Source organism: Hemitrygon akajei, chromosome 11 (assembly GCF_048418815.1).
Source record: "Hemitrygon akajei chromosome 11, sHemAka1.3, whole genome shotgun sequence".
In the NCBI taxonomy this organism is placed as follows: domain Eukaryota; kingdom Metazoa; phylum Chordata; class Chondrichthyes; order Myliobatiformes; family Dasyatidae; genus Hemitrygon; species Hemitrygon akajei.
Genome location: NC_133134.1, coordinates 130,686,555 through 130,974,912, shown reverse-complemented (window position 1 = coordinate 130,974,912; position 288,358 = coordinate 130,686,555). Strand labels below are relative to the sequence as shown.

The 288,358-nt window shown below is 42.1% G+C and overlaps 2 protein-coding genes across 4 annotated transcripts; one reads left to right on the top strand and one right to left on the bottom strand.

Annotated features, from left to right (window-relative positions):
- Positions 1-89,771: 89,771 nt before the first annotated feature.
- Positions 89,772-180,571, bottom strand: LOC140736014 (beta-1,4-galactosyltransferase 5-like). Of its 2 annotated transcripts, none has more exons than XM_073061692.1 (9): positions 180,244-180,571; positions 133,779-133,913; positions 120,972-121,085; positions 116,093-116,217; positions 105,428-105,544; positions 103,459-103,646; positions 102,970-103,092; positions 100,235-100,336; positions 89,772-92,767 (listed from the first exon to the last, which is right to left on the bottom strand). In XM_073061692.1, the coding sequence occupies exons 1-9, from the start codon at positions 180,344-180,346 to the stop codon at positions 92,620-92,622; spliced, it is 1,155 nt and encodes a 384-aa protein (XP_072917793.1). In that variant the 5' UTR covers positions 180,347-180,571; the 3' UTR covers positions 89,772-92,619. The 2 variants fall into 2 exon arrangements, with proteins under 2 accessions (XP_072917793.1, XP_072917794.1); XM_073061693.1 differs by having other exon boundaries at positions 133,785-133,913; positions 180,244-180,570.
- A 6,858-nt stretch (positions 180,572-187,429) lies between these two features.
- On the top strand, positions 187,430-279,829 carry slc9a8 (solute carrier family 9 member 8). Of its 2 annotated transcripts, XM_073061690.1 has the most exons (16): positions 187,430-187,936; positions 220,654-220,844; positions 228,032-228,112; positions 229,893-229,951; positions 240,891-240,974; positions 247,796-247,897; positions 251,388-251,422; positions 254,315-254,458; positions 255,497-255,635; positions 259,907-260,012; positions 263,882-263,998; positions 266,526-266,608; positions 272,746-272,857; positions 274,509-274,729; positions 275,126-275,272; positions 279,329-279,829. In XM_073061690.1, the coding sequence occupies exons 1-16, from the start codon at positions 187,722-187,724 to the stop codon at positions 279,434-279,436; spliced, it is 1,944 nt and encodes a 647-aa protein (XP_072917791.1). In that variant the 5' UTR covers positions 187,430-187,721; the 3' UTR covers positions 279,437-279,829. The 2 variants fall into 2 exon arrangements, with proteins under 2 accessions (XP_072917791.1, XP_072917790.1); XM_073061689.1 differs by lacking the exon at positions 255,497-255,635 and having other exon boundaries at positions 187,431-187,936; positions 259,900-260,012.
- Positions 279,830-288,358: the final 8,529 nt, after the last annotated feature.

The window sequence follows — 288,358 nt, the reverse complement described above, 5'->3', positions numbered from 1 at the left end:
TGACGACGTATATTATCTGTATGTTTGCATTGATATTATTTTTGTGTATTTTTACTAATAAATACTGTAAAAAATAGTACCATCAGACTTCAATGGACCTCTCTATCTTTGCTGGTAAGTGACCCAGTTACGGGGTTCGTAACAGACCCCAAACCGTTGGCAATACTCCAGGTGCGGCCTGACTAATGTCATATAAAGGCTCAGTATTATCTCCTTGCTTCTATATTCCAACATTGGAAATAAGTGCCAACATTACATTCGCCTTCTTTACAAAAGACTCAACTGTAAATTAACCTTCTAGGAGTCTTGCACGAGGACTCCTATGTCCCGCTGCACTTCTGATGTTTGAATTTTCTCCCCATTTAGATGATAGTCCGCACTATTGTTCCTTTTACCAAAGTGCATTATCATACGTTTCCCAACGCTGTATTATCTGCCACTTTTTTGCCCATTCCTCCAATTTGTCTGTCCTTCTGCAATCATATTTCTTCCTCAGCACTACCTACCCCTCTACCTATTTTCATATCATCTGCAAATGTTTTCCACACAGCCATGAATTCCATTATCTAAATCACTGACAAACAGTGTGAAAAGTTGCAGTTCCTAACCCCTAAAGAACATCACTAGTCACTGGCAGTCAACCAGAAAAGGTCCCCTTTATTCCCACTTGCTGCCTCCTGCCTGTCAGCCATTCCTCAATCCATGCCAGTATCTTTCCTGTAATGCCATAGGATTTTATGTTATTAAGCAGCCTCATGTGTGGCACCTTATCAAATGCCTTCTGAAAACCCGAGTAAATGACATTTACTGCCTCTCCTTTGTGCACATGCTTGTTACTTCATCGAAGAACTTTAACAGATTTGTCAGGCAAGATCTCCCTTCACAGAATCCATACTGACTTTGACTTATTTTATTATTAGTTTCCAAGTACACCAAGGGCTCATCCTTCATAACAGACTCCAACACTTCCGCAGCCACTGAGATTAGGCAATCAGCTTCCTGTCTTTTGCATTCTTCCCTCCTTAAAGAGCTGAGTGATATTTGCAATAAGCCAGTCCTCCAGCGCCATATCAGAATCAAGTGATTCTCGAAAGATCATGACTAATGAATCAACTATTTCTTCAGTAACCTCTTTCATGACTCTGGGATGTAGTCCATCTGTGCCAGGTGATTTATCTACCTTAAGACCTTTCAGTTTGCCTAGCACATTTTTCTTTGTAATAGCAGTGGCACTCACTCCTGCTCCCCAACACTCACGGACGTCTGGCTCACTGTTAGTGTCTTCCACAGTGAAGACTGCTGCAAAGTACCTATTGTTCATCTGCCATTTCTTTGTCTCAGCATCATCTTCCAGTGGTCCAATATCAACTCTCACCTCCCTTTTACTCTTTATACAATGGAAAAAACTTATAGTATCCTGTTTTATACTATTAACAGCTAGTTTCCCTTCATATTTTATCTTCTCCCTTGTAGCTTTTTTAGATGCCTTTTGTTGGATTTTAAAAGCTTCCCAATCATCCAATTTCCCACTCAGTTTTGCTACCTGTATGCCCTTTCCTTGGCTTCTATGCAGTCGTTAACTTCCCTTGTCGGCCACAGTTGCCCACCCCTGCCATTTAAGAACTTCCTCTTCTGTGGGACCTATCTATCCTGCACCTTGTGAACTGTTCCCAAAAACTTCAGCCATCTCTGCTCTGCCGTCATCCCACCAGTGTCCTCCTCCAATCCTCCTGGGCAAGCTCCTCTCTCATGCTTCTGTAGTTCCCTTTATTCCAATGCAATACTGATACATGTGAATTATGCTTCTCCCTCTCAATTAACAGTATGAATTCAATTATATTATTGTAACCGGGTGACCATTGAATGCGATTCATTAACGTTAAAAAGTGTACTCAGGCATTCATCCAGGTAATGTGAGAATAGTTGTCTGCGCCTTTAAGTGGAGATGGTGACGTCATTACGCACGCATGGGCTAGTGGGGAGACCATTTTGCTTTCTGCTGCAGGAGTTGGTGGGGCTTTGGGATCACATTCCCCCAGAGGTGCTAGGCATGGTGAGGAAAGGTGAGCTGTAATTGACGATATCCATGTGAATTTGTTTATACTTGTTGGCGAATCTGGAATATCGGTAATTTGACATGTTTTACATGTGGGTGCTTTAGATTTTCACGAGTAAAGAACTCGATGCTAGATAGCGTGGCTTGCAAAGTTCCTCACCGGCCAAGTAGGTCAGTCTTCCTGTAATTTAACTACCAGGCAATATCTTGTAAAAGTTGTGCCAAAGTGTACCTTTTGTCTAACTTTATTGTATCATGACTGATTGTGCATGTAACCGCGTAACGTAAATGTTTAGTCTCCGTTCAGGGGTTCAGCACGTGTGTACTAAAAAGTAGTAGACGTCTTAGATGAGAAGTGTTCACTTACATTTTTTGCTGCTATATATAAGATACAGGGTTGGGGGGATTCTAATGTTGTTTGTATTGTGTTCCTTCAGAATTGCCACTACCGTATTAGTTTTGTGCGATTTTCTTTGTATTTTTATACGGCATACGCAATTGGTGGACACACCAGTGTGTGGATCAAACATTAACCGGAGACTGTAATGGCGGGATCTGATTGTAAAGTCGTTCATTTTGTTTTAGGACCCTCTTCTGGCACTTAAACATCTAAAACAGATAAAGGAATTAAAACCCGAAAAAATAGTTGTTGTCCTGAATGTGTACGTTTTCCTGGGCTACAACATTTGGTACCAGGAGTGGGGTTAATTCTAAGTCAGTTTAGAGGGTCTCTGATTGTTGTATGCAGTATAATCTGCAATACCTAATATGGTAGTGGTGAAGACAGGACCGTGTTCCCGTCGGGCGGAAGGAGAGAGCGCCTGTTGCCTCGTGGACAGTGTGGTGGAGCCTCGGAACTGGGTCGGGACGTCAGCGACTAATGTCAGGATGCAGAGCGGTGACACGGATCCGGGAAACGGCGGGCTGGGAAGCGACTGTGTTTGCAGCAAAAGGGATGGCAGCAACTCCGTTTGCAGGCTTGTGAAAACTTTAAAGACTTGAGCTTTTACTATGTCATGCTCAGAGGACAAACCACTTGAACTTGATTTGAATGAACAAATTTGGGAATTGCTTAGTAGGTATGATGAAGCCATGGCAACCATAGATAAACAAACGGTCCTATGTATATGTCCCAAGGGAATGGCACATTGTTCCATTTACAGGGGATGTTGAGAAAGATGGGAGGTCTGTTGATTACTTTATTGAAGAAGTACAACGTGCACTTCATAGTAGAAATCAGTCTGACAGGGATCAGTATGACTTTGTCATGTCCCTGCTCGGGGGTGCAGCCTTAGAGGGAGCACGTATGCGCAGTGATGCGAGGGAAGACCGGACTGATGACTTGTTCACCTATCTCAGGGAAGCGTTTAGAGACAAGTGTAGTGCACCCCAGCTGTGGCATAGCTCCTACAGTCGCAAACAGCGTGAGGGTGAAGATGTAAGAGAGTTTTCGCATGCCCTAGCCCAAGCTCTTAACTTGATACTGAAGCACTCCCCTGATGCCGTGACCAATAAGAGGATGGTACTAAGAGAATTTATAGAGGGGATCAGGGATCCTTCCCTCAGAAGGGAGCTCCACAGATTCATGCAGAAACACCCTGAGTCCTCAATGATAGAAGTGAGAGAGGAGACTCGTCTGTGGCTCGCAGAGGAGCCCCTGGGAAACACAAAGTCTGGAAAGTCAAAGTGTAGCAGTAGCCAGGCAGGATTGTTAAAGCTTGGGAATCTGAGTCTGTCACAGTAGTTGACGTCCTTAAAGTAGTCGCAGAGCAGGGCAAAGACCTTTGTGAATTGACTCAAGCAGTGAAAGATCTCACTGTACAGAGGGATTTTACACACGCTACTAGCAGCAGACGTAATTTACAGCCTAGGTTCACAGAAGATGGGCAACCAATATGTTTCAAGTGTCAGGTGGGAGGGCATTTAGCCAAGAATTGCCCACAGAAGCGGGTGCAAGGGAAGTGGAGTCTGCATCCTCCTGCTGAGGTTGGGACTCGGGCAATTCGGCGGAACCTCATAGGTACGGAGGATGTACCCCTGTCCCGTGACCAGTTGCTGCAACGCGCCATAGGAACATGTCCAGTTGTTGAGCTTGAAATATCAGGTGTCCCTGTCCGTTGTCTGTTGGACACAGGTAGTCAAGTAAGCACCCTGACCGAGCAGTACTTTTGCGAACACTTGAATGGAGAGGACGAGGATGTGTTGTCCACTGCTGGCTGGCTCAGGCTAACAGCTGCAAACAGTCTTGATATTCCTTACCTTGGGTATCCAGAGCTAGAGGTTCAAACAATGAGCATGAAGATACCAAATTATGGCTTTCTAGTAGTCAGGGATCCTGGTGGCACCGAACCACCCATCCTATGTATTGTAGGCATGAACATTATCAGCCAGGGTAGGTAACTTGTCTACGCAGGGTTTGACTTCGATGTCCAGTCTCGTCCGGGTTGGAGAAATACCGTGGCTGATGCACCTTCTAGGCAGCCATTGGCAGGGGAGGCTGAGCCTGTCTCAGAAGATGCGGAGTTTGCTGGATCTGTGGTGATCTGTAGTTTGATCAATCGCAGCACTGCTCTTGACCTGCCACTGGTTACCGCTGGTCTTCACAGCTGTAGGGTTAAGCAGACTCAAGCTTGGGAAGCTGGTACTAATGATGTAAGTGGTCCGATGTAAGGGAATACTCCAACGCTAGCTGTAGCCCAGGGCCGACTGAGGGATGCGCATGCCAGAGCAAAGGAGTACTCTGAACAGCAGGCAGCAGAACGCATTGCCGGGCAGGAGGACAAAGTTTACTGTCCCAAAGTTGATGTGAATGTGCTGGTTTACCTGAGGAACAGAGCATTAGGCCATAATAAGATCCAGGATGCTTGGAACCCAAGTGTCTACAGGGTGGTAGAGGTACTAGCCAACACATACACTGTGGAACCTTTGGAAGGTGGGCCTAGCAAGAGGCTGAACAGGGTAGACATCAGTCCCTGTGAGAACCATCCCCCTCCAGCTCACCAAAGGAGACTGCAAACTCCAGTAACTCAGGCCAGCTGACCCCTGGGGCAGGAATCAGATTCTGAGGATTCAGAAAATGGTGTGATAATGGTAGAAGATATGTCAGAACAGGGTGTACAGAGCCTTGACCTGAGCCTAGACCAGCATATCTTCTGAAACCGTGACACCTTCTGGGACGGAGACTGGGGAGCCGATAACTGCTAATGCAGGGGCGGAGATTGGGAGCACACCTGGGGCAGCACCCCACAGGAGTAAACGAGTAAATGCTGGATAGCACCCTAACCCACATCGCAAACCAAGGTCAGTCCTTGCTGAGGCCTTCGTCAGTCCGGCAGCAGTGTTGGAGATACTGGCTAGTCTCAGTTCAGTTCTCTTTAGAGAAGCAGTCAAGGAGTTTAAATGTACCCTTGTAGTGAGCGAGTAATTGAGGACGATTACTTGAATGCAGGGGAGAATGTAACAGGGTGACCATTGAATGTGATTCATTATCGTTAAAAAGTTTACTCAGGCATTCATCCGAGTAATGCGAGAATAGTTGTCTGCGCCTTTAAGTAGAGATGGTGACATCATTACGCATGCGCGGGCTAGCGGGGAGACCATTTTGCTTTCTGCTGCAGGAGTTGATGGGGCTTTGGGATCACATTCCCCCAGAGGTGCTAGGCATGGTGAGGAAAGGTGAGCTTTAATTGACGATATCCATGTGAATTTGTTTATGCTTGTTGGCGAATCAGGAATATCGGTAATTTGACATGTTTTACATGTGGACGTTTTAGATTTTGACGAGTGAAGATCTCGACACTGGATAGCGTGACTTGTGGAAAGTTCCTTACCAACCAAGCACATCAGTCTTCCTGTAATTTAACTACCAGGCAATATCTTGTAAAAGTTGTGCCAAAGTGCACCTTTTGTCTAACTTTATTGTATCATGACTGATCGTGCATGTAACCGCGTAACGTAAATGTTTAGTCTCCGTTCGGTGGTTCAGCACGTGGTACTAAAAAGTAGTAAACGTCTTAGATGAGAAGTGTTCACTTACATTTTTCGCTGCTATGTATAAGATACAGGGTTGGGGGGATTCTAATGTTGTTTGTATTGTGTTCCTTCAGAATTGCCACTACCGTATTAGTTTTGTGCGATTTTCTTTGTATTTTTATACGGCATACGCAATTGGTGGACACACTAGTGTGTGGATCAAACGTTAACCGGAGACTGTAATGGCGGGATCTGATTGTAAAGTCGTCCGTTTTGTTTTAAGACCCTCTTCTGGCACTTAAACGTCTAAAACAGATAAAGGAATTAAAACCCGAAAAAGTAGTTGTTGCCCTGAGTGTGTACTTTTTCCTTGGGCTACAACATTATGATCACTGGCTCCTAAGGGTTCCTTTACATTAAGCTCGCTAAAAAGATCTGGGTTATTACACAGCATCCCATCTAAGATAGTCTTTCCCAGAGTAGGCACAAGCTCAAGCTGCTCTGAAAAGCCACCTTGTAGGTATTCAACAAATTCCCTCTCTTGCAATCTGACACCAACCTAATTTTCCCAATTCTCTTGCATATTGAAGTACCCTATTACAATTGTGACATTAGCTTTATTACATGCCTTTTACAACTCCCTGTGCAATCTCAATCCCGCGTCTTGGCTACTATTTGGAGGCCTTTATATATGACTCCCATAATGCTTTTTTTTAACCCTTGTAGCTTCTTAACTCCACCTACAAAGATTCAACATTCTCTGACCCTCTGTCACCTCTTTGTAGATATGTAATTCCTTCTCTTACCAAGACAGCCACAACACTGCCTATGCCTTCCTGCCAGTCCTTTTGATACAAAGTATACCCTTTGATGTTAAGCTCCCACTTATGGCCTTCTTTCAGCCATGACTCAGTGCTGCCCCTAACATCATACGGACCAATCTCTAATTGTGCCATGAATTTGTCCACCTTATTCCGAATGCTATGTGCATTTAAATACAGCATCTTCAGTCCTGCATTCTTCACCCTTTTGAATTTTACCTCTGTGGTACAATTTAACTCTTTGCTCTGCATTTGTAACCATTCATTGGCTTCTCCTTCCTTATGTTCATGGAAATAAAACCTTAGATCATGTCTACACAAATGTGGCTGATGCTTACAAAGCCAATACCCTCCCCCACCTGGGACAGTCCCACCATCTTTCATTGTTTCTGCTTCCCAAGTTTAGCCCGGTCATTAAACGTGTGAAACCCACAATGAAGGCTATTAAGATCTGGCTGGAGGGTGCTGACTCTGTTCTTCAGCACCAATCCCAGCACACAGACTGGAGGGCGTTTGCTGCCCATGACACCACAGACTCTCAGATTAACATTGACTTATGTACCAACTCCGTCCTTGAGCACATCAACAAGTGTGTAGATAGAGTGACATCACAAAAACAAATAAAAGTTTTCTCCAATCAGAAACCATGGATGAACAGAGAGGTTTGCCTCCTGCTCAAAGCCAGAGATTCAGCCTTCAGGTCTGGAGACCGGGAGGCTTACAGCTCAGCCAGGGCCAAGCTGAGGAGGGGAATCTCTCAGGCTAAACACACATACATCAGAGAATCGAGAAGCATTTCAACTCCTCGGACCCCCGGTGCATGTGGCATGGCATACAGGTCATTACAGACTTCAAACCACCTAGTACTGTGCCCCCTTCCAGCTCTACTTCCCTCCCTGATGAACTCAATTACTTCTATGCTCGCTTTAACCGAGAGAACAAGGAGGTCACCCTCAAAGCGGATCTCCCACCTGGTGAACTGCCTCTCTCACTTTCCACCTCCGATGTTTGCGCCACCCTGAGCAGGGTGAATGTACGGAAGGCAGCTGGTCCGGATGGAATACCTGGCCGTGTGCTCAGAGTCTGTGCAGGGCAGTTGGCCGGGGTCTTCATGGACATTTTCAATCTGTCCCTGGCCCAGGCAGTTGTCCCCACAAGCTTCAAGATCACCACCATCGTGCCAGTGCCAAAACATTCCACTGCCACGGGCCTGAATGACTTCCGCCCAGTTGCACTCACCCCCATCATTGCAAAGTGCTTTGAGAGACCGGTTCTATCACATCTGAAATCCTGTCTGCCCACTACCCTGGACCCCCATCAATTTGCCTATCGCACCAACAGGTCAACAGAGGACACCATCTCCACAGCACTTCACTCTGCCCTGACCCACCTGGACAGCCCCAACTCTTACGTCAGAATGCTGTTCATTGAGTTTAGTTCGGCATTCAATACTGTGATCCCCTCCAAGCTGATCGCAAAACTTCACCAGCTTGGTATCAGCTCATCCCTCTGCAATCAGACCTTGGACTTTCTGACTAACAGACCCCAATCTGTTAAGTTTGACAACCTCTCCTCCTCCATTCTCACCCTGAACACCAGCATGCCTCAAGGCTGTGTGCCGAGCCCTCTTCTGTACTCCCTTTTCACATATTACTGTGTTCCTGCATTTCTGGTTAGACGTTAACTGCATTTCATTGGCTTTGTATCTGTACTTGGCACAATGACAATAAAGTTGAATCTAATCTAATCTAATCTAATTTTACATCATCGTCTACTTGTAAAACCTGCTGGCTCATGCTCAGCTCTACCATACTGACTCCCTTCCTCCTGCCATATTAGTTTAAACCACTCCCAACAGCTCTAGTAAATCTGCCCACAAGAATATTGGTCCCCCTCAGATTCAAGTGCAACCCACCCCTTTTGTACAGGTCACATCTGCCCCAGAAGACATCCCAATTATCCAGAAATCTGCCTCCCTGCCCCCAGCTGCAATTCTTCAGCCACATGTTTATCTGCCACCTCATTTTATTCCTGCCCTCACTGTTGCATGGCGTAGAGAGCAATCCCAAGATTACCATCATTGGGGTCCTGCATCTCAGCTTCCTTCCTAACTCCCTGTATTCTGTTTTCAGGACCACCTCCCTTTTTCTACCCATGTCGTTGGTATCAATATGTACCACGACTTTTGACTACTCACCCTCCCTTTTCAGGACATGTTCAGAAACATCATGGACCCTGGCACCTGAGGCTAACTACCAACCATGTTCCTTCTTCACCTCTACAGAATTGTCTGTCTCCTTGACTATAGAGTCCCTTATTACTGCTGCCATCCTCTTCTGTTTCTAGCCTTTCTGAGCCACAGGGCCAGACTCACGGCCGCTGGTCCTTCCCCTAGCTAGGTTGTCCACCCCCAACAGTACTCAAAATGGAGTACTTATTGTTGAGGGGGGTTGGCCACAGGGATGCTCTCCACTGTCTGATGTTCCCTTTTACCTCTCCTGACAGTCACCCATTTATCTGTCTCCTGTAGCCTTGGGGTGACTATCTCAAGATGTACAAACAAGCTGGATGAACTCAGCAGGTCAGGCAGCATCCGTTGAAATGAGCAGTCAATGTTTCGGGCCGAGACCTTTCGTCGGGATTGAAGAAGGAGGGGGCAGGGGCCCTATAAAGAAGGTGGGGGGGAGGGTGGATGGTGCCAGGTGAAAAAGCAATCAGAGGAAAGATCAAGGGGTGGGGGAGGGGAAGCAGGTGACTATCTGCCAGTAGCTCCTGACTATCACCAATTCACTTTCAATAACAAGCTGAAGGTCATCGAGCTGCAGCTCCATTTCCGTAACACAGTCTCTGAGGAGCTGCATCTCGGTGCACCTGGTACAGATGTGGCCATCGGGGAGGCTGGTAGTCTCCTGGAAATTCCACATCTGACATCCAGAACAGAACACTGGCCTTGCAGGCATGCCCCCTATTCTCTCAAGAGTTAAACAAGAAATAAGAAATAAGGAATGAACTTACCTTCTTTCCTTGCCTCTACCTATTCTAGCTGAATCCTGTTGAGCCACAGACTTACCACCCTGACTCAGACCAGCCCACCAACAATGACCACTCCGCTAGACCATACCCCTCTTTTATGGAGACTGGGTTTTTAAAGCTAAAGCATCTGCGCAGGAATGCTTCAACTGTGTTTGTGCAGCGCTCCAACCAACGACTCCCACTGTAAAAACCTCCTAATCTTTAAGGGTCTAAAAAGCTTTGGGAGGAAACTGGAGCACCTGGATGAAGCCCATGTGGTCACCAGGAGAATGAACAAACTTCTTACAGGCAGCAGTGGAATTGAACCCGGATCTTTGATGCAGTAATAGCAATTACACTGACTGCTAAGCAACCACGCTGCCCCAGGATGTGACTAAAACAAACAGTATTCTTCATGAGCTGAACTGAGAAAAGCTGGATGCTTTTCCTAGAAAAAAGATTAGGCTCAGAGAACAAGCCATTGATATGAGGAAGAATTTCTTCTCAAAGAGTCTTGAGAATTCCTTGCCCCAGGACACTGTGGGCATGATAGATTACCCAAGAAGAAAAAGAAAAAGTATGTAAAACTTTGGAAGTCCAGATCAAACAAAGCACAAGAGGAGCATAAAGGAGCCAAAAAAAGAAGGGAATTATGAAAGCTAGGAGGGACCATGAAAAAATCTTGGCAAATAAGATTAAGGTGAATCCCAAGGCTGTCATAAGGTGGGCATTGAGAATGGACCCAAATGCAAGACACAGACACTGAAGTACTAGGGAAAGGACTGGGAGTGTCAAGAAAGCAAGGGAAGTGGGGAAGAAATGATGTTGGACAAGACACAAGCCCTGGACGAGATAGGGATACAGGGCCTGGACTAGGACTAGACTAGGAAAGTGGGACATGGACGAGGAACTAGGAGCTTGGAACCTGGACAAGGACTCCGAGCCAGAGACTGGACAGGGACCCGGAACCTGTGTCTTGACTCGGGCTCAGACTCCGGATGCAGACGAGGACAAGATGTGGCAGGGCAAAGTGACTGGACATGAGGGCATGACACGGGACTTCTGGGCTGGACACGGGTTTCCTGGGCTGGATGAGGACATGAAGCTCAGACTTGGACTTGGGAGAATGGAACACAAAGCCTTGGCTTGGGAGACAGGTACGCAGAACACAGAGCCTTGGTCTTGGGAGACAGGTACGCGGAACACAGAGCCTTGGCTTGGGAGACAGGTACGCGGAACACAGAGCCTTGGCTTGGGAGACAGGTACGCGGAACACAGAGCCTTGGCTTGGGAGACAAGAACGCAGAACACAGAGCCTTGGCTTGGGAGACAGGTACACGGAACACAAAGCCTTGGCTTGGGAGACAGGAACGCGGAACACAGAGCCTTGGCTTGGGAGACAGGAACGCAGAACACAGAGCCTTGGTCTTGGGAGACAGGTACGCGGAACACAGAGCCTTGGCTTGGGAGACAGGTACGCGGAACACAGAGCCTTGGCTTGGGAGACAGGTACGCGGAACACAGAGCCTTGGCTTGGGAGACAAGAACGCAGAACATAGAGCCTTGGCTTGGGAGACAGGTACGCGGAACACAGAGCCTTGGCTTGGGAGACAGGTACGCGGAACACAGAGCCTTGGTCTTGGGAGACAGGTACGCGGAACACAGAGCCTTGGTCTTGGGAGACAGGAACACAGAACACAGAGCTTTGGCTTGGGAGACAGGTACGCGGAACACAAAGCCTTGGCTTGGGAGACAGGAACGCGGAACACAGAGCCTTGGTCTTGGGAGACAGGTACGCGGAACACAGAGCCTTGGTCTTGGGAGACAGGTACGCGGAACACAGAGCCTTGGTCTTGGGAGACAGGAACGCAGAACACAGAGCTTTGGCTTGGGAGACAGGTACGCGGAACACAAAGCCTTGGCTTGGGAGACAGGAACGCGGAACACAGAGCCTTGGTCTTGGGAGACAGGTACGCGGAACACAGAGCCTTGGTCTTGGGAGACAGGTACGCGGAACACAGAGCCTTGGTCTTGGGAGACAGGAATGCAGAACACAGAGCTTTGGCTTGGGAGACAGGTACACGGAACACAAAGCCTTGGCTTGGGAGACAGGAACGCGGAACACAGAGCCTTGGCTTGGGAGACAGGAACGCGGAACACAGAGCCTTGGTCTTGGGAGACAGGAACACGGAACACAAAGCCTTGGTCTTGGGAGACAGGAACGCAGAACACAGAGCTTTGACTTGGGAGACAGGTACACGAAACACAAAGCCTTGGCTTGGGAGACAGGAACGCAGAACACAGAGCTTTGGCTTGGGAGACAGGTACACGGAACACAAAGCCTTGGCTTGGGAGACAGGAACGCGGAACACAGAGCCTTGGCTTGGGAGACAGGAACGCGGAACACAGAGCCTTGGTCTTGGGAGACAGGTACACGGAACACAAAGCCTTGGCTTGGGAGACAGGTACGCGGAACACAGAGCCTTGGTCTTGGGAGACAGGTACACGGAACACAGAGCCTTGGCTTGGGAGACAGGTACGCGGAACACAGAGCCTTGGCTTGGGAGACAGGTACGCGGAACACAGAGCCTTGGCTTGGGAGACAGGAATGCAGAACACAGAGCTTTGGCTTGGGAGACAGGTACACGGAACACAAAGCCTTGGCTTGGGAGACAGGAACGCAGAACACAGAGCCTTGGTCTTGGGAGACAGGTACACGGAACACAGAGCCTTGGTCTTGGGAGGCAGGTACGCGGAACACAGAGCCTTGGTCTTGGGAGACAGGTACACGGAACACAGAGCCTTGGCTTGGGAGACAGGTACGCGGAACACAAAGCCTTGGCTTGGGAGACAGGAACGCAGAACACAGAGCCTTGGTCTTGGGAGACAGGAACGCAGAAAACAGAGCCTTGGCTTGGGAGACAGGTACACGGAACACAGAGCCTTGACTTGGGAGACAGGAATGCAGAACACAGAGCCTTGGTCTTGGGAGACAGGTACACGGAACATAGAGCCTTGGCTTGGGAGACAGGTACGCGGAACACAGAGCCTTGGCTTGGGAGACAGGTACGTGGAACACAAAGCCTTGGCTTGGGAGACAGGAACGCAGAACACAGAGCCTTGGTCTTGGGAGACAGGAACGCAGAACACAGAGCCTTGGCTTGGGAGACAGGTACACGGAACACAGAGCCTTGGCTTGGGAGACAGGAATGCAGAACACAGAGCCTTGGTCTTGGGAGACAGGTACACGGAACACAGAGCCTTGGCTTGGGAGACAGGTACACGGAACACAGAGCCTTGGTCTTGGGAGACAGGAACGCAGAACACAGAGCCTTGGTCTTGGGAGACAGGTACGCGGAACACAGAGCCTTGGCTTGGGAGACAGGAATGCAGAACACAGAGCTTTGGCTTGGGAGACAGGTACACGGAACACAAAGCCTTGGCTTGGGAGACAGGAACGCAGAACACAGAGCCTTGGTCTTGGGAGACAGGTACACGGAACACAGAGCCTTGGTCTTGGGAGGCAGGTACGCGGAACACAGAGCCTTGGTCTTGGGAGACAGGTACACGGAACACAGAGCCTTGGCTTGGGAGACAGGTACACGGAACACAGAGCCTTGGCTTGGGAGACAGGTACGCGGAACACAGAGCCTTGGTCTTGGGAGACAGGTACACGGAACACAGAGCCTTGGCTTGGGAGACAGGTACGCGGAACACAGAGCCTTGGTCTTGGGAGACAGGTACACGGAACACAGAGCCTTGGCTTGGGAGACAGGTACGCGGAACACAGAGCCTTGGCTTGGGAGACAGGTACGTGGAACACAAAGCCTTGGCTTGGGAGACAGGAACGCAGAACACAGAGCCTTGGTCTTGGGAGACAGGAACGCAGAAAACAGAGCCTTGGCTTGGGAGACAGGTACACGGAACACAGAGCCTTGACTTGGGAGACAGGAATGCAGAACACAGAGCCTTGGTCTTGGGAGACAGGTACACGGAACATAGAGCCTTGGCTTGGGAGACAGGTACGCGGAACACAGAGCCTTGGCTTGGGAGACAGGTACGTGGAACACAAAGCCTTGGCTTGGGAGACAGGAACGCAGAACACAGAGCCTTGGTCTTGGGAGACAGGAACGCAGAACACAGAGCCTTGGCTTGGGAGACAGGTACACGGAACACAGAGCCTTGGCTTGGGAGACAGGAATGCAGAACACAGAGCCTTGGTCTTGGGAGACAGGTACACGGAACACAGAGCCTTGGCTTGGGAGACAGGAATGCAGAACACAGAGCTTTGGCTTGGGAGACAGGTACACGGAACACAGAGCCTTGGCTTGGGAGACAGGAATGCAGAACACAGAGCTTTGGCTTGGGAGACAGGTACACGGAACACAAAGCCTTGGCTTGGGAGACAGGAATGCAGAACACAGAGCCTTGGCTTGGGAGACAGGAACGCGGAACACAGAGCCTTGGTCTTGGCAGACAGGTACGCGGAACACAGAGCCTTGGCTTGGGAGACAGGAATGCAGAACACAGAGCCTTGGTCTTGGGAGACAGGTACACGGAACACAAAGCCTTGGCTTGGGAGACAGGAACGCAGAACACAGAGCCTTGGTCTTGGGAGACAGGTTCACGGAACACAGAGCCTTGGTCTTGGGAGACAGGTTCACGGAACACAGAGCCTTGGTCTTGGGAGACAGGTACACGGAACACAGAGCCTTGGCTTGGGAGACAGGTACGCGGAACACAGAGCCTTGGCTTGGGAGACAGGTACGTGGAACACAAAGCCTTGGCTTGGGAGACAGGAACGCAGAACACAGAGCCTTGGTCTTGGGAGACAGGAACGCAGAAAACAGAGCCTTGGCTTGGGAGACAGGTACACGGAACACAGAGCCTTGACTTGGGAGACAGGAATGCAGAACACAGAGCCTTGGTCTTGGGAGACAGGTACACGGAACATAGAGCCTTGGCTTGGGAGACAGGTACGCGGAACACAGAGCCTTGGCTTGGGAGACAGGTACGTGGAACACAAAGCCTTGGCTTGGGAGACAGGAACGCAGAACACAGAGCCTTGGTCTTGGGAGACAGGAACGCAGAACACAGAGCCTTGGCTTGGGAGACAGGTACACGGAACACAGAGCCTTGGCTTGGGAGACAGGAATGCAGAACACAGAGCCTTGGTCTTGGGAGACAGGTACACGGAACACAGAGCCTTGGCTTGGGAGACAGGTACACGGAACACAGAGCCTTGGTCTTGGGAGACAGGAACGCAGAACACAGAGCCTTGGTCTTGGGAGACAGGTACGCGGAACACAGAGCCTTGGCTTGGGAGACAGGAATGCAGAACACAGAGCCTTGGTCTTGGGAGACAGGTACACGGAACATAGAGCCTTGGCTTGGGAGACAGGTACGCGGAACACAGAGCCTTGGCTTGGGAGACAGGTACGCGGAACACAGAGCCTTGGCTTGGGAGACAGGAATGCAGAACACAGAGCCTTGGTCTTGGGAGACAGGTACACGGAACATAGAGCCTTGGCTTGGGAGACAGGAACGCAGAACACAGAGCCTTGGTCTTGGGAGACAGGTACACGGAACACAGAGCCTTGGTCTTGGGAGGCAGGTACGCGGAACACAGAGCCTTGGTCTTGGGAGACAGGTACACGGAACACAGAGCCTTGGCTTGGGAGACAGGTACACGGAACACAGAGCCTTGGCTTGGGAGACAGGTACGCGGAACACAGAGCCTTGGTCTTGGGAGACAGGTACACGGAACACAGAGCCTTGGCTTGGGAGACAGGTACGCGGAACACAGAGCCTTGGTCTTGGGAGACAGGTACACGGAACACAGAGCCTTGGCTTGGGAGACAGGTACGCGGAACACAGAGCCTTGGCTTGGGAGACAGGTACGTGGAACACAAAGCCTTGGCTTGGGAGACAGGAACGCAGAACACAGAGCCTTGGTCTTGGGAGACAGGAACGCAGAAAACAGAGCCTTGGCTTGGGAGACAGGTACACGGAACACAGAGCCTTGACTTGGGAGACAGGAATGCAGAACACAGAGCCTTGGTCTTGGGAGACAGGTACACGGAACATAGAGCCTTGGCTTGGGAGACAGGTACGCGGAACACAGAGCCTTGGCTTGGGAGACAGGTACGTGGAACACAAAGCCTTGGCTTGGGAGACAGGAACGCAGAACACAGAGCCTTGGTCTTGGGAGACAGGAACGCAGAACACAGAGCCTTGGCTTGGGAGACAGGTATACGGAACACAGAGCCTTGGCTTGGGAGACAGGAATGCAGAACACAGAGCCTTGGTCTTGGGAGACAGGTATGCGGAACACAGAGCCTTGGCTTGGGAGACAGGTATGCGGAACACAGAGCCTTGGTCTTGGGAGACAGGTACACGGAACACAGAGCCTTGGCTTGGGAGACAGGAATGCAGAACACAGAGCCGGGACCCCTCTTTGGGAACAGGACGTAGGGCCGGGACTCATACACAGAAAGCTGAAAATGACGAGACAGTTCCCAACACTAGGTAGCGGCAAACTGCCGGACCTACCCAGCGAAAGCATGGACACAAAGAGACAGTTCCCAACACTAGGTAGCGGCAAACTGCCGGAACTACCCAGCGAAAGCATGGACACAAAGAGACAGTTCCAAACAACGAAAGACGGTTCCTATCTGGACACATCAAGGCTCTGGTCTTGCTCCGGCAGTAGAACTGGACGGCGAGAATAGGCGAAGACGCAGGCGAGGCTCCAGGCAAAGGGCTAAAGAAAGAAGGGGAAGGGAAGGGAACAGTCCAGCCTCAGAGTAATGGCAAAGATGGCCTGATTTACCCCACAGAGGACAGGATACTGTCAAGACGAACCAGCACCTACACTCGAACCCAGGGCCACATAGTCCCAGTCCCAAGACGAGCATCAGGTGCCTATGATTCAGCCCAACTGAAACAAGGGATAGCCGGAAGACCCGGAGTCCAGAGTACATGGACCGGACCATGAACCGGAACACAGACTTCACGGACCGGACCATGACAAAGGCATTTCATGCATACATCAAAAGCAAGACGATATTTCAGGAGACGGTGGGACCACTCAAGGATAAAGGGGGAAACATTTCCCTGGATGCAGAGAATGTGAGTGATGTACTTAATGGGTACCTTGCTTCAGTATTTACCAAGAAAGAGGATATGGAGGACCAGGAGATCAGTACTGAGTGTACTTTAAAGCATTCAGAGGTCAAGGAGAAGGACATGTTGAACTTCCCAATGAATATTAAAGTAAATAAGTCCCCAGGGCCTGATAGGATTCACTGCAGCTTATTGAAGGAGGCAAGAGACAAGATTTCTGGGCCCTTGACCAGTACTTTCATATCGTCTATAGCCACAGGTGTGGTCCCGGAGGATTAGTGAGTGACTAATATTGTACCTCTGTTTAGGAAGGGAACAAGGGAAAATCCTGGTAAGTATAGGCTGGTGAGTTTCATGTCAGTTGTAGGGAAATTACTGGAGAAAATTCTTAGCGATAGGATACATAAGCACTTGGAAACTCACGGCCTAATTAGGGAGTGCCAGCATGGCCTTGTGCGTGGCAGGTCATGCTGTAGGGTAATTGGTGGAGATATGCATAATTCACAACCACTGACATAGAGTTGGGGTTTCGCTGTAAGAGGCTCATCTAACGTGATGATGTAATCCATTTTATGTTCAGTTTTGAAGTTCAATGAAATGTGTTGTTTTTTCTTAAACTTAAAAAGCCTCACACAGTTTCATTTCTGAAAACCTGCATTGGTGACCCCAATACTCTAAGACAATTCTAGAGTTACTAAACATGTTGGCCAACATTGTTCCTTTGAAACTGCTGGAGTTTTGGGAGCAAACAGCCATTGTGTGGTTATACAAGCCGAGGCGCAATTCGCACTGCAAGAAATCACCACCAATAACAACAAGATTTTTTATGTGACAGTATCGATCAGTAATTCCATGGCTGCAAGACTGGTGAGTCTACTAGAATGCCCGCCTCAACACGATAAGTGTCGATTGCTGAAAACTCACTTTTCAAACTTCTGGACTATTGGAGCCTGAACACATCAAACAGTTGTTCTGCTTGCCTGGCCTCAGCAATGCCAAGCCTTCAGAGCTAATGGACCACATGCTGTCTCTCCTGGAAATCTCCATCCTTGTTTCAATTTTGAAGAACTTTTCATGCAGCAAATGGCTGATGAAGTTCGCATAGCCCTCACTAATGCATTTGTGAAAAACTATTGGGAGCTTGCTAAAATGACTGAGAGTCTACACTCAGCTAGGCAATAGCACATCCTCCTCCTCCTTTCTCTACATCAATGAGCCTGGTCAGCAAGGCCCCAACATATGGATCCCCATGGCTGCAATATAGACAGCTGAATCTGTGTTTCAGCCACTCTTGCTTTGGTATGAACAGCAGGAAATGCCAACCACCTTTCAATTATGACAGGGCCAGCATAGTGGGACATCAGAGGTCCGAGAACACTGTGGATTCCAGCTGCCAGGAACACCTACTGTTCATAATGGACACCATTTCAGGACAATGCCTCCTGTGTGACATGGGTGCACAAGTGAGCGTGCTGCCAGCATCGCCTATTGATGAGAAGGCAAAGAATGACAAAACCTCACTGCGGACAGCCAATGGCAGCAAGATACAGACTTTCAGGACACAAAGTGTGACACTCTGCCTCAGTGGGCAACGTTACATGTGGGACTTTGTCCTGCCCAAAGTGGCTAGGCCTCTGCTCAGTGCATATTTCCTGTGTGCCTGGATTTCCTCTGTTAGTTGATCTTAAGAACTGCTGGCTTGTGGACGTCAAGGACTTTGGTTCGTTACCCTGCTCCCCCAATGAGTTCCCCATAATGACTCCATCAAGCACCACCGCACGTGAGTTTACTGTACTGCTGGGCAAATTCCGAGACCTCACCAAGCCCACATTCTCCACTACAGTCACAAACCATGGGGTCAAGCAACACATTCCCACTACTGGCTTGTCAGTCCATGACCAAGTACGTAGACTAGACCCAGAAAAGCTGGTAACCGCCGAGGCTGAGCTTCCCAACATGGAAAGGTTTGGCATTGTACACCGGTCAAATAGCCCCTGGGCTTTGCCCCTCCATATGGTCCTTAAGGCCAGTGCTGGTTGCCACCCATGTGGTGATTACCGACACCTTAATGAAGTCACCAACTCCAATCCTTACCCGGTCCTGCTCATCCAAGACTTTTCAGCATGTTTAACTGGAAAGTAAATTTTTTCCAAAGTTAATTTAATTAAGGACTACCATCAAGTGCCTGTGTGCTCAAAGGACATTCCCAAAACAGCTGTGATAACCCCATTTGGACACATTGAGTTTCTGCATCAACTATTTAGGATGAAAAATGCAGCACAGACTTTCCAACAGCTGATGGAATCTATATTAAAAGACTTAGATTTTCTGTTTTTTTACCTGGATGCCAGTGCATCTAAATCTGAACTCCTATCCCATCTCCACACACTTTTCGAGTACTTAAGCCAACATGGGTTGATTATTGACCTTGCTAAATGTCAGTTTGGGTTGTCAATCATTGACTTTCTCAGCCATCACATCTCCACAGAAGGTGCAAAACCCCTCCCATCAAAAAGAGTTTTTAGGTATAGTTAATTTGTATCTCCGCTTCATTCCACGAGCTGCTGAACATGCTCCCACTGCATAGAGCGCATAAAGGTAATACCCCTCATCAAGTGCTTGACTGGTCAGCAGACATGACCTGGGCATTTGATGATACCTAACAAGCTCTTTCTCATGTAACCCTACTGGTGCAACCCCTCCCAATGCACCCATTGCCATTACTACTGATGCTTCAGACTGTGCTGTGGGTGCTGTACACAAACAGTTGGAGACATGTGGCAGTCGTTCGCCCTCTTCAGCTGCCAGCTCTGTACCCACAAAAGGAAGCACAGCACGCTTGACTGCGATCTTCTTGGCCTCTATCTGGCTGTCCGCCATTTTTGTTTTCTTCTAGGGTGTCACCATTTCACAGCATTTTTTGGCCACAAACCACCCCCCCCCCCCCCCCACTGCACATGATGGCCAAAATATCAGACCTTTGGTCTGCACAGCAGCAACACCAACTGCTGTACACATCCAAGTTCACAACTGATATACAACCTATCAAGGGGAAAAATAATGCCATGGCTGATTGCCTCTCACGGCCAGCCATTGAGGCCATACACATAGGTATTGACTATCCCGGCATGGCAGCTGACCAAGCTACTGACCCAGAGATCCAGGCTTACCAAACAGCAGTCACCAGCCTGTGGTTGGCTGACATTAAGTTCAGGGAAGCTGGGGTTTCTCTCCTGTGCAATGTCTCAACCCGTTGCCCTCACCCCATCAGAAAATGGAGATGGACTGTTTTGACTCTAAACATAGTCTTTCACATCCGGGCCAGAAGGCCTCACAGAAACTGGTTGCACTAAAGTGGCACAGCTTTCGAAAGGACGTGCGTGATTTGACTCCAGCCTTTGTGGAGTGCCAGTAGGCAAAAACTAACTGTCATGTTGAGGCACCATTAGCGTTTTTTGAGGTCCCTGAGTGATAGTTAGACCGTGTCAATGTGGATCTTGTTGGTTCTCTTCTGCCTTCCTGCGTTTTCACGCACCTCCTTACCATGGTGAACCATACCACCAGGTGGCCAGAGATCAACCCCCTAGCATCAATAATGGCTGCAGATGTGGCTCGAGTGTTCATCAGCACCTGGGTTGCTCAGTTTGGCATCCCATCTGATATTTAACTATGGTCCTCAATTCTATCAGACTTCTGGGCTGCAATGGCCCAAAACCCCAGGGTTAGGCTACATCACACCACGGTCTATCACCTACAGTCCAATGGCCTATGCAAGCGAATTTAATGCCCCGAAAGGCATCCCTTACAGATGAGTGTTGGCATCATCATCTCCCTTGGGTCCTGCCAGGACTCAAAAGAGCTCTAAAAGAAGACTGGCAGTTCTCTGTGGCTGAGCTGGTATACGGACAGCCGTTACACGTGCCTTGTGATTTTATTCCTGACACCACAACCGTCTGGTCTGCCTCTCAGCAGTGTTCCACCCTCAATTCAATTCCTTTTTACCTATTCCTACCATATTGCTGTACAGTACTCTTGTGTTCCTGTTGACCTACATTTTGCCTCATTGTTTTCGTCTGCCATAATGTACACCAACATCCCCTTAGTCCCCCGTACGGTGGCCCGTTCCACATTTTGGAACAGAGACTTTTGTAAACCTGAGTGTATTTCAGTAGATCGCCTTAAAATGGCCCAGCAAGATTTGAAGGATTCCACTACCATGCCCCTGCTGTCATGACATCATCATGAGTCAACACACCTCTGGCTGAGCCAGAGGCACCTGCAGTTCCTCCACCCATGCAACATAGGACACAAGCCAGTTGATTCGTCCAAGCTCCTGACAGCTCACAATGCTCTTATGGGGGTGTGTGGGTGTAAGGAGTGCCTGTGTAGTGTGTAAGGGTAACATAATTGGTAGAAATGTACAGTACATAGTTCACAACCACAAACATTGAGTTCGAGTTTCACTTTAAGAGGCTGGTCTGACATGATGGCGTAAATATGTAAAGAGTTTTTAGCACATTTTATGTTTAGGTTTTGAATTTACATTTTTTTTTCTTAAACATAAAATGACTCACATAGCTTTACTTGCAAAAACTTGACTGAGATTTTTGATAAGTTTGCCTGGAGAGACTGATGAGGTTTAGGGCAGTGATCTGGAATATCTGGATTTTAGTCAGGCATTTGACAAGGTCCCTCATGGGATGCTAATCTAGATTAAGTTTATGGTAACTTCTACTTTAAAAAAGGACCACTCAACAATTTCATGGCCAAAAGAACATCTTTATCAGGGACGGCAAATGACATTTACAATACAGAGGCTTTCAGGACACTCGTGCGGCATGGCGGGTGGAACTATATACAATGCATACTGGAAGTAAAAAGAGCAGAAATAAAACCCTACCAACCCCGGAACCCGCCTCTTGTTACAAACAGGTTCCTGATTAGTATTAACTTACTGTTAATAATACTCACATTACACACTTCTCCCCCTTTAAAATCCAACATTCCCCAAATATAGAAGAACTGGGAAATAAAAACAGTGGTATCATTAGCAACAGGTTACCAAAACAAAACACCTAAACAAACATAGCAAATTCAACATTCAATCTAACAAAAAAAACTATCCAATCAAAGATTCAGTCTGTCAGGTGGTTTGCGAGGGCACTGCGATCTACACACTACCCCTGGTGACCTAGCAGGCTCCGCTGGGAGGATATTTTAAGTGGGTCTAGTGTTGGGGACACGAGAGGGGTCGGTGTGTCCGTGTGAGAATGTCCATCTTCTTCAGGGGACTCTGCCCCTCTGCCCGTGTCTCCCCCTCTAGCAAAGTCACTGGTGGACATGCTTCCCCAGTAATCTGTCCCACCATTGGAAACTCCATGGAACTGTCTACCTCTGAGCCGGAATCATGACACAGGCGTACATGGTCCTGATGTCTGCGGAAAGCACGTCCATCAGTCAGCTTAACAACATGGGAGACTGGACCACTCTGTTTAAGAATAACTCCAGGTAGCCATTGCTGATTCTTGCTAAAGTTTCTCACATAGACATTGTCATCCGGTTCTAATTGTCTGTCTCGCGCATGTTGATCATGTCCCTCCTCCTGCTTTTCCTGCTTTCTCCCCACTTTTGCCTTCATGTCCGGGTGCAGCAGGTCCAATCTTGACTTAGGCCTACGCCCCATCAGCATCTCTGCTGGAGTGCGTGCAGTCGTAGTCTGTGGCGTGAGACATTATTAAACAGGAAACGTGAAAGCCGGGTACTAAGAGAGTCCCCTGTCATCCGCTTCAGGCCTTCCTTCACTGTCTGAACAGCCCGCTCAGCTAAACCATTTGAGGCTGGGTGGAAAGGGGCCGTCCGAATGTGACGAATGCCATTCTGCCGCATGAACTCACCGAACAGCTCACTGGTGAACGTCGGGTCATTATCAGTGACCAGAGTGTCAGGCAACCCGTGAACTGCAAACACTTGCCTGAGCTTGTCTATGGTTGAGGGGGCTGTGATGTTGCTCATGATGTGAGCTTCGATCCATTTGGAATGCGCATCTACTATTACAAGAAACATCTGCCCCGTAAAGGGGCCAGCAAAGTCCAAATGTAGCCTAGACCAGGGGTAGTCTGGCCACTCCCATGGGTACAAAGGAGCTGGTGGTGGCATGTTCTGATTGGTCTGATATTGCGTGCATGATTTTACCTTGTTCTCCAGATCCTGATCCATTCTTGGCCACCAGCCGTAGGATCTTGCAAGTTTTTTCATTCGAGACACCCCTGGACAAGTCTCATGAATTTCCTCCACAATCTGTGAACAGCCAGGGGGAGGCACGATGACCCTCGTCCCCCAGAAAATGCAGCCATCCTGCAGACACAGTTCTGTCTTGCGTTTGGCATAAGGCCTCAGTTCCTCTCCTTCCACAACTCTGGGCAAACCTTGTAAAAGGAAAGTCTTGACTTGAGACAGGACTGGGTCCCTCTCTGTCCATTGCTTGATCTGAGTCGCCTTTACAGATGTCTCTGACAGCCTCTCCAATGAAAACACTGTATCTGGAGGCACATATGTAGTAACAGGGGTCTCAGGTAAAGGGAGTCAAGTCAGCGCATCGACATTTGCATTGTCCCCACCCGCTCTGTACACAATAGTATACTGGTAGGCTGACAATGTGAGAGCCCAATGCTGTATCTTGGCTGAGGCTAGCGGTGGGATGCATCTGGTCTCCCTAAAAAGGCTCATCAGTGGTTTATGGTCCGTATAAATTGTGAATGCACGTCCATAGAGATACTGATGAAAACGTTTGACCGCAAAAACAATGGCCAGACCTTCTTTGTCTAGCTGTGAATATCCCTTCTCAGCAGCCATCAGGGTACGTGAAGCAAAACTAATAGGCTTCACTGAACGGTCCTCCATTACATGTGAGAGAACTGCCCCGACTCCATAGGGCAAAGTGTCGCATAAAAGGGTGATCTCCTTGTCTGGGTCGTAGTGAACAAACTGAGTGGAAAAGTTCTTTCACTTCCTTGAAAGCTTCCTCCTGCTCTTCACCCCACCGACACTTAGTGTCATTGTGAAGCAGCTTATACAGTGGGGCCAAAACCTTTAAGAGGTCAGGAAGAAACTTCCCATAATAATTCACCATGCCCAAAAATGATCTGAGTTCAGTGACACTCTTGGGGCTTGGGGCCTCCTTGATAGCTCTCACTTTGTCCTCCACTGGGCAAAGCCCCTCAGTTGTAATCTTGTGTCCCAGGTAGGTCACACTCGGAGCCAGGAACACACATTTTCCGCATTTCAACCGCAGCCCTGCATCTGAGAGTCTCTTCAGCACTTGTTCTAAGTTAGCCAGATGCTCCCCCTCCATGGCTCCCGTGATCAAAGTATCATCAAGATACACTGCTACATGCGGAATCCCCTGCAGCAAAGAGTCCATTGTCCTCTGGAAAATGGCGGGGCTAGACGCCACTCCAAACACCAGGTGATTGTATTTGAATAATCTCTTGTGCGTATTGATGGTGACGTACTCCTTTGAATCCGCGCCAAGCAGCAGCTGTTGGTAGGCGTGGCTCATGTCCAGCTTTGTGAACAGCTTACCCCCAGACAGGGTCACAAACAGGTCATCCACCCGTGGCAGTGGGTACTCCTCCAGCTCAGAGACCTGATTCACCATAAGCTTGTAGGCCCCACATATCCTCACCACTGTATCTGCCTTAAAAACTGGAACAATGGGAGCCACCCACCTTGAAAACTGGACGGGCTCAATGATGCCCAGCCCAGTTAAATGTTCCTGCTCCTCCTCGACTTTGACTTTCATGGCATAGGGCACACTGGGCCCACCGCCCTTAGCTATCACCAGCCTGGCTTCAGCCTTCTGACCCCTGGCTGAAATATCCACATGTAACACCCCTAAATGAGGTATAAGCTGCCCCGTATAGGTCCTGAGTTTGAGCTTAGAAGGTCTGATGGGAGGCAGGTTGGACCCCCATGTCCTCTTGTAGGTCTCCTCACTAATGACCGATGCAGTAGATAGATAGATAGATAGATAGATAGATACTTTATTCATCCCCATGGGGAAATTCAACTTTTTTCCAATGTCCCATACACTTGTTGTAGCAAAACTAATTACATACAATACTTAACTCAGTAAAAAATATGATATGCATCTAAATCACTATCTCAAAAAGCATTAATAATAGCTTTTAAAAAGTTCTTAAGTCCTGGCGGTTGAATTGTAAAGCCTAATGGCATTGGGGAGTATTGACCTCTTCATCCTGTCTGAGGAGCATTGCATCGACAGTAACCTGTCGCTGAAACTGCTTCTCTGTCTCTGGATGGTGCTATGTAGAGGATGTTCAGAGTTTTCCATAATTGACCGTAGCCTACTCAGCGCCCTTCGCTCAGCTACCGATGTTAAACTCTCCAGTACTTTGCCCACGACAGAGCCCGCCTTCCTTACCAGCTTATTAAGACGTGAGGTGTCCCTCTTCTTAATGCTTCCTCCCCAACACGCCACCACAAAGAAGAGGGCGCTCTCCACAACTGACCTATAGAACATCTTCAGCATCTCACTACAGACATTGAATGACGCCAACCTTCTAAGGAAGTACAGTCGACTCTGTGCCTTCCTGCACAAGGCATCTGTGTTGGCAGTCCAGTCTAGCTGTCAGTAGCCCCTGAATCAATCTCAAACTTAATGTCCTTTCCCGACAGTGACTGTGGCATAATGTGGTTCAGGTGGTCCCTCATCCGTTTCCACCCCAAACATGTTGTAGGCACACGCTGCCTCTCCGTCTGCTTCTCCCAGGTGATGTGTGGCTGCCTGAGTCTGTTGAGCTTTCCCCTGCCCAGGCTTAACCTTACCCTTTATGCTCCTGCACTTTTCAGCTAAATGTCCCCTTTTTTCTACAAGCATTCCAGACAGCATCTTTGAATTTGCAAACATTTGCATAGTGCGTCCCTCCACACCAAAAACATTCCACCCACTTTGCCTGTTAACCAGCTTCCCTCCTGACTTGGTGCACTGCCGCCGACTGTGACCCTCCATATCCTTTCTGTATATCCTTGGCATTATTAGCAGCCAACTCCATGCATTGAGCAATCTCTAGGGCTGTCTTGAAAGTCAATGGTGTGGTTTTCCCCAGCAAGCGGCATTGTGTGGTGTCATTATTAATGCCACATACTAATCTATCACTGAGCATGTTATCCAACACAGCTCCGAAATCGCAATGCTCCGACAGCTGCTGAAGCTCGGCCACAAAATCACCCACAGACTGACCTGGCTTCCTGAAATGGCTGTGAAACTTACACCGTTGGACTATCACAGAAGGTTTCGGATTGTGGTGGTTCCTCACGAGCTTGACCAGTTCGTCATATGGAATTTCTCCCGGTTTCCACTGTTACGAACCCCATAACTGGGTCACTTACCAGCAAAGATAGAGAGGTCCGCTGAAGTCTGATGGTACTATTTTTAAACGTTTTTATTTATAAAGGGGCACAAAAGTAAGGTTAATACAAACATTCGGATAATATACGTCATCAATACTCAATCTAAAGCACGGGTATAGTAATAATCAACAATAAGAAGTAGCTCTATCGTTTGTCTAGGGGTAAAAATACTGTCCGATGGAAATATCAAAGTCTCTCGAGTTCATGCAGACTTTTTGCCTTTTTGGGGACCGCTGGGTTTCACGTGTTGGAGAGAGAGAGAGATTTTTGGTGAGAAAATAAACTTGCCAGCCTTTTGGACTCAAATCGTTGAATCGGGAACGTGGGTTCCCCGTTGTCAGTTCGAAGTCCTTTTCGGTGTTATCAGCCACTCGCTCCCCAGGCTAGGGGAAATGAACCACACGTGGCTTCCGAATAGCTTCCCGTCCTCACGGGAGCGATGAGCGATGGTGTCTCCTTCTGGTGCGTCGCTAGGGTACTGCCTCCTGCAGTCCCCTTTTTATCTTGACTTGCAGAGCTGTAGATGTCAATCAAGGTGGAGTGATACAATCCCCACCCCACATTGCCCGAGGGTGTGCACGCATCCCTGATAGCTGGCACGTAGCATAGAGTCGCAACCCACAAAGGTGTCTCCAAGAAACAATGGTCAAAATCCGTTGTGTTGTCGTTCTGAGGATTCTCTCATTTCCTGGGTCCAAGATCTGAATTAATAGCGATCTTGCGATTCTCAGGAAGGAGGGGGCTGGGATCATAACACCTCCCCTCTTAAAAACATTTTTACCAGCGGTTAAAAACGGATTCGTACAGAGTCTTACAGGATTTTAGAATCTAACACAATACACAAGCTCTTCTTTTCACTACAGAGCTATACAGTTATACATTTAATTCAGCATCTAAACAGGTAACGATTACAGTGGCACTTCCTTTAATATTTTTCCCTCTTGTACCTGACTAAAGGCTGGTAGCATCAGATTTCAACTTAACAGGCAGGTTCCAAGGGGGCTGTCTTTGTTATTCACATGCTTTGTCAAAATCCCGTACAGCCGGTTTTTCTATTTAAAAATGGCGCCCCCCATTAACCGTCACCTTTTTTCCGGTGAGTTCCCACGGGAGGAACTCGAGTAGTTTGGTGAGGTAAACTCCCGCCCGCCTCGTTCCTAGGAGTTATTTTATCATCACCGTGTCCCAGATTTAGGTCATTTCCACCCAATTCTTTAGTTTTAAGCAAGTTGCTAGTTTTCTCTTCAGGAACCGTCATGCTATTAGTTTTCAATTTAAGATCTGCAAGCGATCCCTCTTTGTTCAAACAGCATTTCAAATTCTGCTGTTTCACACCATACCCTTGAATAACAATAGTGTGTGGGGCCCCGGCAGCTCCCGGCTTACTCTGTAAGTGATCTGCAGGGCTTAAAATTTCTTCATTGGATTTGGGAACTACAAACTTTCCGTTCCTTTCAATAATAATATTTATCTCCCCATGTTCGAGTTCCGCTTTAAGTTTCACCACCCCTTCGAGTACAAACACCTGGGAACCCTTACTTCCCACAATTACCAGGGTTAACCCTGTCTTCACTGAACCCAGTCTATCTGAACCAAAAGGACAGCCGTCTCGTTCAGCTGAATCAGATACCTCAGACCTTTTCTGAGCTCCGTGACTAGGTTCAGGACCACGTGCATCCCCGCCTTGGACACACTCAAATGGGACATTGACCTCTTCCAGGCTTTCAATACCCGTACCTTTTTCAAATTCCAAATTCCCTTGCTCCTCCCAGCTACTCTCTGGGCAACTCCCTTCCGGAGTAAACTCAACCCTGCAGGCTGAAACAACCTCATCTGCCAACCCAGCAGACCTCTCCAAGGTAATGGCATCCTTTCCCTCTAGGACTGCCCTCATCTCATTATCGGGAACACCTTTAGAACTCGCAACTTCTTCAAACAGTTCTGCCAACCCAGACAGATCATCCCTGTCCAACCCTGGACCTTTTAACAGCTTTATCTGTTTCTCCTCTTTATTTCCTACCTCTAGGACCTTCCTCTTCGCTAAGGGAAGGTCTATCTCCTCTCCCTTACCTCCTTTCACTTTACTACTCTTCGTTTTTCCACCCTCTAAACCCTCGGGGCACAGGGTCGATAAAGACATCTCGGCCAAATCAAAACTGGCCAATTTTAAACTGCTCCCGTTCTCAGCTGCCGATCTCGACAGGCTGCGAGTGACCGCGCATGCGGGATAGCTCGGGGATGCTAGGGGCGGGGCCTCAACACGCACCGGTCGGCGGGTCATAGTCATGGCTGACCAAACCTTACCCCCTGCTAAATCGTTCCCAAGAAGGACGTCCACGTCGGTTCTCGGGAATTCTGATGGCACCCCCATTTCAACTGATCCATACACCAGCTCACAATCCATAATGACCTTATGTAAGGACAACATTTCTATCCATTTTCCTATGCCTCTCAGGGCTACCTCTCCCGTCTGAGGTCCAAACTTTAACACTTTACTGCTAATCAGTGATAGCTCCGCCCCCGTGTCTCTCCAAATCCGTACGGGAATTGGTGGGTCCCCCTCCCTCAAAGACACGGTTCCGTGTGACAGATAAATCTCAGACCCCTCTCGCACTCTGCCTACCCGGGACCCTCTTGTCGATTTTCTGATTACCACTGCACACCCGATAGGGACCGCTGCTTTCCCCTTTTCTGGCTCCTTCCTCGGAGCAAAGCACTTAGATGCAATATGACCCACCTTTCCACAATTAAAACAGGTCAAGCCAGGACCTCTCCTGCCGTCTTGCCTCTCCTCCTCAATTTTACCACTAGCTCCCAGCGGGATCTCCGCCTCAGCCGGCGGGCTTTCTCTACCGTTCCCACGGTCTCTCGGGGTACTTTTATTCGAGGGAAACTTTGTCTTGTGGGTTAGGGCGTATTCATCTGCGAACCTAGCAAATTCTGAGAGGGACTTATTCGGCCTCTCAGTCAAATACATCCGGGTCTCTTCCGGAACACAACCTTTAAATTCCTCAATCAAAAATAACTCCCTGAGACGCCCATAATCCTCGTCCACCTGTTCCGCGGTGCACCAACGGTCCAAGAGCACACCCTTCTCATGGGCTAGCTCGGTATACGTTTGATTCCACCCTTTCCTTAAATTTCTGAACTTTTGTCTATACACCTCAGGTACCAATTAGTAAATCCGGAGAATGGCCGCCTTTACTTCGGCATAATTCTCCACCTCTTCCTCCTCCATGGACAACACCGCATATGCTCGTTGTGCCTTCCCTTTTAACACACTTTGTAACAACGCCACCCACTGCTCTTTGGGCCACTTCTGATTCACTGCCACCTTTTCAAAAAGCAAGAAATAACTATCAACATCCATCTCCTCGAACGGAGGTACTAACCTCAACTCCCGACTAACATTAAACCGCTCCTCTCGGTCTGACCCTTGATCTCTTCGCTCTTGCCTTAACTTCTCCATCTCCAAGTCATGTTTCCTCTGTTTCTCTGCCTCCTCATACTCTCTCTCCCTCTCTTTTTCAGCTGCCTCCAGCTGTTTTAACTGAATTTCATGCTCTCTTTGCCTCTCGGCTTGGTCCTGCTCTTTTTTTTACCTCTAACCCCTTTAGTTGGAGCTCATGCTCCCGTTTCACCTCTAATTCCTTTAGCTGGAACGCCTCAGCCCTTTCTTTCTCTCTCTCAGCCCTTTCTTTCTCTCTCTCTGCTGCTTCCAGCTGCTTTACTTTAATTTCATGTTCCAACCTTAATTTCTCCAACTCTAACTGATCCGTCCCACTCGCTAGTACCTTTTCAGGGATATTTTCCAAATCCTCAGTTGTAAACACCTTTTTCCCAATGTAATACTAGGTTATGACCCTTCGCACTTCCCGCTTTTTTATTGACGACCTCACCTCTGTGAGGCTTAACCCCTTCGCCAGATTTACCAAGTCTAATTTGGTAGCCGCCTCTAGCGCCCCCAGAGTCGGGTTTCTCATAAATTCCTCCACGTCCATCTTTGCTGGTTTCCCGTCTGGCTACCCGCGCAACCAGACCCACGTTTGGACTTAAGCCCGATTCACTGGCCCTCCAATTTGGTATCAAATCTTGAGACGAGGCCCCCACGTTGTTACGAACCCCGTAACTGGGTCACTTACCAGCAAAGATAGAGAGGTCCGCTGAAGTCTGATGGTACTATTTTTAAATGTTTTTATTTATAAAGGGGCACAAAAGTAAGGTTAATACAAACATTCAGATAATATACATCGTCAATACTCAATCTAAAGCGCGGGTATAGTAATAATCAACAATAAGTAACAATAAGTACAAGAAGTAGCTCTATCGTTTGTCTAGGGGTAAAAATATTGTCCGATGGAAATATCAAAGTCTCTCGAGTTCATGCAGGCTTTTTGCCTTTTGGGGACCGCTGGGTTTCATGTGTTGGAGAGAGAAAGATTTTTGATGAGAAAATAAACTTGCCAGCCTTTTGGACTCAAATCGTTGAATTGGGAACGTGGGTTCCCCGTTGTCAGTTCGAAGTCCTTTTCGGTGTTATCAGCCACTCGCTCCCCAGGCTAGGGGAAACGAACCACACGTGGCTTCCGAATAGCTTCCCGTTATCACGGGAGCGATGAGCGATGGTGTCTCCTTCTGGTGCGTCGCTAGGGTACTGCCTCCTGCAACCCCCTTTTTATCTTGACTTGCAGAGTTGTAGATGTCAATCAAGGTGGAGTGATACAATCCCCACCCCACATTGCCCGAGGGTGTGCACGTATCCCTGATAGCTGGCACATAGCATAGAGTCACAATCCACAAAGGTGTCTCCAAGAAACAATGGTCAATATCCGTTGTGTTGTCGTTCTGAGGATTCTCTCTCATTTCCTGGGTCCAAGACCCGAATTAATAGCGATCTTGCGATTCTCAGGAAAGAGGGGGCTGGGATCATAACACCACGGTGTAGTTAAGTTCCTTATCAACTTGTAAGTCTTTGCCCCACACACTCAGGAGAATAGAGCGCTTCTTAGCCTCCTCAGTAATTCCATTCGCACAGAAAAATGCCCCACCCTTTCCTCATTCTCCGGCCAGTACTCGTTTCCCTCACAAATTCATCGATAGACCTGAACATAGCCATCTGAACGCAAGGCTCCTCGTCCGCTCACAGCTCCTGTTCGAAACGTGCCAACACGTCCACAAAACCAGTTCACCTCGTCGCCAACAATATGTGGTAACTTCTACTTTTAAAAAGGACCACTTGAAAATTTCATGGCGAAAAGAACATCTTTATCTGGGACGGCAAATGACATTTACAATACAGAGGCTTTCAGGACACTCGTGCGGCATGGCGGGTGGAACTATATACAATGCATACTGGAAGTAAAATCCCGCCAACTCTGGAACTAGCCTCTTGTTACCAACAGCTTCCCGATTAGTGTTAACTTACTTTTAACAATACTCACATTACAACAAAGCTGAATGGGGTTTGCAGCAAATTGGCAGCTTGGTTCAGAACTGGCTTGCGCACAGAAGACAGGGGGTAGTGGTTGAAGGGACTTCTTCAAGCTGGAGGTCTGTTATTACTGGAGTTCCACAGGGATCTCTGCTGGGACCTCTGTTATTGTGATGTTTATAAATGACCTGGAGGAAAATGTAGACGGGTGGGTTAGTAAATGTGCTGATGACACCAAGATTGATGGAGTTGTGGATAGAGTAGTAGACTGGCAAAGTCTTCTACACTATACAGCAAAATACAGCATGATGTACAGTAGACTGGTTGCAGATATGGGCTGAGAAATGAGTTTAACCCAGATAAATGTGAGGCGTTGCATCTCGGTAGGGCAATGCAACTACTCTGTTAACGCAACATCCTTAACGGTGTTATTGAGCAGAGGGATCTTGGGATCTAAGTTCACAGCTCCTTGAAAGTGGCTACACAGGTCGATAAGGTGGTTAAGAAGGCTTACGGAATGCTTGTTTTTATCAGTTGAGACATTGAGCTCAAAAGTCAAGAGGTTATATTGCAACTTTATAAACTCTGGTTAGGTCACATCTGGAGTGTTATGTATAGTTCCGGTTGCCCCTCTATGGAAGGATGTTGAGGCTTTCAAGAGGGTGCAGAAGAGGTTTACCAGCACACTGCCTAGTTTAGAGGGCATATGCTATCAGGAGAGGCTAGATAAACTTGGGTTGTTTTCTCTAGCGTGTCAGAGGCAGAGGGAAGGTTTACAAGATTATGAGGGGCAGATTATGTGGACAGAGAATCTGTTTCCAGAGTTGAAATGTCTAATACCAGAGAGAGTACCATGAAGGAGAGAGGGGGTAGGTTCAAGGGGGATGTGAGGGGTAAGTTTTTACTCAGAGGGTCATAGATGCCTGGAATGCACTGCCCAATATGTGGTAGAGGCAAGTACATTAGAAGTGTTTAAGAGGTGAGTCCTGACGAAGGGTCTCGGCCCGAAACATTGATGGCTCTTTTCCCATGGATGCTGTCCAACCTGCTGAGTTCCTCCAGCGTGTTGTACATGTTAAGAGGTGTTTAAATAGGCACATGGATGTAAGGAAGATGAAGTGACGTGGACATGGCGTAAGTAGAAGGGTGTGGTGGTTCAGTCCGGTCCATGATCCGGTCCACGGACTCCGGACTCCAGGTTTTCCAGCAGTCCCCTGCTGCGGTTGGACTTAACTAGAAACACCTGAGGTTCATATTGGCACTGGGAATATAAGTGGCCCTGGTATTGAGTGTGGTGGTGGGGGTTGTCTTGTCAAGATACTCATAGCATAGATGGCTGGTGGAAGGCTAGAATGGACTCTTGCCATCCTTGGGGCTGTGTTGGAGGACCATGGCTTCTGGGAGCCTTGCTGGCAGTAGTTGGAGTGGTCATTGTGGTATGGATTTGGCTGTTTCCTGGGCCAGCTGGGTGGCTGACAGCCACTCTTAGGTAAGAATCTGGTTGCTTCTGTAGCCAGCCAAGGCTGCTGGCTGTAATGGCTACGGAGCTACCCTGATGAAGAGGTGGAACTGTCTGTTGTTCTTTGGTGTTTGTCACTTCCTGTCCTTGCCCCTGTGGGGTAAGTCAGTCTGTTCTGCTGTTGCCCTGCAGGGAGAATTTGTTTTGTCTTTGCCTCTGTTGGGTAGGTCATGCTGTTCTGTCATTACCTGATGGATGGTCCTGCCCCACCTTGATGTGGAGCTATAGATGAGTCCTGGCTTGTTGGAGGATAAGTCCTGGCTCCATGTTGATCTACACTTCCTAGTCTGCTCCTAGCTCTAGTCTCGGAGTTCTCCAAGCCTGCAGCCTTGACCCAAGCCTCAAGACCCCAAGTCCCTAGCCAAGCCTTTTCATGTCCTTGCCTGGGTTTGGGGGTCCAAGCCTGAGGCAAGACCTAGGTTCTGGGTCCTTGTCCAGTCTCAGGCTCAGAGTCCACCCCAGGCTCCTTGTTCCCAGTCCCTTGTCCTGGTCCTGCTTCCCCTGCCTAGACTGTGTCCTGTCCTTGGGTTCTGTCTCGTCCTGTTTCTGGGACTCCAGTGTCTGTGTCCTGCAATTGGGTCCTGATTCAACACCTGACTTAAGACAAGGATTGTTTGGGTGTTTTTGATTTGCTAGTTAGTTAGTTTGGCACAATGTTGTGGGCCAAATGGCCTCCCTATGCTGTACTGTTCTATAATCAAACTTGAGAACATTCAAAAATGAGTTAAATAACTAACATCGGTAGCTGAGCGAAGGGCGCTGAGTAGGCTACGGTCAATTATGGAAAACTCTGAACATCCTCTACATAGCACCATCCAGAGACAGAGAAGCAGTTTCAGCGACAGGTTACTATCGATGCAATGCTCATCAGACAGGATGAAGAGGTCAATACTCCCCAATGCCATTAGGCTTTACAATTCTACCGCCAGGACTTAAGAACTTTTTAAAAGCTATTATTAATGCTTTTTGAGATAGTGATTTAGATGCATATCATATTTTTTACTGAGTTAAGTATTGTATGTAATTAGTTTTGCTACAACAAGTGTATGGGACATTGGAAAAAAAGTTGAATTTCCCCATGGGGATGAATAAAGTATCTATCTAATTAGTGAATGAATCAAGAGTTATTGAAATTGAACAGGGAAGTAGATTTGAAGAAAGGTGGATCTGCCATGATGTTATTGAATCCAAGAGTAGGCTTGGCCTTAATAGTCAACCCTTCCCATCTCTTACACTGTACAGGAGACTGGCTATGAACTGACTCTTGAAACAACAGTATTTCTGAACTGGTTGGTTTACTAATGAATTGCAACTGATATTTTTCAAAGTAATGGTGATTGAAAACCCTGCTAATCAATTTTTGGGCATTTGAAACTATTTTTGTTACTTTGGAGTTTCATGCCAGAAAATAAAGTACCTAAAAATGAGGATTTCTGGCAAACATAAAAATACTCAGACCTGTGTAGAAAACTGTGTGCCACACTAGAAAGTTGGATATTAATACACACTTTGGGGTTATACAATATACTTCCAGATTAAATCCTCCCACTGCTAGACTTCTCAACTAGTGTAAACACTGGATTAACTCTTCCATGTCCCTTTTACCACTTCCCTCTCAAAATCCAGCTACAGATCCTGCATGATGGAGCATTTAGGTCAAGAGTCAACTATTATTCTGTTTAAGGTGGAATCCAAAGTTGGCAAGATCTTGTTCAAGGCATAGTTTGACATATGTAGTGTAAGGTGTGCCTTAAGGCAGTATTCCACTCCCACACATCGTCTTGAAAACCCTTTCAGTGCATTAACACAGTTGTTTCTGCTACTCATCAATGTGTCTTTACCAAATATGGTAATATGACATGGGTTAAGGCAAGCCAATAATAGAAGGGGTATCAGCTGTTTGAATAAGCACAATGATAGACTGTAAAATGTGTGGGAGTATGATGTATTCTGTTTGTTTTCAGTCTATGGGCTTTTTCAAATGCAATTTTGTGAATTTGAGCATTATACAAAGAGCATTTATTACCCAATCTTTCTTTCTCATGTTAATTTCACACTTTTCTTTCACATAAGGAAGTGGTCAAGGCAATAGCCAAATGGTCCCACAAGCCTACTCCACCATTCAATAAGGCCAAGATTGGATCATGATCTTAACACATTCTCTCACACTCCCAAACAGCTGAATCCCTTGTAATTAAAACTTTTTTCATTCTTATATATATATTTAAAGTCACAACCTCTGAAGCTCACAACTGGGAATCTCCTTTGAAGCAGTGCTAGATCTCTGAGCTCTACAATGCTTCAATAAGATCACCTCTCATTCCTCTAAACAGCAATGAGTACTGATTCAATCTGTTCAACCTCTCTTCATATCTCAATCATTACATCCCAGAAAACTTTTTCTGTGCTGTCCCTAAAAGCAAATACAAAATTCCTTAAATATGGTGATCAAAACTGGTCACAGGAGTACTTGTGTGGTCTCATGGGTGCACTGTGTAGTTGCATCAAAACTTCCCTACTTTTGTATTATACACACTTTCAAATGAAGGCCAAAATTCCATTAACCTTCCTAATTACATGTTCCCCCCACATGGCTTTGTGCTCCATGTGCTAGAGCTCACAAATATAAGCCAGTGCATAATGATGGAAAGGTATCTTTCTTTTTGACTGGATGTCAGTGGTGTTCCACAAGTAGCAGAGCTGGAACCTATAGCCCTAGAAGGCAAAAGGTGGAAGTAGATGGAGAGTATTCTGCCTGGAGGCTGGTGACCACTGGTGTTCCATTGGGATCTGCTCTAGACCCCTGCTATTTGTGATTTTTTTTTTTGATTTTTTTTTTGTGGATGAGGAAGTGGAAGGGTGGGTTAATAAATTTACAGATGATATCAAGGTTGGTGGAGTTGTTCATAGTGTGGAGGGTTGATGTAAGTTGCAACAGGGCATTGATAGAATGTGGAGCTGGGCTGAGAAGTAGCAGATAGCGTTCCCAAGATGATTAAGAAAAACATTTGCACCATTTGTAGGTCCTGGAGAGGCTGCAGTGACCAAATGCACCACTGTCTTACCAGAATTTCTTGGAGGTTAAGAAGATTGGAGGAAATTATACAGGGGATATCAGTGCTAAGTTCTTTACACAGAATGTGGTTGGGGCATGTGACGCCCTGCGAGGGGAGGTGGAAGAGGCAGATATATTAGGAGCATTTGAGAATCTCTAGGATAGGCACAAGAATGATTGAACAAATAGAGGGTGATGTAGGAGGGAAGGTTTAGATTGATCTTGGATTAGGTTAAAAGATCAGCACTACATCATGGATTGAAGGGCCTGCACAATGCTGTAATGTTCTATGTTAGAACTTGTATAAAATTGGATGAAAATTCAGGATGTAGATCAATTGTAAATGTTGGCAGAAAAATGGCAGATGGTGTTTAACCCAGGCAAGTGTAAAGAGATGCATTCTGAGAGGTCAAATGTAAGGGGAAAGTAAATGGCAGGACCCTTAGGAGTTCTGATGTGCAGAAGGATTTTAGGGTGCCAGTTCCTTGTTTCTTGAAAATGGCAACACAAGTAGATAGAGGTAAAAGCAACATACACCATGTTTACTTTCATTAGTCAGAGCATTGAGGATAAAATTGGCAAGTCATGTTGCTTGGGCCACATTTCGGTCTGTTCTCCACATTATAGGAAGTTTGGGGAAGGGTTAGATGGGTTCACCAGGATGTTGCCAGTATTGGTTTGTATTAACTATAAAGAAGTTTGATTAAATTTAGATTATTTCTTCTCATTTTCACACATGATGCCTAGCCCAATGTCTTTGATAAAATTTAAAAATCTAATTCAGCTTGTAGACAATAAAAATTTAGTAGGTAAACTCCATATAGCAAAAGGAAATGTACAAGTTCTTACTGAGTTTAACAGATGAATATAGAGATGATGTTTCACCAGCTAGGATATCCAGAATAAAGAATCAACATTTCAAATTATTCCTGGCCATTCACAGGAGAGGAGAAAGATTTTCACCCAGGTAATCATGAATCATCAGAATTTCCTTCCTAGGAGTGTTGTGGAAACTCGGTCATTATAGTTGAAATGCCCTGGTTCCTATATTTTTCTCTGTTATGCTGTTCTGTTCTGTGCAAGCTGTTTGTTTGGGTTACTGTTAAAGATAAGAATTAGGAGAATTGTATACTATCCAATTAGGATGGCCAGATTAAAGGGAGGTTTCTCTGGTGAGGACACTAAAGTTGGGCTTGGGGCTATTGTTGGGGGAGGAGAGAGAAGACACCGGAGAGAAGAGGTTGTAGGACTCGACCTGGAGTGGGGCTGTGATTTGACGAAGCCCGGGGGAATTCAATGGAGGATTAGCAAAGGGGAAACCGTGAGCTCCAATGTGCACATTAGACTGCTTCATTAAATGGGCCCTTTTCTTTTTTTGCTTTTTCTTTACTAACCCTTTAGTCAAATTAAGAATTATAAAGCTAAATCTTTTAATTGTATGCAGTGTACTGTCTGTTATTTCTGATACTTATTTGTAACATGGAAATGAATCACGCAGTATCCACACAAATAGGGGGTTTGGAGGCTTACACCTCAATCTCACACGTTTGGCGGGGCCGGAGATTGTCTTCCCTAGACTTACACAGCTGACGGAACCAGAGTGTTTCATAGTGAGGAGAGAGATCAATATCTTTAGATGATCTAAATTATACAGAGATGGAGCAGTAAAATGGTGCTGAGGTGAAAGATCAGCTTCAATTTTTGAGTGGTAAACCAGGCCAAGAGACTGTCCAATCTGCTCCCATGTAATGAGATCATCAAGTCATCTTAAAGAAATGCTGCTTCCCCCATGTCTACCTATACATAGAACATGCCAGCGACTGAACTTGCCACAACTTGTGCAAGAATCCAAGTCAGGGACTGAATTAATAACTAGAGACCAGAATCCTTTATTCTACAGTAAAGTACTTTTATTGTAATTGGAGAAATTGTGGAGCAATTATGCTGATTCTAACCTGACCACTGACACTACAATACCTTCTTAAACCCCTCCCTTAATTTCTATACCAAATGCTAAACCCTCAAGTCCTAGGAACCATTCACCAATGTTCCTGAAGAATGAATTCTGGTGATTTACAGGGTTACCCATCCCATCTAGCTTTTATTTCCACATGCTGCCATCTGCTGGAGACTAATGTCAGTGACACGTCCTGGACCCAGCACATAAGTGTACTTGTGAAGGACAACAGCACCGGATTTGCAGAGATTCAGCAGGGCATCTAAAACTTTGACAAACTTCTAAAGAAGTGTGGTGGCAAGTGAATTGATTGGCATCATAGCCTGGTATAGAAATACCAATGCCTTTGAACAGAAAATCCTACAAAAGGCAACTGACTTTTGTCATCAAAGTACAGACTTCTGGCTGCACAAAGTCAAACGCTGTTGGCTTATAAAAACTATGACCACAGCTTTCTCTTAGACCTTAATATTCCCTCAGCTCTCCAATTACATCCTGATCTTCCTTAGGGATTAAACATGCAGAAATTCAACTTTATGTAGTTCCACATTTACTTTATCCACATGTTATCTTTATCAGCCTTGCATTTTCAAATTCAACATGTTACACATGTCGTTTTGTTTCTACACACAGCTATCTCCATCATGATTTGATTATTGTAATCCTTAATGCTAAGCGAGTAAATAGACAAACTTATTTAGCTCAACAAACTTGTGCACATCACATATGGTGCTTGGATAGAAAGAGCTTTGGATTTGACTGTGAATTTCATCTCAACAATCGTCCAACTACTAACTTTTTATAAAGACTATGGATGAGTTCAGATCTAGAAACATAGAATCCCTACAGCACAATATAGGCCCTTCAGTCCACAAAGCTGTGTGAAACATATCCTTACCTTAGACATTACCTAGCGTTACCCACAGCCCTTTATTTTTTTAAGCTCCATGTACCTATCCAAGAGTCTCTTAAAAGACCCTATCGTTTCCGTTTCCGCCTCCACCACTGTCACCGGCAGCCCACTCCATGCACCCACCACTCTCTGCATTTTTTTTTTTTAAAACTTACCCCTGACATCTCCTCTGTACCTACTTCCGAGCACCTTAAAACTATGCCTCATGTTAGCCATTTCAGCCCTGGGGGAAAAAGCCTCTGAATATCCACACGATCAATGCCTCTCATCATTTTATATACCTCTATCAGGTCACCTCTCATCCTCTGTCGCTCTAAGGAGAAAAGGCCAAGTTCACACAACCTATTCTCATAAGGCACGCTCCCCAATCCAGGCAACATCCTTGTAAATCTCCTCTGCACCCTTTCTATGGTTTCCACATCCTTCCTGTAGTGAGGTGACCAGACCTGAGCACAGAACTCCAAGTGAGGTCTGACCAGGGTCCTATATAGCTGTAACATTACCTCTCGGCTCTTAAACTCAATCCCACGATTGATGAAGGCCAATACATCATATGCCTTCCTAAACACAGAGTCAACCTCCGCAGCAGCTTTGAGTGTCCTATGGATTTGGACCCCAAGATCCCTCTGATCCTCCACACTGCCAAGAGTCTTACCATTAATACTATATTATGCTATTATATTTGACCTACCAAAATGAACCACTTCACACTTATCTGGGTTGAACTCCATCTGCCACTTCTTAGCCTAGTTCTGCATCCTATCAATGTCCCGCTGTAACCTCTGACAGCCCTCCACACTATCCACAACACCCCCAACCTTTGTCATCAGCAAATTTACTAACCCATCCCTCCACTTCCTCATCCAGGTCATTTATAAAAATCATAAAGAATAGGTGTCCCAGAACAGATCCCAGAGGCACACCACTGGTTACCGAACTCCAGGCAGAATATGACCTGTCTACAACCACTCTTTACCTTCTGTGGGAAAGCCAGTTCTGGCTCCACAAAGCAATGCCTCCTTACTTTCTCAATAAGCCTTGCATGGGGTACCTTGTCACATGCCTTGCTGAAATCCATATACACTACATCTACTGCTCTACCTTCATCAATGTGTTTAGTCACATCCTCAAAAAATTCAATTAGGCTCGTAAGGCACGACCTGCCTTTGACAAAGCCATGCTGACTATTCCTAATCATATTATGCCTCTTCAAATGTTCATAAATCCTGCCTCTCAGTATCTTCTCCATCAAGTGAAGTAAGACTCACTGGTCTACAATTTACTGGGCTATCTCTATGCCCTTTCTTGAATAAGGGAATAACATCTGCAACCCTCCAATCCTCCGGAACCTCCTCCATCACCACTGATGATGCAAAGATCATTGCCAGAGGCTCAGCAATCTCCTCCCTCGCCTCCCACAGTAGCCTAGGGTACACCTTGTCCGTGTCCCTGTGACTTATCCAACTTGATGCTTTCCAAAAGCTCCAGCACATCCTCTTTCTTAATATCTACATGCTCAAGCATTTCTGTATGCTTTAAGTCATCCCTACAATCACCAAGATCCTTTTCCACAGTGAATACTGAAGCAAAGCACTCATTAAATACCTCTGCTATTTCCTCTGGTTCCATACACGCTTTTCCACTGACACACTTGTTTGGTCCTATTCTTTCACATCTTATCCTATTGCTCTTCACATACTTGTAGAGTGCCTTGGGGTTTTCCTTAATCCTGTCTGCCAATGCTTTCTCATGGCCCATTCTGGATCTCATAATTTCATCCTTAAGCTTCTTCCTGCTAGCCTTATAATTTTCTAGATGTCTATCATTACCTAGTTTTTTGAACCTTTGGTAAGTTTTACTTTTCTTCTCGACTAGATTTACAACAGCCTTTGTACGCCACGGTTCCTGTACTCTACCATCCTTTCCCTGTGTCATTGGAACATACCTATGCAGAACTCCAAACAAATATTCCCTGAACATTTGCCACATTTCTTCCATACATCTCCCTGACAACATCTGTTCCCAATTTATGCTTCCAAGTTCCTGCCTGATAGCTTCATATTTCCCCTTACTCCAATTAAACACATTCCTAACTTGTCTGTTCCTATCCCTCTTCAATGCTCTGGTAAAGGAGATGGAACTGATCATTATCTCCAAAATTCTCTCCCACTGAGAGATCTGACACCTGACCAGGTTCATTTCCCAATACCACATCAAGTACAGCCTCTCCTCTTGTAGGCTGATCTACATATTGTGTCAAGAAACCTTCCGGAACACACCTAACAAACTCCACCCCATTTAAACCCCTTGATCAAAGGAGATACCAATCGATATTTGGAAAATTAAAAAGTCCCACCACGACAACCCTGTTACTATTACACCTTTCCAGAATCTGTCTCCCTATCTGCTCCTCGATGTCCCAGTTACTGTTGGGTGGTCTATAAAAAACACCAAGCTTTCTCTATTTGTGAGCCAACCTCCCTTTCCTCCGTCACTTCAGTTCAGTTCCCTCCCCCCAGCAATTCTAGTTTAAACTCTCCCCAACAGCCTTAGCAAACCTTCCTGCCAGGATGTTGGTCCCCCTCGGATTCAACTGCAACCCGTCCTTTTTGTACAGGTCACATCTGCCCCAGAAGAGGTCCTAATGATCCAGAAATCAGAATCCCTGCCCCCTGCTCCAATCCCTCAGCCACGCATTTATCCTCCACCTCATCCTATTCCTATTCTCACTGTCGTGTTAATCCTGAGGTTACTACCTTTGCAGTCCTGCTTCTCAACTTCCTTCCTAACTCCCTATAATCTGTTTTCAGGACCCCTTCCCTTTTCCTACCTATGTCATTAGCACCAATATGTACCATGACCTCTGGCTGTTCTTCCAACTTCAGGATATCTTGGATGTGATCTGAAACATCCCAGACCATGGCACCTGGGAGGCAAACTACCATCTACTTTTCTTTCCTGCGTCCACAGAATCGCCTGTCTGACCCCCTAACTAGAGAGTCTCCTATCACTGCTGCCATCCTCTTCCTTTCCCTACCCTTCTGAGACACAGGGCCAGACACTGTTTCAGAGGCACAGCCACTGTTGCTTCCCCCAGAAAGGCTGTTTCCCCCCTCCAACAACAGTGCTCCTGTTTTAAACCTATTGTTAAGGGGGACAGCTACAGAGTCTCTAAGATCCGACTCTTGCCCTTCCCTCTCCTGATTGTTACCCACTCATCTGTCTCCTGAGGCCCTGGTGTGACTACCTGCCTATAGCTCCTCTCTATCATCTCCTCACTCTCCCTGACCAGATGAAGGTAATCGAGCCTCATCTCCAGTTCCCTACCGTGGTCCCTAAATAGCTGCAGCTCGACGCACCTGGTACAGATGTGGCTATCTGTCTTTTGCTACGGAATTTGTTACTATCTTGTAAATTTCAGAATTTTATTAATAATAAAAAACCTGAGCACGAGCCTCATGGTGAGGAACTGCATGGGGCATGAGCCAATGTTCGACTCCATTTTGTCAATTAAAACCTCCATTTTTCACTGATTAAAGTAACAAGGGAGATTGAAACACTGAGCGAATGCGGAAGGTGAGCACTGCCTTCTGATCACTGATCTGCTGCGAGAGGGGAGCCCGTATGGCCTGTCACTGTGCCCAAAGTTTGCTGTGTTTTGGATATGAGTATGGATATGGACTTAGACTGCGGTCAGTGGACATTTTTTCAGCCTTATAAGTTTTAATATTCTGTATTGTTTGCCTGATCTTTCTCTTTTTCTAACCAGGGGAGGTGGATTTGGAGGTCAATGTACCTGCTCTGTTTCTGTTCTCGCTTATGCGAGGGAGGGGGATTTTGGGGGATGATGATTGAGTACCTGTTTTTTTCTTTCTTGGCTTCTTGGCTATCTGAAAAAAAAATCAGAGTTGTACACTTTGATAATAAGTGAACCTTTGAACCCATAAGGGAGAAACAATAATATGGATATTAGCAAAAATTAAACTGCTGGAAGAACTCTGCTTCAGACATCTCTGGAGGGAAAGGACAGACAGATGGTTGTCAGAATGGGAAAGGGAAGGGATGTTGAAATGGCAATGCAACCAGAAGCTTAAGGTGTTCAATAATAGACATGGCTTGGGGTACCATGGGGAATACAATGACGCAAACAAGGAGCTTTTCATTTTCTGACAGCCCACACAACATTTATTCTTTTCTCACTCCCACCAGTGCAATAAGGGCCTTTGTCCCATTATTCACTTTTTCCACCCCCGCCCACCATCAGTGAATTTCTGCTCAATGCAAACAATATAAAATGTAAACATGAGACTATTCAACCATCTATTAAGATATTATTAATTATCCTAGTCAGTTTTGATAACAAGTCAGGTTTATTGACATTTAACAATATATGTGTATGCCGTCAAACGAGACGACGTTTCTCTGATCCAGGGTGTAAACACTGCAGTTTACATAACACACAAAACACATAATAACTTATAAAAGTAAGGATGAAATCCAAAGATGGATTACACATGAATAAACAAACTAAAGTGCATAAATTAAATATTAAGGTATAGAACTGATTAACCAGTGACATTTTGAATGCAGTGCGGCAGGGAGTTCAGAAGCCTAATGACCTGAGGGAAGAAACTGTTTCTCATCGTGACCATTCTTGCTTTTATGCATCGAAGACTTCTGACTGATGGTAGAAAGTCAAAGAGGATGCTGGATGGATGGGTGGGATCCTTGATAATACTAAGGGTCTGCGTACACAACACTCCTGATAAATGTCCCCGATGGATAGTAGTGAGACCCCCATGATCCTCTCAGTCATTCTCGCAGTCCTTTGTAGGGACTTCTAGTCTGATGCTGGGCTGCTCCCATGCAGTTTGTCAGCATGCTCTCAAGGTGCTCCTATAGAATGCAGTTAAGATGGGGGGTGGGGGGGGGCATCATTGCTTTCCTCAATCTCCTTAGGAAGTGTAGATGCTGCTCTGTGTCCTTGTTCAGGGAGATGATAATAAGGGACTAGTTGAAGTCCCTTGGTGCACTTAACTCTCTCTATGGAAGAGCCATGTATTTGCAGAGGGGTTTGGTTCACCTGCACCTTCCTTAAGTCCACAGCAATTTCCTTGGACTTCTCCAGGTTCAGACTTGGGTTGTTCTTCTCACCCCAATCCGCCAGCCGCTCCACCTCCTCTCTGCTCTCTGACTCATTGTTGTTGCTGATGAAGCCAACCAATATTGTGTCATCTGCAAGCTTGATGGCACGGTTGGAGCTGAATCCTGCGACGCAGTCATGCATCAGCAGTGTGAGCAGCAGTGGGCTGAGCGCACAGCCCTGGGAAGTGCCAGTGCTCAGCGTAATGGGACCAGAGACTGACCAGTTACAGAAGGAGGTGTTGAGGCCTAGCAAGGATAGCTTCCCCACCAGTTTCTCGGGTATTATGGTGCTAAACTCTGAACGGAAGTCTATAAACAGCAGCCTGGCATAAGATGCATCAGTTTCTAGGTGGAACAGGACAGAGTGGAGGACAGAGGCTATTGCATTATATCCTTATTATTACAATCTTTCAAAAAGTATCTTCAATCTTAAAAATGCAACAACAATCTAATGTACAAGAGATCCTCTGAAGTGTTTATTCTCTAACTAAATCTGCAGAATAATTTCCTTTCCCTTTCTTCAGATCAAATTTTTTGCTAATGTTTGTTAGTCTCCGGCAGCCAACCAGAAAAGGTCTCCTTTATTCTCGCTCTTTCCTTTCTGCCAGTCAGCCAATCTCTGTCAACAGTAGGATCGTGTTAGGCAGAATAATTTAAAAAAATTCCTGTGTTTTCTTTATCGCTTCTTGTATCAAGCATATCATTGATTGCCTATTGTAATAGAACATAATAGGTTTTGATCCACGATTGTTTCACACTGAATAATGCTAATTATCGACTCAGTACAAGGAGGTCATAATAGAGCACCTGATTTACCTTTTTTAAAAAATCGTCAGATGAAAAAGTGGAAGCTGAAAACAATTACTGGGAGAGCTCTGTGGGAGAGAAAAGAAATAGATATTCTCTCAATTTTGGTTCCCCTGCTGTGGCATCAGACCCATATATCCTTGGCCTAAATGGCAAAGGTGATGCACCATCAATAACTCACGCTGAGACTTAGGAAACGAGATATCGGCTTTTATTGACTGGAAGAATAAACAGCACTACATCCTGGGGAAAATGAGGGAGAGCAGCAGCCCACAGTCGCCTTTATACAGGGGTCTGTGGGAGGAGCCACAGGAGCAGTCAGCAGGGTCTGTGGGAGGAGCCACAGGAGCAGTCAGACAGGTATATCTAGTTCACCACATTCACCCCCCCTTTGTTTTAAAAAAGTCCCCAAGTATATTTACAGGTTAAGTCTATCAGGTGGTCGAATCGTTCGCTGCGATCTACGTAGCTCCGGCTGCAATTGCACAGGTGCCGGAGGTGGTGTTTGCACCGGAGGCGGAGAGTGGGTTGGTTCTGTCCCAACTGGAGGTGTCAGGGATCCCTCGCGTGTGTGCGAGGCCCCCGGAATAGACGCGTACGAGATGCCCGGTACATGAGCGCCGTGAGGAGTCTGGGTGTGGCACGGTGCGTGCGGTGTCACCTCGGGTACAGGGTGCATAGTTACCGTGGAATGTTCGGGGTAGTGGTCTGCTGCTCCAGCGGGCGCCAGGTCGCGGACAGAGACCGTGTCCTCCCGCCCATCAGGCAAGACCACGTAGGCATACTGGGGATTAGCATGCAGGAGGTGAACCCTCTCGACCAGCGGGGAGTACTTATTACTCCTCGCATGTTTACGTAGCAGCACTGGCCCCGGGGACGTCAGCCAAACTGGTAGGGTGGTCCCAGTGACAGACTTCCTGGGAAAAGAGAATAGACGCTCGTGAGGGGTGGCATTGGTGGACGTACATAACAGGGAGCGGATAGAGTGGAGTGCCTCAGGGAGGACCTCCTGCCATCGGGAGACCGGCAACCCTTTTGACTTAAGGGCTAAAAGTGTGGCCTTCCACACTGTGGCATTCTCCCTCTCCACCTGGCCATTCCCCCGGGGATTATAACTCGTGGTTCGACTAGTAGCAATGCCCCCAGCTAGCAGGAACCGGCGCAACTCGTCACTCATAAAGGAGGACCCTCTATCACTGTGGACATAGCAGGGATATCCGAACAGAGTGAAGAGCTGGCGCAGGGCTTTTATGATTGACGTGGTAGTAGTGTCGGGACAGGGAACGGCAAAGGGGAATCGCGAGTACTCGTCAATAATACTGAGAAAATAGATATTGCGGTCGGTGGAGGGAAGGGGGCCCTTAAAGTCAACACTCAGTCGCTCAAAAGGGAGGGTGGCCTTGACAAGCTGCGCAGTGTCAGGACGGTAGAAGTGCGGTTTGCACTCAGCGCAGATCTGGCAGTCCCTGGTCATCGTCCTGATGTCCTCCAGGGAGTACGGCAGGTTCCGGGCTTTAATGAAATGCTAAAATCGGGTGACCCCCGGATGGCAAAGATGTCCATGAAGGGCATACAGCTGGTCGAGCTGTGCACTAGCACACGTTCCCCGGGATAGGGCATCAGAGGGTTCATTGAGCCTGCCAGGCCGGTACAGGATATCATAATTGTAGGTGGAGAGTTCTATTCTCCATCGCAAAATTTTATCATTTTTGATTTTGCCCCACTGTTGGTTGCTGAACATGAACGCAACCGAGCGCTGGTCGGTCAGCAAGGTGAACCTTTTGCCGGCGAGATAGTGCCTCCAGTGCCTAATAGCTTCCACTATGGCCTGGGCTTCTTTCTCCACCACGGAGTGCCGAAGTTCAGAGCCTTGAAGGGTACGAGAAAAAAACGCCACGGGTCTGCCTTCCTGATTGAGGGTAGCAGCCAGCACGACGTCAGAGGCGTCACTCTCTACTTGGAAGGGAATGGTCTCGTCCACCGCATGCATCGTTGCTTTGGCAATGTCCCCTTTAATGCAGCTGAAGGCCGCGCGGGCCTCGGCAGAGACGGGAAAAGTGGTAGACCTGACCAGGGGGCGGGCCTTGTCTGCGTAATGGGGGACCCATTGGGCGTAATAGGAAAAAAAACCCAGGCACCGCCGGAGGGCCTTGAGAGTGGTGGGAAGAGGGAGTTCTAACAGGGGGCGCATACGGTCGGGGTCAGGGCCAATGACCCCGTTCTCCACGACATACCCAAGGATAGCGAGTCGTGTGGTTCTGAACACACACTTGTCCTTGTTATAAGTGAGGTTCAAAGCTTCGGCCACTTGGAAAAATCGTTGGAGGTTGGCGTCGTGATCCGACCAGTCGCGACCACAGATGGTGATGTTATCTAGATAGGGAAATGTGGCCTTCAGTTTGTACTGGTCCACCATCCGGTCCATCACCCTCTGGAAGACCGAGACCCCATTTGTGACACCAAATGGGACGCGCAGGAAGTGATAGAGCCTGCCACCCGCCTCGAAGGCGGTGTAGGTGCGGTCCTCTGGGCGGATGGGGAGCTGGTGATAAGCGAATTTCAGATCTATTGTCAAGTACACCTTGTACTGAGCTATCTGGTTGACCATATCCGCGATGCGGGGTAGGGGGTACACGTCAAGCTGCGTGAATCTATTGATGGTCTGGCTATAGTCCACAACCATCCTATTTTTCTGCCCAGTCCGAACAACGACCACCTGGGACCGCCATGGGCTTGTGCTCGGCTCAATGATCCCCTCCCCGAGCAGCCGCTGCACCTCTGAATGAATAAAGGCCCTGTCCCCTGCGCTGTACCTCCTGCTTTTAGTCGCCACCGGTTTACAGTCGGGGGTCAGGTTGGTGAACAGCGATGGGGGAGGGATCTTGAGGGTGGAGAGGCTGCAAGTAGTGTCAGTAGCACAGCTATCGGCATGGTGCTGGGCGGGATGAGTGGTTCGGTGTGTATGTGAGTGTGGTAACGGAGTATATGGCGAAGTCCCACCAAACTGAGGATTCCTGACAGTGAGTGGTGGGAGGGGCCCGTCATATGCCATAGTCACACTTTTGAGATGGCTCTGGAAGTCGAGCCCCAACAGCACAGGTGCGCACAGTCGAGGCATGACCAGGAACGCAAAGTTCCGATACTCTGTGCCCTGCACCACCAATGTCGCTACACAACCCACCCGGATGTCTGTGGAATGCGACCCAGAAGCCAAGGTGATCTTCTGACGTGCCGGCCGTGTCACGAGTCCACAGCGTTGCACTGTGGCCGGGTCAATAAAACTCTCAGTGCTGCCCGTGTCAAACAGGCAGCTAGTCCTGTGCCCCTCCACCAGGATGTCCATCATCGACCTTGCGAGCTGGTGCGGAGCACTTTGATCGAGGGTCACGGTAGCCAGCGTTGAACGGGGCGAGTCGGGGGCGGGGCCTGGTGACGCCGGCAAAGATGGCCGCTCACATCCGGGCATGCAAGATGGCGGCTCCCAGGTCGCACACGGGTAGGTAGGGGCGGGGCATGGTGACGCCGGCAAAGATGGTTGTCCACATCCGGGCATGCAAAATGGCGGCCCCCAGGTCCCAGACGCAGCGCTGCTCGACCCCGGGCGCGGTTTAGATTTACAGACCTTGGCGAAATGGCCCTTCTTCCTGCTGCTGGAACAAGTCGCTTCGTGAGCCGGGCAGCTGTTTCTGGAATGTTTCCGAAGCCCACAACAGTAACAGAGTTTTATGCCTGGCGAATTCGAGGAGTTTGTGATACCGCGACTGGCAGCGGCGTTGGCGAATTCGCTCGGAACCGGGGAATCACGCGGCTGGACCGCCTCGGCGTACAGCTGTGCAGCCTCCAACGTATCAGCCGTCTCTATCGCTGAGCGTAAGGTAAGATCAGCTTTTTCCAGCAGCCGCTGGCGCAAATACACTGACCTGACTCCAGTCACAAAAGCGTCTCGGACCAAGAGTTCCGCATGCTGTTCCGCTGTGAGCGTTTGGCAGTCACAAGTCCGCACGAGTGCCTGTAGAGCTCGGAGAAATTCAGCAGTCGACTCCTTAGGCCGCTGTTTTCGTGTTGCCAAGCGATGCCGGGCATAAACTGCATTCACCGGCCGCTGGTACTGTCTTTTGAGGGCGTGAAGCGCCCCCTCGTAGGTCGATAGGTCCCTGATGAATGAATAAACTTTTGGGGCGACCCTCGAGAGGAGAAGTCTGAGCCTAACAGCTGAGTCGGTGGCACGAACCTCCTCCAAGTATGATTGGAAGCATACAAGCCAGTGTTCAAAGGCAAGAGCTGCTTCAGGGTCTTGCGGGTCCAAATCTAAGCGTTCTGGGCGTAAAACGGTTTCCATGTTTTATTCTTCCAGTCAATAAAATTGATGCACCATCAATAACTCACGCTGAGACTTAGGAAACGAGATATCGGCTTTTATTGACTGGAAGAATAAACAACACTACATCCTGGGGAAAATGAGGGAGAGCAGCAGCCCACAGTCGCCTTTATACAGGGGTCTGTGGGAGGAGCCACAGGAGCAGTCAGACAGGTATATCTAGTTCACCACAAAAGGCCTGCAGTTCTTGTTGTCTGATTGCAGTGTTTATACTTGGGCACAAATTCTTCGGCCTCAGTATTTTTAGATTGAGTGATGTTTCATTGGTGCTACAAGGCGCTACTCTTCTGGTGGAAGTGAACAAACCCTCCTCTGCAATGCCAAATGTTTCACACTGATGTCTAGGAGAAGATCAAAGATTAGAAAGAATTATTTGTTCGTTTTTATTAAAATCAAACTTCCAGATGTCTCCACAGCAGTCACACCAATCCATTTTCCTGTTAATTTCCGATCATTAGTTGCCTTGTAACTATGGCTCAGTCCTCTCCTGCCTTCACCCGAGTTAGGTACACTTCAGAATACCTTCCATTTCACCACAATGAAGTGCGTTGAGATGTTGGTTACGGTGCAAAACAACTGCCTCAGAAATTACCTGGATCCCCCTCAATTTGCTTATCATCACTGCAGGTCAACAGCAAATGCCATTTCACTTGCTTTCCCCTCTGTTCTGGACTATCCGGACAACAGTTACACGTACACACACAATCATTCCTTCCAAGCTCCAACACCTGAGCCTCTCGCTCCCTTTGCATCTGGATCCTTAATCTCCTCATCGGCAGATTGAGGCAGAACTGGAGGCCTTTTCCAGGCAAATAACCTCTCCCTCAATGTCAACAAGACAAAGGAGATGGTTATTAACTTCAGGGAAACTTGCACCCCTCTTCACATCGGCAGCACTGCTGCGGAAACCGGAAACAGTTTCAAACACTTGGGAAAGTATAGCTCTCGCAAACTTTCATGATATGAAAACACATCCTCCACAGTCAAGAAAGCTCACCAATGCCTCTGCTTTCTGGGACACCGAGAAGAGGAAGTGGAGGAATGGGTTATTAAGTTTGCTGATGACACAAAAGTTGGAGGTGCTGTGGATAGTGTGGAGAGCTGTCAGAGGTTACAGCAGGACATTGATAGGATGCAAAACTGGGCTGAGAAGTGGCAGATGGAGTTCAACCCAGATAAGTGTGAAGTGGTTCATTTTGCTAGGTCAAGTACGATGGCAGAATATAGTATTAATGGTAAGACTCTTGGCAGTGAGGAGGATCAGAGGGATCTTGGGGTCCAAGTCCACAGGACGCTCGAAGCAGCTGCTCAGGTTGACTCTGTGATTAAGAAAGCATACGGTGTATTGACCTTCATTAATTGTGGAATTGAATTAGGAGCTGAGGGGTAATGTTGCAGCTATATAGGACCCTGGTCAGACCCCACTTGGAGTACTGTGCTCGGTTCTGGCCACCTCACTACAGGAAGGATGTGGAAGCCATAGAAAGGGTGCAGAGGAGATTTCCAAGAATGTTGCCTGGATTGGGGAGCATGCCTTATGAAATCAGGTTGAGTGAACTTGGCCTTTTCTCCTTGGAGCAACGGAGGATGAGAGGTGACCTGATAGAGGTGTATAAGATGATGAGAGGCATTGATCGTGTGGTTAGTCAGAGGCTTTTTCCCAGGGCTGAAATGGTTGCCACAAGGGGACACAGGTTTAAGGTGCTGTTGAGTAGGTACAGAGGAGATGTCAGGGGTAAGTTTTTTACGCAGAGAGTGGTGAGTGCATGGTATGGGCTGCTGGCAATGGCAGTGGAGGTGGATACAATAGGGTTTTTTAAGAGACTTTTAGATAGGTACATGGAGCTTAGAAAAATTGAGGGCTATGGGTTAAGCCTAGTAACTTCTAAGGTAGGGACATGTTCGGCACAACTTTGTGGGCCGAAGGGCCTGTATTGTGCTGTAGGTTTTCTACGTAAGAGCTCCTCTATGCACATCAATCCTCAGAACCTTCTGCAGATGCACAGATGAGAACAGCCTAACATGCTGGATCACTTGTGTGGAACGGCGACTGCACTGCAGCAGACGGGAGGTCTCTACAACAGGTAGTTAACACTTCCCAACGCATCTCCGACACCAGCCAACTCACCAATGACATGCTACATATACAGAAAGGTGGCAGGAAAGGGCCAACAATATCATGGAGGATCCCACCTACGGTGTTTATGGTCCATCAGGTAAGATGCTGCACAGCATCCAAGTCAGGACTACTAGACTCAAAAACAAGATGTCAGGCTGATCAGCACCTCCACCCATTAACCCATCGAACATCCCTCATCATCACTGCATACACATCACCTGCCATCAATTTATGTACATACAGTATAATCAGTCTATTAATCTTTTGTACTTTATATTTTTAGGAATGCTTTGATATTTATAGTGTTTTTATTTTGCTTTTTTACTGTGTCCTTTATGTTTATTGTGTTTTTATGCTATATCAGATCTGGAGTAACAATCATTTCATTCTCCTTTACACTCACATACTGAAGAGTGACAATAAACAATCTCGAGTCTTGATAATCAGTACATATTGGTGACACTGTCCTCACTATCAACACAGGTGTACTTCCAGTCTGCGTGCTTGGACCATGCTTTACTTACTTCACACCCGTGATTGCAAGACTTAGCACAGCTCCAATACTATCTAAAATGCAATCAATACCAACGATATCACTATTGCTGGCCAAATTACAGGCGGTCCGTGTACGGGAGTGAGATGGTGCCACGACAACAGCCTAATGTTCAATGTCAACAAAACTAAGGAGCTATTAGTTAACTACAGAAAAGGAAGTCAGGACACCATGTATCAGTTCTTATTGGTGGATCAAAAGTTGGAGAGAGTGGCAGCTTCCTGGATGTTGACATCTTAGACAACGGACTATGAAGTTACATGAATGACCTTCAGATCTCACGTTCAATGGTTAAATTCAGAGCATTGCAGTAAAGAAGCAGCATCCATCATCAAAGATCCTCACCACCCAGGCCATGCTCTTTTCCCGCTGCTGCCATCAGGTAGAAGATACAGGTGCCTCAGGGCTCACACCACCAGGTTCAAGAACAATTACTATCCCTCAACTATCAGAATCTTGAACAAAAGGGGCTAACCACACTCATTTAAGGACTCTATTACCTTGTTATTTTTGTGCTTGTGTCACGGTCCCGACCGTTAATTCCCATTTTCTCCTAAGGGCGCTGAGTAGGCTACGGTCAATTATGGAAAACCCTGAACATCCTCTACATAGCACCATTCAGAGACAGAGAAGCAGTTTCAGCGACAGGTTACTGTCGATGCAATGCTCCTCAGACAGGATGAAGAGGTCAATACTCCCCAATGCCATTAGGCTTTACAATTCAACTGCCAGGACTTAAGAACTTTTTTTTTTTTAAGCTATTATTAATGCTTTTTGAGTTAGTGATTTAGATGCATATCATATTATTACTGAGTTAAGTATTGTATGTAATGAGTTTTTGCTACAACAAGTGTATGGGACATTGGAAAAAATGTTGAATTTCCCCATGGGGATGAATAAAGTATCTATCTATCTATCTATCTATCTATCTATCTAATCCCCTTTGATGGTGGCACACCTGGTTCTCATCAAGACCTGCAGCATAAAAACCCCAGCTTTGCATCCACTCATCGCCAAATCGTTGTTTTAGCCAGTTTGGTAATTAATGTTCCCGGTGGCTAGGATTGTGTATTCTAAGTTCCACTTCAGCACCAAGGTTTACCTGGGAAAGTCTGTCTCTCCGTGTCAAGGTAAGTATTCTAAGTTTTACTTCAGTACCGAGGTCTACCTGTATAACTCCATCTCTCCATGTTAAGTATTGTTTGCCGTTCAGTGCCAGCAATGCCCTGTGTCAAGATAAGTTCTGCCTGCCTCCTGCTTTCCTGTTCACCCTCCTGTTTGCCGTTCAGCTCCAGCCACGCTCACGCCTGCGTCTGCATCCTAACCCAATCTCTGTGCCAGTGTCCTGCGTTTGGGTTCGCCCATTCTTTGCAACAGAACGATCTGGCCATCATGGATCCAGCGGACACAAACACCCTTCAAGAAGCCCTCGCTAGCCAGGGTACTCCACTGGGCCAGCACGACCAACTCCTCCGGGAGGTCCTGGAGAACCTCCGTTCCCTGTCTGCTCACGTCACACGGATCGGTAACCAGGTGAACTGTGTCTCCACTCCTATCACTCAACCCACTCCTGGAACCCTGCCTAGCCAGCCCAGCCTGTAGCAGCAACCCCCCACGTGTCACCAACACCCCCGCCCAGAGAGCCTCGTGTACCTGAACCAGTACATTACTCTGGAGATTTGGGGAAGTGCTGGGCCTTCCTCCTTCGGTGCTCTCTGGTGCTTGAACAGCAGTCGTCAACTTACTCCACAGATAAGTCAAAGATTGCTTATATCAAGGGGTTGTTGCAGGGACGTGCATTAGTCTGGGCCACAGCAGTTTGGGACAATCAACTGAATATCTGCTCTTCTTTCGCCATTTTTATCACAAAGATGAGAAAAGATCTTTGACCACCCCGTCCGTGGTAAAGACGCTACCAAGCATCTACTCATTCTCCACCAGGGCTCCCGCAGTGTTGCCGAATATTCCGTGGAGTTCCGGATGTTAGCAGCCGACTCGGGGTGGAATGATGAGTCACTCCAGGGGGGTTTTCTGGAATGGACTCAGCGACCTGGTGAAGGATGAGTTGGCGGCGAGAGACAACACCGACAGCCGGGACTCCCTGATCTCCCTGGCCACCAGGTTGGACGATCGCCTCCGAGGACACCATAGAGAAAGAGCTGGTTGTCCACCGTCTTTGGCCACTTCCCAGCACTCATTACTGCCTCCCGCCAGAACAAGCCTCTCTCCTCCTTCTGCACCCCGAGCAGCTTCCAGCCGCATCGTTTCCATTGCCCCGGAAGAGGAACCCATGCAGCTGGGACAGAACCGCCTATCTCCTGCTGAACCACTCCGGAGAATGAGAGTGTCTATATTGCAGCCAGTTTGGCCACTCCCTTGCCACCTGCCCCCTTCACCTAAAAAAAGGGGGGGGGTGCTCACCAGTGAGCTGGGACTCGGACACGGAGCCGGGGCTGCGACCCGGGGTCGGACACGGAGCCGGGGCTGCGACCCGGGGTCTGACACGGAGCCGGGGCTCCGACCCGGACTTGAAGTAACGGCAAACAACCTGCAATCCTCAGCTGGACACGAGATGACAAAACCCAACGACTACAGACAATTCGTATGTTGGCTCGGGGAAGCGGCAAATGGCCAGCAATTCCCAGCTGCCCATGAAAACGACAGAATTCGTATCTTGACTCGGGGTAGCAGCAAATGGCTGGCTAAACTCAGCTGGAGACAAAAACAACAGAATTCTCTCAACAAAGTAACCCCAGGCACCGAGTCCACTATCCTCAGTGGCCTGGAACAGGCATTGCCACACTAACTCGGGTGACGGTCCAGCCCAGGGTAGACTCCCATCCTGGTCCACCCTGATCTCTCTTGCCAGTTCATTATGGAAGTAGATGCCTCCGACTCTGGGGTGGGAGCGGTCCTCTCTCAACGCTCCGTCCCAGACCAAAAGCTCCATCCCTGTGCTTGTTCTTGTCACGGTCTAGGTTTTTATGCTGCTGGTTCAGATGAGAATCAGGTGCCCTAATCATGGAGCCCGGTAGAACAGGGAGAAAAGGGAATTAACAGCAATGAGGAGTCAACAGACCGGACCGTGACAAGAACAAGCTATTTGTTAAGGCAGAGAAGTGCGAGTTCCATGCCTGTTCTGTCAGTTTCCTGGGGTACATCACTGAGACTGGGCAGGTGAGGGCAGATCCTAGAAAGATCCGCGCAGTGGCGGAGTGGCCAAAACCCACAACACTCAAACAGCTCCAGCGATTTCTGGGGTTTGTAAACTTCTACCGTCGCTTCATCAGGGTCTACAACCCGGTGGCAGTGCCACTTACTCAGCTCACCTCTCCCACAACCCCCTTCCACTGGACCCCGGAAGCAGACTCAGCCTTCTTGGAGCCTAAGAGGCATTTCACCTCCACTCCCATCCTGGTCCACCCTGATCTCTCTTGCCAGTTCATTATGGAAGTAGATGCCTCCGACTCTGGGGTGGGAGCGGTCCTCTCTCAACGCTCCGTCCCAGACCAAAAGCTCCATCCCTGTGCTGACTTCTCTCGCCATCTATCCCCTGCCAAACGGAAATACGACATTGGGAACCGGAAGTTGCTGGCCATCAAACTCACCTTGGAGGAGTGGAGGCACCGGCTGGAGGGAGCAGAACACCCATTCATCATCTGGACAGACCATAAGAACCTGGCATACATCCAGACAGCTAAATGCCTTAACTCCCACTAAGCCCGTTGGGCACTGTTCTTTGGCCATTTCAATTTCACCCTCACCTACCGTCCTGGTTCCAAGAACGGGAAACCAGACGTCTCCAAGGAGGACCCTTCCAACCCAGATACCATCCTTTTACCATCCTGTGTCGTGGCTGCCCTCACCTGGGAGATCGAATCCATGGTTAAAGAGGCCAAATGGACTCAACCTGACCCAGGAAATGGAGCCCCCTGATCACCTCTTCATGCCTGACTTGGTCCGGTCTCAGGTTCTCCAGTGGGGGCATATTTCTCAGTTTGCCTGCCATCCTGTAATCGATCGAACTCTGTCTGAAGTGACATTTCTCGTGGCCCACCATGGATGCTGACATTCGCTCCCTCGTCTCTGCCTGTAGTGTGTGTGCCCACGGAAAAGCCTCCCATCGGCCACCTGCTGGGCAGCTACATCCCCTACCTGTCCCTGGCCGCCCTTGGTCCACATTGCTCTGGATTTTGTCACTGGACTACCCCTTTCACATGGTAACACAGCTGTTCTCACCGTGGTGGACCATTTCTCCAAAGGGCACTTCATAGCCCTTCCCAAACTCCCTACAGCCCGTGAAACAGCCGACCTTCTTGTCCAACACGTCTTCCGCCTTCATGGAATCCCCTCCGACATTGTGTCTGACCGGGGGCCCCAATTCATCCCCCAAGTCTGAAAATCCTTCTGTCAAGTCCTCGGAGCTTCAGTAAGTCTGGCTTCTGGTTTCCATCCACAGACTAACGGTCAGACGGAGCGAGCAAACCAGGATTTGGAAGCAGCACTGCGCTGCATTTCCGCCAGTAACCCGTCATCCCGGAGCACCCATCTCACTCGGGTGGAGTATGCCCACAACTCCCTGGTCAGCGCCGCCACCGGTATGTCCCCTTTCGAATGCTCCCTAGGCTATCAACCCCCTCCGTTTCCTGCCCACGAAGACGACATCAGGTCAGGCCCATCTCTGCCGGTGCCGTAAGGTCTGGAAGGATTCACGCTCGGCCCTGCTCCACTCCGCTGACCGCAACCGGAGTATCGTCAATCGCCACTGGATTCCAGCGCCCAACTATCAGCCTGGTCAGAAGGTTTGGCTCTATTCGAGAGACATCCCCCTCAAAACCGAATCCAAGAAACTCGCCCCTCGTTACATCGGACTATTCGAAATCAAGAGCCTCATCGACCCTTCGGTGGTCAAATTCAAACTACTCAGATCCATGCACATTCATCCCACGTTCCACATCTCCCAACTGAAACCTGTGTTTGTCAGACCTTTGTGCCCTCCTGATGAAACCCCTCCACCCTCCCGGTCATCGACGATTACCCAGCCTACAACCGTCCTGCGAATACTGGATGTGAGCCGCCGAGGCAGGGGTCTCCAGTACCTGGTTGATTGGGAGGGATATGGTCCTGGATCCCCCGCTCCTTCATCTTGGAGCCTTCCCTCATCTGCGATTTCCATCGCGATAATCCAGACAAGCCTGGTGGTTCGCCTGGAGGCTCCCATTGAGGGGGAGGATACTGTCACAGTCCTGACCGTTAATTCCCCATTTTCTCCTAATCCCCTTTGATGGCGACACACCTGGTTCTCATCAAGACCTGCAGCATAAAAACCCCAGCTTTGCATCCACTCATTGCCAGATCGTTGTTTTAGCCAGTGTAGTAATTAACTTTCCCAGCTGTTTAGGATTGTGTAATCTAAGTTCCACTTCAGTACCGAGGTTTACCTGTAAAACTCGGTCTCTCCGTGTCAAAATAAGTATTCTAAGCTTTACTTCAGTGGCGAGGTCTACCTGTGTAACTCCATCTCTGTGTTAAGAAAAGTATTGTTTGCCATTCAGTGCCCAGCAATGCCCTGTGTCAAGATAAGTTCTGCCTGCCTCCTGCTTTCCTGTTCACCCTCCTGTTTGCCGTTCAGCTCCAGCGACGCTCACGCCTGCGTCTGCATCCTAACCCAATCTCAGTGCGAGTGTCCTGCGTTTGGATTTGCCCGTTCTTTGCAACAGCCTGTTACTAATGCTATTTGTTATCTGCATTTGCATAGTTTGGTTGCAGTTAACAGTTCCTAATGCTTACAGATCCTGTTTACAGTTACCATTGCATAGATTTGCTAATTATGCCCACAAAAAAAGAATCTTAGGGTGGTATGTGGTGGTATGTGGTGGCATGTATGTACTCTGATTATAAATTTTACTTTGAACTTTAGATGTACTTTCCTTAGCCCAACACATGGATGCAATTATGAAGAAGACACACCATGTATCTAATTTCGTTGATGGTTAAGGAGATTTGGCATGCCACCAAATACTCTGACAAGCTTGTACGGATAAACTATTGAAAGTATCATGACTGATTGCATTAAGGCCTAATATGGAAAATTCCAACATACGTGAACACAGGAGGCTACAGGAAGTAGCAAATACAGAGTTTATCACAAGCACAACAAGTGTCTACCACTGAAAGCATCTACAGGAGCTACCGTTTCAGGAAGGATGTCTCTAACAACCAGGATCCCCACCGTCAGGCTCATGCCCTCTTCCTAATGCTACTGACAAGCCTGAGGTACAGAAGGCTTAAATACTGTACCACCCCACTAGGTGCAGGAATAATTACTTTCCTACAGCCATCAGGGTCTTGAAGCAACCTGTCCAACCCTAATCCTAACTCAACAATGAAACAGTTTGGACCTACCATCAATATCTATCTAGTTTCCCTCCACTAAAGTCCTGCTTTGCTTTCCTTTTTCCCTGTCTGGTAAATGTATCTATATTTACGTTCTGTGTGTTGCTGAACCAAAGTGTCTGGAATGTTACTGCAAACAAGTTCTTCATTGTAGCTGCACATAATTATAAACACAGCTTACACCCTCCTGTTTCTGATGGTATTGGTCAAGGGAGAAATATTTTCCAGGACACATGAACAACTGTCTTTGCTCTGTTTCTGTAGTGTGCATGGTCTTTTATGCTGATGAGCAAGAGGATAAGATGTGAGAGAATAGGACCAATCAAGTGTGACCGTGGAAAAGTGTGAATGGAACTGGAGGAGGTAGCGGAGGTATCTAATAGATACTTCAGTATTCACTATGGTAAAGGACCTTAGCGATTGTAGGGATGACTTACAATGGACTGAAAAGCTTGAGCATATAGACATTAAGAAAGAGGATGTGCTGGAGCTTTTGGAAAGCATCAAGTTAGATAGGTCACCAGGACCAGACAGGATATACACCAGGCCACTGTGGGAGGTGAGGGAGGAGATTGCTGAGCCTCTGGCATTGATCTTTGCATCTTCAGTGGGGACGGGAGAGGTTCCAGAGGATTGGAGGGTTGCAGATGTTGTTCCCTTATACAAGAAAGGGAGTAGAGATAGCCCAGGAAATTATAGACCAGAGAATCTTACTTCAGTGGTTGATAATTTGATGGAGAAGATCCTGAGAGGCAGGATTTATAAACATTTGGAGAGCCATAATATGAGCAGGGTAGTCAGGATGGTTTTATCAAAGGCAGGGTGTGCCTTACGAGCCTGATTGAATTTTTTGAGGATGTGACTAATCACATTGATGAAGGTAGAGCAGTAGAGAGTGTATATGGATCAGTAAGGCATTTGATAAGGTACCCCATGCAAGGCTTATTGAGGAAATAGAGACATCTGATCCAAGGGGACATTGCTTTGTGGATCCAAAACTGGCTTGCACACAGAAGGCAAAGAGTGGTTGTAGACGGATCAAATTCTGTATGGAGGTTGGTGCACAGGGATCTGTTCTGGTACCATTTCTCTTTGTGATTTTTCTAAATGTCCTGGATGAGGAAGTGGAGGGATAGGTTAGTAAATTTGTTGATGACACAAAGGTTTGGGGTGTTGTGGATAGTGTGGAGGGCTGTCAGAGGTTACAGAGGGAACATTGATAGGATGCAAAACTGGGCTAAGAAGTGCAGATGGAGTTCAACTCAGATAAGTGTGAAGTGGTTCATTTTGGTAGGTCAAATATAATGGTAGAGTATAGTATTAATGGTAAGACTCTTGGCAGTGTGGAGGATCAGAGGGATCTTGGGGTCCGAGTCCACAGATACTCAAAGCTGCTGCACAGGTAGACTGTGTTGTTAAGAAGGCATATGGTGCATTGGCCTTCATCAACCATGGGATTGAGTTTAAGAGCCGAGAGGCATTGATCTTGTGGATAGTCAGAGGCTTTTTCCCAGGGCTGAAATGGCTAACATGAGGAGGATAGTTTTAAGGTCCTTGGAAATAGATACGGGGGGAGGTCAGGGGTAAGTTTTTTACGTAGAGTGATGAATGCGTAGAATGGGCTGCCGGCAACAGTGGTGGAGGTGGATACAATAGGGTTTTTTAAGAGACTCTTGAATAGGTACATGGAGTTTAGAAAAATAGGTTACCCATTGCCCTCTAAGGTAATTTCTGAAGGAAGTACATGTTCAGCACAGCATTGTGGGCCAAAGGGGCTGTATTGTGCTGTAGGTTTTCTATGTTATAAAAGAAAACATCTCTTTGTTGTTTAACCTTTTGGCAAGATGGAAGTTCAGCACCCCTATGTAATATAATCTAGGCTTATGCCTGAGTGCACGTTCACAAAAAAAAAGTGGCTTAAAGAAACACAATGCAAGCTTTAGATCATTTCCACCCTTACGACATGAGTCAAAATAAATATGATACTAATGCCTCGTTTCTGGGAAATATTTCTTGGACTTGTATTTAAGCAATTCTAGGAAATAAAAGGGATTTTATTTAATCTCACAGTTGCAAAAGTGACTCATCTAACAAACTCATCATTTCCAGCAAACTAGCAAATACACAAGAGGAAAAATATTCCTTAAGTAATCAAAATGAAGTTTGAAAACAGGAAAAGACAATGTTGATTTTTCAAAGTGTACTGTATGCAGATATTCAAAGTGGTCCTGTAAGTTTTACCTTTTCCAAGCTTCCTCTCATCTCAAATATCAAGTACAGATTTTTGATGTTTGGTAAATTATCACAAAAGTGCAACATCTGAATAAAAATACAATTACTAATACATTTAGTTAATAGCTGGTAGTCATGTTAAAACTCAGGTTCTGTTTCTGGGACAAAGCGTATTTCGTGACTGGTTCATATATTTTTATAATTTAGGAAAGTGGAGAGGAACATAATTAGTGGGGAACTTGGGCAACATAATAAAAAATGTTAAATTCTCCATGAACCATAAAGCCATACTAAGTCTTTATAGTTCACTGAGGAGATACACTTGGCGTTCATTTTAATTTGAAATACCAACATATACCATCCAACAGAAAGATTTCCAAATGGAACTGACAGTAATAGTTTTCTTTTTTGGTGAACACTGTCTTTCAGTCTGAGGCTGACGTGAAAACATAATTAAGAAGGTGAAACAACGGAAAGCATCCAGCACGAATAGGGTGTCTGGCCAAGTACTAAAGACCTGTGCTGATTAACTGGCTGGTGTGATCACTGAGATTATTAACTTCTCGCATGAGAAGTCTGAGGTACCCGCTTGCTTCATGAAGGCTTTAGTTATACTGGTGCCTAAGAAAATATGACTTGGATCCACTCCAATTTGCCTTCTGCCACAACAGATCCAGAGCAGCTGCCATCATATTGACTCTTCACTCAACCCTGGAACATCTCGACAGCAAAGATGCAAACATCTGGATACACTTTATTGACTACAGCTTGGCATTCAATACTATCATCCACTCAAAAAACTAATCAATAAGCTTCAAAATCTTGTCCTGAATAAATCCTTGTGCAATTGGATCTCGATTTCCTCACTTGCAGACCTCAGTCAGTTCAGATTGGCAACAACATCTCCACAATCTCCATCAGCACAGGTGAACCACAAGGCTGTGTGCTTAGCCCCCTTGCTCTACGCACTTTACACTTATGACTGTATGGCTAAGCACAGCTCCAATGCCACATTCAAGTTTGCTGATGACGCCACTGTCATACCCCAAATCAAAAGTAGGGGAAAATCAGCATATAGGAGGGAAATTGAAAATCTGACTGAGTGGTGCCACAACAACAACCTCTTACTTAATGTCAGCAAGACTAAGGAGCTGAATATTGATTTCAGGAGGAAGAAACCAGATGTCCATGAACCAGTTCTCATCAAGAGATCAGAGGCAGAGAGGGTGGCAACTACAAATTCCTTAATGTTATCATTTCAGAAGAACTGTCCTGATCCCAGCATATGAGTGTAATTACAAAGAAAGCATAGCAGTGCCTCTACTTTGTTAGCAATTTGCTAAGATTTGGTGCAACATCTAAAAATTTGGCAAACTTCTGCAGAAGTAGAATGATGGAAAGTATATTGACCGGCTGCATTACAGTCTGGAATGGAAAATCCTACAAGAAGTAGTGGATGCATCCTAGTCTGTCACGGGTAATGCTCTCACCACCATTCTGCACATCTGCTAGTGGAAAGCAGCATCCATCATCAGGGACCCTTACCACCCAGGTCATGCACACTTCTTGCTGCTGCCATCAGGAAGAAGGTACAGGAGCCTCAGGGCTCACACCTCCAGGTTCAGGAACAGGTATTACCCCTCAACTATCAAGCTCTTGAACCATAGAAGATATCTTCATTAACTTCACCTTCCCTATCAACAGAATGTTCCCACAACCTATAGAGTCACTTTCAAGGACACTTCATCTCATGTTCACAATATTTATTATTATTATTATTATTATTATTATTATTACTTTTATTCTCAGCTCGAACAGTTAAAACCTGAGGTATGGGCGTGGCCAAGCTCACTCATTTCTCTATTGCTAGGAACTATCAGACTATTCCAGTGGGGTTTAGCATTGTGGCTTTCTGAAGATTTACATACATAAGTATTACATTGTAGGCCTAATTGTTTAATGCTATTGTGTGGTGACTTTGGGATGATAGCAGTTGTAGATATTACTATTGTGGCAATGTATGCCCTGTACATGTTCCATGATTTTTCAATTTCCTCTTTTAATTCAACATATTTCTGTTGTTTTTTTTCTTGTTGATTTGTATATGTTGTGTGTGCTTGGAATAGCTATATCTATTCGGTAAGTAGTTCTTGCTCATTTATCCAATAATATTAGACTCAGATGGTCATTATGGATTGTTCTATCTGTAGTGATGTCATAATATAAATTGTAGGACTCTGACTCTAAAACTGGATTAGACCTTCATTTACAGTAAGATATGCAATTTGAATTTTAAAGCAAAATTTTGGTGAGTGATTGTGCCTGCATAAGTAATCAGATTGAGTTAAATTGCTGCAGGATCCTGTAATATATTGGATTATTTCTGGCTTTATTTCATATGTTCTGCATTTATTGTCTTGAATTTGTTGGGCTTTTTTTATTATGCATTTGTGATTTTTTTTTTTGTGTTAACCACCTGGTCCTTTATTCCCACAAGAATCCCCTCTTGTTCTGGGATGAGGTCCCCAGCTCTGAGCCAGGCATTCAACAATATTATTAATTCCTTCTTTTTGTATTCGCACAGTTTGTTGTCTTTTGCACATTGGTTGTATGCCCGGTTTTTGCAAACTTTCATTGATTCTGTTATGGTTATTGGATTATTTTGAGTACGCCCACAAGAAAATGAATATAGTGATGTATACATATGAAATTTGATAATAGATTTAATTTGAAATTTGGAATTTTCACCTCAAATTGCCAGAGACTTCTTGTAGATATTTAATATGCAGTCTCCATATGTTGCACTGAGATCAGTAGTTAGCCTCTTAGAATGCACAATTATACTGGCACATTTAATCTTGTCCCTCACCTGTGCATACATAGGCAAATATGGAATTCTACACTAGAATCAGTGAAAACCAATCAGTATTGCTAAAAGTACTCCCTCATTTCTGACTACAAAATCGCTGATTATCAACTAATATAAAAAGGGCAGTAAGCACTTCGTATTCCAAAAAAGGTTTTGTTTTTATCCCTATTTCAAGGCAAAATTTAACTCTGTAGTGATAAAAAAGAAATTCTGAATTTTACATTCTCTACTTTCTCCATCTGAAGACAAGCCTGCACGATGTTTTATTTAGCATTAACACACTACATCAGCAGTTCTTAGAGGGCAGCAGCTTCTAATAAACAAAATTAGTTTTCCTTCAAAAGTAAAATTTGGAATTGCATTTGCAAAAATCACTCTGATTGGGAGTCTTATTTAAAGAAATGGAGCAGTTGGCAGCAATGTCACACATGAAAACAATGCTGCAACTAAACTGTAGAATAACTCTGTGAAATTCTTAAGGAACTTTGCATTTCTAAAGATTCTGCTACAGAAAAACTAAATGTACTTTCTGAAATCTGTGTTAATGTTACAATGTAAATGAGATATTAAATATGGCTTTGCAAACAAGCTTGAGTATAGCAGATGTTTTGTCTGTAGAAGCAAGATATAGCTCACTGCCCCTGGTTATTTATTGCTCAAGAAGTGCAATATAAAACAATGGATCATTTAATTTGGCTTGTTTCAAATCAGACAAGCTGACTCTAGGTTGCTTAGTTCAAGAAAGCTTGCTGAACAGGTGGGTAATATTATTTGGCATATCAATAACTGATGAGCTTATTGCTGTAAAGTTTATATAGTCAGATAAGTTAGCTTTACAGCATTAATTTTTGGTAGCTGAGAATTATATCTCCAAAAAGCTTTCAGACTTCTGGTGTGTTTAAAAAAAAAAATAAAAAAATTTTAAAAAAAATTATCTGAAGAAGTATCATATACATGCAAAGTTACCCAGGTGGTTGAAAAAGGGTATAAATGTATAGAGCAGTTACCCAAGTGGTTGGAAAAAGGGTATAAATGTATAGAGCAGTTACCCAAGTGGTTGAAAAAGGGTATAAATGTATAGAGCAGTTACCCAAGTGTTTGAAAAAGGGTATAAATGTATAGAGCAGTTACCCAAGTGGTTGAAAAGGGGTATAAATAGAGCAGTTACCCAAGTGGTTGAAAAGGGGTATAAATGTATAGAGCAGTTGCCCAAGTGGTTGAAAAGGGGTATAAATAGAGCAGTTACCCAAGTGGTTGAAAAGGGGTATAAATAGAGCAGTTACCCAAGTGGTTGAAAAAGGGTATAAATGTATAGAGCAGTTACCCAAGTGGTTGGAAAAGGGTATAAATGTATAGAGCAGTTACCCAAGTGGTTGAAAAAGGGTATAAATGTATAGAGCAGTTACCCAAGTGGTTGAAAAAGGGTATAAATGTATAGAGCAGTTACCCAAGTGGTTGAAAAGGGGTATAAATGTATAGAGCAGTTGCCCAAGTGGTTGAAAAGGGGTATGAATAGAGCAGTTACCCAAGTGGTTGAAAAAGGGTATAAATGTATAGAGCAGTTACCCAAGTGGTTGGAAAAAGGGTATAAATGTATAGAGCAGTTACCCAAGTGGTTGAAAAAGGGTATAAATGTATAGAGCAGTTACCCAAGTGGTTGAAAAGGGGTATAAATAGAGCAGTTGCCCAAGTGGTTGAAAAAGGGTATAAATGTATAGAGCAGTTACCCAAGTGGTTGAAAAAGGGTATAAATGTATAGAGCAGTTACCCAAGTGGTTGAAAAGGGGTATAAATAGAGCAGTTGCCCAAGTGGTTGAAAAAGGGTATAAATGTATAGAGCAGTTACCCAGGTGGTTGAAAAAGGGTATAAATGTATAGAGCAGTTACCCAAGTGGTTGGAAAAAGGGTATAAATGTATAGAGCAGTTCAGGCTTATTAGGAATGGAGTAAGGAACACCAGGTATGAAAGACACATTGGGTGAACTAGAATCCATTCCTCTCGCTTTGATTCCTGTGACGGAAGATTCATTGATCTGCGTCATTGATATGTCTTTAGTTTATAGGAATTACATCTATGTTTCGGAAATTCTTTGTGTTTTAGAAATGGTTCGTAATTTAGAAATGTTTCATAAGATAGAAATCCCCTGTGAGTTTTAAATATGTTTTAAGAATATTGTTTGGATTTAAACATGCATCACTGAAGTGAAATGTGTTTAAGCTACTTTGTCAGCTGGACGTATCTTCTCCTTGGTAGGGAACGGGAGCCCACCACTCAAATGGTGGGTATTGGCAGTTAAACTTACCATTGAGAGTAAGCAGGAAGTGTACTAGTCCTTGAAGATTGGGTAGCTGTAGTATAACCTTCCTTTAGTGAGAGTACATGTGGCTATTTATATCTGATAGGGTTTAAGGTCTTCATTTAAGTTTAGAACTTTGTGGTCAGCAAAACCAATAGCATTGCACCTTCAAACTTCTCAAATTTGTCTTTTTATATTTTACACCTTTCATATACACGAGTAAAAATCTTTACATTACATCTCCATCTAAATGTGCAATTTATAGCAATTTATAATAAATAGCATGTACTGCAGGATAGTCAATATAACGTAGAAATACAGTTGTGTCAGCATCACTGCACTGCCCAACCAGATAACCATCTGAACTTCTCTTAAATGTTACATTTGAACCTGCTGGCAGTTCATTCCACACTCACATTACCCTGAGGGAAAAGGTTTTCCCTGAGATTCATCTTAAATATTTTACATTTCATCCCAAAGATTTGATTGTTAAATGCCCTCCCCAGAGCCCTACTATTCACTGTGTCCAAGGCAAAGAAGTAGGCAGGGGAAAAAAATTCATTGTGGACACAACCCTCTCAGCAAACTTACTTTTCCAAAAGCTCTCTTCTGGGCAGCTCTATAGGGTTATTAAAACAAAATCTTCACATCATCTTAGAAGTTTCTTGACCAAAGCAGATAATCTGATCTATTATTTTTGTTAACCCCCTCCCCACCGCATCACCACCCCTTTATCTATTACCTCAGTCACTGCAATTAATTGCAAACGCAGTGAACTATTTTAATAATACTGTTCACATTGTAAATACATGATGGTATTTCTGTACTAATGCACATTTTATTCCATATCTGTACTTCAACCTTTAACATAATTTTTATAGCTCTTTATTCTTTTTATTTGTTGAATGTTGTTTTTTGTTGCATGTTGAACCAACACACCATAGCAAAATCCTAATATATATGAATGCACAGTCAATAGCCACTTGACTGGGTACTCCTGTGCAACTGCTTGCAAATGCAAATATCTAATCAGCCTGAGATAGTATAGGTCTCAAAAGTGTTCTTCAAAACTCATCAGTATGAGGTGCAGTCTTTCTAGAGAGACTTTAAAATGCACAATAAAATTTCTATAGTGAGTGGCTAATGAGAATGGAGAGTGGATCTGGAAAGTATGAAGAGAACAATCTCTTCAAAATACCGTCACAGAAACTACAGGGGAATGGGAACCAGAATGCCAGAAGAAATGGTAAAGAGGTTGTGGAGACAGATGTTGGAGACAGAATGCAGAAAAAGTCAGGAATCAAAAGTATACTGAGCTCCGTATATTTCAATTCAAGATGTATTGTAGGAAAGGCAGATGAACTCTGGGCATGAATCAACGTATGGAATTATGATATTGTAGTCATTACTGAGACCTGCTTGCAGGAGGGACGGGACTGGCAGCTCAGTATTCTTGGGTTCTGTTACTTTAGATGTGACAGAGCAGGGGAGATTCAAGGAGGAGTAGTGACCGAGTCAGGACAGACTGGAGAACTCGTCTCATGAGGCGTTATGGGTGGAACTCAGTAATAAGAAAGGTATGACCATGTTACTGTGGCTATATTACAGACCACTCACTGTCAGCGAGATTTGGAGGAACAGATTTGTACAGAGATCGCCGACTGCTGCAAGAAACATAAGGATGTTATAACAGGTGATTTTAACGTTCCACATACTGACTGGCATTCCCATACTGTAAAAGGACTAGATGGGATAGAGCTTGTCACATGTGTTCAGGAAAGTTTCCTTAATTAGTATGTAGAAGTCCCAATGAGAGAGTGTGATACTTGATCTCCTATTAGGGAATGAAAGAGAGCAGGTGACAAATGTTTGTGTAGGGTAACACTTTGAATCAAGTGATCATAATGCCATTAGTTTCAAAGTAAGTACAGATCAAGTTAGGTCTGTTCCATGAGTTAAGAGTCTAAATTGGAGAAAGACCAATTTTGATGGTATCAAAAATCATCTGGCAAGTGTGGAATGGGATAGGCTGTTTTCTGGCAAAGGTGTACAGTACGTGGTAAGTGGGAGGCCTTCAAAAGTGAAATTTTGAGAGTACAAAGTTTGTATGTGCCTGACAGAATAGAAGGTAAAAAATAACAGGTTTAGGGAACCTTGGTTTTCTAGAAATATTGAGGCCCTGGTTAAGATTTAAAAAAAAGAGATGCATAGCAGGTATAGGCAGGTAAGGACAAATGAGGTCCTTATGGAGTATATATGCAAGAGAACAGTTGAGAAAGAAATCAGGAGGGTGAAAAGAAGGCATAAGGTTGCCCTAGCAGAGAAGGTGAAGGAGAGTCCTAAGGCATTTTACAGATATAATAAAAGCAAAAGGATTGCAAGGGACAAAATTAGTCCTCTGAAAGAACAAAATGGTAATCCATGTATGGAGCCAAAAGAGTGGAGGAGATATTAAATGGGTTTTTTCTTTACAACTGTATTTACCCAAGAGACAGACATAGAATCTATAGAAGTGAGGCCAGGCTGTATTAACTTCATGAACCCTATATAGATTATAGAGGAGGAGGTGTCTGCTGCCTTGAGTCAAATCAGAGTGGATAAATCCCCAGGGCCTGACGAGGTGTTCCCTTGAACTCTGTGGGAGACAAGTGCAGAAATTGCAGGGGCTCTAACAGGATCACTAAATTATCCTTAGAGACAGGTGAGGTACCAGGAGATTGGAGGATAGCTAATTTTCTGCTGCTTCAGAAAGACTAAAACTAGGAAATTATAGGTCGGTGAGCCTGACATCAGTTGTGGGAATATTATTGGAAGGTATTCTGAGGGACTAGACATATGAGTATTTGGATAGACATGGACTGAAGGGATAGTTACGCAAGGATTCATGTATGGTAGGTCTAACCAATCTTAGAATTTTTCAAGGAACTGGATGACACCAAGGATGGGGGGCGGTGTAATGGGCAATAAGGAAAACTATCAAAGCTTGCAGCAGGATCTGCGTCAGTTGGAAAAAAAATGGCAGATGGAATTATTTTATTTTTATTTTTTTTAATTTTTTAATTAGTTTTTCAGAACATTTTACAAATTAAAAACCCCAAATCCCAATGAGGAACATTAATACAGTGCAAAATTAAGCATACAATAACAATATGCTACAAAGGAAGAGAATTTAACAAAAAAGCACCTAAATTAAAGACAAGTAAGCTAGGTATCCTCCCCAAGCCCCACAACACAAGAAAAAGCAACAACTCCAGACCGACAACAACACAATATAGAGGGTATAAGTCCGGACAGTCAAACTCCCAGACTGTGAATACACTTAGCAACAGAGGATAATAATGCCTACTACCAGAAAAAAAAGGGAGCTGAAAGCAAGGGACCGAAAAGAAGAAAAAAAAAACTCTAGTCAAGAGGAAGGTTATGAAAGTACTCGATAAAAGGTCCCCAGACCTTATGGAACTTTAGATCCGAATTAAGAACTGAATAATGAATTTTTTCGAGGTCCAAGCAGGCCATAATGTCGTTAAGCCATTGCGCATGAGTGGGCGGGGCAACATCTCTCCATCTAAGGAGGATCAAGCGTCTAGCCAGGAGAGAGGCAAAGGATAATATTCGGCATTTGGTCGGACCCAGACATAAATCTGTCTCGCCCCAAAAACCGAACAGAGCAGTTAAGGGGTTTGGTTCTAGGTGCTGATTCAGAATACACGATAACTTAGTGAAGACATCTTTCCAGAATTTCTCCAAGCTAGGACAGAACCAGTACATATGGATGAGAGAGGCCACGCCCCTCTTGCATTTATCACAGAGCGGACTAATGCCAGGATAGAATCGAGATAGTTTAGATTTAGACATATGGGCTCTATGAACAATCTTAAACTGTAAAAGGCAATGGCGAGCACAAAGAGAGGTTGAGTTAACCGATTTGAGAACTGAGTCCCAGCTCTCCTCGGATAAGGAGATATTTAAATCCTGCTCCCAGGCCATTTTAATTTTATCCACAGGGGCCCGTCGTAAGGCTGCTAGTTTATCTCGGATAATTGATATTAAACCTTTACCTAGTGGATTAATGGAAAGAAATAGGTCCATAGCATTTTTCGCAGGCATTTCAGGGAAGTTAGGAATTAAAGGAGCAATAAAGTGTCGGATTTGGAGATATCTGAAAAAATGAGCGTTAGGCAGATTGAACTTAACAGAGAGCTGCTGAAAAGAAGTGAAGCGATTATCAATGAAAAGATCTTCGAAATGTCTAATGCCCTTCCTATACCAAACATGGAATGCTGAATCGTACGTAGTAGGTAAAAAAGGGTGATTGTGTGCGACAGGGCTGGAAACGGAAAACCCCTGGAAACCATAGCATTTCCTGAACTGAGCCCATATACGCAAAGTGTGTCTAACAAGAGGATTAGCTATTGATCTGGGCAGACTACTAGGGAGTGCAGAGCCAAGAAGTGCAGAGATAGATAATTCTTTAGTGGAGCTCAACTCCATTGCCACCCAGTTAGGGCACTCGGGTTGACCGTGGAAGAAAGACCAAAAGGTAGCACAACGTATATTAGCTGCCCAATAATATAAACGAAAGTTAGGTAAAGCCATGCCACCCTCTTTTTTAGATTTTTGGAGATGGATTTTATTAATTCTAGAGCGCTTATTCTGCCACAGATATGACAAAATAATAGTCTAAGGAATCAAAAAAAGATTTAGGAATAAAAATTGGGACAGATTGAAATAAGTATAAAAATTTGGGGAGAACATACATTTTAACAACATTAATACGACCTACCAAAGACATAGATAGAGCTGACCATTGTACCAGACTCTGTTTTATAGCATATGAAAGATTGGCAAAGTTTTCACGAAAGAGATCTTTAAACTTCCTTGTGACTGTAATTCCAAGATAAGTAAATTGATTATGGACTACTTTAAAAGGGAGAGCATGAAATGTTAGTTCTTGTGCTTCTTTATTAATTGGGAAAAGTTCACTCTTATGTAAATTAAGTTTATAGCCAGAGATCTGGCTAAACTGGTCAAGAAGTAAAAACATTAGAGGTAAGGATGTAGACGGATTTGAGAGAAAGAGTAATAAGTCATCAGCATAGAGAGAAACTTTATGCTCAACACCCCCTCTCCAAATCCCGGTCAATTCAGGACAGTTTCGAAATGCTATCGCCAGAGGTTCTATAGCCAAATCAGAGAAAGGGACTTAAGGGGCATCCCTGATGGGTGCCACGTTTGAGATTAAATACTTGGGATTTCTGAAAATTAGTTAAAACAGAAGCAGTAGGACACAGGTACAGCAATTGGATCAAAGAGATGAAACTTTGGCCGAGGTCAAATTTTTCTAAGACTGCAAAAAGATAGTTCCACTCTATACGATCAAATGCTTTCTCCGCATCGAGGGAAATAACACATTCAGGAATCCCAGTTGGAGCTGAGTATAAGATATTAAATAAATGCCGAATGTTAAAAAAAGGGAGACGGTTTTTAATAAAGCCTGTTTGGTCATCAGAGATAATGGAGGGAATAACGGTTTCTAATCTATGAGCCAAAACTTTAGCTAAGATCTTTACATCAACATTGAGCAGAGAGATCAGCCTATACAAGGAACACTCTGTTGGGTCTTTGCCCTTTTTTAAAAGAAGAATAATCGATGCCTCATTGAAAGAGGGTGGCAATTTGCCATAATTAAACGAGTCAGATAATACTGAAAGTAACTGAGGAGAAAGAAGTGAAGAGAATGATTTATAAAATTCTACAGGGAACCCATCAGGTCCAGGAGATTTCCCTGAGGACAGTGCAGAAATTGCAAAAGATATTTCTTCTGATGATATAGGCGCATTGAGTTTGGCTGTGAAATCAGATGAAAGTGAGGGGATATTCAGATTCTGTAAAAATTGATCAACAGAGATATTGTCATTCAGAGATTCAGAGGAATAAAGCCGAGAATAAAAAATTTTAAATGTGTCATTAATTTCTAAATGATCCGATGTAAAGTCTCCATTCTCCTTCTGGATCTTTGTAATATGTTGTTTGGCTTTGGAATGCCTCAGCTGATTGGCTAGGAATTTACCAGACTTATCCCCATGAATGTAAAAGCGACTCTTGCTTTCGAGAAGTTGGCGTTCGACAGGTTGAGTGGACAGAAGGTTAAATTTAGTTTGGAGTTCAACGCGCTTCTTGTATAATTCAGGGTTCTTAGTTTGGGCATATATTTGATCCAAATCTTTAATCTGGTTAATGAGGTCTAATTGATCTGCACGGATCTTCTGTTGAGATTTGCTGTGTAAGAGATTATTTGACCCCTCAGATATGCTTTCATGGCATCCCAGACAATCTGGGATGGCACTTCAGGTGATGCATTAGTGTTAAAATAAAGGTTATCTGATCCTTAATAAATTTTTAAAAATCATCATCCGATAATAAAGTTGAATCAAACCGGCAGTGTTTATTCCTCTGAGAGAGATCAGGAAAGTTCAGAGAGAGGGTAATTGGGGCATGGTCAGAAATCAGTATACTCTGATAGTCACAAGAGTGGGCAAATGGAATAAGTTGGTTATCGAGTAAGAAATAGTCAATTCTAGTGAAGGTATGGTGAACATGTAAGAAAAAAGAATAATCTCTCTCCGTAGAATGGAGGAAACGCCATATATCAGAGATACCAAAATTAGAGAGAAACAATTGGATAGCTAAGGCAGATTTAGTAAGTGATCTGGTAACAGAGGACGATCGATCCAGATTAGGATCCAACCAACAGTTGAAGTCACCACCCAGTATAAGAGAGTATGAGTTTAAGTCTGGTAGTGAGGAAAAAAACCGTTCAAAAAAGTTAACATCATCAAAGTTGGGGGCATACAGGTTTGCTAGTGCAACTTTAGTGTTATATAGTTTACCAGAAACAATAATAAAACGGCCATTTGTATCAGATATTTTATTATGGAGTTCAGAAGGAATATTTGAGTTAATAAGAATGGAGACTCCCCTAGCTTTAGTGGCAAAGGATGAATGAAAATGCTGACCCGCCCACTTTGACAGAAGCCGGGAGTTTTCAAAACAACGAATATGAGTTTCTTGAAGGAAAGCAATGTCAGCGTTGAGTTGTTTGATATGTGAGAATACCTTCCTCCTTTTAACAGGGTGATTCAGTCCCTTTACATTCCAGCTCACGAATTTAAGTGCACTAGCCATTATCAATTACTAATGCATAAAAGGCAGCAGTCATATAAAAAGTCAAGCAGTACAATAGCAGTCTGGGAGCAGAGATGTAAACATAGATTTGTAAAATCAAAACATATACGTGTCCTGAGCAATAAAGAGAGACTATAAATACAGTGAGTGATGTTGGAACTGGAAAACCCACCCCATCCACACAACCCAAAACTAGACGGCTACCAAAACAAGTAGCTAGCTCTACCAAAAAAATTAACCCAAATACAACTTCCAGATCTGTGTCATTAACAGCAGTTCCGTATAAATACTATAGCAAATAGTAACTAATTTATGCACTAGAAAACATAACTACAGATTAGAACACCTTCTGCAGAAATATAAAACTTAATACAGAGAAAATCGGAAGAAAACCAAAACTAACCTACCCGCGAAAAATTATAGAAGAATAAAGTAAGAGAAAGGGAAAAAAAAGTTTTAAAAAAAGAGAGGAAGGGGAAAATTATAAATTCAAGATGAGTATTTATCAACCATTTACAGAGAGGAGAGAAAAAAATTCAGAGATTAGAAAAAAGGGGTGAAGAAAAGAAAAAAAAGGAAAAATAAATCAGCAATTAAACTGTGAACCAACAAACAGGGAGGCCTTCACTAAAGACTTCGAACCTCCAAAACAAGTTAGAGTCAGTTGTAGAATTCTGTAGATAAAGTTATACAAGAATAAAAATAGATTACACACACACCAGATCCAGGGAGAGATTGTCAACAGCCCTTAGAGTTTCAATGAATAATGTCTGAGTGAATCAAGTAAAGTCTGAGTCCAGAAAAAGTAATTTTACTATGGGGAGTACTTATCCACCATTTTAGGAGGTCCGATCGGGTTCCGAAGATGACTGGATAGCCGGAAGACTTGCCACAAATGCTTCAGCTTCCTTCGCTGATTTGAACCACTTGTATTTCCCGGTATTAAGCTTCATTCGTAGATCAGCAGGGTTGCGAAGGGAGGGTTTAAAACCACGATCAAAAAGCACTTTCATTGCGCCTTTAAACTCAGCGCGCATCTTTAAGGTTTGGGGTGCTAAATCTTCCACAAAGCGAATGGTTGTATCCTGAAAAGTAAAAGAACCTCTGCGACGTGCCTCCACAATCAGACTGTGTTTTACCTGGTATTGATGGAAGCACAAGATTACTGGTCGCGGGTGGGAGCCCAGAATTCCGGGGGGAACGTAGACTCTGTGTGCCAGTTCAAGCTCAGGCGGGTTCGGAAGCAAATCTTTCCCGAATATCTCACAGAGAAACTTGGCGAAAAACTTCACTGTTCGGTGGCCTCTGGCAATCCAAGAATTCTAAGATTGCAGCGTCTGCTGCGATTTTCGAGATCCACCATTTTGGAAAGGAGTTTATTACATTTTTCCTCTAAGCTGGAACAGAGAGTCTCCAAGTATCGAACACGACTTTCTAAATCTTCAGAAGTCGAATCGATGCGAGATAGGTGTTCGGCATGTTTGTCCACTTTATCGTTGATCCGATCCAGTTTGTCTTCCAACTGTTTGAAAGCGGTTTTAAATTCCTTTAAAATTTCGTCTCGGAGCTGTCCGAGCGCAGCCAGAGTCTCGTCTGAGAGAGCCATAGTTTCCTTTCTCCCGGATTTAGAACTCTTGCTAGACATTGTAAGTTAGATATGTTCACAGGCAAGTAAGAGATACCGAAAAAGTTCCCAACTAAGGTTTAAAAAATGGAGACATTTAGTGCAAAGATAGCGACAGTAACAGAACAAAAGTTTGGAGCAGCTATGCAATCGCCATCTTACCGGAAGTCCCAGCAGATGGAATTTAATGCAGACAAGTACAGGATGTTCAGTAGGACCAATCAAGGTCGGCGTTTCATAAAGAATAGAGGGTCACTGAAGAGTGCTGCAGACAAAGGGATCTGAAAATGCTGACACATAATTCATTTAAAGTTCCATCACAGGTAGATAGTCGTAAAGAAAGCTTTTGGCACATTGGCCTTCATAAATTGATTACAGGAGATTAGATGTTCTGTTGAAGTTGTATTAGATGCTGGTGAAGCCTAATTTGGAATACTGTGTGCAGTTTTTGTTCCCTACTTACAGGAAGGATGTAAATAAGGTTGAAAGAGTACAGAGAAAATTCACAAGGAGGTCGCCAGATCTAGAGGACTTGAATAGGTTAGGACTTTATTCCTTGGAATGTAGGAGGGGAGATTTGATGGGACATCCAAAGTTATGAGGGGTATAGATAGGGTAAATGCAAGCAGTCTTTTTCCACTGAGGTTGAGTGGGACTACAACTAGAGGTCATAGGTTAAGGGTGAAAGGGAAAAGTTTCAGGACAGCATAAGAAGAAAACTCGTCACTCCAAGGGTCATGAGAGTGTGGAATGATCTGCCAGTGCAAGTAGTGCACGCGAGCTTAATTTCGCCATTTAAGAGTAGTTTTGATATGTACAAGGATGATAGGGGTATGGTGGGCTATGGTCCCAGTGCAGGTCAATGGGGGTAGGCAGCTTAAATGGTTCAGCATGGATTTGACAGGCCAAAGGGCTAGTCTCTGGACTGTACTTTTCTATGACCCTAAGGGAGGGAAGAAGTGCCTGGAGGTGGAACCTTGATGGAACTGTAGAAATTTTGATAAATGTCAGAGGGCGGAGGTTAATTATGATAGCACTAAATGGTGACTCCTTTGCTTGCATCTTCAGAGACAGCTCTATTTCTATCTTTGACCTGAAGTTCCATTCTGACTTCGGTTCTTTACGGGAATGGTACCCGCTGTCGGGGCCTCGCGACTGGCTGCTTTTTGATATCCCAAGGACACGGCCTGGAAGGCGAGCGCACCTTCAGGGCTCTGGAGACGGGTCGATGCTGCTGCTTGATGCATTGTGGGAGACAGAAGCAGCAGGCTGGCTGCGTGCCCAGAGACCCGAGTTCTTTGGGCACAGGGCTCGGAAAAAGCAACGCAACAGACTTTTAACATCATACAGCAGCCTGTTGTTTGTTATATCTCCCTTCTCACTGTGAAGTGGGGACACCTCTTTATCCCTCATTAGGGCAAGAGAGAGCCTGTGGTATGTCAAATACTGGGTGAACGAGTAGTCTTTGGGGTAGTGCAAGTCTGTGTCTTTACTGATGCTTTGCTGCATGCTCGAGTGCTCAGTGGGGGGTGCCAGTGCTTTTTGCTGGTGGGGGGTCATTGCCTTTCTGCTGCTTGTATATGGGAAGGGGTGCTGGGGGGGGGGCTTTGGGGTTCTAACATTTAACTCTCATTTATTCTTTACGGCACTCTTTTTTTTGGATGCTTGCAGAGAAAAAGAATTTCAGGCTGTATATTGTATACATTTCTCTGACATTAAATGTACCTATTGAAATGTTGCACCTTGCTAAAATGCCCAGATCCAGAAAGTGAATAAAAATTTAAAAAAACATGTTGATTGCCTGCCAGACCACTCATCAATAAAGTCTTTGTACCAATCATATTGTGGTTTTCCAAACCCTTCCCGCCATTTCAGCTTTTATTGTTTTGCAACAACCTGCTTGACATTCATCAATATAGTTTTTGAATTTATTGTTCCTATAAACTGTTCAGTAATAAGGAGGTGGTAATGGAAGAGAAGCAGATCTGATTAAATTGTTTATTGTATGCCTCAATTATGGGTTATTCAATTTGAACAAAGCGTGCTAAAGACTGCAAATTTATTTTATTATTTACTACTTTGTCTAAATTTTTGTGCCAACTATAAAAGCTTACATCTTGATGGTATGAACATTCATTTCTCTAACTTCTGGTAATTTCTCTCCCTTTCCCTTCCTTGTTTGTAATTCCCCATTCTGACTTCATTGTTACCCCTCTCTTCTCACTTCCCTCTGGTGCCCCTCTTCCTTCCTCTTGTGTCTGTGATGTAACCAGTTAGGATTCTCTCCACTGTACATCTATAAAAGTGTGTCAAAGTTTCAGTGACATCCAATTCTATGCAAACTTCGAAGAAAGTAGAAGCACTGTAGTGGGTTCATTGTGTTGACACTTAGCTGCTGGTCCCAGGACTGCCCTCTAATATTATAGCACCGAGGAATTTAAAGCTATGACTATATTCACCTGCATTCCCCTAATGATGACTGGCTTTTTCCTCCTGTAGTTGATAATCAGGCGTTTGGCGTTGTTGATATTGACCGATAAGATACTGTTGTGGCACCACTCAGCTAGATTTTCAGTCTCCCTCCTATATGCCATTTTGTCACCACCTTTAATCCGGCCTACGACAGTGGTGCCAGCAAACTTAAACATGGCTTTGGAGCTGTACTTAGCCACACGGACATACCATAATGTGAGTAGATCAGGGGGCTAAACACATATCCCTGTGTCGCACTTGTGTGAGAGTGGATGTTTGGTTGTTTATCCGTACTGACTAGGGTCTGCCAGTGAGGAAAGCAAGGATCTAGATGCACAGGGTGTTATTGAGGTACAGGTCTTGGAGCTTAGTGATGAATTTCGAGGGGATGATGGTGTTGAATGCTAAGCTATTCTCAATGAAAAGCATCCTTATCTTCTCACCTCTAGAACATCTTCATTGCCCAGATGTTCCAGAGCTGAGAGAAGAACCAATGAAATGGCATCTACTGTGACCTGTTGAGAAAGTAGGCAAATAGGAGCAGATCCAGGTCACTACTCAGACAGGAGTTGATCTACTTCATGACCAGCCTCCCCAAGCACATCTTCACAGTGGATGCAAGTGCTACTGGATGAGTCAATGAAGCAGATTACTACATTCTTCTTGGACAACGGGATGATTAGACCCCTGCTTGAAGCAGGTGAGTATCTCAGAATGAAAGTCAGAGGTTGAAGATGTCCATAAATAATCCAGCCAGTGGATGTGCACAGGTCTTCAGTACTTAGCCAGGTACATCATCTGGGTGTTTCTGTCCTTGGAAGCATCCTCCTGAATTAAGCTCTTTTTGGCCTCAGAGACTGAGATGACATGGTCATTGGGGGCTATGGTGTTCGTGAAAGTAACTCTGGACTCTGTCAGTCAATGCCAGCATAAAAAAGCAATGAGCTCTTCTGGGAGTGAAACTTCATTGCCATTTATATTGCTTGGAGGAGGTGGTGATGGCATTCAAGTCCTGCCACAGTTGCCGAGCATTCCTCTGTAATTCATTTATTCTGGAATTACCACTTTGCATACGTCATGGCTTGTAGGGGTGAGCACCCAATTTCCTCAGCTATATAAGCCTGGATGTTCATTAGGACTTTTGTGACCAAAGTGGGGTGGGGGGGGGGGGGGAATTGGGAGGATGGGACAGAAAAAAATCTTATTCTACTTCGCAATTTTTCTCTGAGACTGATTCCTCTCCTCATTCCCTGATAAATCTGATAAATGGAGATAATGGATTAGGTTCCATTCACTTTCAATTCCTACTAGCTTGGGTACTGAAGTGGTTTTCTTGCTCTGATTCAACCACTTTTGTATCAATAACTAAAGAGCTATTGTTATGCCAGTTTTATGAGATGGATCCTCAATCCATTTAATGAAATGATCCACCAAGATCAAGCAGTATTTATTCTCTTCTCTTTGTGGCAACTGTTCTTATAAAATCTAATTGGGATATTTTGTCAAAGACCTTCGGCACATCTCGCATAACAGGAGAAAGCAATTTCAGCACAAACAATATTCCACCTTTTAATATGATCACAAATCACCAAAAAGCTCATATTTATAATGTATGTTAGTCTCAAGACTGCGACTATTCACAAACCTCACTAGATCTCCTTTGTTTCATTTGATGCCCTATACTAATGACCTGGCACTTGCAATGGAAGCAAAGTTTTTGAGGGACCTGAAGCACAATCATAACAGAGTCAATTGCAATGCCAAGTCTTTTGAGAATTGAAGGTGACAATCAAACCAGGTAAAATCCTTGGCCAGTTCATTCCAATTTGCTGATCACCTGGTAACTACCACTCTTATACACACATTCCTCTGCTTGCAAATGCAGTAATGAACCTGAAATAATGGACTACATTATCACATCCTCTGCTAAACATTACTTTGGAAGCATCTTCAAGATAAACTTCTTTCCCAAAAACGCCATACAATGGAATTTAGAACTACTATCTCAATTTATAAATGTTGTCCCAACCATACAAAAATCAACACAACCAAAAAATTACAAACAACCACTGAATATTGGAAATACTTAGGTTAGCTGGTGAAAAGAGAAACTGAGTTAATGTTTCAGGCCAGTAATCTTTCATCAGCTCTAACAAAACTAGTTTCAGATTTTTACAAATTTCTCTTTTTTTGCAATGAGCAATTACAAATCAAAGTTAAAATCAATTTATAATTTTACCAACATCAGCTGTAATAAAGCATCAAAACTCAAGTGCAAAGTGCTTTCTAACATGTCAGTCCAAGATGAGGCCGTGTTCAGAGTGGATGAGCAATACCTTATATTCCGTCTGGGTAACCTCCAATCTGATGGCATGAATATCAATTTATCCTTCTGATAAAAAAAATTCCCTTCCCATCCCCCCCCTTCTATCCCCCACTCTGGTCTCCCATCTCTTCTCACCTGTCTATCACCTCTCCCTCCTCCTTCCCTTTCTCCTATGGACCACTCTCCTCTCCTATCAGATTCCTCTTTCTCCAGTCACTAATCTTTCCTACCACCTGGCTTCACCTATCACCTTCTAGCTATCCTCCCTCTCCTCCCCCATCCTTTTATTCTTTTCTTTTATTCTTCCCCCTTCCTTTTCTGTCCTGAAGGAGCATTTCAGCCTGAAATGTTGACTGTTATTTTCCATAGATGCTGCCTGGCCATCTGCAGACTTTATGTTTCTGAAGTACCTTTTTTGTTTAACTCCTACACTGCTGAGATGTTTGAAGACATTTCATACATACAAGCAATTCTGTTCAAAATGTTCTTTTTTAATCCTTTTTCCTAAGGTTGGTTTCATCAAAAGCCGTAATATAATTTATTTAAAAACTGATGTAATCTTTGAGCACAGGTGTTCCCTTTGGTTTCTATTCTTAAACTGGTTTTATTTGAACTGCTTACGATATACTGTATGGGTTCTTTCATCTTTCTTAAAGATTGGCTGCAAAGTAACTTACATAGCAGCAGAATTTAGCTGAATGTAGTTAGTTCTCCCATTGAATTTTTAACCTCAGATTTAACTTAATTTTTGAAGTTCCTCCAGCAGTATCCTTGGCTTCAAGTTCCAATGTCTGCAGATCGTGTCTCTCAGCAATTTAGTATACTTTCTATACTTTGGTTCAACATTTTGCATGTATAGAATCACAGTTATAAAACATCACAGCACAGAAACAGGCTCTTCAGCCTAACTAGTCTACGTCAAACTATTCTGCAGCCTTGTCCCAGCAAGTTGTACCTGGACCACTGCCCTCTACACCCTTCCCATCCATACATGTATCCATATTTCTTTTATGTTGACTTTGCTAAAGTCCATGTAGACAATATCCAGTGCCTTGCCTTCATCAACTTTCCTGATAACTTCCTTGAAAAACCAAGATGAGTTAGACATGACCTACCATGCACAAAGCTGTGTTGACTATCCCAAATCAATCCCTGTCTATCCAATATTTATATATCTAGTCTCTTAGAATACCTTCCAATTACTTACCTACTACTGATATCAGGTTTACCAGTTTACAATTTCCTGGCTTATTCTGAGAGCCTTGCTTAAACAATGGAACAAGATTAACTATCCACCAATCCTCCAGCACCTTAATCATGTTCTAAATGCCTCTGCTAAGGCCCCTGCAATTTCTGCACTAGCTTCCCACAAGGTCCAAGGGAACATCTTGTCAGGCAATTTGTCTCAAGGCATCAAGCACCTCCTCCTCAGTAATCCATGCAGTCCATGCAGTCTACGACATCAATATCGTGTTGCCTCACTTCTATATTTGTGCCAATCTGCAGAGCATACAGAACTGAAGCAACAAATCCATTGAAGATTTCTCCCATCTCTTTCGACTCCAAGGAGAGATGACCATGCTGATCTTCAACAGAATCAATTAGCAAGATGGAGGTGCTTGCTATCCTTTTGCTCTCAATATATCTGTAGAAACCCTTGAGTCTCTCCTTCACCTTGTCTGCCAGAGCAACCTCAAGCCTCTTCTAGCTCTCCTAATTTCATTCTTAAAATAAATTTAAATGATTTAACATGCTTCATACTCTTTATCTCTACAGTCAAATTGTTAGCAACCCAAGGGTAGTTTTTTGAAAGAAAGGGTCAGTAAAATGTAGAGAGTAGGAGTTAATTTTAGGGTAATGTTACTAAGTAAATCTCATATTTGTTATTAAAATGCATTCTAGAAGAGCCACAAACTTTATCCTTGATGAATTCTGGTATTCAATATGAAACTATTTCCCTAAACGGTACTGTAATTAAAATGATAGAATTGTAAGCCATAGTAGCAAGGGTTGCAACAAACTAAAATTTCATATATTACCCATAATTTTTTACGATCAACCTAAGAACAGATTATCATTACACAGTATATTTTAAGAATTTCACATTTACAAAAAAAGAAATGAAAAACTAGATTTTAATTGGACAAAAATGGAGAAATTTGGAAGGACAACTTGAGCTTTGGCCAAAAGGTTAGTGCTAGCTTTTTGGGAAATATTTCAAAGCTCAAAGTAAATCATCAAAGTACATGTATGTTACTATGTACAGTCCTCAGATTCATTTTCTTGTGGATAATCAAATTAAATGCGAGAAACACTTGAACCTAAGGGAGTCCAATATCCTTGTGGGCAGGTTTGCAAGAGCTGTTGGGAGTGGTTTAAATGAATATGGCAGGGGGATAGGAACCAGTATGATAGAGCTGAGGAAGAGGCAGCAGGTTTACAAGTAGATGATGGATTTAGCATGAATGTAAGGAAGGATAAGCCAATGACTGGATACAATGCAGACTGAGCAAAGATTTAAGTTGTACCACAGAGGCAAAATTCACAAGAGTGAAGAATTCAGGACCGAAAAGGCTGTATTTAAATGCATGTTACATTCGGAATAAGGTGAACGAACTCATGGCACAATTAGAGATTTGTTGGTATGACATGGGCATCGCTGAGTCATGGCTGAAAGAAGGTCATAGTTGGGAGTTTAACATCAAAGGAGATGCTTTGTATCAAAAGGAAAGGCAGGAAGGCATAGGCAGTGGTATGGTTCTGTTGGCAAGAGATAGAATTACATCTTTAGAATGAGATGACATAGGGTCAGAGAATGTTGAATCTTTGTGGGTGGAGTTACAAAAATGCAAGGGTTAGAGAAAATCATTATGGGAATCGTATAGGTTGCCAAATAGTAGCCAAGATATGGGGTTGAGATTGCAAAGGGAGCTGGAAAGGGCATGTATTAAGGCTGATGTCACAATTGTAAAGGGGAACTTCAATATGCAAGGGGTTGGGAAAATCAGCTCGGTATCAGATAGGGGATTTGTTGAATGCCTACAAGATGGATTTTTAGATCAGCTTGTGCTTGAGTCTACTATGGGAAAGGCCATCTTATATTGGGTGTTGTGTAATAACCCAGATCTTATTAGCTTAATGTAAAGGAACCCTTATGAGGCAGTGATCACACTATGATTGAATTCATAATGCGATTTGAGAGGGAGAAGCATAAGTCACATGTATCAGTATCACAATGGAATAAAGGGAATTACAGAGGCATGAGAGAGAAGCTTGCCCAGGTGGATGGGAGGGGGATAATCTGGGGATGATGGTAGAGCAGAGATGGCTGAAGTTTCCAGGAGTAGGTCACAAGGCGCAGGATAGATATGTCCCATTGAAGAAGTTCTCAAACGGCATGGGTAGTCAACTGTGGCTAACAAGGTAAGTCAAGGACTGCATAAAAGCCAAGGAAAAGGCATATATGGTAGCAAAAGTTGGAAAGTTGGTGGTTGGGAAGCTTTTAAAATCCAACAAAAAACAACTAAAAAAGCTACAAGGGAAAAGGTAAATTATGGGAAACTGGCCGATAATATAAAGCAGGATACTAAAAGCTTTTTCAGTTATATAAAGAGTAAAAGGGAGGTGAGAGTTGATATTGGACCATTGGAAAATGATGCTGGTGAGGTAGTATTAGGGGACAAAGAAATGACAGTTGAATAGGTACTTTGCAGTCTTCACTGTGGAAGACACTAGCTGTATGCCAGAGGTCCATGCATGTCAGGGAGCAGGAGTGAGTGCCTTTGCTAAGACAAAGGAAAAAGTGCTTGGCAAACTGAAAGGTATAAAGGTGGATAAGTCACCTGGACCAGATGGACTACATCCCAGACTCCAGAGGGAGATTGCTGAAGAGTTAACGGATGCATTGTTCATGATCTTTCAAGAATCTCTTGATTCTGGCATGGTCCCAAAGGACTGGAAAATTGCAAAAGTCACTCCACTCTTTAAGAAGGAAGGAAGACAAATGAGAGGAAATTATAGGCCTGTTACCCTAACCTCAGTGGTTGGGAAAGTGTTGGAGTCTATGACTAAAAACAAGGTTTCGGGGTACTTGGCGACTAATAAGTCAAAAGTCAGCATGGTTTTTGTCAAGGGAAATTTTGCCCGCCAAATCTGTTAAAATACTTCGAGAAAGTAACAAGCAGGGTGGACAAAGGAGAGGCAATGAATGTCATTTACTTAGATTTTCAGAAGGCATTTTATAAGGTGCCTCACATGAAGTTGCTTTATAAGATAATGGCATTTCAAGAAATATACGAGCATGGATAGAGGAATGGCTGACAGGTAGGGTACAGCAAGTGGGACTAAAGGAGGCTTTTTCTGGTTGGCTGCCAGTGTCTAGTGGTGTTCCTCAGGGGTCAGTATTGGGACCGATACTTTTCACATTGTTTATCAGTGATTTAGATAATGGAATTGATGGGTTTGTGGCAAAGTTTGCAGATGATACGAAAATAGGTGGAGGAGTAGGTAGTGCTGGGAAGGCAAAGCAATTGCTGCAGGACTTAGGCAAATTGGAAGAATGGGCAAAAAGGTGGCAGATGGAACACAGTGCTGGGAAATGTATGATAATGCATTCTGGTAAGAGGAACAATAGTACAGACTTATTTATACAAGGCGAAAATTATAAATAAATACCAAAAAATAACAAGCACAAAATATCAAGATAAAAAATTCCTTAAGTGAATGAAGTTGTTCAAAGGCCTGATGGTTGAGAGGTAATAACTGTTCTTGAACCTGCTGGTGCGAATCCAGAGGCACCTGTACCTTCTACCTGATGGCAGCAGCAAGAAAAGAGCACGGCCTGGGTGGTGAGGATCTTTGATGATATATGTTGCTTTCTTCCGGCAAATTTTCATGTAGATGTGCTCATTGCTTGGGTGGGTTTTACCCATGATGTACTGGGCCAACCCCTAGCCCTAAATCTGAAAATACAAAGAGAAAAACAAAGTAATAATAATAAAAAATAAATAAATATTGAAAACATGAGACAAAGAGTCCTTGAAAGTGAGTCCAGTTCAGTGATGTGGTGAGTGAAGTTATACCATCTGGTTCAGAAGTCTGATGTTTGAAGGATAATAACTGTTCCTGGGCCTTGTGGAACAGGTCCTGAGGCTCCTATACTTTCTTCCTAATGGCAGCAATGAGATGAGAGCATGGCCTAGATGGTGGGACTCCTTGATGATGGGTGCTGCTTTCTTGCTCCACGTGGATGTGGTCAATGGTAGAGAGGGCTTTAACCATGATGGATTGGGTTATATCTGCTACTTTCAGTAGGTTTTCCTTTCAAGGGAATTGGTGTTTCCATACAAGGCCATGGTGCAACCAGTTAATATACTGTCCACCACACATCTATAGAAGTTTGTCAAAATTTTAGATGACGTGCTGAATGTTTGCAAACTTGTAAGTAATTAGTGGCACTGCCACGGTTTCTTCATAATGGTGGACCAAAGATTCTCTGAAGTGATGACACTGAGGTATTTATTGTTGCTGACCCTCACCACCTCTGATCAGGATTGGCTCATGGATCACTGGTCTCCTCCTCTCAAAGTCAAGAATCTGCTCCTTGGTCTTGCTGACAATGACAGGTTATTGTGGCACCACTCAGCCATATTTTCAATCTTCTTCCTATGTGTTGAATCACCACCACCTTTGATTCAGCGTATGACAGCTGCGTCAACAGCAAACTTGAATATGGCATTGGAGCTATACTTAGCCACACAGCCATAAGTGTAAAGCGAGTAGAGCAAGCTAAGTACACGGCCTTGTGGTGCACCTGTGCTGAGGGAGATTGTGGAGGAGATGCTATTGTCAATCTGATCTGAGTGGGGTCTCCAAGATCCAATTGCACAAGGAGGTATGGAGGCCAAAGACTTGAAGCTTTTTGATTAGTTCTGAGGGGATCATAGTATTGAATGTTGAACTGCTCAATAAAGACATCCTGTATAAGCAATAATGCATACATCAGATGTTCCAGGGGTGAGTGAAGTCAATAAGATGGCATGCTCTTAACCTGATGTGATGGTATGCAAATTAGAGTGGGGATCCAAATCCCTTCACAGGCAGGAGTTGATACGTTTCATGACCAACCTCTCAAAACATTTTAACACTGTGGGTATGTGCTACTGGACAATAGTCATTGAGGCAGGTTACCACATTCTTCTTAGGCACTGGTATAATTGAAGCCTGTTTATAGCAGGTGGATAACTCAGACTGCTGAAGTGAGAGGTTAAAGATATCAGTGGAAACTCCAACCCGTTGATGAGCGCAGGTCTTTAATACCTGGCTAAGTATGCTTTCTGTAGGTTCATCCTCCTGAAGGATGCCCTCACAGGGTCACTGGGGGCTGAAGGAGTTTGTGAATGTACCTCCATGTTGTGATGGTCAAAACGAACATAAAAGGCATTGAGCTCATCTGGGACCAAAGCCTGGTTTCACTTTGTAAGAGATTCAAAATAAAGCATCAATATAATTATTCAACTTTGCTAGTTCTTGAGGAGTCAGAAAGGAAAACTGAGTAGCAGCAATTTTGTGGAGTAGGATCAAGAGTACAAATGTTTAATTATCAAAGTAAACTCTGGAGGGCTTAAAGAAAGTGTTCCTAAAATGCTGGCTCCAGGATGGGATGAAATTTGGCCTGACAGGAAAGAACGGAAGCAGAATGGATGCACTCAGTCTTCCTGACAGATCCACAAGCACCTAGAATCTCTTTATACAGCCAGATGAATCTATTTTGAGAGGAAGGAAAATAACTCATTTAACCAATGGAAAAAACAAACAAAAGACTCAGCCAATGAGATGTCTTGGAGGCGTTTGTATCTTGGTGCTTGGGTGACAAGGTCTTGTTCCAAATTGTCAACCATCCCTTAACAGTTACAGATACCGTTAGACATGCTGAGGTTCTCCACCATCTGCATTCTCTTGTGTCTTTCACAGAACCAATGTGTGAGATACACGAATCATCTCACTTTACTTTTACAATTATATCAGATTGTAGACTTCAGGAGAGGGAAACCAGAGGTCCATGAGCCAGCAATCATTGGAGAATCAGAGGTGGCGAGGGTCAGTAACTTTAAATTCCTGGCTGTCACTATCTCAGAGGACCATCTTGGTCCCATCTTATAAATACTATTGCAAAGAAAACATAAAAAAGCACCTCTACTTCTTCAGGAGTCTGAGGAGGTTCAGCATGTCATTGAAAACTTTGGCAAACTTCTATACATGTGCAGTGAAAAGCGTGTTGACTGGCTGCATTACCACCTGGTATGAGAACACCAATGCTACAAAAGGTAGATGATTCGCAACAGTACACTACAGTTAAAATACTCCCAAACATTGAGCATATCTACATGAAACATTGTCATAGAAAAACAGCGTCCATCATCAGAAGTCCTCACCAGAAGGTAATACTCCTTTTTTTTGCTGCTGTCATCAATGAGAAGGCACAAGTGCTTCAGGACTCGCACTGTCAGGTTCAAGGACTCTTACTTTTCCTCAACCATCTAACTCTTGAACAAAAAAGGATAGCTACCCTCATTTAAGGACTGTGTTATACTGTTATTTCATGCTCTTTATTTTTATCTGGATCTGCAAGTTTGTTTACAGTTGACAGTTGATGTTTACAGATTAGTTACTGTTCTATAGATTTGCTAAGTATGTCCACAGAAAAAGAATCTCAAGGTTGTATGTGGTGACATGGATGTAATCTGATAATAAATTTTACTTTGAATTATAGCACCTTTAATGTACTACTCAATTGGGTTAAGAAGACACCATGAGCAAGTGCTCACTGAGACCTAATTTGGGGTTCAGCAGGACTGCCTTATCACAGCTTTCATCTAAACATGGGGCAAATATTTGAATTGCAAAGGTGAGACTAAAATAGCCTGTCCTTGATATTAAAGTAGTATTTAACTGAATATGACATCAAATTGAATCTATGGACATCAATGTGATAAAACATTGATTACATAAATAGAAAGTAATAGTCAAATTGCCAAAGTGCCAATGACCATCTTCAGCAAGACTGTTCGCCTCCACTTAACATTCGATGACATTACCATCACTTCTCCATCATCGCTATCCTAAAGTCTTTATTGATTGTGGTTATGAAAGCAGGTTCAACACTGGATATTCTATGATTATCCTTCTGACAGTAAACAGTGATTTTATGAAATATTCTTTACTTGTCTGAATGCGTGCAAATCCTAAAATGCTCATGCAGCTTGAAAGCATCCAGAACAAAGTAATTTGACTGGTTGTTCCAGATAATTGAATTTAATTCCACATGAAAATTCACATTCGAAATGATCAACTTTGATGGAATCACCAAAACCTGTTTATCATCTCAAATAGATGTAATGGTATAAAAATAACATACTCAGGTGGTTTACAATGGCAGGTGCTTAAAAAGGAGGATGATCAGGGACACCAGCCACCCCAGCCACAACTGTTTCAGCTGCTTCCATCTGGCAAACAGTACCACAGCATTAAGGCCAGGACCAATAGGCTTCGGGACAGGTTCTCTCACCAGGCCATCAGAGCTGTCAATACAGGTTGATCTGATTGTGTATCTAACTGTACATACATGTATTGAATCTTGGGTGTTTGGGCAATATCATCCCACATTTCCCTTCTTTATTGCTTGTACATAACAATGGAGATGCAACATAAAGATTTTTACTCCCTCATGTTGTGAGATGAATGTAAGAAATAAAATTCTAATCCTACTCATTCATATTGCTTTATTTCAGCTGCCTGAGTCTAGCCACAATAAAAGCCAACAGAAAAAATTGTTTCCATTCTTGTGTCACAAAATGGATAATCCAAACTCAAACAGTACACAAAATGCTGGTGGAACTCAGCAGGCCAGGCCGCATTGATGAAGAAGAGTGAACAGTTGATGTTTCAGTCTGAGACCCTTTATCAGAACATTCTGGCCTGATGAAGGGTCTCATCCTGAAACGTCAACTGTTAAACTCTTTTCCATAGATGCTGCAAGGCCTGCTAAGTTCCTCCAGCATTTTATGTGTGTTGCTTGGATTTCCAGCATCTGGAGATTTTCTTGTTTCAAATAACATTCGCAATTTTCAATGCAATGCTAAACTCCGCCAAGTTTTCCAACATACCACTTCTGCGAAAGCAAACTAACAAAACTATGTTGAATAAAAGACTGCTTCTCAAAACTGTTGCTAACTAAAACAAATATTCAAAATTTACATCTGATACCTTGTGCTTTGCTTGTAAAAATCAGTCATCTTATTTTCTAGGCAATCATATTGAGCAATTTGGAATTTTGGTAGTGCTGTAGACTTTCAATCAGCTGAATGAGTCCTAGTTCTGGGAAATAGCTGTTCAATTAAACCCCTGAATCCATCTACATTAAATTAAATCTTTCGTAAATGCATTTAGCTGGTCCATTTCCAACACCTTCCTTCCCTTTCTCAATCTATCTCCATGTCTGGACAGTTTATCTCCTTGCATCTTTCATAAACCCACTGATTCTCACCACTACCTGGACTATACCTCTTCCCACCCTGTCACTTGTAAAAATACCATCTCTTTCTCTCAATTTCATCGCCTCTCCCGCATCTTCTCTCATAATGGGGCTTTTCATTTCAGAACTAAAAAGACGTCCTCCTTCTTGAATGAAAGGGGCTTTCATTCTTCCACCATCAATGCTGTCCTCACCTGCATCACTTCCATTTCATGCCTGTCTGCCCTCACCCCATCCATCCACCACCCTACCAGGGATAGGGTTCCTTGTCCTCTCCTACCACCCCAGATTTTGGTAGAACATCAGTTCAAAATGGCTTAGGAGAACAACGGTTGAACATGAATCTTTCAATCCTGTAATGATGCTGAGGAAACTATGTAACCAAATGTTCATGGTGGCTCATCTAGTTCACCTTCTATGACATTACATTGACACAATTAGTCACAGTATGATTTAATTTCATAACATCTTTGTTTACTTATTTTGAATAGTGCAATGAACAATTCATAGTCTAATGAATTACTGATATGCTACACAAGCTCATTAGATGTGTCACTTTTTATTGAAAATCATCCATAAATTAATACAAAAATGTATAAACAAATGATCAAACGTGTGAAAGACAGAAGGCTTTGAGGTGAGAAGTAATACTTTGATGTTTTTCAGTGCACAGGTTGAGAACTTTGCTGATTTGTCCAGCTCTAGTTAGAAACATGCAAAAACTAGATGATACAACAAATAAAATAAACAATATTTTATAAACAATTCATGCCAACATTGGAGAAAAGATTGTATTAAGTGTTTTGCACAACCGCCTGCAGTGTTCTGTCAAAATTTGAGATTCCTGGCTTTCTTCTATTAACTTTTCTGCCCGGGACTGTTTATGGAAAATATTTGCATACTATGGGGCTGGTGCACCAATAGAAATGACCAGAATGGGAAACTAAGATTGCCACAACATGAACCATGTTTGTTGTGGAAAGGGAACCTTAGATGAAATATGGAAATATATATTCATTCTCCAAAACATGGTTCAAATCACTTGATAGTCACATTAAAAATTATATCTGCATATTACCACAAGCAATAATAGATTAGGGTGTGTTCCGTCTTGCGGCAGATTCCCAATGGACAACCAGTTCTGTATTTTTTTAAGATGCTTTTTATACCAGATGGGGACATGCAAATGAATTTGTTCTCCTTTATAGAAATACACAAAACTTATATAGTATAGAAAACACCAAACCATGAACTTGATATATTTAAGTGCTTCAAAGCCGTTTGGATGGTCTGGAGGATGGTGCTAGGGGGTGGGGGGGTAGAGTGACAATAGGGGATAAGGGGCGAAGGGGAGAAGAAATAGAGTGATAGGAATAAGGATGCAAGAATGTGTAGAGGTATAAAAAGAGGGGCAAGCTCAAAATATAGTTACATGTAGCTATAATCAAAATGAAACACAACTAAGCTTATTTTCTGTTTCAAAGCAATATACTGGTTTCAGAAACAGCAATACATTATCATTTTGAACCACTACCAATAGCAATCGGTATTTTCTTTATTGCCACACGCTCTACCTGCATCATACTCTAACTTTAAATATATATATATATGTATATATATGTGCATATATATAATACTCTTGTGAAACACCAGCTTTAAATGCAAGTGAATAAGGCTAACAGCCTTTCAAGGACAGAAGTCTAATTGAATGAAATTCCGTCTTGAAAATTTTAACAAAAAAATTAGCTGAGTCCAAAAGAATTTTGTTATGTACTCAAACTAACCTTTAGGCTAAAACAAAACAATGGACAGGATAAATTCCATCCTTAGATGTCCTCTCATACTGACTGATCATGACCCGGAAGTTGATTCCCATGGATTGTTCCTTACTGCAGAGGAAGGGGTCTGCATGATGTCACTACCATTCATTGGTGGATGAGTTCATGAATAATTAAAAACTGCAAACCAAAGACGAATACAAAAATATACAGATACATACATGTCCATATTATATCTTTAAAAAAGACATTCTATGTTGCTCATCCTTTCTCTTGGTGTGCATAACAGACCCCTACAGAAAAATCAAAATGCCACAGATAGGTTCATCATTTTCTACCAACAAGGAGAAATACCTCATTTATCCTTGGCACAAACTCTTAAGAATCTTAAGTATAACTCCATATCCCACCATATCCTAATGTAGTGTATTACAATGTCTAATACTAGAAATATTTCATAAAGCTATTAACTTAAATGGGCATTAGCACCAACTTGATAAAGCTGACCTTAACAAATGTGGCAGTTAAGGTAGTGGGTAGGAAAGGGTAGGTTGGTAGAAATGACAAAGGAAATACATGATTTATTCAGGCAGATACACCAAAGATCAGCTGACTTGGATCAAAGGACATAATTGGACCCTCAAAACAACGCATTTTGGAAGAGGAGAAGCTCAGTACTATAGAGTTGATGCTGCCACAGTATTTCACACTTCCAGTCTTGCATTTTACCAATTGATAACAAAATGCCTTGGTATCATTGGCACACATAGTTCTTTTGAAACAAAATATAGCTGACTCAAATTTTTAAAAAAGTTACACTAAATAAATTGAAGCAACCAGATTTGAACATCAGAGCCAAGAGTTGAAATAACAAACTTTCACAGAACAATCCATGGATTTCAGCAGCATGAATGTGTAGCAGTAAAGACAATTGAAACATCACTAAATCATATGTACATGAGCACGTACTAACCAAACTCCCTCACATTTAAAACTACAGAGGTGATGTCCAGAGTATTCTGTGCCTGATTTACAATAGCATCTGACACGCATCGATCTCAACATGTAAACTTTGTGGTTTAGTCGAATATAAATAAAAAAATATCTGGCAATTCACAGCTTATTTACAAAAAATATCATTCACTAGAAGTAAATCAACAATGCTAGTGAATAAAAAAATTGGTAAAGGTATGATTTTCAGCTAATTTTATCATGATTGGAAAACGACTGCTCACTGCAATGCAATTATCTCCATCTAGTTCTGCAGCCTTAAAATTCAGTTTTACTCATTACCATGAAACTTATTTGGATTCATCAGTTTACGTTTCTAACTTGGACGTTGGTGCTCTACTATCCAATTGAAAAAAATGGGAATAAGAGGTTACATGATGGAGTTCATGATATAGTGAATTACAAACCTGATGTTCCATATCCATCAACTCTTTCTACACTGGTATTGAACAGAAATCTCTGCATAACCAAGTTTGTTGATGTCTTCTTCAGACTATACAGTCCTGTTTTGCATTACTGCAGATTTTTTTAGCCAGCAAAAATTTTATATCCATCATTTTTTTCTTGAAAAAGGACCCTAACCCTCACTAATCTGTTATGACTTAATAATCGCTCACTGGAGCCAGCTCCGGTGTCAAGTTTACAGTTATGTTTTTATACAAGAATTCAACGGTGATGTTTGGAAAGTACTTCAAATTTTTCAGACCATCAAGCTGTTGCCTTTCTTTTGAATGTCTCAATAGGGCGTATCTGCAATGAAAGAAAAGGATTAAGGTACATCAGACAAATGTTTTTACTGCCAATGCTTATATCTGTTTAAAAACTAGCGAACATTCTCATTACATATATGTTCCAATTGCTGTTAATGGACATAATTCCAAATATGGTTCAAGTTTACAAATTTTAGTTAAAATGGATTAGAAATAGGTTGAATAAATGGAGCATGAATCCAATTTTTACATTAGTATAGTTTTGTTTGAATAGGTGACAGCATGCATTCAAGAAACGCTATAATTACAATCAACATACAACCAAAGAAACTATATTTGGCTCTATCTTCACATTTCTGCAACTTTGCCTTTGATTTACTTATTGTTTCCAGTCATTTTAGTCTCATCCAACCACAAGACCTTCTTCCACATTTTCATTATCTTCTACGTGACACTTTGCAAAGTCTTTATAACAAGGATATGTTTTTTTAAGCAAGGGATTCTTCAAAAGCTCCAGTTAATAGTTCCAGGAGGTGCAGTGGCTAAGGGACTGGTGCAGAACCAACAACCTGTCTCTGAATGTGAACAAAACAAAAGAGATGGTTGTTGACTTCAGGAGGGCACAGAGTGACCACTCTCCACTGAACATCGACGGCTCCTCCGTAGAGATCGTTAAGAGCACCAAATTTCTTGGTGTTCACCTGGTGGAGAATCTCACCTGGTCCCTCAACACCAGCTCCATAGCAAAGAAAGCCTAGCAGCATCTCTACTTTCTGCGAAGGCTGAGAAAAGTCCATCTCCCAACCACCATCCTCACCACATTCTACAGAGGCTGTAGTGAGAGCATCCTGAGCAGCTGCACCACTGCCTGGTTCAGAAATTGCACCATCTCAGATCGCAAGACACTGCAGCGGATAGAGAGTTCAGCTGAGAAGATCATCGGGGTCTCTCTGCCTGCCATTACAGACATTTACACCACACGCTGCATCCGCAAAGCAAACAGCATTATGAAGTCCCCTCATTCAGACTCTTCTCCCTCCTGCCATCTGGCAAAAGGCACCAAAGCATTCGGGCTCTCACGACCAGACTATGTAACAGTTTCTTCCCCCAAGCTATCAGACTCCTCAATACCCAGAGCCTTGACTGACACCAACCTACTGCCCTCTACTATGCCTATTTTCTTTATTGTACTGCCTGCACTGTTTTATGCAGTCCTGTGTAGGTCTGTAGTCTAGTGTAGCTTTTGTATGTTTCATGTAGCACCATGATCCTGAAAAACATTGTCTCGTTTTTACTGTGTACTGTACCAGCAGTTAAGGTCGAAATGACAATAAAAAGTGACGTGACTTGACTTGACTTAAATATCAGAGGAATGTATACAATATACATCCTGAAATTCTTGTTATCCACAGAGATCCATGAAAACAGAAGAGTACAGTTAAAATCATTAGAGCTACAAAGACCCCCTACATCTCCTCCCATGCACAAGCAGCATAAAAACCCTCCTCCTCTTACTTCAGCAAAAAAAAACCTCAGCACCTTGCACCAACCAAAGGCTACCACAAAAATAGTCACCTGATAATTCAGCTATACCCTTTTCACAGTGAGAGGGAAGGCATACCAAAACAACTCGCCGATCTGCATTAATAAAGTCTGCCACATCACTTTTTCTTGAGTTCTCCACTTCAAAAATCAATAATGAACAGGTGGGGGGGGAGGGGTGTGAGAGAGAGGGCGGGGGGAAGCACCGGGTGGGGGAATAGCGCGTGATACGCAGGCAGACTGCTGGGGGGAGTGAGTCTGGGGGAGGAGACAGACAGACAGTGAGACAAAGAGACAGAGACAAGACAGACAGAGAAAGAGACAGAGGGGGACACACAAAGAGAATGAGAAAGAGAGAGAGAGACACAGAGACAGAGTCAGAGACACAGACACACAAACAAAGAGAGACTGATTTCCCAAGTACAGAGCCCCCAACAGCTGATCCGCTCTTGCTGATGCTGTTACTCCTGTGATGTTTCAGTCGGCGGTACTGGCATAGAGTCAGTTTGAACACAGGGCCGTGAAGCCTCTGAACCCCAAAGGCGTGCTCGTCTTCTAGCCCACATCCTTGGGATTTCAAAAATCGGCAGGTCGTGAGCCCCCAGGAATGGGCCCCACCACCACAAAAGAACCAGTTTGAGCGTAACTCCAGGTCAGGGTCCCTGACTGAACACCATCCACCCTTAAAAGTCTTGCCAGTCTTCCATAAATACCCTTATCATGTAAAACCTTACAGAATGTGCAGCCATGAATTTCACCTGCAGTTCTGACTTCTGCAGCTCACACTGAGTGACTGTTGCGTATCAGTAGCCTCTCTTATAAGTGCCATTCTTCTCTGGCAACTATGTTTACAGGGGCTGTCTGATCTAGGCAGTACGGCTGAGGTTTCATATTTTTCCATTTTTTCTAATATGGTCTGCACTGAGCTTGAGGTATGCTGAGGGCCTTTGCGTACCCTTCCCCAGATTTGGGCTTCTCTATTAACATTTCCCTGACTTGTCTTGAAAGTTCTTTTGCCTCATTTTGGTTTGGGCTGTTGAAAATCTACCAAACTGTTTAATCTTACAGAGAAGAAGGGGTATTTACTTTTATGAATTAATTGTACATTTAGTGTTTCACATTTATGGATCACTGGCATCTCTTCTGGGGAAGATAAGACCCATACAAAAGTGAAGGGTTACACCTGAACCCACAGGAAACCAATAACCTTGTGGGCAGGTTTGCTGGAGTTGTTGGGAGTTTCAGGAGGGTTTAAACTAATTTGGCAGGGGATGGGAACTGGAGTGATAAGTGCTGAGGGTGGGGTGTTCGTTTACAAACAAGGAGTGTGTAGCAAGACTGCTAGCAAGGAGAGGATAACGATAGGGCAAAATTGCAGTCAACAGGATGAGTTGCAATGTAAAACGCAGACAAAATTGAAAAAGGTGAATACAGTATTGAAGGTGTTATATTTGAATGCACGCAGTGTATGCAATAAGGTAGATGAACTTGTAAAACAGTTACACATTGGTATGCATGATGTTGTCGACGTCACTAAATTATGGCTGAAAGAAGATTATATAGCTGGGTGCTTACTGTCCAAAGATGCACATTGTATCAAAAGGACAGGCAGGAAGGCAAAAGAGTTGGCATGGCCCTCCTGGTAAAGAATGAAATCAAATCATTAGAAAGAGGTAATAAAGGAACACATGGTGTTGAATCATTGTGGACCAAAGGAACTAAAAGAGTAAAAAGACTGATTGGAAGTTACATACAGATTCCCAGACAGCAGTTACGATGTGGTCTACAAATTACAAAAGGAGATAGAAAATGCATGTCTTAATAGTCATGTCAATTTTCAATATGCATGTAGATTAGGAAAACCAGGTTGGTGTTGAATTCCAAGAAGGTCAATTTTTAGAATGCCTGTGAGATGGGTTTTTAGAGCAGCTTGTGGTTGAGCCCATTAGGGGATCAGATATTCAGGTTTGGGGGTTGTGCAATGAACCAGAATCAATTAGAGACTTTAAGGTAACGGAACTCTTAGGGACTAATGATCATAATAGGATAGAATACACCCTGCAAACTGAGAAGCTGAAGTTAAAGTCAGTATTACAGTGGAGTAAAGGGAATTACAGAAGCATGAGGAGCTAGACAAAATTGATTGGAAAGTAACACTAGCAGGGATGACTGCAGAGCAGCACTGGCTGGAATTTCTGGGAGCAATTTGGAAGGTGCATTCCAAAGAAGTAGTATTCTTAACACAGGATGACAGAACCATGGCTGACAAGAGAAGTCAAAGCCAACATAAAAGCCATATGGCATATAATAGAGCAAAAATGAGTGAGAATTTAGTGGATTGGAAAGCTTTTAGGAACCATCAGAAGGCACTAAAAAAGTCATAAAGAAGGGAAGTAAGCGTGCCAATATTATTAAAGACAGTATAAAATAATATATAGTATAATAGTATAAAAGAGTATAGTAGTATAATAATATAACAATAATAATAACAATAGTATAAAAGAGAGGCAAGAGTAGATATCGGACCACTGGGGGGGTGGGGGGTGCAAGAAAATGAACTGAGTGAAGTATTTTGCAATAGACTTCACTGTGGAAGACATTAACAATATGCCAGAAGTTTGAGAGTGTCGGGGGCAGAAGTGTGCGAAGTTGCTAATACTAGCGAGAAGATTCTTGGGAAACTGAATGATTTGAAGGTAGATAAACCACCTGGACCAGATGGTATACAACCCAGGGTTCTAAAAGAGATGGCTGAAGAGATTGTAGAGGCATTAGCAATGATATTTCACGAATAAATTGATTCTGGCATGGTTCTGGAGGACTGGAAAAAATCACAAATTGTCACTTCAAGAAGGGAAAGAGGCAGAACAAAGAAAATAATAGGCCAATAAGTCAGATGGCAGTGGTTGGGCAGATGTTGGAGTCAATTGTTTAAGATGTAGTTTCAGGGTACTTGGAGGCACATGATAAGGCATTCAGCATGGTTTCCTTAACGGAAAATCTTGCCTGACAAATCTGTTGGAATTCTTTGAAGAAATAATAACCAAGATAGACAAAAAAGAATTGGTGGTTGTCGTGTACTTGGGTTTTTCAAAAGGCCTTTGACAAGGTGCCATACAAGAGGCTGCTTAACAAGTTAAGAATTCATGGTATTACAGGAAAGATACTAGCATAGATTGAAGAGTTGGAATACAACTGGATCCTCTTCAGTTTGCGTATAAGGAGAAGGTGGGAGTGGAGGATGCTATCACGTATTTGCTGCAGAAATCACTCTCTCACCTAGATGGGGTCAGTTGTGCTGTGAGGATTACATTCCTTGACTTCTCTAGTGCCTTTAACACCATCCAGCCCAAGATCTTAAGGCACAAACTAACGGAGATGGGAGTAGACTCTCACATGGTGGATTGGATAGTGGACTACTTGACAGATAGACCTCAGTATGTGCGGTTGGCAGACTGTAGGTCTGACACGGTGGTCAGCAGCACAGGGGCGCCGCAGGGAACTGTACTCTCTCCGGTCCTGTTCACCCTGTACACATCAGACTTCCAATATAACTCGGAGTCCTGCCATGTGCAGAAGTTCGCTGATGACACGGCCATAGTGGGGTGTGTCAGGAATGGACAGGAGGAGGAGTATAGGAAACTGATACAGGACTTTGTGATATGGTGCAACTCAAACTACCTGCGTCTCAATATCACCAAGACCAAGGAGATGGTGGTGGACTTTAGGAGATCTAGGCCTCATATGGAGCCAGTGATCATTAATGGAGAATGTGTGGAGCAGGTTAAGACCTACAAGTACCTGGGAATACAGTTAGACGAGAAGCTAGACTGGACTGCCAACACAGATGCCTTGTGCAGGAAGGCACAGAGTCGACTGTACTTCCTTAGAAGGTTGGCGTCATTCAATGTCTGTAGTGAGATGCTGAAGATGTTCTATAGGTCAGTTGTGGAGAGCGCCCTCTTCTTTGTGGTGGCGAGTTGGGGAGGAAGCATTAAGAAGAGGGACGCCTCACGTCTTAATAAGCTGGTAAGGAAGGCGGGCTCTGTCGTGGGCAAAGTACTGGAGAGTTTAACATCGGTAGCTGAGCGAAGGGCGCTGAGTAGGCTACGGTCAATTATGGAAAACTCTGAACATCCTCTACATAGCACCATCCAGAGACAGAGAAGCAGTTTCAGCGACAGGTTACTATCGATGCAATGCTCCTCAGACAGGATGAAGAGGTCAATACTCCCCAATGCCATTAGGCTTTACAATTCTACCGCCAGGACAAGAACTTTTTAAAAGCTATTATTAATGCTTTTTGAGATAGTGATTTAGATGCATATCATATTTTTTACTGAGTTAAGTATTGTATGTAATTAGTTTTGCTACAACAAGTGTATGGGACATTGGAAAAAAGTTGAATTTCCCCATGGGGATGAATAAAGTATCTCTCTATCTATCTATCTATCTATCTACAAGGAGCCTATTCTGGTTGGCTGCTGGTGACTAGTGGTGTTCCACAGGGGTCTGTGTTGGGACCACTTCTTTTTAGGTTATATGTCAATGATTTGGATGATGCAATTGATGGTTTTGTGGCCATGTTTGCGGATGATAAGAAGATAGGTGGAGGGCAGGTAGCTTTGAGGAAGCAGAGAGGCTACCGAAGTACAGATAGATTACAAGAATAGGCAAAGAAGTGGCAGATGGAATACAGTGTTGTGAAATGTATGGTCATTCACTGGTATGGTAGAAGAAATAGAAACATAGACTATTTTTTAAATAGACAGAAAATTCAAATATCAGAGGAACAAATGGACTTGGCAGTTCACCTGCAAGATTCTCTGAAGGTTAATTTGCAGGTTGAGTAAGGCAAATGTGATATTAGCATTAATTTCGAGAGGACTAGAATAGAAAAGCAAATATGCAATGTTGAGGCTTTATAAATCACGAATGAAGACTCACAGAGTATTGAGAGCAGTTTTGTGCCCCTTTACCTCAGAAAGGACGTGCTGACATTGGAGAGGGTTCAAAGGAGGTTCATGAAAATGATTCTGGGATTGAAAGGGTTGTCATATGAGGAAGTTTTAATGGCACTGGGGATCTACTCACTGGAATTGAGAAGAATGAGAAGTGACCTCATTGAAATGTATCAAATGTTGAAAGGCCTCAATAAAATGGATATGGTAGATGGATGTGGAGGACACAGCCTCAGAAACGAGAGTTGGCCATTTAGAACAGGGATGAGGAAGAATTTCTTTAGACAGAGAGTGGTTAATCTGTGGAATTTGTTGCCACAAACAGCTGTGGAAGTCAAGCCATTGGGTATACTTAAGGCAGAAGCTCTTAGATTCTTGATCTGTCAGCCCATGAAAGGACGCGGAAAGAAGGCAACATACTGGGGCTGAGAGGGAAAATGGATTACCCATGATGAATTAGCGGAGTAGGCTTGAAGGGCCAAATGGCCTTATTCTACTCCTATATCTTATGGGTTTATGGTCTAAAACAGGTGATCCTCTAAATTTCTACATCAACAAATTGGATCAGTTGGCATAGTAATATATTGAACCCAAGGAACTTTATCGTAGTAATTACAAAGAGGATGAATACTTTGTCAGTCTCACAATTTTGGGTTTTAAATTAGTAAACTGTTCACAAGTGTTGGAATTTTCTTTTTATTTGATAAGATGCGCAATGTTTCATAGATTAGCTCAAAAAATCCTGTTTCAATATATTTTAAATTTAGAAAATGAGACAGTAAAATATGAAAACAGTTGTGGGGGCTGAATACTTCTTCAAGGCACAGTATTTTAATACAATTTCTTCCTTACTTTACTGGTTAGCCAGTCATCACAACATCAGCTATCGTTTTACTCAATTGTAAGGCAGTATACAAACTAATAAAGAATATTTCTTGCAATCACTTCCAGAATATAATCTTCAGAACTATGAAGAAACACACTGTTGCAAAATTCGTACTCACCTTCCCAAGAATTGCACTTCGCCTCGATGATGATGAGGAACAGACTTGTATTTTCCTATATCACCCTCTGGTCTTGTTACTGTAAGGCCTGCAAACTGAACTCTAAAAAAGAATGGTAGGAAAGCCAAATATTACTCAAATTTTGTCTCATTGTAAATTGTGCTCAATTAAACAGAAATTTAAAGATTATGGAAAAATTGCAACCAAAACAACCACTGAGAAGTTCAAATTTGCCGTCAGCTAAATTTATTAGAATATCAGATGTTGCTCATCTTTCATAGTTGTGTGGTTCATTCTTCAATGTACATTACTTCCCTTAAGTTTCTAATTTGTGAAGGGGGCTAACTAATGAATCTGGATGTATAAATGGTACTAGCCAGACAAGTATGATCTCTTCTTCTCAGACTTGATACTGTTATTAATATCTTGTGCTACTTTTGAGAAGAGTCTCCACCCCAGATGAAAATTACTATAAAAATGATATGTTTGCAAGCCTGTCTCAGATAATTAAAAAGAAATGCAAATCCTGCCAAAGAACACGTTTGAAACTCCTAAGACCCAAAGTTAAAGCAAAGATTCTAATAAGAAGATTAATACTTCTTCTCACGCAATGCCAATTTACAAATAAATGTTTCCTCTGTACTTGATCACTCATGTCTATAAATTTTCAAAGAGAACTAGATAACTCTTTTTATGATATTTAAACTGATTTCAAATAATGACTTCACATGCCATTTACTTACTACAGATAATATTTACTGCTCCTCGGGAGACTGCTTATTATCTGTACCACCAACCCTGCTAGCTCAATTATACAAACCAGGTCTGACATGTTCAGTAGGGCAGGGATACTTGTTCTGCTACATGATTATACCAGCTGCACTAATGTCTCAAATGCCATAAAATATGCTCTAATCCTCCACCGCCTGTTAAAAATTTTAACTACTGTGCTTTTACCAGCAATGCAGATCAACAGGGTTGTTAGGCCCCCAAGCATTGCTGAAAAGCTAAATCATGTGTATTGGTTCTATCAATCCAAATGATGCTGAATTATTAAACCAGGAGGAAGGAGTGGACTCATTTTCAAAGATGGTCGCACCGTAGAATGATTGCAGAAGATAAGGCTAAGGCACATGTAATTGATTGCAGCAAGGAGTACTCAAGTGAATGGATCTTTTTCAGTTGATCCGTACATACCAACACAGATGCAAGACTTCATGCAATTCAATTCAGCACATGTAATACCAAAAGGACAAAGAACACTTGGTACTTAAAGTGCCGTGGACCCTGACACCACTCAACTACGGTGCTGAAGTTTGCATTCCAGAATAAGTTGCATTTTAACAAATTGTTACAATACAGATAACTACCCATGGTAAAAATTACACTGGCATGTCTAGTCCAGAACAAATTATATATCCAAACTGGTAAAATACCAAACAATCTGCTATTAACTGGCAAGAAACTGATGGTTGCTGCTGCAAGAATGAATCGGGCAGAAGTTACTCTCCAGTTTCTCAAATGAGAGAATGACTCTGAAAAGGTTATTTCCATTTATTAGACGGATATTTTTGTCTATTCCCAATTGTCCTTAAGAAGGTGATGGGCAACCACCACTTTGAACAGCTCCAATATTTTTGATGAAATACTCCTAGACTCTCAATTACAGAACTCCAGGATTCAAAGCTATTGCCGATAAAGAACCAGCAACACATTTCAAAATCAAGATGATATGCACTTGAGGACAAACTGCAGGTAGTGATGCATCCATACACTTGCTATCTTTGTCTTTTTTGGTGGCAGAGGTCATGGGTTCAGAAGATGCTGAAGGTATTGACTGCATGAATAACTGCTGAGTATTTTGAAGAAGGTATGCACACTGCAGCCGCTGTTTTTTTTTGGTTGCCAGGGTGTCAAGTCAAATGGACTACTTTGTCCTGGATGGCATCAAGCTTCTCCAGAGTTGTTGAAATATACTCCCTACCTCCCCATCCCCGCCCCACCCCCAAACAAGCAAGTAGTGATTTTTCCATAACACTTTTGACTTATGTCAGAAAACAAGTCATAGACCTCTTGATAAACAGCCTCTGACTTAGCAGACCACAGTATTTGCACGGTTGATCCAGGTGTTATGGTCAATGGTGATCTCTGTATGTTGACAGTGAGGGCTCAGTGATAATACCTTTGAATGTCAAAAGCAGGTGATCAACTTTACTTTAATGGAGATGGTAATTGTCTGGCACTTTGGTGATGCCTCTGTTACTTAACACTTACCAGCCTGTGCCTGAATGATTTCTAGCTTGTCCTGCATACAAGTATCAGCTGCTGCAAGGTTTATGAATGGAATTAAACCATGCATTCAACAAACAATATCACCATTTCAAGCAACTGAAGGTGAATGTGAATGAGAATGAAGGTGAATGGATGTTCGGAATGATCCTGAGGAAAACCGACAATGTGGTCCTTGTTAAGTGACACCTGACAACCAGAATCATCCTGCTCTGTTTAAGACGTGATGCTAGTTACTAGAGCTTATTCTCCCTTTTATGCCCATTGACTTTGTTTCATCAGAGAACACTGATAACACTGACGGAAGTTTGAAATTCCACCCTATTTCCTACTACATTAAGCTTTGAATCAAGATTAGTTTCAAATTGGTATTTATTGAAGTGGAGAGTTAATCTTATTAATAACGTATAAACAAATTCTAATTTTCTCAAAGTAATTCAACCAACCTGTTCCAGAGATCATCATCTTCACCTCCCCAGCCCCAAAATGCATTTGGGAACCCATTGATTTTCTTAAATTGTTCCACTGTTAATCCACTCACTCCTCCAAAAAATTCATTGTAAGGAAGTCTGTAAAAAGAAAGTTAAATGAATGGTATCCAGTCTAATGAAGGGGCAACCATAATCAAATTAACTGTAACCAAAAAAAAATAACAAGACTTTAAGACTTGTGGGAGAGGGTTAAAAATAAGAAAATTAATAAGTAATCACAAATTTGTTTGCGCTACTTTAGATACCTCAAAGTAATCTCATAACAAATCATTTGCTTATAGGTTTGGCATGTGCAAATTACACATTATCAAAGAGCAGGACACAAAATAAAGTTAGCAAATATGTAATGGACTTAATTTTCAATTAAATAAAGGGAAATCAGATAGTCTTATAGCTCCCTGGGACCTCTCACCAAGTCTATTTATGATTAATCACAGGACTTACAGGTACATGTATTTATCTAATTTGGCTGCAAAGTGTCTTGGCATCTCCCCACAGCCATAATAGTTGCGGTCATTTTCGGGTATGTGATCCACATCATGAAAGATTACGCAATCCCAGTTCATATCTTTCAAAGCCTCCAAAAATCCAACATTGAAGAGCATTGCACGGTTAAATGGGTGATACCCTGCCTAGTAAGAGAAAAATCATAATTGAATTATTGTTAAGTACACACAATATCCTTAATGCAAAAACACAAAGATCTGCTGCAGGAGTTGGAACCGTTTGGCTCTTCAACCCTGGTCCATTATTGATCAGGGTCAATGCCAATCTTTTACTACAGATCGCATCCTTACAAGTCTTAATTCTCGTACTGCTCAGAAATCAACTCTTCTTTTTGAATTAACTGAATAACTTAGCATACACCTCCATCCAAGGTCGAGAACTCCTAAGTTTCACCAATATTTGAGAGTGAAGAAATCATGTCTCATTTTATATTATGTTGTGTATGTTGTGACTGTGACCACTGGTATTAGACACCACAGCCATGGGCCACATCTCCACTGCATTTACCCTTTCAAGTCCTGTAAGAATTTTAAGTTTCAAGAGGTGATGGCCATTCATTTTGCTAAATTGCAGAGAATGAAGATCAATTCCACCCAATTCCTCTCATTTAGCAAAACTGCAACCCCTCCCCCCCCCCCCACACACACACACACACACACACACACACTTACTCAGAAACATGTCTTCTTAAACTGTGAGCAAATATGTTATCGTTTTAGTTGGAGACCAGAACCAAACTATGCACTCCAGATATGCAAGGGCTTTTGTGAGACCTTAAATGAAGGCATCTTTACCAGCGCACTCAAATCTTCTCACAGTAAAGGCCCAACATACCATTTGTCGTCCCTAATCACTTGCTGCACATTCAATGATTTATGTATAAGAACATCTTAGTCTCTTTGAACATCAATATTTCCTAATTTCTCATTATTTCATAAATACTCTGCTTGTCTGCATTGTGGATAAGCTCACATTACAGGTCCTCCCCAGACAAGAAGCACTCAATACACAGCCGAAAAATACGAATATGTGCTTGCAAGATTGGCAACTTCTGTGGGCTATGCACAATAGAAATTGATGCTGTAGTTAGATGACGCTCACATATACTAAAAGTTTTAATTTCAAACTAACTGTATAAAGTGTAATTTTCTGTGATCGGCACTAATGGGTGGCAAAGTATTTCTCTCTCTTACAAATCACAAGTGACAAGTTCAGCAGCACTTGTATCTTCTAAAGTACTATGGATAACTACAAATAGCCTGCTTCTCCTAAACACTATACAGTATACAGATTTGAACAAAAGCAGAAATACAAGAATCATTGGTACACCACTACCTTCAAGTTCCCTTTAACTGTATACAACCCCAATCTAAAAATATATTGTTAATGTTTTATCGTCACTGGATCTAATCCTGGAACTCACTTCGTAATGGGATCATGGGAATAAAAACTAAATATTTTGGCAACAATTAGGCTAAGCAACATCCAAACAGGGGAGAACAGATTTTAACCTTTCAGATCAATGGCCTTCTAGCAGAAGTTTCAGTCAGGTCATTGACCTGAAACATTGATTCTGTCTCTCTGTACATTGCTACTGCCTCTCCTGATTGGCCTTTCCAATATTTCCTTTTTTCCTACTTCTAGCCTCTGCTCTTTTTTTTTGCTTTTAATTAAGAAATTTTCAGTATAATTATAAATGGCAATCCATCAAGTTATATTATAAGAAAATTCTGTAAAACTGTAATTCCAAATATGTGGGAATTTTTTTAAAAACTAAAAAATGATACAACTTTGAATTCATGTATGAATACTTTTTTTATTATTCTTTCAGGACTATGGCTATAAGTTTAAGATGGGTCTTAAAAATTTCTAGGCCATTTAAAGATATGAGAAAGAAAACACTAACCTGCTCAATGACATAAAAGGCAAACTCCAAGCGCTGATGCTGCAACAATGGAATCAGATGCCTTAGAAGGATAGGGAGATGCTCGTGACGATTGCGGAAAGGGATTAAAATTGCCACCTGAAATATCACAATTCAATTATAGCATCAACAAATGTTTTACTGTAAGATGGGTTAGGCTGTATTAATAGAATGGTTAATTCATTTAACTTCCAAATGCTCTGCAAACAAATTGCTGCCAATGCTATTTTCAGTACGCAAATAATTCTGCAAATGAAATTGCTATGATGAGTATTGAATTTCTACTATCCATCAAAATAGTGTGAAATTATGAAATCACCAAGACTTAGCCGACGGCAATGAAGAATTGGTTTGTATATGCGTAAATCATGAAATTGGAGTCTTTTTGTACATTAGAATGACAAAATTTTCATTAAGGTGTGCTTAAAATGGTCACATGCTGGATATTTATTGAAAATGTTGTCATTTGAAAAGTGCAGAACTGACTGATTTGCAAAAAAAAACATTCAGAGGTTAAACTTCAGAAATAAACTGAAACAATACAAAAGTTCAAGAGTTGGAAGCAAAATAGATCTATGACGTACATCAATCTATGGTGCAAGAAAAAGCAAATGGCACATGAAAGAAGAAATATTAGTTTATGGAAGAGGAAAGAAAGGAATTTGATTTTAGTTAAATTCAACATCCATCGTCACTTGCTTGAATGGAAATAATGCTCATTCATGCAAGGATGAACTGAAATCCGTGGGTCTCCTCCTCAAACACAGAGCCAACAACTTTATCATTTTTGTTTTTTAAAAAAGGTAGTGCCTTAAGAAGTATTCAGCGCCCACAATAATTTTCACATTTTTCTGTCATTTCCTAAGTTTAAAATATGCTGAAGTAGGAATTTTTGAGCTAAGCTACAAAACATTGTGCATCATGTCAAGTCAAAAGAAAAATGCCAAAACATGTCAACAATTTTCTAAAAAATTATAAACCAAAATTGTGAGGCTGAAAAATGTATTGACCCCCTTTACAATTACTATGTTAACTTTCCTCAAGTGTAATACCAACTAATCCAATTTGTTGAAGTAGAAAATTAGAAGATCACCTGTTTTCAATTAATTCATATGGGGGGAAAAAAAACCTCTCTCTGTAAGATATTCAAAAGTGCACACCGCAATGATGACAAAAAAGCATTCAAAGCAATTCAGGGAAATGATAATAAGCACAAATCTGGGGAAGGGTACACGACCATCTCAAAAGGCACTGAACATACCATGGTTAAAAAGAAAGAGGAAGAACTATGAAATCACAGCCATAGCCTAGGACAGCCACAGCTTTAAACTTAGTTGGTGAAAAAGAATGGCACTTGTCAGAGAGATTACTGTGACACCAACAGCTACTCTGAGCGAGCAGAGTAAGTTGATGGCTGTAACTGGAGATGAAGCTCATGGCTCCAAAATCTCGAAGGCTTTGTACTAAAAGAGTTTTTATGGAAGAGTGGCAAGGAAAATGCCCTAGCTTAAAAAAACACATATCCTTGCCTATAAAGATACTGCAAAACATCAGTTAGAAGCTAGTGTAATGATATGAAAGAAGGTCGTCTTATGGTCAGATGAGACTAAAGTCGAACTTCTTGGCCTGGTTGGTGTTGCGGCACAAAACTAATACCAGGTATCATCCAGGCAACACCATCCCTACTGTATGGTAGAGATATAGCATACTATGGGGATGCCTTTCAGTATCAGGGACTGGAAATCTAGAGAGATACTGGATAAGAATCTGCTAGCCTCTGCCAAAGCTTAAACTGGGAGGAAGTTAATCTTTTAGCATGACAACAACCCAAAATCACAATGCTAAAGCAACTGCAGGGTGGCTTCTGTTATGATCCCAGCCCCCTCCTTTGTGAGAATCGCAAGAGCCCTAGTGAAGGGGGGGGGGGGGGGGGGTCAATGACCCAAGAGAAGAGAGAGACGTGCTGAATAGACACAGGAAATGGGAGAGAGAGAGAGAGACGTGCTGTATACCGCGTTCCACCGGGATGCAGAATAAGGCGACATTGACTATTGTCTCATGGAGACCACGTGTAAAGCCCTCGGGCAAAGTGGGCTGGTTGAGAAAGAGATTGACACCTGCGATCCCGTGAGGAAGTATAAAGGAGGGTCTGGGGGGGGGGACGACCAAGGAGACACGATAGCGATCCCGTCGTAGCGGGAAGCCATTTTGAAGGAAGCCATGTGCGTTAGATTCCGAATCGGGAGTCTGTGGCTGGAATCACGGAAAACCGCTTTTAACTAACAACAGGGAAGCCTGCTCCCCTGATTCCACGGCTTTGCTTCATAAAGACCCGGGCAAGTGTTCCTTTTCTCACCAATCTCTCTCTCTCTCTCTCTCTCTCCAACATGGGAAACCCAGCGGTTCCCAAAAGGCTGAAGCCTGCAGACTTCTGAATGACTTTTATATTTCCATCGGACAATCGTTTAACCCCTAGACAACGATAGAGCTTATTTCTTATTGATTAGTACTATCCCTGCGCTTTAGATTGAGTATTGACGACGTATGTTATCTGAATGTTTGTATTAACCTTACTTTTGTGCCCCTTTATAAATAAAAACGTTTAAAAATGGTACCGTCAGACTTCAGCGGACCTCTCTATCTTTGCTGGTAAGTGATCCAGTTACGGGATACATAACACTTCAAATGAAGAAATTTATGTTCTTGAGTTCCCCAGTCAGATTCCTGACCTTAAACTGAATGAACAACCGAAGTGTTGGCACATGGCCAAGTGGTTAAGGCTTTGGGCTGGCGATCTGAAGGTCATTAGTTCGAGCTTCAGCCAAGGCAGCGAGTGTGTCCTTGAGCAAGCACTTAACCACACACTGCTCCCGCACGATTATAGCCAACTGGAGACGGTTGGTGCAGTATGGACAAAAGAAGAACATCTCTGGCAAGACCTCAAGATTGCTGTCCACTGCCACTCATAAGAGCAGGAGTAAGCCTTTTGGCCGGTCGAGCTTGCTCCACCATTCAATAAGATCATGGTTATCTGGCCATGGACTCATCTCCACCTACCTGGGTTTTCCCCATAATCCTTAATTTCCCCTTTTATGCAAAAATCTATCCAACTTTTGTCTTAAATATATTTACTGAGGTGGCCACCACTGCTTCATTGGGCAGCAAATTCCACAGCTACACCACTCTCTGGGAAAATCAGTTCCTCCCCATCTCCATCCCAAATCTACTCCCCCAAATCTTGAGGCTATGTCCCCTAGTTCTAGTCTCACCTATCAGTAGCAACAACTTCCCTGCCTCTATCTTCTCTATCCCTTTCATAATTTTACCAGCTTCTATGAAATACACTCCCCAACTAACCTGGCATGGTTTATGCAATTAATTTTGCAAGGAGTAACAGGCAAATCTTGCTCAAAAAAGACTACTGGCTGAGATAGCTACGGAGGTGGTTCAACTAAGTACTGAGCAAAGGGGGTTTGAACTGCTGACATTTCAGTTTTAACATTTTTAGTTTTTCACACTTTACAATTTTCTGAGTTTTTTTGGCTCTATTGTGAAAAAAGGAACATGTGATTCACAAATAGAAATTCTGTGTTAGATTGATCAAAGTCCCTGCTTGCAATATTCATTTATGTGTACACGGGGTTGGGGGATAAATACTTTTCCAAGACACTGCAATCACTTAAGCATAGCAACTTGAGGGGGAAAGAAAAGTTCATTTCTATTAACTTCTGGCTAAAGCCCAACCTTTTAATCTTTTGCTGCTGACTGACATGAATCAGTGGTTAAACTCAACATAAATACTACTCTAAAACTCCATGAGCATGAATAGCAGAAACAGGTCTGCACTATTTTAAGAAAAATGTTTTATGAAATTATTACTGAGATTTTTTTCTGGCTGTAAAGTTCAGTGAATACTACATGCAAAAAATATGACATTTCATCTGTTTTAGTTTATGAATGTTGTTTGCAAAGAAGATTAGAAAAAAATACTCCACACGGGTTGGCAACAGATCGTCCATCCATGATAATCTAATTTCTCCAAAAGAAAATATGACTCACCATTTTCATAATGTGTCTCTACAAGAATTGGAATCTCTGGTTCATTGCTCAAATTATATTTTTCTAACATGACTGAGTTTCAGTGGGCTAGAAGAGCCAATATGAACTCTGTGCAATACTCACAAGAATTTATTTAAGGAAAATGTTATAACAGAGGGAAGTTGCCAAAATTGAGTTTAAAAATTATAATGCACAGCACAAGAACTTATTTCTAATTAAACCTGCATCAAATTCTAGCTCATACAGCCCATTTTGCACAAATATTTCCACATTTGGGCCCCAGATAAGCTTAACTTAGTTTTGCCAACTTTATTAACTTCCAAAATAGCTCAAACTGACATTGAAGTCCTTTAGAGTATGCAGCCTCTCCTTCACAAGTTCTACCAGTCTGTTGTTGCCAGTACAATCTTCTATGCGGTGGTGGGCTGGGGTAATTGGTGATGCCAACAGGCTCAATAACCTGATTAGAAAGGCTGGCTCTGTAACAGGAGTCAAACTGAACATACTGGAAGAAGTGGTAGCACAAAGCACCCTATGGAAAATCCTGGCAATTCTGGATCATGTTTCTCTCCCAATGCACGCCACCTTAGCTGAACAGAGGGGCACTTTAAGACAACTACACATCAAAAGAGCACTAAATGATGTTATTCTTATCCTCTGCCTTCAGACTCTATAAGGAGTCAACCTATAGCCAGGGAAGTGATAACCTCATCCTGTTCGACTATTTGAGGTAACTTATTTTTATTCTTTCTTACTTCTCTGCTAATATTTGTATATCTGTGCACTTGGTATGCTACTGTGACACTAATTTCTTTTGGGATCAATAAAGTATCTATTAAAACTAAACTCAATAAGAGTGTGCATACAGCAGAAACAAATTTACATTATCTTAGGATAAAGTGATTGCAGTCTTTGCTTGTCAATAGAAGTTACATTAATAACCTTCTGTAATGAGTTAGTGATGTGAACTTCTACTCCCTCTACAAGCTGTACTTCTGCTCCCTGATTATAGGCAGAGACTGAAGACTGCAGCGCCAGCAATGAGGACCAAGAACGTATAGACAGGGGAAGCACAGGAGCACCTACAGGACTGCTTTGAATCGGTGGACTAGACTGTATTCAGGGATTCATCTTCAAACCTGGATGAGTATGCTGCAGTTGTTACTGACTTCATTAAAACCTGTGTGGATGAGTGTGTGTCCAAAAAGACTTGCTCTACATTCCCAAACCAAAAGCAGAGGATGAACCAGGAGGTACGTCATCTGCTGAAGGCTAGTCTGGCGACCCAGGCCTGTACCAGAAAACCAAGTAAGATTTGCGGAGGGCTATTTCAAGGGCGAAGAGAAAATTTTGAACGAGGTTGGAGGCAACATCGGACGAATGGCAACTCTGGCAGGGTCTGCAAAACATTACTTCCTACAAGGTGAAACCCAATAGCATGAATGGCAGCGATGTTTCACTACCAGATGAACTCAATACCTTAATTGAAAGGGAGAACACAACTACAGCTGTGAAGATCCCTGCTGCACCTGATAACCCTGTGATCTCTGTCTCAGAGGCTGATGTTAGGCTGTCTTTAAAGAGTGTGAACCCTCACAAGGCGGAAGGACCCGATAGAGTACCTGGTAAGGCTCTGAAAACCTGTGCCAACCAACTTGCGGGAGTATTCAAGGACATTTTCAACCTCTCGGAAGTTCCCACTTGCTTCAAAAAGGCAACAATTATACCGGTGCCTAAGAAGAATAATGTGGGCTGCCTTAATGACTATCGCCTGATAGCACCCACATCAACAGTGAAGAAATGCTTTGAGAGGTTGGTCATGACTAGATTGAACTCCTGCCTCAGCAAGGACCTGGACCCATTGCAATTTGCCTATCGCCACAATAGGTCAATGGCAGACACAATCTCAATGGCTCTCCACATGACTTTAGACCACCTGGACAACACAAACACCTATGTCAGGATGCTGTTCCTCGACTATAGCTCAGCATTTAATACCAACCTTCCTACAATCCTGATTGAGAAGTTGCAGAACCTGGGCCTCTGTACCTCCCTCTACAATTGGATCCTCGACTTCCTAACCAAAGACTACAGTCTGTGTGGATTGGTGATAACATATCCTCTTCGCTGATGATCAACACTGGCGCACCTCAGGGATGTGTGCTTAGCCCACTGCTCTACCCTCTGTATACACATGACCGTGTGGCAAGGTGCAGCTCAAATACCATCTATAAATTTGCTGACAATACAACCATTGCTGGTAGAATCTCTGGTGGTGACAAGAAGGCGTACAGAAGAAAGATATGCCAACTAGTGGAGTGGTGTCGCAGCAAAAACCTGGCACTCAGCATCAGTAAGACGAAAGAGCTGATTGTGGACTTCAGGAAGGGTAAGACAAAGGAACACATACCAATTCTCATAGACAGATTAGACGTGGAGAGAGTGAGCAGCTTCAAGTTTATGGGTGTCAAGATCTCCGAGGATCTAACCTGGTCCCAACGTATCAATGTAGCTATAAAGAATGCAAGTCAGCGACTATACTTTATCAGGAGTCTGAAGAGATTTGGCATGTCAACAAATACACCCAAAAACTTCTATAGATGTACCGTGGAGAGCATTCTGGCAGGCTGCATCACCGTCTGGTACAGGGTCGGGGTGGGGGGGGGGGGGTGCTATTGCACAGGACTGAAAGAAGTTGCAGAGGGTTTTAAATCTAGTCAGCTCCATCTTGGGTACTAACCTACAAAGTACCCAGGCCATCTTCAGACAGTGGTGACTCAGAAAGGCAGCATGCATTATTAAGGACTTCCAGCACCCAGGGCATGCCCTTTTCTCACTGTTACAGAGACTTGGATGGCTCAGGGGCAGGAATGGTTACTTCGAGTGCCAAATTTTAGACGTTTCAGAAAGGGCAGGGAGGGAGGCAAAACATAAGAACATAAGAGATAGGAGCAGGAGTAGGCCAATCGGCCCCTCAAGCCTGCTCCGCCATTCAACAAGATCATGGCTGATCCAATCTTAACTCTAGTTTTCACCGAATCCCACAAGGCAACAGTGCCAACCAACAGGGCACCATGCCGCCCATTTTATTTTATTATTCATCCCGCCCAAACCCATGTGATCACCCGGGGGGAAAAAACCGAGTTGCCAATTGAGGAGAAAAAATCTGGAAAATTCCTCTCTGACCCATCCAGGCTATCGAAAACTGGTCCAGGAGATCACGTGGCTGATCTAAACCTAGCCTCATGTCCACTTACCTGCTCGCTCACCGTATCCCCTAATGCCATTTTTATCCAGGAAAATGTCTATCTCCGTTTTGAATTTATTGAGTGTAGTAGCTTCCACAGCTCTCTGGGGCAGTAAATTCCACAGCCCCACTACCCTCTGAGTGAAGAAATTTAACCCAAAAGAGGTGGGTTTGTGGCACTCTTGATCAGAGATGGTGTCACGGTTACAGAAAAGGAGGAAGTCATGGAGGGATTGTCTACGGAGTCTCTGTGGGTGGAAGTTCGGAACAGGAAGGGGTCAATAACTCTACTGGCTGTTTTTTTTTTATGGATGACCTAATAGTAACTGGGACATCAAGGAGCAGATAGTGAGACAGATGTAATAACAACAGGGTTGTTGTGGTGGAACGTTTTAATTTCTCAAATATCGATTGGTATGTTCCTACAGTGAGGGTTTCAGATGGCTTGGAGTTTGTTAGGTGTGTTCCAAGAAGGTTTCTTGACACAATTATGTAGATAAACCTATAAGAGGGAAGTCTGTACTTGATCTGGTATTGGGAAATTAACCTGGTCAGGTGTCAGGTCTCTCAGTGGGAGAACATTCTGGAGATAGTGATCACAATTTTATCTCCTTTACCATAGCACTGAAGAGTGATAGGAACAGACAAGTTAGGAAAACGTTTAACTGGAGTAAGGGGAAATATAAGGCTATCAGGCAGGAACTTGGAAGCATAAATTGGAAACAGATATTCTCAGGGAAACCTATGGAAGAAATGTGGCAAATGTTCAGGCGATACTTGCTTGGAGTTCTGCATAGGTACGCTCCAATGAGACAGGAAAAAAAGATGGTAGGGTACTGGAACCGTGGTGTACAAAGGCTGTTGTAAATCTAGTCCAGAAGAAGAGCTTACGAAAGGTTCAAAAAACTAGGTAATGATAGAGATCTGGAAGATTATAAGGCTAGCAGGAAGGAGCTTAAGAAAGAAATTCGGAGAACCAGAAGGAGCCATGAGAAAGCCTTGGCAGACAGGATTAAGGAAAACCCCAAGGTATTCTGCAAGTATGTGAAGAGCAAGAGGATACAATATGGGAGAATAGGACCAACCCAGTGTGACGGTGGAACAGTGTGTATGGAACTGGAGAAGATAGCGGAGGTACTTATGAGTACTTGTATTCACTACGGAAAAGGATCTTGGTGATTGTAGGGATGACTTACAGTGGACTGAAAAGCTTGAGCATGTAGATATTAAGAAAGAGGATGTGCTGGAGCTTTTGGAAAGCATCAAGTTGGATAAGTCACTGGGACCAGATGAGATGTACCCCAGACTACTGTGGGAGGCGAGGGAGGGGATTGCTGAGCCTCGATGATCTTTGCATCATCAATGGGGATGGGAGGGGTTCCGGATGATTGAAGTGTTGCAAATGTTGTTCCATTATTCAAGAAAGGAAGTAAAGATAGTCCAGAAAATTATAGACCTGTGAGACTTACTTCAGTGGTTTGTAAGTTGATGGAGAAGATCCTGCGAGGCAGGATTTATGAACACTTGAGGAGGCATAATATGATTAGGGATAGTCAGCTCAGTATGGCTTTGTCAAAGGCAGGTCAGGCCTTACGAGCCTGATTGAATTTTTTGAAGATGTGACTAAACACATTGATGAAGGTAGAGCAGTAGATGTAGTGTATATGGATTTCAGCAAGGCATTTGACAAGGTACCCAATGCAAGGCTTATTGAGTAAACAAGGTGGCATGGGATCCAAGGGGTCAGTGCTTTGTAGATCCAGAACTGACTTGCCCACAGAAGGCAAAGAGTGGTTGTAGACAGGTCATATTCTGCAAGGAGGTCGGACACCAGTGGAGTGCCTCAGAGATCTGTTCTGGGATCCCTGCTCTTCGTGATTTTTATAAATGACCTGGACACCGTGGGACACCGATAGGATACAAAAATGGGCTGAGAAATGGCAGATGGAGTTCAACCCAGCTAAGTGTGAGATGGTTCATTTTGGTAGGTCAAATACGATGGCAGAATATAGTGTTAATGATAAGACTCTTGGCAGTGTGGAGGATCAGAGGAATCTTCGGGTCAGAGTCCATAGGACACACAAAGTTGCTGCGCAGGTTTACTCTGTGGTTAAGAAGGCATACAGTGCATTGGCCTTCATCAATCGTGGGACTGAGTTTAGGAGCCTAGAGGTAATGTTGCCATATAGGACCCTGGTCAGACCCCACTTGAAGTACTGTGCTCAGTTCTGGTTGCCTCACTATAGGAAGGATGTGGAAGCCATAGAAAGGGTGCAGAGGATATTTACAGGGATGTTGCCTCAATTGGGGAGCATGTTTTATGAGAATAGGTTGAGTGAACTCGGCCTTTTTTTCTTGGAGCGATGGAGGATGAGAGGTGACCTAATAGAGGTGTATAAGATGATGAGAGGCATTGATTGTGTGGATAGTCAGAGGCTTTATCCCAGGGCTGGAATGGCTAGCATGAGAGGGCACAGTTTTAAGGTGCTTGGAAGTAGGTACAAAGGAGATGTTGGGTAAGTTTTTTTTTAATGCAGAGAATGGTGAGCGTGTGGAATGGGCTGCTGGCAAAATAGTGGAGGTGGATACAATAGGGCCTTTAAGGAGACTCCTGGACAGGTACATGGAGCTCAGAAATACAGAGGGCTACGGGTAACCCTAGGTAATTTCTAAGTTAAGGACATGTTCGGCATGGCTTTGTGGGCCAAAGGGGCTGTATTGTGCTGTAGGTTTTCTATGTTTCTACCATCAGGTAGGAGATACAGAAGGCTGAAGGTACACACTCAGTGACTCAGGAACAGCTTCTTCCCCTCCGCCACCCGATTCCTAAATTGACATTGAAATCTTTGAACACTACCTCACTTTTTTAAAAATATACAGTATTTCTGTTTTTGCACGGTTTGTAATCTATTCAATATATGTAATTGATTTACTTTTTTTTTCCTCTGCTAGATTATGTATTGCATTGCACTGCTGCTGCTAAGTTAACAAATTTCACATCACATGCCAGTGATGATAAACCTGATTCTGATTAAATACATTTATTTCAATGTTTAAATTGATCAGAGCATTCCAAACCTTTGGGGGAAAAAATGGTTCAAAAACATGTGGATGTTCAATATTTCATATATTCAGATTAGACAACAATGTACTTTTGGATAATTGGACCCAAAGAATATCATTCAGGAAGGAGACTTAAAGTTAAGGACTAGTCAGGATCCTCAATGGTTCCATCACGTGAAAGGCCAGTGTGATTTACTCCAGCTTCTTTTGCTGATTTTTGTGAATAAAGCTTTTATTTGTAAGGTCATGATTTCATTATCAATATATAAATATCTTACCTTCCAACGAGGTATGCAATCCCTTGGCTTCCAATGACCACCAATCTGCATGTAAGGATCCTTACTGAAGAATCCCTGGATTTCCTCCAATGAAATTTCAGTCATGTTTACATTGATTGGGCCCTCTGTGTGGGAACATGAAAAACAACAATATCAAAAGAAGATTAATTGTTCTTGACCCCAGGGCATCAATGGGCCAACCATCTGCAACAAAGTTCGTAGCCTTTCCTCTGCCAATCACTTAAGAGGTACAGTTCAGTGACAACCCCACAAACTGTAAGATTCATTTCCAACTCCATCCAAAATGAGGAATTTTGTGCTTAGCAACAATCTGCTTTGCATTTCCTAAAACATGAAAAGCTGCAGGCAATATTTGTGGTACATAAAAGATATGAAATAACAACTTTGATTAAAAGAGAACAGCATAGCATTTCCATTCTATGCCATGACCACCCTGTTAACAAATGAGGGATCTCTAATGAGAACCTGAGTTAAGGACTCAGCCAAAGTAAAATAGTTACAAACCCATTAAAGCTCACCACTTATAAAATTCAACTTGGGTAGTGATTGAGAATGTGGGAAATCTTGGCTTTGCGTGCACACGTAACAAAACCCAAGCAGCTCAACACTAACACTGGGTGGCAGCCCACTTGATTCCTGCCTTTGGCTTCAGTTGATGCTTTGTTGGCATATGGTTGCTGCAATATTTATCCAGAAATCATCAGAACAACACATCACTGATATCTCCTGACCTTAAGGCCCTTGCTATCAGTAAAGGGTAAGGGAGAAAGCCCAAGTAAGCTTTCTCTCATACAGTACAGATTTTGCCATTAAATCACTATGAAAAAATTTGCAAAATTACTGCATTATCCTCATCAAGACATACCATCAACATCTTGGAGATTTAAACTAAAGCCTTATTTGGAACTAGGCATTTTACAGTTGGCAACACACCTCTTGACTCCCCAAGTCTTTCAGCATCTACAATGCATACTAGGAGTGCAACAGATTATTTTCCAATTACCTGGTTGTGTGCAGCTTCGAGAGGAACAACACTATCCAGGACAAAGAAGCCTGTATGATTAACAGCACACCCATCACTTTCAACACCCACTCGCTCCATCAACTGTATTCAGTGCATTCATTGATTTCTTCCATTTTATTTTAAAAAAGATAAAGCACAGTAACAGGCCCTTCGAGGCCAACAAACCTGTACAGCCCAATTACAGTAATGTTTCCAATTTACCTGCTAACCATAGAAAGTTAATTGAAAACTGGAGTACCCTGAGGAAACCCACATGGTCAAGGCGAGAATGTATAAACTCATTTTAAAAGGCAAAATTAAACCCAGGTCACTGGCACTGCAATTATCTTAGGAGAACCACTAATGTGGCACCCTATAAACTTGTGACCAATAGCTCTTTCAAGATCATAGGTCTAAATGTTTGGGAAACAAAGGAGAGCCAGTAGGGTATTTACAGAATTTTAAAAAGATATTTAAGATATCACATAATAGATCGAAATACAAAAGATAAAATGAGTAAACTGAACTACTTTTAAGTGTTAGTTTGTAACCAGTGAGATATCTCACCGTACGTTCATGACCATTTACAATCAACGTGAATAGTTTAAACCATCTGCATCCAAGCTCACTGACAATACAACGCATTATGAGACCATGAGGTGTGAGATAGATGCACAATGATACAAATGGAATCAGCTGATTTCAGATCAAAGTAATGTGGGCAAACTGAAGGTTAATCACCAGTGCTAAGAAAAATCTGAAGCAGCATTTTTTGAGATGGAAACTATTAAACATTTGTGTACTTTCAGAATAAAATCACAGAAAACTAGTATGCAGAAATCATGTCTTCCAACTTGGCTTCATCTGCTTCAACACCTCATCTACACAATGATTCAAGTACTGCACCCACACTCGCCCCCAAGCCATTTGAAGTAGGTACGTGGAAACATTTGCATATGCTACTCAGTTTAGAATTTCCTAGTATCTCGGACAGATCTTGATTAAAAAGCCACAGCATGAAGTTGCTTGAAACCACCAAAGCCACAAAGGTAGATCTCTCCCTGCAGTGCTGATTAAACACAAAATGCAATGCCGTGTAATGAAAGATCAGAATACCTCAAAGCGAAACACATGTACTTACCGCAAACACAAAAGATGCTAAAAACCCTGAGCCACACACACAAAACGCTGGAGGAATTCAGGTCAGACAGCTTTTATGAAAATGAATCAACAGTTGATGTTTCAGTCAGAGACCCTTTTCAGGACTGGAAGGGAAGGGGGCAGACTATTCCAGCGGAAGACCAGAATAAAGAGGTGGGGAGAGGGGAAGGAGGACCAGTTAGAAGGTGATATGTGAAGCCAGGTGGGCTGGAGAGGACGGAATCTGATAGGAGAGAGTGGAACATGGGAGGAAGGGAACAAGGAGGGGCACCAGGGAAAGGTGTTAGTCCAGTAAGGAAATGAAGCACAAGGCCAGAGTGGGGCCTCATTGTGGCAAAAGAGGAGGTCATGGACCACGTAGGAACCGGAATGCGATAGATAGGAAGTTAATGGTTAGCCACCTGGAAATTCCACTTTTGGCAAATGGCGCGGAGGTGCGTGATATGGTCACCCAATTTTTGTCGGGTTTCACTGATGTAAAGGAGGCCACATCGGAAGCACTGGATACAATAGATGAACCCAGCAGATTCGCAAGAGAATTGTTGCTTCACCTAGAAGACTGTTTGGAGCCAGGAATGGAGATAAAAGAGGTGATGAATGGGCAGGAGTAGCATTTCTGTCATTTGCGGGTAAATGCGTCAGGAGGGAGATCAGTATGGAGGGACAAATGGAGAAAGGAACCTTGGGGTTGGGGCAATCCCTATGGAAAGCAGAGGGTGGCGTGGAAGGTAAAGATGTGTTTGGTGGTAGGATCCCATTGAAGATATTGAAAATTGCAGAGAATGATGTGTTGGATGTGGAGACTCATGAGGTGATAGGTGAGGACAAGAATTCCATCCCTGTTAAGGCAGTGGGAAGATGGGGTGAGCGCAGATGTCAGGGAAATTGAGGAGATGTGGGTGAGGGCAGCATCAATGGTGGAGAAAGGGAAACCTTGTTCTGTGAAGGAGGAGGACGTCTCTGATGCTCTGGAAGGGAAAGCTTTATCCTGGGGACAGATGTGACAAAGACAAAGGAATTTGTTATAGGAGACAGGGTGAGAACATGTATAGTCAAGATAGCGTGGAAATCAGTCAGCTTATAAAAGATGCCAGTAGATGGTTTAAATTTCCAGGCAAAGTTGATGAAATTGACAAGCTTAGCAAGGGTGCATGAGGCAACACCAATTCAATTATCAATGCAGCACAGGGAGAGCTGGGGGGCATTACTGTTGAAAGCTTGGAATAAGAACTGTTCTACGTAGTCAACGAAGTGGTGGACATAGATGGGGCCCATACGGGTGCCAATGCTTACCCCAAATCTGTAGAAAGTGGAAGGAGACAAGGAAGAAATTGTTGAGGGTGAGGACCAGTTCTGCCAAATGGAGAAGGGTGGTGATGGAGGGGAACTGGTTGGGTCTTTTACTGAGAAAGAAGCTGAGTTTTAAGGCCTTCTTAATAGTGGAATAGAAGTGCACAGTGACTGGACATCCATGGTGAAGATGAGGTGTTAGGGACAGGGAATTGAAAGTTGTTGAGGAGACTGAAAGCATGTGAAGAGTGACAGCTGTAGGTGGGAAGGGACTGAACCAAGGGGGATAGAATGGAGTTGCGGTATAGTCTGTGGACACGCGTTCAGTTAGGCATGAGCATGCAGTGAAAATGGGCTTATCCAGATAGTCAGGGCTGTGAATTTTGGTTAGGAAGTAGAGGCAATGCGCTTGGTGGCAGTGAATGAGAGTTCGCTAGAATTGATGAGGTTAGTGATGGTATTGGATTGGGCTCCTTTACAAGGGGCAAGTTAGAGGAGGTGCCTGAGGGCTGCCTCCTGGCCTCAGCAAGATGGAGGTATGTCCGCCACACTACAACAGCATCCTCCTCATCTGTGGGTTTGATGGCAAGGTTAGGATTGACGTGGAGAGAATGGGCAATGCATTCAGTGGGGGTAAGGTTCGAGCAAGAGTGAGGAATGCTGAAGTTGAGTGGGTGGATGTCTCATTGACAAGAAGAGCTGGAAAGTTCTAGATCAGGCAGAAGCATTTGTAGAGGAGGAGCACTGGAGATTAGAGAGGAGGGGGTCATCAGTGTAGGGTGAGGAATCCCTGCCCAAGAAGCTGGCTTGGAGACAGAGGCAACAGAAAAAGAGCTCATAATCATGGCAGGCTCCCAATTCACTGAGGTGCGGTCGAAGGGGACAAAGAGAAGGCTGTCGTTGAGGAAAGAATGTTCTCCTTAGGGAGGGGAAGATTAGAAGGACTAGTAAAGACATGGCCAAGATTAGAGCAGGGATCAGAGAGGGGAGGAGAGTGGGTGGTATCAGAGGAAAGGGAAAGGTTGGGGTATTCAGGGAAGTTAGGAAGGGAGGATTATGGAGGCTCTGAAAACCCAAGAGGTGACAGGGGAGCCTGAATGTACCCGGGTGCAGAGTGGTCCTAGGTAAAGAGAAGCCCAGGAGTGCAGCGGCAGATATATTCATGACTTTCATTTCACAGGTTACACAAGCAGTGGGAAAAACAATGGTTAAGTTCCTGGCTTAGTATTATATCTAATATAAAGATTGATTTGCATATTCTGTATCTTCTTAATTCATTCTAGAATGATGGAAAATTTAAATTAATGAAAAATCTAGCTCAAATATCAAACAAAAAAAGTACTTTAGGTCTCCCTGAATAATACTTTAATAGATTTACAGAAACTTGACCCGAGATATACTCACTCATAGAAGGAAGTCTTTCAGGACATGCAAGATTTGCATGATAGGTAAAGCCTTCGGGAAGAAATGCTGTGGTTTGCAAATATGTTTCACTATGATTCAAATCATCTGGATAGTCTGAAAAGGAAATGAGAACATTTTAGCAAAAGAAAGGTTGTCACACATACATGCCATTCTGACATTTTAAAATTCCAGCTTTTTAAATTTTTGCAACCAATGATGTTAATTAAAATAAAAATACGCCTCTTTCCTTAAGAAAATCTTGCAGTAGTAAAGAAGGGACACCACAAGGAGATTAAAGAAAGGCAAGCTATTGAGTGGCCAAACAGTGGAAATTGAAGTTAAAACTCAGGAAATACAAAATCAATCAATTTAGATTCAAGTATATGTATGGGAACCTGGAGATCAGTGTGGCAATGAGATATGTGTTCATTTACAAATTACCTAAAACCACACGACATGAAGCAACCAAGGTTTACAATACGAGAGGGTGGAAATTTACTTAATTTGTACAGAGCATTTATTAAACCCTGACCTAGTTTGGACACCACACCAAGTGACTAAATTGGAGATTCTGCAGGCTCATTTGAATACTGGGGGTTTCATGACCTTGGCTTCTATTTCGTTGGGCAAAAATCTAAGCACAGGAGAGTGTTTAACATGAATAAAGAGAACAACAGGTAAAGTAAATATAATCCTTTTCCTTTTGTAACAGAATCCAGAGTACAATCATAAAAGTTTGAGGCAGGATATTCAGGAGTGCAACTGGGAAGCAGTTTATATACTTGCTCTACCAGAAATCTGGTCAAGTACTCCAACTAATATCAGCTATGGGTTTCAACACATATCATACATATTTTTAGCATTTTTTAAAGATACGGATCAAGGCCTGGTAAACTGATTTGTGACATGGATAATCTGTGACGCAACTGAATCGTCATCTCTATTCATGGGACTGAAAGGTCAAAGCCAATCTTTTTGTTCCTTATCTATTTTGTTAAGCACAAGTGCCAGTCAGGATTCAAATCAGCAAAAAGTTAATAAAGCTTTGGTTTATCATTCCCATAAACAACTTTGGATAAAAAGGCCAATTGTTTTTATAACTTCTAACCTACTCAAACAATTTGATAAGCCTGCTCCTATTTCTGACCAAAGTTCCCCTTTGTAGCATTCAACAATACAAAAGAAATTCAATGAAAGATAACAAGTAATCAGATTCAGATTGGACAATTCAATATACACTTTAAAACAAAAGAATTACAAATAACTATGGAATAAGGTTGGTACAAAAATATCTCAAACACAACATACTGAGGAGAAACCTACTTTTAAAATAAATGACTCAATGAATTAGATTTTTCATAACCAGGGAACTTCAAATAATCCCCTGTTGACCACTGATAGCTGGGAGGCTGATCCTTATTATCTTGGCCATAGCATCACTGTCAAAGATGATCTTTCAACCAAACAAAAATTATTTCCATTATACAACCTAATTCCACTGTAATCTAAACCATTTTTGCTGCTAAGACTCTTGCCATCTTGCATTCAGGTTCACTCCCGGACTGGTTCTTATGCTACCCTATGTAAACTGTACATTATACAAGATATCCCAAGTGCTAAATTGCACAGAGAAAGGATTCTTCCACATTGCTTGCATCCCTGACAGTATGTGGCTAGGGCAAGAAGTGCATTTTAAAATTTGGAGGTAGGCTTTATGCCAACCATTTTAAATCTCCTGAGGCTCAAAGTATTCAGGGTATCTTGAATGTATCTCATTGTTAGTGTCAATTGTCACTGCTTAGGACACACATTTTAGAATGTCTTCTCTTCATATAATTTTCTCCTCTTCTTTGATAATTCCCTCAAAATCTGTCACTTCACATTCTAGTATTGCAATCGGTAACTTGGTAACATTTACAATCCTCCTGTGAAGCGGTTGAGGATGTTTTAGCATGTAAGAGGCTAAATGAAATACAAAATAATTTTTTCAGTTGATGCAAGTATATAATTGTGATATGAAATTGCCCAGTACAAAAGGTTAAAAACAACTTCTACATTGCTGCAAAAAAAATAAATAGGATATAGGCTATAATTAAACCCCAGGCAGATACATTTGTTGGCATGCTCACTTGTACATATTTACTCTATCATTGTGTTGAATATCTTCAGAGTTATGTTGCTGATGTATTATGACCTCATTCCATACAAAAAGAGCAACTGTTCATTTTGGCTACTTAAATTTCTAAGATATAAATGTTATTTTTGGATACTTAGGATAGCAAGGCAGTGAATAAACGCAATTGCTTTCATAGGCTGAGGCATTAAGATTAAGGGTTAGGACATTGTGTCACAGCTGAATAAATAATTTGTCAGAATCTACTTGGAGTACAGTACATGTAGTTCTGATCATCATGCCAGGGGAAGGATATGGTATCAGTAGAGATCAGGCGGAAGAAATTCACCTGGATGTTGCCTGGATTGGAAGGCTAAAGCTATAAGAAACGATTGATCTCACTGGAATGTGGGAGACCAAGAAGAAACCACATAGTAGGCTGTAAAATTATAGAAGGGGTAGATAATTAGAGTCCTTTTTCCAGAGCAAAGGTGACAAGTTTAAGGTGAAACAGGAGCGATTTGAAGGACATCTGAGGGGAACGGTTATCTGGAATAAGCTACCAGAGGTGGTGGTAAAGGCAAATACAAATGCAACATTCGAAAGTCATTTAGATAGATTCATGAAAAAGCAAAAAAGGAAACAGATATAATGGAGCAAACAGGATTAGCATATATCAGTATGACAGGTGGCCTGGCTGCGTTGGGCCGTAAGAGTTTGTTTTTATCTTATATGATTCTATGATGCTTTGTTTCATGAATATCAGGTTTACTAAACTTAGATGCAATTTAGTAAAAGCAAATACAAAGTGCCTCAATGGTAAATCATGTCAAAGAATTGGAGGGATTCTAAGAAGAAGATTTAAGCGTAGGAAATTACCAAAATATACAATGGGGTATAGATCAGTTTTAGACATGGAAAAGTGGCAAATGGAGTTTAATCCAATAGCTCTTTGGGAGATCAAATGTGAAGGACAAGTACAGAGTTAACACCAGGATCCTTAACAGCAGAGAAGGATTTTGGGAGCCCAAGTCCATAGCTCCCCGAAAGTGGCTGCACAGTTGACAGCGTGGTGAAGAAGGCATACAATATGCCTGCCTTTTTCAGTTTAGACTTTAAATTCAGTATCCAATAACATATCCGGTAGGTTAACTGGTCATTGTAAACTGTCCTGTGAATGGGTTAAGGTTAATCAGGATTGTAGGGTTGTTGGGGTTGCCTGGCTTGAAGGACCAGAAAGGCCTACTCCGCACTGTATCACAAAATAAATCAAATGAAAATAAAAGGGGTCTATCTGTAAATTGCTGGGATTAGAGGGCATGTGTTAGGAGGAAAGGTTGGACAAAACTTATGTTTTTCTTCTGAGTGGCAGAGGCTGAGGGGAGATGACAAAATGTTATAAAGTTCTGAGGTATAGAGTAGACAGGCTCCGTGAGTCAAAATGCCATATACTAGGGGGAACACATTTAAGATGAGAGGTAGCAAATGGGAAATATTATATGGAGGAAGGCAATGGCAGGTTTCTGGATAACGGAAAAAGAAATCGCGAATGTAGTGATGTTTAAAGGGCTTGCATACAGACAGAGTGATGAAATGCTTTGAGAGGTTGGTCATAACTAGACTGAACTCCTGCCTCAGCAAGTACCCGGACCCATTGCAATTTGCCCATCACCACAATAGGTCAACGGCAGATGCAATCTCAATGGCTCTTCACACGGCCTTGGACTGCCTAGACAATCACCTGGACAATACAAATACCTATGTCAGGATGCTGTTCATCGACTACAGCTCAGCATTTAATACCAGCATTCCCACAATCCTGATTGAGAAGTTGCAGAACCTGGGCCTCTGTACCTCCCCCTGCAATTAAATCCTTGACATCCTAATCAGAAGACCACAATCTATGCGGATTAGGGATAACATCTCCTCCTCACTGACAATCAACACTGGTACACCTCAGGGTGTGTGCTTAGCCCACTGCTCTACTCTCTCTGTATCCAGGACTGTGTGGCTAGGCATAGCTCAAATACCATCTATAAGTTTGCTGATGATACATACAACATTGTTGGTAGAATCTCAGATAGAGATGAGAGGGCGTACAGGAGCGAGATACACCAACTAGTGGAGTGGTGTCGCAGCAACAACCTTGCATTCAATGACAGTAAGGCAAAAGAGCTAATTGTGGACTATAGACTATACTTCAGTAGGAGTTTGAAGAGATTTGGCATGTCAACAAATACACTCAAAAACTTTTACAGATGTACCAAGGAGAACATTCTGACAGGCTGCATCACTGTCTGGTATGGGGAGGTGGGGAGTTGGGGGGGGGGGGGGGGGGCAGGGGGCTACTTCACAGGACCGGAAGAAGCTGCAGAGGGTTGTAAATTTAGACAGCTACATCTTGGGTACTAGCCTACAAAGTACCTAGGACATCTTCAAGGAGCAGTATCTCAGAAAGGCAACGTCCATTATTAAGGACCTCTAGCACCCAGGGCATGCCCTTTTCTCACTGTTACCATCAGGCAGGAGGTACAGAAGCCTGAAGGCACACACTCAATGATTCAGGAACAGCTTCTTCCCCTCTGCCATCCGATTCCTAAACAGACATTGAAGCTGCGATCACTACCTCACCTTTTTAATATTATTTCTGGGTTTTTTGCACGATTTAAATCTATTCAATATATGTATACTTAAATGATTGGCTTATTTATTTATAATTATTTTTCTTCTTCTATATTCTGTATTGCATTGAATTGCTGCTGCTAAGTTAACAAATTCAATGACACATGCAGGTGATAATAAACCTGATTCTGATTTTTGGTATCTATGAAATTTGCTTATCTAAGAACTTGGAAAAAAAGCATTAAGAGATATTGTAGGTGCAAGTCCTTTAAGAGATGGGCACGCTTAGTGTTTTGTAAAGATCGTAAGAAATACGAGAAAACTTTGGGTTTAAAAGCTTTGAGAGAAAGGAAAGTAACAACAAGAAATTACACTGAATAACAGTGGCTTTGGGCGTGGGGGGGGGGGGGGGGTGAGGATTGTCACAGGAGTGCCTCTAGATGTATCCATGGACCAGGTTAAAAATAATTCAGTCGGAGGAAAAGTTGTTGATGCTAAATACTTAAAAGGGTTTCATGGTGGAGTAAAAGCAGGTAGACTATTGGTGTTAATTAATTTGTTGGGGGGAAAAAAGTTGCTGGATCGGGTTAATTTAGGTCACGAGTTACATGAGTTGAATTTATGTGCCACCCCCTCAGATGTTTGCAGTGCCACAAGTTTGGTCATGTGCCAGCTGTGCGTAGGGGTAAAAAAAAACGGTGTAGATGTTCTGGAAAACATGATTATAGTAATTGTAAAGAAGGTATTAAGCCAAAATGTTGCAATTGTGGAAAGACTTAACTCGAGAAGTTATTAATGATTCTTTCCAAGTAGCAGTAATTAACATTCAGACTTCAAAGAAGGGTTCTTAATGCAATGCACACAAAATGCTGGAGAAACTCAGCAGACCAGGCAGCAACTATGGAAAATAGTACAATCAATGTTTTGGGCTGAAACCCTTCAGCAAGACTTGAGGGGAAAAAATGAGGAGGGGGAGGGGAAAGATAAACACAAGGTGATAGATGAAACTAGGAGGGGCAGAGATGAAGTAAAGATTGGGAAGTTGATTGATGACAGGGCTGGAGAAGGGGGAGTCTGATAGGAGAGGACAGAAGGCCATGGAAGAAAGAAAAGGGGGGGGAGGAGCACCAGAGAGAAGTGATGGGCATGCAAAGAGATAAGGTGAGTGAGAGAGGGAAAAGGATGTGGAATGGTGAAAGGGGTGAGGAGGGAATTACCAGAAGTTCGAGAAATCGATGTTCATGCCATCAGTATGAAGGCTAGCTACCCAGATGGAATACAAGGTGTTCTTCCTCCAACCTGAATGTGGCTTCATCGTGACAGTAGAGGAGGCCGTGGATTCACATATCAGAATGGGAATGGGAAGTGGAATTAAAATGGGTGGCCACTGGGAGATCCTGCTTCTTTTGGTGGAAATTCTGGCTTCTTCCGCCAGAAGAAGCAGAATCTCCCAGCGGCCAGCCATTCTAATTCCACTTCCTATTCCAATATGTCAATCCATGACCTCCTCTATTATTGCGATGGGGCCAACGCAGGTGGGGGGGGGGGGGGTGTGTTTGTTTTTGGGGGGAGTTCCTAAAGTTCTCATAGCTAGGGGTGGTAGTGGAGATAAGCTCCCACTAACTTTAAAGTGCTCCAAATGCTGTTTAACTCTATTAGCCTCTGACAACCAAGTCCAACTCTCGACCTTCACATGTGGCTTAGCTACTAGGCCCAGCAGAACTGTTTCTACTGACAAGAGAAGGTGCAAAGGTGGACCACTGGTGCCTCAAAACCAGTTGCTTTGGGCAGGTGGGGCTCATCAGCCTTGGATGGCAGCCTACCTAGGAGAAGGAAACTCTCGTTTTAAACCTCTGCTGCCTTGTGGCCATACTCACCATGGGAAAGGATTTGGGAGAAAACCCCAAGGAAGAAATCTGGAGTCGGGGTCCCTAAGGCAGTTTGATGTTCTTTACAACTTCACTCTGGCAACCTCTGCGACAACACTGGTGCCAAGCTGTATTGGCGATTGCCCTTCCCTTGGACTACATCAGTGACGTGGAGAGGGGGAACCCACTGCATGGGCAACAGCCAGTTCTTCAAATCCTCCCGCCCAGGCCTGCGCCCTGGAGAGGACACAGTCCACCGGAGGCGCAAATCCATGATCCCCTGGGATTGACAGCTGCCTACTGAAGGGGGCAGCGGAAAATTGCACTTAATCAGGGACAATATTACAGCTGCACTCAGATAGGACATAATAGAGGGCTCACCTACAAAATCTATGTATATAGATAGAAATGAAATAAAAGGATGCAATCACTATTGGATTTTCCTACAGGACCCTCAAAAGCCACTGGGATATTGAGGAACAGATAAGCAAGCAGATTGGGGAAAGATGTAAATCAATGAGGTTGCTGTCATGGTGACTTCAACTTCCCTAATATAAGAAACTTAGATAGGGCAGAATTTGTTATGTGCATCAAGGAGTTTCTGAAATCAATATGTGGATGTACTATAACAGAGGGCCCAACTGGACCTAGCTGACAATGAATCTGACCAATTTCAGTGAAAACAGTTAGGGAACAGTGATCACGACTCCTTCGGTTTTCAGATAGCTATAGGTAAGTACAAGTACAGACCTTGTGGAAGAGTGTTCTATTGGAGCACTAGCATAAAATTACATGAGTATTAGGCAGCAACTAGGGAGAGTTAATTGGGAAGAGCTATTTTTGAGCCAGACCACATCTGAAATGTGGAAGGGTGTTTTAAGACCAATGGTAATGGAACTTCAGACGTTGAGATGGTGTATTTAGTCAAGAATAAAAAGCAAATGTATGGAAGATTCAGCTGAAATCAGAGCATTTAAGGATTATAAAGAAGCCAGAAAAGAACTCAAGACGGGAACAAGAAAACCAGGAGGCGCAATGAAAAATCCTTTGCAAGTAGGATTAAAGAGAATCTTACATACATCTAAAGCAGGAAGACTATTAGAGAGAAGATTGAACCACTTAAGGATAAAAGAAGAAAATCTGCTTAAAGGTGGAGGATGTGGATGAGGTCCCAAATGAGTACTTTGTATCCATACTAAGGTGTAGAAAATGGAGGACAAGGGAGATCAGTGTGGAGCATGCTAATTCGCTAGGGCATTTCACAATAAAGGAGGAAGTGTTAGGTCTCAAAGAACAGTCAGTCCCCATGGCCTGATGTGAAATACCCCAGGTTACTGAGAGAGGGAAGAGACAAGATTGCTGTGGCCTTGACAAATACCTTTATGTCCAGTCCAACCACAGGCAGGATCCTGAAGAAATGCTGAGTGGCTAACGATGATCCAATACTCAAGAAGAAAAATAGGGAAAATCGTGGAAACTACAGAATGAGTCTTACAGCAGTGGTAAGGAAGTTACAAGAGATGATTCTTCAGGTAAGAGTTATGAGCTTTTGGAAATCCATTCCCTAATTAGGTACAGACAGTTTTGTGCAGGGCATGATATGGTTACTAAAAGGATTTGAGTTTTTGAGGCGAGAACAGTGACTGATGAAAGAGCTACAGATGTTGTCTACATGGATTTTAGTAAGACATTTGATAATGTAAGGCTTATCCAGAAGATTAAGATGAATGGGATCCATAGTGAATTGGTTGTCTGGGTTTAAAAATGGTTTGCCTATAGGAGGCTGAGGTTAGTGGTCAATGGGACTTAATGTGGTTGAAGGTCTCTAAGTAGTAGTGTTCTGCAGGGGTCCATTCTGGGACCTCTGCTGTTTGTGATAACATATAAATGATGAAAATATAGATGGGTGGGTTAGTAAAATTAACGAAGATTGGTGGTACTGTGAATACTGTAAAAGACCGGCAAAATATACTGTGGCATATCTGTAACTGACCATAAGGGCAGAGGAATGCAGATGGAGTTTAACTTGGCCAAATGTGGATGTTACTTTCTACGAGATCAAATATAAAGAGACAGGATCCTTAAAGGAATTGTTAATGGCAGGATTCTTAAAGGGATTTTGGGGTCTAATGTCATAGCTCCCTGAAGTGGCTACATGTGTAGATAGGGTAATAAAGAAAGCATATAGCATGCTTGCTTTTATTAGTCGAGGAACTGAGTTCAAAAGTTGGGAAGATGTATTGTAGTTTTGTAAAATTCTAGTTAGGCCTCACCTGGAGTAGGGCACTCACAATTGGTTACCAAATCATAAGAATGATGACAAGGCTTTGGAGAGGGTACAGATGCGGTTTATCAGGATGTTACCTGGATTAGGGAACATGTGCTCTCTAATTAGAGATTAGAGAAGATGTTGGACAGACTTGTTTTTTTTTCCCCCTGGAGTAGAAGAGGTGGAGGTGAGTCCTGATAGAGGTTTATAAGATGAAAAGCAAAGATGGAGTAGACAGCCAGTGTCTTGTTTCCCCAAGGCTGAAATTTCTAATACCAGAGGGCATGCCTTTAAAGTAAATGTGCAGGGCAAAAAGTTTTATGATAATAAAATGAATGAACATAAGTTTTATGTCATTTAAAAAAAATTGGATAGGTATATGGACAGGAAAGGAATGGAGGGTTATGGGCTGAGTGCAGGTAGGTGGGACTAGGTGAGAGTAGGCGTTCAGCACGGACTAGAAGGGCTGAGATGGCCTGTTTCCGTGCTGTAATTGTTATACGGTTATAAACAGTGGTGCAAAACACTGTCTGGAGTAAAGTGGAAGCAAACATGTTAAAAACATTTAAGAAGCTCTTAGGCACATTAATTTGTAGGAAATGAAAGGATATGGACCTTGTGTAAGCAGAAGGGATTAGTTTAGTTGGACATTTGATTATTTAGTTTTGCACACTGTTGTGGCTCAAAGGCCTGTCCTGATGCTGCTGTCTTGGTAATTGTTACGTAACCAGCAGATTTTAGGCAGTGGAAGAATCCAACAAAAAAGTATAATATGAATACAAAACAATTTGCAATGAAACAACAAAATTCAAGAGCGAAACTCAAAATTTCAGATTTCCATTTTCTTGAATAGGAGCCACAGTTAAAAGTTAACAGAGGAGCAAGCGAATGAACCATGTGATGTACTAAAAAGACAACCACAAATGGACTGAGATAAGCATTGGACTGTGTAAGATAGTTGGTGGGAAATGCGGGAAGAACCTTTGAAAAGTGAATGATGTCATCATCTAATATTCAGAACTGTAATTTTCACAATTCCTTATGCAATGTGCACTCAATCCCAAGCTCTTTCTCAAGAGGATATTACCAGGTAGAGGACAAGATTCAAGGATTCAAAGATTCATGCCTCTTTGAAGAAATGCAACAATTTCATCTGGCCCAGGCCCATTCAACTAGGCAGGACTATTTGGGATGGTAAAAGAATATTTACACCAGACATTGCAGATACAGAAACCCTGTATAAGCAAGAGGAACTGTGCTATCTCAAACTTCAAGCAGCATATATACTGTACTTGCCTTGGACAACTGGTGGCCAAGTTATTGTGTATATTTAAGGTGGAAATTGTAGGCTCTTGATTAGCAAGGGTGTCAAAGATTATGGAGAGAATTCAGGAGAATAGAGTTAAAAGGGAGAGATACATCAGACACGATTGAATAGTGGAGCAGACTCAAAGGGCTGAATGGCATAATTCTGTTCCTATGTCTTGTGGTCTTACTATTAGAAAACTGCGTTCAAATATAGAACCATCTACAGTGTCCTTAGAGGACAATTCTCCCACTACAATTCCCACCCTCATAGCCTACTAAAGTGAAAAGGAAAATATAACAGAAAGCAAAACGTCATCCAGAGGGTTAGTGTGGGGGAGTACAGAATATAGGAGATGGCGTTATTCATGAAGAGAATTGCGAAGAGGAGATTATAGTCAATGTTGATTAATAACTCAATTTAGATGGCCGGCAAATGGTATAAAATATTTAGGTATAAGAGTCGAAAATGACATAAAGAACTTAGACAAATTAAATTACTTACCATTATTGAAAAAATTCAAGAAGATCTTGATAAATGGATGATATTACCAATAACATTAGTAGGTAAATACCGTAAAAATGAATATATTCCCTAGACTACAATACTTATTTCAATCACTACCAATACAATTACCCCAGAAGTTTTTTCAAGAGTTAAATAACTATGTGAGGAAGTTTCTTTGGAAAGGTATATGTCAAGAATATCGTTGGAAAAATTGACATGGAAATTTGACCTCGGAGGGTTACAACTTCCAAACTTTAAAAATTATTATAAAGCAAATCAACTTAGATTTATTGCATCTTTTTTTGATGAAGATGAAGAACAGGCATGGATTAGAATAGAACTAGGTAAAATAGGAGAAAATATACCAGAAGATTTTATATATAAGTGGGAATCTAAATGGATACGGGAAAAGAAAGAATCTCCAATATTAAAACATTTGATTGATTTATGGAATAAGATAAATATTGATGATGAGATAAAGAAATCTTTATTAGCAAAGAGATCTTTAATTCAAAATAAACTTATTCCTTTTACAATGGCTAACCAACTTTTATACAACTGGTTTCAAAAAGGGATTAGATATATAGGAGATTGTTTTGAAGGAGGTATATTAATGTCATTTGATCAATTAGAGAATAAATATAAAGTATCAAACAACACTCTTTTTTGTTACTTCCAATTAAGGGCTTATTTAAGAGAAAAATCAGGTCAAACAATGTTATTGCCAAAATCTAGTGAAATAGAAACTTTAATTCAAAAAGGAAAAACTAAAAAATTTATTTCTTGTATGTATAGCTTGATTCAAAAACAGGCAACTAAACAAGGAGTCCATAAGTCAAGACAAAAATGGGAAAGTGATTTGAATATTAAAATTGAAGAAACAAATTGGTCAAGACTATGTCTTGATAGTATGACAAATACAATAAATGTTCGGTTAAGATTAGTGCAATATAATTTTTTACATCAATTATATATTACACCACAAAAAATAAATAAATTAAATCCAAATTTATCTGATCAGTGCTTCCGATGTAACCAAGAAATTGGTACTTTTTTACATTCTACTTGGTCTTGTTCTAAAATTCAACCTTTTTGGACAAATTTAAGAGTTTTATTGGAACAAATTATTGGAACACAACTTCCACATAATCCAATATTATTTTTATTAGGCGAAATTGAAGGGATAAAATCGAAACCCAAATTGAATAAATATCAGAAAGAATTTATAAAAATTGCACTGGTAGTAGCCAAAAAGGCTATTGCAGTTACTTGGAAATCGGATGCATACTTAAGTATAGATCGTTGGAAGAATGAAATTTCCAGCTGTATTCCACTTGAAAAAATTACTTATAATTTAAGAGATAAATACGAAACATTTTTGAAAATTTGGCGCCCTTATTTACAAAAGACAGGGTTAAATATATAGGTGCTCTGAAGATAAAATAATCGGTTATTTGGAGAAAGAAATAAATATATATACGGTACTAAAGTTATTACGAACTCCGTGGAGCATGTGGGGATCTTCCGATATCCAGGCACTCTTTCTTTCTTTTTTTCTATAGGGATGTTACGGGGGAGGGGCTAAGGGGAGGGGGGAAGGGTATTTTTTTTCTTTCTGTAATCATCTGAAAACTTAATTTAAAAAGTTTAATTTTTTAAAAAAAGAGAATTGCGAAGAGGGAAGACAGTCATATTTATGGATGACACTCAATATAAAGTTATGAACTTTCAAATAAGCCAAAACCTGAGATGACAGCAAGGAAGTACAGATGTAAGTGCTTATTGAAGGTTCAGGGTAAGGATCTAAGAATGTAGAGCACACAAGGCTTTAAAAATAAAGGCAAGAATTAAGGCAGAAGGTTAAACGGGGGAAGTGAAAATAGACAGGTAAAAAGTGGAAACAGTGCCAAGGTCTGGAACACAACTGGACACAGAAAATGCATTCTACCTGATAGCATTTGTATGTAAATTCAAGAAACTGCAAAGGTAAGAATATATTAAAATATACATGTAGAAATATTCTACACAAGTATCTAACATTATATGTTAAACCAATGGCCACTGCACTTGCAGAATACACGTATTCATGTAATGGATGTTACCATGGCAACTGTATAAATACCTGTACCATTAAAACTGTTGTTCATCTTGGCATATGTACCACGAACCACTTGCTCATACATTTGGGATCCCATCGTTTTCACGCTCTCTCTAATCATGATGCCTTGGGCTTGCACCATAAATAAATAAGTATTTACTGAAAAAGAAAAAGGAATCATGAAAAAAGGCTCCAGTTTGCAGAAGTCTAATTACTGTGATTAGCAAGTACCTTTAGTAATATCCTAGATCTTTAGATTAATCAAATAAATCAAAAAATGCAAACACTAAGGTAAATTTAATTTTTTTAAAAATCTGATGTTACAGATTCAAAATTCAGATCTCACATTCCTGGTCTCAGATTGATGAATTGCATCGAATGGGAAAAGCTTCACTTTACCAAACAAATTTCATGTCCTAATTGCATGATGGTAAAGGAGACCACCAGGAACTGCTAAGCAGAGATACAGACAAGTACCTCAAGAGGCTTGAGATACAGTAAAATTACTACACAATACTGCTAAAAAAAAACAATGATATATCTGACCACTTTCAGGCTTCCCATCTGTGGTCATTTGGTGAAGAGATCAATAGAAGACTGATTAAAAGATCAGAACAGATCAGAACTGGCAGCGAGGCTCAAAGGTCCTCTTTTACTACACTTAACAGTTCACACTGCAAGCCTAAAATAAAGTCCTTCTCCAAGTAGCTGCTAGACTCCAGTGTTACAATGTAATTATGCTTGTTGATAAAAACATCTAGTGCTTTCTCGGTGTATATAAGAAATAAACTCTCTTGGGCTTCCAACCAGGTATATGTAAGGATTATAACCAATGTTTCGATGACAAATTCTGCATCTTCCCTGATGAAAACAGTAGTTTGTCATTGAAACATTGGTTATAATAGATAATTGTACCCATCTGGAAGCTCAAGAAGAGTTTAATTATGCTTTATGTTTGAAAAGCTGAATATTATCAAATTTACATAGCTTTTATTGTAATGCATGGTTTTAGACTGATAAGATTGTATAATGATTGAAAATATGGTCAAATGAATTCAGCTTTTGAGACCTTCAACCTTGAGAAATAGGTTTCTAAGTTTCCTGTAACATTGTGCATTGCCCAACTCCACAAACTGATGCAGTAAAACAAATAATGAATACGACTTATGGTAAAGATCATTGGCTGAGTCACAGCCAGAGTGCTGTGGGATTCTGTGCATCAGAAGTGAGGATAAGTGATGTAAAAAGAAAAACAAAAGTGGATTTTTTTGGGACCATAGGAAGAGAATGGTGTCAAAACTTGGCACTTCTGGTATAGATAAAGGGTTTCCATTGGGAGGCATGCCAGTAACCAGAGGTTAGAGATTTACAATAATCTCAAAATATTCAGGGAGTGAAGAAAAAAAAAATCTCCAAAATAAACAGCAAATCACAATCTGGAACACTGTCAGAAATAACTGCACAGAGAGATTCAATGGATTCAACTGAAAGAGAGAACATTTTCAGCACTAGGGCAAAAACAGTGGAGTGCAATTAATTGGATTGTTCAAATAGCAAGTCTTTTACCTCGATTGGTGATCCTTAGAAACAGCTTAATCTAAATGTTGAGAGATATGTCAGTTTGCTAAAACAGTAAACACAGGTCCGGGCTGAGAACTACAGGTGAGACAGAAGCCACGCACCATTGATTAACTGGATTTGTATAAATTTCTTTTCATTCACTAGAATGTTGTTTGCCACCTTCAGAATACCACCTCTTAAAACTGTTTCATCCTTGTCTGTCCATTACAATGTTAACTTTAACCCTTACTGTAAGTTTAGTAGTTCATTATTAGTACTACATTCTGATTTTCCTTGACAGCTTTCTCATTTCTCTAATCTAAAGTCTACAATTCTTCCTGGTTTTAACCAGGCTAAGGTAATTTAATAAAGTACAATTCATGGATCAAACTTGATTAGCTCACTTGGAGTTTAACAAATCAACTAGTTGAGGCAGAGGAGCTAAATCTTTTAAACAATTTATTGTTTGCAAATGGCAAAGCTTGAACAATGTATGTCGGTGTATATATGTGTGTGCATATTAAAAATTAAAAGATGCATATAACTTGTGAAACGATTAGGGTTTTTGCCCAATGTGTGCTCACCAATTAATCACCATATATGATTCACTTTCAAGCTAGTGGGAAATTTCACAAAATAAAATTGAAAATTTATGACTTCAGATTAAAATCCATCATGTGACAGGTGTGAGTTATATCAAAAAGCTACAACACCATCTGTAAATTTTCAAGTGTGGTAATCAGGTAAAACCTTACTGTTAATTAAACAAAAATAGACAAAAATTGTGTATGATAACAAGTGAACTACTGTTAGATGAAGCATTTTTTCTATCAATTTGTAATTCTTAATTTTTACTCAGTGTGGAACACTTTTGAAGATCATGAGAAAGTGAAAGAATCCATGTAGAGCACAGATATTTCCAACAGAGATATCAATTTTAGTTGAGAAACTTTAATACCAGAATGTGGATTGATCTGGGGACTTTGTGTCATCTCATTGCTTTACAATTATAAATGCCTTTTCTACACATAATACAACTTTTCAAATGTGACTCATTTCTAGAAAATTGTAAACTTGAGGTAGTACAGAAAATATTGACAATAAACACATTCTAAACAAATAAATTTACATTTTTATTCAATACCTGAGCGTTAAGTATTCCCACACTTTAAGCACTTCCATCAATTTTTCCTAATCAATCATGCAATTTCCCCATAAGCTTTCTGAGCAAATACATGACCAAATAAATGTAAGTTTTCCAGTGAGTAAAGAGTACTTTAAATTTAATCTTTACATTAACAAAAATAAAAGATCCAGTAACTTTTCCATTAGCTAATATCACTAATTAAGACATGCTGTATATAAAATAGCTTCTTACATTGCTAGTTCAGCATTTTGAGCATAAAATATCAAAATTACAGGTTTTTGATGTCAACGTCCTTGTGTACTATTTTATATTATGTGCCACACGCTAATGAGCTCATTATCTGTGTTCAGACTGGTAAAAATTACAAAGTTAGCTCTAAATTCTTAATACCTGTGATTCTGAAAGGGGGCATTCAAATGTTAAATTATTTTTAAGAAGTACTTTTCAGTTTCTTGAGTGAGGAAACGGGCTACTTTGCGCTTATACATCAAGTTCTGCACACGTTGCTCACTATATTTTGATTTTGTTGATGCTACAGGACAATGATGAGTTTTAGTCTCCTCCCACTATTACCTTTGCCACTACTACTGGAAATGTTTTGACTATTCGGAACTTGATTCCCCAGGAAGCAAGTATATTACAACACAGTTTAACACATGTACAATGGATTTGCCAGCAGCTGGAAAAAAATTGGAAGTCTATCTTTGATTTTGTAACTTTGCCACTGACAGACCATCCTCTGAACAGGTTTCATCCAGTTACCTCTAGAGTAAAGTAACAAATTCATTGTTGGGTTCTAATATAATGATAGACTAGAAACCTATCTGAACAAAGGCAGGTCAAAATTTGAGAATGCTGCAGTAGGAAATTTGCTCCTGAACTAAGCAGTTTCTACCATTGACAAAGAACATCAGGAGCATGACCAGAATAGAGTCCACATGCCTGGATGAGGGCAACTCCACGCGATAATCTCCCATAGCCAAAACATCTTGATAAGGCAGACCATCCAGCCCCTAAATATTATCCATCTGTTGATAACTAGAAATTTAACACAAATCAAAACTTCTTTTATTCAATGTCTGGAGAAATTTCTATTCCTTGTAGTGAAAGGCTGTAAAGTAAAAGGTATTAATAACTGAATTATGCTAAAAATTATTAGGCACAATATCACTGTTCCTACAGACTAAAATTGCATTTAGTGACCACTAGTAATTTCAAAAATATCCAAATGGTTTAGACGTGTACAGACGGAGGAAATAGTTAGGTATTGATTCCATAAAGAACCAGTGAGCAGTACTGAACATCACTCCCTTCTCAACTTCTGTGCCCAGAATCTGGCAGCATAAATAAGTGGAATACTCTGAAGTTAAAAATGCTGAAGTTAATCTACATGTTTACTGTGGTCTAAATATTACTTTTAAATATTTACACCTTTCAAATCCTGCAAAATATCTCTGATCAGAAGAAGAATGGAAGCGGCCTTGGCAGCTCTATTGTTAGAGGGGCAACACGGTTAGACCATCTGAATAGGACAAAGGGAATCTCTCTGATAGGGTGAGGCAAGAGGTCATCCAAGCTATCCCAATTATGGAACTGACTGGTTAACAGATTGAGAGCAACAAGAGTCGGTAAACAAAGTGAAGCAGAAATTCATAAGCATTTTCCCAGTCTTCCTGTGCATTTCCTCTACATTTGGAAACCAATGATCAGAGTTTACAGCTGCTTGTCACATTAAGTCTACATCCAACTCTACCTTGCAGATCTGTGGCCTCCCATGCAAGCAACAATTTCAGATAATATCATTTCTCCTGCCTGTATCAGAACGCGCCAGGTTCTGGGTGAAGTTATCCACCTGTAATACCAAGTCAGATTACCATCTTATCCACTGGGCATTTTCAATGTTCTCCTTTCAGATTCAACAACAGTGAACTTCATTTTTGCATCTTTACGTGCCTCTTATTGGCTTGTAGAGTAATATAATGGGTGATAGATGACACATATTCAAAATAGAAAATGTTCTACATAATTTACAAACTCTACCTTTGAGTTTTTGTGTTGACTTTAAGAGACAGTGTCTGATGTAATGAAGTCAGTAAATGTGACTGCTTTTGGTTTGTAATGGAAGTAAAGAGCTGAGGCTTTTGTTAAGCAAATAAATGACTCTTGCATGTTTTATTAACAAAATCCTGGTCTTCTTTTGAAGAAAGATAAAGGCAAGATTAATCAGGAAAAGTCTGGTAATCATGATTTCTGAAAATTATGTCAGTGACTTCAAGCAGCACAAATACTGCATTTAATAAAACAAAGCGCCAAGGAGGAAACTGAAGAGAAAATTAAGTTTTACACACTTAATAAATGCTAACAAATTTATCTCCCAAAGTAGTTTTCAAAATAAAGCCCTCCGTGTTCCTTCAACTCATTCTCCACATCTTCCCATTTCCATTTTGTTTATGGTCATCTGACATGCAAATGAAAGCAATTTGTCATTTGCTTCAGCGTCAATGTCTGGCACTTTGTGTATGTACTGTTTGGAAGCTGTGAAATAGGACACCAGTCATGCTCACTTGGCACAGAGTGCTTCTAAATCAGCTGGTTTACACCAACTCAAGGTCAATCAGAAATTGTCTTAATCCAGGATAGGAATTTTTCGGTTGTGCAGGTCAAGAACTGCAGAATGAGAACCAAAACAATGTAGCGCTCCAAATAAGAGTATTACAGAGATGACAGATTTCTCTTACGCAGATGCCTTTACATATAAACACAGAAATTCATAAAATTACAAGCAGCTTGACATATGTAGATAGTAATCACTTGAATAAGCTACCTTAAATCTGCTCCAAGATGCTGTAAACATCCAGAAATTTTGAAAAATTACCTTTGTATTGCTATAAAATTATAATCAAACAACAAACACGAGGAAATCTGCAGATGCTGGAAAGTCGGACAACACACACAAAATGCTGGTGGAACACAGCAGGCCAGGCAGCATCTATAAAGAGAAGCACTGTTGATGTTTCGGGCTGAGACCCTTCGTCAGGACTTGAGTCCTGTGTTCCACCAGCATTTTGTGTGTGTTGTTTATAATCAAACAAGATGGTTTCCTGTGCATATATTAGCATGACCAAGTCCACTTGTATGACGAATAAGCACTTCTCGGGCTTCCAACTGGGTAGAGGTATCGATTTTGGCCTGTAAAAATTGATACCTAACCCTGATGGAAGTCTGAGAAGAGTTTACTTCTCATATACACTAAGAAAGCACTAGATCCTTTTTCCATTTGCATGGTTTTCCAAACAGCTTTGCAAATTAGTACATTTCAACCCTCTCCCTTCAACTATGTGCTCAGCCAAACTAGGGAGCAAACTTCCTATTAGCTTGAACCCCATGTCAACAATTACAAAGACTTGTCCATATGAGTTGCAGAGATCACCCAGTTTTATTATCTGTGGAACAGAAAATGCTGAGGGAAATAAAATGCAAGTTGTTCATTACAAATAAATAGAGATGAGATGGTATATCAGATTGAAGAGATTAAATTTCCTATCTCCAATAATCTAAGCTTACCATAGGGAGAATTGAGGAGAAATTTATTTATTACACAGTTTGTTGAAGGAGATGAAACATTTTGCCAAAAGGATTGTTTAAAGATTGAACATTGCTTGACAATGTTCTCAAGGCAAGTGTGATCAATGAGAGAAAGATGGTGTAGTGATTAAATGGCTAAATTCCAATCTAGATGCCCGAAATCACAAACTAGGAATAAGTCTTCAAATTCCAGCATTGCACCTGGTTCAGTTTATCTCAAGAATGTCTTCATCGGAGCATAGCAGGTAGTATTAAACTGATCTCCTGCTGCAGGTGCCCTAAAATACTACAAATGCAGGAAGTTGTGAAATAAAGCAGAAAATTCTGAAAGTACACTCTAAGTCAGATACTTACAGAGAGAGAAAGTAAATATCTCAACTATATTCTGAATGAAGGTCACAACTCTGAAATATTAATTATATTTCTCTCTCCAAAAATGCTGCCCAACCTGCAGTGTATTTCAGCCATTTTTTATTTTATTACTTTATGATAATGTGGAATAATGCTTTACACAAAACTTATCTCAAGCCAACATTCGTAAAATACGTGAAGTCATTTTTCCTTTTAATTTTTTCCCATATTCATTCATAATTTTGGCCACTTTTCTAAAACTGCTCATTTTTATTCACCGTCTCACCCAGTCCAGCCCGTGTCTGCGGAAATGACTGTCAATGTTACATAATTTCTTACAAAAAAGTCATTGATCTGAAATAATACTTTTCTCTTCAAAGGTGCTGCCTGACCTACTGAATTTCTTGAATCCATTCATCTTTTTTGAGCCTTTCAACCTTATAAATTTGCCTTGTTTGCCTTCTTTAAAATAGTTTAATGACTCTAATTGTTTGCCCAAGGAGTGTCCCTTCACAGGATCAAGGACATGGAAAAAGATGAAGTGGTTAAAAGAGGTAGATCTCAGTACTTGATGAGTTTCCTTGAACAGGGCACTGAGACACATTTTCAAAGTGTTAATCAATCAGTGATTGTCTAATTTAGTTGATTAGCAGCAGCCAATGAAAAGTATTAAGGGTCAGATGGAGTGGACATTGTAGGAGTGGGAGAGCTGAGGCTTTGGCATGAATTGGCAGAGTTAGAAGTCCTGGTGTGCGGAGTCAGATCATCATTTAAAAGGGGCTTCAATGAGAAGGCACAGCTAAGAACAGACGAGGTTTAACTTTGTTGTTGGTTCCCCATTAGCCATTCTATCACTTACAGGAGAGCTGCAGTGATCCCTCTCTGGCACTGTGAAGTTCACAAGGGTACACCCAACCAGGGTGAGAGTCACAGGATACTTGATAGTGCCAGGGGAGGGGGGCAGGTAGGAGATGGTGGCCACAAAAGAGATGCCAGGATATAATGTCTTACCTCCCAGATGTTAGGGTCAAAGATGTTTGAATTGGCTGCAGAGAATTCACAAAAGGGACAGTAAACAGCTAGAGATTGTGTACCGATGACAGGGAGATCTGTTTTTCCCTCCAGGATTATTTTAAATTTGAGCAGAATTTAGGAGAGCTAAATCAGTGAGGAGATGGGTACTCAAAATAAATGAAACATGTATCAGAATAGCCACATTTACAGTAAAAAGGTAGATAGGATCACTGCTTCAATTTGTGTCTATTCTAATGCATAAAAGCTTAAAAGGTAAAGCGAACAAACTGAGGATGAGATTGCCTCTAGGGACTGGAATATTGTGGCCATAGTAGAAGTGTAGCTGAGAGAAGAGCAGGACCGGCAGCTTAGGCTACATCCACACTACGCCAGATAAATCCATAACCGAAGCTTTTTCTCTTCGTTTTTACCCTCCGTCCACACTAAAATGGCGTTTTCGTCCCCCAAAACTGGAGATTTTCAGAAATGCGTTCCAGGGTGGGTATTTTTGAAAACGTCGCTTGGGCAGATCAGTGTGGACGGGGTAACCGGAGAAATCTGAAAACGCTGTCAGATGGCAGTGCGCCATTTCATTGTTTTCTTGAAGGCAACTTAACAATTTCAGAACAGACAGCAACGAGACTGAAGCCAGAAGAGTTAGAAATGTACTTACCAAATACTTTTGACCCATAACTTACTGAATAAATAAGTATACTGTATTCACTTTGCCTTGTTTTCTGTCCTTGCTCGTATGAAGGAGGTTTACTTATTTATGCAAGTACTTCTCTGACAATAGATGTGTAACAGCCTAATGTAACATTGTATGGAAATACAAGATAATACTGATGCAGACATGTTTTACACATTTAACAAGGTGCTTTATTAATGCAACAGAGTTAGCCAGTTTTTCAATGTTCGTCGTCAGCCGGGTCAATCTGTCCGTGAACTCCCTGTCAATTGCCTCCATACGCTTCAGTATTTGTATTTTTTACTTTTAAATCTTCCTGCGCGAGAGCCAACAGCTGCCCATCGCTTAAGTTTTTCTAGTCTGTAACTGAACAAACATGCACTGTCTTTCACAGTGAGATTCAACACCAAACATGTCGCTTGTTTTTGGTAGATGTGTCCTGCGCATGTGCAGTAGGAGGAGATTCGACGAAATCTCTGTTTCAATGTGGACAGAGATTTTTTTTTAAATGCATAGTGTGGATGCCTATAATTTTTAAGCGAAACCAACATTTTCAAAATTATCCCGTCTAGTGTGGATGTAGCCTAAGTGTTCCAGGATATTGATGCTTTAGTTGTGGCAGAAGAACAAGTGAAAATGGAGGAGGTGTTGCCTTTCTAATAAGGGAGGAGATACCAGTGCTACTTAAGAGTGCATTCTTGATGGATTATCTCACAAGGCAATTGAGTACAATTTAGAATTAACAGGCTCCAAATAGTCGGCCGGAACACGTGGAGCAGATGTGTTGAAGTTGTGAAAGCAGTATGTAGAGCTAATGGGAGAAATCAATTTTCCCAGAATTGATTAGGCCACTCAGAGTGCAAAGGGCTGGGTGTGAGAAAATTCGTAGGGTGTGTCTAAGACAGTTTTAATGTGTGACATATAGAACCTACTCGGGAAGGCACAATTCTATATGTTTTAAAATAGTTATGGAAAAAGATAGAACAGGTCCACAGGTTCAAGCCCTGAACTGGAGCAGGGCCAACTTTGACAGCATTAGGGATGGATCTACCAGGGGTCGACTGTTTACTGGAAGGCTTTTAAAAGCATTCAGTGAACGTTGAGGTATAGCAAGGCTCTGGGAAGGAAAAAGGAGGAAGTGTATATGCCTTTTAGGCAATTGGGTATGAATGAATCCCTCGATGAATACTAAAAGATACTATAAACAGCCCTTTTTTTCTCTTTTTTTTTAGTTTTTTTTTTCTTTTTTTGCTTCCTTTTTTTCCCTTAGATACTAGATTAGTAGGTTAGTCAACTTTGCATATATATTTTTTTCTTTTTTTATATTATATATTATGAAATATCTAGATTTACCTTGTTCATATATATACTATATGGTTCATGTTTCGGGAAAACTTACTTATACTGTATTCATTGCTTATGTATTCCTTCATGTGTAATGGGAATTTGTATGTTTGTAATCCCTTTATTAATATATTAATTGTATTTTGTTTATAATATTATTAATACTAATAAAAAGATTGAAAAAGAAAAAAAAGAAAGAATACTAAAAAAGCTTATGACCAGGCTTCAGAGGGAAATATGAAGGGAAAAAGAGAGTAAGAGATGGATATGGGAGGCAGAGTCTTTAGAGAGGCAGAAAGCAGCAACTCAAGTGTATAGGATGGTGAAAGTGGTTTAGTGTGCTGGCTTTCAATTTCAGCAGTCAGGGCATCAAATTTAACTGTGAAGCACAATGATGCAGTTAAACAAAGTAGTTGGTGAAATTGCACTTGAAGTATTGTGTAGTTTTAGCCACCCTGTTTATAGGAAAGACTATATTAAGCTGAAGAGGATGCACAACACACCTCTGCAACTAGATACTTGGCTTCCTCACCAGCAGACCACAGTCTGTGTGGACCAGAAATAGTATCTTCTCCTCACTGTTGCACCTCAGGGATGTGTGCTTAGCCCACTGCTCTACTCTCTTTACACCCAAAACTGTGTGGCTAAGCATAGCTCAAACGGCATCTAAAAGTTTGCAGATGGCAGAATATCAGATGCTGACATGAAGGCATAAGGAGCAATATAAATCAGCTGGTTGAGTGCTGTTGGAACAACAACTTTGCACTCAATGTCAGCAAGACCACTGAATTGATTGTGGACTTCAGAAAGGAGAAATTCAGTGAAAAAAACACCAGTCCTCATCAAGAAATCGTAGTGAGCAGTTTCAAGTTCCTGGGTGTCAACATCTCTGGAGATCTATCTAGGGCTCAATGTACGATGCAATTACAAAGAAGGCCAGGCAGCTGCTATATTTCCTTGGCAGTGTGAGGTGAAGTGATGTCACCAAAAACACTTGCAAATTTCTACAGATATACCGTGGAGAGCATTCTAACTGGACGCATCACCGTCTGGTACAGCGGCACCACTGCAAAGGATCAGAAAACACTACAGAAAGTTATAAATTCAGCCAGCTCCATTATTGCACTAACCTCACCAGCATCCAGGATGCCTTCAAAGGTGATGTCTCAAAGTCACACCCATCATTAAGAATGCCCATCACCCAGAACATACTCTCTTTTTTAATTGATACCATCAAGGAGGTGGTAAAGGAGCCTTAAGACACACAATCAACATTTCAGGAATACTTTTTTCCCCTCCACCATGAGATTTCCCAATGGACAATGAACCCATAAACACTTCCTCAGTATTTTCCCCTCTCTTTTTGCACTAATTTAATTCATTTTTATATATACTTATTGTAATTTATAGTTTTTACTATATATTGTAATGTACTGCTGCCACAAAATGACAAATGTCATGACATATACCAGCAATATTAAACCTGATTCTGATTCAGAAGAGATTTACAAGGATGCTTCCTGAACTAGGGGGCTAGAGGATTGGCCCCTTTCAATCTTTATTCCTTAGGATGCAAAAGAATGATGGGTGACTTCAGTTTATAAAACCATGGGGGGATGGACAGGTGACCAGTTAAAAGAATGCTACAGCACAGAAACAGGCCATTCAGCCTATCTAGTCCATGTCAACTATTATTCCGCCTTGTCCCATCAGCTTGCGCCCAATATTTCTTCTCTTAAACATTGGAATCAAACCCACATCAACCACTTTCACTACAGCTCGTTCCACATTCTCAGAACCCTCTGAATGAAAAAGCTCCCCCCATGTTCCCCTTAAACATTTTACTTTTCACTCTTAATTTCTGACCTTCAGTTCTAGTCTCACCCAACCTCAGTGAAAAAGGCCTGCTTGTATTTACACTATCTATACTGTTCACAGTTTATTCAACCTTTCCCTATAGCTTAAGTCCTGGTAACATCTTTGTGAATTTTCTCTGCACCCTTTCAATCTTACTGGTTTATTTCCTGTAGGTAGGTGTGCATTTCTGGTCATAATAGTCCATATTAGGCCACACCAACATTTATACAACTTCAACATAACATACCACTCGATATTTTGATTTACGAAAGCCAAGTGTTTCTCCCCAGGGTTGGAAGTGAAAAGCTGAAAGGTGTAGATACAAGTGACATTTCAAAAAAAAACAGAAGCTACTGGGTAACTGAAATGGGCTGCCAGAGGAAGCGGTTGTGGTGGGTACAATTGCAACAACTGAGGCATTTGGCCAGGTACATGACAGAATGGGGCTTAGAGGGAAACAGGCCAAATGTGGGAACTGGGACTAGGAAAGAGGCTGCCACGTTTGGCATGGGCCTGTGGGATCAAAGGACCTGTGTCTGTGTTGTATTACTTTGATTCTATCCTCTTATTTCTGTGTTGCCAAATTTCAAGATTGAACTCGTCTGGGAAATGTCTACTGAAGTATAGTTTCCGCTTTAAGTTTGGTGGTGTCATAATTACCTTAAACCAGTTTATCTATTGCAATATTCTACTTCAGACAGTTGAATACCAAATGTTCTAATAAAATTTTCTATGCTACTACTTGCCACAAGTGAATGAAGTAATAATCCACAGGAGACACACCCTGCAGCTGTCTAAGTACAAGTTCAGATTGGTTTCATGTAGAAAATACATTGAAGCCTGCATCATGGCCATATCTGAGTTAGGGCCAAAGAAGCTACACAGTCCCCTTCAGAAAGGTCTGTGTAGATGAGCGTGTGCCTTTGAGAACATACTGTACATACTCAAACAAAAAGCTGTGGAGGAATCAGGTAATTCATTTCCAGTCTGAAAATCAGTGCCAAGCAACTAGCAAGAGAGTTCAATAGATCTTCAGTCGAGGTTCCCACCTGCTTCAAAAGGGTGTTAATCATACCAGTGCTCAGGAAGAGCAGGGTGAGCTGCCTCAATGACTATCGCCCGGCTGCAGTTAAACATTAACTGTGATGAAGTGCTTTGAGAGGTTGGCCACGACTAGAATCAACTCCTGCCTAGGCAAGGAATTGCACCCGCAGCAATTTGCCTATCACCAAAATAGGTCTACAATGGATGCAGTCTCACAGTTCTCCACTCTATCTTGGATCACCTGGACAATAATAATATCTACATCAGGATGCTGTTTTTTTATTATTACAGCTCAGCATTCAACACAATCCTACCCTCAGTCTGAGTCAAATTCCAAAAACGTTGTACTGTAGCGGTGTGCTACACGCAGCGCTAAAATAACGACACAGAGTCGGTAAACTGCAGTTAAAGAAGATTTTATTCGAACTTCACAGCCTCGCTTTAAAGCCTCCCTGATCCCGCCCTCCCCGGGCGCGGATGCTGTAAGGGGCACGTACTCACAGTCCCGCGCGGGCTTTTCCCTTTGTTGGTGAAGCAGACCTGGCGCCCTTTTGGGACTGGCCTCAATGCCGGCGCGCTGGCTATTTGTGAGCCGGTTCGAGTGCACTAGGAAGGGGGTCGCCACATAACCCCCCCCCCAGAACCGGCGATACACCCCTCAATGTCCACAGTCTGGGCCGGACCCTGTTTGGGAGGTCGGCCTCTGCGTCGCGGTGCTGGAAACTCGACCGGTTGTGCCAAGTCCACATGGGCTGGTTTGAGTCGGTCCACCGTGAAAACCTCCTCTCTCCCCCCGACGTCCAGCACGAACGTGGACCCGTTGTTCCTGAGCACCGTAAACGGCCCCTCGTAGGGCCGTTGCAGCGGTGGTTGATGCCCGCCCCTTTGTACAAACACAAACTTACAGTTCTGCAGGTCTTTGGGTACACAGGTCGGGTTCTGCCCATGCTGCGAAGTGGGTATGGGGGCCAGGTTGCCGAGCCTCTCGCTTAGTCTGCCCAGGACTGCTGCGGATTCTGCCTCATGCCCCCTTGGGGCTGGTATGAACTCCCCGGGGACGACCAGGGGTGCGCCGTACACCAACTCGGCCGACGAGGTGTGCAGATCGTCTTTGGGCGCTGTGCAGATGCCGAGTAGGACCCAGGGAAGCTCGTCCGCCCAGTTAGCTCCTCTCAGGCGGGTCATTAGAGCCGACTTTAGGTGACGGTGGAAACGCTCTACTAGTCCATTCGACTGTGGGTGGTAGGCACTGGTATGGTGCAGCTGTGTCCCCAGAAGGCTGGCCATAGCTGACCACAGGCCGGAGGTGAACTGGGCGCCTCTGTCGGAGGTAATGTGGGCTGGCACACCAAAGTGGGACACCCAGGTGGCGATCAGTGCCTGGGCACAAGATTCAGAGGTGGTGTCGGTGAGCGGGCTCGCCTCTGGCCATCTTGTGAACCGGTCCACGATAGTCAGGAGGTGCCGCGCGGAGGGCAAGGGGCCCACGATATCCACATGAATGTGGTCGAAACGCCGGTGGGTGGGGTGGAACTGCTGCGGCAGAGCTTTGGTGTGCCGCTGCACCTTGGCAGTTTGGCAGTGCATGCACGTTCTGGCCCATTCACTGACCTGCTTGCGGAGTCCGTGCCAAACGAACCTGCTGGAGACCATCCGGACGGTTGTCCTGATGGAGGGGTGCGCTAAGTTATGAATGGAGTCGAAAATGCGCCACCGCCAGGCTGCCGGGACGACGGGACGGGGCTGGCCGGTGGTGACGTCACAGAGTAGGGTCCTCTCACCTGGGCCTACGGGGAGGTCCTGGAGCTGCAAACCGGAGACTGCGTTTCTGTAACTTGGGATCTCCTCATCTGCCTGCTGCGCCTCTGCCAGCGCCTCAAAGTCTACCCTTTGGGAAAGGGCATGAATGTTAGGGCGAGAGAGCGCGTCCGCCACGACATTGTCCTTACCCGAGACGTGCCGGACATCCGTCATGTATTCAGAGATGTAGGACAGATGGCGCTGCTGGCGGGATGACCAGGGATCAGACACCTTCGTGAACGTAAAGGTAAGCGGCTTGTGGTCCGTGAACGCGGTGAAGGGCCTACCTTCTAAGAAGTACCTGAAATGCCGGATTGCCAGGTATAGCGCCGACAGTTCCCGGTCGAAAGCACTGTATTTGAGCTCGGGTGGCCGCAGGTGTTTGCTGAAAAACGCCAGGGGTTGCCAGCGCCCCTCGATGAGTTGTTCCAGCATCCCACCGACTGCCGTGTTAGATGTGTCCACTGTGAGGGTGGTAAGGACGTCCATTCTGGGGTGTACTAGCATCGCGGCGTTTGCTAAGGCTTCTTTCGTTTTAATGAAAGCAGCGGCGGACTCCTCGTCCCAGGTAACGTCCTTGCCTGGACCCGACATCAGCGCGAACAGGGGGCGCATGGTTCGGGCAGCTGAAGGGAGGAAGCGGTGGTAGAAATTTACCATACCCACGATTTCCTGAAGGCCTTTGATTGTGGCGGACTGTGTCTACCTTAGCGGGCAGAGGGGTTGCCCCGTCTTTAGTAATCCTGTGGCCCAGGAAGTCGATGGTGTCGAGCCCGAACTGGCATTTGGCCGGGTTGATTGTTAGACCGCATTCACTCAGTCGGGCGTAGAGTTGATGGAGGTGGGACAGATGCTCCTGACGACTGCTGCTTGCTATAAGGATGTCGTCCAAATAGATGAAAGCGAAGTCCAGGTCACTTCCCACCGCATCCATCAACCGCTGGAACATCTGTGCGGCATTCTTCAGACCGAACGGCATGCGGAGGAACTGGAAAAGGCCGAAAGGGGTGATGAGTGCCATTTTGGGGACATCGTCTGAATGCATCGGGATTTGATGGTATCCCCGGACGAGGTCTACCTTGGAATAGATCCGTGCACTGTGCAGGTTTGCTGCAAAATCCTGAATGTGTGGCACAGGGTAGCAGTTCGGTGTTGTAGCCTCGTTCGGCCTGTGGTAGTCGCCGCATGGTCTCCAGCCCCCTGTCGCTTTAGGCACCATGTGCGGGGGGAGGCCCACGGGCTGTCGGACCGCCATATGATCCCCAATTCCTCCATCCTCTTGAACTCCTCCTTCGCCAGTCGGAGCTTGTCCGGGGGAAGCCTTCAAGCACGGGCGTGGAGGGGTGGTCCCTGGGTCGGGATGTGGTGCTGCATGCTGTGTCGGGGCATGGCTGCCGTGAACTGTGGTGCCAGAACTGATGGGAAATCCACCAGGACTCTGGTGAAGACGTTGTCGGACAGCGTGATGGAGTCGAGGTGAGGGGCTGGCAACTGGGCTGCACCCAGGGAGAACGTCTGAAAGGTCTTGGTATGGACCAGTCTCTGCCTCGGCAGGTCGACCAGCAGGCTGTGAGCTCGCAAAAAATCTGCACCCAGAAGCGGTTGGGCTACGGCAGCCAGTGTGAAGTCCCACATGAACCGGCTGGAGCCTAACTGTAGCTGCACTGTATGGGTGCCGTAGGTCCTTACTGTGCTGCCATTCACGGCTCTCAGGAGGGGACCTGGTGCCCTGTTGCGGGTGTCGTAACTCGTCGGAGGTAAGACTCTGATCTCAGCACCGGTGTCCACCAAAAAACAGCGTCCCGACCTCTTGTCCCACACATACAGGAGGCTATCCCGATGGCCAGCCACCATAGCCATCAGCGGCGGCTGGCCCTGGCGTTTCCCGGGAACTTGCAGGGTGGGCTACAGCGGCGGGCTTCTGCGCCCCACCGCTGGTGGTAGAAGCACCATTGTTCGTTGGGCTCCTCACCCCTGCCTCTGGGGTTAGCGGGCTCTGTGGCCGGGCCTGGTCTGGTCTGCTGCTGGGAGCGTGGCCTGGTGATCTGTGCGACGGACGCCCCACTCACCTTCTTGGCGTTCCACAGCAAGTCCGTCCGGGCTGCCACCTTCCAGGGGTCGCTGAAATCCGCGTCGGACAGCAGCAGGCGTATGTGTCCGCCGGCCAGAGACAACATCTCATTCATTAAAGCCGATGGAGGTCTGTCCCCCAAACCATCCAGGTGCAGTAAACGGGCAGCCCGCTCGCACCGTGAAAGTCCAAAAGTCCTTATGAGTAGGGCTCTGAAGTCCGTGTATTTGCCATCCTCCGGGGGCGACTGTATAAACTCCTCAACCTGGGCCGATGTCTCCTGGTCGAAGCAGCTCACCACGTAGTAGTAACGTGTGTCCTCTGAGGTCAGCTGCCGAACGTGGAATTGGGCTTCTGCTTGCTGGAACCATAGGTGAGGTCGCAGCGTCCAGAAGCTTGGCAGTTTCAACGAAACCGCATGAACAGATGCGGTGTCGTTCACCTCCGGTCCAAATATCGCTTGGACTGTCAGGGTCACCAATTGTAGCGGTGTGCTACACGCAGCATTAAAATAACAACACGGAGTCGGTAAACTGCAGTAAAAGAAGATTTTATTCGAACTTCACAGCCTCGCTTTAAAGCCTCCCTGATCCCGCCCTCCCCAGGCGCGGATGCTGTAAGGGGCACGTACTCACAATCCCCCGCAGGCTTTTCCCTTTGTTGGTGAAGCAGACCTGGCCTTTGTGCCGGCGCGCTGGCTATTTGTCAGCCGGTTCGAGTGCGCTAGGAAGTGGGTCGCCACAGTACTTCCTTTTGCAACTAGAACCCTGACTTCCTTACTGGGAGGCCACAGTCCAAAATATAAAAATTAATTTGGAGGAAATGTTGGGAGCCCAAGAGATGCAAGTCTCAGTTTGTTCTTTAATTTAAGCAAGACATGTACTTATCACATGGTAATGTCATAATGTATGTAATTCACTTATTTTTCATTATAACCATTTGTGCTTTATTTAAGCAAACAATGCACTGCTCCAAAGAGCACTATTTGAGGTCATTCTTATCCTCAGACATCAGGCTCTATAAAGAGTCAATGTATAGCTGGGGAAGTGATGGCTTCCTCCTGGTTAAACTGTTTGAGGTAACTTTTTTTTATACTTTCTTACTTATCTTCTAATATTTGTATATCTGTGCACTTGTAATGCTACTGTGACACTAATTTATTTTGGGATCAATAAAGTGTCTATCTAATCAATAGATTTACAAGATTATTCAAAAAAGACTGAAATATTAAATACACACTGTGGAGACTGAAAATAACTTCTCCTCCTCTCTGACAATAAACACGGGTGCATAGTACTTGATTAAGAGTAGTTTTACCCTCCAAAGCACAAAATTCAGTAACTCTGCATGACTCGTCCAATCTATGCGCCTAATAATGAATCTTGAAGGAAGGCCATTTGTACTATCAACTGTGCTTCGTGTACACTAAGCAATTAATAAATTAATCTACATATCTGTTCAAGGAAGAGCAAAAACAGTTCAAAACCTAAAACAACAATTTTGTTTTTGACAAGAGACTAATATTTAAACATGATCTTTTTCTTTATAAAATTAGTTATTTTTTTAAAAAATGATCCAAAGACGATTCTACTCCAAGAACACGGGTACTGCAGGGCTACTCCATCAGTGTGCTGCTTGTTGATCAGAGTAGCCGGCTGGTGTCAGAGAAGGGCTGGCCAAGGTGTCAAAGGAGACGTCTGAGATGTTAGAGGAGCAGCTGCAGACAGTTTTACTGCCCACTACCTGAAAGCATCAAAGTTGGTACAGGTTATAACCATGGGAGATTGTCTCTGACATTTCACTTGCGATCACAAGACTCTGTTGGACAGTGATAATGTAAAATGCTTAGGCCTGTTATCCTTGTCTGGTGTCAACATGGACTGTGTAGCATCGGCTGCAGCAAGAACTAGGGCACGAGCCTTGTGCTTGCCTGCTGCTGCAGACCAGGTGAGAGATGTGGAGCGCTACAGCGTGGTGACTGAGCTCGGATGGGGCCTGGCCTTTCCCATAGGTGCTGCCCTCCTATGTTTGAGCAGTGGAATGAAAGACTGGACGGCATGCATCTGGACCCCACCGGGAGACTGCACCATCGATTTCCGGACATTGTCGCTCAGGGTCTTGGACCATATACATGTTTTTATTTTGAGTGAATATGCTTCTTTGCTCAGTATTTTGAATTACGTTACTGCTATTATTGAACATTTGATTGCTATTTTGAATATTTTGTAACTTGACCCCAGTTGAACGCTGTCTCATTCAGCTATATCTATGTAAAATAAACCCTTCAATTCAAGATCCAAATCTTATAAATACAAGCCAATCTTTGAACAACCACAGCTGAATGGTAGTGTATTCCACAAAATATCTGAATTTAAGTCTTTGCAACTATCCACCCAATTAGAAATATGAAGTGCATCTCCAGGAGAAAAATGAAGATTACAACTGATAAGCATCAAAGTATAATGGTAAAGGAGATATCACTAAAGACTATAACGGAGCTGGGGAATGCTCTTGGCTTTAAATTTAGTAGTTACAGGCTATTTCTGTACAAGCACCATGTATTGCTTGGTTTCCATTTACCATAGATTTCACACTACAGAGCGCACCTGATTAAAAGCCGCTGGCTCTAATTTTAGAAATAAAATCAATTTTGTACTTGTACAGGCCGCACCGGATTTTAGGCCGCAGGTGTCCCACGTTATAATATGAGATATTTACACAGAAAGATATTACACGTGAGGATATTTTAACTTTTAATTAAATCCATATGGTAACATAAACAAATACATATTGCAAATGCTTTTTTTCGAACCGTGCCTGTAACGCGGCTACTTTTAAATATACGTTGCGTATACTTTTTTACTGAACAACATTCCAATATCTCCTAACGACTGGTAAAAAATATATATACTGCAGCCTACCAGGAAAAGTTATTGATCGCCTTTAACTTAAAAGCAGCGTTCGCTCAGATCTAATGCCGCTCCGCCGCTCGACCCCCGCCTTCCCGTTTATCGCAAACGGCATTTTTCCCACAAGACGCAGCGAAACCGGGTGTGACGTCATAGCATCCCGCGATGTAGTACAGAAAACAAATATAGTTAAAACACTTCTAACTTTAACTAGAAAATGAATTACTAAGCGAAAATATTATAAACTAAATAACTGCCATAAAGGCAGCACAATGCTTTTCTTCGAGTGTTTTCCATGTTGATGAGGGTGAGTACAAATGACTGATTTACAATAATTTAATTGTGAAAGTGCGCTTGATTTATCGAACAATTTCATTGGACCTCTGTGAACTACTCATCAATTTTATTGGTCTACTGTTACGAGGCAAAATGTTTTTGGCGGCATGAAAAAAAATCATGCATTAGCCGCACCGTAGTAAAGGCCGCAGTGTTCAAAGCTGTTCAAAATGTGGGAAAAAAGTAGCGGCTTATAATCCGACATCTACGGTACTTCCATTTTCTTTTAACATTTTAGATCACCTAATCTTTATTCCAGTTCTAGAATTTGGAATATTAATGTTAGTGCAAAAAACTAATTTTACCTACCTTTTGGCAACTCTATGCTCCATTCTAAACTAGATTGCAGTAGGTATCGCCAGTAATGTTTAAAGGTTTGTAGCAAGTTAAAATAGGGTTGTGCAATAATGGAGCTTTATTTTGAAAACATGATTTTTCAGAGGACAGCATGAATCAAAATAAACCGTCAATTTATTTTTATATCAGGTTTTAAAACAGCTGCATCAGAATGGTACAATTTCCTAGCAGCTTGGCTTTTACTGATTTGTATTTTAGACACTTAGAACTAGAAACACAAAATCCTGCCTAATGCTCTCCTGCCTGCTAATTTTTAGGCCAGATTTTCCTTTGGTTGATGTTGCATTTCTAATCCAAATTGCAATGTGGGATGACGGTAACTGAATTGGGAGAGTAAGTATATATAATGCACAGTACAATGCAGAAGTCTGAGGCATCCTAGATTTTCTTTATATGCCTTCAGATAGTATAGCCTCCACAGAGTCCTGATTTCAACATCATTCAGGCTGTCTCCGATTATCTGTTGAGATAGAAGCAAGCGAGACAGCCAAAGTCAGCAGAAAATCTGTGGCAAGTTCTCCAAGATGCTTGGAACAACCTCCATGCCAATTTTTTTAATATATAAAACTGCATGATAGTGCACCCAATAGAAATGATTCAGTTTTAAAAAGTAAAGTGTGGTCACACCAAATATTGATTTGATTTAGTTTTTTACTGCTTACTGCTCTTTATACTAATGTTTGGTTTTCAGTTCATTATTTTTGAAAGCATTTTCATTTTACATAAACTTTTTTTTACATGTGCATAAGGCTATTGCCAATTCTATACATGAATAAGCAAATGTAACAATGAATAAAGTGATAAGATTAAGTTTTATTCTAATTATAGATAAATTAATTATTCTCTAGAAAGTTATTAACCATGAAAATCAGCTAACAACCACGCAGATTGTACTTTGTGCTTTCTATTATCATTTGTACATCATTTACAACAGAATTGATCTTACAGGTAAGCAAAAACAAGAGTTGGAAGTAATAGTTCACTAGAAAGAAGTAGCTTAAATGAAGAAGTGCTCTTGACAGACACTGCATGCACACACAGGAGTAATTAAAGAATTACTTAAATATTGTTTCATTGATAATTAGGGTAATTTTGACTACATTATACAATTAATAAATTACCATTGTTGATATAAGAAAACCAGCAAATAATACCACACTTTTTTCTTTCAAACATTAACAGAAAATTATTGAAATGAGTGCTTATATAAAGGAGTGGTGGGGTGGGCATACATCTCTGCCAAAGAAGCTATAAAGCGCCCCTTCCCTCTGCCAACCTACGGCCACCCTTTGGCAAAGTGTAGCACCTGCTTAGCCCCGTAATCAGGGCCACATGAAGCCATGGGAGCAGCTGGTTACGTGACCATGGACACCAGGTGGACAGTCTCTGCAGAGTATTAATAATGGCTGGGGTCACCCATCTTGTAAAGACACTGCCCAGAAGGCAGCAATGGCAAACCACTTCTGTAGAAAAATTTGCCAAGAACAATCACTGTCATGGAAAGACCAAAACACAAATACTTTATTGCCACCAAACAATTGATACTAGAGCGTACAATCATCATAGTGATATTTGTTTCTGCGCTCCGCGCTCCCTGAAGTACAAATCGAAGTAAATATAATAAAAATTTTAATTATAAATCATAATTAGAAAATAGAAAAGGGAAAGTACGGTAGTGCAAGTCAGGTCCAGATATTTGGAAGGTACGGTCCAGATCCGGGTCAGGATCTGTTCAGCAGTCTTATCACAGTTGGAAAGAAGCTGTTCCCAAATCTGGCCGTACGAATCTTCATGCTCCTGAACCTTCTCCTGGAGGGAAGTGGGACAAAAAGTGTGTTGGCTGGGTGGGACTTATTCTTGATTATCCTGGCAGCACTGCTCCAACAGTGTGTGGTGTAAAGTGAGTCCAAGGATGGAAGATTGGTTTGTGTGATGTGCTGGGCTAGGTTCACGATCTTCTGCAGCTTCTTCCGGTCTTGGACAGGACAACGCCCATACCAGATTGTGATGTACCCTAGACGAATGCTTTCTATGGTGCACCTATAAAAATTAGTGAGGGTTTTAGGGGACAGGACAAATTTCTTCAGCTTTCTCTGGAAATAAAGGCGCTGGTGGGCCTTCTTGGCAGTGGACTCTGCTTGGTTAGACCAAGTCAGGTCATTTGTGATATTCACCCCAAGGAACTTAAAGCTTTTGACCTGTTCCACCTGCGCACCACCGATGTAGATGGGGTTGTGCGGTCCGCTACTCCTTCTGAAGTCAACAACCAATTCCTTTGTCTTGCTGACGTTGAGGAATAGGTTATTGTTTTCGCACCATGCCACCAGGTTCTTAATTTCCTCTCTGTACTCAGCATCCGTGGAAACAAGCAGTCAACGTTTCGGGCTGAGACCCTTTGTCAGGACTGAAGAGGGAGGGGGCAGGGGCCTTTTGTTACGAACCCTGTAACTGGGTCACTTACCAGCAAAAATGAAGAGGTCCGTTGAAGTCTGATGATACTATTTTTAACAGTATTTATTGGTAAAAATACACAAAAATAATATCAATGCAAATATACAGATAATATACGTCATCAATACTAAATCTAAAAGTGCGGGTATAATAATAATCAATAAGAAATAAGCTCTATCGTTGTCTAGGGGATAATGTATTGTCCGATGGAAATATAAAAGTCACTCAGTTCATGCAGGCTGCAGCCTTTGGTTGGAGTCGAGAGAGAGATTTTGAGAAACTTGCCAATTCCTTTTATGATTTCGATCCATCGGGACTCCCGTTCGTGTGGCCGTTCACTTGTGGCCTCTCCTTTAGCTAAAGCCGTTCTTCCGTGGTGAGGCGCCAATCCCAGGCAAGGGAAGGACACACACAAACCCCCCACCGGCTGTCGCTATTAAACGCTGTCATGGGATTTCTAGTGTTTCTCCTGGTGCGTCTAAAGGGGTTGTTCCCCCAGACCCTCTTTTATCCTTACTCAGATGTCAGTCAGGTTGGGATGATGCAATCCCTCAACCAGCCCACTCTGGTCATCCCCTGAGGGGCTTCAATGAATAGTACAGTACTCAATACACAATTCTGTCTCCAAGAGACAATAGCCGTTATCCGTGGCTTTGTTTCGCTGAGGCCAGGACACATTCCAAACCTTGTGGATTCTCTCTCTCATTTCCTGGGTCCCAGACCCGAATTAAGAGCGATCTTGCGATTCTCAAAAAGGAGGGGGCGACTTTGTACCCTTCGGCCCCTCAGAGTTGTGGCACATTCGTAACACTATAAAGAAGGTGGGGGGAGGGTGGGAAGGAGAAGTCTGGTAGGTGCCAGGTGAAAAATCAATAAGGGGAAAGATCAAGGGGTGGGGGAGGGGGTAGGCAGGAAAGGTGAAGAAGGAATGTAAGGGGAAAGCACTATGTAAGAGAAGGCAGAATCATGAGAGAGGTCCCTGCTTCCCCTTCCCCTCTCCCTTGATCTTTCCTCTGATTGGTTTTTCACCTGGCACCTACCAGCCTTCTCCTTCCTACCATTCCCCCACCTTCTTTATAGGGGCCCTGCCCCCTCCTTCTTCAGTCCTGACAAAGGGTCTCGGCCCGAAACGTTGACTGCTCGTTTCCACGGATGCTGCCGGACCTGCTGAGTTTCTCCAGCTTGTTGTACCTGTTGCTTTGACCCCAGCATCTGCAGTGTACTTTGTGTTTACTATATTAAAAAGTGTTGTTCCTCCACTGATTAAACTATACTCACCCCAGTGCATGATTTTCAAAACATATTCACTTAATGGGAAATGTAATATCTGCATAAATCCTTCAAAAGATACCTCCCAGAAAAGTATTAAACATTGTTTGCATTAAGCTAAAGTTAAAATATTAATTTCCTACTCAGGGATTTACATAACACAAATTTTGAAGGAAACCATTCGAAAGTAAACATGAAAATATATACAAGGCAGTTTATAAAAAATAATATTCAGGCATAGGATGTATTGGAAGCATCAAGAACACATGGCTATTCATCACCTATTCTGGGCTGGGTGTCAGACTGCAGCAGAAAACTGTCCCGTTAAGATTTTGACATGCACTTTTAAATGATGGAAAACATTCTAGGAAGTAGAAACAACCAAATATGCCATGTCACAAAGAGATGAAGGCAGATAACAGAAAGTAATGTCATGGGGTTAGAAAAATTAGTCTGCTGGGAGCTAGCACAGAGTGTGGGCCAAGCACCCTCTTCCTGTGCTGAAAGAATTCATTGATTTCACAAGCAAATGCTTACTTGAGTTTTCTTGGAAGTGCAATTGTATGGCTGGGAGGTTTTAAGAAGGAAATAGAGGTTAGTGCCTCAGCAGCTGAGGAATAACTCTTCATGTATGAAAGCTCAACCCAAGTGTGCAAGTATTTTAATATTGCAAGAATATGCAGAATTGAGGGGCAGACTTGAATTCAAGGATGGACATTTTCAAAAAAACTGTAGATTTGGTCACATATCTGAGAGTTGTTGGGGGTCTGGGAGATTTACAACCCTAGAAAAAGAAAAATAGTTCAAACACACTCTGTCCCTTAAGACTGTAGAAAGGAGGAACAACATTTAGTGATGAAACAGATGTGAAATCCAGATACTGACCAAAGTTGCCATTCTGTCTCAGAATCCAATGAAGCAAATTTTTAATTTTTTTTTAAAGTAGTACTGAAAGAGAAAACTGTTCACTTCTGTCTTTAATAAGAATGGAATATCTGGGCCAGAAAATAAGTTTTTTTCCCAGGTTATAACTAAGATAAACTGCACTAACATGGAAGAGTGCAATTAACCTAATATAGTGATGGCTCAGTTTTAGCAAAGAACAGAACTGGGTTGGCTGCTTGTTCCTTGTGCGGTGTGTTTCTTTAACAGGGTTGACCATGCAATGACAATGTTAATGGGGAGTTCACAAAGAATTTCATTATCTCTAGAGAAAGTCATATACACTCAGCTGAGGATGCATTCCACGGAGGTGGAGCTCTATGTAAATCAGCATTATGCAAGGTCATAACATTACGCAAATGTACGTGTGCCTGATTTTTAAAAAATCAAACCCAAGATATATGAATACACAGTAACTCGTGGAGTAAAAAACACACAAATAGGCCTAAGTTGTACGTCAGTGGAGCAGCAATGTATCACAGCAGTAGCAGAGGGAAGCAGGTGGTGATCATTCCGACTACGCTGTGGGTCCTCCTCTAACTTTGGCTTCTTCTTCAAATAGGCAACGAGATTTGACTGCCTTTTCTTAAGTTTCCTCTCATGAAGTAGTTCTCGGTAGCAGAAAATCATGTCGCGAACACCTCTCCTTGACTTATTGCTTCACTCCCAGTCAGAGTCATTATTAATGAACTGGTCCATGGTGAACATGGTGGTGGCTAGTGCTGAGGAATCCTGTGGTGAGGTTTCTTGCTGGTGTTTCCTCCACATTGAAGACAAGCTCGGGAGGATAATCATCCTTTTCAATTATAGCCTTCAGTGTTTCAGGAAAATCCTGGGCTGCCTTGCTGTCTGCACTAGCTGCTTCACCAGAGATACAAATACTATGGAAGTTACAATGCTGTTTAAATCTATCAAGCCAACCTCTGCTGGCCGTGAATGTTATTGATGCATCTTCCTCACCAGCTTCCAAATGCCATATCACTTCCAGTTTCACATCCATGCTAATGCTTTTCCTAGACAACACCTTCGATATACTGCCCTCACTGGAAGTTGAAAGCAATTTTCCAGTCATAATGGATGAAAAACAGAGAGAAATGAATTGGCAAGGGAGCAAGAACACTTCCACATACGGGGGAGGTAGAGCGTGAACTAATATGTGATTGGCTATGAGTGGCTCAGAGCCTATGTAAAATGCTCTCATTGGCTGATTGAATGTTTACTGTAATGGCAGTTGTTCTTGAGAATTTTAAGTGTTGTTTAAAAAGAATTTTTGTCATGTTCTAAAAATTTCAATAAATAATTGAATACAGGTTTCCCCTGCTATCTGAAAGTAGAGCATTCCTATGAAACTGTTTGTAAGCCGAAATGTTGTAAAGCGAAGATGCAATTACCATTAATTTATATGGGAAAAGTTTTTTTGAGCGTTCCCAGACCCAAAAAATAACCTACCAAATCATATCAAATAACACATAAAGCCTTAGAATAACACAAACATATAGTAAAAGCAGGAATGATATCTTAAATATACAGCCTATATAAAGTAGAAATATTGTACGTACATTGTAGATTCACTTATCAGAATAGGGACAGCGAGCCAAAATCGATTTGGAGAAGAAAAAAATTGGCACTGGCACGCACACGCATGTGCACATAACTACCCACACAAGGCTTCACGGTCATTGTGGTCTTTCTCGGGGTAAACACACGTATAAAATGGGCGTCTTTTTCGGTTGAACTCTTAGGGGGAAAAAACTAGACAGTGGTGTATCAGTGAAAAGTTTGTGCGAGTATTACAACATTGGCTCTTCCACACTGGATGATATAAAGAAATAGAAAGAAAAACTGCTACATTTTTTTGCTGATAGTGTCTCAAACAGATGTGCATAAGAAAAAACAATGAAAGACGGAAGAAGTTCGGAACTAGATAAAGTGCTAATAATGTGGTTTAATCTTCGTGTAAGTGAAGGTGTTGAACTATCTGGCGATATGGTGGAGTAACAAGCAAAAGTGTTTCATGAAGCACTAAGGTTAGAGTGCAGGCTCGAAGGGCCGAATGGTCTACTTCTGCACCTATTGTCTATTATGAGTGTGACTATAGTGAAGGCTGGGTTTATTGGTTCAAGCAGCTTACAGTTTCATGCAGTGTGTGGTGGAAAACATTCAGCAGACAAGGAAGCAGCAGCAGAGTTTGTTGAAGGAACTGTTGTGCCAGTTTCAGCACCAGTTCCTGATGCTTCACTCATTTTTCAAGATGAAGATGTTGATGATCCTGACAACCCCACACTTGCAGACATATAACTTTGCCTGAAGGTATATTAAACGTCTCACTTTAGAAGCGGAAGTGCTCATCTTTTCTGTACAAGTTAATTCCTGTACATTTACCTGTACCCTTCATTTTATCTGTGCCTGTACAGTATATTGCTTTATTAAAATTTCACTTGCTACTCATTTAATATTTCTGTTTCATTATTATCTAACTTGTACTGATTTCCACGGTATTTTAAAGGTATGATGAGGCAGTTAACTATTGCTTAATGTAATCTCCGTAATTCGGCATTTTCACTAATCGGTAATTTTCACAGGTCCCAATGGTGCCGGATTATAGAAGGTCGACCTGTACCAGTGACCCAGGTTCAATTTCTGCTGCTGTCTGTAAGGAGTTTGCACGCTCTCCCCGTGACATCAAGTGCTCCAGTTTCCTCCCACAGTCCAAAGACATACGTTGGCTGGTTAATTGGTCATTGTAAGTTGTCCCATATTAGGCCAAGGTTAAAATGGGTGTTACTGAGTGGTGTGATTCGAAGGGCAGGAGGGGTCTTGCCCACACTGTCACTCAATAAGTAAACAGACAATGGTTACATCATACATACATGGAAATGTACAAAGAAATGAGTTGTTTAACTTACTCACCCAAGGATGTGCTGGAAGCAGCCCACCAGTGTCACCACACATTCCAGTGTCAACATAGCATGCCCCCAATGTTCAGTAGGGCAGCACAGAACATAACAAGCAACAAAACAACAAAAATAAAACAAGCCCTATTCCTCCCACTCACCCACAGGCAGTCCTGCAACTCCAGGACAGACTTCTAGTTATCGGACTTCCGATCGATCTTCATGCTCCAATCTGCAGTATCAACCTCTGGAATAGCCGCTGGTGGGACACCGAACTCCGGGTGCCTCCTGCTCACACAGACCTCCCATCCTGGGCCCATAGACCTGCTACAGCCCAACATCCATGGATGTCCTTTGTCACCTGTCCACACTGCTGATCCTCAAGCAGAGTGGAGGCCTAGACTCTGGATGTCCTTCACCGCCCACATCATTGGACTTGGAGTGCGGAGCAACTATATTTCAGCCGGACTTTTACCTCCATCTCATCCCAATCCCCAAACTCTAACCAAACTTTTTTTTAAAAAAACAACTAAGTCTGACCACAATCTCAAAGACGAATGCAGCTTGTCACCAAGTGCATATGCTGGTTCCCAATCATCCATTAGATACATCATTGAAATTGCTCAACAACTGCTTTGATTATCTATGTAGTGGCAATGCGCATAGAACCGGTGGTAAGGAACACTACAGAGCTTTGTCCAGTATCACTGTATCAGCTCACCGAAAGAGTGGACTGCTGTAGTCAAGTATGTGCTTCTCCAGGCAACCCTCCCAGAGCAGAACAGCTAAAATGTGAACCAAGGAGGCATCCCAGGACCATTTCAAAAGATCACAGGATCCTTCAACAAGTGAGAAGAGTTAATTGTATAGTTTTAGAAGGAAGCAGTACCTACTGAGATTAGAGATGATGAAAAATATATCTACAAAAGGGAAGAGCCACACCCTTACAGATTTATGATTGTTTACTTGATTTGACATGTACATTACTCACCTCTACTATTCTCTTCTAAAATGCTTCACTAAATCTGAGAAGTTTGCCTGCCTTTTCAAATTGTGATGTCTATATTCAACATTTAGGACAAATGGCAATAGATTCATTTCCACAATTAAACAGAAAACCAGTGTTTCTGAACTCACTGAGTACTGTTATATTGATAAGATGGGTGTTGAGTACAAGGAGTAGGACATCACTTTAAAGTTGCACAAGATATTGGCAAGGCTGCACCTGGAGTACTTCGTACAGTTCTACTCACCATACTGAAGGAAGGATATGATTAGTCAAAGGTGCAGAAAAAAATTTCAGAGTGTTGCCAGGAATTGACAAGATAAGACTGAATAGGCTGGGACTTTTAGGTCTGGAGCAACCTTAGAGGTTTATAAAATTGTGAGGGGCATAGTTAAGAAGGATGATCACAGAACTTCCCCCCCCCCCCACCCCAAAGGGTAGGGGAGTCCAAAATTAGAGGGTAAAGGTTTAAGATCAGAGAGGAAAAGTTTAAAAGAGACTACAGGGGAATTTTTTTCACATGGAGGATGGTGGGTATAAGGAAAATGCCACCAAAGGAAATAGTTGAGGCAGGTACAATTACAACATTTAAATGTCATTTGGAGAGGCACATGAATGGGAAAGGTTTAGAGGAATATGGACCAAACACAGGCAAGCAGGACTAGCTTACAAAGAGGTCAGCATGGATGGATTGAGCTAAAGTCTTCCTTCTGACTAGTTCCTTACAGTACTAACTTACCCCACACCAAAGATGTACCAAAACATCATAGTCCAAATCATTAAATAAATAGATAAATGCCTATGTAATCAGGATTGTGTGTTATTAGCCAATACAATGGACAAGGAAAACTTGTTTTTCCTGTTGGGAAGATCAATTCTCAAAAATCTGGTTGAACAGTGTTTTTTTATCAGATATACTTGAATGAGGTTATTGAAGAAAGTCATTTAAAGATACAACATGATATAGATCAATGGAAAAGCTAAGAGAACTCAATTCACACAAAGTGATAATTGCTAATCTATTCTGGGAGGTAAAATTTCACTATGGTGTATAGAGTACCGTAGATTCCGGATTATAAGCCGCTACTTTTTTCCCATGCTTTGAACAGCTTTGAACACTGCGGCCTTTACTACAGTGCGACTAATGCATGATTTTTTTTCATGCCGCCAAAAACATTTTGCCTCGTAACAGTAGACCAATAAAATTGATGAGTAGTTCACAGAGGTCCAATGAAATTGTACGATAAATCAAGCGCACTTTCACAATTAAATTATTGTAAATCAGTCATTTGTACACACCCTCATCAACATGGAAAACACTCGAAGAAAAGCATTGTGCTGCCTTTATGGCAGTTACTTAGTTTATAATATTTTCGCTTAGTAATTCATTTGTTAGTATTTTCTAGTTAAAGTTATAAGTGTTTTAAGTATATTTGTTTTCTGTACTACATCCCGGGATGCTATGACGTCACATCCGGTTTCGCCGTGTCTTGTGGGAAAATACCGGTTTGCGATAAACGGGAAGGAGGGGGCGAGCGCATTAGACCCAGCGAAAACGCTGCAAAGCATATGATGCAGCTTTTAAGTTAAAGGCGATCAATAACTTTTCCTGGTAGGCTGCAGTATATATTTTTTTACCAGTCGTTAGGAGATATTGGAATGTTGTTCGTGCACTGTTCAGTAAAAAAGTATACGCAACGTAATTTGTGTGTTACCGATACGTATGTATATTTAAAAGTAGCCGTGTTACAGGCACGGTTCGAAAAAAAGCATTTGCAATATGTATTTGTTTATGTTACCATACGGATTTAATTAAAAGTTAAAAAATCCTCACGTGTAATATCTTTCTGTGTAAATATCTCATATTACAACATGGGACACCTGCGGCTTAAAATCCGGTGCGGCCTGTACAAGTACAAAATTGATTTTCTTTCTAAAATTAGAGCCTGTGGCTTTTAATCAGGTGCGCTCTGTAGTCCGGAATCTACAGTAAATGACAGGGATCTTAGGAGTGTTGATGTACAAAGAGACTTTAAGTGATGATAGGGTGGATAGCGTAGTAAACAAAAGGCATTTGGTATGCTTCTTTCCCATCATGGGCCAAAGCATTGAGTATAAAAGTTGGGATATCTTGTTGAAGTTGTGCAAAATATCAGTTAGACTGCACTTAGAGTACTCTATAAAGTTCTGAATGACACACTAACAAAAGGATATGGTCACAACTGAGACTGCAGAAGAAACTGACCACGCAGTTGCCAGGAATGGAGCAAACTTGGCCAAAAAGCCATCAATGACATCAGCCAAATAATGTAAAAAAACAGTGCCAACATCAACCCTGCAGAACACCAGCAGTCACAGGCAGCCAACTAGATTCCCTTGATTCCCATTCTTTGCTTCCTGCTAGTCAGCCAATCATCTATCCATGCTGGTGTCCTTCCTGTAATACCAAGGAAACTTATGTTGTTTAGGAGCCTCAAGTGGAGCACCTTGTCAAACTTCTGAAAATCCAAGTAAACAACATCCTCTGACAAACGCAAGACAATATCCACTGACTCTCCTTTGTCAATCTTACCTGTTATTTCCTCAAAATTTCCAAAAGATTTGTTTCAATAGGTACATTTAATATCAGAGGAATGTATACAATATACATCCCGAACTTTTTTTTGTCGGGCAAGATTTCCCTTAAGTAAACCATACTGATTTTGCCATATTTTATCATGTGCCTCTAACTACCCCAAAACTTCACCCTTAATAATAGACTTGGGTCTTGTCAACCACCAAAATCAGGCTACCAAACGTATAATTTCCTGTCTTTTTACTGACCTCCCTTTTTAAAAAGTGCAGTGATATTTTCAATAGAAAATAGGCCTTTGCTTGTTATTCATACCAAGTTCTGAATTGTTTTCTGCTTTTTTCTTGCAAACTATTAGTGACAAAAATCACTACTAAAAACACACACGAAACTGACACTAAAAACCATTTGTTTGAAGTACAGTGTAGTGACTAATGACCACACAAGTGCATATGGCTGACACTATTTAGAAACTATTTAGCAACTGTCTCCATTCCCAATTATGCAACATAGGATCCCAAATAAGCAAAGGGCCTGAAACATCAACTGTACCCTTTTCCATAGATGCTGCCTGGCCTGCTAAGTTCACTTTCTGTGTGTTGAAAGGAATCCCTTTCTTTTTGATTCATTTTTATTCTTTAAAAGTTGTCCAAATAAGTAGCTGCCACTATTGGACACAATAATATTAACTTGAGACACAAGAGACAAAATGTTAAATACGTTGGCCTCAACTTACCTAAGTTTTATGAAATTGCTTACAGAGCTAGAGCTTCCATTACATTCCCTTAATTTATTTTGCTCAAAATTTAAGCATACACACATAGCCCCAATCACATTAGCAAGACTAGACATTACCAGTCACATTTGAGCCAACCCAGTCACAAATTGGCCATGTCCCTTGGGAGAATTAATTACCATAACGTGTTTCAACTTTTTGCCCTAATGGTGGGCCTCCAAAGAGGCTGTAAAAGCTAAACAGACAATTCAGTCAAGGACATTGACAGGCAGTTTGAAGCTGTTTGTATGCATTTTGTTTTCCTCCATTATTTGCATAGTAAATAATACCACATAAAAATTTGATTAGCAGCTGATTCAACACAAGTTATATCAATAAAATAAAAATGGTAGAAATGGTAAAATGAAATTGAAATGCTATATTTGATATTTATTTACATTTCTATATTCAAATTGAACCATGTTACCACCCAAATACAATATGAAATGTCCTTCAAAAATTGCAGAAATATTGTTTGAAACACTCAACTACTTTGGATCAATTCAATGCAGATGTAAGCAATCATAAAAACATAAAATCCTGTAAGTATTCAACTGTCAGATAGCATCTGTGAAGAGAAAAAACCTCTCAATTTGAAGACCCTTAATTAAATTGATAGAATCCACTGTTTCCAGCTTTTTCTGTTTTGGCTCATGTCAAATTTACCTTCAGTTTAACAGATGAATGAGCTTGTTCAGAACTTCAAGAAAAACACAAAAGATACAGAAGCAGAACTCTTGTTTTTTTTCTCTCTCTTCTTCTGGATGCTTATAAAGACATTCATGCACTTTTCATCTTTACCAAATTTTCCCAAGCCTGCTTAAGGGATATAGTACCTCATAACAATTGTGGCTAAAAAGTCAGCTATTATCTGCTTGTAGACTTCATAATCACAAAGATACTTACCGTAGATTCCGGACTACAGAGCGCACCTGATTAAAAGCCGCAGGCTCTAATTTTAGAAATAAAATCAATTTTTTAATTGTAAAGGCCGCACCGGATTTTAGGCCGCACCGCTACTTTTAAATATACATACGTATCGGTAACACAAATTACGTTGCATATACTTTTTTACTGAACAGCATGAACAACATTCCAATATCTCCTAGCGACTGGTAAAAATATATATACTGCAGCTTACCAGGAAAAGTTATTGATCGACTTTAACTTAAAAGCAGCGTTTTCGCTCGGGTCTAATCGGCTCTGACGCGCTTGCGCAATGCGATCGGGTCTAATCGGCTCTGACGCGCTCGGGTCTTGCTTTTCTTCGAGTATTTTCCATGTTGATGAGGGTGAGTACAAATGACTGATTTACAATAATTTAATTGTGAAAGTGCGCTTGATTTATCGTACAATTTCATTGGACCTCTGTGAACTACTCATCAATTTTATTGGTCTACTGTTACGAGGCAAAATGTTTACGAGGCGGCATGAAAAAAAACCATGTATTAGCCGCTCTGGATTATAGGCCGCAGAGTTCAAAGCTGTTCAAAATGTGGGAAAAAAGTAGCGGCTTATAATCCGGAATCTACGGTAACTTTCTGGTTTGCACCTTCAGAAATGCTAATTTCTTTTTTTTATAAAAACCACACATTTCTTACTTTATTGAACCATGTAAAAAGTATATCATTAAATTGGTAAAAAACACAAGATGCTGGCAGAACTCAGCAGGCCAGACAGCATCTATGGGAGGAGGTAGTGACGACGTTCTGGGCCGAAATGTCGTCACTACCTCCTCCCATAGATGCTATCTGGCCTGCTGAGTTCTGCCAGTTATTTATTTCCACCATCTGCAGATTCACTCGTGTTGTCAATAAATTGGTCACCTCTTTCAATATCGTTGATTGGACAAATTAATTCTATTAAAATGAATATTCTACTTAAACTTATGTATCTTTTTCAGGCTTTACCCATTCTTATTCGTAAATCCTTTTTTGACTCTCTTGATTCTATTTATCCTCCTATATGTGGAAAAATAAACATCCCCATTTAAATAAAGTTGATCTCCAAAAATCTAAAAAAGTCTGGAGGTTTAGCATTACCAAATGTTAGGTTTTATTACTGGGCAGTTAATATACGATTATGTTTTGGCTATATTATATTAATCGTGCAGACTGTCCTGTAATGGGTCTCTTTGGAAGCTAACTAATGTTCTAACTCCCTTTATTTGTAAGTAAACTAACTGATAATTTAATAGTTAAACATACTGAGGATATGGATACAATTTAGAAAACACTTTGGTTTATTGATATTTTCCCTTTCAAGTCCCATTTATTCTAGTGTTTTTTTTAACCCTCCATGATTGATTTAGTTTTTAAAGAATGGGACAGGTTGGGTATTAAATGTTTTTGGGATCTTTTTTCATTTGAACAATTATCGGCTAAATATAGCTTACCCAAAATTCACTTTTTTAGATATTTACAAATCAGAAACTTTTTAAGATCTCAATTATGCACATTTCCTATAAGCTCAGATAAGAACATACTAAACGTAATTTTTATTTTGACACCTTTTCATAATGGTTCATTATCTAATATTTATGGTATGTTACAGGAGATGAGGAGTGTTCCTTTAGACAAAGTTAAGAATCTCTGGGAACAAGATTTACTGACATCAATATCTGAGGAAACTTGGAATGAAATTTTTAAACTGGTTGATACTTCATCACTATGTGCTCGTCATTTCCTCCTACAACTTAAGGTAGTGCATAGAGCTCATATGACTAAGGATAAGCTATCTTGTTTTTATTCAGATATATCTCCCTACTGTGACAGATAATGGAGAAGCTTCATTAATTCATATGCTTTGGACTTGTCTGAACCTTGAAAAATATTGGAAGGAAATTTTTCAAACTTTTTCCTTACTTTTTGAAGTCAATTTTCAGCCTAACTCTCTGATGGCCCTGTTCAGTATTGTTGCAAGACAACATATCAAGCTGAAGGCATCTGATTTACATATTTTGGCCACTAGCTCTCTTATAGCTAGGAAAACACTTTTGCTTAAATGAAAAGATGTTTTCCCTCCTACTCATGTTCAATGGTTATGCAACTTTATGTCATGTTAAGAATTAGAGAAGATTCATTGTTCAATTTCTGAATCTTGTCAAGACTTTTAAACATTGTGGGGACCTTTTCTGAATTATTTTCAAAACCTTCAATTCACTGTTTAAACTCAGATGAAACAACAGCCATTGTTTAAACTGGCTATTATTAATTTTTATTATATGAGAAGGTACTGTACCTTCTTTTCTCCTTAATGAACAGTTTCGGTCTTGGTAGGGGTTAGGTTCTTTTTTTGTAATAAATTAGTATATTTCAACATAACTATTGATTAACTTACATGAATACAGGGTAATGATATTGTTATTATGAACAGATATAATGTAATTGGTAGTTTTTTTTATCTTTTTGACCTTTTATATACACTTTCTTGTACTCTGTATTCTTCTATGTAGAAACTAATAAAAATATTGAAAAGAAAAATAATCACACATTAGAGGCATTGCATGTATTGCATAAAGAAAAAAGTTAGTCATCAAACAACACAATACAGGCCCTTTGGCCCATGTGGTCCATGCCTACCACAGTGCCTACCCAACTAGTTCTAATTTCCTGCATTTGGCCTCTATCTTTCTAAGTCCTGCCCCCCACGTAGCTAGCCAGGTGCTTCGCAAATAACACCGATGATAGTCTATACCTCAAACACCAGGAAATCTGCAGATGCTGGAAAGTCAAACACCACCACACACAAAATGCTGGTGGAACACAGCAGGCCAGGCAGCATCTATAGGGAGAAGCGCTGTCGACGTTTCGGGCCGAGACCCTTCGTCAGGACTAACCAAAAGGAAAGATAGTAAGAGATTTGAAAGTAGTGGGGGGAGGGGGAAATGCAAAATGATAGGAGAAGACTGGAGGGGGTGGGATGAAGCTAAGAGCTGCTTCCAGCTGCTTTCCCATTTCCCCCTCCCCCCACTACTTTCAAACCTCTTACTTTCGGTTAGTCCTGACGAAGGGTCTCGGCCCGAAACGTCGACAGCACTTCTCCCTATAGATGCTGCCTGGCCTGCTGTGTTCCACCAGCATTTTGTGTATGTGTTATAGTCTATACTTCAACCACTTTCTCTGGCAAGTGATTCCATGTAAAAAGCTGCCCTCAGATCTCTTACATCATAATCCTCTCATCCTGTACAAAAGACTTGTTACTTTCCCATGTCTGTATAAAAAAACCTTCAAAATGCTCTGCCCTATATTGGGAAACTAATTAAACAGATTCCATGCCAATATTTATTTCTGTTCTCTTTTCCCATGCACTAAGTTGGGTTCAGAGATTTTAGATTCAAGTGAACAAAATGCTGAAAGATGCCCATCCACACACCCACACAGGCAATAGATTTTTTCAATACAAAAATGTCTGCATTTAAAATCACATCTTGCCGTATAATGATTCCAGCTGATCTCACTCAAGATTCAGAGCTTCACTGGTCCTGTGACTTCAGTGCTTTATTTGATGTCATTCATTACACATCAAGACTTCTTAAAAAATTTGTTTAAGGCATGTAATTTGTTAGACACTAATTAGACTAGGATAGAAGTTGCAAATTCACTTCTATAGCTAGCTAGTACCCATAAATACATCAGCAAAAAGCACCAAATTCAAGGGGGGGGGGCATTGTCAGGAGCTGGATGAAAAATGGTCAAAAACAGAGAAAATCACAGAAAATTTCCACAGATGCCAGCAATCAATAACATGAAAATTGAGATCAATTATTTTTGCTGCTGGGGATAGTACCTGCTGAAATAGTATTCTATCTGTAATACCGTGAAATTTAACTAAAATGTGTTCTGAGTGTGAATTATGCTCATGGAAGGAAATATGATGAAATGGAGAGAAGCAGGTTAAAATAACCATGATTCTAATACAGATGTCTTGACCTGAATGAGGAAACATTTCAAAGATTAAAATCAGAAGGTTGGGCAACAAAGTAGTCGAACGATGGGTTTATTATAACTGAATCCAATTTGCAGTTCATTACAGAAGGCTGCTTGCAGCAATTGACGTCAATTATGCAAGTTACTATTTAGTTTCCACCAAAACTATGGAATCAAAGTCTTTAACCCAACATCTCTTTGATAGTCATTTATTTATTCATATCAAAAAGCTATCAAATTAATTTCAACACATTCTCAACAAGGGCAGGATTAAACAATACTCGGTAAAAGTCTTGGCTTCTTAACTATCTAATCATTTTAACTGCATTTTATTTAACTTGTAGAAACATGAAAAAATACCTGCATTCCTGCTTTAATTTACTTTGTGTTAATAATTGAAATGCATATAATGCAGAATATTGCGTACCAGCATTCAGAAGCCAAGATCAAACTCTTACTACCCTATTTTTATCTGCAGAATTTTTTTAAAAGTTCAACTACTAATTCTACTAGATCAAATATAATTTAATGTAGATTACCAAAAATCTTTCAATGTCACGAATGTTCTGTGATCTTACAAAAAAAAAGTCAGTTTGTAGCATCAACCAAAAAACCACAAACTTTAATGGAGGTATTATGGTACAAATGCAGCTTTAATATCCCATAAATTAAATGCTGTAGCTCATTTTTTTCTTTAATAAACTGTATGTGAGACACCCAACTTTAATTGAAAACCTCAGGCTTCAATTCCTAATAATTACAGAGGAAATTATATTTCTGGCCAATAGCCACGTGCTTACAAACAAGCCTTGAAAGAATAACTGTATCTGAACAGTCAGTAGCATTTTAAACACTAGATTGGTTTGGTCCTTGATAAGTAAAAGATCAAACAAGTGACACATGCATCCTGCTATTTACTAACTTCCCCCATTTAATTGACTATATACACAAATACAAATATACACACAGAATGTTGGAGGAAGTCAGCGAGTTAGGCAGCACTGTGGAAGGAATAGACAATCAATGTTTCAGGCCAAGACCCTTCATCAGAAAGGAAGGAGAAAGAAGTCAGATAAGAAGGCGAATGAGGGGGAAGAGTACAAGCTAGGTTATAGGTGAAGCCAGGTGACAGGAAAGGTAGGTGGGGGGTGGGCAAGAGGAATGAAGTAAGAAGCTGGGAAGTGACATGTAGAAAAGATAGAGGGTTGAAGAAGAATGATTCTGAGAGGAGAGGGGAGTGGACCATAGGAGAAAGGGAAGGATGAGGGGCACCAGAGCAAAGTGGCGGGCAGGTGAGTAGAGGTGAGAGAGAAGCCAGAAAGGGACATGGTGGGGGGGAGAAATTCCCGGAAGTTTGAGAAGTTGACGTTCATGCCATCGGGTTGCAGTCTGCCTACACAGAATATGACACGTTGCTCCTTCAAGCTGAGAGTCACCTCGTGGTAGTAGAGGAGGTCATGGAACATGTTGGGTTGGAATGGGAATGGGAAGAAGAATTAAAATGGGTGGCCATAGGGAAATCCTGGCCTTTACAGACAGAGTGAAGGTGCTCGACAAAGTGGCCCTGCAAACTGTGTCAGTTCTCACCAATGTAGAGAAGGCTGCACCAGGAGCGCCAGATACAGTAAATGGCTCCAACAGACTTGCAGGTGAAATGTTGCCTCACCTGGAATGATTGCTTGGGGCCCTCTATGGAGGTGGAAAGATGAGAAGAGGCAGGTGTAGTATTTGTTTCATTTGCAGGGATAAATACCAGGAGGGAGATCAGTGGAGGAAAGACGAATGGACAAGAAAATCACGAAGAGAACGATTACTGCAGAAAGCAGAGGGGGGGGGGGGGTAGTGAAAAGTGTTTTTAGTGGTAGGATTCTGTTAAGATGACAGAAGTTACAAAGAATGATGTGCTGGATGTGAAGGCTTGTGGTGTGGCAATTAAGGACAGGAGGAACTTTATCCCTGTTATGGTAGCAGGAAGATGGGGAGAAGGCATATGTTTGAGAAATGGAAGAGATGCAAGTGAGAGTAACATTAAAGGCAGAGGAAGGGATGTTATGAAATATAAAGTCTCATCCTGAGAACCAATGTGACTGATGGAGAAACTGAAAAAATTAGAATAGCATTTTTACAAGTGATAGGGTAGAAAGAGGTATATTCAAGATAGCCATAGGAATCGGTAGGTATATAAAATGTCAGTAGACAGTTGTCTGCAAAGATGGAGACAGAGAGATCGAGAAAGGGATGGAGGTGTTAGAAATGGGCCAAGTGAATTTAAAAGCAGGGTGGAAGTTGAAGGCAAAGTTGATAAAATTGACAAGCTCAACACAGGTTCATGAAGCAACACCGACCCACTGCAGTCGTCAATGTAGAACAGTAACAGTTGGGGTGCGTTACCAGGGAAGGCTTCAAACATGGACTGTTCTACGTAGCCAATGAAAAGGTAGGCACAGCAGGGGCCCACGGCTACCCCTTGAGTTTGGAGAATGTGAGAGCCAAAGCAGAAATTGTTGAGGGTGAGGAACAGTTCTGCCAAATGGAGGAAGGTGGTGGAGGGGAACTGGTGAGGGCTGTTGTCCAGAAAGAAATTGGGTGTTTTAAGGCCTTCCTGATGGGGGATAGACAGCTCTATTATGTATCACGTTTATGTACATGGTTTCTTAATAATCCCAGTTCCTCACTATATAATGTGTGGTATGATGTGCCAATCATTTAAGGTATGCAGTAAATATAACTGGAGGGTAAGAGGTCTTGTCAAAAAACAGGTAGAACAGTTGGCTAATTTTCATCTAAACAAACAGCAGGGCAGATTTGTTCACCAGAAACTTTGAAATGAATTTGTTGACTTTATATAATGTAATCAAAACTTTGAAGGTCTATCAAATTTTTCTAGGTATTGAGACCAAAAAGCAAAATATTTTAATAATAGAACACAGTTTTAAATTATCAAAATTGGAATCTGGAAGAAAGTAGAAAAGCAGTTCAAGCAAATACATAAGAACTACATGGGTTAATACTCAAAACTGGTTTGGAGAATTATTTTGAACTTCTAAACTCACAATACCTGTCAACTTCGTGGATTTTTTCACCACATTATCAAAGGCTTGAATTAGCGTTGCATGTAGCATGTAGCCCCAATACATTGTCCGCATTTTACAATGAAATAGTACTTGTACAGAATGGACTCAAAATTTCCAGTCAAACCACAACATTTTAATTTGGAAAAAAAGGCAAATAAGCACATGAAATCTACGTCACTTCGGCAAAATCGGTAAACTTATCAGGTCAGGACTTAAATCCTACTTACAGAAAACAAATTTTGACTAGTGCTGAGAGAATGCTGTATACTGGAGCAAAACATAATTCACTGATAAACAGCTCGTTTGTGCTGCATTACCTTGCTACATAATACCAGCTCTGAGAAATTCCATTAATGCAAATTAACATTGAAATTCATTGTGAGTGAAATGCTGAAATGGGGGCTCAGAATTAGAATCACAATGTAGTACAATTTATACATAAGTGTGAATTCTTTTAGTCTTTATTGAAGAATTGAGCATTTGTTCTCCCCAATCCCCCCCACCCCCAGTTCATCTCAGGGTAGATAAAGATGAATTTAATGGAAGCAAAACTAATTATTTTAGAAATGGAAAAATACTAGATTTCTTGCAAGAATCATGATTGAAGGATCATGGATATAAATTTGTAAAAAAAATCTGGAAATGATAACGGTAAGTGTATTATACAAAAGTACACTTTCCAAACAGCATCCCAAGTAATCCACGACTTTTAAACTTGTTACTGAATCAAGTAAGCAAATCTAGATCAATGTAACTTAATCTTAGAGCAACTATTCTCCTGACATGTTACACTTTTGTACATAAAATGTGGCAATTGCCATGGATTTTCAGTAAAAGCAAGATATCTTAAAGGTTGATAGGTTCTTGATTAGTTTGGTGACAAAGGTTATGGGGGGGGGGGAGAATGGGATTGAGAGGGAAAATAAATCAGCCATAATCGAATGACAGAGAAACTTTATGGGTCAAATGGCCTAATTCTACTACTATGTCTGATGCTCTGCTTTTTTAAACTGAAGGGCGGGTAAAAAGAATTAAAGGAATGATATGACTATTATAGAAATGGACATAGGTTCCGTACTCAAAAGATTCCCAAAGATCACTTCATCAAGCAATGATTCAACGCTATAATAACATGTTTTTATAATTAAAAATAAGTTTTTAAAATTTTATTGTACTAGGTCTATGCCAGTTATTAGAATACAGTACTCAATGGTAATGATTTTGGATGAAATTTAGCATTACTGCAATTTTTAAACTAATTTAAAGCGAAATATGTTTCATTTGCAACATTATTATAAAGTAAAACATTGCTTCTGGCACATTGGCCTAAATTTTCACTTTACTGTAATGGAACCCAACAGCATTCTTTGTGATTTTACCGTGATTTGCCATGGACTTCAGGATTCATTTTTTACATGTGGCTTAATGGAGAAATCCCAAAGCTGGTCCCAATGATTTGATACTTCTGGACTAAAAAAAAAATCACTTATCTGTGAAATGGTAAAAATGTTACATTTTAACGCATGGAGTATGAAATTTTAATAGTACACTTGGTTTTAGAATTGGGGAAATCCCAAGATACTAATTTGTGTTGTCTGCATTCCCCTCTCATAAGTATGCTAAAATAATTCTTGAAGTATATTTTCCAGCTTTTATCCTAATCATTGGCTCCAAGGGTTGTCATAGCCGAAGGGTTGTAGTGGGGACGAGCTCCCACTGCTAAACAAATGCTCTTCATGGCGTGCATCTCAAACAGCCTCTGACAACCAAGTCCAACTCCTGGCCTTCACGTGTGACATAGTTCTTATGCCTGGAGGAGCTGTTCTCACTGACAGGAGAAGGGGCAAAGGCGGGCCACTGGCGCCTTAAAACCAGTTGCTCCGGGCAGATGGGGCTCCATAACCACGGATAGTAGCTTATCTAGGAGAGGGAAAACTCTGATTTCAAACCTCCACTGCCTTGTGGCCATACCCGCAAGGTTTTGGGAGTAAACCCCGAGGAAAAATCTGGAGTCGGGAGTCCCGAAGGCGGCTGACTGCTATACCCAGCACTGGCACGGCAACTCCTGTGATGCTGCTGGCACTAAACTGTATCGATTTTCGTCATTCCTCTGGACCTGCCATCAACATGCAGAGGGGGGTCCCACTGCATGGGCAACAGAAGGATCTCCATAGCAACTCCCCCCGGAGAATTGACTACCAGAGGTGGTACCCACGGTCAATCATGACCGACGGAGGCCACACTATCGTAATCATTACATTTCAATCAGTAATCAAGGGCCACAAAAAGGGGAAGAATGTGCGACGTTCATGGATGGGCTAACTTCCACATCAAAACATCTCAAAGATCCTTACATGATTTACCTAAACAAATGCTTACAAACATTAGTGAGCTAGTCTGAAATGACATACTGCAAATTCAGTGACAAAGAACATATGGCAAAGTGACATAAGAAGCACTATCTAAACTAACTCATCCTTCACAATGATTATTTCAATCATAGCTTTCTAAACAAACTATGGAGTATGTAAGCTGCAGTAATTAAAAATAAAAACAAAATACTCTTAAATTATCAAACATTGTTCTATAGATCACTGGAGTGAAAGTGCTTCAACAGACACCCAAATCAGCATTGTTTCCTATCAAAAGCAAATTAAGGCAATTCGATTTGTAGTTAGAATATAGGAACCACAACGGCAAAAGAAAAATCTTGACTGTAGTTATGTACAAACCTCCAAATGGGAGTAAGGATGTGGGTTTCAAAATACACCAGAACGGCAAGCAAGAAAGGCGATGTTTAAGTGACTATTGGGCAACTTCACTACGTGGTGAGACTAGCTAGTGGACTACCAAATAAGGAATTTGTGGTAGGTCTACGAGATGACATTTTAAAACAGGTCATGGCAGAGCCACCAAAGAACATGCAATTTTGGATTTGAGACAGATTTGATCAGGGAGCTTAAGCTGAAGGAACCCTTAAGAGAGACAGTGATCATACAATGATCTCAATCTGCAGATTGAGAGTGGAGCTAAAACCTAGTGTAACAGTACTATTGTTGAATAAAGTGAACTACAGAGAAGAGAGAAAGTGGCCAGAGTTGATTAACAAGGGAACTTAACAGGGAAATGGTGAAACAGCAATAGCAGAGGCTTCTAGGAGTAATTTAGAAGGCACAGCAGAAGATATACCTCAAAGAAACACACTAAGGGGAGAATGAGGCAACCATTGCTGATGAGGGAAATTAGGAACAGTATAAAAACAAGGAAAGGCATACAAAATGGCAAAGATTAGCAGGAAGACAGACCATTGGGAAGCCTTTAAATGCCAAGAGGGCAACTGAAAAAACAACCTGTATGGGAGAAGACATACAGTACAAAGGTAACCTAGATATATACTGGGTAGGAGAGATGTTGAAACCCTGGATGAGAGGTGCCATAACACCAGCTTCTTGCACATTGTCAGCAAGACCATGGAGCTGATTATTGACTTCAGGAAGAGGAAAATGGAGGTTCCTGAGTCAGTCCTCACTGGGGGATCGATCACAGGTGGAGAGGGTCAGCAGCTGTAAATTCATTGGTGTTATCATTTCACATGGTCTGGGCTCAGCACAGAAATGCAATGGAAAGAAAGCAAATGTCCTTGGAAGTTTGCAAAGATTCAGCTTAGATGACATCTAAAACTCTGATAAATTTCTATAGGTGAGGTGAAGTATATTGACTGGCTGCATCCACTACAAAAAGTAGTGGATATGGCCCAGTCCATCACAGATAGAGCCCTTCACACCATTGGGGACATCTACAAGGAACACCATTACAGGAAAATAGCATCCATCATCGCCATGCTCTGTTCTTGCTGCTGCCATCAGAAAGGTGGTACAGGAGCCTCATGAGAAATACTTGTTTTGCTGCTGTTTTTATTTGCTTGTTGTGTTCTGATTTATTGAGTTGTACTGTTTTGCCAAAAAGCATTGTGGGCAAACTTTGTTAGTGGCAAAATTGTGGTAACACTTGTGGGTTGCTCCCAGTACATCCTTAGGTGTACGGTATTTATTGTTAACACAAATAACATACGTGATTGTTGTTTCAATGTTCATGGGATAAACAAATCTGAATTCCTCACAGTAATTTTCAGGTTGGGTCCATGAGTAAAGAAGGGAAATAGCATTCATTTCATCAGGAGAATAAAAAATCAAGGATGTACTGCTGAGACTGGTCAGATCACATTCGGAGCATTGAGTAGTTTTGGGCATCATATCCAATAAAGAGTGTGCTGTCCCTGGGGAGGCTACATAGGAGGGTCATGTGAATGATCTCATGAATGAAGGGCTTAACAGATGAGGAGCATTTCATGTTTCTGGGCCTGTATTTGATGGGAATTCAGAAGGATGGGGGCATCAAGAAAGGTTAAAAGAAAACTAAATATGGACTATTATGCCAGATCTTAAAAAAACAATTAAAAATGTACAACTTTCTTTTCTTCCCCCCCCCCCCCCAAGTCTTTTTTTTAATCCCAAATAATGCACCACTATTCAGGGTATTAAAGAAAACACAGGGAAATAAATTTTACAGGAGAAGTCAATTGCAGGGCAGCACCTGTGTGCAACTGAAGATATCACATAACTGTAGAAACGAGACAGTACCAAAGCGTAAACATGAAAAACACCTCTCAGGTTAGCACTTTACCCTGGAGGCTCCAGTTAACAATGCTACACTGGTTAAGTGGGGAACAAAACATTTTAATTAACAGTTTTAATATGTAACCTTCCCAGTTTTGGCAAACAATGAACATCAAATAAGATTAGAAGGAATTTATCTATTAAGCCCAGCTGTCCCCAAAATTGAGAAAGGGAAAATTATCCAATTACAATGAAAGAACTTACATGTGTTCTTGAGGTAAGGATAAGATTAAATTAGCAGAGCCCAATAATCAATTTATTTGTTGATAAATTGTCCAGGTTCACAAGATCAATATAGAAAACATAAAACGTGCTGGTAGAGCTTTTAGATCCAATGTTAGCAGGAATCAGGGAATAGGAGTGGATCACAATTATTGGGTGAAGTCTGCCAATTATAGTAAAATACTAAAATATAATTTGCAAAAGTTTGGTAAATTACAACTGCATCATCATAAACTTCTGGGTGGTACATTTTGCAACCAATAATTTGGCATGCAGCCTCTGCTAAGCAACATAAACCCACTGTTCTAATCCCAATTCTCTACAGGCTTATAGTACATCTTGTCAGATTCACATCTATATTTCAATAAATGCTACAATGCATCTTTTAGCATTGAACATTTCAATAAGCCTCTCTAACGTTTCACTATTCCCTGGAATAACAATCTCAGCAAATAGGAATAATTTGCAATTTATAAAAGGGATTCCAATCAAATCTTTATAGAGTTAGACTCTGTCTAGATTGCAGCAGTAGAATTAGATACAGCTTCACTGCCAAACACGCCCTTAAATAAACTTAGAACAGATAGCAAGAGAAAAAAAAAAGTAGCGCAATCTAAAAGTTCAATAACCTAGTGGAAAGTATAACACAAAAGGAAATCACAAAAAGAAAAACTGCATTTTGGGGACAAATCAAGAATTCTTATTCAACCTTTTCTATAAATCTTGCTCTGGTTCGCTTATTCCCGTTTCTGTAAAGATGCCACCTGGGTAATTTGGAGTACTGTACTGTATACTTTAACCCACCCCCAGCCCCCCACAATTCTACAATTATCCATCAGCCCCCAAGTTTTAACCTCGCAGCGAACACGTGAAGGCTGCTGAACGATCAGAAATAACAATTTAGCTAAGGAAAAGTAATGTATATTGTTTTTTTCCTGCCCGAATAAACAAGGGAGTGAATGGGTTAGTTACTTGCAACGAGCTCAGGGATGTGCAAAGACTCCACTTTCATCATCGTAATCGCCCACTCAACACGTAAAAAGCGCGTCAACCGTCTACCAAAAAGTTACGAAATTTAACAATGTGATTCAACTGTTGCCAGTTACAAGCTTGAGTAAATCAAATAGTTTGGTTACAAACACTGGTCATAAATAGAATGCTGTATTTATAAAAATACAACGCCGAAAATCCAAAACTCAATATTTGTGGAAGTCCAATGAAATAAGGGAACGATTATAAAACATATACAAAGATGTTCCTTCCTATTTTTATACATACACACGAAATAATCGCGATCATGCGATTTTCCTTGGGGCGTCTCTCCTGTTTCTCTGGCCAAGCTACGCAGTACTTCCGCTCAACCGCATTGAGGAGGGGAAAAAAGCTTTTAAAACTTAATATTCATTCGGTATTCCGAAACGAAATGAGACCGTTTGTTTCCTTTACTTTATCGATTTCTGTTGTTTTAATCATCCTTCATTCATTCGAAAGGGCAGGGCCCAGGACTGACAACTGAACGTCCAATAGTGGGCAAATCCCCCGCCACCTCCCTCACCTCCAGGGAACGGCAGACCCCCGGTAGACAGACAAACAAACAATGTTAAATATGTCACTCACCTAACCCAGGCGCTACATATATGAAGTAGAGGAATGATGATGACAAGGAGAAGAGAAACAGCAACGCAAATACTGAACGGTTCGGGATGCGTAAAATTCTCATATTATGCTGTAAACTAAATGTAGAAACAGATTCCGGCCGCCGCAGTTAGAGAGAGAGAATAAAAACTACAGCAGCTATGGATTGAGGGAGAGGAAATTCTACAGACACTATATCTAAGAGAGAAAGAGGGAGGAGAGCCTCCGCGATGAAGCAGCTAAAAAGAGCAACCTGCTCTCCACATTCATGAATACAGAAGACTCTACCTCCAAACCGAGGGCGGTGAAGCGCTCGCTTTTCGCTAACTTCCGGCTGGAAAGTCAACACCGCCCTCTTACTCGGAAATAGGAAGAATTATTATTTTATTGCATTTCCTGTTACGGGATGTTTTTTAAAAAATTTAAACACACACTTTGCCCTAGTGTCTTCTTCTCTCTGTATACTTTTTCTCGCCATTGGGATTATAGCCTTTGTTTCCACAAAGAAGGTAAAGTGCCCGGCGTTGCTCTCTCTCTCTCTCACATCCAGTGCAAAGGGCAACACTGCAATCCAGCAAATTATTCCAACGAAATCAAAGCCCTTGGACATGGTGCCTGTTCCCACTTATTTTTACTGAGAATTGAACAAGGTCTTAATCTGCTAAGTGTGTTGTCAGTACGTTCTCGGTTGCCCGGCCTCCCCGCGATTAACGGGAAGTGCCTTCACCGCTAACGTCATTTTGCCGACCCAGGGCGGATCCCTGTGCTTGCTTGTTTCAGAGACAGCAAGGTTACGACCGGACACCATAACATGCCATTTCTCTCGCCAGTGATTCACTGTGTAAATCTGCTTTACCGGAGTTCCGTCGGTGAATTCCGTGAAACCATATTAGGAATGACTGACGGGACATAACAATATTGTGGTTAGATATATTGTTATAGATAGGTAGGTAACATAGTGGGAAAGTAATTCAGAGGATCGAACGAGTTCAAATTTCCTCACGACAGCTGGTGAGTTTAAAATCGGTTTACACGAAGTAAAATGATGTAAGATATTCCCCTTATTTTGGGGAATCCCTCGGGGATCAAGGATGACTTGCATTTCTGAGGTAACTTGTGCCTTACGGATACCCTTCCACAGATTGAGCTGGAGGCGTCTAAAAGTTGGAGGGCTTGTGGGGAGGGGTCCTTTGCTTACATGTTTTCTCTCTGCTCCTGACGTGTGTGCACTTTGAGGTTCTCAATACAATTCCCAATTCTTGTCCACTTTGAGGCAGAGTTTCCAAGATTCCTAGGGAATTGGCAGTTTTTCAAGGAGGCCTTGTGTTATATTCTGTGAGTATCGAAAATCTTCTGTATGCCAAGTAATCAATTCTTGATGCTGGCTTTGGAAAAGACATTGGATGACTCCTTCAAGTGAATATGGGGGAGTCCATGTGGACAGTGTTGGTGATAGCTTTATGGTGCCTCGAAGTGTTTGCAGTAGGTATCCAGATCAGGAGAATACAAAGCAGCCCTCATCAAGAGGTCAGTGGTGGAAAGGATGAACAGCTTCAAGTTTTGGTGTCGGCATCATTGATTCAAATATGAAGAAAGCACAACTACAGCTATACTTCATTAGTAGTCCAAGGAGATTTGGTCTGTCACCAGACTCCAGCAACTTTCTACAGATGTACTGTGGAAAGCATTATGACTGGTTGCATAACCATTTGGTATGGAGGCAGCAATGAACAGGATTGGAAAAAGTTTGAGAGGATTGTAAGCTCAGCCAGCTCCATCACAGGCACTAGCCTCATCATCATAGACATATTCAAAATGCTTCAAGAGGGTGACATCATCATTAAGGACATTATTCATCCAGGGCGTGGCCTGCTCTCAATACTCCAATCAGAGAGGAGGTACAGGAGCCTGAAGACACACTCAACGTTCAGAAACAGCTTCTTCCCCTTCCCCATAAAATTTTTGAATGGTTCATGAACCAATGACACTACAGCACTATTTTTCTTTCCGCTCTGCATATTTTTTTTAATATTTCTTAATGTAAATTATATTATTTTTGGCTATTGTACTGCTGCTGCAAAACATCAAATTTCATGACATGTCAGTGATAATCTGAACATGAAACGCAGCTGAAATAAATATGCCTGGACACTTTCAATTTTGTGTTTTATGTTCTTTTTCTCTTTGTATGCTGTTTGCTTGGTTGTTTTTGCACACGAGGAGGGGGAGTTCCTTTGAACAAGTTCTGTGGTTTCCTTTGATTCATGACTGTTTCTAGTGAAGATGAATTTCAAGCTGGAAACTCCATACATACTTTTATTGAAAATGCACTTTGAATCTTTGATTCTGATTATTTTTGGAGGGAAATTTTGCACAGCAGGGTCAGGTTCAATTAGATCCTTCACCTTGTAGATGTTGAGATTAAGTTCAAGCAGGTAAATCACGACCATCTATTAAATTACAATCTCACGTGGGTATTTTGTGTATTTTGTGGTGATTCTGAGTACCAAATTCCCAATTTCCATTTGAAAAGAAACACTCAATTGATGTCTTTGCTGTGGTCTCCCTTTCCCTTGTAAGATAAGGTTTTGCCTTTTTTAGCATTGGTGCATTAAGTATGACACATCTCAAACTGGAATAATGCAAGATCACATGGTACCACTTTGAAATGTTCTTCTTTACTTCAAACTTAATGAGAATGATTGGAACTTGAAAATGCCAGTCACATTAGCAAGCTGACTGGATTGCTTTCCACTTACAATGTAGAACATAGAACATAGAATAGTACAGCATATTACAGGCCCTTCGGCCCACAATGTTGTGCCGACCCTCAAACCCTGCCTGCCATATAACCCCCCCCCCACCTTAAATTCCTCCATATACCTGTCTAGCAGTCTCTTAAACTTCATTAGTGTATCTGCCTCCACCACTGACTCAGGCAGTGCATTCCATGCACCAACCACTCTCTAAGTGAAAAACCTTCCTCTGATATCCCCTTGAACTTCCCTCCCCTTACCTTAGCCATGTCCTCTTGTACTGTGCAGTGGTGCCCTGGGGAAGAAGCGCTGGCTGTCCACTCTGTCTATTCCTCTTAATATCTTGTACACCTCTATCATGTCTCCTCTCATCCTCCTTCTCTCCAAAGAGTAAAGCCCTCGCTCCCTTAATCTCTGATCATAATCTATACTCTCTAAACCAGGCAGCATCCTGGTAAATCTCCCCTGTACGCTTTCCAATGCTTCCACATCCTTCCTATACTGAGGCGACCAGAACTGGACACAGTACTCCAAGTGTGGCCTAACTAGTGTTTTATAGAGCTGCATCACTACATCGCGTCTCCTAAACTCTATCCTTCGACTTATGAAAGCTAACACCCCATAAGCTTTCTTAGCTACCCTACCTACCTGTGAGGCAACTTTCAGAGATCTGTGGACATGTACCCCCAGATCCATCTGCTCCTCCACACTACCAAGTATCCTGCCATTTACTTCGTACTCTGCCTTGGAGTTTGTCCTTCCAATGTGTACCACCTCACACTTCTCTGGGTTGAACTCCATCTGCCACTTCTCAGCCCACTTCTGCATCCTATCAATGTCTCTCTGCAATCTTTGACAATCCTCTACACTATCTACAACACCACTAACCTTTGTGTTGTCTGCAAACTTGCCAACCCACCCTTCTACCCCCACATCCAGGTCATCAATAAAAATCACAAAAAGTAGAGGTCCCAGAACAGATCCTTGTGGGACACCACTAGTCACAACCATCCAATCTGAATGTACTCCCTCCACCACAACCCTCTGCCTTCTGCAGGCAAGCCAATTCTGAATCCACCTAGTGTGCAAAACTAGCACTTTTCTTCTAAAACAAGTAATGTAAATAAAAATGAAAATATTCCTTATGCAATAAAGTATCTGGATTTCTTTTGTGTTATAATGAGTACCTATTGTGAATGTTCCCTAAGGAAAGATGAACTGAAATATGACAGAATTTGTCATTAAGAAAGAGACTAAACTACTAAAATCAGATACAAAGGCCTTGAATAGATAATGATTACAGAAACTACAATGTATTAATTTCAAGTTGGCTATGATATATTGGGAAATTTTACTAAGTGTGTTGAGAATGGACAGATGTTGGATAATATTCAAATATGTACAGGAATTACAACATAACACATTGAGAAAGAGGTTTCAACTGTGGATCTCAAGGAAATTAAAGTATTAGATCCTTGGAGCAATCATATAAAATGAAAAAAGCAGAAGAGCTGGAGATGAGAAACAGTAATTTACATCTCACAACTTAGAGGGAACCTCTCTTGTAGGTATACAAAACTATCTTATTCTACCTCAGTAAAAGCTGGCAGAAAAAAATCCAAATACACATCTTGTCCAATTGCAGAATTATTTGTCATGCATGTAGATGTATATTTATGATTGTTTCATTAATTAAACTGGAGCCCCCTGTGTCATTTCAACCTCTTTCTTCAGATGTGCAATAAGAATGATTGAATGCTTTTCTGAGAAGGACTTAACACTATATTGAACTGTCACCCTATTGGAATCATTACAACATATCAATCAGTAAACCTTGACAATGGTTTATCACCAAATGACTGAGAAATTCTACTGATCACTTGAGACAACCTCTCTGTAAACAGACAGACAGACAGACATACTTTATTGATCCCGAGGGAAATTGGGTTTCGTTACAGCTGCACCAACCAAGAATAGTGAAGAAATACAGCAATATAAAACCATAAATAATTAAATAATAATAAGTTAATCATGCCAAGTGGAAATAAGTCCAGGACCAGCCTATTGGCTCAGGGTGTCTGACACTCCGAGGGAGGAGTTGTAAAGTTTGATGGCCACAGGCAGGAATAACTTCCTATGATGCTCAGTGTTACATCTCGGTGGAATGAGTCTCTGGCTGAATGTACTGCTGTGCCTAACCAGTACATTATGGAGTGGATGGGAGTCATTGTCCAAGATGGCATGCAACTTGGACAGCATTCCACACACATTCACCATCTGAAAGCTCACCATCAGAATTAGGTTTATTATCACTGATAGATGCCATGAAATTTGTTATTTTGCAGAAGCAGTACAGCAATACAGTATACAATTTACTATAAATTACACACATATATATATAGAGTGTGAGAGAGAGGGAGTGCAAAAAGAGAGCAAAATAGTGAGATAGTGTTCATGGGTTTGTGGACCATTCAAACATCTGATGGCAGAGGCAAAAACATTACCTCCTCCCTGATGGTAGTAATAAGAGGATGGCACGTCCTGGGTGATGGGGGTCCTCAATGATGAATGTCACTTTCTCGAGGCACCATCTTTTGAACATGTCCTCAATGCTGAGGAGGCTAATGCCTGTGATGGAGCTGCATGAGTTTACAACTTTCTGCAGCTTTTTCATTTCCTGTGCATTGGCACCTCAATACCAGATGGTAATACAACCAGTACGAATACCCTCCATGGTACGTTAGCAGAAATCTCTGAGAGTTTTTGGTGATTAAAAAAATCTCCTCAAACATAATGAAGATGGCAGCAGCAAACAACGTCCTCCAGGTGGTTCACAAAAGTACTTCTTTCACGTCTTCTTTTTCTTTCATGTGTGGCTCTGCTACAGTTGGAGCCTGTGATCTACATTTTTCTGTGTTATTGGGCCAATTGAGCGAACTGACGCTTTGTTTTCTCTGAGGGTGTTCTGTTAGGCTTCAAGAAAAATGTGCTAGGAACGTGCAGGGTTAGGAAGCTATGATCAACTCCATTTCTCAGTGATCTTGCCAATTAAAGTGCTGAGGCAGATTGAAATTATCAAGGTGTGAGCAGAAGCCAAGAGGCTTCTACCAGCCTCTCGCTCACCGCTGCTGGAGGAAAGTGTCTGCTGGTGATGGTCTCTTTCTTCCTGTAGTAGAAATAGTTAAAACTAGTGTACGATGGGATACTTGACCATTCTGGTGCAGCTGGATTTAAGGCTGCTGATGTGATTTGAGAATAACCAGGAGGGAGGATGTGTCTGTGGGTAAATTATGAGTCCTGATAATAGGGAACAGAGAGAACTGTTAAACTCACATTCAGAGATAAATCATGAGTCCTGGTAACAGGGAACAATGAGGACTGTTAGACTCACGCTGAGAGATAACTGACATAATCGATCTTGTACTGACCGTGGGATGCCAAACAAAATTATGTTAAATTGTCTTGCTGTATAAATATGAGCTCTGTATAACCTAAAAATCAGAGTTCTGGTAGCGGTGAAGACTGCTGCAGACAATCCATGATATCATGTTAATAAACTCTTAAAATGAAACTCAAAGTCATTCTGGTGCTCTTATTATTTCCACGACACTCCTTCTCACCTGCTGCTTCCAATGGAAGGTTCCTGTGTTCAAATGGCCTCACTCTCCCTGGATGGTGCTCGAGTCCTGGGTCTTGGGCAAGGTTTAATCGGCGCAGTTTGTGGTTTGGACTCTGTAGTTCATGTTTTGTCATGTTTCTGGTCTCTCCTTTTTATCATAGCTATTTTGGGCGACTTTGAATCAGTCAGCCTGCAGATAATGAACACTGAGCTGAATTGAATATGCCTGGACTCGTTCAATTTTATGTTTTATATTCTGTGTTTTTCACTCTCTTTTTGTTGCTATTTGCATGATGAGGGGTTGATGTTTTTCTTTGAATGAGTTCCATGGTTTTCTTTGTCTGGTGGCTGTCTGTGGGGAAGAGAAAACTCAAGGTTGTATACTGCATACATATTTTGACACTAAATGTACTTTCAATCTTTGAAATACAGCCATTGGCGTATCTTTTTCGTAATTGCATGAATATACACCCAGGATAGTTTGTCGGTGACGTTGACACCCAGGAGCTTGAAGCTGCTCACCCTCTCCACTGCTGAACCCCTTGATGAGAAATGCTAGTTGTGAACATTGGCATAGTTTACACAACCATAGCCAAATGTAAAGAATATCTTTGACACTATGACTTCCATTCCATCAAATCCAAATGTGTCATCACTGACTACCCACAGTGGTGTGATTCTGAGAATTGAAGGACAGAGCTTTGCAACACAGACACGTCATTCCGCAAGTCGTGACCCACGTGTCCCGGTGTACATTGGGACTTGTAGTCTACCTCAACAATGGACGGGCTCTATCCGCCAGTCCTGAGTCCTGATGAAGGGTCTCGGCCCAAAACGGCGACAGTTTTCCCTGTCCATGGACGCTGCCTGATCTGCTAATTCCTCCCGCATTTCGCATGTGTTGCTCAAGATTTCCAGCATCTGCAGACCCTCTTGTATCTATATCCCCCCAGAATGCCGTGCGGGTAAACAGCTACGAAGCCGGAAGTGAGGAGTTTGTGCGACAGCAGTGCCTGGCTTAAGGGGAGAGTGAAGTTTCCTTCATCCTCAGAGTAATTGAAGTGGGGAGGGGAGGGGAGGGGAGGATGATGGCTAGTACTTTTGTGGGGAGGTCATATGCCAACATTGCGGCGCTCACCCTGTTGCTGATGTCTCATTGCATCCTTTGCGAAGATTCCAAGGGGGTACCCGAGTTCGAAGAACCTGCTCAACTACAGGCGGCCCCGGCCGGCGGTGCAGGTACTGATAACGGTGAAGCTGCAGAAGATGGAAGTGACACATCACTGGGAGGACAAGGCAGGTGAGTGAACAGCTGTCTTCAGAAACGTTTTGGAGGACGGGTAGTGCAAAGGAATACTTCCTAACCTATTGAAGTGTAACTGTCTGTTCACAGTTTGTAATGCAAAGTGTCTGTTTTCCTGACTAAATAGTGCAGTATAAGGACTATTTGCACAACCGAATTCCAGAACCAGTCTCCAATTTGCATGGTTTCTTTCCTCTGTTAACCTGAAGGCTCAAAATGATTGATTTGTTTTAATGTTAAGAACTTTGAGAATAGGGTGATGTATAATGGCTCATACTGAATAAGAGTGCGGAATTGTAGACTAAGCTAACTGCTTGTTGGGCATGCTGATACACATTCAATCTAAAGCCATTTACTTAACTGGGAATTTTCTTGTCTAACACAAACATATTGAGGATTAGAGTGCAACGTTTTGCACACTATTTTATTCCTATCTTCTTAAGGTCCAACATTCCGTTATAGTTTTTGATTGTTTTCTTTTATGTGTGAAGATTGATTACTTGTTTCACCTAGATATTTGTTTCTTGACTTCTCATTTCTCTCCATGATCTTAGGCAGTCTTTTAAGGTTGAAGATTACTTGCTTCCACTCTATTTCTTTGGGTTCTTAGGTGGCTTACAAGACAAGTGGAAATAAAGTGTTTGATGAATCAGTGGATATACTATTTTTGCTGGATTTTCCCTGTGTGTTCTTTTCTTGAGGATACATGGAAGTCCAGCAAAATCTTCTAAGCCATGTGATCAAGTTTTACACAGGTTTTATTTTATTCAATAGGTCATCATGAATCAAAATCAATGGATAGCCAACGAGGTAAACAAGCTGCAAAATGTGCCTTTTTATTTGGAAATGAATAGCACTAATCGATTGAGAAGTTATGTAATTTCAAGGAAGATGTGGCAATGTCCTCAAATTGATTCTTCTGTCAGTCCTGGTACTTTCGGGCAGTGTTTGGGTTTGGATGACAGGATCTGTTTTGGATATATGGTGACAGGCATGACAATGTTTATCTGAGCAAACTATGTGTAATTAGGACTCGCTGATAGAGATGTTGGTCTGGGGAGGACACTTGGTTTGCTTAAAAATGCTAGAGTACTTGGTGTAATTTGAGGACACAAAATTGATTGTATGTCTCAAATTCTTTGAAGTTTTTTTTTGTAGATGTCTCATGAGTATGGCATTAGGCAGGGATCCGTACTCCACAGTAGACTGTGAGCTTTGTGCCTGCTTTGAGATCTTGATCTCAAACACTTTATTTGGATGGCTTGGTGATTCTGGATTAGAGTGAAGTAAGATCTTTGCTGCATACCTTCATTGAGAAATGGCTGTCAGTAGTCTCTGCTCAATGTGAAGTTTTGATGCTGGAGGTTAGTGTTATGAAGTGCAGCAGGTTAATGTACCAAGATCCGTTCTTTCAAAACTCTCATGAGTCAGCAATGTCTTAGAAGATGGCCTCTGATTGTGCACATATGTAAGTATCACTTACACACTATCACACAGTGAATACAGTACAATGGTCTGGTTCCTGCAGTCAAGTATTTTTGAATTGACCTATAGTTTAGTTCCACTGCGGTGGATGACTTATTTTAGGTAAGGTGAAGTGTTACTAAAATTAAGATCAGAAAACTTTAGGGATAATAACTGATATCCAGCAATGGCTAATTTTTGAATGACATTGAACACATCAGATAAAATCATTGCTTAAGTAAGTTGGAGATGAAAAAACCAAATTTCAGCAGTATACATCAGAATCCCTTCTGTGAAATGCTTTTGTGAAATGGAAAAAATGGTTTAGAAGTTGGTTCTGCACCTTGTTAGTCTCCTTTGATCGTTGTGTGAGAAAGATCCTGTCCATTGAGTCCTGTGGTGGTAGGAATCCACAGTGATTGATGATCTATTTTGACCGCTGGGAAGAAGGAGTTGATGAAGACCAAGGACAATTTCAGTGACCTTCCCTGAAAAAAAAAGTTTTTTTTTAAAAACCACGCACACGCACACCAGCGAGATCCTTCTGCCAGCACTGCAAATATTATAAACCTGATCTCCTCTGGCACACCCTTCCCTTGCTATAGATTGGATATGAGGATGTAATTTGTGTCTAAACTTTTTCTTTGTAGAGATGCTCACTGCTCTTGATGCCTTATTGTTCTGAGTTGACAACTGAATATGCTACTTATGAGCAACAGTGGACCACTCAAAACTCTAGGCCTACTACAACATTTAATAAAATGGTAACTTCTAAGTGTAACCTTTATCAGATTCATGAAACATAGAACACTACAGTGCAATACAAGCCCTTTGGTTTATAATATTCTGCTGATCTTTTTGCCTACTCTCAGATCAATATAACCCTTCTCTCGTATTTAGCCCTTTTTTCTATCATCCATGTGCCTATCTTTATTAATGCCCCTAATGTAATTTCTTAATGCCTCTTATCCTCTACTCCAGAGAGAAAATCTTAGCTTGCTCAACCTATCCTTATAAGACATGCTCGCTAATCCAGGCAGCATCCTAATAAAGCACTTCTGCAACCTCTCTAATGCTTCTACATCCCTCCTATAATGAGGTGACCAGAACTGAACACAATATTTCAAGCGTAGTTTGACTAGTGTTTTATAGAGCGGCCATGTGACCTCGCGGCATTTGGACTCAATCCCCTGATAAATGACGGCCAACGCACCATTTGCCTTCTTAATCACCCTATCAACTTGTGCAGCAATTTTAAGGGACCTATGGATGTGGACCCCAAGATCATCATGTTCCTCCATACTGGCGAGAATCATGCCTTGTATTCTGCTTTAAAATTCAACCTTCCAAAGTGAGTCACTCTTCCGAGTTGAGCTCCATCTACCACTTCCCAGCCCAGTTCTGCATCCTGCCAATGTCCCAGTCTACAACCAGTCTCTGCCTTCTATGGGCAAGCCAATTCTGAATCTACACAGCCATGTTTTCTTGTATCCTCTGCCTCCTGATTTTCTGAATGAGCTTACCATGGGAAACTTTGTCAAACACCTTACTAAGATCCATATCCACTGCTGTGCCTTCTTCGTTATGCTTTGTCACATCCTCAAAGAATTTAATCAGGCTTGTGAGTTATGTCCAGCCCTGACAAAGCCATACTGACTGTCTGTAGTCAGACTGTACTTCTCTAAATGCTCATAGATCCTGTCTCAAAGAATCTTCTCCAATAATTTACCCACCACTGAAGTAAAATTCACTAGTTTATAATTCAGACAGACAGACATACTTTATTGATCCCGAGGGAAATTGGGTTTTGTTAGTTGCACCAAACAAGAATAGTGTAGAAAATAGCAATATAAAACCATAAATAATAATAAGTTAATCATGCCAGGTGGAACTAAGTCCAGGACCAGCCTATTGGCTCAGGGTGTCTGACACTCCGAGGGAGGAGTTGTAACGTTTGATGGCCACAGGCAGGAATGACTTCCTATGACACTCAGTGTTGCATCTCGGTGGAATGAGTCTCTGGCTGAATGTACTCCTGTGCCTAACCAGTACATTATTGAGTGGATGGGAGACATTGTCCAAGATGGCATGCAACTTGGATAGCATCCTCTTTTCAGACTCCACCGTCAGAGAGTCCAGTTCCACCCCCACAACATCACTGGCCTTATGAATGAGTTTGTTGATTCTGTTGGTGTCTGCTACCTTCAGCCTGCTGCCCCAGCGCACAACAGCAAACATGATAGCACTGGCCACCACAGACTCGTAGAACATCCTCAGCATCATCTGGCAGATGTTAAAGGATCTCAGTCTCCTCAGGAAGTAGAGACAGCTCTGACCCTTCTTGTAGACAGCCTCAGTGTTCTTTGACCAGTCCAATTTATTGTCAATTCCCAGGATTATCCCTACCTTTCTTAAACAAAGGGAGTTTGGATATCACTTCCTACCCTCCAATAATCGGGTACTCCTGTGGTCAGTGTGGATGCAAAGATCATCTCCAAAGGCACAGCTTTCTTTTGCTTTGCTTCCCATAGTAACCTGTGATATATTCCATCTGGCTCCTAGGATTTATCTGTCCTAAAGTTTTTTTCAAAAGTTCCAGCACATCTTCTTTCTTACTGTTGACATGTTCTTGCATATCAGCCTGTTTTACATGGTCCTCGCAAACACCCAGATCCCACTCACTTGAGATTACTAAAGTAAAATATTCATTCAGCACTTCCCCTGTCTCTTTGGACTCCCAGTCACATGTTTCCTCTTCTATCCCTAATAGGTCCTATCTTCACTCTAGACATCCTCCTGTTCTTCACATATGTGTAGGAAGTCTCGGGCTTTTCCTTAATCCTGCTCTCCAAAGCCTCCTCATTCTCCTTCCTGGCTAACTAGTAACTCTCTTTAGCCCCATGAGATCCTTTCTTCCTAAACCTTTGAATAAGCTTCTTTATTCTCATTGACTAGATATTTCACAGTACTTGTCAGCCATGGTTCCTTCACTCTATCATCCTTTTCCTGCCTCAATGGTACAAACCTATCCATAACTCCATGCAAGTGCTCCCTAAACAACATCCACGTTTCTGATGTGTGTTTCCCTGAGTACATCCATTCCTAATTTATGCTTCCAAATTCCTGCCTAATAATATCGTAACTTCCCCTCCCAATTAAAGGCTTTGCCATAACACCTGTTCAAGGTGTGGTAAAGGGTGGGGATTTGTGGTCACTGTCTCTGAAATGCTCACCAACTGAGAGGTCACTCCTCTATTCAGTCTGTCCACCTATTGTGTTAGGAATCCTTCCTGGACGCACTGAACAAATTTTGGCCTAAGTAAAACTTTTTGCTCTAAGGAGGTGCCAGTCAGTATTGAGGAAGTTGAAGTCACCCATGACAACACGTGTTTTTTGCACATTTCCAGAATGTGTCTACTCATGTGTTCCTCAGTGTCTCTTGGGAGTCTGTAGTATGTTCCCAGTAGAATGATTGCTCCATTCTTGTTTCTGTCTTCCACCCACTCTGACTCAATAGACAATCCCTCCACAATATCCTCCCTTTCTGTGGCTGTGAACTGTCCTGATTAGCGCTCCCCACCTCTTTTACTTTCCTCCCTGTCCCTTTCGAAACATCTAAACCCTGGAACATTCATCAGCCTTTGCTGCCCTTGTGATAGCCAGGTCTCCATAATGGCCACAACATGTACTGACCCATGCTCTTAAGTTCATCACCCTTGTTCCTGATACATCTTGCATTAAAATGGACACAATTCAGCCCATCTCACTGACTGTAATTTTGCCCTATCAGCTGCCTATCCTTCTTCACAGTCTCTCTACATGCAGCATCTACTTACATACCAAAAGCTTCATACTTCTGGCATTTGCCTTAACATTGGCATTTGACTCCAATTTGAACTTAAGTTCATGCATCCACATAATCACCAAGATCAAAGTTCAAAGTAAATTTATTATCCAAGTATATATATGCCACCATATTTCACCCTGAGATTCATTTTTCTGCAGGTATTCACAAGGTGGAATTTCTAATTTACTAATTCCACCTCTGTAATTTCCTCTTGTCCTTGCCTGTGACCCCGTCAACCTCCACATCCAACACATTCATCCTCTGCAACTTCCACCATCTCCAAAGAGATCCTACCACTAAACATAGATATGCCTCTTCCTCCCCCCCCCCCCCCCCTTCAGCTTTCTGCAAGTATTGGTCCCTCCGCGATCCCCTTGCCCATTGGTCCATTCTTCCCTCTGCACTAATCTCCCTCCCAGCACTTACTCATCTAAGTGCCACATTTGCTCGTACACCTCCTCTTCCTCCATCACTAAACAGGGCCCCAAGCAGTTCTTTCTGGAGAGGCAACACTTCACCTGCGAAACTGCTTGGGTCATCTGTTGTGTACAACATTCGGGGTGTGGCCTCCTCTGCGTTGGTGAGATCAGTTGTAAATTGAGGAACTGCTTTTTTGAGTATATCCGTTGCATCTGCCAAAAGTGGCCAGACATTTTAATTCCCATTCACGTTCCAACATGTCAGTTCATGGTTTCCCACTGAACTGGCTTTACCTATCATCTTCCAGCTAGCCTCCTACCCCTCCCCCACCTTTTTATTCTGGCATCTTCCTCCTCCCTTCTCAGGCCTGAAGAAGGGTTGACTGTTCATTCATTTCCATAGATGCCTGACCTGTTGAGTTCGTCCAACATCCTCTAAGTTGCTTTGGATTCCCATCATCTGGAAACTTTTTTGTGTCTGTAATGCTGACTCTCTTTCTGAATAGTTAAATCTGCTGTTTAAACTCTCTTTGTCATTCTAGATTTAACTACTCTACCACAGTCCAGATGGGCTTCCTTCATTTTACTATTCAAATGTCCAATCAAATGTTTTTGTCCTAAGTTGCAATAACTCAAATCCTTCCATCGTCTGATCCATATGGCTCTATTCTAAGCAAAACGGTTTTCAAACCCTTAATGCTTGTGCTCCTTTCTCTTTCTGATTCCCTTCACTCTAATTGCCTTTCAAATTATGTACACTTTTCTAATTATCACCTCTCTTCACCTGAAATTAAATTGCTGTTCCACTGAGTGGACGTGGTACTCATCTTCCAAGGCCCTGTATGTTGCAAATCCCTTCATGTTTCTCAGTATTTCCCTTGCCTCCTTTACTGAATTATAGGTTCCACTTAAAGCATTAACTGTGAAGCAGCTTGTGATGACCACATAGGAAGCAGGAGTAGGTCATACAGCTCCTTGCACCTCTGTCATTTAATACGAATAACCTGATTTTAACCTTGACAGCATTTTGTGGCATTAAACTGACGTTTCATGCCTTGTGCAGCTGGATCCTGGACTTCCTGTCAGATCGCCAGCAGGTGGTAAAAATGGGATCACTCACCTCTGCCCCTCTGACTGTCAACAAAGGTGCCCCTATGGGCTGTGCCCCTCAAGCCTCCTTCTTTACTCTCTGTATACCCATGACAGAGTTGCCACCCACAGCTCCAATCTGCTAATTAAATTTGCTGACGACACTACACTGATTGGCCTAATCTCAAATAATAATGAGGCAGCCTACATAGAAGAAGTCATCACCCTTACACGGTGGTGTCAAGAAAACAACCTCTCCCTCAATGTCGCAAAAACAAAGGAGCTGATTGTGGACTACAGGAGGAATGGAGACAAACCAATCCCAGTGGACGTCAGTGGATCTGGGGTTGAGAGGGTGAACAGCTTTAAGTTCCTCGGCATAAACATAACCAAGGATCTCAAGTGGTCTGTATGTACCGGTTGTGTTGAAGAAGGCACCACAGCACCTCTTTCACCTCAGACGGTTGAAGAGGTTTGGTAAGGGCCCCAAATCCTAAGGACTTTCTATAGGGGCACAATTGAGAGCATTTTGGCTGGCTGCATCACTGCCTGGTATGGGAACGGTACTTCCCTCAATCACAGGGCGCAGCAGAGAGTGGTGCGGTCAGCCCAGCGCATCTGTAGTTGTGAACTTCCCACTAGTCAGGACATTTACAAAGACAGTTGCCTAAAAAGGGCACGAAGGATCACTGGGGACCTGAGCCATCCCAACCACAAACTGTTCCAGCTGCTACCATCCAGGAAACAGTACCGCAGCATAAAAGCCAGGACCAACAGGCTTCATTCACCAGGCCATCAGACTGCTTAATTCATGCTGACAAAACTGTATTTCTATGTTATATTGATTGTCCTCTTGTATATATTATTTATTATAAATTGCACATTGCACATTTAGACGGAGATGTAATGTAAAGATTTTTACTCATGTATATGAAGGATGCAAGATATAAAGTCGATTTAATTCAATTGTTTTTAATGTCTTAAGATAAATTCATCTGTTGTATCATGAATGTAATTAATAACTGAGCCTATGCTGTCCTCTTGGGCAGAAAGCTCCAAAACTCCAATGCGTTCTGGGTTTAGAAATATCTTCTGATCTCGTTCCTGAATAAACAACCTCTTGAGACTTCTATTGCTCCATCCATGGAGAACATCTTTTCCTTATCTGCACAATCAAGATATTGAAGATTTGGTACAGTAAAGTCACCTTTCATTCTTCAAGCCTTGAGAAAGTACAGGAAGTAGTGGAAGCAAATAACTATGGCCTACTGCTTTTTTTTAGTGGGTGAAACTCTCCAATTTGGCACAATAGGAAGTTGGGGTTGGCTTCACCTCTGTGAACAATCCTCAGCAGTGTAGTGTCTCTTCACAGGACAAAACTCCTTTCACTGGAATTGCCCAGGGTAACCTTCACTCTATTTCCAGTATTGTAGGAATGTCACAGCTGTGCATGCTGTTCAGATGCTGCCTTAACAGAGCCCAATATAATCGGAGCATTATGTCTCAGTTGTTCTTTCCCAGCCTTTCGATACTGAATTTGTATGTTAAATTTCAGTCATTCTCCCCCTTGCACTGTCTTACCATTGAAAACAAAATGTATAAATTTTATTCAGTAGGTTTCAACAGGTACATTTAATGTCAGAGAAATGTGTATAATATACATCCTGAAATTATTATTCTTCGCAAACATTCATGAAAACAGAAGAGTGCCCCAAAGAATGAATGAGAGTTGAATGTTAGAATTCCAAAGACCCCCCTCCCCACACACAAGCAGCAGCAAGGCAACGACCCCCACAAACAAAAAAAAAGCATCAGCACCCTCCACTGAGCAATCAAGCCTGCAGCAAAGCATCAATAGAGACAGACCTGCAGTCTATGTTCCCTCTAAGCTGTGCGCACGCACACGTTTTTCAACCAGCGCACAAAGGAAATTAATGTGCGCACAAAAGGTTAGTTACCTAAAATAATGTAGTAATTAATAATAATACATTGAAAATACTTTTAGCTAAATGTTTCTGTTAACTAGTTAAGAGAATATGTATGTTATTTTGTTCTGTGCAGTTTTATGTCAAATATTTTGTAAACCTACATAAACTGTGCCATGTGTGCATTCAGTGTGCACATACTTTTCTCACAGGAAAAAGCTTTGCACAACATAAGATTTTTGCACACACTGATTACTAAAAATTAGAGTGAACAATGCTCGCAATACCCCAAAGACTACTCGTTCACCCGGTAATTCTCCCTCTCACTCTCTCCCTAATTAGGCAAAAGAAGTGTCCCTGTTTCACAGCAAGTGGGCAGACATAACAAAGCAACTGGCTGATTTATGGTCTTAAAAGTCTGTTGTGTCGCTTTTTCCAAGTTCTGTGCCCAAAGAACTTGGGTCTCTGGGCACACAGCCAGCTCGCTGCTTACTATCTTCCGTCTCCCACGACACATCAGGCGGTGGCACTGGCCTAGAATCCGCCCACCTCCAGAGCCACGAAAATCCAGCACCGTGAAGGCGTAGGAGTCTTCCAGGCCGCATGCTTGGCATTTTGAAAAGCAGCCGAAAGCAGGTCCCATTTCCACAAAGTCAGCATGTAAATCCAGGACAGGGTCTTCAAAAGAACCCTGAAAGGGGAAAAAAGGGATATCAAAGATGAAAATAGAGCTTTTTCCGAAGATGCAAGCAAAGGAGTTGCAGTTGGGCACCATCATCCTCTGAAGCTCCCCCTCTGCACACTTGTGTGGGATCTTATAACATTACTGATTCATAATTTCACAACTATATATGTGAAATTCATTCCACATCTATAATTAGTTCCCCATTCATTATACTGGAAAAAATTCTATAAGCTACTTTGATTAATAAGGCACATCCCTGTATTTAATGAATCCATACTGATTCTGTGTTAGATTCAATCTTACTTACATTTATACGCATTCATTTTGTGTCTGATAGATAATAACTGCTCCATCATTAATATACAATGGACAAGAATGTTCTTTTCCCCCATCTCCTGTCATTTTGTAAGCCAAAAGGCTCAGTTTTCCAGTTTAGAACAAAAACATATTGTTATATAAGCAATTTCTTCAGCTGTTACTGTTGTCTGTGGAGCTGAAAACAGTCAGAGCTGGCAGCTTTATTGACATTCATTTTCATAATTCTATGACCTACAGATTCACTTTCAAGGATTCTTTGAAACTTGTATTTTCGGTGGAGGAATTCAGCAGGTCAGGCAGGCATCTGTGGACAGGAATAAAGAGTTGACATTTTGGGGTGAGACCCTTCAGGACTGGGAGGAAGGAGGAGAGAGTCCAAGCTGAAGGGTGGTAGGTGGGTGGGGGTTGAAGTGAGAAGCTGGGAGGTGATGGGTGGAAAAGGTAAAGGGCTGAAGAAGGAATATGATAGGAGAGGAGAGTCAGCTGTGGGAGAAAGGGAAGAAGGAGGTGCATCAGGGGAGGTGATAGACAGGTAAGAAGAGAAAATGTAAAAGGTGAGCCAGAGTGGGGAATGTTTGACAGTTTCTGTCTATTTAGGTATAGTTTAATTGTAAATTCTATTGTATTTCTCCCTGTAAGTTCCTAAAAGAAAATAAATATCAAGATAATCTATGGTAACATCTGTACTTTGATAATAAATTTACTTTTAAACTTTGACACATTATATAAAAAAGTTACCATTTTAACATCTTTGAGTATACTCTGTTGATGCATTCTGCTGATATTGTGGTTCCCTAAGAAAATGACTATGCGCTCAAACCATGCAAATTTTGGCTTTTCACGTCATTTTCTTTTGCATTTGGTTGCAAAGCCTTGTACATTCAGCTACTCTTGCAACTATTTATGTAAAAAGTTTGTGTAAGCTGAGAGTTTTTTATATTTCAATTGTTCATAAGAAAAAGTATACATGGGAAAAATAACAATGCCAAACTTACATTCCTGATGGTTCTTTACCAATGTAACACCTACCCAACAGGCTGATATATGTCTAGGGGAAAAGGAGATCCAGCCACTCACCAACCCCACCTCCCGTACACGCAGGTGCTGTGGGAATCAAGTTTATGCCGCGCGTACACACAGCAATCAAACTCACACCAGATACCGTTATGGAATACACTTTAAAGATTTTACTAAAACTAAAAGAGTACTATGCAATACAATATATATGAAGGAAAAGAAAATAAAGTAAAAGGCGCCAACTTATCAAAGTTCAGTCAGTTTAGTGCACATCGTTGGAGCTCAACCATCGAACCATTCGACCCCTCGTCACTTTCCTCCGACCTCCACGTCCTCGCACCTGGGACCACCCGGGTGGTCGACCGAGCAGTGCAGTGCACGCCCACCTTCCTCGGTGTCTTCTTCCCGACTCCCCTGAAAAGACCGCGAAACCCCCACTCCCAGACCCACAAGATAAAATAACATTCCCCATTGGTCAACAAATGAATACAATCCCGCTATCAGCACGTCTAAAGCTAAACAACTGCGAGAGAAAGCACTTACCATACAGAGAAGCATTCCTACTCTAACAAAACAAAGAAGCCATTTTGACTAACATACACAGTACATTGTACACCAATGAGCAGTGAATCTTCTGCATTATGTAAAGTAAATACATCTAAAGTATTTTTAAATGGGTTTGTGTGAATAATTTTGTAAATTTTATTGAAGGCAGTCTAGCCAGTGTTTTTCTCCAGGTTCTTCGCTAAAATGTGTATGCACTGAATTGGCCTGACATCCTTAACCTTATCATTCAATGTCTATCAGGATTAGATAAATTTTGAAATCATTAAATTCCAATTATGATTACTAGTGCTTTTTCAGGTACGAAAACAAGTGATTTCACTGTTGTAGCACCAAGTGTCTTAAGTTTCCAGCAATTTAAAAAGTGGACAGAAACAAGAGAAAATCTGCAGTCGCTGGAAATCCAAGCAACACACAAAATGTTGGAGGAACTTAGTAGGCTAGGCCGTATCTACGGAAAAGAGTACAGTCAACATTTCGAGCCAAACCCCTTCGGCAGGACACAGGTTGCAGCCTGAAGCGTCGACTGTACTCTTTTCCATAGGTGCTGCCTGGCCTGCTGAGTTTCTCCAGCATTTTGTATGTGTTGCTTAAAAAGTAGACTGCTTCATTTTGAAAAGGAGAAAATAAGTTTATCTTGGGTACAATTTTTGGCCCAATGAACATTTGTTTGAGCTTGGCCTAGTGTGTTTTATCCATCAGTATAGTTGGAGATCATTCTGAGGTCTTGAAATTATGGATAGCTAATTATGGATTCACCAAAATTTGAATGAGCCCTCAGGAAATAAAACTTGTACCTGTAAAACTTCTTGCTGATACTTTTGGTCTAGTGAAGCCAATCATCATTCTGATTCTGACCCATTGGAATTATATGGATTAAAGACAATAGATGATGTTCCTGTCATTAGCTGATTGTTAAAGGCACAATGCCACTTAATGAACAGTTCAGGACAGACATGTTTTGTCACTCAGCCTTCTGGGTATTTGTATATTCACGGCACCATCTTTCAACACTGTAACCAAAGGAGTAAATTTTGGTTGTCTGTTGTTTGTACTCTGGAGCATTTGGAGCAGACATTGGTATTGAATAATTTAAAATGGTTGAGCTAGTTGGGATGTGCTAACATTGTAAATGTGTAAATTTACCTGAGTACAGTGCCTATACAAAGTATTCCAACCCCGCCCCCCCCCCCCCCGGATGTTTTCATGTTTTATTGTTTTACAACATTAAAACACAGTGGATTTCATTTAGAAAACATAAAACATAGAAAACCTACAACACAATACAGGCCCTTCGGCCTACAAAGCTGTGCCGAACATGTCCTTACCTTAGAACTACCTAGGCTTACCCATAGCCCTCTATTTTTCTAAGCTCCATGCACCTAGCCAGGAGTCTCTTAATAGACCCTATCGTTTCTGCCTCCACCACTGCCACTGGCAGCCCATTCCACGCACTCACCACTCTCTGCATTAAAAAAAAACTTACCCCTGAAATATACTCTGTACCTAGTGCCAAGCACCTTAAAACTATGCCCTCTCGTGCGAGCCATTTCAGCCCTGGAGAAAAGCCTCTGACTATCCACACTATCAATGCCTCTCATTATCTTGTACACCTCTATCAGGTCACCTCTCATCTTCCATCGCTCCAAGGAGAAAAGGCCAAGTTCACGCAACATATTGTCATAAGGCATGCTCCCCAATCCAGGCAACATCCTTGTAAATCTCCTCTGCACCCTTTCTGTGGTTTCCACATCCTTCCTGCAGTGAGGCTACCAGAACTGAGCACAGTACTGCAAGTGGGGTCTGACCAGGGTCCTATATAGCTGTAACATTACCTCTCAGCTCTTGACTCAATCCCATGGTTGATGAAGGACAATGCACCATATTCCTTCTTACTGTGCCATCCCATGCCTGCACTTTGGAAAGTTCAATCACCTGGCTGTACTTCTAATCCAGTTTATAGGCAGAGACTAAAGACTGCAGCTCTGGTGGTGGAAGCCAAGGGAGGTGGAGAAGAGCTTACAGGACTGCTTTGCGTCGGTGGGCTGGACAATATTCAGTGATTCATCATTGAGTCTGAATGAATACACCACCGTTTCCACTGACTTCATCAAGACCTGCATGCATGAGTGTGTGCCTTTGAGAATATACCAGCTGACATAACTGAACCAAAAGCTGTGGATGAACCAGAAGAATCATAAAGGCTAGATTTGTGAAAGTCAAGACTGGTGATTCAGAACTGTACGAGAAGTCCAGGTATGACCTATGGAAGGCTATTTTTAGGCCAAAAATGGCCAAAAATGACGCACAAAATGCTGGAGGAATTCGGCAGTCGAGGCAGCATCTATGGAAAAGAGTTTTTTCAGTGTTTCAGGCCAAGACCCTTCGGCAGTTCTGGTGGAAAAAAAGATGAAGAGTAGATTTAAAAGGTGTGGGGAGGGGAGAGAGGAACACAAGGTGATAGGTGAAACCTGAAGGAGGAGAGATGAAGTAAAGAGCTGGGAAGTTGAAAGGTAAAAGAGACAGAAGGCCATGGAAGAAAGAAAAAGGGGGAGGAGCATCAGATGGAATCAATGGGCAGACAAGGAGATAAGGTGAGAGAGGGGATGGGAAATGGTGAAGGAGAGGGGGTGGTGGCATTATCGGAAATTAGAGAAATCGATGTTCATGCCATCAGGTTGGAGAGAACCCAAACGGAATATAAGGTGTTGTTCCTCTAACACCTGTGTGGCCTCATCTCGACAGTGGAGGAGGCCATGGATAGACATATCGGATTGGGGATGGAAAGGTGGCATCCATCATTAAGGAGCACCATCACCCAGGATATGCCCTTTTCTTATTGCTGCCATCAAGGAGGAGGTACACGGGCTTGAAGACACACATTCAATGTAACAGCTTCTTCCTCTCTGCCCTCAGATTTCTGAATAGACAATGAACCCATGAACACGACCTTGGTATTTTCTTCCCTCTCATTTTGCACTGCATATTTAATTTAATTTTCCTTTTAATTTATACTTTTAATCTATAGTTTTATTGTTATGTGTTGCAATGTACTGGTGCTGTAAAACAGCAAATTTCTTCATATATGCCAGTGATATTAAACCTAAATCTGAACAACCACTGGATCACAAAGTATCAATGAACATGGTAGAGAGTTAAACTGGTGTGTGTTTGTGTAAAGAACGAGCTATGAAACAGTATAGTTTGATAGCCTTCAGACAGTGAAACAGGCTACCAGTTGCAAGGGCGCACAAGTGAATCTGCAGATGCTGGAAATAAATAAAAACACAAAATGCTGGCAGAACTCAGCAGGCCAGACAGCATCTATGAGAGGAGGTAGTGACGACGTTTCAGGACGAAACCCTTCATCAGGAGTGAAGTAACATGGGATGGTCGAGGGGGGATAAGAAGTGGGGGGAGGGATAAAGTAGAGAGCTAGGAAGTGATAGGCTGGAGGGAAATGGGCTAGGGGGATGGTGGAGAATTATGGGAAATAAAAGAGAAAGAAAGGTAGGGCTGGGGGGAGATTATAGTGGGGGGGATAAAAGAGAGAGAAAGAGAACCAGACTAAAATAATAGATAGGGATGGGGGTAACGGGGGGCAGGGGTATCAATGGAGGTCTGTGAGTTGAATGTTCATGCCGGCAGGTAGGAGGCTACCTCCTCACTATAATCTCCCCCCAGCCCTACCTTTCTTTCTCTTTTATTTCCCATAATTTTCCACCTTCCCCCAGCCCATTTCCCTCCAGCCTATCACTTCCTAGCTCTCTACTTTATTCCTCCCCCCACTTCTTATCCCCCCTCGACCATCCCATGTTACTTCACTCCTGATGAAGGGTTTTGGCCCGAAACGTCGTCACTACCTCCTCCCATAGATGCTGTCTGGCCTGCTGAGTTCTGCCAGCATTTTGTGTTTTTACCGGTTGCAACAGGTGGTTACCGACCATTCGGGATGCCCAAAAGGGTGTGCGTATACTCATTCAGGAGACGAGAGTAGTATACTTGTTTACGAGTGTGTTTGTGTATTTCAAAAGTAAGTTTGAAACTTTGGGGTAACAGTTTTTATGAAAGGGAATACAAAAGCCATCATGAGTTCAGTGGGAAAGCACAGAGTACATACTCTTGAGTTTTAAGTGTGTGCTATTTTATTATTATCCTTTACTTGTCTTTTGTTTAATATGAGAATTAGTGTGGAAATGCTCGAGAGGTTATAGACAGGCATACAGTATCTGTTGGAATGGCACTTATGGAGGTCAGACAACAGCATGTTGCAAATCCTGATGGCCCTAGCCAGCCCTTGACACTGATTATTACCATTCACAGACCCTTTCCTCAGAAGATACATCTGTAGTAAAGGCTAAATACCCAAGGAATCTGTTTGACAGTATGGCTCTGGGGTGTGGATTGTACTTCAACAGCTAGCCGGAATGCTAGTAATGAGGACAGATATTAGCGTCCTAAGGGGAGGTGAGAGTAACTGGAGAACTATCCCTGGTAGCGTAGTGGGAGGCTGGGGTAAAAACAGACATGCATGAAATGAATGAGGTACATTTGAGGGCAGCGTTGATGGTGGAGATGTCCATACATGGTCTGCTCCAGTGTCGGGATAAGGCCACACTTGGGTTGGAGGAACAACGCCTTGTATTTTGTTTGGGTAGTCTCCAACCTGATAGCATGAACATCAGTTTATCAAGCTTCCAGTAATGCCTCAACCCCCCCCCCGCCCCCTTCACAATTTCCCATTTCCTTCTCTGTTATCTCCTTGCCCACCCATTGCCTCATCTAGTGCTTCTCCCCCACCCCCCTTTTCTAATTGCTTCCATGACCTTCTGTCTCTTTCACCAATCAACTTCCTAGCTCTTTGTTTCCCCTCCAAGTTTCACTTATCGCCTGGCATTTCTCTCCCCTCCCCCCCCCCCCCCACCTTTCAAATCTACTCGGCTTTTTTTTCTCAATTCCTTAAGAAGGGTTTCAGCCCGAAATGTCAACTGTACATTTTTCCATAGGTGCTGCCTGGCCTGCTGAGTTCCTCCAGCATTTTGTGTGTGAAAGCAAGCATGCCAGCAAGTTGTGAATAAAGGAATAAAGTGTTAAAGTATAATGGTAATGATACTTTGTAATGAAAGCTAAATTCTGGGAGGTAGCCGATAAGTTATCTCAATCAGAATAGAAAGATATTGAGAAAATAGATGAGAAAAGATCTGAATTTTGGCAGAAACATCAAGTTCCACAACCTTGAAGCTGAGAGAAGAAATTATCCCGAGTGCCTAAAGGCAGTCCAGAATGGATGGGAATGACCACAAATGAATTGGGCCATTTCAGTGGCTAACAAGTGAAAGGACATACCTGGAGAAGGTGCCACCAAGGTGAAGTCCAAGCCCTCCTCTAGATCGATCAAAGGAACTGAGAGACTTCATTCAAAATATTCTGACTACCTTCTGTCATGGTGTGGCTTGATGTGAACTGTTGCCTGTGAAACTGATACAATGTTATCTTTACTGGTGCCCTTGTCCACACATTACAGTAACTACCAACAGCCATGTCTGATGGTTTCAATTACTAGAAATTGTGAATGGGGAAAGCTAGGATGTGATGTATACAACCTGCTGCAGGAAACAAGGCAATAAAGTGTCACATACAAAGCTACATTTTAAAGACTGGTCACAATCAAAAGTACAAATGTATCCAAGAAGGTGATTCTGTATGATCAAATACCTGGAATGTTTTATTTGTTCCTAATGCTAGTCTTACAGATAACGAATTAGCGATGTCATGCACACGGTAATGTGTAATTGGGGAGAGTATCCTAAGTTAATGACATTTTTGTTGCCCTACTTAATTAGATCCTCAATGTTTGGCCTTCCTAAAACAGATTTCCATTCAGGGGCTAAGAGGAAGGTATGTACGGGATCATTCCGCAAAATATGACATTACAGATAGCATAATTACCAGTTAACTAATTGAATTGACTTTATTTCTTACATCCTTCACATACATGAGTAAAAATCTTTGTTTCATCATCTAAATTTATAGTAATTTGTAATAAATGGTATGTACAACCAGACAGTTAATATAACATAGAAATACAATTCTGTCAGCGTGAATTAATCAGTCTGATGGCGTGGTGGGAAAAGCTGACCCAGAGCTTGTTGGTCCTGGCTTTAATGCTGTGGTAGCAGCTGGGACAGTTTGTGGTTGGAGTGACTCAGGTCCCCAATGATCCTTCTTTCACACCTGTCTTTGTAAACGTCCTGAATTATGGGAAGTTCAAAACTACAGATGTGCTGGGCTGTCCGCACCACTCTCTGCAGAATCCTGAGATTGAGGAAAGTACTGTTCCCATTACAGACAGTGATGCAGCCAGTCAGGATGCTCTCAATTGTGCCCCTGTAGAAAGTCCTTAGGATTTGGGGACCCGTACCAAACTTATTCAACTGTCTGAGGTGAAAGAGATGCTGTTGTGCTTTTTTCACCACACAGCCGGTGTGTATGCACAGTTATGTGTACGCTGAGGAACTTAAAGCTGTTCACCGTCAACCCGAGATCCATTGATGTCACTCGGGATCACTGATGCACCATCAATAACTCACTCTGAGACGTAAGAAGCGAGGTTTTGGCTTTTATTGACTGGAAGAATGAACAACACTACATCCTGGGGAATGAGGCTGGGCAACAGGCCACAGTCACCTTTATACAGGGGTCTGTGGGAGGAGCCACAGGAGCAGTCAGCGGGGGTCTGTGGGAGGAGCCACAGGAGCAGTCAGCAGGGGTCTGTGGGAGGAGCCACAGGAGCAGTCAGCAGGGGGTCTGTGGGAGGAGCCACAGGAGCAGTCAGCAGGGGTCTGTGGGAGGAGCCACAGTCGCCTTTATACAGGGGTCTGTGGGAGGGGCCACAGGAGCAGTCAGCAGGGGTCTGTGGGAGGAGCCACAGGAGCAGTCCAGACAGGGGTCTGTGGGAGGAGCCACAGTCGCCTTTATACAGGGGTCTGTGGGAGGGGCCACAGGAGCAGTCAGCAGGGGTCTGTGGGAGGAGCCACAGGAGCAGTCCAGACAGGGGTCTGTGGGAGGAGCCACAGTCGCCTTTATACAGGGGTCTGTGGGAGGGGCCACAGGAGCAGTCAGCAGGGGTCTGTGGGAGGGGCCACAGGAGCAGTCAGCAGGGGTCTGGGGGAGGGGCCACAGGAGCAGTCAGACAGGTATATCTAGTTCACCACAATCACTGACAGTGTTATGCCACTTTCCTGATAAATATCGCTAATGTGTGGAAGGGAGATCCCGATGAACCTCTCAAAAGTCCTTGCAATCCTTAGTAGGGTCTTTCAGTCAAATGCCTTGCAGTTCACTTACCAGATGGTGATGCAACTGGTCAGGACATCTTCGATAGTGCTCTGGTAAAAATTAGCTAAAGTGATTGGGGGGGTGGGGTTGGGGACCCTCATTCACATCAATCTCCTCATGGAGTGGAGATGCTGTTGTGCTTTCTTTACCAAACTGAAGTACCAGGTGAAATTGCCCATTGTCTGCACATCCAGAAATTTGGTACTCCTAACTTCTTACGGATGAGCTGTCTACGTGCAGTGAGAAGTGGTCAGCCTGCACCTTCCTAAAGTCCGCAATCATCTCTTCGGTCCACGTTAAGGCTCAAGTTGCTGTGCTCGCACCATTCTATCAGCCACTCTACCAACTTAGGGCAGAGGCTATGGCATCATATAACATGGAAGCAGGTTCACGAGTTTGGTAAGTGAGGCAGGAAACACTATGAATAAGCATATTTATCCTTTATTAACAAACAGTTAAAAAAAATTCAAACATTTAAGTTCCCCCAAGTTATACAAAACTACAGAAATTAATGTTCAACAAACAGATGCTTAGTTAAAAGTACGTATGAAGCATACATTCCCAATGGTTCCAAGACAAGGGGAAAGAGAGAAAGCCTTCTGCACATGCTATGCTTTCGAACACCTGGGTATAAAGACCCTAGGGACGTGGCATGCAAGCCAACCAATGGGAAAAGAACGTTGTAAACTTTAAATGAACCAATCACTGACCAGCACGACAGAAGCAGCTTTTGACTAACAAACCACTCCCCTCAATACACATAATCAGAGGATTGATTTATAAGACATAGGAGCAGAATTAGGCCATTTGGCCCATCAAGTCTGCCCAGCCATTTAATCATGGCTGACATTTTTTTTCTCCTCCTCACTTCCATTTTCCTGCTTTCTCCCTGTAACCTTTGATGCCATGTCCAATCAAGAACCTATCAGTCTCTGCCTTAAATAAACCCAATGACCTGGCCTTCACACTGCACGTGGCAATAAATTCCACAAATTCCCCACCCTCTGGCTAAAGAAATTTCTCTGCATCCCTGTTTCAAATGATGTCCTAGACATTCCCACCATGGGGAACATCCTTTCCACATCTACTCTGTCTAGTCCTTTCAACATTCAAAAGGTTTCAATGAGATCCCCCCTCATCCTTATAAATTCCAGTGACCCAGAGCGATCAAACATTCCTTGAATGATAACCCTTTCATTCCTGGAATCATCCTTGTGAACCTCCTCTGGACCCTCTCCAATGCTAGCACATCTCTTCTAAGATGAGGAACCCAAAACAGTACACAATACTCAAGGTGAGGCCTCAGCATCACATCCCTGCTCTTTTATTCTAGACCTCTTGAAATGAATGCTAACATTTCATTTGCCTTTCTCACCACCAACTCAACCTGCAAGTTAACCTTTAGGGTGTTCACCAGAAGGACTCCCAATTCCCTTTGCATCTGAGATTTTTGGATTTTCTCCCTGTTTAGAAAATAGTGTGCACATTTATTTCTACTGCCAAAGTGCATGACCATGCATTTTCCAACATTGTATTTCATTTGCCACTTTCTTGCCCATTCTCCTAATCTGGCTAAGTCCTTCTGCATCCTACCTGTTTCTTCAACACTACCTGCCCCTCCACCAGTCTTCGTTTCATCTGCAAACTTGGCAATAAAGCCATCTATTTCATCATCTAAATCATTTATATAAGGCATAAAAAGTAGTGGTCCAACACTGACCCCTGCAGAACCCTACTAGTCACTGGCAGCCAACTAGACAAGGATCCTTTTATTCCCACTCGCTGCCTTCTTCCAATCAGCCAATGCTCTAACCATCTTAACAGTTTTCCTGTAATACCACAGGCTCTTAATTTGGTAAGCAGTCTCATGTGTGGCACCTTATTAAAGGCCTTCTGAAAGTCCAAGTATACAACATCCACTGCATCCCCTTTATCTATCCTACTTGTAATCTCTTCAAAGAATTCCAACAGGTTCGTCAGGCAGGATTTTCCCTTAAGAAAACCATGCTGAGCTTGTACTATCTTGTCTTGTGTCACCAAGTACTCCATCACCTTGTCCTTAACAATTGACTATAACGTCTTCCCAACCACTGAGGTCAGGCTAACTGGCCTATATTTTCCCTTTCTGCTGCCATGCCAGAGTAGAATGATTTTTGAAAGATAATTTCTAATGCTGCCACAATCTCTAACGCTTCCTCTTTCAGAATCCTCTGGTACAGTTCATCTGGTCTGGATGACTTGTGTACTTTCAAGTCTTTCAGCTTTTTGAGCACCTTCTTATAATAGTAACTGTACCCACTTCTCTTCCTTCACACACTACAACACCTGGCACACTGCTAGTGTCTTCCACAGTGAAGACTGATGCAAAATACTCATTTAGTTCATCCACCATCTCTTTATTCCCCCGTTATTATTTCTCCTGCATCATTTTCTAGCTGTCCTATTTCCACTCTCACTTCTATTTTATTTTTTACATACTTGAAAAGGCTTTTACTATCCACTTCAGTATTATTTGCTAGCTTGCTTTCATAATTAATCTTTTCCCTTCTAATGATTCTTTTAGTTGCTCTCTGTAGGTTTTTAAAAACTTCCCAGTCCTCTATCTTCCACTAATTTTTGCTTTGTTGTATGCCTTCTCTTTCGTTTTTACATTTGCTTTGACTTCCCTGGTCAGTCACAGTTGTAGTATTTTTCAATTTGAGTATTTCTTCATTTTGGGAATATACATGTCCTGCACCTTCCTCACTTTTCCCAGAAACACAGCCATTGCTGCTCTGATGACATTCCTGCAAGCAGCTCCTTCCAATTTACTTTGACCAACTCCTCTCTCATGCTACTGTAATTTCCCTTACGTACTGCTATGCTCAACTTTCCCCCTATCAAATTTCAAGTTGAACTCATTCAATGTCTGTAGTGAGATGCTGAAGATGTTCTATAGGTCAGTTGTGGAGAGCGCCCTCTTCTTTGTGGTGGCGTGTTGGGGAGGAAGCATTAAGAAGAGGGACGCCTCACGTCTTAATAAGCTGGTAAGGAAGGCGGGCTCTGTCGTGGGCAAAGTACTGGAGAGTTTAACATCGGTAGCTGAGCGAAGGGCGCTGAGTAGGCTACGGTCAATTATGGATAACTCTGAACATCCTCAACATAGCACCATCCAGAGACAGAGAAGCAGTTTCAGCGACAGGTTACTATCGATGCAATGCTCCTCAGACAGGATGAAGAGGTCAATACTCCCCAATGCCATTAGGCTTTACAATTCTACCGCCAGGACTTAAGAACTTTTTAAAAGCTATTATTAATGCTTTTTGAGATAGTGATTTAGATGCATATCATATTTGTTACTGAGTTAAGTATTGTATGTAATTAGTTTTGCTACAACAAGTGTATGGGACATTGGAAAAAAGTTGAATTTCCCCATGGGGATGAATAAAGTATCTATCTATCTATCTATCATATTGTGATCACTGGTTCCTAAGGGTTCTTTTATCTTACGCTCCCTAATCGTCTTTGGTTCATTACGTAACACCCAATCTAGTATAGTTGATCCCCTAATAAGCTCAACGGCAAAATGTTCTAAAAAGCCATCTCTTCAGCATTTGAGTGATAAGCAAACTGGAAAATGTCCAATGCAACAGGAGGATGGGATTTCATGTGATCCATAATCAGCTATTCAAAGCACTTTTTTATTGTTTAGGTCAGAGCCCCTGGACAGAGTAGTCACTGAGACCAGTTACTATAGATCTCTTGGGCACCAAGATGATGGTGGCCACCTTGAAGCCTGGGGGACAGTAAACTTTCCAGAGAGATGTTATCTGTTAGGACCTCAGTTAATGTGGGGGTGTAGTGTGCTGGGCTTCCCTACTTGCACATTGTTCCATGCTTCAAACTGACCGTAAAAGACACTCAGCCTATCAGAAGGAGAGGTCCTACTGTCGTTGACATGTAGGATGGACTCGTAGTTTGTTATGGTCTGAATGCCCTGCCAATGCGCCTTGCCTGTCATATCACAGAAATTGCTGTATATTCTGTGTGAATAATCCTTTTGTGCCTTTCTGATGGCGTGAGAGCTGTCTTATCCCCTGATCTGAAGGCTGCATCCCAGTTTCTCACTGTGCTTAGATCTCTGCTGTCAACCATGGCTTCTGATTTGCCCTTGCAAAGATATGTTTAATAATGTTGATGTCCATAGTGCATTTCTGTATGCAGCCAATCACAGATCTTGCATATTCATTGACGTTCATGTGATGGTATAGATAGCCACCTTCCTGAACATGCTTTCAAAGCAGTCCTGTAATGCTTCCAAGAGGAAATCTGCAGATGCTGGAAATTCAAACAACACACACAAAATGCTGGTGGAACACAGCAGGTCAGGCAGCATCTATAAGGAGAAGCACTGTCAACATTTCAGGCCAAGACCCTTCGTCAGGACTAACTGAAAGGAAAGATAATAAGAGATTTGAAAGTAGGAGGGGGAGGGGAAAGTGTGAAACAATAGGAGAAGACCGGAGGGGGTGGGGTGAAACTGAGAGCCAGAAAGGTGATTGGCAAAAGGGATACAGGGCTGGAGAAGGGAAAGGATCATGGGACGGGAGGCCTAGGGAGAAAGAAAGGGGGGGGGAGCACCAGAGGGAGATGGAGAGCAGGCAGAGTGATGGGCAGAGAGAGAGAAAAAAAAGAGGAGGGGGGAGAAAACTAACTATCAGGAATGGGGTAAGAAGGGGAGGAGGGACATTAACAGAAGTTACAGAAGTCAATATTCATGCCATCAGGTTAGAGGCTACCCAGCCAGTATATATAAGGTGTTGTTCCTCCAACCTGAGTGTGGCTTCATCTTGACAATAGAGGAGGCCATGGATAGACACATCAGAATGGGAATGGGATACAGAATTAAAATGTGTGGCCACTGGGTTTCCATGGACAGACATATCAGAATTCGTAATCCCCCCCCCCCCCCCATCCCTTCCCACCGATCTCCCTCCTGGCATTTATCCTTGTAAACGGAACAAGCGCTACACCTGCCCTTACACTTCCTCCCTCACCACCATTCAGGGCCCCAGACAGTCCTTCCAGGTGAGGCGACACTTCACCTGTGAGTCGGCTGGTTTGGTATACTGCGTCCGGTGCTCCCGGTGTGGCCTTTTATATATTGGTGAGACCCGACGCAGACTGGGAGACCATTTCGCTGAACACCTACACTCTGTCTGCCAGAGATAGCAGGATCTCCCAGTGGCCACACATTTTAATTCCACGTCCCATTCACATCCTGATATGTCTATCCATGGCCTCCTCTACTGTCAAGATGAAGCCACACTCAGGTTGGAGGAACAACACCTTATATACCGGCTGGGTAGCCTCCAACCTGATGGCATGAACATTGACTTCTCTAACTTCCATTAATGCCCCTCCTCCCCTTTTTACCCCATCCCTGATATATTTAGTTTTTACCCCCTTTTCTTTTTTTTCTCTCTCTCTGCCCATCACTCTGCCTGTTCTCCATCTCCCTCTGGTGCTCCCCCCCCTCCTTTCTTTCTCCCTAGGCCTCCCGTCCCATGACCTTTTCCCTTCTCCAGCTCTGTATTCCTTTTGCCAATCACCTTTCCGGCTCTCAGCTTCACCCCACCCCCTCTGGTCTTCTCCTATTGTTTCGTATTTCCCCTTCCCCTTCCCCATCCTACTTTCAAATCTCTTGCTATCTTTCCTTTCAGTTAGTCCTGACGAAGGGTCTCGGCCCGAAATGTCGACAGTGCTTTTCTCTATAGATGCTGCCTGGCCTGCTGTGTTCCACCAGCATTTTGCGTATGTTGCTGTAATGCTCCATCTGACTTGATCTTTATCTCCCTTTTGAACTGGTTTAACTAATGTAATCTGTGCATGAATTAGCTTTACAAATAAGTGGCCAGAAAATCTGACGTGGAGATGTGGAGATATGGAGTAGCTTTGCATGCATCAAGGTTGTTGGTATCAACCAGGTGTAATATGTTTTCACCTCTGGTAGCAAGGTCAACTTGCTGATAGAATTTAGGCAAGACTGTTGGTGAGTTGGCATGGTTAAAGTCACAGCAACAATAAAGAAAAGGGTGTGGTTTGCAAGTCACTGATGACACCATGGAGCTCATTCAGCACTTCCCCAGTGTTAGCGGGGGAGGAGGGGTGCGGTTGTATACAATAACAATGAAATTCCTTGGTCAATAGAAGGACCTGCACTTCACCATTTAGCAATTCTACCATAGGCAAACATTGGATCGTCACTACCCTTCACACACCAGTTCTTATTAACCTGCCTACCTATACCACCGTGGATATTGCCAGAAATCATGGGAGATGTATTGGCCTGAAAAGAGATGAAACCCTGCTAAGGGGCAGCTTTGGGGACATTTCCATCAACGTGGGCTTGCAGCTGTCCCTCATCTCATGCTGATTCAGTCTCAGATGCAGGTAATCGAGTTTTTTGTGTGATCTTGCATCGGAAAGCAGAATGGACAGGATTTTGCTTTTGGTGTTGCACCAGTACCAGCAAGCTTTCCTCACTTGTACTTCCTTGCACTCTGCTACTGACAGCGTCGCCCCTGGGTGGCAGCAACAGCGGACAACGTGGCGTGCAATAAACCCATGTTGCGGAGCTCATCGACTATCCAGCAATTCGCTGGTGTGGTAGACTTGCAGTACTCAATGTTCCCAATATCAAGCAGTATCTTGTGATCATGGGAAAGACAAAAGAAAAGGATAACCAATTACCTCAGTAGCTGGAGCTGGAATGGCCAGTGCATTTGGGCGTTCTGCCATCTTGTTCTGATAACTGGCAATGAAACATAATAAATTAGACATCACACCCAAAAGTAAAGTGAAAATCATTTACAGCAACAGTCAACAGCACAGGACCTTTTGCACAAACATAAATATAAAGTTTTGCAGAATCTAAATTTTACCTGAATTGCATTTTCTGAATAGCTACCATTGTTAGGGATCATTCTGGTGTTAGGAAATTGTGGTATTGTAGCGGTGTGCTACACACAGCGCTAAAATAACGACACAGAGTCGGTAAACTGCAATCAAAGATAATTTTATTCGAACTTCACAGCCTTGCTTTAAAGCCTCCCTCATCCCGCCCTCCCCGGGCGCGAATGCTCTAAGGGACACGTACTCACAAACCCCTGCAGGCGTTTGTCCCTTTGTTGTGGACCTGGCTTTTGTGCCGGCGCGCTGGCTATTTGTGAGCCGGTTCGAGTGCGCTAGGAAGTGGGTCGCCACAGTATTAGGAAATAGCATAACTATGGATGAACCAAAATGAGAACAATACCTATACACACTTTAACTTCCAACTGATACTCTGTGACTAATGAAACTGTGGGTGTGATGCATTTCTATGCCATTGAATCTACCTATTGTTCAGTACAGGTCTTTAATACTTTGCCAGGTACTCCAGCTGGGCTGGATGTTATTTGTGCGTTCACCCCTGAAAGCTGCTCACACATTGACCTCAAAGACTGAAATCACAGGATCATTGGAAGCTGTGGGAGTTTAGAAACATACATAGTAACATAGAAAACCTACAGCACAATACAGGCCCTACAGGCTGAACATGTACTTACTTCAGAAATTACCTAAGGTTATCCATAGCCCACAATTTTTCTAAGCTCCGTTGACCTATCCAGGAATCTCTTAAAAGACCCTATTGTCTGTTTCCACCACGGTCACCGGCAACCCATTCCACGCACTCAACACTCTCTGCGTTACTAAAAAAAACTTACCCCGACATCTCCTCAGTACCTACTTCCAAGCACCTTAAAACTATGCCCTCTCATGATAGCCATTTCAGCCCTGGGAAAAAGCCTCTGACTATCCACACAATCAATGCCTCTCATCATTTTATACACCTCTATCCAGTCACCTTTTGTCCTCCGTTGCTCCAAGGAGAAAAGGCCGAGTTCGCTCAACCTATTCTCATAAGGCATGCTCCCCAAACCAGGCAACATCCTTATAAATCTCTTCTGCACCCTTTCTATAGTTTCCACATCCTTCCTGTAGTGAGGTGACCAAAACCTCAGTACTCCAAGTGGGGTCTGACCAGGGTCCTATATAGCTGCAACATTACCTCTCGACTCTTGACTCAATCCCATGGTTGATGAGGGCCAATACACCTTATGCCTTCTTAACCACACAGACAACCTGCACAGCAGCTTTGAGTGTCCTTTGGACTTGGATCCCAAGATCCGTCTGATCTTCCACACCACCAAGAGTCTTGCCATTAATACTATATTCTGCCATCATATTTGACCTACCAAAATGAACCACCTAAAACTTATCTGGGTTGAACTCCATCTACCACTTCTCAGCCCACTGTAACCTCTGACAGCCATCCATAGTATGCACAACACCCCCAATCTTTGTGTCATCAGCAAATTTACTAACCCATTGCTCCACTTCCTCATCCAGGTCATTTATAAAAACCACAAAGAGAAGGGGTCCCAGAACAGATCCCTGAGGCACTCCACTGGTCACCAACCTCCATGCAGAATATGACCCGCCTGCAACTACTCTTTGCCTTCTGTGGGGAAGCCAGTTCTGGATCCACAAAGCAATGTCCCCTTGGATCCCATGCCTCCTTACGTTCTCAATAAGCCTTGCATGGGGGTACCTTATCAAATGCCTTGCTGAAATCCATATATACTACGTCTACTGCTCTTCCTTCATCAATGTGTTTAGTTACATCCTCAAAAAATTCAATCAGGCTCATAAGGCATGACACAAGGAAATCTGCAGATGCTGGAAATACAAGCAACACACAAAATGCTGGTGGAACACAGCAGCATTTATAGGGAGAAGCACTGTCGACGTTTCGGGCCAAGACCCTTCGTCAGGAGGATCATGACCTACCTTTGACAAAGCCATGCTGAATATTCCTAATCATATTATGCTTCTGTAAATGTTCATAAATCCTGCCTCTCAGGATCTTCTCCATCAACTTACCAACCACTGAGGTAAGACTCACTGGTCTATAATTTCCTGAGCTATCTCTACTTCCTTTTTTGAATAAAGGAACAACATCTGCAACCCTCCAATCCTCCAGAACCTCTCCTGTCCCCATTGATGATGCAATGATTATTGCCAGAGGCTCACTAATCTCTTCCCTCGCCTCCCACAGTAGCCTGGGGTATATCTCATCCAGTCCTGGTGACTTCACAACATCCTTTTTCTTAATGTCTATATGCTCAAGCTTTTCAGTCCGCTGTAAGTCATCCCTACAATCGCCAAGGTCCTTTTTCCATAGTGAATACTGAAGCAAAGAATTGTGATCACTATCTCCAAAATGCTGTCCCACTGAGAGACCTGACACTTGACAAGGTTCATTCCCCAATACCAGAACAAGTACAGCCTCTCCTCTTGTAGGCTTATCTACATATTGTGTCAGGAAACCTTCATGAACACACCTAACAAACTCACCCCATCTAAACCCCTTGCTCTAGGGAGATGTGACAACTGTTATTATGGCACCGTTCTAGAATCTGTCTCCCTATCTGCTCCTCGATGTCCCTATTTCTATATATTAAAAAAAACACCCAGTAGAGTTATTGACCCCCTTTCTGTTTCTGACTTCCACACAGAGACTCAGTAGACAATCCCTCCATGACTTCCTCTTTTTCTGCAGCTATGACACTCTCTCTGATCAGCAGTGCCACACCCCCAACTGTTTTGACTCTCTCTCCCTGTCCTTTCTGAAGCATCCAAAGCCTTGTACTCTAAGTAACCATTCCTGCCCCTGAGCCATCCAAGTCTTTGTAAAGGCCACAACATCATAGCTCCAAGTACTGATCCATATTCTAAGCTCATCTGCTTTATTCATAAAATAGACACATCTCACACCATCAGTCTGAGTGCATCCCTTCTTTATCACCTGCCTATTCTCCCTCTCACATGGTTTACAAGCTTTCTCGTTTGTGAGCCAACAGCCCCCTCCTCCACCTCTTCAGTTAGGTTCCCACCCTCAGCAATTCTAGTTTAAACTCTCCCTAATAGCCTTAGCAAACCTCCCTGCCAGGATATTTGTTCCCCTCGGATTCAAGTGCAACCTGTCCTTTTTGTACAGGTCACACCTGCCCAAAAGAGGTCCCAATGATCCAGAAATCTGAATCCATGCCTCCTGCTCCAATCCCTCAGCCACACATTTATCCTCCACCTCACTCTATTCCTATACTCACTGTTGCATAGCACAGGCAGTAATCCCTTACTACCTTTGTGATCCTGCTTCTCAGCTTCATTCCTAACTCCCTGTAGTCTGTTTTCAGGGCCTGCTCCCTTTTCCTACCTATGTTGTTGGTACCGATGTGTACCACGACCTCTGGCTATTCACCTTCCCACTTCAGGATATCGGGGATGCGATCAGAAACATCCCGGACCCTGGCACCTGGGAGGCAAACTACCATCCATGTTTCTTTCCTGCGTCCACAGCATCGCTGTCTAACCCCCCCCCCCCCAAATATAGTCCCCTATCACTGCTGCCATTCTCTTCCTTTCCCTACCCTTCTGCACCACAAGGCCAGACTCTGTGCCAGAGACACGGCCACTGTTGCTTCCCCCAAGTAGGTTTCCCCCTACCCCCCTTCCAACAGTACTGAAACGGGAGTACTTATTGTTAAGGGGGACAGCTGCAGGGGTATTCTCAAGTATCTGACTCTTGCCTTTCCCTCTCCTGACTGTTACCCACTTAACTGTCTCCTGAGGCCCCACTCTGACTACTTGCCTTTAGCTCCTCCCTTTTCCTGACCAGACAAAGGTCATCGAGCTGCATCTCCAGTTCCCTAACGCGGTCCCTAAGGAGCTGCAGCTCGATGCACCTGGCACAGATGTTGCCGTCTGGGAGGCTGGGAGTCTCCCAGACGTCCCACATCCGACACCCAGTATAGAACACCGGCATCGCAGACATACTTCCTTTTCCTATTGTTAACAAGTAACTTGCATCGCCTTGACCCGTTATCAATGAAGCACCGAAGCCCTCCTACTCTGACTCCCTCTACGTTGCCCACTCTATCAAGCTTTTTAACTTCCTCCCGCCTGTCTAACTTGCTGACATCCACGTGCCTGCACAGTTTGTGATGCTTCCTTCATGTTTTGCCGGTCAAAGCCAGCATAGCAGGTACTGAGCTCATCTGGAAGCGAAGCCCTGTTGTTGCCTATGTCACTTGATTTCACTTTGTAAGAGGTGATGCCATTTCAAGCCCTGCACAACTGTCAATCGTCCTTCATTGATGCAAGTTTAGTCCAGAATTGCCACTTCACCCATGAGATGGTTTTCCAGAGATTGTACCTGAACCTCTTGTAACTTTCTTGGTCCCCAGACTTGAAATCCTCTGATCTGGCCATTAGCAGATTGTGGATCTCATGGTTCATCCAGGGCTACTGGTTGAGGAAGACTCTGAAAGATTTTATGGAGACACAATCATCTACAACTATTTTGCTGTAGTCCGTGACAATCATGGTGTATTCATCCAGATCCAGATCCACAGATGAGTCCTTGAACATGGCCCATCCGCCGACTCAAAGCAATCCATTAGCTGCTCCACTACCTCTTTGTTGTCCTAATTTCTGGAGCTTGGCTCTTTAGCTCTGCTTGTATGCAGGTAGAAGGACTACCAAGTGTTCAGATTTCCTGAAATGCAGTCTGGGCATGGAATGGAACATGAACCCTGTTGTCTTAGTATAACAGGGGTCTAGTGTGTTGGGAACTCTGGTGCTACAGATTTTATGCTGATGGTAATTCAGCAGGGATTTCTTCAAAAGAGCCTGTTTGAAGTCCTCGACTATGATTTGAAATGCTTTAGGATGGACTGTTTCTTGTTTGGAGATGTCATCATGCACTTCTCAAGGACTTGATTATAGTTGGTCGCTGGTGGTATGTAAACTCAGGTGTAGCAGTTATTTGAAAAATAAACCAACACTGCTTAGAAATTAATGAGGGAATTCTCACTGTGTGACGTGCTTCCCAATAACTGAGATCCAAGTTGAAAAAAGTATGTTTGATCATCTATTATAAAACCAGCAGAGACAAACAATCTAATATAGCAATATTAGCAAAACTAGTGAAATAAGCAAAGATCATAAATAAGTAACCTTATCAGAATTAACAAGCTGAGAGGAATCAGCAGTCAACAAAAAATATTCTTCCCGCTCAGTCTCCATCTTTAACTAAACTAACGAGAACAAAGCATGAATATGTGGCGATACTCATTAACTTCTACCATGCCCTAACACGCGTGACAAATTACTGTGACCCATAATAAAAACGTGCAACAGAGAAAAGGTACATGGCCCCTATATCCCAGCCCCTAATTAATACACTAGAATAATTACAACTACATACTACAAAAATCAGCAACGTGAAATCTTCTAGGATAATCTTCTTAACATTTTTGCAAATGTACTCTTTCTTTCTTCTGCAAGCCTAGTCATGTAACAGTCATCTAGGCCAGAGGTTACCAGCAAATAGCCCAATACAGAGTGATCTGTCTGTATTACACTGTCTGTCAAGTCAAAGTCCTAACATCAAGCAAACAAAGTGAAGCTTCTAGAACTGTAGCTCCTCAAACCTCTGCTTTGTATAAATGATGGATCTTGACCATAGTTCTATCCAGATAGCTGGTCTTTGTCTAAATGTGAAATCCTCTTCCATCTCTGCAAGGTGTTGAATGACTTGCCATGAGGCACTGAGTCATCGACTATAAACGCAATGTCTCTTGGGAGGAAATTACACTTTATATCTGACCACTTCTAATGTTCCAGTAACTGTGGTAAGTACTCCTTGACCCATTGTTTCCAAAACAAGTTTGATGTGTACTGGACCTGCTTCCATCTAGGAGAAGCATAAATGTTTTCCTTGTGGAAATCTCCTAGTGGTAAAGGTGGTGACGTTTTCAGAAGCAATAGATGGTCAAGTGTTAGTGCTTCCAAATCATTGGAATCAGAGGATGCCTTAGTAATTGGACAACCATTGATAATAGTCTCTACTTCATAAAGGGCTGCGTGAAAATCCTCTTTGTCAAGATTCAATACCTTTCAAGGTGGAATTGAGGATCTTCTGTACAGATCTGATCAACTCCCATGTTCCCTCATGCTGTGAGCCAGCCAGGGTGGGGGAGTGGGGGTTAAAAATCTACTTAATTCCTTTCTGAGGAAAGACATCACTGATTGAATGGTTCCATTTCTCAATGGCTTAATTCACACTCAGCTCCAACAAAGTTTGTCACATTAACAGGGCTCAGTTCACGAACCTGTTTTTGTCTTGCTATAAGGCATCAAAGTGGATAACAAAGGAATTCGTGTCCAAAGAAAATGCCACTTCAATGTGAACAGCTCATCAAGCTGAACAGATAAACAAGACCCCATACTCTTCACTGTACTCCTGCTCTTCATCTCAAAAGGTCCACAGTAGTCCACTTCTAGACGTTAAACAGAGGTTCATCTGGACAAGTCCTGTCCAGGGGTATATCTACTATGTTCTGGCATCCTGAAGCTGCGGGCAACTGTTGGCAAACAAGGTATTTGTACAATTGTAAGAAGAATTACACCAGGAGCCCAGTATTTTCGGTGCACACTGGACAACATGTGTTTGCGACCACCATGTGCCACCTCTTGATGTTCATACCTCAGAAGGATACCGGAGATATGGAGATCCTTTGCAAGTATAACAGGATTTTTAGACTCATCAGACAAAGCTGATCTGCTAAGGCATTCACCAACTCTCATGGTCAATTAACCAGATAATTTAAAACCAGTTAGAAAATTGTGATGAATCTTAAACAAAAATGTGGGTTGATAGAGGCATGTTTCAAACAGAAGTAACTCTATATGATTTTATGACTAATGGAAACGAGGTATTTATAGAATATTGAGTTGTTAAATGAAATATTATTTTGCACGGTATTAGATTATCTGACTTATTTGAATAAATACAGTTTGCATGTTGAGGAAGATGAATAATCATGGTGTTATATAATAATCAGTTAAAAATAATAAGCAATTATATTCATTCCAACAGTCTTCTGTTTTGCTAATTTCAGATTGTCGAATAATACTGTGGATCAAAATGGCACTTTGCAAGCCACCTCAATCCCCATTATCATGGTTACTACTCCAATACCAGTTCCAGAAACTCCAGCAAAGCCCATACTACCGCTACAGACCGGGGAAGAAGCTCAACAAGAAGAACAATCAAGTGGAATGACTATTTTCTTTAGTCTGCTTATATTAGGTATGTCACTGCTACAAAATGCTCTTGATTTTTCATTTCAGGTATTCTCAGAAGTCTTTGTCATTAAAATAATTGTGGCTCCTGAGTTAGTCTAGTTCACAATTTCCATAAAAGCATAAGACATGGGAACAGAATTAGGCCATTTGGCCCATTGAGTCTGCTCAGCCATTCCATCGTGGCTGATTTATTATCCCTCTCAACCCCGTTCTCCTGCCTTGTCCCTGTAACCTCTGATGCCTTGACTAATCAAGAACCTATCAAACTCTGCTTTAAATATCCTCATTGCCATGGACAGCTGTGAAGTCCAGGTCAATGAATTCCACAGATTTACTACCATCTAATTAAAGCAATTCCTCCTCATCTCTGTTCTAAATGGACATCCCCCTTTTCTGAGTCGCTAGTCCTGGATTCATCCACAATAGGAAGCATCCTCTGCACATCCACTAACTAGTCCTTTCAGTATTCGATAGGTTTCAATGAGATCTCCCCTCATTCTAATAAAATCCAGCAAGTATTAGCCCAGAACCATCGAATGCACCTCATACGATAACCCTTTCATTCCCAGAATCATACTCATGAGCATACTCTAAACCCTCTCCAATTTCAGGACATCTTTTCTTATGTAAGGGGCCCAAAACTGCACACAATACCCCAAGTGTTTTCTGACTAATGCCTTATAAAGCCTTGGCATACATCCTTGCTTTTGTATTCTGGTTCCTTGAAATGAATGCTAACATTGCACTTGCCTTCCTTACCAGCGACTCAACCTGCAAGTTAACCTTAATGGAATCCTGCATGAGGACTCCCAAGTCCCTTTGCACCTCTCATTTTTGAATTTTATCCCCGTTTTTAAAAAAACAAGCTAGGCCTTTATTCCTTCTACTAAAGTGCATGACGATACACTTCCCAACACTATTTTCTTCCTGCCTTTTCCTTGTCCATTCTCCCAACCTGTCCAGCCTCCCTGCTTCCACAGCACAATCTGGCCCTTCTTAGTATTGTCTGCAAACTTGGCAACAAAACTATCAATTCTGTTATCCAAATCATTGACATATAACACAAAAAGAAATTGTCTCAATTGATAAAAAGATGAGAATGATTAAAAAGTTGAAACGGTTACTACTTCTGGACCTGCTTGATATGTACAAAGGATTGTATTGTACCATCTCTTTCATCAGGCGAGTAACTTCCCAATTAAATTTATTAACTATATATACTTTGAACTTATCTAATCTTATTATCCTTTTTTTCCCTTTCAAAAGAAAGCCATTTCACTGTAGAAATAAGGACCAGATAGAAACCAGAAGCTGACTTTAACTGAAGGCATTCAGATGTGGATATTTATAAAATTAAAGTTTTATATAATGCCTTGTAGAAGTATTCAGCCCCTAACCCATAAATGAGTACTGTGACCAGGGGATTTGATCAATTTAACTGAGAATTTTTATTTGTAAATCACATGTTCCTTCATTCACAGTAGTGCCCAAAAAACAGGGAAAGTTAGAAAGCATGAAAAACTAAAAATTCAAAAACTGAAATGTCAGTAATTCAAAAGTATTTATCCCCCTTTGCTCAATACTTAGTTGAACCACCTCTCACAGCTATTATGGCTAGTTGTCTTTTTGGATAAGTCCCTATTAGACAATGTGTTGGAGCAAGATTTGCCCATTGCTCAAGCTATGCCAGGTTAGTTGAGTGGTGGCTGTGGGCAGCGATTTTGAGGTCTTGCCAAGATGTTTGATCAAATTAACATCAGGATTCAGGTTTGCTCTGGCCTGTTGTCCTGCTGAAAGATGAACTTCCTCCCCAGTTTAAGCTTTTTGTCAGAAACTAGCAGGTTTTTATCCAGGATCACTCTGTATTTAGTAATATTCATCTTCCCAACAATCCTGGCCAGATTTCCAGTCCATCCTGCTGAAAAGCCTCCCCGTAGCAAGATGCTATCTCCACCATACTGTATAGTAGGGGTGGTGTTAGCTGACTGATGCGCAGTATTACATTTACTCCACACATGCCGCTTTAAAAAAAGCGTTTCCTTGCCTTAAGGGTTTTGCAGTACATTACATAAAGATATGAAAGAAGGTCTTGTGGTCACATGAGACTAAAGTAGAACTTTTTGGCTTCAACATAAAGCAGCAAGTGAATAGTTCACTGAAAGCAGCATCTTTGTTAAACAGTATGGTGAAGAAGATATATGGCACATTGCCCTTCATCAGTCAGGGTACAGAACACAAAAGTTTGGAAGTTCTGATGCAGTTATATAAAATGTGGTGAGGTCTCACTTTGAGTATTGAGTGCAGTTTTGGTCACCCTATTCTAACAAGGATGTTATTAAACTAGAAAGAGGGCAGAAAAAGATATAGCAGGATGTTACCTGAAATGTGGGGGAGCGGGGTGAAGGCCTGAGTTACAAGGAGAGATTGCATAGATTAGGACATTATCCTGTAAAATGCTGGTGATTGAGAGCGATTTGATATATGAGGGGTGAAAGTATGTGATCTTTTTCCCCAAGGAGGGGATGTTAAAAACAAGATGGTCTAGGTATAAGTAAAGAGGCAAGAGATCTGAAAGGAACATCAGCTTCTTCCCACATCAGATTGTGCATATTTGGAATCAGCTCGATTAGGCTGGCGCATTAGTAACATAAAAAAGCCATCCAGATAAATAGAGTTTCGAGGGCTATGGGTCAAATGCAGTCAATTAGGTCTACCTGACTGAGCAAGGACAAATTAGGGTGAAGAGCCTGCATGCATGCTGTATCACTCCTTGAGTGTATGATAGTGTTGCCTGTTGATGTGCGTGTGTGCGCATGTGCGCACATCCATCACGAGCGATGAGGACCCCTGACATCCTTTTTTGGATGTCATGACTTGCGAGTGAGTTTGGTTAAAGTGAGGGAGAGTTGCGCAGGTTGTCAGCTGCACTCTCTCATCCTAGTCTGTCTGGATTCAATGGCAAGATGAAAATCAAGATGACTGGAGATAGGTCAGGATGAAATGGATGACCAGAGTGATCTATCTGTTTTGCCATGCTCTTCGTGCTTCACAATGCATGCTAGGAAATGCCTTCTTGCCTGTTGAACCAGCTGGTGGTTTCCTCCGCACAGTCTGCCGAATCCAGTCTTGACATGCTTTAGTTAGACAGGCCCCGACGGCCTCTCTCTAACAAGAGAAAATCTGCATGCTGGAAATCTGAGCAACACACACAAAATGCTTTTCCCAGGTTTGGCTGGCCTGTTGAAGCTGGTGCCCAGGGTGTGGCCACTGTCGCATGCAAATAGCTTATTTGGAGACACGAGTGAGAGCTGAGTGCCAGCTGAGGACAAAAGCTGGAGGACAGGTCTTCACACCAGTGGTGATACCCTCCCTGACACCCTATACACCCCCATGTTGATGCAGGTCGATGAACAAAACCCCATTGTTTTACATTTGGCTAATGCATGTGAGAATGTCTCATGGTCACTTTACAAACCCTATCCCCTGAGTAGCCTTCCTCCTGCTGTGTGCCAGCAGTCTGTGCTCTGTGGGTATTACCTGTTTGTTTGCAGAGCTGCCCTTGTCAAACTAATTACTGCTTACAGTTTACATTAGCAATTGAAGATTTTTGTGTGTGAGTTAATATCTGATATGTGTATCATTCCATAACTTCTGAATCCCTAATACAAAGCCACGATGCATCTGGATACATAAGAACATAAGAAATAGGAGCAGGAGTAGGCCATCCGGCCCATCGAGCCTGCCCCGTCATTCAATAAGATCACGGCTGATCTGTCCGTAAACTCAGCTCCATCTACCTGCCTTTTCCCCATAAGCCTTAATTCCCTTACTATGTAAAAATGTATCTAACTGTATCTTAAATATATTTAGTGAAGAAGCCTCAACTGCTTCCCTGGGCAGAGAATTCCACAAATTCACCACTCTCTTAGAAATAACCGTTTCTTCTCATCTCTGTCCTAAATCTTCTCCCCTGAATCTTGAGGCAATGTCCCCCAGTTCTACTGTCACCTACCAATGGAAACAACTTTCCTACTTCTATCTTATCTATCCCTTTCAAAATTCTGTATGTTTCTATAAGATGCTCTCTCATTCTTCTGCATTCCAGAGAGCATAGTCCCAGGCGACTCAATCTCTCCTCATACATTAACCCCTTCATCCCTGGAATCAGCCTGGTGAACCTCCTCTGCACTGCCTCCAAAGCCAGTGTATCCTTCCTCAAGTATGGAGACCAGAACTGCACACAGTACTCCAGGTGCGGCCTCACCAGTACCCTGTATAGATGCAGCATGACCTCCCTGCTCTTGAATTCAATCCCTGTAGCAATGAAGGCCAACATTCCGTTTGCTTCTTAATAACCTGTTGTACCTGCAAGCCAACATTTTGCGATTCATGAACAAGCACTCCCAAGTCCCTCTGCACAACAGCATGCTGCAATCTTTCACCATTTAAATAATAATCTGCTCTTCTATTATTCCTTCCAAAGTGGATGATCTCACATTTACCAACGTTGTATTCCATCTGCCAGACCTTGGCCCACTCACTTACCCTATCTATATCCCTCTGCAGACTCTCCACATCCTCTGTACAATTTGCTTTTCCACTCAGTTTAGTGTTATCAGCAAATTTTGCTACGCAACACTCAGTCCCCTCTTCCAAATTATCAATGTAAATGGTAAACAGCACCGACCCCTGTGGCATCCCACTCAACACTGACTGCCAACTGGAGAAACATCTGTTTATACCAACTCACTGCCTCCTCTTAGTCAAGTCAAGTCACTTTTTATTGTCATTTCGACCATAACTGCTGGTACAGTGCATAGTAAAAATGAGACGACGTTTTTCCAGGACCATGGTGTTACATGACACAGTACAAGAACTAGACTTAGTTAACCAATCCACTCTCCATGCCAATACACTTCCTCCGACTCCATGTATCCGTATCTTATTTGTAAGTCTCTTGTGCGGCACCTTATCGAATGCCTTCTAGAAATCCAAGTATACGACATCCACCTGTTCCCCTCTATCCACTGCACTCATTATATCCTCGCAGAACTCCAGTAAATTTATCAAACAGGAACTGCCCTTTCTGAATCCATGCTGCTTACTTTCTGCTTACACCTATAAAAACTGATGAAGTCAGCAGGGATCTGCCAAATATCTTTGGACCCCTGAAGAAGCAGAGGTGACTGTGAACTCTCTTGGCCATTGTGCCCATGTAGATGGACCAGGATAAACTATTAGCGATGTTTGCTCTTTGGAACTTGAAGTTCTCAAGTCTCTTGATCTCCTCGCTGTTGATGTCAACAGGAATGGGGGCACCATCCACCCCCACCCCCTTCCTGAAGTTAATGACCAGTTCTTCTGTTCATTGACATTTAGGGAAAGGGCATTGATGTGACACCGGGCTGTTAGGTTCTCTACCATCTTTAAGTATGTAGTATTTTACACAATAAGAAGAGGCAAGTTAATCTATCAAATCTGTACTGGCTTTTTGTAGAGCAGTCATCTCACCTCATTCCTCTTCTGCCCTTTGACCTTAGCTTGCAAATTTTTGCATTCAAAAATTCTTGCTTCATGCATGCTTGGAAACAACCACTGAATCTGTATTGCTCATATTTTCTGAAACTGCTTTCTGGTACATAACCATTTCACAATATAATCTTCTTCAAAATCCTCCAACTTCTCTGGCTTAATTCCTTTGGTTTAAAAATGTCTTTTATTTGGAATTCAAGTTTATTAAAATTTCCACAGCAAACTTGGACAAATTTGATGCTTAACTGAATTTACTAAAAGATTTGTTGCAGTATTCTCTAACAACATTGATAAATGGTAGTACCGTAGATTCCGGACTACAGAGCGCACTTGATTAAAAGCCGCTGGGTCTAATTTTAGAAATAAAATCAATTTTTTACTTGTACAGGCCGTACCGGATTTTCGGCCGCAGGTGTCCCACGTTGTAATATGAGATATTTACACAGAAAGATATTACACGTGAGGATTTTTTAACTTTTAATTAAATCCATATGATAACATAAACAAATACATATTGCAAATGCTTTTTTTCGAACCGTGCCTGTAACGCGGCTACTTTTAAATATACGTTGCGTATACTTCTTTACTGAACAACACTCCAATATCCTAACGACTGGTAAAAAATATATATACTGCAGCCTACCAGGAAAAGTTATTGATCGCCTTTAACTTAAAAGCAGCGTTTTCGCTCCGCCGCTCCCCCCCGCCGTCCCATTTATCGCAAACCGGCGTTTTCCCACAAGACGCGGCGAAACCGGGTGTGACGTCATAGCATCCCGCGATGTAGTACAGAAAACAAATATAGTTAAAACAGTTCTAACTTTAACTAACAAATGAATTACTAAGCGAAAATATTATAAACTAAATAACTGCCATAAAGGCAGCACAATGCTTTTCTTCGAGTGTTTTCCATGTTGATGAGGGTGAGTACAAATGACTGATTTACAATAATTTAATTGTGAAAGTGCGCTTGATTTATCGTACAATTTCATTGGACCTCTGTGAACTACTCATCAATTTTATTGGTCTACTGTTACGAGGCAAAATGTTTTTGGCGGCATGAAAAAAAATAATACATTAGCCGCACCGTATTAAAGGCCGCAGAGTTCAAAGCTGTTCAAAATGTGGGAAAAAAGTAGCGGCTTAAAATCCGGAATCTACGGTAATGTGTTTCTAATCAAACCTAAACTAAACTGTAAAAAATTACTTTGAATTTATAATATTTCATAAGCATAAACTCATACAATGTGCAAACTGGCTAACGCTGAAGAGGACATCAGGGTAATTGGTCAAAAATCCCATTTTGTTTTATATCACGTTGTTTCAACTGCTGGAGAGTGGACAGATTGGAATAGTTGGAAAGCCAGGATTTATTTTCAAATGAGTAAAACAAAGTTGCATTGAGACTGTTTGAAATACAGATTTCTAAATGTCCTTGCTGTATTTAATAACAGCTGATAGAAGAAACTTTTCAGAAGTAGTACACATAAAATGCTGGAGGAACTCAGCAGGCCAGGCAACTTCTATGGAAAAAATTGAGCAGTCGACATTTCAGGCCAAAACCGTTCATCAGGACTGAATCTACTTTCAGAAGTAGATCTTTCATGCTCTAACAATGTTGCTTATATCTAATATTGTATTTTGTTATTCATTTTACAGCTATTTGCATCATATTGGTGCGGCTGCTGATTAAGTACAAACTGCATTTTCTTCCAGAAAGTGTGGCAGTTGTATCTTTAGGTAAGTGGGCTGTTAATTGATGAAACACATAGCACCATTAAATATAGTTGAAAGGAACGTGGTGTGCATCTGGGTGAAGGAAAAATGTTTTGTGGTATGCTGTGTCCTTCTCTGAAATTTCCTCATGCATTGCAGAATGCATTTGGGGTTCATATTTCTGGGCAAACAACGCTAGGTCAGAATAATTTTTGAATTTGTACTCGCCTCACTTGCAGTACACGGCTGTAGCCAGTGTACATGGTGTAGAGGGATGTATGTTCCCTGAAGCAGGTCCCATTTATTATTGCATTATTTTTAAAGCTATAAGGAATGAAATGAAATACCACTTGATAGTAAAACTATAGGTTTGGTCTACTTTGTGTGATAGCTTACAGGTATTTGCTGTGTCAGTTACGTACTTGTTGTCTGAGTCTCTATTTTCTTTCTTTTTCTTTTTCAATCTTTTTATTAATATAAAAATAGTGGATATATATAGTATTGTTGCACAATTGTTGGGATTACATTGTTAATAGATAACATATATAGTTATATATTCAGTTAGTACAAAGGTAATAAACCTCCCAGAAATGTTCAAAATACAAATGTAGGTTCACAAAAAAAAGATTAACATACCCAAAAAAACAAAAAAAAGAAGAAAAAACAAAAAAAAACCCAAAAACTAAGTTAACCAATACTAACCTAATAGAAAAAAAAAGAAAAGAACATGGGCTGTTTATAGCATCAAAAAAATACAGGATCATTAGTGTCACCCGCTTTGAACCTCCCTACATATATTAACACAAAAATAGGTTTGGAAAGAGGTCAAATCACATCATATGAAAGTGTTGAATAAAAGGCCTCCAAATTTGATAAAATTTATTAGAAGGGTCATATATAACACTTCTGATTATTTATAAGTTTAAACATAACATAGTTTGAGAGAACCAGTGAAATGGGGTGGGAAGATTAATCTCCTTCCAATTCAGCAAAATTGATCTTTTAGCCATTAATGTGAGAAATGCAATCATCCGACACGCTGAAGAGGTTAAATGGTGTGGTTCTATCATTGGTAAACCAAAAATTGCCATAATAGGATGAGGTTGTAAATCAATATTCAAAACAGTTGAAATAATATCAAAGATATCTTCTCAATATTTTTTCAGAGCGGAACATGACCAAAACATATGAGTTAAAGAAGCTGTCTCAGAATGACATCTGTCACATACTGGACTGATATGAGAATAATAACAAGCTAATTTATCCTTAGACATATGGGCCCTATGAACTACTTTGAACTGTATCAACGAATGTTTAGCACGAATTAACTAATTGAAATTTTTTTTCCCATTTTCGATAGGTAAGGTAAGCTTATTTTCTCTTTGTATTCTATATTTGCTTAAACTGTGAAATTAAAATTTTCTGTTTTTATTTTCATAGCTTTACTTTCTTATCTCTGTAAACTCCCCACACTGCAACTCTCTAAGGTAGCACACGTGCTGGCTCAGAGAGTTTTTTCCAGCATCTTCAAATTCTGTACAGTTATTCAGAAAATCATTAATTTACAGATTTTGACTACAGTTCCACTAACAAGTCACTGTAACAATGCTGCACTGTTCTCTGCTCTTAGGAATGAACTACAGCATAAAGTATTTTGTTCAAGATTCTCAGATCAAGACTGTTGCTTGTTTTTTTTATGATGTTCATGTGAAATGCCGTGAAACCTTAGCTGAATTAAAGGTAGTGTCTAAATATAACTCATTGAATTTTTTCGTTAATATGTCTCACCATTTCTTTCTTACAGGAATTTTAATGGGTGCTGTGATTAAAATTATAGAATCACAACATTGGGCGAACTGGAAGGTAAGTCTTCAGATAGTTCTGGGAAAATGTTCCCTCTTCTAAATTCTTTTAAAATCTGTCTTCAGCCCCCTAATAATAAACTAGGACATTTGAATCAACAGTGACATCCAATCAGGACAAATGGCTCAAATTCTAGTTTTTAACTTGTTTTGTGGTGCAGCACTTTGACAAACTATTATGAATGCCAAGCTGCAAAACTTAAAAATGTCTAATACAAATAGCATAAAATATAATTTGTATTGTACCATGCACTTAAAGCCATGGAACAAAAATTATCAGTGAATGTTGTTAGTGTGACTTCTTGGTTTTGCTGATAGGTACAGCCTTTAAATTGGGTTTTCCTGGTTAATAATATTGATTAGGAAATTATTAGTGTGGATGTGGAGTTGAAGTATAATTGCAAAACATATAATTTGCTTGACCTGGACCTTTTTAATTTAGAAATTAATCTTTAATCAAATACTTCGATTATTTCAACTCCTGCAATTCTACCCAGATCTTCTATGTTTTGAGCACAGTATTATTAATTACCTGATAATTGTCTTAAATTTTACCAAGTTATCATATGTTGAATTTATAATTTTAATTTGAAGTAACATTTATTTGGTTTCTATATCGTCTACTTCTTTGTAAAGCCAATTTTGTTAAATTGTGTTTTATCAAGAGATACTCATTTGTAATTGATTTATTAACTATTGAGCAGTTTTCTCTTTGTTCCCTAAAAGAAAATGAAACAAATTAGAACATTTGTAAGAGACAGCTGAAGCTTTTTTTTGCATGATACAGTGAGTTACTTTAAATGTGATTATTTCTTTAGAGTTCCAAATAGATTTAGAAAGATATCCAATGTGAATAAAAATGAAGATAAATATAAGATTGGCATTTATGTAGCTCCTAGTTGCATCTTCTGGAAAAAGCTTAGCTGCTTAGATGTTCTAAGAATTTTATTTATTCTCATTTTTTGGCATAACCCATGTTTGGCTAGTTGTAAAGTAGCATCTTTGCATAATAACAGAAATTGTTTGAGTGTGTGCAAAGTTCAAAGTAAATTTACTATCAAAGTACATACAGTATGTGTCACCATATTCTACCCTGAAATTAATTTTAATGAAGCATTCACAATAAGTACAAAGGAACATAACAGAATCAATGATAAACCATTCATAACAAAGACTGACAAACAACCAATATGCACAAGACAACAAACTGCAAAAACAATAAATAACCAAGCAACAAATATTGAGAGCGCGAGGTGTAGAGTCCCTGAAAATGAGTTCGTGATGGTTATTTGCTTCCTGGGCTGGGGGTGGGGCTCCCAGGTTGGTCAAACTCAGCTTTCTAAACACAGCGGCTGCCACTAGTATGATCAAACAGTATAAGTTAAACTTCCAACTATACCTTTTGTTTAGCTTCTGGTCGTAAATGGAGGCCAGTCTGCAGTTCTTAAGATGGAAGTGACACAGGTAGGAAAAGGGAGGAGGTCCTAAAGAGAGCATTGGGTAGAAAGCTGAAAAGCAGGTCCTCCAGCATACTCTTCTCTGGATTGCTGCCAATGCCATGTGCCAATGAAGGCAAGAATAGGATGATTTGGCAGATGAATGCATGGCTGATGAATTGGTGCAGGGGCAGAGCTTCAGATTGCTGGATCTATTCTAGGGAAGGTGTGATCTATATAAAAAAGATGGGTTACATCTAAAAATACCCTGACTGGAGTTATATATATATGCCTCCACACTGTAGCCAGGATGTGGACTACAAATCACATGAAAAGTCATGTCAAAAGGAGAATGTTATGATTGTCATGGGGATTTCAATGTGAAGGTAGTTTGGGAAAATCAAATTGGTGCTGGGTCACAAGAGAGAGAATTTGTAGAATGCCAATGTGATGCTCTTAGAGCAGCTTGTAGTTGAGCCCACTAGGGGAAAGGCAATTATTAATTGGGTGTTGTGTAATGAACTGGATTTGATCAGGGAGCTTAAGGTAAATGAACCATTAGGAGACAGTGATCATAAGATAGAATTCACTCTGCAACTGGAGAGGGAGAAGTTAGTCAGATGTATCAGTATTACAGTGGAGTAAAGGGAATTATAGAGGCATGGGACAGGAACTGGCTAAAACTGATTTGAAGGGGCAGTAGCAAGGATGATGGCAGTACAGCAATAGCTGGAGTTTCAGGGAGCAATTCAGAAGGCACAGGATAGAATACATCTCAAAGAAGTATTCTAAAGGCACGATGACGCAACCATGGCTGACAAGGGAAGTCAAAGACGACATACAAGCCACAGAGGGCATATAATAGAGCAAAAAAAAAGTGGGAATTTAGAGGATTGGGAAGCATTTAAAAACTAACACACGGCCACTAAAAAAGTCATAATGCGGGAAAAGATGAAATGTGAAGGTAAGCTAGCCAATAATATCAGAGAATACCAAAAGTGTATTTCAGATATACAATATAAAGAATAAGAGAGAGGTGAAAGTAGATATCTGACCACTGGAAACTGACGCTGGAGAAACAATAGTGGCAGACTAACTGAATAAGTATTTTGCATCGGTCTTCACTGTGGAAGACACTAGCAGAATGCCGGAAGTTTCAGAGCGTCAGGGGCAGAACTAAGTGCTGTTGCTATACTAGGGAGAACGTGCTTGGGAAGGTAAAAGGTCTGAAGATGGATAAATCCTGGACCAGATGGACTACACCCCAGGGTTGTGAAAGAGATAGTTGAAGAGATTGTGGATTTTAAATGATTTTTAAAGGATCACTGGATTTTGCCATGGTTCTGGAAGACTAGAAAATTGCAAATATCACTTTACTCTTCAAGAATGGGTGGAGGCTGAAGAAAGGAATTCATAGGCCTTTTAGAATGATCTTAGTGATTGGGAATATGTTGAAATCTATTGTTAAGGATGGGGTCTTAAGGTACTTGGAGGCACACAGTAAAATAGGTCAAAGTCAGCATGGTTTCCTTAACAGAAGATCTTGCCTCGCAAATCTGCTGGAATTCTTTGAGGAAATAACAACAAAGGAGAATCAGTAGATGTTGTGTACTTCGATTTTCAGAAGGCGTTTGACAAGGTGCTGCACACGAGGCTGCTGAACAAGATAAGAACTTAGGGTATTATGGGAAAGATACTAGCATGGATAGAGGAATGGCTGATTGTCAGGAGGTAGAGTGGGAATAAAGGGAGCATTTTCTGGTTGGCTGCCGGTGACTAATGGTGTTCCACAGAGCTGATTTGGGACGGCTTCTTTTTACATTATATGTCAATGATTTGGATGATGGAATTAATGTCTTTATGGCTAAGTTTTCTGACAATATGAAGATAGGGGAAAAGGCAGGTGGTGTTGAGGAAGCTGGAAGGCTGCAGAAGGACATAGATTAGGAGAATGGACGAAGAAATGGCAGATGGAATACAGAGTCAGGGAGTGTATGGCCATGCACTTTGGTAAAAGGAATAGGAGTGTAGACTGTTCTCTAAATAGTGACAACATTCAAAATATAAGGTGCATAGGGACTTGGGAGTCCTTGTGCAGGATTCCTTAAAGGTTAGCTTGCAGATTGGGTCACTGGTGAGGAAGAAAATGGAATATTAGCATTCATTTTGAGAGGACTAGAATATAAAAGCAAGAATCTAATGCTGAGAGTGGCGAATCTGTGGAATTCATTGCCACGTTCAGCTGTGGAGGTCAGGACACTGCATGTATTTAAGGCAGAGGTTGATAGGTCTGTTTTAGTCAGGGTATGAAAGATTACGGGGGGGGGGGGGATGGCAGGCGAATGGGATTGAGGGGCAAAATGGATCAGCCATGATGAAATGACAGTGCATATCGATAATTCTACTCGTATGTCTTATGCTCTTGTGGTAAATGGAAGGCAGCAATCAGTTTTGAAGTTGAAGCAATCACTCTATATAAACAGCTTTACAACCAAGCTCTGTATAAAGTAGACACACTGTCTGTAGGAAGTAGGATGTTGGTCATTGCATTTGGTTTATTGCTCAAGGTTTGCATTATAAAACAATGGGTTATTTAACTTGGGCTTGTTTCAAAACAGATACACTGACTAAGTTGCTTAATTCAAGGAAGTGTGCAGACCACTTTGCATATCAATAACTGATCTGTTGATATATTGGGAGTTTTATGTACTCAACAAAGTTAGGTTTGCAGCATTAGTCTTGGAACTATGTCTCCAAGAGACCTTTGGACCTTTTGTGTAAAAAGGGTATTGGAGGAAGTATGTATATGTGAAGGCACCCTAGTGGCAAAGAAACTACATGTACAAACCAGTTCAGGCTTATTGTGGAATTGAATAAGGAACATCAAGTATGAAAGAAACATTGGGTGGACTAAAATCCATTCCTTTGGCTTTGATTTGCACAATCGACAATTTGTCGTCTGCATCTTTGGTATAGCTTGTTAGTTTATAAGAATTGTAATGTGTGTTTTGAAAATACTTTGTGCTTTAGAGATGGCTTGTGATTTGAATGTGTTTAAGAGAGAAGTCCTCTGAGTTTTAAATGCCTTTCTAAGAGTGTTGTGTGGACTTAAATGTGCATCACTGAAAATACCTGAGCTCTGTTTAAATGAGCTATGTGTTAGCTGAAAGTATCTTCTCCTTGGTGGAGTGAGGTTGGGGGAGGGGTCCCATTGTTTAAAGATTGGGTAGTGACAGCTAAACTCACCATGGAGAGTAAACTGGAAGTAAACTAGTCCTTGAAGATTGGGTAGTTGCAATATAACCTCCCTTTAGTGAGAGTATCCAATAAGGCTTAAGGTCTTCATTTTATTTTAGAACTGCAGTAAGCAAACCCAATATCATCACAAGTCCATATGTTGTAGAATCAGTTCAGTGTTGGAGTGAGTGAAGTTATCCCCTCTGGTTCAAGAGCCTGATGGTTGAGGGGAAATAAATTTTCCTGAACCTAGTCATGAGGGACCTGAGGCTCATGTACCTCCTCCCTGATACAGCAGTGAGAAGAGAGCATGGCCTGGATGGTAGGAGTCTTTGACAATGGATTCTACTTCCCTGCAACAGTGCTCCTTATCAATTTGCTCGTTGATGGGAAAGGTCTTTCCCTTAGGGGACTGGGCTGCATATCCAATACTTTTTGTAGGCTTTTCCATTCAAGGGCATTGGTGTTTCTGTACCAGACGGTGTTCAACCAGTCAGTATACTCCCCTCTGCAAATCTATAAAAGTTTGTCAAAATTTTAAATAACATGCCAAATCTCTGCAAACTTCTAAGAAAGAAGAGGTGCTGCTGTGCCTTATTTGTAATGGCACTTAGATGCTGGACCCAGGCCAGATCCTTTGAATTGATAACACTGAGGAATTTAAAGCTACTGACCCTCTCCACCTTTGATCCCCTGATGAAGATTGGACTGTGTACAGTACTTATAAAAAGTATTCTCCCCCTACCCCTGGAAGTGTTCATGTTTTATTGTTTTACAACATTGAATCACAGTAAATTTAATTTGGCTTTTTTGATGCTGATCAACAGAAAAAGAGTCTTTCATGTCAAAGTGAAAACCGATCCCTACAAAGTGATCTAAATTAATTGCAAATACGAAACACAAAATAATTGATTGCATAAGTATTCACCCCCTTCAAGTCAGTATTTAGCACCTTTGGCAGCAGTTACAGCATTGAGTCTGTATGAATAGGTCTCTATCAGTTTTGCACATCTAATTAATTCAGTTTTTCCCCATTCGTCTTTACAAGACTACTAAAGCTGTGTCAGATTGTATGGGGATCATGAGTAACCAGCTCTTTGAAAGTCCAGCCACAAATTCTTAAATAGATTGATGTCTGGACTCTGACCAGGACATTAACTTTGTTGATGTGCGGTGTTTGGCTAATGCCAAACATAGTGCTTAGTCTGATGGCCAAAAAGCTCAACTTTATTTGAGACCATAGAACCTTCGTCAGACCATTAAACTTTCTTCCAGTTGACTTCAGAGTCTCCTATATGCCTTCTGGAAAACTCTAGCTGAGATTTCATGTGAGTTTTTTTTCAACAATGGCTTTTTCTTTGCCACTCTGCCATAAAGCTAAGACTGGTGAACCACCTGGGCAGCAGTTGGATGCTCAGTCTCTCCCATCTCAGCCACTGAAGCTTGTGACTCCTCCAGAGTTGTCACAGGTCTCTTCCCTCCCTAGCCCCCTTCTTGCATGGTAACTCATTTTTTTGAGGACTGCCTGCTCTAGGCAGATTTACAGCTGTGCCATCATCTTTCCATTTCTTGATGATTGACTTAACTGTACTCCAAGGGATATTCAATGACTTGGGGAAATTTTCTTGTATCCGTCTCCTGTCTTACACTTTTCAATAACCTTTGCGTGGAGTCGCTTAGAGTGTTCTTGTGTCTTTGTGGTGTAGTTTTTGCCAGGATACTGATGCACAGGCAGTTGGACCTTCCAGATAAGGCGTGGTTTTACTAAAATCAATTGAAACACCTTGACTGCACACAGGTCTCCAAAATCAGATCTCCATTTATGTAATTACTTGACTTCTAAAACCAACTGTCTGCACCAGTGATGATTTGGTGTGTCATATTAAAGGGGGTGAATACTTATGCAATCAATTATTTTGTGTTTTATATTTGCAAATAACTTAGATCACTTTGTAGGGATCTGTTTTCACTTTGACACAAAATATTCTTTTTCTGTTAATCAGTATCAAAAACACAAAATTAAATCCACTGTAATTCAATGTTGTAAAACAATAAAATATAAACACATCCAAAGGAGGTTGAATACTTTTTATAGGCATTGTAGTTAGTATTCCCTATACTTCCATGTTAAGACTTAATTACTGATATCTAGTAACAGTTGTGAGAGAAATATTGAAGAGTCATTACACTGAAGATTGTAGACTGATTAACCATATACCTATTACTGGAAACTAATTAAGGATAGAAAAATTGAATATCTTGGACAATATTTTTAGAGTGAACCAATTTGAATTTGTGAAGAGTAGGTTATGATTGAACTATATAATTTAATTAAGAGAGTTGGGAAAAGCCAGTAGGCCATGAACTGTCAGATTACTAGCTGTTTGAATGAGCTGCCAGAAGTAGTAGCAGAGATGGGTACAATTACAGCATTTAAAAGATGTTGGGACGGGTATGTGAATAGGAAAGGCTTAGAATAGGTATTGACCAAATTCACACAGATGCATCTAGCTCAGGTCGGCAACTTGTTTGATACGGATGAGTTGGGCTGTAGGGTTTTTTTTCCCATTCTGTTTAACTCTGTTTCCCTTCAGCTCCTGAGTGTTCTTGAGGCCTAAGAAACAAGGATAAAATTAAACTTGAGGCCTCCAGTCATTCCATAAAATCTTTAAATATTGCAACTACCTCCATGGAGCACATTTTTTTAAAAATCAAGCTATCTCCTTTGAAGCCAGAACTAGGGCCTCCTCCAGTAGTCTCCAGCATGGTGGATGTTAGTGTTCAGACAATTCGAGTTACTCTGTGTACTGTAATATTACGAAACAGCTAAAGACATTGGATATAGCAAAGGCTATTGGCCCTGACAACATTCCAACAGTAGTACAGAAAACCTTTACTCCAGAGCTTGCCACACCCTTGGCTGAGTTGTTCAAAATAGCTAATATCCTGGCTTCTCCCCAAGAACGAGAAAAAGTGCCAGGTATGTCCTCTGCACAAGAAACAGCACAAATCCGACCTGTTCATTTATTGCCGGATTATTCTGCTCACAAAACCACAAAATTAAATCCACTGTAATTCAATGTTGTAAAGGAGGTTGAATAATTTTTATAGGCTCTGTGGTTAGTGTTCCCTATACTTCCATGTTAAGACTTAATTACTGATATCTAGTAACAGTTGTTGAAAAGGTGAATCACTTGATTATTGACAATCTGCTCATAAGAGCTCATTTTGGATTCTGCCAAAATTACTCAACTACTGCTATGGATATAGTCGTAGCTGAGGAATTGTAGTGGTTCAGAAAGGCAGCTTACCACTATCATCTTGAGGGCAGTTGAGGGTAGATGATTAAGTGCAGGCTAAGCTCCATTAAGGCAACACAGTGGTATAGTTAGTTGGGCTACTGCCTCAGAGAGCCAGAGATCTGGATTCACTCCTGACCCTGGGTCCTGTCTGTGGAGTTTGCAACACTTCCATGTGAATGCATTTTCCCATATCCCAAATATGTGTAGGTTAGTCAGTTACTTGCCACTGTAAATTGACCTTGGTGTGTTGGTGACTGTTAGAATCTCATAGCAATTATGATAATGTGGGGAGAAATTTTATTTTAACATAGAGGTTAATGCAAATAGACAATAGATAACTGGCACAGACTTAGCAGGTTGAAGTACCTACCGGTAATTTTTGTTCTGTAGTAATCTGCAGTTTAATTGCAGAATTGAAGTTGTCCTTACAAACTCGTGCTATTATGAGTTTATTAGCTTACTGACTATTGCCTACTGCTGTGGGATTTTATGGGAAACAAAGTTAATTCTTCCCCTAACACAGCTCCAACTTTATTCTTAACATTAATTGGACGTGATTGAAATTTTGTTTAGTGAAATTTTCTTAACTAGAGCATGACCTGAAGATGTAGAAATGGAGTATTGACCACAATTCCCAAACCAATTTTTTTGGTGAGGTTTAAGTGCATGTCATGACCAAATGATTGAAGAGAAGGATTTGGATTTGTGCAGTATGTTTAATGAATAAACATACTGTATGTAAATATGAGAAAACAAGAAAATAGGAGCAACAGCAATTTTCAGTCAGAATCTTTCCATAATTTAATTATTATTTCATTGTTTTTGTCCTTTTGAATTGTTTAAGTGAAATTAACTTGTAGTGAAATTTCTTGGAATGAAGCAGTGCAGGAGAAAATTGTGATCACAAGTTCAAGAGTGATATAGAACATAGAGCATACAATAGTTTAGCACATTACAGGCCCTTCGGCCCACAATGTTGTGCTAACTCCCCACCTTAAATTCCTCCATATACCTGTCTAGTAGTCTCTTAAACTTCACTAGTGTATCTGCCTCCACCACTGACTCAGGCAGTGCATTCCATGCACCAACCACTCTCTGAGTGAAAAACCTTCCTCTAATATTCCCCTTGAACTTCCCTCCCTTTCCCTTAAAGCCATGTTCTCTTGTACTGAGCAGTGGTGCCCTGGGGAAGAGGCGCTGGATGTCCACTCTGTCTATTCCTCTTAATATCTTGTACATCTCTATCATGTCTCCTCTCATCCTCCTTCTCTCCAAAGAGTAAAGCCCTAGCTCCCTTAATCTCTGATCATAATCCATACTCTCTCAACCAGGCAGCTTCCTGGTAAATCTCCTCTGTACCCTTTCCAATGCTTCCACATCCTTCCTATACTAAGGCAACCAGAACTGGACACAGTATTCCAAATGTGGCCTAACTAGCATTTTATAGAGCTGCATAATTACATCGCATCTCTTAAACTCTATCCCTCGACTTATGAAAGCTAACACCCCATAAGCTTTCTTAACTACCCTATCTACCTGTGAAGCAACTTTCAGGGATCTGTGGACATGTACCCCCAGATCCCTCTGCTCCTCCAAACTAATAAGTATCCTGCCATTTACTTTGTACTCTGCCTTGGAGTTTGTCCTTCCAAAGTGTATCACCTCACACTTCTCCGGGTTGAATTCCATCTGCCACTTCTCAGCCCACTTCTGCATCCTGTCAATGTCTCTCTGCAATCTTCGACAATCCTCTACACTATCTACAACACCACCAACCTTTGTGTCATCTGCAGACTTGCCAACCCACCCTTCTACCCCCACATCCAGGTCGTTAATAAAAATCACAAAAAGTAGAGGTCCCAGAACAGATCCTTGTGGGACACCACTAGTCACAACCCTCCAATCTGAATGTACTCCCTCCACCACGACCCTCTGCCTTCTGCAGACAAGCCAATTCTGAATCCACCTGTCCAAACTTCCCTGGATCCCATGCCTTCTGACTTTCTGAATAAGCCTACTGTGTGGAACCTTGTCAAATGCCTTACTAAAATCCATGTGGATTACATCCACTGCACTACCCTCATCTATACGCCTGGTCACCTCCTTAAAGAACTCTATCAGGCTTGTTAGGCACGATCTGCCCTTCACAAAGCCATGCTGACTGTCCCTGATCAGACCATGATTCTCTAAATGCCCATAGATCCTATCTCTAAGAATCTTTTCCAACAGCTTTCCCACCACAGATGTAAGGCTCACTGGTCTATAATTACCTGGACTATCCCTACTACCTTTTTTGAACAAGGGGACAACATTTGCCTCCCTCCAATCCTCCGGTACCACTCCCGTGGACAACGAGGACATAAAGATCCTAGCTAGAGGTTCAGCAATCTCTTCCCTTGCCTCATGGAGCAGCCTGGGGAATATTCTGTCAGGCCCCGGGGACTTATCCATCCTAATGTATTTTAACAACTCCAACACCTCCTCTCCCTTAATATCTAGTATGGCATTTCCCCTTATCGGCCTGTCAACATACTGTGACAGGAATCCATCCTGGACACACTTAAACTCTGCCCCATCTAAACCCTTGGAACTAATCAAGTGCCAATCAATATTAGGGAAGTTAAAGTCACCCATGATAAACAACCCTGTTATTTTTGCACCTTTCCAAAATCTGCCTCCCAATCTGCTCCTTGGTATCTCTGCTGCTACCAGGGGGCCTATAGAATACCCCCAGTAGAGTAACTGCTCCCTTCCTGTTCCTGACTTCCACCCATACTGACTCAAAAGAGGATCCTGCTACATTACCCACCCTTTCTGTAGCTGTAATAGTATCCCTGACCAGTAATGCCAGCCCTCCTCCCCTTCCCCCCCTCTATCCCTTTTATTTTTATATATCTTATTTTCCAAACTATTTTGCCAACACCCTTGCTACTGAGCCGTAATATATATATATTTATTTCCACAGGAAGAAGAAATGTTTCGGCCAAACATGTTTTTTCTTTTATTACTTCCACCCATTATATTTGAATCCGGGTACTCCCTACACAAGGTAAGTGAGGGCAGTTGAGCTGAAAGAATGGAACAACAAATTGTTTGTGTCAGTTTGTTTTGTAGCTTTTTCTTTTTCTGGTTTAAAGCACTCTCTTTATTTACTTGGCATCCCTTGCCAATAGTATTGAAGTGAGACTGTGACTTTGGGGAGAATGTATTGTGAATTTTTATAATTGGTCTAGGATCACTGTTGTGTTACTCCTGTTTGTGCTCTCTATTCCCACCAATATAATTATATCTGGAAATCACGACAAGAACATCTCCAAACCAATTTCATTTTACTGGTTCTGAGAAAACAGTAGAACCTTGAGCTCATGCTTGCTATTAGATTTCATTTGAAAACAAAAATAAAATGGCAACAGATCAATGCAGATATTCAATTCTATGCCAATTTTGAATATTATCCTTTGCTTTCATGAGTATACTTCGTACTGTCAATAAGAAAATGCTTGCAAGATATTACAAGGGGTGATTGATAAGTTTGTGACCTAAGGTAAAAGGAGTCCATTTTAGTAAACCTAGCACATTTATTTTTCAACGTAGTCCCCTCCTACATTTACACACTTAGTCCAGCGGTCATGGAGCATACAGATCTTGGACCTCCAGAAAGTGTCCACAGCAGGGGTGATTGATAAGTTTGTGGCCTAAGGTAGAAGGAGATGAGTTATACAGCTCTCGTTACATGCACATGCAGTTCAACTCTTTGAGTGATTGTGCAGAAAGTTTGAAGTTAATATCTCCTTCTACCTTAGGGCATGAATTTATCAATCACCCCTCGTATGGCTGAGTCTTTCAATTTAAAAAAAACAGGGTGAGTTTATTACTAAACCTGCCATTTAGATATCATAGCACACACTCAGATCTACTTGATCTGAATCCGTAATTAATCTTCACCCTCTGTAACCAAAAAAGCTTGCAAATTTGCCAAATGACATACTACATATTATAGTTATGAGACAGTGGATTAGAAATTATTTTTGCACTTTATCAGGTACTGCAGATTTCTGCTGTTGAAGGTTTGCTCTGTGCTTAATTGGCTGTCACCAACTTACAGATGTTAAACTGAAAATGTAACTTCTTTGTGCCAAGACAGGACTGATAGCTGGGTTTACCACTGATGTCAAGCAAGGGTCTCAGCCCAATACACTGACTGTTCACTCTTTTCCATAGATGCTATCTGGCCTGCTGAGTTCCTCCAGTATTTTGTGTGTGTTGCTTAGATTTCCAGCATCTGCAGATTTTCTTGTGTTTGCAATGCTGTTGAAGTTAATTCTCTGAGAAGAAGATTGTCTGTTATGTCATTTGTGGAAGTTGAGGGCAGGAACAATTTATAAATGGTGTCATATAGTAATACAGCACGGAAATAGGCTCTTAGCCCAGCACATCCATGCCAACCAAGATGTTCTAAACTAGTTCCGTTGTCTGTGTTTGGTCCATCTTCTAAGTATTTACTATCCACGAACCTACAGTGGTACCAGGATCCGACCACAGTCACAGTGTCACTGGGGCTGTAGATAGCAATGTTTAGATACTGTATTCCTTGTTAATGTCATATTGCTTTTCAGCAGAAACAACTGTTTTGGAGATTCAAGAAAAATGGGGGGGAGGGGTCCCTTTAATTCACTTACAGTTCCTGACTTTCTACCTTATTGTATTGTGAGCGAACAGCAAAGCTTTAGGGTACAACCTTTTTGATCCTTTTTCTGTTGGTAATCTCACAATGTCATTACATGTGTAATGATATAACAAATTTATGCCTGTGTTAAGGTGAATCCTGAAGAGAAATGCTGACCTAAATTTCAGCTGGAACAAGTGCTATTGTAGCGGTGTGCTACACGCAGCGTTGAAATAATGACAAAGAGTCGATGAGCTGCAGTTGCAAAAAGAGATTTATTCGAACTTCACGGTCTTGCTTTAAAGCCTTTCTGATTCCGCCCTCCCTGGGCGGGAATACTGTAGGGGGCGCGTATTCACAGTCCTGTCCCGCGCACGGGCTTTTCCTCTTGCTGGTGAAGCAGACTTGGCGCCCTTTTTGGGACTGGCCTCAATGCCGGCGTGCATCGATTTGTGAGCCGGTTCGAGTGCGCTGGGAAGTGGGTCGCCACATAACCTCCCCCCCCCCCACCCCCAGAACCAGCGATACACCCCCCCAATGTCCACAGTCTGGGTCGGACTCCGTTTGGGAGGTCTGCCTCTGCGCCGTGGTGCCGGAATCTCGACCGGCTGCGCCACGTCCACATGGGCTGGTTTGAGTCGGTCCACTGTGAAAACCTCCTCTCTCCCCCCAATGTCCAGCACGAATGTGGACCCATTGTTTCTGATCACCGTAAACAGCCCCTCTTAGGGCCCGATATCTGCCCCGTCGTACAAAAACGAACTTACAGTTTTGCAGGTCTTTGGGTACGCAGGTCGGGTTCTGCCCATGCTGCGAAGTGGGTATGGGGGCCAGGTTACCGAGCCTCTCGCGTAGTCTGCCCAGGACTGCTGCGGGTTCTTCCTCTTGCCCCCGTGGGGCTGGTATGAACTCTCCTAGGATGACCAGGGGTGCGCCGTACACCAACTCGGCCGACGAGGCGTGCAGATCTTCTTTGGGTGCCGTGCGGATTCTGAGCAGGACCCAGGGAAGCTCGTCCACCCAGTTAGCTCCTCGCAGGCAGGCCATGAGAGCCAACTTCAGGTGACGGTGGAAACGCTCCACCAGTCCGTTCGACTGTGGGTGGTAGGCAGTTGTGTGGTGCAGCTGTGTCCCCAAAAGGCTGGCCATAGCTGACCACAGGCTGAAGGTGAACTGGGTGCCTCTGTCAGAGGTAATGTGGGCCGGTACACCAAAGCGAGATACCCAGGTGGCGATCAGTGCCCGGGCGCAAGATTCGGAGGTGGTGTCGGTGAGCGGGACCGCCTCTGGCCATCTTGTGAACCAGTCCACGATAGTGAGGAGGTGCTGCGCTCCGCGCGACACTGGCAGGGGCCCCACGATATCCACATGAATGTGGTTGAAACGCCGGTGGGTGGGGTGGAACTGCTGCGGCAGAGCTTTGGTGTGCCACTGCACCTTGACCGTCTGGCAGTGCATGCACGTTCTGGCCCATTCACTGACCTGCTTGCGGAGTCCGTGCCAAATAAACCTGTTGGAGACCATCCGGATGGTTGTCCTGATGGAGGGGTGCGCTGAGTAATGAATGTAGTCGAAAACGTGCCGCCGCCAGGCTGCCGGGACGACAGGGCGGGGCTGGCCGGTGGCGACGTCACAGAGTAGGGTCCTCTCACCTGGGCTTACGGGGAGGTCCTGGAGCTGCAAACTGGAGACTGCGGTTCTGTAACTTGGGATCTCCTCGTCTGCCTGCTGCGCCTCCGCCAGTGCTTCATAGTCTACCCCCTGGGACAGGGCGTGAATGGTATGGCAAGAGAGAGCGTCCGCCACGACATTGTCCTTTCCCGAGACATGCCGGACATCCGTCGTGTATTCAGATATGTAGGACAGATGGCGCTGCTGGCGGGACGACCAGGGATCGGACACCTTCGTGAACGCAAAGGTAAGCGGTTTGTGGTCCGTGAATGCGGTGAAGGGCCTACCTTCCAAGAAGTACCTGAAATGCCGGATTGCCAGGTATAGCGCCAACAGTTCCCGGTCGAAAGCACTGTATTTGAGCTCGGGTGGTCGCAGGTGTTTGCTGAAAAACGCCAGGGGTTGCCAGCGACCCTCGATGAGTTGTTCCAGCACCCCACCGACTGCCATGTTAGATGCGTCCACTGTGAGGGCGGTAGGGACGTCCATTCTGGGGTGCACTAGCATCGCGGCGTTTGCCAAGGCTTCTTTCGTTTTAATGAAAGCGGCGGCGGACTCCTCGTCCCAGGTAATGTCCTTGCCCTTACCCGACATCAGGGAGAACGGGGGCGCATGATTCGGGCAGCTGAAGGGAGGAAGCGGTGGTAGAAATTTACCATACCCACGAATTCCTGAAGGCCTTTGATTGTGTTGGGTCGGGGGAAATGGTGGACTGCGTCTACCTTAGCAGGCAGAGGGGTTGCACCGTCTTTAGTAATCCTGTGGCCCAGGAAGTCGATGGTGTCGAGCCCGAACTGGCATTTGGCCGGGTTGATTGTCAGGCCGTATTCACTCAGCGGGCGAAGAGTTGATGGAGGTGGGACAGATGCTCCTGACGACTGCTGCTGGCTATGAGGATGTCGTCTAAATAGATGAAAGCGAAGTCCAGGTCGCGTCCCACCGCGTCCATTAACCGCTGAAACGTCTGTGCGGCATTCTTTAGGCCGAACGGCATGCGGAGGAACTCGAAAAGGCCGAAAGGGGTGATGAGTGCCGTTTTGGGGACGTCGTCCAGATGCATTGGGATTTGATGGTATCTCTGGATGAGGTCCACCTTGGAGAAGATCCGTGCGCCGTGCAGGTTTGCTGCAAAATCCTGTATGTGTGGCACAGGGTAGCGGTCCGGTGTTGTAGCCTCGTTCAGCCTGCGGTAGTCGCCGCATGGTCTCCAGCCCCCTGTTGCTTTGGGCACCATGTGCAGGGGGGAGGCCCATGGGCTGTCGGACCGCCGGATGACCCCCAATTCCTCCATCCTCTTGAACTCCTCCTTCGCCAGTCGGAGCTTGTCCGGAGGAAGCCTTCGAGCACTGGCATGGAGGGGTGGTCCCTGTGTTGGGATGTGGTGCCGTACGCCGTGTCTGGGCATGGCTGCCGTGAACTGTGGTGCCAGAACCGATGGGAAATCCTCCAGGACTCTGGTGAAGTCGTTGTCGGACAGGGTGATGGAGTCTAGGTGTGGGGCTGGCAACTGGGCTTCACCCAGGGAGAACGTTTGAAAGGTCTCGGCGTGGACCAGTCTCTTCCGTGGCAGGTCGACCAGTAGGCTGTGAGCCCGCAAAAAATCCGCGCCCAGGAACGGTTGGGCTACGGCGGCCAGTGTGAAGTCCCACATGAACTGGCTGGAGCCAAACTGTAGCTGCACCGTATGGGTGCCGTAGGTCCTTACTGTGCTGCCGTTCGCGGCCCTCAGGATGGGACCTGGTGCCCTGTTGCAGGTGTCGTAACTCGTCGGAGGTAAGCCGCTGATCTCGGCTCCGGTGTCGACCAAAAAGTGGCGTCCCGACCGCTTGTCCCACACATACAGGAGGCTATCCCGATGGCCAGCCGCTGTAGCCATTAGCGGCGGCTGGCCCTGGCGTTTCCCGGGAACTTGCAGGGCGGGCTTCTGCGCCCCACCGCTGGTGGTAGAAGCACTATTGTTCGTCAGGCTCCTCACCCCTCCCTCTGGGGTTAGTGGGCTCTGCTGCCGGGCCTGGTCTGGGTTGCTGCTGGGAGCGTGGCCTGGTGATCTGTGCGATGGACGCCCCACTCTCCTTCTTGGCGTTCCACAGCAAGTCCGCCCGGGCTGCCACTTTCCGGGGGTCGCTGAAATCCGCGTCGGACAGCAGCAGGCGTATGTCCTCGGGCAGCTGCTCCAGGAATGCCTGCTCAAACATGAAGCAGGGCTTGTGTTCCCCGGCCAGGGACAACATCTCATTCATCAAAGCCGATGGCGGTCTGTCTCCCAAACCATCCAGGTGCAGTAAGCGGGCAGCACGTTCGCGCTGTGAGAGTCCGAAAGTCCTTATGAGCAGGGTTTTGAATTCCGTGTATTTGCCGTCCGCTGGGGGAGACTGTATGAACTCCTCAACCTGGGCTGCTGTTTCCTGGTCGAGGGAGCTCACCACGTAGTAGTAACGTGCATCCTCTGAGGTTATCTGCCGAATGTGGAATTGGGCTTCTGCTTGCTGGAACCATAGGTGAGGTCGCAACGTCCAGAAGCTTGGCAGTTTTAACGAAACTGCATGAACAGATGCGGCGTCGTTCATCTTCGGCTCAAATATCGTTTGGGCCGTTGGGGTCACCAATTGTAGCGGTGTGCTACACGCAGCGCTGAAATAACGACACGGAGTCGATGAGCTGCAGTTGCAAAAAGAGATTTATTCGAACTTCGCAGCTCGCTTTAAAGCCCTCCTGATCCTGCCCTCCCCGGGCAGGAATACTGTAGGGGGCGCGTATTCACAGTCCCTTTGCTTTTCCCCTTGCTGGTGAAGCTGACTTGGTGCCCTTTTTGGGACTGCCCTCAATGCCGGCGCGCACCGATTTGTGAGCTGGTTCGAGTGCGCTGGGAAGTGGGTCGCCACACTATCACTTTAAACTTGTGTAAAATGGCTTCTTGTGTAGGAACTACACATAACTAAAACATGGTGCATGTTTAGTTTTGTTTTAAACCAATTTCTAAACTCTTTTTCAAAGTTCTTTACTGATTCAAGAGTGATTACCTTTTCAACTTTGCTTAAAGATAATCCAAGCAGTTGGAAAACGTGGTTAGAAGTACCAAGCACAGTTCAGTGAATTTGGTTAATGTTGCAGTATAGATTTTGCATGTTCTTCCTATCATTGGGCAGATGTCTGGTTTCCTGCCACATCCTAAAGATGTGTGGATTTGTAAGCTATTCGCCTTCCTGGTGGATAGTAAATGGTGGAATTTGTGGGAAGTTAGTATAGGGAGGATAAGCTGTAAAGAAAATTAATGGAGATTTGAGATTACTCTTTGAGCCAGGATGAATTGGCTAGATGACCCCTTAAATGTTGGAAGGAAATGTGGATAACCCTACAATTCTTTTGTTCCTTACAAAAATTTGGAAGGTACAAGCAATGTTCTAAGCAGGCATGCTTAATATTTTTTTAAATATTCTGAGCATTTGAATCACACAACTCCCACAAAACCTTTCATTTTCATTGTCATTATCATTATTCAAATTGTGTTTACACTGTTGCTTTTTTTATTTCAGGGAAATTTCTTCCAGAATATTGGATCCATTACTCTCTTTGCTGTATTTGGCACAGCAATTTCAGCTTTCATTGTAGGTGGTGGAGTATACTTTCTTGGTAAGGTAAGTTGAGTAATGTAAGCTCTTGATCTTAGTTCTGTCCTAAACTTTGATCTGGTCCTTTAAAAAGGAGTTATCATGATTTGCCTAATTTATGCTTTTTTTTTATCAGTGTACCTGAAATTTTGAGGAACTAAGAACTGCAGTTGTTTCTGATTCTGATTAAAGCTGGTGCAATTTGTATGGCAAAGGTGGCTTGAATTATTTCTCATCTATGTTTGCTCCATTAATTTATTAAATGTATTAATTATTGAGGGCTTAAAATATAATGAAAAATAATTGCACCAAAATTGGATAAATAGGATTTCTGATCATTTGAAATTTTTCTCTCTTCTAGAATCATGCTAGTTGGTTTTATAGCTAGGTGGTGTCAGTACCGCAAATGGTTCGTACTGACACACTGCTTCATTAAGGATTTGAAAATAGGATCGCTAGACAAGGGGGTAGCATTGGGATGTTTGGTTCATTGTGACTGTTCAGCCATTCAATCGTGACTGATTTATTATTCCTATCAACCTCATTCAAAAAGTAAATTTATTATCAAAGTACATATATGTTACCATATACAAACCTGAGATTTATTTTCTCATGGGCATTCGCAGTAGATACAAGAAAGATAGTAAAATCATTGAAGGGCACCCCCGAAAGAATGGACAACCAACGTGCAAAAGACAAAAATTGTGCAAATACAAATAAAGAAATAATAATAATAAGTAGATAACATGAGACAAATAGTCCGTGAGAGTGATGATTTCAATAGGCTGTGGGAACAGTTAAGTGATGGGTTAGTGAAGCCTGATGATTGAGAGGTAAAAATTGTTCCTGAGCCTGATGGTGTGGGTCTTCAGGCTCCTGGACCTCTTTCCTGATGGCAGCAGTGAGAAGAGAGCATGACCTGCATGGTGGGGGTCCTTGGTGATGCTGCTTTCCTGTGACATCGCTCCATGTAGATGTGCTTAATGGGAGGGGATTTAATTGTGATGGACTGGACTGTATCCACTATTGTAGCATTTTCCCATTCAAGGGCATTCTCCTGCCTTCTCCCCACTAAACTCTGATGACTTTACTAATCATGAACCTATCAACCTCCGCATTAAATGTACCCAATAACTTGGCCTCCACGGACGTCTGTGGCAATGAATTCCACAGATTCACCATCCCAGGGCTAAAGAACTTCCTTCTCCTCTCTCTTCTAAAGGGACATCTTTTTATTCCTGAGGCTGTGTCTTCTGGTCCTAGATTCTTCCACTATAGCAAACAACTAAATATCTACTCTATCTAGGCCTGTCAATATTTGCCAGCTCTTAATGAAATTCTCACCCTGCCATTCCCGCAAGTACCGGTCCAGAGCCATCAAACATCCTTCGTGTTAATCCTTTTATTCCCGGATCATGTTCGTGAATCTTCTCTGGATCCTCTCCAGTGCTACCATATTCTTCCTTGGATAAGGGCCCAACACTGGTCACAGTACTCCAAGAGCAGCCTGATCAATGCCTTTTAAAGCCTCAGCATTACATCCTTCTGTATTTTAGTCCTCTCAAAATGAATGCTAACATTGCATAAAGAAGTGTTCCCAACCCTGATTACTGCAGAAGACCTCTAGTCTCCAGAAGGCACAGGAAAAAAGCTCTCTTTATTCCTATACTTTTCCTTTTTCCAGTCAGCCAATCCTCTATCTATGCTGGTATCTTTCCTATAATACCTTGTTTAGCAGCCTCATGTGCGGCACCTTTTCAATTCCTACTGGAATTCCAAGGAAACAACATTCACTGAATTTCCTTTGTCGATCCTGCCTGTTATTTCCTCAAAGAATTCCAACAGGTTTGTCAAGTAAAATAAGGCCTATTTTGTCATGTGCCTCCAAGTACTCCAAATCCTCATTTTTAATAATGGACTCCAACATCTTCTTAGCCACTGAGGTCAGGCTAACTGGCCAATAACTTCCTGTCTTTTACCTCCCTGTTTTCTTTGTGATTAAAATATAGTTATTTTCCTTCAAACAGAGTCGTTCGTACCAGCCATGTTATACATCAGCTGGCATACTTGTTTCGCCAGAACTTAACTTGCTTTCCTTATGAAAATTCCATAGCAGAAGAGAATTCTTCAGACTTTTTCCTTATTAATGAAAACTGTGTGCCTAACAATACTTTTTTTTTAAAAAAGATTTCCATTTCTAGGAAAATCATGTTCAACTATCTACATCACGGTTAAGTGGATGCCAGATGTTCCAGAAGTTGCCATGACATATTAATGACACTCAACAAAGCCATCATTACTTAAATTAGACAAGGAGACACTATAGGTCCATTGGAAATTGTTACTTGGTTCCTTTGACTAATGACTAAATCAATATAAAATAACTATAAATGTACTTTGTGCTCTACCTGTGGAAAAATCTGTTAGGTGCCACTTTATTGTCTTCTGTCACATTAGAATCCACGGTGCTGAACTGCAAGCAAATCATCCTTGACCCCCCCCCCCCCAAGGCACTACCTAAGAGAATTATTATTGAATACAAATCTCTGAAATGAGAAAAAAGTCAATAACATCCAATTTAACAAAAGCAAAATATCGTATTTGTTGGAACCGAAAATAAACAGGAGAAGAAGGAAATATAGACTGGTTCAGGTGGCTTCTGTGAAAAGAGGATGTTAACGTTACAGGTCTTTTATCAGAATTGCATGAGTGAGATATAACAAGCTGTACTGATAAAGTAGCTAACTGTGGAGGTTACTGAAAGGATGGACGGCTGGAGTTATTAAATAACAGAAGGAATAGTGTAGCAAAGCAAAAGGGGATGATACTATGATGTAAACAAGAAGTGGACAGAGGAGAGGAAAACACGGATGTGGATTTTTAACCTCTGTATTGTGCCTCTGTGTTCACATACAACTACAGAATCTCGTTCACTCTAATCAAAGGATGAATGAATATATGCAGCACTTTTCACAGCTCAGGATATTCCAAGATCTTATGAAACCAGTGTATTATTTGAAATGGTGTCACCACTGGTACATTGGCAAATAAAGCTTCAAGTTAGTACATGCCAAACATTAAATGACAACAAATATACATAAACTTTAAACTTTTTAGGCAGTGATTAGCCAATCCATTCAGAAAACTGTTTTAGTGTTCTTTTTTGCCATCTCCTAAATAGATTTCTATTTAATGTTTGCTCTGATTGTAGAAATGTTAACATTCTTGAATTAAAATTGTGGGATAGAAGTAAATGTCATTACCTGAGCCAAGTTAATAATTATTATGAGCAATGTAGACAAATGCATCATCTCAATTTTAATCTTTGTGCCCCCTAGCTCTGCTTTCAAGAGAATTCTGTACATTTAATAGTCACATTTTCAAATACTTATCCCATTTTCCTATGTTGTGACAAAATAGTGAAAATAGCTGGGCTTTAAACAAGGGTCGTACGGTTCTGACAGTAAACCGCATTTAATTCAATATTAATGCTTGTTTTTTTTCTCTCTCAATTTAGGCTGAAGTTATCTATAAACTCACAGTGACAGACAGGTGATTATTTCCATATTACAGTTTTTTGTAAGGAATTATTTTGTGGTGTCTCTTTGAGGGCTTTGCTGTTGCTTACATGATGGGTGGTGAGAATGCTGATGCTTTATGCCAGAGTAAGTGGGGGGGGGGGAGGTTTAATGCTGCTTGTGTGTGGGAGGTGGGTAGAGGCTTTTGGGGCTCTGTCATTCATTCTTTTGTGTTTTTTCTTCTGTTTCGAGGATGTCTGCAGTGAGTGAGAATTTCAGGTTATTTGCTTGAAATTGTGAATGATTTGAGTCTTTTACTTTATATTATATGTGTGTATGTGTATATACATACATACACACAGTATAAAACACAAAGTAAGTGACTAAGTGACTGCTTAAGTATTCATTCCCCCCCCCCCCCTTAATATGACACACCAAATCATCACTGGTGCAGCCAGTTGATTTTAGAAGTCACATAATTAGCTAAATGGAGATCTGTTGTTGGAGACCTGTGCGCAGTCAAGGTATTTCATTTGTTTGTAGTAAAAATACACCTGTCTCTGGAAGGTCTAACTGCTGGTGAGTCAATATCCAGGCAAAAACTACACCATGAAGATAAAAGAGCACTCTAAGCAACTCCACAAACAGTTTATTGAAAAGCTCAAGTCAGGAGTTGGATACAAGAAAATTTCCAAGTCGCTGAATATCCCTTTGAGTACAGTAAAGTCAATCATTAAGAAATGGAAAGAATATGGCACAGTTGGAGATCTGCCAAGAGCACTGAGTGACTGTGCAAGAAGGGGACTAGTGAGGGAGGCCACCAAAAAACCTGTGACAACGCTGAATGAGTTACACACTTCAGTGACTGAGATGAGAGAGATTGCACTTGCAACAGCTGTTGCCCGGGTGTTTCACCAGTTACAGCTTTATGGGAGAGTGGCAAAGAGAAATCCACTGTTGGGGAAAAAAAACTCATGAAATCTCCTCAAGAGTTTGCCTGAAGCATGTGAGAGACTCTGAAGTCAGCTGGAAGTAGGTTCTACGGTCTGATTAAACCAAAATTGAGCTTTTTGGCTATCAGATTAAATGCTATGTTTGGCATAAGCCAAACACTATCAATAAAACCACACCATCCCTACCATGAAGCATAGTGATGGCTACATCATGCTGTGGGGATACTTCACTGTAGCAGGCCCTAGAAGGCATGTGAATGTAGAGGGTAAAATGAATGCAGCGAAATACATTCTGTTCAAAAAGTTAAAGCAAACTGAACCTTGAGATTGCCTAATCAACATGGCTCAGGTGGCCTCAAGTTGGTCTACCCACTGAATAAGACTAGAATTGGTTTGTTTTAGGTGGGAGGTCATAGAATATTTTAGAGCTCCATGTTAATATTTGTGTTTTTTCATCCATCCACAGCTAAATTTTGTGAGTTTCATCCTATTAAGATGCACTCCACTGGACACATAAATAAATTAAAATGAAAAATTGTTATCCTGTGTCTTCCATGGAGAAGTGCAAAGTTTAATTATCTTTAAGCAGTTGGATTGTTCAGAGTTGATTTAGAATAATTTCCATTCTCATAAGCAATATGTTGTTTGACTGACAAGTGCAGGGTTCACTTCATTTTGAGATGCAATCCATAGATCCAATTTATGAGGTACCTTTGTACATTTCTCAGCATCATACAAAATTAATTTCTACAGAATCTTGATACTTGATTTGAGATGAGTTCCAATTGTTAACACTCAGAGCTATAGTTTTTAAAGGATGTAGATTAGTAGAGTGTTGGCACGTGGTCAAGTGGTTAAGGCATTCGTCTAGTGATCTGTAGGCCGCTAGTTCAAGCCTTGGCTGAGGCTGCGTGTGTGTCCTTGCTCTACAATGACACCAGTGCCAAGCTGTATGGGTCCTAATGCCCTTCCCTTGGACAGCATCGGTGGCATGGAGAGGGGAGACTTGTAGCTTGGGCAACTGCCGGTCTTTCATAAAAATAAACCCTGCCCAGGCTTGCGCTCTGGAAACTTTCCAAAGTGCAAATCCATGGTCTATCGAGACTAACGGAGGCCTACAGATTAGTAGAACAGTATAGCTTATTTAAACATTATCGTAAGCATTATAGCTTATCTAGAAGTGGGGTATTTTCTGAGATAGCTGTGTGATAATTAAGTTTTCCAAGTAGCAAATGACATTAGTTGTACTTTGATGCTATATTAATAATTTTTTCAAAGCGACTAATGCTTAGCCATGGTAAGATTGTGACAGGGTGAGAGAAAATTGAATGTTGTGCTCGACTGTAGCCATTCACATAATGTGAAATTGTGTTAAAGTCCATCTTGGCTGAGATGCTAAAACTGATAAAGTTACTTCTATTTGTCTCCTGATCTTCTGGATATTTGAATATCATTTACTCTGAGTTGAATATGCTAATGACAGTCAGTATGTTTCTTAGACAATGAAAAGTGGGTAACCTTTCATTCCAGCTATTTTTCAAGAAGTGTCTGAAGCCTTCATTGCAAAGAATTCACGCTTTCTTGTAGATGCTTTTCGTTATCTATCCATATGTCCATGAACTCCTTACTGGCTGAATTGTTGGTATCAGTATTGTGCTTGTTTTCTCTCTGTATACTGGCAAACTCTAGTGGAAAGATTTCTTGAATACTTAATCAGCCGAACCCTTAAAGCCTTGAAAGATCAGCCAGTGGATTTCGAATGCTTTTATGCCATGCCTGGAATGTATTATCAAGATTCTAGTAATATTTGCAGATCTGTGGAACTCCCTTTTCCTGTGTGTGGAGAGGGAAGAAACTGACATATGGAAGAAATTTGCCAGTCAGTACATTAAATAGTTTTCAGTAATCAAGAATAAATATTCTATGAAAAGTCCTGTACACTTTACACTTTCTACATTGTTCTTATTTTACAGTTTTGCATTTGGCTCTCTTATCTCTGCTGTTGACCCAGTGGCAACGATTGCCATTTTTAATGCTCTGAATGTGGATCCTGTTCTGAACATGTTGGTATTTGGAGAGAGCATTCTTAATGATGCAGTTTCTATAGTGCTCACCAAGTAAGCTTTTATAAGTACTTCTTAGTGTACTTTGACCATGTGTATCATTTCACATAGCAGTAGGCTTAGTCACAGAGCAATATAGTATTGAAACTGTCCTTCAGCTCAGCTTGTCCATGCCAACCAATACATCCAGTTAAGCTAGTTCTATTTTGCATATATCCCTCTGAGTAAGGGGTTCTACAGACCCCTTGTTTAGTGGTACTGATCCATGGCATAAAAAAAGGTTAGGAACCCCTGCTGTACATCAAGATCCCCTGTTGTTTATGATAACTTCCATTGTGCTGAATATTCATTTTCCACATCCCGAGAGGCTTTTTGTTAACCTCAGCTTTCCAGCACAGTAGCTTGGCCTTTCCAAATTGTTGTTGATGATAAAATTTAAATTTTGAATAAATATCCTTTGTTCATGGCAATGTAGAGTTATTCTGAGGCATGCAGCATTTCCCCAGTAGATTGCTTTAAGAATTTTAAAGACCATATAATATCGTAAGCAATTTTGACAAGTTTGTTCTTTTCTCCATAATGAGTTCTGTTGATCTATCTTACAGTTTGTGTTTTACATATATTGTTTGGCACAATGATGCAGCTAGTGGCACAGTGGCAAAGCTAAATAAGCCATTACCCCACAATTCCATCAGCTGAGGTTCGATCCTGGCTTCCAGTTCTTCCTGTCATCGTTTTAGCCTCTCTTCTCCTCCCCCCCCCCCCCCCACCCCCACACATGCTATATCCCAAATTGTTCATATTGATAGGCTAATTGACAGCTGTATGTTTCCACATGTGTGTTGATGAGTGGGATCTTAGGGGAGTTGGTAGGAATGTGGGTTAGGATAAGGTTAGTGTAAAAATGGGTGCTTAATAGTGAGTATGAGTTCAATAGGCCAAAAGGCCTGTTACCATGCTGTATCATTCTGACTTTACTGCCAACCAGTAATTTGGTCACACTGATTTTGATAATATTGATTGTTCACTATGCAAAACTGCAAACACTGAAGACGTAATGTGGTAACCATCTGTTCAAATACTGTACTCTAGCACAGCTGAAGGCTTAGCCAGAGACAATGCGACTGATGTGAGTGGATGGCAAACATTCCTGCAGGCACTGGGCTATTTCCTCAAGATGTTTTTTGGATCTGCAGCACTTGGAACACTCACTGGTCTCATCTCTGCTTTGATATCTTTTCATTTGGTCTGAGAATATGGTCATTATGATTTTATATTTTCATCTTAAAAATGTTAAAAATATTCAGAGAAATAAATTTATAACAAATGTATATCTATAATAGATGTTCTTTGCAAGCAACCAATTAATTTCAAGGTAATTTTGACAGGATCTCAGGGAGCTGGCCTCTACTGACCTCTGAGTTCTATTCTAGAAAACTGACATAGGATTAATTAAAAGTTTGGCTAAAGTTACTTCTTTAAATCATTCACTGTGGGCTTTAATCAATTTTAAATGAGTCAAATGAAACCCTCTCTTAAAATGTTGCAGAGAAATTTTAATAAAATTTAAGTACACTTTTGGCACATTGGTGCAGCTAGTGGCACAGTGGCATAGTTAATGAAGCCATTGTTTCACAGTTCCATCAGCTCAGGTTCAATCCTGACCTCTGGTGCTGTCTCTTTGGAGTTTACATGTTCTCCCTGTCATAGTGTTGGTAATCCCTTTGCCCCCATTTCCCAAATTGTGCAGATTGGTAGCCTAATTGATTACTATAATAGAGAGTGTTGATAAGTGGTAGAATTCAGCAGAATTGATAGGAATGTGGGTTACAATTCAAATTATCTCTGTACAACAGTTGTATGAATCTGGTCACCTGATTTATAATATTCTTTTGGTAATGGAACAGAATTATCAGCAAATAAACTTGTATCTGAGTTACTACTATAGGGTAGCCCTTTCTTCAAAGTTTAAAGTAAATTTATTATCAAAGTACATAGATGTCACCATCTACAACCCTGAGATTCATTTTCTTGCGAGCAATCACAGTACGTGTGAGAAGTACAATAGAATCAATGAAAAACCACCCCAACAGGATGACCAAACAAGCTGCAAATGCAAAAAGAAAAAAAAGAAATAATAATAAACAAATAAATAAATAAGCGATAAATATCAAGAGCATGAGATGAAGAACATGAAAGTGAGTCCATAGGTTGATGAGGTGAGTGAAGTTATCCCTTCAGGTTCAAAGTTCAAAGCAAAATTCATTATCAGAGTACACACACGTCGCCACAACCTTGAGATTCTTTTTTTCCTGTGGGCATACTCAGCAAACCTATGGAACAGTTACTAACGGTATCAATGAAGGAGCAAGTATATAGAAGACAACAAACTAAATGCAAATATAAATAATTAGCAATAAATAGCTACCTAAATAATAGCAAGAAGTATGAAATAACAAAATAAAAAACCCTTAAAGGGAGACGATCAGTTTGGGAACACCAGAAATAGAATGAGTGTAGTTATCCCCTTTTGTTCAAGAGCCTGATGGTTGAGGAGTAGTAACTGTTCTTGAACCTGGTGGTGCGAGTCCTGAGGCACCTGTACCTTCTTCCTGATGGTAGCAGCAAAAAAATGGCATGGCCTGAGTGCTGAGGAACTTTGCTGATGGATGCTGCTTTTCTACAGCAAGGTTTCATGTCGATGTGCTCAATGGCTGGATGGTTGAGAGGGCTTTATCCAAGATGTACTGGCCTGAATTCACTACCTTTTGTAGGATTTTCCTCTGAAGTGTGTGTGCGTGCGTTCCTTCCTTCCTTCCTCCCTCCCTCCCTCCCCTCCCCTCCCCCTCCCTGGAACTGTGCAGCCCTGAGGTTCCTCTACCTCTCTCCTGATGGCAGCAGTCAGGAGGAAGTATGACCTGGATGCTGGGATCCTTGATGAATGATGCTGCTTTCCTGTGACAGCGCTCCTTGCCGATGTGCTCATTGGTGGAAAGATCTTTACCCGTGATGGACTAGGTTATATCCTCTACTTTTTATAGGGTTTTCCATTCACGAGCGTTGGTGTTTCTGCTCCAGGCCATATATACTCTCCATCACACATCTTCAGAAGTTTTGGCATACGACAGTTGTGTCACCAGCAAACTTAAATATGGTATTAGAGCTGTGCTTAACCACGCAGTCCTAAGTATAAAGTGAGTAGAGCAAGGGGGCTAAGCACATAGCCCTGTGTTGCAGCTGTCCTGATGGAGATTGTGGAGGAGATGTTGTTGCCATTCCAAACAGACTGTGGTGTGCAGCTGAGAAAATAAAGGATCCAGTTGCACAAGGAGGTATCGAGGCCTATGTCTTAAAGCTTACTTATTAGTTTTGAGGGAATAATATTATTGAATGTTGAGCTGTAGTTAATGCTGCTGCAATCATCTTCACTGCAGGATTGATCAAAAAACCCAAAAAATGGCATCTGCTGTTGACCTGTTTTGATGGTAGGCAAATTGGAGTAGATACAAATTGCATGTCAGGCAGGAGTTAATATCTTTCATTACCAACCTCTTTAGTTCACGGCCAGGTACCTCATCTGTGCAAATCGGTTGCCAGGAGTTTTTAACCAATATCTTTAACTTCTCACTACCAGTGCCTAAGAAGAATGTGGTAACCTGTCTCACTGACTGTCATGAACTCCCACAGCCCCAGTGTCGTGAGGCAATGTCCTTCATGAAGGTGCCTTCATATTTTGATGGTCAAAGTGAGCATAAAATGCATTGAGCTGACCTGTGATTGAAATTTTGTCACCTATGTCACTTGGTTTCTTTTGTAGGAGGGTAGTATTCAAGCCCTGCCACTGCACATGAGTGGTTTTCCAGGGATCTTACTTGTACCTCTTGTATTTAACTTGTTCACCAGACTTGAACGCCACTGATCCGACCCTCAGCAGACTGTGGATCTCATGGTCCATTCAGGGCTTCTGGTAAAGGAAGATTCTGAATGATTTTGTGGACACACATTTGTCTATGACTTTTTTATGACAGCTGTGGTGTGTCCATCAGTGCACCAATTCAAAGCAATCCCATGGCCACTCACTCCTCCCATGACCACCTCTTTGTTGTCCTTATCTTTGGAGACTTGCTCTTTAGCCTCTACCTGTATACAGGTAGGAGGCAGACAGCCAAGTGATCAGATTTCCCAAAATGTGGTTGAGGTGGAATGGTAGGCATTCCTAATCAGTATAGCAGTGGTTGGGTGTATTGGAAAAACTGATGCTACAGGTGATATGTTGATAATAATTTGGCAGAGATTTCCTCAAACAAGCCTGATTGAAGTCCCTGGCAATGAGTTTAAAGGCGTTGAGGTAAGCTGTCTCTTATTTGCTGATGGTAGCACTTAGTACCTTAGCACCACCTCAAGTGCCTGCTTAACATAGGCCTTTGGCGGTATGTAGCCTGCAGTCAGGATCACAGGGAAAAATTTTCTTTGTAAGTAGAAAGGTCGGCACCTAATCATTAGATGTTCCAGGTTGCGGGAACAAGGGTGTGACAAGACCACTGCAATCGAACACCACATAATTTATCATGAAACACAAATGCCACCTGTTGTCTTCTCCAGATGTGCGTTCAGTGTGTCCAGAAGCCCTTGGGTCTTAACAATGTATGCGGCATGTCCAGAGTGAGCCATGTCACTGAAACAGAGAGCACAGCAATTCTCTCTGATTCATCAATCTTGCTCTTAGGTTCTTTATCCAGCATCTTGTGAGCAGATGTACGGTCACTGGAAGATCAGATGGAGTAAGTTCTGTACCATGGCATTTCAATTTGGCTTGGAGTCCTCCCTTCCCCTCCGCCTTTCACCCATGACGATGTACCTTTGTCTGGCTATCGGATGGCTGCTTACCTTTGTAGAGCTCAAAGAAAACCGTATCAGCTTTCACAGATTTCTTGGATCTCAAGCTGGGAAATCCATAGTGAATTTGTACAAGTAGCAGTGCGCATCGAAATCAATGGGAGAATGATAAATTGACATTTTGTTATGTGATTTTGCTTTTTTTTGTGTTTTTTGGTTTTTATCTTATATTTTAGTAACTTTTTTAAAAACATTGCCTTGTTGATGTGATATAATATAGAGGGAAACAAACATTCAATGGCACTGACGATTTTGCAAGCTGGTGAACCTGCAGGCTGGGCCTCCCTAGTAATCGAAGCTGCTCTGCCAGTGTAGTTGTCCACTTGAGCAGAGAGAGCTCCTGAGCTGTACAGTGCTGTCCAGGTCCACCCTAATAAGTTGGCAGTCAGCCTTCCAACACAAGGCTCTATCCAGAGTCCTCACTAGAAACAATATCATGATCCAGAGGTGAACTGAAGCTTCCACTGTCGTCATACTCTCATTTGGTTTTAGATTGACAATTTCAGATGTGCAGAACTGAAAAATGAATACAGTTTATAAGCTAGAATTGTTTTGTTTTGTGTTATATACAAGTGAACATTTTTTTCTTAATATACAAGTATTTACCTGCTAAAGCACATTGACCTCAGAAAAACACCGTCACTTGAATTTGGAATGATGATAATCTTTGCCTATCTTCCTTATGGCCTTGCAGAAGGCATAAAGCTATCTGGTAAGTGCTGTCTGTTTTATTCGTGTCTGGGGTATTTTCTTAATACTTGTACTATTGTCTTACATTATCCATATATTGTGAAGAGCAGATAAGCGTGTCCATTGCTTGACAATTTTAAATACGTACAGTGTATATTTGATTATGTAAGTACAAAATGATGATTAAAACACTATTTGAGCTTGAAATCTAAAGTGATCATTTTGGTAAACATCCTCTATTTCACTACTTCCATTGTAAATTTTCCTCTTTATATGATATACCTGTTATATGTTTTCTATTCACCTCTGTGGTTATTTAGGAAATTATGTTCTTTCTCTATCTGCAAGTCATCCAGCTGAGTTGAGGAGGCAGCCATAAGCCACATGGGATATTTACAACTTTGGTGAAAGACAATACAGGTTGAATCACTCTAGTTCAGTACCATTGAGACAGACCTGAATAGATCACAGAAGTTATTCCCTGATCATCTTCCTCTGAAGAGGAGATCTGTTCTTTCTAAGTATAGACCATCTCGAGATTGTGTAAAGTTTCCAAAGTCAGGAAAGCTTTTGGCTGAAATTGCAAAAGCTGCACTGGTTGATTAATCAGTTACAAGTTGTTACAGATCTCAGTTAATTTTAGATTTTAATTAGACCTTAGAGTTAGTTATTTAGTACAGATCTGCATGACAGATTCAGAGCATGCCAGAACACAGAATGCCAGACCAGAGAGTGTCAGCTTGAATCTGTAAAGGGCTTGCAGAGTGATGTACACTTACACTAACATGTTACTGCAGTTTATTAAACCAGCATTCTACATAACAATCAATACGGGAAGGCTAACAAGATGCCGTGAAATCCCTTAGCTTGTGCACTAAATATGATACATCAATGGCAAGTAACCTACAGTGATTTCAAACAAATTCTGTGCACCTTGCCCTAGTAGGTTTTCACCAAGTATAGCTGTTACTAAAGCTCAACCTTATTGGGAAGAATGGCCTTAAAATATCTGTGACTTATCGGACAAAGTAAACCTAAAATACTATGTTTTATTTGTAATAATAATTTGTAAAAATCAATAGTTGTATTCATTTACTTGGGATATGGGAGAAACAGCTTAAACCAAGTAATCACTTTCATCCTTTGGAAACATTTTGGATCTTGTCCTTTGTGCTGAAAATAAACTGCTTTCTGCCATCAGCCTTTGTTCTCCAGAAAGTGAGAAGGGACAAGAGGTCCAAGTAACCTGAGAGATCTCATGGTTGGTGGGGTGCTTTGTTTTCTTCCTGGTCCCAACCCTGCGTGCAGCAAAACTAGGTGCAGATTGTTTTGCTTCCATTGACTGCCCAACACCACCAGAGAATACCCAGACTACCCAGAGAATCAGAGGCAATTTTTAATGTCCAGCATGTTTCCCACTGTCTGATGGCTGCTGGCCCATGACATGGGTTTGAATGTGCCAGCTTTTCTGTCCACTGTGCCTTCCATGGCTGCCACGGTCTTCATCTGGAACAGTGTAGTTTAATGTGTGGCCAAAATATTACAGTTGCAACCTTTCTTCAAAAGCATGAGGATGTTGGAAATGAGCAGCTTTGAAGCAAGATAAAAGTTTGGCAGATAATTTGTACCTAGTCATACCGTCTATAGCAGGGTTTCCCAACCTGGGGTGCAACAAACAGTGGCTTGTGTGCTTGAGTGACAAGTCATGAGTCATCACTCAGCCAGCTGCCAGTGTACCTTGAGAAGTGGTAGTAATGTTTGTCCCAAGCACACTCCAGTCTCCCGCTGCCCGAGTCGAGAGACATAAACTCACTCCAGTCTCCCGCTGCCCAAGTCAGCGTTGAGGATTCTCATCAGTGTTACCTGGGAAGTTACACCTGAGAGTTGAGGAGTCTCATCAATTTACTGTTTACAATTTTTTCTGAATAAATTAGAATCTAATAGCTCAATTTATATTTGCATTTTATGCACTGAGTTAAAAGCTTTTTTTTAAAGTTCAGTTTGTTCCCCCGCAGTATTGTATGTGGTTCAATAATTAGAAATTAGACTTCTTCATCTTCAAATGTGATATTACTTTTGTAGGAGGTGCGAACATTAATCAGTCATTTCCTAGGGGTGTGGGGCATAGAACAGGTTGGGAACCACTGGTCTATAGATATCTGTATGGATCAAATATAAATTTCATTCATTTCTTTTCACTTCCACGTGAAATATCAATATTTTACCCTAATATCTTGAAATCAGTAGTCCTTTACAATTTCCAAGCTCCACTATGATAATCAATTCAAATTTGGAAGATTGATATACTTTGGCAGCAATTTTACTTCAATTAAGTTGGTGTAATTGAAAAGATTTCAACTAATTCTTGCTACTACATCACTTATCGCTGTGAAGCCCATAACAGCAGAGTAGATTTAATCAGCATTTCCCCCATCTTTCTGTTTAAAAATATTAAAGTAGCACTAGTACAAAAAGTAAGTAACTATCATTGTAGCTAAAGCCAATCTTCTTTACTAATGTTAATTGATAACTATTGGAGGAGAGAAGGGGCTGTTCTCCATGACCCTTCTGGTCGAGACGGTGCCAAGCTGCAATGTCTGGCAAGGCTGTGGCTCAGACTTTGTTTATTTCATGGGGAATGTTTAGGGGTCAGTTTAAGGTTTAGAGATAGGGGTGAAGGAAGTTAGAGGTCAAAGGCAGTCAGAGGCAGGAACTGGAATCGAGGCTGGTGCAGTAGAAGGCCAGTGATTCCTGTCTGGTTGGTAGGCACTGAGGACGAAGGCCTGCGTTTCCCATGGTCAATTACCAATGTCAGCAGGCCCTGTGAGCAAGGGCTGATGACATCCCCAGGTCAGCGAACTTTGTCTTTGCTATTTGGAAGCCTTAACCAGAGACTTGGCTGACTGGTGGCGCAGTGACATCAGTGCCGGACTCCGGAGCGAAGGTTCCCGAGTTTGAATCCAGTCAGGCCGCTCCCGGACACGCTTTCCATCCATGCTGGGTTGAGTGTCAAGCTCACAACTCGGCCTCATAAAAAATCAACAACTGCACTGTGAGAAGGACATGGGGGACCGCTCACAGAATCTTTCCTCCGAGACACTCCAAGGCTCTGGCAGAGTATGGCACACAAAAAAAGACAGAAACTATGATTGATTTCAAAACTATTGCTAGATGGTACATCCTCTGACTGGTGAGCAATTGTATGAGAAAGCGTGTGCAAAATTTACAGGGACATGCATGTATTTTTCTGTATTTATATATTTCTCTAATTTTATTGAATGTTGTTGCATGCTTCTAGCTCACAATGGAAAAAGTAGTTACACAACAATGAAAATAAACAAATAAGATAAAATGGCATCTTATATATTTTTCATATTTTCATTTCTGGTTTTTCCTTTCAACATTTTTACAATGTTGCCTTTTAGGTTTTTGACTTAATGAGGATCTTTAATTTAGTAATGTTTGCAATTGTGGATGGGTATTGTGCATATAAAGGAAACCAAATTCATTTTCCATTTCTAACATTCCTTGATAGGAATTTCAGCTACTTTAAAAATATGTTACAAGAATAGTGAAGAAATAATTGTTCTGAGATGTACTTTAGACTGTCATAAATTCCACTTGTTAAGAGTATAAAACTCTTAAATCAAATAATTAGCCAAATTCATTAATTTGGCCCAACTACAGAATCAATCGGCTTATTCTTAAAGGCATGCAACAGAGTACTGTACTTAAATCTCCAGTTTTTAACAGTAAGCAAGTTCTACATACAAATTTCACTAGTTATATTTAATTTTAGCCACAAACATCAATCATGAATATAAGTAATTGTCATTTTAAGAGATTTTTGATGCATTCAACTTCTCTTGTTTGTTTGTCCTATGTTTACAGGAATCATGGCTATTCTGTTTTCTGGAATAGTGATGTCACACTATGCTCACCATAATCTTTCTCCAGTTACTCAAATCCTTATGCAGCAGACATTACGCACAGTCGCTTTTATGTGTGGTATGTACTCTTTTAGGGGTGGGATTAGGTCAAGGTTCCTAGCTTTCTCATAAAAAATTGTGGAAACTACAATTTGAAAAATTAAGCCAAATCTGAACTAAAAACCAAGTGCTAAAAAATTGAGCAGATCGGCAGCAACATTCTGTGGTAAAAGACAGAAATAGCATTTCAAGTCAAAGAACTAACAGAAAAAGCATATTAACTAGGCCTAATAAAATTCGTAAAATGGCAGTATCTATTAAAAATTCACCAGGAAAGATGAAGTTCTTAGGAAAACTGAGTGCAACTAAGGCAAGCAAAAATATATAGTAATGGTAAGGGGACAGTTGTTTACAGGTAATGAAAATGCATTTAGTAGTGACTCACAACCGAAGGTAGTGGTGCTGCCCGTGCTCACATTCTGAGATGCTTTTATAAAGTGAAGAATAATTTGAAGTGAATAACACTCACAGTCCACCTTTTTTGTGGATTGATCATTTGAAACAATAAAAGCCATCCTCCATTGGGGAGAAAATATCACAGTATGAAGTCTCAAAGCAAGTTTTGTAACAAGAGAATGAAAGCAGAAATAACATGCAATTAATTTCTTAAGTGTACCTAATTAAAATGCAGAAATCTAAGATGTATAGATATCAGCATTCCCCCATCCCAGTTTCACTCTGCCTCCTCTTCAAGCTGCCTATCACCTCCCTCATGGTTCCGCCTCCTTCTACTAGCTATTGTGCTTTCCTCTTACATTTTCACCTTTCCTGCTTTCCCTCCCCCACACCTTGATCTTTCCCCTTACTGGTTTTTCACCTGGCACGTACCAGCCTTCTCCTTCCTCCCCCCCACCTCCCTTATAGGGCCCCTGCCCCCTCCTCCTTCAGTCCTGATGAAGGGTCTCGGCCCAAAACGTTGACTGTTCCTTTCCACGGATGCTGTCTGACCTGCTGAGTTCCTCCAGCATGTTGTGCATGTTGCTTTGACCTCAGCATCTGCAGAGTATTTTGTGTTTAATCTCCTTGATTTTTGGTTGTTAGGGATCACTATTTGAAGAGTGAACAGCATAATTATAGATTAGTTAAAATGAGAACCAGTCTTCAGGAAATAAAACCTGTGCACAGTTTATCTTCCAACTGATGCTTGTGGCTAGTGAAACCAATCATTAGGTGTGGCACTTTGTCTGCCCTGTTGAAATTGCACAGGGAAGGACAATAGATGAATATTCATGCTTTTAGCGCATTGCTAGAGGTGTATGCCTGCTCCCTGCAGATGAGGCCCCAAATGTGACAGTCTGAAACTGAGCAAAGCAGAAGCTGTAACCGCAGAAATCTTTATTCACACAGCAAACCTCTAGGAGAGAGAGAGAGGGAAATCCAAGAGAATTTTATTCTCCTGACAGTGTTTTATACTTAAACACAAACATAACAATAAACGATTAACTGCAATTTCAATTGCTATAATCACCTACTTAACATTTTGAATATAGTCAGAATTACATATTTATAATGGTAACATCCCAACCAGTGGATCTGTTTGAATATTTAATACTCAAAGCCAGACACCAAAATATACGCCTTTTGTTACCGTGTTGAAGGATGGCGCCATGAATAAACAATTAACCAGAAGGTGAAGTGAAAAGCAGATCTGCCCTGAATTGTCTGATGTTGCAGTGATACATATTCAACAAAGTGCTAATAGCAGCAACATTCATCTGTTTTCTCTCCCTATGTAGTTTCAGTGAAACAGAGAATGTACCACATGCGATGATTGGTTTCACAAGCCACAAGAGTATCAATTGGAAGTTAAATTGTGTACAGGTTTTGTTTCCTGGAGACCTGTTCTCATTTTGGTTAATCCATGGTTATGCTATCCCTAATTTTATAACACTGGAATGATCCCTAACAATGATAGCTGTTCAGAAAATGCAATTCAAGTAAATTTTGTATTCTGCAAAATTTCAAATTTAAGTTTCCACAAAATGTCCTGTAGCTATAAAGTCTTCATTTTACATTTTGATGTCTAGCTTATGATGTTTAATTGTTAGTTATTAATACTTGGAGCACACAATTTATAAAGGATTTTGAAGGGGGAGCAGCACAGGATGATTTGTGGACTCCAAAATTAAATTATAAGGAAAGGTATCTAAGTTACACTTGTATTTACTGTGATTGAAAAGATTAAGGATAAAAATAGTCTAGATTTTATAAGGAACTTGGTAAAAGTTTCATAAAGTAATTTGGTCTAGTGAAGGATAACTGGAATGAAGTTAGAAAACACTTCTGCACAAAATGATGGTAGTTTGAAATCTGCAGCTCACTCTTTATGTTCACTTTAAAATCCAAAGATTTTAAGCAACTAAAGATTGTCAGGACAGATTTGAGGAGCAAAATGCCTTGTTTCTCTATTAGTATTCTAAAGAGGAATGCTGTGCTGTCCTTCTGAACTAAAGGAAAATATGCAATGCCGTTACCTGGCTTCCAAATTGGTATAAGATTCTTTTTACAATATTTTAAAACCAGCAACTCTTAATTTATTTTCGCAGAGACGTGTGTGTTTGCTTATATTGGGCTGGCAATATTCAGCTTTCCTCACAAGTTTGAAATCTCCTTTGTTATCTGGTGCATTGTGAGTAGAAACACTACATCTTCTCTTGATAAGTTGATCTTAAATTTAGTGCAATTTCTTATTGACTGATGAAATACTTGATTAGAAAGTAATTGTTACGAATATGGGCTGTAGTAAAAACATGCTAAAGGCACAACACAAAGTAAATTAAACAGTCTGAGTAATTCAGAGTAAATGTGATATACTGTACCCTAACTGTCTAATCAATTGATAAGTGTGACTTATTTGCTATATTAACAAAGTAATTGTGCCATAAATATTAGATGTTAGCTTTGAAAAGAGTCCTGAAACAAGTTTTCTCATAGCTAATCATTCATTGACTTTCCATGCTATGACATTGTTCAGTTTTTCGAAACACTTGTAGCCAATTATGTTCTATTTTTGCTGTATTACCCTTTACTTAATCAATATTATAATATAGGCCACAAATATTTTGACACATTGTTTCCAAAGATGTTTCAATATATTAAAATTAATGACTTTATTGTCACCTCCCAAACCTAAGTATTCCAAGATAAGCATTTTGATGAAAGACTTTTCATTTATTACAAAAAACTTTACAATGAAGTGTTATCTTAATTCTATTTTACAAAATAAATATTCTAAATGCAAAGTCAGAAGTGAAGTAGGCCTGTCAATTCCTCAGACATGAGCAGATGATAGAAATCAGCCCATAAATCCTTTTATTGAACAAAAATTAATATTAATTTAACCAAATTGCCACACTTGTACCTTTGAGTCAGGTGATTGTGATTCAAGGTCTTCTCCAGAAATTTGGGCACAATTTTCAGTAATATTTAATTGCATAAACACTGTAGTATGCTACTACAGTGATATCTTTTTACAAAACAAAAATCAAACCATTGTCTGTACAGCAAAATACCAAACATTTTATAAGAAAGTAACAATTCAAATATCCGAGATTAAACAGTAATAATCCTATATATGAGGCGTGATTGATAAGTTTGTGGCTTAAGGTAGATGGAGTCAATTTTAGAGAACCTAGCACATTTATTTTCCTGCATTTACACACTTAGTCCAGCGGTCGTAGAGCATACGGATCCCTTCTTTGTAGAAGTCGGTGTCTTGGACCTCCAGAAGTGGTAAATAGTGTGGGGTGATTGATAAGTTTGTGGCCTAAGGTAGAAGGAGATGAGTTATTAACTTCAAACTTTCTGCATTTTCACACAAAGAGTTTACCTGCATGTGTATGTAACGAGAGCTGTATAACTCATCTCCATCTACCTTAGGCCATGAACTTATCAATCACCCCTGCTGTGGACCACCTCTACCAGGAAGGGATCCGTATGCTCCATGACCGCTGGACTGTGTGTAAATGTAGGAGGGACTATGTTGAAAAATAAATGTGCTAGGTTTTCTAAAAGTCTCCTTCTACCTTAGGCCACAAACCTATCAATCACCCCTCGTGTTTATGAGTAGTTCCTGTTTGCTTTTAGAACAGTACAACATAGAAATAGGCTTTTCTGTCGACTAGTCTGTGTTGGTCATGTACACATTTACCCTAATGACATTATTATCCTCCCATATTTGCGTCACCATCTTCCCCCTCCCTGGCTCACCCTCCCCATTCTATAATTCCTCTGCACACCGGGGGTTATTTGCAGAGACCAATTAACCTACTAATCGACATACCTTTGGGATGTGGGAGAAACCAGAGTACCTGGACTAACTCACATGAGCAAAGGGAGAGCATGCAACCACCAAACAGATAGTACTGGAGGTCAGTATGGAACCAGAGCCATGAAGCAGCTGTACTGTTCAGTGTTGCAGTAGAGTCACTGACTGCATCCACTGTCATTCTGTATCTTAACATCTCAGTTTGCCACTGCTAAACTTAAACAACTTGAACTAAAAACCGAAGAGAAAATTGCTATGTATGGATTACTATAGTGATTGAATGAGAAACAGCTAACAAGGGACTGATATGATATCCTAATGGATAAGTTTCTGATAACAGCAGGAAGTTAAGGGAGCATATAATCCCGCTGTATAATCACCAAAGATGTCTGTTTAGCTTTATATAGTAATGATTCAAGTCCACAATAAAAAGAACAAGCAGAATACTGTACTTGAGTTCAGAATCAAAACCAAGTTTAATATCACTTGCATGTGTAGTGAAATTTGTTGTTTTTTAGCAGCAGTACAGTTCAATACATAATTTTAAAAACTGTAAATTACAATAAGAAATATACATGTTCAACAGGATCCAATTACCAAATATACATCTTTACCTGCCCCCCCCCCCCACTTTCTTCAAGTATTGTTCCCTCTGTGACTCCTTTGTCAATTCATCTTTGCCTCCGTATACACATCCCTGAAAGCGACCAAAATGCTACACCTGCCTATTCACCTCCTCCCTCACCTCCATTCAGGGCCCATAACAGCTCCTCCAGTGGGGCAACACTTCATCTGTGAATCTGTTGGGGGTTATCTGTTGTATCCAGTGCTCACAATGCAGTCTCCTCCACATTGGTGTGACCCAAAATTGGGGGACTGCTTTGCTGAGCTTCTCTGCTCCATCTGCAATAAGCGGTATTTCCTGGTGGATAACGATCTTACTTCCTATCCCCATTCCCTTTCTGACATGTCAGTGCATCGCCTGCTCTTCTGCCATAATAAGGCTACTCCCAGGGTGGAGGAACAACACCTCATATTCCAACTGGGTAGCCTATAACCTGATGATATGAGCATCAACTTCCCCTCTCCCTCTCCTCTTCTTCTATTCCCCACCCTGACCACTTACCTCTTCTCACCTGCCACTCTCCTCTCCTATCGGATTCTTCCTTCTCCAGTCCTTTACCTTTTCCACACCCTTGGCTTCACCTATCACCTTCTAGGTAGTTCTCCTTCCCTTCCCCCAATCTTTTTATTGTGGCATCTTCCCCTTTTTCAGAAATGTGGACTGCTTATTCATTTCCATAGGTGCTACCTGACCTACTAAGTTCCTTCAGCATCTTGTGTGTGTTGTTTTAGATTCCCAGCATTTGCAGTCTGTCAGTTCTTGCACTCTTCTCGCTGCTGCCATAATTTTTTCATCTTTCTGTATTTGCACAGTTTGTCCTCTTTTATATATTGGTGTTTGTCTTGTTGGGCGTAGATTTTCATTGATTCTATTGTGTTTCTTGTATTTACTGTAATGCCCACAAGAAAATGAATCTCAGGGTTGTATATTGTGACATATGTACTTCGATAATATATTTGTACTTTAATCATATTGTGAAGACAGTTAAATGATGTGAGGCTAATTTACTGCATTAGAGAGTTAAATTCTGATACAAATTCTGAGAAATATTTGCCAATTAGCTATGCACATATTTAAGGCAATTAAATATTTGAACATTTCTGGTCAAGAGTGAAGAAAGGGTAGATTTCAAGCATTGCATTACCACTTAAAATGATTAATAAATGAAAGAATTTCTTCACATAATTTGTGAGTGATCATACAGGGATGTTGAAATCTTTAGATCCATTTGTTAGGGTGTGACAGGCTTTTTAGATACCAATGTTGACATAGTATTAGTATATTACTATTGCTAAGTTGTTCTTTACTGATGTGTTTCCTGTCTTTAAAACTAGTTGTGCCATCCTTTTGTGTAATTGTCTGCAATGAATACCATCAAAGTAGGAACATGATCAATTGTTCCTTAGTTTTCCAACTGCCCCTCGTGACTGGTGTGCCACTTCTGTGAATATTTCATTTAATAAAGATAAATTTACCAGCCTGCATCTCTTTCTTCGGTGGTTCCTAATAAAGATAAATGTTTAGCTTAGTATGTGGTCAAAGTCTTAGTTGAGCTGGAGACTGGTTATTATCATATTTGGTGTCCTGTTTTGACCTGCAGCAGACTGCAGAATTGGAATGGATATTGCAATTACCAGTAAAGCACAGACTTTACCAGTAATTGAGAAGTCCTGTTCTTAGAATGATTGTCAGCAACATGGACAGATAACTCTGTGGTAAATGTGGCAAAAGCCTGGGGTATTGATGTTCAGTACCGAGCTTGGTTCTGCTGGTCAATATTCAAAAGTCTCTCACTATGGGGGAGGGAAAAATAAATTTTGAGATGTATTCATTTAAATCTGGTGCTGGGTTATCATGTTTGAACTCTTTGTTTCCATGTTTTAAAAAATAAAAAAAATCACCTCCTTACTGTTATGGCCATTGATTTCAGCTAAGTTGGTGGGAACTGCAACAGTGCCTTAAGCAAATAAGAGAATGTCTGTAGATGATGAAAATCCAAGCTTGACTCACAAAATGCTGGAGGATCTCAGCAGGCCAGGCAGCACCTGTGGAAAAGAGTAAACAGTTGATGTTTCAAGCTGTGACCCTTCATCAGGACTGGGAAATATAAGATGAAAAGTCATAGTAAGAAGGTGGGGAGGAAGAAGTACAAGATGGTAGGTGATAAGTGAATTCAGGAGAGGGGGGGGTGAAGTAAAGAACTGGGAAGTTAACTGTTGAAAGGGATAAAAGGCTGGAGAAGGGGAATCCGATTGGAGAGGACAGAAGACCATGGAAGAAAGGGAAGGGGGAGGAGCACAAGAGGGAGGTGATAGGCAGTTAAGGAGATAAAGTGAGAGAGGGAAATGGGAATGGGGAATGGTGAAGGAGAGTGCGGGGCAATCACCGGAAGTTTGAAAAATCAATGTTCATGACATCATATTGGAGGCTACACCTACGTTCCATCTGCCAGAAAAAGCAGGATCTCTCTGTAGCCACCCATTTCAATTCTACCTCCCATTCCCATTCCAACATGATGGTCCATGGCTTCCTCTACTGCCGTGATAGGGCCACACTCAGGTTGGAGGAGTATCATCTTGTATTCCATCTGGGTAGTCTCCAACCTGACGGCATGAACATCAATTTCTCAAACTTTTAGTAATTCTTCCCCCCCCCCACCGATCCCTCACCTCCCCATTCCCATTTCTCTCTCCTTACAATATCTCCTTACCTGCCCTGCCAATTACCTCCCTATGGTGTTCCTTTCTTTCCCTTTCTTCCATGGTCTTCTGTCCTCCCCATCTGATTTCCCCTTCTCCAAGCTTTTATCTCTTTAACCAATCAACTTCCCAACTTATTAACTTCACTCCACCTCCTCTGCCGGTTTCACCTATCACCTACTACCTTGTACTTGTTCCTCTCTTCCTGCCACCTTCATAATTCAACATTTCTTCTTTTTACCCCCAGTCCTGATGAAGGGTCTCAGCCAGAAATGTCGACTATTTACTCTTTCCCATAGATGCTGCCTGGCCTGCTGAGTGCCATCAGCAGAAATTGATTAAAATAACATGAAATCTTAAGTGAATCTGTTCTTTATCTGTCCCTCCCAGAACGCATAGCATAAGAGAAATGAAAAAGTAGCAAAGCTTGTGTCTGAGATCAAGCTAAAGTAGCAAGCAAAGAAGACGTGGAGAGACTATTTTTACGGTTTCACTTTGTGCACTGTTTAAATATGCAAATAGTTTAATGCATAAATTTATTGAAGTGTTTTTTTTGTAACTATTATCAATGTAATAAGTGTGATAAATGTAATAATCTGAATAATAAGTGACTAGATTAGATTTGGAGCACTGGGAAGCACTGTGTTGCAGCCAGAAGAGATGCTGGTGCTTCATAGCTTCAGCACCCTGGGTTCAGTCCTGGTCTGGATGCAGAGTTTGCATAAGATCTCTGTGATCATGTGGATGTCTCCAGATATCTGACTTCCTTCCACGTAGTAAAGAAAATCAGGTGGGTTATTTGGCCCCTGTAAATTGCTCTGAGAGTAAGTGAGTGGCACTAATCAGGGAAATTCTTTGGGAATGTAGAGAGATTGGTTTACAAGGGGAAGTTCAGGGAATGGGATTTTTTTGACCTTCTGTGAGTAGTTTAAATGCCCTCCTGCATCATAAGCAAATAAGGAAAACTTGTCTCTTACAAGTGAAATACAAACATCACTATTTCATAACTGCAAGCATTGTTTTCATTACTTTAATTAAAAGTTCAATTAAAAAGTAGCTGTCTAAACTAAACTGTTTTCTGTTTGTAATAGATAAGTAAAATATTTTAGTAATGCATTACACTCTGCTAGAATTAATTATAACATCAATTCCACTAATAAGACTTTGATTTACAGGTTCTTGTCTTACTTGGCAGAGCAGTGAATATATTTCCTCTCTCCTACCTTCTGAATTTCTTTCGAGATCATAAAATTACTCCTAAAATGATGTTTGTTATGTGGTTTAGTGGTAAGTAAGTTTTAGATTTAATGCTCCCTGAAATTATAGGATATATTTAAATTTTAAATCTTGAATGTAAATCATTGTAAAATGTTATTGACAAATCAAGGCACAGACACTGTGTATATAAAAGAAGTTCAGTCATGATCTTATTGAATAGTACAGCAGGTATGAATAACCTGATAGTGTTAAAATTTCATCTAAGAACACAAGTAGGAGCATAAATAGTTATGTTTTTATGAAGCTCATCAGTTTCATAAAATTGAATTTTATATTTTACCATATTACACTAAACATCAGCATAATTGATCACATAAAATTTGTAATAGATGAGCACTTTAAATTGTTTTATATCTTTTAGCATCTTGAAGTGCTTCACAGAAGTATAATTGGACAAAAGTGTAGACAAATTAGAAAAAATACCCGAATTCCTAACAGGTTGGATGGGTCAGAGGAAGGTTTCAAACAAACTGCTTTAGGTGTAGAATGCTCCTACCTTTTCATTTTCCTTTCAGATGAAGTACAATTCAAGTGCTTTTAGTTTTCAGCCCGAAATGTCAAGAATTTCTTTCCTCCCATCAATGCTGCCCAGCCCTTTGAGTTCTTCCAGATTGTTTGTTGCTTTTGATTACATAGTTGCATTTTTTCTTAATTTCGGCCCCAGAAGCTTTTCTGCACTTATTTGACCACCTGCTTCCCTCTGTTGGGGTGGGGGGGGGGGGGGGGGGGAGTAGCGGGAGGAGTCAGATGAAACAATACTGTAGCCATCAGACCAGACAGCCACCTGAGCAAATTTTAATATCTGAATGTTTGGCATGTATCTCTGCAGTAGAATACAGATATGTCTGTTATGTCCACCATTTAGAATTAGTGCTTTTATGCCTAACATTTGTGGATTCAACGTCCACTCCAAAGAATTGATCATATTAATCTAGACAGGCATCTCGAAGCATTGCAGTTTTGGTAATGCTTTATTTTAAATGAGGCCACTTAATTTGTGAGGTAAACATGACACTTTTTGAAGAAGAGGAGCATATCCACAGAAATTCTGCAAAACTCTCCAACTTTTATTTATCCTCAACTTTTACCACTTTTCAAACCAATTCCTGGTTAATTACCTCACTGCCATTAAAGTCTAGTAGTCAGGAGTATTTTAGTGGCTGCAAAGAGCTATAGCATTTAATGATACCTTGAAGGACTTAGTATAAATCTAAACTTTATTTATTTATAATGACCTACCCACTCGCCCTTTACTGTGATGAATGGAATTGCTTCAACTTGTGTAGTGTTGGCTAATCATTATTCCGTATGTATCACTGATAACATAATCTTGCTGATTCTTGGATTTTAAAATGTGTAGAAATAAAAGCAAACAAGTAGACCTTTAAATAATTATAATTTATAACTATCCAAAGATTTTAATCTAAGATTTTTTTCTTAATTATAATTCAGATGGTTGTTTATATTTCATGGTCTTTGCCTCACCTCAAAAAATTTTAAAACACTGGATTCCATTTTTAATAAAACATCCCCTTTCTGATTGAATTTGCAGTGTTTCAGACTAGTTTATTTTAAAATTGAAAGAGACAGTACTACGGATTTTAAGCTTCTAATTACTGTGCAGAATCTAACATTTAATTAACTATTTTGAAAATATCAGGTCTTCGTGGTGCCATTCCTTATGCTTTGAGTCTACATTTGGAGCTTAAACCAATAGCGAAGCGCCAGCTTATTGGAACAACCACCATAATCATTGTGCTTTTCACAATTCTGGTTTTGGGTGGGGGAACAATGCCTCTGATCAGACTGATGGACATTGAGGATCCCAAAACCCGTCGAAGAAATAAGAAAGATATTACACTCAGCAAAACTGAGAAAATGGTATGTGAGTTCATATCCTTTGGTACTCATTATCTTGACATAGGAATCTTGCTGTAGACGTCAAAGCAGTCAGCTGAAAGTAGCTCTGAGTCAAATAGAATGCCACAGTGAAGCCACAATCATAATTTGCATATGAAAACCTCTGTTCTTTACATATGACTGAGGTGGAAGTATTGTTTTGAATGAGTTCATTTTACGTCATCTTTAGAATTCTGTGCATTTGTTACATATTTTATATGTATATTTCATATGAGTTGCCCTAATACAACCTGGAAGTAAAAGTTTCAGTGTGACTGTTTAAGATGTAATACCTCATTTGTAATTGACAGTCCAGTTGAATTTATAGCTACAGCCCTATTTTAATAGGCAATTCTAACTGATTGCTGTTGTTTTCAGGGCAACACTATTGAATCTGAGCATTTATCAGAGCTAACCGAGGAGGAATACGAGGCACAGTACATCAAACGACAAGATCTTAAAGGCTTCATGTGGTTGGATGCTAAATATTTGAACCCTTTCTTTACACGAAGACTTACTCCTGAGGTTAGCCATTCTAATTTTCTTAGAATTGAAGTGAACCTTTGCATGAAGTATAGCTTCTAACCAAAATTGTTCTTGCAGTCAGTGCCTGTATCTCATGCAAAAAACCTCCTGAAGGTGGTTGAAATCCTATCATACTTAACCTAGTAAGTAATTGAAAATCTTTAGTGCTCATGTTGCACCTTTTCCCAGGATGAGGCTTTCCAGGACATCAAAGAAATGGAGTGTACCTTTCTCCACCATTGATACTGCGCTCCCTTATTTTCTCACTGCCTTAAAAGGGGTAGAGATCTTCTTGTCCTCATCTACCACCTCATAAGCCTCCACATCCAACACTTCATTGTCTGCAACTTCTGCCATGTTCAATGGGATCCTACCACCTAACACTCTCCACATTCTGCAGGAATTGCTCCCTCTGTAATTCTCTTCTCCCCATTAATCTCCCTCCTGGCACTTAACACTGTAAGTAGCAGAAGTACTATGCATGGCTATTCATCTCCTCCCTCATCTTCATTCAGAGCTGCAAACTGTCCTAGTCCTTCCAGGTGAGGCAAATCTATTGGGGCAACACCTCATATTCCGTCTAGGTATGCTCCAACCTGATGGCATGAACATTGATTTCTCCAAATTCTGGTAATCCTTTCCTTCCCCCTTCCCTCTTCAATTCCCCACTCCGGCCTCCCGTGTCTATCACCACCCTGTGGTGCCCCTCCTCCCTCCCTTTCTTCCATGATCCACTCTCCTCTGCTATCAGATTCCTTCTTGTCTAGCCCTTTACAACTTTCCACCCGTCACCTCCCAACTTCTCACTTGATTTTCCCCCCCCCCCCACCTTCTTATTCTGACATCTTCCCCCTTCCTTTCCAATCCTGACTCTTGGAGAGTCCTCGAGAGCTCTTGGCCCAAAATGTTGACTGTTTAGTCATTTCCATAGATGCTGCCTTGCCTGCAAAGTTCCTGCAGCATTTTGTGTGTGTTGCTCTGGATTTCCAGCATCTGCACAATCACTTGTATTTATGAAATTGCATTCTTTTTCTACCATTATGGCAGCATAATTTCACTTATCGAGTTAATGTTCCTTCAATAACTGTAAAATGAGATTTCTTTATATATAAGTGTAAAAGCATGGCTCAATATCTTACCTCTTTCCAGTATATTTATGAAACAATACTGTTCATTCTAGATCACCTTAAATTCTCACCTGTATGTGATTCCAAAGCACTCTACATTTAATGAAGACATTTTTAAAAATGTTCGACGTAAATCTGACAGCCCTTTTGCAAATACTCACTATCAGCAAGTGATAGTAAACCAATATTCTGTAGGTCATCTTGATTGAGAATTAAATATGATCTACTGTACCAGGAACAGTGTTCATACTCTTCAAAACTATATAACCTGGCATCTTAGTTTAAGTTGCAAGGCCAAATGAGACCTTCATTAACATTTTTTAAAATGAAAGAGCATGTAGCACTACTGGTCTTGGAAAATGTAGCACTACGTAGTCTTATATGATAGTTTCAGGTCTCTGAGGTGGGATTTGAAATCTCAATCTTCCCATTCAGGTAACAATGCTACCTTCTGAAATGGAGAATGCAGTCACTTAGTAAATTTACTGTAGCCTCTATATTGGACTGAAATATTTTTAATGAATAAATATTGCATAAGATTTGATTCCCCCCCCCCCCCCCTTGGAGAAAGGATCCATTTCTCTTTGAAGTCTACTGTCAGGAAGAGTTGTTCACTACATTCCCTTGAATGCTAATGTTGTTTCCCATTCATATTTCCTGCGCATAATCAATGTATAAATGGCACTACATAAATGCTTACTTCTTGAAATTAGATCAAAATTTTATGACATAGGACCTTTTGTAATTAATTTACTGAGTGTAGTTAAGTTGGTGTGATTATAGTTGTCCCTTTTGTGGTACCATTTTTGTGCCGAAAATTATTCTCTGTAATCTTGCTACTAAATTTAATTGATAGCAAAGCTTGGTACTGTTAGAGATTTAAATTAATAGTTAAATGCCGTTCATTTTTCGATCTAAGGCTGCAATATTGATGATGATGATTTTGGAGGCTTAGGTCAATGGTGTTGTGAACTCCATACTCAGGGCCAGGGGAATGTGAAAGAGTTGACTGGTCTTCCCTTGGAAACACATGAATCTTTAAGTAATTAAAACTGAAATAAAATTGAGACTTGCGTGCTGCAATCATAATCCAACTGAACTGTCATTTACTGTATATATCATACATATTGCCCATAATACCGTTGGCATTTAGGAGACCTCCCGAACTTGGAGGTCTGGTAAACCACTTTTAGTGTGGCTAAGCATAGCTCTCCGGGTCATTGAGGCACGCATTACTCCAAACTACGACAAGATTGTGGTACTCTTGGAGAGTATACATCTTAATTAACAGTTTTTGATTTTCTTGCATGTGCCCAGCCTTAATGAAATAAAATTGATACATTGTTGATCTCTAAGATACTGTACATTATAAGGTTTGCGTTTCCCATAACAATATATCCACAACTGTTAGATCTATTTTTATATAATACCAAAATTGTAATGTTGTCAACCAAAGAATGTAACAGGATCAGTTCAGATATAGGCAGAGAAGTGGTAGATGGAGTTTAATCTGGCTTAATGTGATGTACTTTGGGAGATCAAACGTAAACAGGCAGTGACAGCAAGATACTTGAGAGAGGTGGTGTACTGTGGGATCTTGGGATCTATGTCCGTATACAAGTTGACAGGGTGGTAAGGGTGGTTTGGCATACTTGCCTTTATTAGTGAGGACACTGAAATCAAATGTTGGAAAGTTATGCCACAACTTTATAAAATTAGTTAGGCTGCATCAGAAGGATTGCATTCAGTTCTGATCTTTCCATTATAGGAAGGGCTTTACCAAGGAGCTGTCTGGATCGGAGGGCATGGATAAACTTCATCTGTTTTACCAGGAGTGACAAAGGCTGAGGGGAGATCTGACAGTTTTATAAGATTATGAGAGGCATAGAAGAGTGAACAGCTGTTACCTTTTGGCCAATAAAATGCCTAATACTAAAGGAGATAGATTTAGAGTAAAAGGGAGTAAATTCAAAGGAGATGTGTGGGCAATTAATGTTTCCACACAGCATGATAGGTGCCTGGAATGCACTGCCAGGGGTGGTAGAAGAGGCAAGTACAACAGTGGGGTTCAAGAGGCTCTTAGATTGGCACATGAATGTGCAGAGAACTGAGGGATATGCTCATTGTTTGAGCGGAAGAGAATAGTTTGGTTAGGCATTTAATTACTACCGGTAGTTTAATTAGTTCACAACATCGTGGGCTGAAAGACTTCCTGTGTTGTACTGTCCTATATTCTAATACTAAAGGGTACTTGGAGAGCAATCAACAGATGACATAAGGAAAACACGAGGAAATCTGCAGATGCTGGAAATTCAAGCAACACACACAAACTGCTGGTGGAACACAGCAGGTCAGGCAGGATCTATTGGAAAAAACACTTCTCCCTATAGATGCTGCCTGACCTGCTGTGTTGCTGACAAAAGGCTTATTTGTTACCATGTGCAATTAAGGAGGAGCTTGTAAATAAACGTTGAATTTCATCAATAAGATCATTTGAACAGGTCTATTTTAGTAATTACACATTCTTGCAGTAACTTTACTGGAACAAATGTTCACAAGTTTTGTATTTTCCATGAAAATTTCAAATCCACAACCTGTGTGGTTAAATGCGTATTTAAATTTTCTGGTAACAAGTTAATGCCACAAAATATGAACAAGCTGTTTGAAGGGATAGTTCCGTATCTATTGTAAAGTTTGAATTAGTAAAATAACAAAAGTAGAATGTTCAGGTTTCTTTTATTGTCAAAGTACTGTCATATTTTTAAATATATATTTTCACAGCATTGTAATAAAGTCACAGTAAATATAAAAATCCAATTGTGAAAACTTTTAAATTAAAAAAAAAATAACTGACATGCAAATTGATTACAAAAAAGTCTTGGTGATAATGTATGTATCCTCATATTTGTAATTTTCCTAAACTCACTAGGACTTGCATCATGGGAGAATACAGATGAAAACATTAACCAATAAATGGTATGAAGAAGTGCGTCAGGGACCATCAGGTTCCGAAGATGATGAGCAGGAACTGCTGTAGCTTTTCTATTACTGCGCATGAAGATTCAGTTCAAGGACGAGCACCATTTGGACTCAAATGCATGGCAATGCATTCTGAAGTTCTTAAAGTGCACCTTGTGCTCTTTGTACGATGTTCTAATATTTAAAAAGAGAATAAGATATGGGTACACTTATTTCTTGAAAATATTTTGCATGTTCAAATTATTATAATGGTGGACAATTAACACTAATCTAAGGAATATCTATTTTTTTAAATTGGATAAAACTGAATGTATCACACTGGTTTATGCACTTTACTTTCTTGTAAATAAGATGGCAGTTTTATATTCTATCCACTTTTTCTGAGGATGATAGCAACTTACACTTGCCATAGATTATTATATAACTACTTAAGAGTAAATGGTTGTTGAAATCCCTCTCTCTGAATGTGAGCTATTCAGTTGGTTTACTTTGTGGTGCTGAGATGTATCCTGGGAAGCTCTGGGACACATCATCAGTGATGTAAAGTGGGCCCATCAGGTGTTTTGGGTCTTTCAACATCAGACAGCCTCACCCGGACAACCCAGTCAGGGTCGATCAGTCTCTGGCTTGTGTCCCAGCAGCATGGTCCACTGGTCACAACCTCTTGATCCACAACCATCTGGAGGCACGCTCAGAAGACTGCCCTGAATGCTCTTTGCAGGCCTCGTAATGCCAAGCAGGGAGTAGGACCTACAGACCGAGCAGCCAGCAAAACCTCTACATTCCACATCTATAGGCTCTCAATGTGCCCTCCACCCTGTCTCTGGCACTGCTCTACCAGCTCCTGGTATTTGGACTTGCTACGCTCAAACACCTCCTCAGTCTGGTCTTCCCAAGGTACTGTCAGTTCCACCGTGACCACCTGCTTCAAGGCTTCTAACAGAATGACCATGTCATTCTTCACTGATGATATTGTGATGAATTCAGGGAACTTTAATTGCTTGCAAAATCAATTTTTCAATCAGTTGCAGTCAAACACCATGTGGCGAACAAGCCTGCTGGTAACCTGGGCTGAGGCAGTGGATGTTCTCCAACTTTGACACAGGCTGTGGGTTTTCTGAGATGGCGGAGGTGCTTACTCATGTTAATGGCTGAGGAGGTATATTTTCTGCTACAGCCTTCAGCACCTGGTCATGGCACCAGCAGTAGCAACCTTCTCCCAGGGCTTTTGAGTGGCTGCTGAGGATGTGCTCCAGGGTCCCTCTACCAGGGTAGAGAGGACATGATGGCGCCTCGCCGATACCCCAAGCAAAAAGTTTTGCTGGACTAGGCAGGATGTTGTATACAGCCTGGATCATGAACTTGATGCACTGGGGTTCTGCCTGTCAAATGTTTAGAGATCTTCCTCTTCAGCGCACCCTCCTGCCTTGTCCAAGCTCCCTGATTCCCCATTCCTATCATCCTGATGGTACGCACTTCCTCAACAACTGCATACACCTCTCTCTGGCCCAGTTTGCAATTGTCCCTGCCCTGGATCCTGTCGAAGGTAAGTGGCCCAGCCCAGCCTGAGAGATGCCACTGGCCCTATCAGACCCCTATACCTCAGATGTGACTCAGCCATCTCCACTGCCTCATGGGCCTTCCACTTCCTGCCTGTTTAAACCTCAATGTCTGCTGACGAGACTCTGGGGTCACTGGAATCTCTATATAGCAGCAATTATTTTGTATGGGAAACCATAAACACCTCATTCAGGCTTCTGAATAGAAACTACAGTTTAGTCCTCGTCCTGTACTTGTAATTAATTTGAAGACTTGACCTGTGTTGGTTATTTGACATGAATAGAGCACTAAGTTAACTTGAATTCTCATGGTGTTCAAAGTTATTGCAGATTGTGCTGGTTTATGAACATCAGATTCTCTGCAAAACCTTTTGTTCCATATAAAATCTGGTACATATTGGAAGATCGAAAAAATTCCTATTGCATATAAACTTTAGTTTGAAATTGGAACTAATTGTAAAGTCGTGTGTGAGATAGCTTTCTGTACTTGATCCATTTGTTGAATGGCTTTCACCATCCCATTGGAAGTGGAGAGACAAATGTAGTTAAAACAAAATGCTTTTACAATGTGCATTTTCATTAAGTAAGAGTAGTTTTAAAACCTGGCAGTACAGATTTAAGTATATGACTTGATTATACACATTCCAGCCCACAAATGGATCAGACCAAATATCCCTTAAACTTATACTGTAGCAAAACAATATACCATGCAATGCATGGTAAACAATCATATATTGATTTAATGGCAAGTTGGTTGACTCAGCATGAGTAATCTCTTGGGAAATGTTAGTTTTGAAATTCCAACTCTGTCTATTGCAATTTAAGATACTACGTTAAGGTTATAAAATGTTTTTGATATGGGTGTACCTTTTTGCTATGGATTCCAACATAGAGCAGTATATTTATGGAAAGGTCTAATTTCTGATCTCAAGTTTCCAAACAAATTAATTTACTTGGATCTGCCTTTTGAAAATATACCTTATCTGGATGGTGCATATCAGAAACTAAGACTTGCATCATGTTCAAACAAGATCTGTACACGTTGCCACAGGGTATATACTGTATATATACACACACTTAAGTATAAAAATAACCTGATTTTTATTCCAAATGTACATGTGTCATTTTGAAATGATCACTCGTATTGGCTGAAATTTTCAAAAAAAAGTTCAGCTTTTTTTTTGCTCTCTATCAAGTTCAAAGATCATTGTCCATTTAAAAAAAATAATTGTTTTCCAATTATTTATTATATCATTCCCAGAAAAAGTTTAAATTCTTCTAACACAAAAATGTTAATTCAATATTGTGATCAAGCACCAGTTTTAAATGGCTTAACTGATTCCTAATTCTGGATCTTGTACAATAAAAACTTAACTTCCTAGAAAAGAAAACTCATTTGGTTCATTTTTTTTGCATCTTCATCAGAAAATTGGAAAATCTAGCGAATTTTCACCCTATAGATCCTTCCAAAAGTGTACATCTTGTAATAGTAGTAGCCCTCCGTTAGTCTCGATAGACCATGGATTTGCACCTTGGAAGTTTCCAGGGCGCAAGCCTGGGCAAGGGTTTTTTTTATGGAAGACCGGCAGTTGTTCAAGCTGCAAGTCTCCCCTCTCCACACCACCAATGTTGTCCAAGGAAAGGGCATTAGACATCTTGTAATATTGTGGATTCAAAGAGAAATGCAACTTCTCTTTCTATACTTTCCTAGTGTTCTATTGAGTATTTCTATATACAGTACTAGCTACTAGGCATCTTCATCAGAATTCAAGGTTGAACAGTCAACTCTTAATGCAGTCTTTCACAGAAATACAGAATTTGCTACCTCCTCCGGTCTTTCCTTAACTTTAAAATGTGATGTATCATTTAATAGATGACATCGATATGGGTTTACACTTTTTAACATAGTGGCATGGGCAGATAATTATTCAGGAGGGTTATCATTTCAAGGAAAATAGGGAGGAGATGGCTTACAAGAATGATTAAAATATTTGACTTTCTAATCTGTTGCTCCACAAGTTTAACACAATTATCTAACAAGACTTGTTTATTGAATTGGCATATTGAATAACAATTTAGTCCCATAATTGAAACAGAATGATGGTCTAATTTGAATAAATTTGTTTTCTATGTAGGTGGTGTTTCTAATTTTCAAACTTTTGTACAGATTTATTGGGAGTTTTGATCTAACGGGTTATCTATTCTAAAGCCAATATTCATGAAGGGTCATGAAGAGTTATTATTTAAAGTAGTGAATAAATATTTAGAGTCGGATTACTTGTGGAGCTAACCAAATTTTATAGAAGCATGCTGAGAACTGGACAATAGACATCACTGGAAATAGTATGCCATTGTTTTATTAATAGGTATTGCAGCATAATTGTAGAACATGCATGTTAAAAATGTAGAGGTTGTGTTGCTGTTAAATGCTTCACAAACCAAAATTTTGTGTGATGTTGGAAACACCAACTCCAGCCATCATAATTCCTCCAGTATTAATTTCTTGAAGGAAATGGGGTAACAGGGGAAGGAGGCAGATGAACCAAATGTAAACTGCAGAAATTTTACGCAATGTTTTTGCTTATTACAAGGGAAGAATAGTGAGAAACAACAATGTACTTCCTCACATCGAATGAAGAGCAGGCACAAAATGGAATCTTAGTTTTGATATCATTACCATGTATTTTATAATGTTTTATCCATGATTAATAATCCACTATTTATGACAGGTGATGATTATTAGCTTCTCATGGAGTTAGATGAAGTTGATGGCTCTGGGCCTGTACTTGCTGGCGTTTAGAAGAATGAGGGGGGCATCTCATTGAACCCTATCAAAAATTAAAAGGCTTGTATAGGGTGGATGTGGTAAAGGATGTTTCCCATAGTGAGGCGTCTAGGACCAGAGGGCACAACCTTAGAATAGAGACATCCGCTTAGAACAGCGATGAGGAGGAATTTCTTTAGCAGAGGATAGTGAATCTGTGGAATTCATTGACATAGATGGCTGTGCAGGTCAAGTCACTGAGTATATTTAAAGCTGAGGGTCCTGGTTAGTTAGGATGTCAACATTATGGGAAAAAGACAGGAGAATGGGATTGAGAGGGAGAATAAATCAGCCATGATGGAATGGAGGAGAAGACTCCATAGGCCAAATAGCCTAATTCTGCTGCTTTGTCTTATGGTCTTGTAGGTAGTTCAACTGCCTTAACTCTAATGCGATATCTTTATAGGCAAGCAATTTTATAGCTGAACTGCCCACAACTGATAGGAAATCATAGAAGCAAGTGGTTTCTTGTATAGGAACTTTTAAAAAAAGATAAGATATTGAAATAATGGAATGGTTATGCTAAAAATTGAAATAATATCAGTTCATTAACAAATATTTGAATTAAATATTTATTCTGAATAAGTAGCGTGTTTCATGCTTGCTCCTCATGTGTCTTATTTCCAGGAGCTTCCCTCCGTCCTGCTTGAAAATAGTGAGATTATAGGTTATTTTTGAGTAATTATTGCTGGTTCAGTAGTTTCTGTGAGTTGTACATGATTCAAAGCTGCTGATCGGTACAATATTCAGCACAAACTAACCAAATAAAACAACAAGTAGAATCAGTAAGTATTTGGAATTTATATCAGCTGGTACGTTCCCACCACAAAGGAAACAGACATACAGTAACATGTTGATTTCTCTTTCTTTACTGATGGTGATTAACCTGTTTACAGTGTTTTCTGTTAGGTGACATTGATACTAAGCAGTGTTTATTTTCTGTATAAATATGAAAGGTCATTCCTTGCTAACTTATTCATAAGATGTGCAATTAGTAGTACTGTAATTACATTACTTGGTAACTAGAAACTGGTTACCTTGCCTTTAAGAATCTTTGTGAACAATCACTTTGTTTCGTAGCATATCTCGTTTATAGTATTGTAAGGTACTAATTGATGTAGGGTTTAGTGTTTATCAATGACATCCTCTGATAAATATCAATAATATAAAATGATATTTATATGATAATCCATTGAATAGTTAATGGTAAATTATCTTTTTACTTTTTAATCTTTGCTTTTGTCAAGCCATGTTTGCTGAACAAAAACAAAGATTTGATCTTTGCTCAAATGCATTTAGAAACATAGAAAACCTACAGCACAATACAGGCTCTTCGGGCCACAAAGTTGTGCCGAACTCATCCCTACCTTAGAAATTACTAGGCTTACCTATAGCCCTCTATTTTACTAAGCTCCATGTACCTATCTAAAAGTCTCTTAAAAGACTCTATCATATCCGTCTCCCCCACCGTTGCCGGCAGCCCATTCCACGCACTCGCCACTCTCTGAGTAAAAAACTTAACCCTGACATCTCCTCTGTACCTACTCCCCAGCACCTTAAACCTGTGTCCTCTTGTGGCAACCATTTCAGCCCTAGGAAAAAGCCTCTGACTATCCACACGATCAATAGCTCTCATCTTGTACACATCTATCAGGTCACCTCTCATCCTCCTTCACTCCAAGGAGCAAAGGCTGAGTTCACTCAACCTATTCTCATAAGGCATGCTCCCCAATCCAGGCAAAGTCCTTGTAAATCTCCTCTGCACCCTTTCTATGGCTTCCACATCCTTCCTGTAGTGAGGTGACCAGAACTGAGCTCAGTACTCCAAGTGGGGTCTGACCAGGGTCCTATATAGCTGCAACATTACTTCTCGGCTCCTAAATTCAATTCCACTATTGATGAAGGCAAATACCACATACACCTTCTTGACCACAGAGTCAACCTGCGCAGCTGCTTTGAGTGTCCTATGGACTCGGACCCCAAGATCCCTCTGATCCTCTACACTGCCAAGAGTCTTACCATCAATACTATATTCTGCCGTCATATTTGACCTACCAAAATGAACCACTTCACACTTAACTGGGTTGAACTCCATCTACCACTTCTCAGCCCAGTTTTGCATCCTATCAATGTCCCGCTGTAACGTCTGACAGCCCTCCACACTATCCACAACGCCCCCAACCTTTGTGTCATCAGCAAACTTACTAACCCATCCCATCACTTCCTCATCCAGGTCATTTATAAAAATCACGACGAGTAAGGGTCCCAGAACAGATCCTTGAGGCACCCCACTGGTGACTGACCTCCATGCAGAATATGACCCGTCTTCAACCACTCTTTGCCTTTTGTGGGTAAGCCAGTTCTGGATCCACACAGCAATGTCCCCTTGGATCCCATGCCTCCTTCTCAATAAGCCTTGCATGGGGTACCTTATCAAATGCCTTGCTGAAATCCATATACACTACATCTACGACTCTTCCATCATCAATGTGTTTAGTCACATCCTCAAAAAATTCAATCAGTCTCCTAAGGCACAACCTGCCCTTGACAAAGTCATGCTGACTACTCCTAATCATTATACCTCTCCAAATGTTCATAACTCCTGCCTCTCGGGATCTTCTCCATCAACTTACCATCCACTGAGGTAAAACTCACTGGTCTATAATTTCCTGGGCTATCTCTACTCCCTTTCTTGAATAAAGGAAAACCATCCGCAATCTCCCAATCCTCGGGAGCCTCTCCCGTTTCCATTGATGATGCTCAATCATCAGAGAGGCTCAGCAATCTCCTCCCACAATAGCCTGGGGTACATTTCATCCAGTCCCGGCGACTTATCCAACTTGATGCTTTCCAAAAGCTCCAGCACATCCTCTTTCTTAATATCTACATACTCAAACTTTTCAGTCTGCTGCAAGTCATCACTACAATCACTGAGATCCTTTTCCATAGTGAATACTGAAGTAAAGTATTCATTAAGTACCTCTGCTGTTTCCTCTGGTTCCATACACACTTTCCCAATGTCACATTTGATAGGTCCTATTCTTTCACGTCTTATCCTCTTGCTCTTCACATACTTGCAAAATGCCTTGGGGTTTTCCTTAATTCTGCCCGCCAAGGCCTTCTCATGGCCCCTTCTGGCTCTCCTAATTTCCTCCCTAAGCTCCTTCCTAGTAGCCTTATAATCTTCTAGATCTCTAACATTACCTAGCTCTCTGAACCTTTTGTAAGCTTTTCTTCTTAACTAGATATATTACAGCCTTTGTACACCACAGTTCCTGTACTCTACCATAACTTCCCTGTCTCATTGGAACGTACCTATACAGAGCTCTACATAAATATCCCCTGAGTATTTGCCACATTTCTTCCGTACTTTTCCCTGAGAAAATCTGTTTCCAATTTAAGCTTCCACTTTCCTGCCTGATAGCCTCATACTTATCCTTACTCCAATTAAACGCTTTTCTAACTTGTCTATTCCTATCTCTCTCCAGTGCTATTGTAAAGGAGATAGAATTATGATCACTATTTGTACAGCTCGGAGGTTGAGAGTGGAGTGGATTTGCAAGTACAAAGTTGCTAAATGTTGTTTTGAAGTGCAGCCTCTAAAATCATTCTAATGAATTGTATGTTGCTGTATAATGGTGAGTAATCCACCGGAGAACAAAATATATGTTTTTCCCTTCATTTTGCATGATTTACAATATGTTATATTGATCCATACACTGCAATAAGTGTTAGTTGTTCATTTTACCAAATTCTACAAGAAAATGTGTGGGTTAGGGTGTGTCCATGATATTTACTGAAAGAAAACCTATATGTCACAAATGTTCTTTGTGAAATACATTTCAGGCTTTACAGTATTTTCACCTTTGAGTGCCTTCAAATCATTGTCTCATGGTGACCCTATGGATAGTGTAGATGTCCATAAGCTTTGCGTGGCAAGATACGGAAGTAGAATGCTAGGACTTCCACACAGATTTGCTGCTGCCCAGTTTGGGACCTGGCCAGATTCAAACTCTGGGCTATCTGCCTCAAAGTCTGGTGCTGATGCCACTGCACCACCGGCAAGCCCTTTAGGGATGTATAATTTAAGATTTTTAACTAATTTAGTGTATTTTCCTTCATGTATAAGCAGACATGCTGCAGAATGGAAGTAGATGTTTTGCTCCTTTTTTCTATGTCCAAGTGTTGGCTTTCACAAAATAATAGCATGTTTTATTTTGCATGAAGCTGTTTACCTAACATTTGATGCCAGTTAAATTTTCTTTTTTTTAAATTGTGAAAACATGCAACTAATTAATGAATGATCACAAATATGCTCTTAGCAAATAACTGTTAGTCTGCAAGAGTTCAAGCCCAGAGGTACTAAGTTCATAGTTGAATCCATCATTTGTGTTGTTATTGTGATATTTGAACCAAAGTGATATTTTTTCTTTTGCAGCTATTTTGTGGCATTCCTTGTGGAAAATTTGAAATATTACTTGGTGTATTCCAGTGATTTTGTTAGTCACCAACTTGCTAGGATACATTTACAGAACCACAATTGGATTGATGTAAGGCTTGGCACAATAGACTTTCCACTGAGTTGGATACAAAGCCT

Coding starts and splice junctions, on each gene's coding strand:
- LOC140736014 (XM_073061692.1), bottom strand. CDS start 180,346: ATGAGAATTTTACGCATCCCGAACCGTTCAGTATTTGCGTTGCTGTTT. Junction 103,093..103,458: donor TTAGATAAATACATGTACCT/GTAAGTCCTGTG, acceptor TTCTTTTTACAG/ACTTCCTTACAATGAATTTT. Junction 92,768..100,234: donor GAAGTGCAATTCTTGGGAAG/GTGAGTACGAAT, acceptor CTTTCATTGCAG/ATACGCCCTATTGAGACATT.
- slc9a8 (XM_073061690.1), top strand. CDS start 187,722: ATGATGGCTAGTACTTTTGTGGGGAGGTCATATGCCAACATTGCGGCG. Junction 251,423..254,314: donor AAACTCACAGTGACAGACAG/GTGATTATTTCC, acceptor CTTATTTTACAG/TTTTGCATTTGGCTCTCTTA. Junction 260,013..263,881: donor AGAAGGCATAAAGCTATCTG/GTAAGTGCTGTC, acceptor CTATGTTTACAG/GAATCATGGCTATTCTGTTT.